Here is a 288,358-nt window from a genome sequence, read left to right on the forward strand (position 1 = left end):
ATTGATGAAGTACAGGTAAGAACAATAACACTACAGAGTAAAGTGTCACAGCTACAGAGAAAGTGCAGTGCAATAAGGTGCAAGGTCACAACAAGGTAGATCGTGAGGTTATAGTCCATCTCATTGTATAAGGGAACCATTCAATAGTCTTGTCACAGTGGGGTAGAAGCTGTCCTTAAGTCTGGTGGTACGTGCCCTCAGGCTCCTGTATCTTCTGCCCAATGGAAGAGGAGAGAAGAGAGAATGTCCCGGGTGGGTGGGGTCTTTGATTATGCTGGCTGCTACACCAAAACAACGAAAGGTAAAGACAAAGTCCAAGGAGGGAAGGCTGGTGTCCGTGATGCGCTGGGCTGTGTCCACAACTCTTTGCAGCTTCTTGCGGTCTTGGGCGGAGCAGTTGCCATAGCAAGCCGTGATACATCCAGATAGGATGCTTTCCATGGTGCATCGGTAAAAGTTGGTGAGAGTCAAAGGGGACAAACCAAATTTCTTTAACCTCCTGAGGAAGTAGAGGCGCTGTCTTTGATCCTAGCCATAAATTTGATTTGTGGTAGGGCTGAATCAGACCATCCTGTACTTGACTCCAAGGTGAGCTTCCAACCATATAGCCACTCCATTCCCGAGGCACCATATTCTTCTTTATTCTTGCCTCTACTTTTCTTGCATGCAACTTTATATTCTATCATCCTTTTGCCTTTGCAAAAGTCCAAAGGACTGTGTTGCTTTTTTGAGTTTTTCAATGGGTTGTTAGTTCTCTTTTTCGCAAAAAATGTCTTCAAATTTCACCTTTCTGCATGTTATTGCTCTCACCAGTAGTCTTTTTTCCTCAATGAAAGTGGAACTCTGAATGATTCTGCCAGTTGAAACTCTCATAAACTGAGTGCCACCAGAGTGCATATATACAAAAAACAGCTCCAATACCTTTCAGAAGAAATTTATCGTGTATGATGTTTGCTATCTGTTGTTGAACAATTGCTTTTTTTGGATTGACTGGGGCCAGATGGTTATCCCCTTCAGAGGAAATAGTGGCCCATATATGAATAGCAAAAAGCCACAAAGTAATAGCAAGGGTGATGTGCAGACCATTAAACTGGAGACTGGATAAACCTAAGACTGCCGTATATAAATTACTTCCATCCGAATGCCACACACATGAAAAATTAGGCACATCGCAAAACAGCATCTAGTTCATATATAAAGCTTAGATGATAGTGCCACAAATTGAATCTGTCTACTGGTGGGACTAAAGTATGGAGACCACACACTACTTGAATACCAGTGTTAGCCTTCTGGGAGAGACCATTCAGACAGGAAACTTTGCCAGTAAACAAAACTGGATAAAACTCAATTAAAACAAGCTGGTGTTCTCATTTAGTTGTTTTAAATCTAAAGAGTAGAACTTATAGTGGTGTAATAATCAAATGGTTCAGTTACAATACTAACAAAAATTAGATTAACATAAAACTTCTTTAAAAATAAGTCTCTCCGTCTTTGCATCCTCTTCTTTGGTTTCCTGGATTTATTCGCAAATAACCTACAGGTCAGAATTTTGCACACTGAATATGAATAGGAGAAAGATTTCAAATGGATTAATTCTGTGAATATGCTGTTTAGCAATTATGTGGATTGTATTACACATTTGCAATTAGTGTTAATGTAATCTAATCCCAGGTTCAAATGGAGTGCATGATGCTGTCATAAAAATTGAAGTGGTTTATTATCAGTACAGGGCCTAACAGGTGAATTTACCCTTATTTTCTGATGCAACATCATATTTACTTTGTTAGCAGTTGGTCCTTTTTAACGTTCAACAGATGTTTTAACAGATGATTGAGAGACATTCTCAAAACAAAACTTCTAACTACAAATGGGAGACAGAAAAGAGAAAGGGAAGTATTCACTTGTTGTTTCCTTCAGTAGGTATTAAGAAAGCTCTTGAGGTTCCGTAGGTCGGTGTAGGTGGAATAGGGGTCTTGCTTCAGGATAATTAATGAAAAAAGTGTTTCATAGGCTCTCTCTAACTTTTTAAGACTGATAAAACTTTTCTATCATTTTTCTATTCATTCCTTCTTTTTAAGTAGTCCCTTAGGATTGAGAAGGACTTCCACTCCAGTTTTCATGGGTTCGGAGATAGATAATAAGATCAATGTAGGAACTACAGAGTCTTCTACAGTTGGAGCAGGAGGTGGCTAATGGGGCCAGAGTGTGGGTAAGTTTTGTAGTGGTGTATTCCTTCTACCACCTATACCAGGATTCTGTGTGCTTCTGATGCATAGCCTTATCAACACCATCCAAGTACTCCTCTGCTTTGAACAGACATAGGCCAGCAATTTCTAGGAGTCAGTGGGGATGATGCACTTTATAATAGTCAACAAATGGTCATTAGAAACGGAGGTAAGGTTGTTAATGATACACTTGTTTGGAATGGTTGCATCACCACCTGATATGGAGGCTGCAAAGTGCAGGATCGAAAGAGACTGCAGTGGGTTGGAGATTCAGCCAGGTCTATCACAGACACAACCCTCCCTGCCATTGAGGACATCTTCAAGAGGCCGTGCCTCATGAAGGCTGCATCCATTATTAAGGACCCTCACTACCCGGGACATGCCCTCTTCGCATTACTACCATAGGGGAGGAGGTACAGGAGCCTGAAGACCCACAGTCAACATTTCAGAAACAGCTTCTTCCCCTCCGCCATCAGATTTCTGAACGGTCCATGAACCCAGAACACCACCTCATTATTCCACTTTTGCACTATTTATTTATTTTGTAACTTATAGTAATTTTTTATGTGTTTATGCCTTGCACTGTACTGCTGCCCCAAAACAGCAAATTTCATGACATATGTCTGTGATAATAAACCTGATTCTGATTCTGGTATTTTTATTTTTATATTTTGTGTTACAGCCTATTCCAAACAAATTCATTGAAGGATCTTCGAGGAAACACCTTCTGGAAGGTATATTTCACCCATTCTTTCACAAGCTTTGTTCAATCAGTAGCCCTATCCTTGTCCAACTCCATTTGCCTCAAGCTGCCACTGTCATGCATTGGTATATAATTACATAAATATCAGAGGATGGAGTGATGTTATCTATGATTAAGCAACATTTATTGGCAGCTCCTTGCTGTGGGATTTAGATCAACCTACCTCTGTTTAAAGCTCTTATATTCTGTAATTATTATTGTAAGTAGAACAAACTAAAACTCCAGTAGCATCTATTGTCCATCTTAGGATATATTACAAGTGGCGACAAGGATAAGAAATGTTAATCATACATCAGGAAAAAAGTTCAGTGTTGTGCCTTTAAGAGTAGTGTTCTTACCTTGTGAACCCCATAGTGGCTCCATGGCTGTAAGACGTAAAAGGACAGTGAGTAAGCCCCAATATTAAGATATCCAATCAGCAGATTAAATCTGTAATGACTATAGCTGCGGAAATGTTTATACAAGTTATCCTCAAAAAGGAAATGAAGTGTGCTGTACTTGTACATGGTTATGTAAATAAGTCAGAGAACATGGTTGCATCATCACATGTCCATACACATGAATTCATAGAGAGTTCCTTGTTGTTGGTGTCAGAACAAGTACAATTGATTGAAGCTCCTGAGTCCTGTAACCGTTATTGTAAGTAGAACTTATTAAAATTCCAGCTGTGACCAAGGTCCACTCTCAAGTACCTTACACCCTCATTTTAATTTCAATTTCCTTGTTTTCATTTCTAAATTCTTTGATGTTCTCATCCCACCTTCTCTAGATTTGGTTCAGCAAACACGTTCCACTCAACCTAAATTTAGACCACTGCAGAACTGCTGAAGTCTAATGATATGCCATTGACTTCCATGCTGTTTGAAACTTTTCCAAAAATATGTCTCCTTAACATCTATTCTTGTGTTATTGACTGGGAATTTACTGCCAGCACATTGTTAAGGATTAGAGGCTATATTGTTAATACAGGAACCACTGATATGAACAATAAGCAGCCACCTTTTGAAGCAGTTTTGCAATCACAAGGTGCAGCTGTGTAGACTGCTCTCTATTAAAAGAGTAAATGAAAATCAGAAAAAAAAACTGCAGATGATAGAAATCTGAAATAAAAACAGAAATGCTGGAAATACTAAGCTGGTCAGGCTGCATACAAAAAAAACTCAACCTGAAACATTATGGGCACATTTAATGGGTTGTCAATCAACTGTCATGTCTAATCCTTGTATCTAAAAAGTATAAAACTCAATGTATTTGAGGTTTGGGAAGATTTTCCCATTTGATTTCTCCTGCATGTTTTCTTGTACTGAATAAACGCTTGCTATATCTACAGCTTCAGGCTCTGAGTGGCATTTTAACCACAATACACTAATTGTCTGCATTTTATGTTAGAAAGGAAGTGAGTTTCATTTTCCATTATCAACAGTATTCACTTTCATTACTTTCAAAAATTAAACATCTTGATTGTTCCAACAGACAATTCCATTACCATTTTGATTCTGATTTGAGTAAACTAGCATTAAGTGAAGATAGAAGGTCAGCCATCCCCAGTTTTTCTCTCCACAGATGCTGCCTGATCTGCTGAGTGTTTCCAGCATTTTCAATTGTTATTTCAGACTTCCAGCATCTGCAACTTTCACCCCACAAAGTTGTTGCTATTCATGTGTGAGCCTGGATTGTGAATAGCACTTGACCCTAATAACATTGAAATTGAGCCTGAACCTGCTTCTTTCCTAACCTGTCATCTACCTGGATAAACACTTGCAACAGAAGTTTCTGATTAGTGAATGGAAGCCAGATCTTGGGCAATGCAAGGATCATTTCTAGATTCCTCCTAGTTTACATAGATCAGCTACTGACTGAAAAAACTTGCCAAGGCACCAAGGAAGTCCAGATGATAAGATGTGTAATTCTGGTCTTTCCTAGTTTGTCATGTCTGCAAGTTCACTTACTCAAACTGTTAGGGTTGCACCAATAACCAAAATTACCAGCGCCAGCTCCATACAATGAAAGTATTTGCATGGGATAGGGCAGGTTAAGCTTCTGTTCCCATGACAAGGTGAAATGCTTTACTTAGCACATAGCTGAATATGTTCCATCTCATTCCAAGTCGATCTGATGGACTCCACAGCTGTGCAGCAATGGGAGTGAAATTCATCACCAGAGAGCCAAGAAGTCAGTCATGTTATGTGAAACACGATGACACAGACAACTAATAGATTCTTGTAACTACTTAGTATACCAATGCAGGGTGAGAGATATTTTAACAGTTATAGGATCAGAGAATTTCAGTGTTTAAGTTGGTTATTCACCTTACCACAGTAATCACAATAATCCTAAAGGATCATCACCCTCAAAGGAAGTGTGTATCATGGATAGGTCTGTAATACCACAGAGCTATGTTGCTGATTTAACTTTCAGAGAGTTCTTTTTGGCTGGAAGCATGTGACATGCACTATAAAATTGCTCTGTAAATTAGTAAGAAGTGATTAAAATGGCCAGGCACTAATTAGCTTTATAGTTGATATAAAACCTCACTGATGTATAGTCATTGCCTTCAATATTTCATTTTTAATATTTTTTGAGAGCTGGGTTGTTCTCAATGAGATTAACTGTAGGTTTGCAAAAATATTGCTGGCTGTCTTCACATACTGTATGTTCTTTATATGCAGAAATTAAGAAACTTTGGATTCTTTTCTCTTTTAGCAGAACAGTCATTGGTGTGCTCTCAAAGGGGAAACCAGACATTTATTAATACAGAATTTCTGACATTGTTAACACACTAACTTTGTTTTTCTTATGAATTATTTTGAAATTAGATTACTAACTAGTAATATGGCTGCTGTGGCAAACCTTTTATATTACATCCACGTGCATAGGTTGAGTAAGATTTATAATAGCTAAATATTGCTGAATTGTTAGGTTTTTGAAAAATGCCTTTAGTTTGCCTTTATCAAGAATCAATCAATTTTTAAGATGGTGTCTTCTTTGTATTCCAGCCAGCAACAACAAGCATTCTCAAGAATATAGGTTGCTCCTAATATATTGCTTTTTTGACCAGAAACAGGAAAGATCCTGAATGATCGAATGCTATGATAAAATTAATCATGGCATTAAGAGGCCAGCATTGCTGTTGCTGAAAACTTTATTTTATCTCCAAGTACTATAATAGTGAATAGCATTTAAGCCTTGTTGTTGCTTGCTTTAATCATTTCTAGAATTAAACAAATGAATAAAGATGAGATCAAGAATAAAAATGAAAAGAAGACCTGTGAAGATATTAATGCATGAACACAAGGCAGGTATAAGAAAAGAATGATTTACTTTGACATCAATTTGCTAAGTTTAGTCTCTTAAAAACAGAGTACAGTACATAAAATATGTACATCCAAATAACTTTCTATATTTTTACAACTAAGCAGTTTAAACAGTTCTTATAAAAAGTAACATTTTTGTCAGTAAAGCGATATATAGTGTACTAGTAAGAGGTAGTTTTACTATACATCATCTGTTCTGTGGTCCAATTGTATGAAAAAGAAGGATTTATAAAGGTCTCTATGGAGAAAGTTTTCTATTGTAATAAATATATTTCTATTGTTCATTTAACATTTACTTCTACAAAGATAACAAAATATAAAAAAATCAGCATTTTAAAGCCATCATGTACTCATGCTTTTCTATCTGAATATAATATGTGAGATGAACAATTCAACTATTTACCCTTTGCTTGAGTAACTTGTCATATTAATATTGTAAAAATATAATGTAGAGTGTATATAACATTATATTGTCATATAACTCAGCAAGCTGCCAATAGGTTCCATGCATGTTTTCAACACAGAATGCATTTACATTGGTTCATTAGGACTCCCATGATTCAAGTGCCAATAGATTTTCCCTTTAATTAACTTAACAATGTGAAAGGAACTATTTCTTAACATTTTGCAATGACTTGTGTAAGCATACAGAATATGTGGTTCATTGGTTTCTGGCTCCAATGTCCATTTGTAGATTTTCTGTTCACATAGATTAACCAAAAAACACCTGAAGACCAGTATACATCTGGAACTAACTTCTGCCCATTCATTATTTACTTAAATTTATGGCAGTGCTCTTTGTTGACTGATTGAACAGATTTTTGCAGGTGATCCCAATATCATAATCCTGTTTTGCCATATGGTGTTCACTTAATCAGTTCTTTAAATCATTAGGTGATTCCCAGGGTTGTGGCTGTCTTGGGATTATGCAGTTCAAGCATTTATACATTCGATGTGAAGGAAGGTCCTTTGGTTGGATAGAAACTGATCTGAATGTTGTTATGTGCTTGCTCTGTGACGTCTGAAGAAATTAAGAGCTCCTCATCAGTGAGACAGGATTGTTGTGTTGAATAACTTTCTTCTTTGCCTTTCCTCTGTTGACATGGAATTAGAGTTACCGGTGGAAAGGAATAGGCCTCCATCATCTGACGATGACTTGACAGGACCCCCAGGCTTTCGGTTGAATCAAGGATGAACTCATTATCTGCAAAGGTCATCAGTGCCAGGGTGGAATCACATGACTGCTTGTCGATGTCTTCTGAACTGAGGGAATCTACGCTGCTTTGTTTTGATTGGCACCTTTTTTGCCATTTACACTCCCGGAGCATGCGAAGATCCTCTTTGAAATGTGGATTGAATAATAGATAAAGCAAGGGGTTTAGGCAAGCAGGCAATGGAAGAACCACAAGTAGGATTGATTTAATTACATCTGGACTGATTAAGAAAAGATTGAGCAAGGAAGAAAATGTAAGAAAAGCTACAGGACAATACAGAATACAGTTAGTGAAGATCAACCAAGCCACATGCTTAATCATGGCACAATCCCAAATGCTATCAAATTCCCCTTTCATTAGGTCACAGTAAAGTTTAGTGTAAGTCCCAGTTATAACAAGGAAGCAAAGGGTATTCATCATGATTAGAGCTACCATGAAGCCGAGAGTAGAAGGCTTTCCGCCAGGGATAGGTGATGGGAGACAAAGTGGTGAGGTCCCAAATTCTCCAACTGAGCATAGAGGTAGTGCGGCTGCACTGAATGATAGGATTGTGCAACAAAAGGCAGCTATTTTCACACTGGTGAAAGATGGTGATTTCCCATATGCACGGACACAAGACACAGAGATACTGCATTGAACAGCAGCAAGAGTCAGGAACAGTATAGATGCTTCTGAAGCAAATACAGATACAAATCCGGTGATCCTGCATCCCAACCCAGTTTCCCATTTTGCACCATGTTTTGCAAATTGCCCAAAGGTCATTGCATCGACAATTGCTAATGTGCCACTGTACAACCCTGTCAACATGTTGGCTCCTGCTATCAAACCAATAACAAATTTCACCGGAGATAGATAGCTGGGTGATGCAAATATAGTTGTGATGACTAGTCCGTTGCACACCACAGAGATAAGAACTATCCCCCAAACTCCAAGACGTATTATCCAGCTTTCAAAGAGATATTCACATGGATTAAATGGACCTGCAATGATTTTAATTAAAATATCAAATTAGAATACAGAAATATCAACATGCAATTCCTTTTACTCAGGGTTTATTGCATCATTTTGTCGGTCATGCAGTAACAGTTTTTAATCACATTTGTACAATAAGGTTATATTTTATCTGACATTTTATATCTGAAACTGAATTAAATGCTTAATTTTCCAATGCCTGTTATGATTTATGTATTATATTTTCTCTGAGAATATTTCATTAACTCACCTGGAGCAGGTGTGCACTGAATACTGAGATGCAACTTAGGATCTTCCACATCTAACTGGAAATCATCCATATGCAAGTAATCTATGTATTATAACAATAAATATGGTATCAGTGTGGGAGTTTCTGAGAATTTTGGCAATGACATTAGAAATCATGACCATATGTGAACTTCACAAATATCACATTACATTGAGTATATCTTTAGAACTGCAACTATATTGAGCTTTCCACAAATTATTTCCCCTAAAATAAACCTAGTTTTCAACATATAAACTCTAATATTACTGTGATTTATGTTCACAAAGAGTGAATATAATTATAGGGTTTATGCACAGAATGAAGTTTACAGGGATCATGGTTCAATAAATATCATGAGAGGGCATGGAAAAGGTGTGTGGTGGTGGTGATTGAAAGATACTTGGAAAAGAATCAGAGGGAGACCTGCTTAAACAACACAACATCAGCAACAATGCAGCGATGAGCCAAACTGGACAAGAATGATAGCAACTGGGTTAATGAAAGAAGGGGCAAACTTCAAGGAGCTGAACTGGTCAGTTTTATTCATTATGTTATATATCAGGAGAGATGGTGCTTGGTTTGGAATCCTACCAATAAATGTTGCATTCACATGATGAAGGGAGGAGATTATGACAGCAAATGACGTGACCACTCGGTTTCACATGGCAAGACAGAGCTTAGCAACCTCACCAGAGCAGTCAAGATAAACTGGTCACTCCTTCTGTCCTTTCCATGTAAACTTTTTATCTGCTCATAAGATAAGAAGAAGAAAAAGCAGAGCTCTTGGGTGAATTTAACATGGTGCTGAGAACTAATATAAGAGAATTTTCCAATGTTTCCTAATCTGTACAGTGGAACTATTTGACTCTATCACCAGTGGAGAATCCAGGCATGATCTTGAATGCAGAAAGGTATTTTGACCACTTCAGGACTTGTGAAAATGTTGAGGGGACATTGGTAAGACTATCCTACAAGATTTGGAATCAGGATCCAAATCTCTGATACTATTACATCTTGCTGATCAGTGAGCCCTCAAATCCACAACCTAGCACAAGTGTCTGGCTTGAATTCACTTTCACAATACTGTACTATCTCCTGATGACAGTTTATGTTACATGTTCTTTTATCCTATTCAAATGCTTGCCCCCCTGCTCTACTCTCTATACACACAGCTGCAATGCCATATATAAATTTGCCAATGACACTACTATTGTTGGACGAATCACAGGTGGTGATGACCCAGCACACAGGAGCGAGATAGGACATCTGGTTGAGTGGTGCCACAACAACAACCTCTCTCTCAACGTCAGTAAAACTAAAGAACTGATTGTTGACTACAGGAAGGGGAAGGAGGGCAAACATGCACCAGTCTACATTGGGAGATCGGTGGTGGAGAGAGTCAACAGCTTTAAATTCCTGGGCATTAACATATCGGATCACCCATCCTGGGCTCCGCACATAGATGCAATCACAAGGAAAGTATGCCAGCGTCTTTACTTTCTTAGGAGGTTAAGGAGATTTGGCTTGTCACTGAATACAATAACGAACTTCTAAAGGTGTACTTTCGAAAGTATCCTGACTGGTTTGCATCATGGTCTGGTATGGCAAATCGATAGCATAGGAACACAAGATGCTGGAAAGAGTAGTGGACTCTGCCCAATACATCACGGGCACATCCCTCTCCATCATTGGTAGTATGTAAAGGAGGTGCTGCCTCAAGAAGGTAACATCCATCATCGAAGATCCCTGCCATCCGGGCCATGCCATCTTCTCACAGCTACCATTGGGCAGGAGATACAGAAGCCTGAAGTCCCACACCACCAGGTTCAAGAACAGCTACTTCCCTTCAACCATTTGGCTCTTGAACCAACCGGCAGAGCCCTATTACTACAATAAGGACTACTTTGATCACTTTGTACTAAAATGGACTTAGCATTTTTTTGTTCTAATTTTGCTTTTTCTTGTAAAAATTGTGTATAATTTATGGTTAATTTATGTTTTTCTTGAGAATGCTGCTTATTTGATGCTATATGCCTGTGATGCTGCTGCAGGTAAGTTTATCATTGCACCTGGGCTTACATGTACTTGTGTATGTGACAATAAACTCGACTTTGACTTTGACTTTAGTCATACTGGAAGGAAACATGTCTGGCTGGTCACTGGTGATCACTGCGTTTTACCAGATACCAGAGTGTTCACCATTAGTATTCCCAGTACTCAGTAAGCACCAGAGGAAATTTAAGAACAATATAGCATCAGGAGTAAACATTGGTAAAAAGTACTTGTTATAAATGTACAGTAAAACCACTTTATGATATGAAGAAAAAAATCTGTTCCTTGACTGGTTTATATGTTATATGAGAAAACTGGTGGAAGTCAATTTGTATTGGGAAGCAGATTTTTATATGCCTCATTATTCAACTGCTAACGTAAACCTCTTCTGAGTAATCATCAAAGGCGTGGCGTGATCAATAGACTTTGGGATAGGACCATCCTTAATTAGTCACCTCCTAATCTCTCTCATTTCCTTTGCCTTCTGGTCCTGCTCAATCTCAAACACAGGGGATCACCTGTGGTAGGTCTTGTGGTTAAAATTTCATGAAAGATGGGTGAAAAGAAAAACTTTTGAAACAGTTTAATAAGTTTACAGAATCCTTTTGTATCTGTATATGCACAAGGATGTCCTAATCATTCCATCAAAATTGATGTCTCAGACTAAATCTGTGGATACTCAAAAGATGAAACTCAGCCAATTTTTTGTATTCAGGCTTGGCACTTAGGCACTAGCAGCAAAGGCAGCATTTGTTGCTTATCCTGAAAAGATGATGGTAGGCTCTGAGACAGGTGAATTCTTGCAGGTAGTTGACTCATTCCTACAGTTGCAACTTGTCAGATAAAACCTTACAGTGTTACATTTTCAGGGACAGAAATATTTGCTCTTGTGATCTTTTTCTTTGCACTTTGGAGCAAACATATCTTCAATCACTAACAGTTTCTACAGCAAGGCAAGGTATATTTTAGAAAGGAATTAACTCTAGATCCAAATAGAGAACACAAAGTAGATTGGCTGCAGTTCTAAACCCCACCCCTACCCAAAAACATAATAGGTCTTGGGTCTCAATGCATCATATGTCCCAGAATACAAATAGTATAATTACAGTTGCTTTCTGGCTGGATAGGAAACGCTCCCATTGCTCTTTTCTGGCCATCTTCATCATCACGAATAGTAGCATCTGAATCCCACAGATTGGACTGTTTGTGATTATTTTTGCAGGACCCATATGCACAGCACTGATAGGCAAATGGCATTTCCAGAACCCTGCATACGAGATATAAAATGTTCCAATTACTTTATAAAAGCTAAACACCATGAAATCTCAGTCTAGATGCTATGATAGTACATTAACAGTATATTTGCATTCTTAGTATTACAGCAAGAAACTGTGCCAATTTTCTTGCAATGGTACATTGCAAGAAAATTACAAATACATATAAATGAGAGTCAATAGGACAATTTTACCCCCCAGCATAAATGTAATGGACAATTAAGTCCTTGAGAAAATACGACCAGTCGGAGATTCCTCATCAAAGAGATGGAGATCAGGCAGGACGCTCAAAGCATATGGTGTATTGTCCTTCATCAACAGTGGAATTGAATTTAGGAGCCCAGAGGTAGTGCTGCAGCAATATAGGACCCTGGTCAGACTCCACTTGGAATACTGTGCTCAGTTCTGGTCACCTCACTACAGGAAGGATGTGGAAGCCATAGAAAGGGTGCAGAGGAGATTTACAAGGATGCTGCCTGGATTGTGGAGCATGCCTTATGAAAGCAGGTTGAAGGAACTCAGCCTTTTCTCCTTGGAGTGACAGAGGATGAGGGGGGACCTGATAGAGGTATATAAGATGATGAGAGGCTTTGATCAGGTAGATAGTCAGAGGCTTTTCCTAGGGCTGAAATAGTTGCCACATGAGGACGTAGGTTTAAGGTGCTAGGGATTGGGTATAGGGGAGATGTCAGGGGTAAGTTTTTTACTCAGAGAGTGGTGAGCGTGTAGAATAGGCTGCCGACAACAGTGGTGGAGGCAGATATGATAGGGTCTTTTAAGCGACTTTTGGATAGGTACATGGAGCTGAGAAAAATGGCTATGGGTCTCTAAGGTAGGGACATGTTCGGCACAGCTTTGTGGGCCGAAGGGCCTGAATTGTGCAGTAGGTTTTCTATGTTTCTATGTGTAAAACATGGAACTGTTTTTACTTCGTACTGCTTTTCTATTGGCAAAGATAATGCTATGTGGTTAAGTTGCCTGATGTATGGTTTAAACTATAAATTTGTGGAACCACAGTATTAAATAAGGTACCTTGGAGGAAACTACATACAAATGAGAGTCAATAGGATAATTTTACCTCCCAGCATAAATGTAATGGACAATTAAGTCCTTGAGAAAATACAACCAGTTGGAGATTCCTCATCAAAGAGATGGAGATCAGGCAGAAAAATGAATTGAAGTAAGTAATTATTCATGATCTTCTCAAATGGCAGAACAAATTTACAGAGCTGTATCTCCTACTACTCTGATGTTCATTTCAGCTGAGGCAAAGATACTGGTTTTATTCTGAAATACTTTAACCGAAAATGTATCATGATACAGCACTGGTCAATGACCCATGCAAAGAAAATGGCCAAGAAATTCGACTGCATGGTATAACATTTCTATGCACTCTGTAGTAAAATTTTATCTGAAACCCAGTTGCTATTTTGTGCACATGCACCATGCTTCAGTAAATTCTATTATGATGTTTTGTACGGTGATGCACATATGCACAACAACTATTGAGCATGTGAAATTGTGTCCATGAATATTAGCCTTTTCTTTATCCAATGGGTGCCATATGACATCCATTGGATAAATATGATGGAAGGAGCATTTAGAAGTAAATGATTAAGTAGAACTGTAATGACTGTAATGAGAGCAGATATTTCTTTGCACACTTGCATCAGCATATGTAATAATGGTTCCATAGTTTGTATGTTTTTAAGTAGCAATGATCATACAACAAAAGAATAAAATGATTTGTCGGGAACAATCTTTCTCATTTTGCCATGAAGTAATCTTTAATACACAAATATGCATTACAGCAAATACCACAAGCAAGAAAATCATTTTATATGGATTCACTAAGAACCAATCTTCCATAGTTCATTAACAGGACAGTTGTTTATGTCTTCTGTGCTTTCATGGGATATATGTTAGCCTAAGGGATTAATTATCTTGTTAAATTATTTTGTGTTGTAGCAAACTGTTAACCATTTCTCCTATTAAACAGAAACTTTTAATGGTTTCAACTACTTTAGGGGATGCATTTACATTGTAAAATGACTAATTTTCTTTAGTTTCATTTTAAATTACTAGAGTGTTACTTATTGTATACAAATGTTAGACTTTGTCATTAAATTATTTTCAGGAGGTATTTTGCTCTCTTTACCTCTTCAGTTAAACTCCTTAACCATAGATTGTGGGCAATTATACTCTGCCCATGGTTAAAGGATGAGTAAGGCAGAATTATTCGTTAAAACGAATTGCTCCATTAAAAATAACACTGAACTAATGTATATACTTAGTTTGTCTCAACAATCTTTTTCTGAAATGTCTTTTTGTATTTTCTTATTTAAAGCTTCACAACAAAATAGAGGTAAATGATTAAAATAGAACAAATTATTTGCTTACTAATCAGATTGATTAAAGTGTTTTGTTAAAATTGTTTACATTTGTGATTTTTTAATGTTTTCAATGGAGAGTTTTCTGTGGGCACTTCAGTATGAATGTTTTATTCTACTAAACATAACAAGAATTTCAGTAACTAATATGATTGTAATTTTATTACCAATTGCACACTCATTCTCCAATTAAGAGGACAGGAAATTCTGGTCACCGGATGCAATGACATCACAAACACATGCACATATGTTTTGTCTATTTTGCTAATTTTAGTAAATTGCAAGTACATGCAAAATGTTTTCAGTACTGCTGCACACAGTGACTAAAGCAATTATTCTTTGTTATAAATGAATCAATTATTATAAAAACACGAATCTTTAAATTTATATCACTACTGCAGATGGACTGCCTACAATATAAATACACATGACAAAAAAAAGAGAATATGAACTGAAGGAGAATATGAGAATTTAAAAGTTTCGTACTAAAGCTTTTTGAATTTCCTACCTCAGTTTGGGAAAATTTTCTTCTGAAAAGGATTCTGATAGTGCTAGATTTCCTTTCAGCTTCAGATGTGTCAATCCACTTAGACCATTCAAAGGGAGGGAAGTAAGCTGGTTGAATGTCAGATCCCTGCCAAATATTGAATATGTTAAAGATTTGTGGTTAAGAATAAATTTATAATACATAGAACAGTACAGCACCGTACGGGCCCTTCAGCCCACAATGTTGTGCCAACCTATATAAACCTTATCCCCATTCAATCTTCCCTACTTCATCTCCCATAAACCTCTATTTTTCTTTCGTCCATGTGTCTATCTAATAGTCTCTTAAATGACCCTATCTTATTGGCCTCTACCACCACCCCCGGCTGTGCATTCCAGGCACCCACCACTCTCTGTGTAAAGAACCTACCTCTGACATCTCCCTTGAACTTTCCACCGCACACCTTAAATGGGTGACCTCTAGTATTGGCCATTACCACCCTGGGGAAAAGATGCTGCCTGTCCACTCTGTTTGTGCCTCTCATAATCTTATATACCTCTTTCAAGTCTCCTCTCATCCTCATCACTCCAAAGAGAAAAGCCCTAACTCACTTAACTTCTCCTCATAAGATATGCTCTCCAACCCAGGTAGCATCTTTGTAAATCTCCTCTGCACCTTCTCCAAAGTTTCCACATCTCTCCTATAATGTGGTGACCAGAACTGAACACAATATTCTAAGTGTTATCTAGCCAGAGTCTTAAGGAGCTGCCACATTACCTCTCGGTTCTTGGTGTCAACCTCCTGGCTAATGAAGGCCGGTACACCATATGCCTTCTTAACTGCCCTATCCACTTGTGAGGCAACTTTGAGGGATCTATGCATGTGGACCCCAAGATCTCTCTGTTCGTCCACCCACAATGAATATCCAAACAGCAAATCAGATGTTTAGAGCAACACACAAAAATTGCTGGAGGAACTCAGCAGGTCAGGCAGCATCGATGGAGGGAAATGAATAGATGACGTTTTGGTCTGAGACCCTTCATCAGGACTGAAAATAAAGAGGGTAGAAGCAAGAATACAAGCGGATGACTAGGGTGAGGGTAGGATCGCTCACGGATAAGGAGCGAAAAATGGGTCTGGAGATGAAGAAGGTAGGGGAGGTCCTAAATGAATATTTTGCTACAGTGTTCACCAGTAAGAGGGACTTAGACAAATGTGAGGTTAGTGTAGAACAGGCAAATGTGTTGGAACATGTTGAGGTTAAGAAAGAATTAGTGTTGGAGCTACTAAAAAGCATTAGAATAGATAAGTTCCCAGAGTCGGACAGCATATACCCCAGGTTACTATGGGAAGCAAGGGAAGAGATTGCTGGAGCATTAATGATGATCTTTGAGTCCTCCCTGGCCACAGGAGTGGTACTGGAGGATTGGAGGAAGGCAAACATTGTTCCATTGTTCAAAAAAGGTAAAAGGGATAATCCTGGGAATTATGGACCAGTAAATCTTACATCAGTGGTGGGAAAACTATTGGAGAGGATTCTTAGGGACAGGATTTATGAGCATTTGGAGAAGCATAATCTTATTAGGGATAGTCAACATGGTTTTGTGAAGGGCGGGTCATGCCTCACGAGCTTAATAGAGTTTTTTGAGGAAGTGACAAGACAAATTGATGAAGGTAGTGTGGTGGATGTGGTATATATGGTTTACATAGTAAAATACAGATGCTCAGATTAAGGTGGTAAAAATTGAGTCTGTGAAAGTTACTTCCAGGCCATAAAATCTTCCAGCCAGTTCATCTTTGCCATTTCTCCAATTGCCCTCTAGTTCACATGTTGCCACTGTTCACAACTTCACCACCACATATTTAGTCTTGGTATCACAGATTGATTCCATAGAGGGACTGCCATGTTACCGACTGCCTGCAGGCAATGGCTGAGTTTGCCATTATTAATCTGGATTTCATAATAACTTGAATTTCTCACCAAAGATTTCATATGTGCAGTGTGATGCTCCCACTTTTCACCTGCTGAAGTCTACATGATCTCAAGACCACTCCCATTGTCTGTTATGCTTCTGTTATGTCTCCTTGTGTATACAATATTAACAATATGAAAAGCAGAGAGCTCTAGTAGTGTGGAGAGGAAGCAACAATGAAATCTAAGTTACCCTGAGGCATGTCACAGGATTCCATGAGAAGAATTCATAGACTCTTTAAATATGATCAATCGAAAATGATATCTTTCAATAGTTATATATGAACACTTGGATATATTAAAATATGGGAAATGCTGTATCAGGCCTGGACATTAATGCTGTATGAGGCTGAGACTTTAAGAGAAAGATGAATGACAAATGCCTGTTATTTGTTATGAACTGCTTCCAATTGGTTGCATAGAGCTAAAATTGAAGTTATACTCTCTGGCTAAATCATAAAAATCTGGAAGAAAAAATGCCAAGTGCCTGCATCTGAGCTTATCAATACAGGTGCAGAGAAGTTCATCTTGTCAGTTGCAATGGTCGTGTCAGCTTGCTCTATTCCACAATTGTGTAAATTTTGGAGGTAATGCACAATGTGTTGATGCGCATATATAGTGTGTTTAGTGTTACTGACTGTGAATGAATTTCTGGGTAAATGTCCTCAAATTAACAGTCTAATTTGAATTGCTATGACTGGGATAAATTGAAATTAATGTCTACATTTGTTTAGACAACCGTATGTTCTCTGAAGTAATTCTCATTTTCATCACTCTTAAAATAGTTACTAACTGAATGAGTCACATTTTGAAACATGTAAACATTGGGTGTTTAGTTTTAATTTTAAAAATGTTTCAATTTCAGTTTGAGATGATATTGAAATGATTTTCATCTGATTCTGCTCAATTTGTGGCTTGTCATTTATTCCCTTGCATTAGGGCAACTAGTCACAGAGGGTACTTAAAAAGAATGCATTTATTTTATTTGGAATACACTTGATAATCCAGACCATATAAAAGAGAGGGAGATCGCTATTTAATGGCAAAAGAAGCACTGGAAGTGCTAGTTGCTGTAGTTTTCACCATAGCTTGACAAGAAATCTTAATAATAGTGCATCACCTAATGTATTAATAACCATTTCACCACAGTGGAGTTTTATCCAGGATAAATGATTGTCTTTGCCCATTTGAAACAATATTACATTTTATACACACCATATATTTATTATAAGTTCATGTGTTACTCAGATTCAATTGCTACTTTATAAGCAACAGTAAATTAAAATACTTACAATTTTTTTAAAGAACGTAATGAGGCAAAGGCATCAAAGTGAATGAATGCTATATCATTCCAACTAAGGTCCCTGCAATGGAAACAGATATATCATTCAAGATGCTCTATTTTCAACACTATTCTCATTAAACAAACATGAACTAAATTATATTTTCAATTCTAGGTCAAGAATTTGCTGAATTTTAACATTAAAGATGAATTTAATCATCACACTGTCCTGAATTAACCTTAAGCAAAGTACCACACAGTGGAGGCTTGAGAAAGTTAGGATTGGTAGTTGAGAAGAGCAGCTTATGCTCCAACAAGGGTGTAACAAATATTTAGCTGTAAACCATTGAGTGTTGCAATGAAATTGTACATGCTGAAAACATATGACTTTTACAAAACATGTGATATCAACCAAAATTGATTCCAAACCATCATGATTTTTCACTCACAGCCTTTAATGACATGAATGGCTTGGTCATCTGATTGCATGTTTACTGATAGTTTGCAGCTGCAACAAGTGCTGCTCATTGTTTACCAAAGGACCTGCCAAGCTCTGGACTGAGGCCATTCATTCGTCATCAGCACATGGATAGACCATGTTACTCACTTCCATGCACACTAATGGTGTGCAATACTTGGTCTTCCTAGGTATTGGACAGGGAAAACCAAGGGGACTTTTCTCAGCTGTGTCTTTTCTTTGGAGTGGTCTCATTAGTTCCCATTCCCCAAATAAGGACGCAGCTGTGAAATGACACATTGGTTATTCTTGTCAAAAATAACCAAATAAAAAAAATCACCATGCATCCAGCTTTACCCTCTTTAAAAATGCATGAATATCACCCTCATTGAGAGCATACACACATACAAATTGAAAGCAGGAGTAGGCTACTCTGCTCCTTGAGCCTATTCAGCCATTCAATAAAATTGTGGCAGATCTGATCAAAACCTCCACTCTGCTTTCTTACTTACACCCAGTAACCTTTCACCCTTTTACTTAGTAAGAATCTATCCACCTCTGTCTTAAAACTATTCAAAGAATCTGTTTTTACCACTCTTTGAGATTGAGAATTTCATGACTCATGACCCTAAAAGAACATAAGACATAGGAGCAGAATTGGGCCATTTGGCCCTTCGAGTCTGCTCCACCATTCGAACATGGCTGATTTATTTTTCCTTCTCAACTCCATTCTCCTGCCTTCTCCCCTAACTAATCAAGAGCCTATCAACGTCAACTTTAAATATACCCAATGACTTGGCCTCCACAGCCATCTGCGGCATTGAATTCCACAGATTCACCACCCTCTGGCTGAAGAAATTCCTCCTCATCTCTGTTCTAATGGGACGTCCTTATATTCTGAGTCTGTGCCTTCTGGTCCTGGACTCTCCCACTACTGGAAACATCCTCTCCACATCCTCTCCATCCAGGCCTTTCAATATTTGGTAGGTTTCAATGAGATCCCCCCCCTCATCCTTCTAAACTCCAGCAAGTATAGGCCCAGAGCCATCAAATGCTCTGCATACATTCACCCTTTCATCCCTGGAATCAATCTCATAAACCACCTCTGGACCCTCTCCAACACCAGCACATCCTTCTTTTGATATGGGGCCTAAAACCAGTCAAAATGCTCCAAATGTGGTCTGACTAACACCTTATAAAGCCTCAGCATTACATCCTTGCTTTTATATTCTAGTCCTCTTGAAATGTCTGGTAATATTGTATTTTCCTTCCTTACTACCAACCCCTCTGACAGAAAAGAAGTGACCTCATCTCCCTTAAATGGACTACCTCTTAATTTTAAAGAGCAACACACAACTGGAGATTCTCCCACAAGAGGAAAAGTTCTCCTCACATCCACCCTGTAAAGACTGTTCAGGGTCTAATGTGCTTCAATCAAGTATACTCTCATTCTTTTAAGCAGTTAAAAGCCTCGCCTGTTTGACATTTCCTCACAAGACAACCCACCCATTCCAGACATTTGTTTAGCACTATATTTCTTCCCTAGCAGCTCACACTCTTCCCTGCATACCTACCCATTCCAGTCCCACATCCATTGGACTTATTCCTCGTCCTCATACTAGATCCAATTTGAGCTAGCAACCACCATCCTTCCTGGGGTCTCTGTTACTCAGAGATCTCTCACCCCTCAGCAGTACAGGTGCACCAAAAGATCTCAGAAGAGCCTAGATCACTGAAATGGGAGGCTACCCATTGATTCAGAGATCATGATAATTAAACTCCCATTTCAATGGCAGGATGGAGGTCAGAAGTTGGCAGTTTATTGATTGCAAAGGGACTCTGTGATCTAGCCAACTTCTAATGCAAGATGAAGGTTTGCATGTCAGACAATCTGGCCTGAATTAACTTTCCCCAAATTTCTGTGAGAGAAAATTGGAGTAACTGTCCATTTGTTGATGTAGTAAAGTGAAAAATTATATTTCCCCAAATAAATGACTCCTGATCCAAAACAGGATCATTGTGAAAAGGTGTTCAGTGGAGCCTCAGTTCCTATGGACTTTCAGAGATAAATGACTATCAAAGGACAATCCAGGCTGCCTCCTACTTAGTAATAAGTTCCAAATTCTCTTTGGGCAGTCTCTAAAACACGGTGTTGGGCAGAAGCAACACAATATGAAGTTGCTACAATAATGTTTTTCTGGCTTGCATTGCAGACAAAAGTAACATTGTTCAATCATAATTGTGTGATGGAAGCAGCGAATATTTTGTAATGAGAGTAGCAGGGAAATCTGTCCTGTTTCACATTTATGGTGTTCTGTAATGGTAAAGCACCGTCAATTTGCGCCACAATTTAGCCTGTTCAAGAAACTGAGTTCTGCAGTTCTACCTGACCTATCTCCATCATGCAATGTTCAGGCCTTTGGCATGAGTGTTGATAATAAGAGAACCCTGTGCTCAAAATTATCTCCATTCTATTTGCAGTCCCTTTACAGAATACAAAGGCATGCAAATTTGAGTTTGTAGCTTGCAGGTTAATTACTGAAGATATTTTAGCCAGTTTAACATAATTGATGTAGGATTGAGCTCTAATGGAGATTCCTGTTTTCCTTCATAGCTAAGAACCCATGAAACACATTAAGGGAAATCTATAAATGGATTATGTCTGATAAACTGACTTTGTTCTTGAAGTGCTTATTGCACCAAAGAAAGTGTTTCGCCTTTCTCTCAAGGGGAAAAAAATAAGTTCTGTTCTAATGTGGTCATCATAAGCTAGACTTTGTTCTTTGAATGGTCTTTGGGCTAACATGAATGACATGGAATATATAAGGAATAATTTTAGAAACTTGGTTAAACAGCTTAATAGGGGTCGGCGATTTGTAACATAAGATGCAGATGATCTATTGTTTGCTAAGGGTTAATGTTTTGTAACTGAGGGTTACATCTGTGAGAAAAAGTCACTTTCCCACAGAGCTTGTTGAATCAGGACAATGAATACAAAAGGAGCAAATGACTACGAACAAAGTTTATTTACTGCTTCAAGTTATGGTATTTCATGCTGAAGGCATTTTTTTGTCTTTTCTAATTGTTTATGACTGTTTATGGCTGAATATAGGCAAGGTAAGTTATAGCCTTGACAAAATACAACTAAAGTCAGGATGAGGAAGCAATTTCTTGCCCTCATAACCAAACGTTCAAAACATCCGTTACTAGAGCAATTGATGCTACACCTACAAAGAGCATTCACAGGCATCTTATTTTATATGACTGCCTGTGGAATTGAGTTCCAGTTTGGTGCCTGGAATCGGGTTTCTATCTTATCAGTGGAGCAGTAAAAGTTCATTGGGAAGGATTGCTTCAGGAAAGAATGTGAAAACCTACTCACAGAGATCGTAGAGCCATTAGTTGTTGAAACGTGTCAGCTCTGATTTCAGTGATTCTATTGTGCTGCAGGCCACTGAAAAGACAAACAGTACAATGAGATCAAGGTTTTAAGACATTCTTGTTTCAGAGGACAGAGCAAAAAAAAATCAATCATTTTGGCATGAGAAAAGACAAAACATAACGGAAGTGGTTTGTATCAAATGTTCAAGAAGTGGATTAATGTTAAACAGAAGATAACTTGCCATTATCTGATTTTTGAATCAGTTTTCCTTTCCAATTTCCACCTGAGGGCACCGACCCATGCTGGGGTATGTCTCTTTGGGTACCAGTCACCATCTGGTACCTTGCCTAAGAGGGATTTCATTATATGCAAAACCTGAGATCAGGTCACCAGGCTATTTTGCTATGGGAGGCATTAAAATCCAGGCTGATTTTGTTCTCCTCTGATATCTGACACCCTTCAGACAAGCCCACTAGATTAGAATCATCAGGAGAAAAGCAGCCTGACTCCCTTTTCCCTTGACCAGTAACATTGAGGTAATTTATGTTACCATTATCATCCTAATGATTTCTTTGCATCCTTACAGCCATTCCTCTCCATTCAAATGGAAAGGGGTGCTAGTCCTGCACCAAGTGCAGGTTCACACCTTTCAGATTTGTCAGCCTACCCCCACCAGAATTGCAGCAGGTAAATTCAGATCTTCTGTGCTCCTGTGAGAATCCTGAATTTGGAGCCACTTAAGCAGAGAAACGCTAGCAGTTCTGCAGTGATTTGCAAGTATTTGACTGCAAGTCCAGCACAGTGTATTTTCTTGAATTGTTCAAGATTGACCAGCTTTGCACTGTCACTTAAAGCCCTATCCAGTCTTTGAAATTGGTTGCCCAGCTATACTTGAGGATACCTCTAACTTTTTCTCTCTACACTACCTTGAATTGTGATGCTGAAAGAGTGTACAGGCTTCTTATGATGCATCCAAACAACTGCAGCTTCTTTCACTGGTCAACCTTGAACAAAAACTTGTAGGTTCCAATTTCTGAATGACTCATTGATCCAGTATTAAATATGTGATTTATGCAGCTATCTCCTGAAGCAACAGAGTTTAATCAGCTCAATTTTGTTTCCTGAATTTTCATATCACAGAGCTGACCAAAGCAGCAGATGCAACTTTACTTTCAGGGAATTGTTCCTGCTTGTCCTAATTGTCATTAGCTTCTTTAAATGGTTGGTGGCAATGACTCTGGACTGCATTTTCAGATATTAAGTCTTCTGTATTAATAGATCTCAGATACTCAAAACTTGTTTTGATACCCAAAATTCAAACCTATCTTTTTATTGTCAATCTACATATGAACATTGCAATCAATGATTGTGGAGACTGTCATTACTTTGCTTATCTCAGCAAGTATTTCAATTCCATTGCTCTTTGAATTTTTGTCCAGTCTTTTTAATAAATTCTTGAAGCTCTTCGGGCATCTCTTTTATCAGTTAGGTATCATAGGCGAACTGCAGGTTGTTGGTCTTCCTCCCTCTGGCTGATCATTATTTACTTAAAATTATTTAGAGCCTGAAAGATCGACGACAGAAAGGCATGTTCTGGGTCATGAAAAATAAATTGTTGGATTGTTCCTTCCTTGGTCTTGTTTTGGCCTTGATCTGTTTCTGTAGGTTATCGTTGGGACTTGACTACTTCTAGACAATCAATATTGTCCTTCCATTCTCAGCTGCACTCAACTACGGGACATAAATGATCTAGCATTCAGGACTGCAAGGTACATTTTTAAAACTGCAAAGTAGAAGTGTGAGGCAGCTGTCTGTGAAGCAAGGATAAATAATGCTTCTTTATGAAATGTTCATCAAACAATGCATATAGAACACTGGATAGACTATTTCAGAAGATATTACACATGGAATATAAGAACTTACATTTCTTCGAGCTTCTGGCAATTGTGGAAACTTGGTAATATGTGAATTTGATTGTATGATAATTCCCTGTAGAAAGAGTGAAAGAGCAAGTAATTATTTATTTAATTCTGATTTGCAAAGAATGCTGTAAATTTAGGCTATTGTGAGTTTCAAAATTGTGTGGCTTAAGTGCCTTCCAAAATAAGGATTGGTTTTGCAACCAAATGGTCACGTAATTTGCATAGAGAAGGAGGGAAGGCTGAGGTCATTTCCAGGATTAGATCTGTGAGTAGTAAATCAGCTGAAAGTGGAAATGTAGCAGAACTGTTTAAATTTATAGGTAGCACATTATTTAGGAAAACGTGTGGACAAACTGGAAATTTAAATGAGATTTTTGAATAACGGATTTATTTTGGAGATCAATTTATAATGGCTAATTGGTTGGAAACCTCCAAAGCAGCCTGCTATATAATTTATTTAAAGTTAATTAGCCTTGATGAATTAACACCATCCCGTGAATGGAAGTCAGTGGAAATTAATATCAATATAAATAAAAATCAATGAAATAGTGATCCACATTGTTTTTTATCAAGACAGTAAGTTGAAAATTTACCCCAGTTAGCACTTTGAAAAAGTTACATCAGACTCGGGAGGGGAAAGGAACAGAGATTCAGAGAACTCAGGGTTCAGAGGCTCAGATTCTAAATTACACAATGTCAAAACTGGGTTGGGCAAATGGATTCATGAATGGCCAGCTCAGAAATTTTGTACAAAGTTCTGTAAGATGTAACAATTGGCCAGACACTGCAGGAGGAAAGTTATTCTAAGTGTAAATTTGTTCCTATAGGATGGAGAAGTATATCACATGGTTCATGATTATTGATATAATAGCTAAAGACAAATTTAAAAGACATTGGAGACTTCACAGGATGCTTCTGGACTGGAGGGCTTGAGTTACAAGGAAAGACTGGATGGCCTGAGACTGTTTTCCCTGGAGTGAAGGAGACTAAGGGGTAATCTGTTTTTCAGGGGAGGGGAATCTAAAACAAGAGGGCACAGGTTTAAGGTGAGAGGAGAAAGAATTAAAGGGGATCTGAGGGGGAAGAATTTCACACAGAGGGTGGTGGGTATATGGAACGAGCTGCAGAAGAAGTGGTAAAGGTGGATACAACTACATTTAAAAAACATTTGGAAGGGAACATGGATAAGAAAGGTTGAGAGGGATATGGGCCAGACACAGGCAAATGAGACTAACTTAAGTAGTCACGTTAGTCAGCACGGACAAGTTGGGCTGAAGAGCCTGTTTACATTGCTGTATAACTCTATGATTCTATGACTTAATTAATGGAAGCAAAGATTCTGGGTCTGTTTAAGAAACAATTGTATGTAACATTGGGACATTTGAATCTCTCTGAATAGCTGAGTTAAGATGGACCAAATATATTTTTACAACTCAAATTATCTTATGATTTTTGGCATACATGTTGGGGTTATTTCAATGGAGGAATTGGAGGTGATGTTACTTCAAGTTTTCCAGCCAATAATGAGAAAGTAATAACCACATTAGAGAATCCAATCAAAAGCACTGTGATGTACACATACAGACAAAAGAAACCTTACTGAACAAGAAATGCCTATTAAACAAAGACATAGACAGTAATGAGATGTATTCAAGCTATATACTATGAAGACCAGCCAAGTAACAATATCTTGGATATTACAGGTTGTGCAATAAGAATGCGAGTGACTTTCATCTTTGACAGTAGTGTTAATGGAAAAGAAAATAAGATAAGGTGTTTAACAGATAGTCTATCAAATATTTCCACTTTCACCAAAGTTATTTGTTAGCCCTCTCCTACATACTTTATGATTACCATGTCTTGCCCTCATACATAGACAATAGTTTTAAAATCAAATGTGTTTACCTGGCATCAAAGCATATTCTTTCACATTTCAGCATTTGATTTAAAGTAATCAAAAGCACTAGCTGAAATACTAAAATGAATAAGTGTTTACTGAAAATAATTTTAGAGAAAAAGATATGTAAAAGAAAGGTTATTAGTGGCACTCCCTGTGATATAGACAAGTGAAAAGAATTAATAATGCTCTGAAACGGGGCATCACTTAATATAACTATCAACTCAGTGAATGCACAAAATAGTATCAGTCTTCAGTTTGGTGTGTTAACTGAGTGTTACACATAGTGATAACTCCAATCAAGTGGCTCTCAATAGTAGGGTAACTGGGAAAAAGCATATTGAAAATAAAACATTATGGTGCTTTTCTTCTGGATTAATACATAAAAACTTTCACTAAGCTGTTCCAGATAGCAGCTACTTGCAAAGTTTACAGTTGCTGTGCCATTATGGGGAAGTGGTCAATTTTCATGTCATTTATACCCTAGGTATGTATGCCCATGACAATAAACTTGAACTTGAGTCTTAAAGGAAACGCTTCCATGGCCAATATGGAGAAGGTAGAGTTAAAACTGCGATGGAGGTAAGAGACAATGTGGAAAAGGGAGGACATGTAACTTGAGTGGATCTAACCACCCCGTGATCACCTACAAAGATCAAGTCCCTGCCTAATTTTACTATTGTCACTCCTGAATAAGAACTAGCCCAACAAGGTCCACCTTCTGTTCTCTTGACCTCAATCATACAGATAAATCATTTTCAGACTGCCAAGCTGTAACTAGTGGGGTGGCACAGGCATCAAGGCTAGGGCCTTGACTATTTACCATTTATATCAATGACTTAAATTAAGCTGTTGAATGTCCTGATGCCAAATTTGCTGGTATTTCAAAGACAGATGGAAGAGCAGGTTGTGAGGAGGGCACAAAGGCTCCATGCAAGGATATATAGTAAGGTTAAGTGGCAGACAAAAAAATTGGCAGATGGAGGAAAATGTGTGGTTGTCCACTTTGGTAGGAAGAAGAAAAGAGCAGAATAATGTTTAAATAAAGATAAACTATAGATTGCTGGTGTTCAGAGGGATCTGGCAGTCTAATCCATGAAATACAACATGGTAGCATGCAGATACTGTATAACAAGTAATTCAGAAGGAAAATGGATTTTAGCTTTTATTGCAAAGAGTTAGTGGGGATAAAAGTAGGGAAGTCTTTCTACAACTGTAGAGGGCATTGTTCGGACTACACCTGGAGTACTGTGTTAAGTTTTGATATCCTTATTTAAGGAGGGATATACTTGCTTTGGAGTAATTCAAAGAAGATTCACCAGGTAGAGACCAGGAAGGTAGAATTGCCTTCTGAGGAGAAGTTGAGCAGGTTGGGCCCATACTCACTGGGATTGAGAAGAATATGAGGCAATCTTATTAACACTCTGAAGGGGTCTGACAGAGTAGATGATTAGAGGACATTTATCCTTGTGGGCAAACATAGAACCAAAGGGCATCTTTTAGAATAAGAGATAGCCCAGCTAAGCTAGAAATGAGGATGATTTTCTTCCCTCAGAGGGTCATGAACCCTGAAACAATCTAATCCAGAGAGCAGTGAAAAACAAATCATTCAATAAGTTCAAGGCTGAATAGGCAGATTTTTGGTCAATAGAAGAGCTGGGAGTTATGAGGAATAGGTGAAAAAAATTGGATCCGAGGTCAATATTAGATCAACCATGATCTTATTGAATGGGAGAGACAAGAAGAAGATGGTGGAAACGCTCGTCAGGTCAGACAGCACCCATGGAAAGAGAAAACAATTTAACATCTCAGGCTGAAGATTCTTTGTCAGAAATGGGAAGGAGAGAAAACTGAATCTTGTTGAATGGCTGAGACAATTTGAGGAGCCGTGCAGTCTAATCCTGCTATGTTTATGTTCAACTACTGACTAACCAATTTCCTTTCCAGCTTGCAAGCTAGAAGGCATTGTAAATGATTCACTCCCTTCAGATATTTAAGCCCATTCCTTTCAAGATTGCCTTCCTTCCCCAAATTCCTTGAGTTATTTCCCACAATTTAATGTTTTAATCTTGCTAATCTGGTTTCAGTTCTTGCTGCAGCACTAAAAGATATTATAAATGAGATCCTCTGCATTTGGAACAATATGTACATCCTCCCTTGTCCTTTCTGACACTTTTTCAGCTTTTGCTATGGAGAGTTATACACCTTATTTTATCATTATGAAGGCAAAAGCCCTCACTTCTGTGCATGCCACAGAGTCCATACCCTTACAGCTTTGTCATTGATTGAAACCTGTCCTAATAATTCATTTATCTGGGTGTTGACTGTTGCCTGATTTCATCTGTTTGAGATGTCTTGGAATGAGTTTGCTCATTAAAGGCATTGTGAGGACAGATTTTGATGTTGTAGTTCTTCACTGTAAAGTTAAATTTTGATTTTATGATGCTATTTATAAAACTGCTCCAGTTTTCACAGCATAGTAACAGCAAATAGTTATTGATATAAAGCAATCAGACAACTGACAGGTAGTTTTTGTCTCAGAAAAATATCCATGCTGACAGCAAAACTAAAGCAACATTGGCTTTAGTATACTTCAACATATATCAGTTTCATGTGAACTTTCTGAATATTTTTCTTTGTCAAAGTATATATCAATGTATTAAGAAAAAAAATGCAAAGTATGAGGGAACTATTTACTTCCTGCCAACAGATTTGAGAGAAAATATTTGACAAACTAATATAATCTAATCACACAGTTTTAGCCTGCTGAATGCCAGGTATTTCAACCCCTTGATTATCTGAACTCAATGACCTTCAGCTCCACTCTTTCAAGCAGATGAATGACATGAAAATAATTTCTTGCAGCTACTTTAAGAGCTAAGTTGAAAAGTAGACTGTCCGGTGTGGAAGCAGGATGCAGAAGGAGAACCAGGAGAAATTCTTTTGCATCATGACCACAACGAGTTGGCTGATCTCAGGGCTGTTACAGTTGTCTAAGTTTCCCTGGACTTAGGACCAAGGCAAAAAATTTGTAACGCTGGCTCTTACTTTTGATTGCTCTCCATGACACCCCCCCCCCCCCCTTGAAAGTGGGCATATGTTGGCAAGTGGGCACTGGGCTCAATTATCATACTCTTTCACTACTGAGCAGTTGTTCACACTCAATGCTACTGAAGCAATTTGTACATCTGGTATCTAAGAACCATAAACCAGGATGCAGAAAAATTGGGGTGAGGATTAAAACAAACAAACATGTTTACCCTTTGTCTATAACCACTGGAATAATCTCTTCTCCATTAAGATGCACTGTCACCAACATCAGTAGAACTGAAGTGTGAACAATATACATGCTACTTACTTTCAATATATGATGGGTTTTGACAGCTGTTATCTGATGTATTAGCTTGAGACTGCTCTGTTCAAACAATGTGAGGCTCTCATTGTGATGTGCAATGCCTATCACATTTGTTGATATTTAAAACTTTGAATGTGCACATCAGACACTGTAACTATTTCAGGTGCACATATGAAATAAGCATATGAAGAAAATAAAATTGTGGATAAATCATCTTTTATCACTTCACGTTGTAAAGAAACTCATCAGACCTCAAGAGTAGTAGTTATTAATGTAGATGCTGCTCTCATTGTTTGGTGGCCCATGACTTTGTGTAAAACATTACTCTAAAATTTAAGGATTTTTATAGCAACAGTTTGGGCAGATTGAACTTTTATTGTGTCCTCTGAAAAAATGCTAATTATAGCACCAGCTAAACATTGCTCCTTAGAGCACATGCGTTCCTTCCATTCATGTCAGTATGCTTGATGAGCTTTCATATCACATTACAAATCATCCAGTTCATTCCAATCCCTATGTCAACCTTTCATTTCTGATCAAATCTCTTTTGATTGATATTGTGTACTAAAATAAAAATCATACATTTTACTTACCTTTTATGCATTATGAATATAGCAACAAAGTGCTTATACCTGTTCCCTTCCATGAAAGATTAATTTACAGCTTAAATTGTTTGAAGGGATCTTTTAATCATAGAGTATTGATTTTATTGATCTGTTATCTGCTATTAGATTTGTAATGAATGCCAGTGCCATTGATGTAATGATATTCACATTTAAAATTAAAAATAAGATATCTTTAATTGTCACATGTACATCAAAACACACAGTGAAATGCATTTTTTGCTTAGAGTGTTCTGGGTATAAAGCCTGTGTTAACCCAAAGGATTAAGGGATTTAATATAAAAGCATGTAACGATAATGTTCTCAAAGTGTATAATAAACCATTTGGCAGATATATATTATCAATGAATAACCAGTAAACCGCTCTTTTAGGTAGAATTTATTCCAGAAGTGTGATAGGACCTATGACTAATGCTTGAAAATTAAAGCCCGATTGAGTAGAATTGTTTCATAGTTCACCTGTGAATATTTTATTTAGGTTTTATGTTCATACTTAACACAATACATTCAAAGTTAAACCATACACATGGAAAAACAGGTATGGAACATGGTTTATAGATACATAATCAATAGGTTTTGAATTGCATACTTCTCAACGGAAGGCCATTCAGAGGAATAAATAGAATTTATGAGGCCAGGCAGGCTTAGATAGGACAAACTGATTTAGATATGTTATTAAAATTAAATTTAAGTTTTATGACATCTTAAGAACAAAAAAAAACTTAAATGTTTCTTGAAATCAGATTTATATTTGTCAATCATTTCAGTTTCTGATTTATTTTGATACAGGGATGTTGGAACACTTCACTGAAAGTTAATGATGAATTCATGTTTAACCTGGAACTAAACCATACTCACAATACTCGTAGATTTGGGAGTTGTTGGCAGAGTCCCCTGGGAAGTGAGGTTATTCCAGCTCGAGTCAGAGTCCTATCCAGAAGCAGAAAATGTATGCCATTATTTGGAGGAAGGCATGCGAGAAGTTCCTCAGTACATGACCTTTATTTTTACTGACAGAACTGACAATGTAATGGATAATTTGTGATGAATGAATGCCATCAAAAGAAAAGAGTAATAATTGCAGCAAAATGGAGCCTGCTGTTCATTTAGAATCTAAGTTTGACAAACATAAATTTGCTACCCACAGTATTTCCAGGCTGGTTGTTCCTTTAAGGTCCGGGAGTTCCTTTATTTCATTTGCTCCATTTAGTGACCTGGAATTGACAGCGAAAATCCATCACTTTCTTCATGCATTACTTAAAAGAAAAATCTGACATAACATTGCAGTTTGCAGTTATTGGCCTGTAACATTTAAAATAAGTGATTATAGTATCCCTTCTGTGTGTTTGAAATATATTCATTTGTTTTCATAATTCTAATTATGCTATGGAAAATGTATTGTCAATTTAATTCTTAAAATCATTTGTACAATTTATATTTTGAATATTTTCCATTCATATTTCATAATTCCATTCTGCTTGGTTACATTCTTGCAATTTATTTTTGGAAGGCATCTCCTTTTCCAGGTTTTATGAGTGCTTTGTACTCTTATGTTCTACAGTTCACAGTGTTATAAACTCATGCCATTTATATTATGCAGTTAAGCCAGAAGTGACTGTGCCTATTCAAACATGCACAGAATTACTCATGTGTCATGCTTTCAACTTTATAGTTTTTGTAACTGATCTTTCCTATCACTGGGAGTTGCTTTCATGCGATAATGGTATAGAAATTTGCCTTTGGCCGCATATGCAACCTGCACAATAATGTAGCATAAGCATTTGGACTTCTGAAATTTAATTCCATGGATTAGATACGGAACACAGTACGAATACATTAGTTTATCATGTGTTTAGAAGGAGTAATCAAAAACATATTTCCACTTCAACGTTCTATCTACAGCCTCAGATACAAATGGAAGATCCCATAATACTATCCAAAGAAAAATGTATGCATTTCCCAGTTACTGGCAACATTCATGCCTCAAACAATATTACCAAAACATTTAATTTGGTTATTTATTGCAGTGACAATTATGAAACTTTGCTGTGTGCAATTTGACTGCCAAGCCTCTTTGTAACAGTAGCTAGCCCTTAAAATTACTTTGTTAGTTGTAAAGTATTTCAAGGTATTCGGAGGTCAAAAAGGTAAAACTCTTGGTTCTTTCTTCTTCATGGGCCAATGAAGTGAAAATTTCCATTCAGTTGTATCCTTACATTACAGCAATGCATGAAGGCAGAATACTTCATGGGACTGTGCCCGATACAAAGCCAAATATGAGTAATTTACTCTTCCCTGGTTATTATTTAAATGCCACAAGTTAAAATTAAAAGCTTTGCACTTCTTCAGATGTTGTATGAACCTTCCACAATCTGAATGTGGAACAATCATCCAGGGTCCTACTTGGTTGAAAGGTTAAATTTAGATGATTGTTCTACCTCTTTGTGCATAACAAGCAAAATGCAGTTCTTTAATAGCATTGGTACCCTCTACACTTTAATCATCGGGCAGCACGGTAGCATAGCGGGCGGCACGGTAGCGTAGCGGTTAGTGCAACGCTATTACAGCGCCAGCGATCGGGGTTTGATTCCCATCGCTGTCTGTAAGTTGTTTGTACATTGTCCCATGTCTGCATGGGTTTCCCGGGTGCTCCGATTTCCTCCCACGTTCCAAAGACATACGGGTAGGTTAATGTGGGTTTAAAATGGGCGGCGTGGACTCGTTGGACCGGAAGGGCCTGTTACCACGCTATAAATAAAATTAAGATTAATTAATTTAAAAAAAAGTGAGCCCTGCTGGCTTCTGATTGCAATAGAGGCAAACAAGTGGAACATTAAGACCTATTCTTAAAGCCATTCTTACATATTTTTCTTGCTTCTGACACTATTCTCAACCATATATTAATCTACAGTCAGTCCTGCATAACTTCTTTGCTGCAAATTTCCCTACGCGGAATATCAGGGTCCATATGACAATGACAGGAGGAGACACACATTCATTTTTCCAACCATTGGATTGACTTCATATTTCATAGCTCCTCAGTTGAGACCTGAGAAAACTAAACTCAGTCACTAAGGCCAATAGTTTCCAGTGGAAACACCCAAGACTCGGATTCATTATAGTCTGATTGAGAGTCAAGCATTCAATTACATTAGCTACTGGGCCAACATCCTGAACTTTGGAAGTTGAACACGTGGCTCAGCTCATACTTACAAGGTGTGAAGCTTTGGCAGATACTGAAAGGCTGATTTCCCCACAAACTGGATCGGATTATCATAAAAATGACTAAAAAGGAAGTAAATTGTTTAGATAAGCTTTCATACTACATCAATCAGTGTCAAAGCTCACATCTGCTATGCTGATGTGAACATAGTGTAGAATCAGTTTCAATAACAAAATGTACGAGAGCCGCCTGCAGAATTAATTGAAACCAGCCAGACAATCAGACATGAAACCCATATGTTTTAGTTAGCTGTTTGAACAGATGATGGAGGACAGCTTTCTTTACCTACTACTAACGTTTGTGTACGGGACTAAGAAGCAGACTTTAGACGGCATTAGCACACTCGTGATTAGCTATCTATTAGCTCTTTCTAAGTGTTATGTTCAAAACAAATTAAACTGATATTTATATAAAATAGTTAAGAGTTTGCTATGAAAGTCTTTTGACTGAGCTACAATGGACAAAGGATGTGTGTATATATCTACATCTATATCTATCTATCTATCTATCTATCTATCTATCTATCTATCTATCTATCTATCTATCTATCTATCTATCTATCTATCTATCTATCTATCTATCTATCTATCTATATATATAACAACCAAATTGAATCTATTTATATTGAATTATTAACAACATGGTATTGTCTAGCTTGCATGGAAGTATAATTCTTAGGTGTGAAGAGCTGTTTCTGCCAAAAAAAATAAATAAAGGATATCCTTTGAAGAATGTAGTTACGTCCACACCCCCATTCTGCCAAATGCAAACATTAATCTGTTAATTGTTGATCCATGAACTTACATCTCTGTAGGGAGCATATTCTAAGGTCCATAAGCAATTTTAAACAGCCACATAATAAAAATATTCCACAGCTAAGTTATTTTTGGATCACGATGTGATTTTATATATTTTAAGTCCCACTCCATATACTTGAGCACAAAAATCTAGGTTGAAGTTCCAATGCAGTGCTAAGGTTCTGTCTGAGACATTAAACTGAAGCCATGTCTGCTTTCTTATGTGGACATTAACAGATCGATGGCACTGCTTTGAAGAAAAAGAGATCTATCCCTTGTGTTCTTGTCAATATTTATCCTGCACTCAACAAAAGTTGATTTCCCAATCATTATTATATGATTGTCGGTGAGATGCTTCTGTGTGTAAACTGGTGTTTGTTTCCTTCTTTACAACAACAATCGCACTTCAGAAGTATACAGATTACTGAATGGCAGCAGATAACTGCAAAGTCTTTATGTTTGTTTGAGCAATGTGCTCAAAGACAATGGAAGGGAGGAGAACCACTATCTGCCAGGGCATATTTCATACTTTTATGAACCTCATTTCTAGATTAGCTTTCATGCTGGTCTAAATTTGAGACCAAATTAGCCACACCCACTCTGGGGTGATGGGCATCCTTCCTGGCTGTAATGTCAATAGTATGATGTTGGAGGTAAATAAAAATAGTGGATGTCAACTGAAGTATAAGATTCAATTTTCTTTACATATTTTTCCTAACAATTTTCTCCTCTTTAATTCCTTCTAAAAGGCTTCAGTTCTTTGTTGATTACATTTGGTAATATACTCAAACACAGAGCTCAGGCATGGACCTGACAGCAATTGTTGGCAGGATTTTGCCTGAAGTCAGAGGAATCCAGCTTCAATCCACAATCACTTCAAGTGGTGAATAGAGCAGTGAACAGAGTGGTGGACAGTTTTTGACTTCCTAACCCTGGTCTATTTCTGCCCACACAATACTCAGCTTCTCAGCATATAATGAGAAATGAATCCAGACTTCACTAAGCTGCCTGGTTTACTTAGTCACTGGATACATTTTCAGAACCTCTGAAATTTTTGAGAAAAACTTTACAGATTTTGGATTAACTTGTAATTTGTTGGGATAGAAACACATTCAAATTACAATAAAAAAATCATACTTCAAAGAAAATTTGCAATTTTCAGTTTTCTTTCCTGGTGTCAGAGCTACCTGAAAATGCAGTGGTGGCCAAAGGTGTGCAATGTACACATGTACAGCACGTCCATAATTTTCATTCGTACATGCACAGCCTCTCAAGTAGAGACAAGATCCAGCTAACCAGATAAAATCCTGCCATCCATTTTGTCCATGGGTCATCCCCACAGAAACAGGCTTTTGCAGACATATGAAACCCACCTAAAAGGGTATTGGTGACAGGTCAGCAGTGAGAACCCAGTTTGGATGGATCTCTTTAATGTGTCTCATTTGGAAGATCACTCACTGTTCTGCAGAGCAAATCCCATTTGCACCTAACACCCCTCCCAACCAGCTTATATCCCTCATCCAAAATTCCCCTGACCAGTGCTATGCCAACTTGAAAACCCCCCCACAATGACTGACACTTCCACTGCTCATCGCTGTCCAAAGATTACTAAACCTACTCCCCCCAGCACCAATAGCACCTCCAATCTCACCTTCCTGAACTCCTAGGAAGTCAGTTCTCACCCTGACCAGTTATCAATTCATTCCTAAATTCATTTCAAATCCATTAACCTCCCCCTAGCCCCCTGGCCCTAGCCATGGCCCAGACCTTACCGGACTTTCTTCCAGCCCTCTGCAAAAGTGGCCCAGTTCAGCAACATACAATCACACCTTTAAGGGCACTGAAACATTTCTGGGCATAATCATTTCACTTGCCCTTATTCTTTTTTTGCAGTTGCTAAATATATTCTTTGTTCTCTTGAAATTTATTAGAAGCATTTAGATTTTGTCCTTGAAGGATTATAATAAACCTTAAGCTTTATCATTTAGCATTGTCATAAAACAACACACTGAGACAGAATAAATAACAGTGAACAGGAGATGATAGTATTTAAACTTACATTGTTTGTAGTAGTGGATTTCCAACAAAAGCTTTTTCTGGAATTGCTTTGATATTGTTATTATGGAATCCACTATAGTACAATCAGAAATGCACTGAATTAGTTAAATCAGTCACATGAATGTGGAAACTATTTTACTCCAGCAGATTTCATTTGTTCTGTCTTTAAAAACCAGGGTGCAGAGTTTGGCTCCCTTGCTTTTTAATCCTTTAATCAACATCAACAAAACATATTACTGGATTATTACCACATTGCTGACTGTGAGACCTTGCTGTGAACAAATTGGGCTTTAGTGGTTCCTATCTTACAGCAGCAGCTGCACTTCAAAGGCATTTAATTAGCTACAAAGTGCTTTGGAATATTGGAATTTTGCAGAAGACACAATGGAAATGCAAATCATTCTTTCTCTTCTCCGAAAGTTGCATTTTTACATTCTTAATTCATTCCCTTTGAAAAAAAAATTGTGCCTAGAAATTCAGGTATAAAATTATTGTTGAAAGGACTTAAATCATAATTTCCAAAACATTGTGCCATTAGGCACTTACTACCCAACAATACTCTCATAATCTTTCTGACTCTGCATGCTGATGCATGATTTAAAAGGGTCTCCTCGAGGCGGGAGATCCCCACTCAGGTAGAACCCTTTAATGTTATTTACTCACTGGTTCTCTTTAAGAGTTCCAGCCCCCCAACCCCTCCATCATATGGTTACTCTCTTCCTTGTGAGTTGCCCCAACTCTATTTTGACTCTGGATTTATCTGTTGTTTTGTACTTGCTCAAAGTAATGACCTTTCTTAGCAATAGCACCCAGTACCTCAGATTTTAGTCTAGGCAACATACCTAAGACAGATATTTCTTGTTCAAATCACAGACATTGTAGCCCAATATCTTGGCATTGCAGGGCTTTTAAATCAACAGTCCTTAGAACTAGTTGTGCCACTTTGAGTCAGATTTTCCCTTGAATGGCAATGGAGTGGGTGTGGAATCCACTACCACCTACCTATGATGACCAATAATGGGCATCCCTGGCAAGGACTGTATTTGTCATTACCCTGGCTGAAGTAAATTATTTATAGATTTGAGGATGGGCAATCTTTGGCACATCTAACCTGTTGAAGGAGTTACTGTTCCAGATGATTCAAGGTCATTGTGCCCTATAAGTAACACTGGAATAGGTTTTCTGGTTAACAGTGTTAAAACTTGCATTAGAATTTGAGGTTTGTGGCATTTGTAACTGTGGATGCGCAGTATTGGTTGTGAAAGTTTTGCATTGCATTCTATTTACTAAGTAAGGTGGCACTGGGGGAGTTAATTGGGTGTGAAAAGCCCTGCAAATTCCAACGGGCTGAATTGCCTCCTTCCCTGGTGCAAGTATTCTTTGCCACTATGATTCTAAATTTAATTGCAAATGCAAAGCAAAAATGTTGCATGATGCATTTGAATTTCTAGGCAATGGGTATATATTAAATACAATGGCACTAAATTGTATTAAGAGGCAGGAGCTCTTCATTGTTGGTCCTAAATATGAGAGGAATCTTTTGAAAAACTCACACATAATAATGTAATGATAGTGATTATTTAACAGTCAATTCCATTGTTGCAACCTAATTATTATCACACTGTGTGATAATTTTCAAATACATCTGGACATTTCCCTGGACATAACCTCCTTGCCTGTCAATTTTCCTTGCTATTTTATATGGAGGGTGGATATTTTGTGTGGGGTTTGAACTTACATGCTTTTGATCCATTGCTTTGGAAATGCACAAGCCCATTCCAGGAATGCCACACAGAATCAGCACATGAAGCAATACAATTACTGATAGCATTTTGGTATAATTCCAAAATCAAAATATTGTTTTCATTATGATTGACAAATTGTTACTCACAGTTCTTGAAGTTTGCTCAAGGTTCTGATGGCTACAGGAAATTCAGCCAAGTCATTATAATTCAGGTCTCTGGTTAAAACAAAATGGGAATCCTTTATTGATGACAATGCATATTCTGTGCAGTTAATTAGAAGTATTGGGATCTCTGAAATAATCCAGCCTATAGTTGTTGGGCAGACTAAACCATGGCACACAACGTGGATGAGTGCTTACTGACCAAATAAGTGGTGTGCTCTTGTGAGCTGCATCTAGTTATTAAAATGCTACTGCTTTGCTTAAAATGCTAAATAAATAAGGATTGATCGTTAAATCCAATGAACATTTTTGAACTGACTTATAACAAAAGCTATACTCTGCATGTTTAAATACAGTTCAACCAATTCAGTAATGCAGCAGATACCATTAGTGTTCAAACTAAACTTATACAGTAGGACGAGGTGATAAAGCAGATAGCACACATTGCCTTTTAAACAGCTTAGTTAATCTTAAAAACCTCATTATCTACAATTAATCAACAGCTTTATGGAATATACATTTATGCAGATGATACATTATTTTTTTTAAAATGTTTCAAATAGCATCTGTGTGTTTTAATGTCAGTCTGATTATGTATAAACAAATATCAGGTTAGCAATGTCGTCAGAATTACTACAGCTTGTATAACTTGTTGGGTTCCTTTGTCATGGCATCTTTTAGCAATTGGCTTATGGGTTGAAATGATATGTCACACTTCCACATTTCCATATAATTCTTCCTATTTTAACAGAAAGCGTATTCAAAAATGGATCGGCATGTTTTTTAAGATAATGGAAACTTATAGTACCTATATGCATTTTTAACAATAATAGATTTTAACCTGTTTATTTAGAATTCCCAAAGTTATTACCAAATGTTACTGTGGAATAAAAATAGTTGTGAGCCAAGTAATTTGTGCATTGAGCGTTGTTAAATTAAATTAAAAAGGCTGGAATTTTAATTTAATCAGTGCTCTGAATCTTTGAACCTACAGTTTCCTGCTCATCAATTCTCTTCCCTCTTACCACATAATTATCCACTCTTTTCACATTGCAGTGAGCTACCAAACAGCAGTATGAAATGATCTGTCACAATGAAAATATAATCACCAGCAAGTTATTAATAAATGCTGGAGTCACATAACTGCAAGCTGCCCAAAGTGCTCATGCTGACACAATCCTATCCCAAAGGAAACCTCTTCCTGGTTGAAATCTTGATTAGTGAAAGTTTGCACAATTAAGATAATTATAAATTTTATATGTGATAGAAAAGCTAAGTGAACAATGCTGTCTAAATAAAGAGCTGTGGGATTTGATTAAAGCCTGAAACTGGCCAAAGAACCCATTAAATCCAATAACATGAAAGTCTTCCAATCTTAACAGCAGGAGTTTATTAGAATATTGCAGTGTGGTTCCTTGGCAACTTGGGAGCTGCACAGATGGTGACAGACATTTGGGAAGATTGTGGGGAAAATTCAAAGGGAAGTGTCTGGAGTAGGGTATGGCTGGTGGGGGGTGTGTGGGCAACGCAATTTGGAGGAAACATGATCAGTGGAAAAGGTGAGGAGTGGAGATTAGGATGAAAGATATGGGGAGAAACAAAGAGAGTGCTGTGGCTGGAGGTGTGAGGAATTAATTGGGGGCTGAGAGGACAATTTTCTGACTTTGTGAGTTATGTTTGCTCTGAGCTTGTCTCCATTGTGGAACTGCCTTCTGTCTCCCTGCCTTGTATAGCAGGGCATTCCTCTTCAATGCTTAAAAAAAATCTTCATATGTAGGATCTTAATGGCTCTTCATATGAAGTGAGGGTTTAACATTACCTGTTCGGAAATGTTCCAAAAGAATTACCAAAGGAAATGATAAGCATGTTGAACAGGATATGTGATAAGGTATTTACTCAGCTAAATAAAGTTATTTAACAGTTGGAACTCCAGCACCTGGCTGGTGCTATCTGCTCAATGTTTTTTTTTACTGAAAAACAACACCCTTCTTTATTGAATGTTTTATAGACAATAGTGAAGAGGTACTTGGCTTGGGCAACAAGAATTCTTATCAGACTGGAAAACAAATGTGTTAGTTAACGGTAGTTACATTTTCTAATTAAAATTAGAAAATATTAATAGACTGGCATTGTTGTTGGAGGAAATAGGAGACTTTAGTGTCTACAGAATAAGTTTCCATTGCAGCCACTTGAATAATTTCTAACAGATTGATTTCAAATTCCCATCACCTTCTTATTAACTATTTTCAAAAATTAACTATTTCATGTATCAAGGATAACTGAAAATACATCATCTGTGAAGCTTCAAATGCTAAATTACAACAAAAGATCTGCAAAAATAGAGAGTCAGTAAAAGCTCACCAAGTTGAACTCAACAGCAAGCATTGAATAGAGGGAGTACCTTGATATCATTGTGACTGATTTACTGGTATATTCATCTCATAAAATTAGGCTAGGGACAATCCAATGTTTATTTTTCAAAACAGCTAATATCTGTCTTTTCATGTTTTAATATTCATTACACTTGAAACAACAAATTTGTAAACCATTATACAATAATTAAGAGAATACATTATTAAGAGAATAAATTGGGTTTCAAAATCTGAGGTGATTTTTTAAAAATTATTCTCCTAAAGCTTATAGTGGGAAAAGCTGAATACGTTGAAAACAGAAACACTAGAAGCACTCAGCAGGTCAGGCAGCAACTGAGGAAAAAGAACTGGACTTAACGTTACAGGTCGATGACCTTTTGTCAGGACTAGGAGAGGGAGAAAGTAAGTTCGACTTGAGGAGGGGATGGTGGCAGGACAAAGTTGAATGTATTTTAAGCTAAAGAAAGTTACATTCTGAAAATGATTTCAAAAAGGGCATGGTAACATAGTGGTTAGCGTAGTGCTATTACAGCGCCAGCGACCTGGCTTTAATTCCCGCTGCTGCCTGTAAGGAGTTTGTACGTTCTCTCCATGTCTGCGTGGGTTTCCTCCGGGTGCTCCGGTTTCCTCCCACATTCCAAAAGACATACAGGTTAGGAGCTTGTGGGCATGTTACGTTGGTGGCGGAAGAGTGGCGACACTTGCAGGCTACCCCCCAGCACATTCTGAGCAACACAAAAAGATGTATTTTACTGTGTGTTTCGATGTACATGTGACTAATAAATAAATATCTTATCTTGTCTTACCTTACACACCTTATGATTTATACATTGCACCCTATAGTCCTTTCATTGTACCAGCAAGTTTCCATGCTGGGTTTCTCCTTCCTGTGTTTTGATGCATTTTGCTGAAACCATCTCACTATCATATGAAAATTGCTTGATTCTCAAGAGTAGCGAAGGTTGAGAAACCCATTATTATGGTATATCTTAGGCTACAGAATTTTCCCTGGACTATCACATTTGATAAAAAAGGTAATTTTCAGGCTTTGAAGAGAGAGACAAAAATCAATTGTTACCCTTCTGTCATGCATGGCAAGATTTATATGCACACTGTTTTAATAAGCGCTACTTTTGATAAAAATTTCAGTAAAAGCATTTACTTTTTGTTAGTAAGTTTACAGAGACTTATAAAAGTGAGCATGATGTTGTAATCTCTACATTGGTTCAATGTATTCATTGTCTTTTTTATTTCGCTGTCTTCAATTTTGTTTATTCACTTCTCTTAATTATTTGTCATAATTGTGGAAACATCAAAGCTTTTATTTAAAAATAAGTGCTCAACAATTTTTTTTATCTCTTAGAGTTGGTTGCAATATTTATCTTAGATAGACTCCTGTACACAATAGACAATGGATGCCTTTAATAATGTTTTGCAGTGCTTGCCAAATTTACTATTAGTACTGCAAGCCTATTGCAACAGAGGTGAGTCATATTTGAAAATTATTGGCAGTTGCTATGAATTCCTTGTAAGAGGGATTTATCCACTCTAGTTGTACAAAGAGTAAGAGTTGCATATTAATTTATAGAGTCACGTCCAAAAATTGTAAGGTTTGCTGTTCATCAAAACTATAGTGAACTCTACTATAATTTAACAAAAAGAAATGTAATATATGAAAGACAAAACAACTCACAAATTAACCTTAAGGGAACTTTATTTTACCAGACATAAGTACGTGTGTATTTCATCTAAGAAAGCGAACTCTTAAGAGTTGCCAATTGAATTTGTGGTCAAAGGAGATCCTCATGATGTTGATGGTGGGGGAACTCAACAATGGTAATACCAAAGCATATCAAGGGTAGGTGTGTAGGCTCTCTCTTGTCAATGATGGTCGTTGTCTGGCATGAATGTTACTTGCCAGGTAATGACCATCGCCCATGCTTAAAATCAGCCCATTCATCTGTAGTGTTTAGGTATTGCTGCCTGCAAGCAAGGGCTGCTTCATTTCCTGAGCAATAGCAAATGCAATTGAATACAGTGGAATCATCAGTGAATATTCCTGCTTCTGACGTTATAATGGAAGAAAAGTTATTGATGAAGCAGGAATCAAGTGTTCTGTGAGAGGCTATCAATTATATTTAGTTATGGATGATTATCATGTGCCAAAATCCTTTTCTTTCCCTCAAGAAGACAAGCTACTTTATCCTCTTTTCTTTAGCCAATGTTTTTCTCCATGAACAAAATAAAAACTACCTACTTATATCTATGTGGGTACATATCAGATATGTTGAGAAAGAATTCACTTATCCCGCTGAGCAATAAGTATTTAAAATAGTATATATATATATATATATATATATATATATATATATATGTATGAAATATTAATATTCCTTCTTCATTTTCACAAAAGTAACTTCCACATGTTTGAACCATACAATATTTTCAATTGTAGTTGTTGCCATGCAACTGAAACGCATCTAAATATTTGTATACCTTTGATCTATACAAAAAAAAGGAACACATTAAAAAAGACAGTGATTTATTATCTGCTTCTTTTTGCTGTTGATATTGAGTTGCTAAATTTTGTGCCAAATCTGGAACATAAAATCAATTGATTTTTCTTTGTAAGTTTATCTTTGGATTGAAAAGGCCAAGGGATCTAAAAATTACATAAGGAGCCTGGTAAAAACATCATTAGGAAACTGAGATGTTCCAATGTCTATCATTTGATATAACAAGTGTACCAAGACCGATGAGTAATTACTTGATTTATTAAACCAAGGAAAACTGGCTTAGATCACTCAAGGACAAAATGTTTGCTTTGATAAAAGACCTTGATTAGTTAACTGTAAACATCTTTTTCTGAATAAAGGGGAAATTATCTGACTGCATTCACAGCAGGGAACATTGCAACACAAAAGTTGATGCTGGAAATGTGAAAGCACATTGAATTATGTATTAGTAATTTAACGAAAGGCTGAGTGGGCATATGGGAAGTGGGGCTGGTCACATCCAGTGCTTGTCACATCTGGGGCCCTGCATTTCTGGTTGAGTTTCACAGAACCAGTCCCAAATTATATTGACGCTGTGCATTTCAGTGAGGTCATTTTTGGAATCCAATCTCAAAACGGATATTTAGATGGATTAGAAACATTTTAGGGGGAAGTGATCAAGTGATGGAAACTGATAAAACATGAAGACTTAGTTAACAACATTTATTTATATATTCCAGAAAAAAATGTTGTCTGATACATGTCTTCAAAATAATGAAAAGCACACACGAATTTAAGTTGGCCAAGAAATAAATGTTGAAAGAATATTTATTCCTCATACATGAAGGGACCAATGGAACAGACTAGTAGGAAAGATGGTTGGTTCTAGTTCACTTTTTTTGTGAGAAGGTACTTAATTGCTATATAAGGAGACTAGATATTGAGAGACATTAATGGCGTCACTTTATTTGTCTAACACAGGTGGGGAAAGCTACAAACTATTCTTTTAAAGCTTCCAGGACAGAATGTGTTCAATAGGCCATATAGACTTCTTTCACTCTGAACTTCTTTATGCACTCATTTTATTAGTAGTACTATAGTCAGTGCTTTCCTGAGTCTCCTGTGCTTCTCCCTCCCAGGAACCTTCCTGCACACTTTCACTGAACAGGAGACTAATTCCATATTTCTCATTGTAAGTTGTTTAATGGGAATGCTCCTTGCTTATTTTGATCCTCCATTTTGTTTCTGATGCCTTGTGGCTTTAGAATTAAACTGACAATTGTCACCCAACTTCTTACTTCCTAATTTGTCCTTTTTATCCTACTTGACAATGACCATCTCTAAAGAACTTGCCTTCTCACACAGATTTCTTAAAAAATATTGCCAATGATTCAATTTCTATCAAGAATAAACATTAATGAAAATCAGGCACTCACCAAGTATACTAGCAAGTGTGCAGTTTTGTTCTGAGTTTTCTATGCATTTGGCATGCTAATAATGGAGACCAGACGGACCAGGACATAAAAAATGACATCCAGTAAAGAATTTCATATGCTTGGATGCCATTCTCGTAATTTTTGAACATGCATGTGTTGCCCATTCTGTTCATAGGCAACCCATAAAGGGGTCATAATGCCTGTTTCTGTATAAAGAGGTCATAAACCAGAACAAGAAATACGAGGTAGCTCAATCAATTACCCCAACAATCACCCTTCCCATAGTCATAATCCCTTTCCTCTTCCCAAGCTTGCAACCCTCAACTGGCACAAACTCCCCATCCACAGATCTGATCAATCAACTTCCTCCTTACCAACAACAGAAACCTTCACAACCATTGACCCCATCATGCTTGATTGACAAACTTGTTGCAGCAAATAACTCACAGAACTCACCCATGATAAAAGCACAACAATTAATCAAAACACACCTGAAGGCAAAGAATGTCAAATGATGAGGATTTGTCACTATAATAGAAATGTGGCTGCAGCTTTGCTGCTACTTTTGTGTTAACTTTGTTACATCATTGACATGAAATTTGGAGAGTCAGAGGAGAGTCACATCTTTGATTTGATTCCAACACTCTGAAGTTAAGAGATGTGAGATTCCTGCTCAAAATAAACTCATCTGATCCTGGTTGGATTTTTCACTAAATGAGAGAAATACCAAATAATAAGTGGAAGAATTGTCAAAAAACATGTCAAAAGCAGCATATGATGATATTTTAAAAGTGGGGCTACAAATGTATGCAAAAGCTTTTTTTTTAAGATATATGTCTAAGTACTCTTTACTTTGAATCACAGTCATACAGAGTATGTACAGAAAACATGACAAGACACAAAGAGATGACAGAACATGTGCATCTGTTTTACTTAACTCTCTAATTATACTGTACATGTGCTTATGCATCATATATCCATTAACATACTCATTAATGTTTGAGGAGGGACTTCCTCAGGATGGTACTTTGATAATTGAATGTTTTGTCACCAAATTAGCAAAACTAAAATGTGAAATAGATGACAAGATGCAGGGTGTGACACAGGATTGGAAGAAAGAGTTCAAGTTCAAAGAAGTATTTGAAAGGAAGTACAATGCTTGTGAATTCAGTGCCCTACGGGATGGGAAGCCAGTAGAGGTCAGCAAAGATGGGCATTACACAGGAGTTGCTGATTGATCAGTTCATGTCAGTGTTTACACTCTGTTTGAGCAAATAGTTCTAATCGCTTTTATCCACCCTGTTCCCATATCCCTTCAACCACTGTTCCTTCATCAGTCTGTTTAATCTAATCTTGAATGTTTGACATAGTTCCTGCTAAACCACTAACCATAGAAATGAATTCCAAAGCTACAGAAGGATGTGTAATTGAGGAAGAAAGATTTTGATGCACAACAGATTCTTGCAGGCAACAGATTTTGGAGAATTTGAAAGATCTGCAGAAGGGAGTTCAGGAGTTTGGGAAGGAAGCAATGTTACAGAAGCAAAAACATTCAGTTGTATTGATTGATAGTATAAAGGCATTGATTAAAGTTCTGAGTCATATAGACACTTGGATTGCATACTGTCTATTTTGACTAGAATAAGTGAAATGGGAGGGGAATGGAATCAAAGGCAAAAGCACTGGGATATTTGAGATAGCTGAACTAACTAGTTTTTGTTCTCTTGATGATCATCAAAATACCTGAGTCACCTTTAAGGTGTCAGATAGAAGTTCTACATTACAGTGTTTTAATGAAGTACTCTTATAATAATTTAGTAGGTGAGATAATAAACTGAGACACAACATTAACATCGGGTGGGAGTGGTGGGGTGCTGGTAAGGAATTTTCGATGTTTTGGATTGAAACCCTGCATTAGGACTGAGTGGAAAGGGGAGGGAGAGCAGTGGAGTTGGAAGAGTTTGTCTGCTTCTACCTATCACCCATCTCCTCTGTCTCCCAGCTCCACCCTTCCCCTTCCCCTGCATGTCTCCATATGTCTGTCATCCTTCACCCCTCCTCAGTCCACCAATCACCTAGAGTCATAGAGTCATAGAGTCATAGAGCACTACAGCACAGAAACAAGCCCTTCGGTCCACCTAGTCCATGCCGACCTGATCTTCTGCCTAGTCCCATCTACCTGCACCCAGACAATATCCCTCCAAACCCCTCCCATCCATGTACCTATCCAAACTTCTCTTAAATGTTACAATTGAACCACATCCACCACTTCTGCTGGCTGTTCGTTCCACACTCGCACCACCCTCTGAGTGAAGAAGTTTCCTATCAGATTCCCCTTTATAGTTCACCTTTCACCCTAAACCTACAACCTCTAGTTTTAGTCTCATCGAACCTGAGGGGAAAAAGGCAGTATGCATTCACCCTATCTATACCCTTCATAATTTTGTATGCCTTTATAAAATCTCCCTTCATTCTCCTGTGCTCCAAGGAATAAAGTCCTAACCTATTCAACCTTTCCCTATAACTCAGGTCCTCAGGTCACGGCAACACCCTTGTAAATTTTCTCTGCACTCTTTCAAGCTTATTGGTATCTTTCCTGTAGGTAGGTGCCCAGAACTGCACACAATACTCTAAATTCAGCCTCACCTTGTGCAACCTCAACATAACATCACAACTCCTGTACTCAGTGCCCTGATTTATGAAGACCAATGTGCTAAAAGCTCTCTTTATGACCCTATCTACCTGTGATGCCACTTTCAATGAATTATGGATCTGTATTCCCAGGTCCCTTTGTTCTACCTCACACCTCAGAGCCCTACCATTCACTGTGTAAGTCTTACCCTGGTTTGTCCTCCCAAAGTGCAACACCTCACACTTGTCTGCATTAAATTCTATCTGCCATTTTTCAGCCCATTTTCCTAGCTGGTCAAGATCACGCTGCAAGCTTTGACAGCCTTCCTCGCTGCCACTATGCCCCCACCTACTGGCCCCTGACTCACCCCTTCCCCTGTCCTCTTTATACTAGCTGTCTTCCCTCTCCCATTCTTTCCTGATGCAGGGTCTTGACCCAAAACATCAATTCCTCTCCCCCCACAGATGCTGCTCGACCCGTTAAGTTCCTCCAGCAGTTTGTTTGTTACTCAACTGAGATCTTGTTTACACCCTCAATTGGACAAAAAAGATTCCAAGACTCTATTCTGAAGGTGATCTGAGGAGTTGTATTTATACCAATATTTATCCGTCAACACTTTGTCCAATCTTGATCCTGAGAAATGTTGTCAGTTGTGTTTGGGGCTGCCAGCACTTCCCTCCATATATTTCAGGAAGTTCGGGGCTTCCAGGTCAACATAGATGTCCCTAACTTCCTGTCAGGTGTTCATTGAGATTTTTTTGAGCATAGTCCACCACTGAACTCCACATTATCCAATGGTGGAACTCTAACTTTTTGCAGTTTCCCAGCAGTTCATGCTGGAGAATTTGCCCCTTGAATAGTGACTCCATTCATTCCAATGGAGAGGAACGTTGCAAAGAAGAAATGTAAGTTTTGGGTAATTCATATTTTATTGAATTAATTGAGATAATGTACAATTTTGTTTTTAATTGTTTATATGTAAATTTGCTCTATTTTTATCTTTTTAGTTCAATAATTTTAAAGTTGTACAATAATTTGAATAAATTTAACAATTTTTGAATGTTTCTGAATGTCAGTAACCACCACAAAAAAACAGACTAGGCCAGTGAATATGGCTTCGCCAGCATTTAAGTGGGTTTGGCTGGTTCTGCCCCACTATATGATAGCCTTTATTTCAAGAAGTTCCACTATTTGTGCAGAGTCTTACCAAGCCAGTATCATTGTGGATGAATAACATTATGATGCTGAAGGGAATCAGCAGGCCAGGCAGCATACGTGGAGAAAAGCAGGCAGTCAACGTTTCAGGTCCAAACCCTTCTTCAGGATTGAAGATAGGAAAAGGGGAAGCCCAATATATAGGAGGGAAAAGCAGAGTAGTTGTGGAAATTGCCACTAGAAGAACCACTAAAGGTAAATGCACATAGGTGAGTGACGAATAGTGCTGCCAGGTAATTTTGGGCAGTTATCTGGTTGCTCCCACTTTGTGGGAACTTGCTGTGTGGAAGTTGACTTCCACCTTTCCTATATTACAATAGTGATTACACTTCAACCGTAAGGAGGCATTAGAACATAAGAACATATGAAGCAGGATGAAACCATTCACCCTTACGACTGTGCTGCCATTCAATAATTTTAGGCTGGTATTATGCCTCAGCACCACTTTCTTAACTAACCCCATAACCCTTGATACCCCTATATTCAATAAATCTATTGATCTCTAGAACTGAGGGCCTCTGAAACATTCCCTCTTTGTTGTTAATGCTTCTGCTTGGATAGAGAAAGCAAAAAGAAGATATATTTGTGAACTGGACAGATTTTAGGCTCCCTCTTTGAACGACAGGCATTTCTCAACTAATAATTATTCACTGCACCTTAATAATTACTTTATCTAACAACTGACTACATGCAGTTTTCATAATGTTTGAACATAAACCTGCAATATGATCCATAGATAATATTTTCTCTCCAGCAAAATGCTTTAATGTAAATAAATAAACAATTAGAAAGTCAAATTATTCTAAAAAATAATCATACACAACAGACTTGAATGTAAACACTGTTCCCTAGCAAGTGAAAAAGTAAACAAAGCTCCCTTTCCATTCTCAGCCTGTTGGAAAAGAGGAGGAATATTGGTGCTTGTCAGTTTCCATTTGATCTAATAATAAGACTTGACTGGGCAAATCATTTGAATGATGCTTGTCAAGATCAAAGGCAAATTGAGTGTTGTTCATAAGTGTTAGTACTGTCAAAGGCATTCACTGCTTTTCCCATGCCCGGAGCTGTGCATGCTGAGGTATCCAATATAATAAAAACAGCTTTATTGTGTTGTTTATCATCAGATTGAAATTTCTAATAAAACCATTTAAAAATCATTTGCCAACATTAACCTCACTGCAGAAGTAACTCATTTCCTCTGAAATGATTTGGGATGTCGTGAATGGGACTTGAAAGATGTTTAAAGAATCAGCGTTTTTCTTTATTACTGTAAAGGGGTATAGAGCTTTCACATATGACAGAGGGGATACAAAAGTGGAGGGGGAGTTGCTCTACTGATGAGGGAGAACACAATGGCAGGACTTAAAGAGGATTTCCTGGAGGAATCATCCAGTGAGGCCATATGGATAGAACTTAAGAACAAAAGAGGAGCTATCACTTTGCTGTGTTATAGATGGGAATTAGAGGAAAAGGTATATAAGCAAATCACAGAAAGGTCTAAGAGCAATAGTGTTATAGTAGTGGTGGATTTTAACTTTCCCAATATTGACTGGGATTGCTGAAGTTCAAGGGGCATAATTTGTTAAGTGCATCCAAGAGATTTTTTTTGACACAGTATGTAGTCAGGCCTACTAGAGACAGAGCAATATAAGATAAGATAAGATATCTTTATTAGTTACATGTACATCAAAACACACAGAGAAATGCACCTTTTGCGTAGAGTGTTCTGGGGGCAGCCCGCAAGTGTCGCCATGCTTCTGGCGCCAACATAGCATGCCCACAACTTTCTAACCCATACATATTTGGAATGTGGGAGGAAACCGGAGCACCTAGAGGAAACCCACGCAGACACAAGGAGAACGTACGAACTCCTTACAGGCAGTGGCCGGAATTGAACCCAGGTCGCTGGTGCTGTAATAGTGTTACGCTAACCACTACACTACCGTGCCTGAGAAAAGTCATGAACTGCTTTCACAGAAGCAGACAATAAACTTTTTCACCAGCAGAAGCATCAATAAACATAGGACACAGATTTAAACTGACTGAAAAAAAAAGCCAGTTTAACCTTAATCTTAGGAAATGAAACTGGGCAGGTGGCAGAAGTGTTGGTGGGGAGCACATTGGGAACAATTACCATAATTATGTAAGTTTCTAAGCAGTTAATAGGAAGGGATAAGGTTAGCCCTCAGGTTAAGGTCTTGAATTGAGAGAAGGCTGATTTCAATAGGGTAAGGAGATTGGGACCAGATGATTGTGGGTAAAATGACGGGAGACAAGTAGAAATCATTCAATAAAAAAAGTTAGTAAGTGTTCATGATCAGCATGTTCTGGTAAGGATGAAAGGCAAAGATGGCAAGATTAGGGAACCTTGGATTACAAAGGATATTGAAGGTTTGAGCAAAAAAAAGGAGGCATATGGAGGAAGTGTCTTGAGGAATACAGAGTGTGTAGGAGAGAAGAAAGAAATTAGGAAGGTAAAAAAGGACCATGAAATATCCTTGGCAAGTAAGATTAAGGTGAATCCCAAGACATTCTATATCAGAAGAAAAAGTGTAGCCTGGGAAAGAGGGGGTAATTGATATGTGGAGCATGGGGATGTGGGTGAAGTCATAACTCAATACTTTTCATCTATATTCACCAAGGAGAAGGATGTGGAAGATAATGAGTTCAGGGAGGTGCATGTCGATAATCTGGAGCAGGTCAGAATTAAGAAGGAGGAGGCGTTATATATCATGGAATATACTGATAAATCCCCAGGGCTGGATGAGATCTATCTCAGGTTGCTATACGAAGCAAGGAAGGAGATAGCTGGGGTCTTGACAGAGATTTTTGCATCAGAGATTTTTTTGCCACAGATAAGGTGCCACAAGACTGGAGGATAGCTAATGTTGTTCCTTTATTTAAGAAGGGCAGCAAGGATAAACTGGATAACTGTAGGTCAGCGAGCTTATATCAGTGGTCGGGAAATTATTGGAGAAAATTCTAAGGGATAGGATTTATGTATATTTGGAAGGGCAAGGGCTGATCAGGGATAGTCAGCATGGCTTTATGTGGGAGGAGTTCTATCTTATTAATTTGACTGAATTTTTTGAGGAGGTAACTATGAAGAATAGATGAAGGAAGGGCTGTAGATGTTGTCTACGTGGACTGAAGTAAGGCATTTGACATAGTCCCGCATGTCTGCAATGTCACATCAGATGATCCGAGTATTCAATATTATTATTATTATCCAAAATCCGTCAATGAAAGACCAGTGTTTCATGAAGTAATTAATCAATATGATAAGCTTTTTTTTCTAAGAGAGCTTACTCCACATGTCTATGATAATGTGAGAAAGTTTTCTTTTATTTCAGCTACATTTGTGTTTTGTCAGATTTATTTTTCAAAATTCATTATTCAAAGCTCAGCCTAAATAAACATTGCTTGCACCTTTCAATATTGTGTAGATTTGGATCACATCTTCTCATAGTCTTCTCCAAAGAAAACAATTTGTAAGCATCTATTCATAACTCAGCAGTGTTTTGTGCTCTATTTATCATTGTCTCTTTGAAGTAAAGGTGTTCAAAATACACACAATGTTCTAATCAAAAATGTTTGACACACATCCCAGATTTCAATTAGCCCTCGTGATAATAGTCTCTACTAAGTACTTACTTGTTTCATCTACTGATGTACACTACAGTAAACCTTCTACAAAAGAATTCAATCTGCATTTCTTAGCTTGTCAAACAGTCTAGTTACCTTTGAATGCTATCAGTAAATCTGCTATGTAACTTGCTACCATTAAAAAATGTAATAGTACTGTTATCAAAAAATGTAATAAGCAATGACAACAACCACTTCTGCACTTTTAACAAAGCTAAACATCCCCAGATGCTTCACAGGAGTTTTATCAAACAAAAACAGTTAAAAAGCTTCCTATTGTACATGAAATGACACATGACCAAAGCTTTGTCAAAGACATAAGGACTGACTTAAAGAAGACAAGAAAAATAAAAATGCAGACATGATTAGGGATCCAGTTCCAGGATGTTGCACCTGGGCAACTGAAGGAATAGCCACAAATGATGGAGCAATCAAAGGATCAGTGTTATAGAAGTATAGGTATCTTGGAGTGTGCAGAGTTGGAGGAAATTATTGAGAAATAATGGATGAAATCATGGAGGAATTTGAAAATAAGGCCGAGAGTTTTAACATTAACTGGGATTCTATGCAGATCTGCAAACAAAAGAGTGAGGTGAATAGGACTTGGTATTGGTAGGGACACAGGCAGCAGAGTTTTGCATGACCTCAAGTTTACCAAGAGTTGTATGAAGGAAACCAGCCAGGATTATTATTTATATATTATTGGTAAACCATATTATTAGCAGATAATATAAAACATAGGGAACAGAATCTATTTGACTGCTTTGGATTTTGCTTTTAGGCAGTCCCACTGTCATCAGCTTCTGCCTGTAATTATAAAGATAAATCGAGCAGCTGATTTTCATTACTCCCATGGACTTCAAATATCTTTCACAGGTGAATATTTATCAAGAGACTTCAGGAAATCTAAATACAAAATAATATCCTTTGGATAGGCTCAAATTAAGTTATCTCCTCAGAAACTTTTAATAAGATCAAGGAATGATGCACTTCTTCTAAAAATACTGACATTACTTGCAAACTTTAAGCTCTCTAAATCCAATGGTAATATATTAAGTATGCTTATATATAACCTTTGTGTAAAGATCTAGTTAAAAGTTAAAGTTACATGTATTTTTTTAAAAAACATGAAATGTTTCCATAAGTTCTTACTTAGAAAATCTTGGGTCACTCATGTTTCTTTGTTTGAATGGTCTGCACTGATTTGTTTTAGACAACACTGGTCATTGCTGAGTACCCTGCATGGACTCTGCATTATTGTTAACTCATTGATATTGTAGTGTAAGTCCAGGAGCATTACCAATACCAAAAATGCATTAAGATAGCTTGCTTCTTCGGTTTCTATTTTAATACACGAGAAGGATAGCTGCACTTCCTCAGACCTAACTTGCATAAGCAATTGTATTCAATTTACAAGGTTGCCTCACTGTTTGAAATGCAGAAACTTCCACTGGATACTTTAGAAATTCAATGGGTTATCTAACCAGCAAAATCACACAAGACAAAATAAAAAAATCAATATATTATGTTTATTCCGCTCCATGACATTTATGTAAGTCATTCCTTCTCCAAAAACATCTTCAAATCCAATTTAAAATCTCAGAGTTGCCATGGAAGCGGAAATAAAATAACACTAGGAAATAAACATTTCAGACAGTTTCATCAGAAGTGTTTGGTTACCAAAGCACAATACACCCCAAGTTGTTCAGATGTGCTGGAGAGATTAAGAATGCAGAATACAGAGATGAATACAAGTGATGATTTCATTGCACTGGGGCCAATTGTGTCTGTTTAAAATTTTTATGCGTTGGAAAGAGACAGGTCCTTCTCTTGATGTGAGGTGATAAGTTTGAAATTACCTTCAGCCCTTCTGTGTTTTAAGGCTGTCATTCCTAGTTTAATTTTAAGCTGCTCGTTATAACTTAATCAAAGCTAACACACTTTAATTTTGTTTATAAGGAGCAGCTACAAAGTTACTTACAGTGTTTCTAAGCTGTGGAGTCCATCAAAGCAATTCTTTCCAAGCGATTGAATATTGTTGTTGTGGAGATGCCTGTGAAAGACATTTGTGTCACATTTAGGAAAAAAAAATTAGGAGATAAACTAAAATATAACATTTTAAAGATTAAAACAATGCACATCACTTCTACTAAAGAAGTAAAAATGATATATTAAGAAATACAATACTGCTTGCTAGTCAGTTTTAAGTGATAGTGTTATTATCACTGTTTTAGTGAACACTGATTAGCATCATCAATAGAAATAGCAGTGAGCTTCCACGATAACAAGCACAAAGAACAGTTTCAATTAATACATTTATACATTTATTCACTGCAAACCTTGGCCAGCACTTTCCATTAACTGATGCCTGCACTAACAGGCATTGGTACACTATAGAGCTTGCTAGATCTTTATGCGAAGCTTTTTTCAAGAGTTAGAATGAGCCCTATTTCTTACTTACTAATCACAAATTTTGAATCCTTGGTTCATTTAGAAGAATCAGTGCAGACACTTGGTGAAGAACATCATATTGGTTTAGCTGATTAAGGAATCAGGCTATAAATATTTGGATTTTAAATTAGATTTTCCCATGCACAACTTGCTTGAAATTTGTTTGTATTACAACAGATGAGAGATGTGCTCAGCAACATCTCAAAGGTCATTCTTAAATTAAAGAGTTGAATTCTGGAGATGAAAGGAAAGTGACTCTTCTTGACATCCAGCCAGCATTTGACTAAGTTTGGCCCCAAGAAGCGCAAGTAAACTTGTCATCTATAATCAGGGTGGATAATCTACACCCACTAAAAGTAAACCAAGTTCAAAATAAGATGATAGTGGTTGTTGGAGAAAATCATCTCAGTTCAGGGCCACTGTAGAAATTCATGAGGGCAATGTCCTTGGCCCAACCATCACTGTTACTTCACCATAGAGCTTCCCTCCTTTATAAGTATTATGTGTGGAGGTTTGCTGGTAATTACATAGTGTTCAGTTCCTTTTGCAATTATAATGTAACAGTCTATACCTATCTGCAGTGAAACTTGGACAACTAGCCAGCTTGAGCTAATCTGGAAAGTAATATTTATTCCACACAAAAGCCTGGCAATAACTATATGCAAGAAGGAAGAGTTAACCCCCTCTTCTTGACTTTCAGTGACATTGCCTTGTTGAATCCATCATCAACAACATCCCGGGTCTACATTCACCAGACATCTAATTGGATCAACCATCTAAAAGAGTTGGAGAGGTGCTCTGTATTCTATAGTAAGTGATGCTTCTTTACAATCATCAATAAGGCCCAGGTCATAAATATGAAGACATTTTCTGTATTTGCCAATAACACTCAAGAATCTTAACAGCACAGCAGCCAAAACTTACTCTTTGACTTGTACTCACCACCTTAAATATTTGGTTCCACCAATGTAGTCACAATGCTTACAGATTACAAGACAGACTGCAGTAACTTGTCAATTTTTTCCCGAAAGAACCCCCAAACCACCAACATTTTCCATCCAGAAGGATGGCAGGAAAATATGAGCCCCACTTCTTCCAAATTCCCTCCCACACTGCATAACACCTAATCTTTGTCATTGCTGAGTCAAAATCCCAGAACCTCCTACCCAGCAGAACTGTGGGGGACATTTACCACAAGGACTGGTTCAAAAAGACAGCTAACCAACACCTTCCTGAGGGGATTGTTTGAGATGGGCAATAACATTGCCAGGGATACCTATTATCAGTTAGTGAATAAATAAATGAAGTTCTGTGAATTTGGCAACTTTTCTGCTAAAATAAATTATCTGGATAACCAAACATGTTACTATATAATTCCAAATTAATATGAACAGTGTACACTCTGGAAAAACCTCAGTCTTAACAATACAAGCTGCAGATTGCTTTTCCAAATGAGAAACAAGATGTTGGAGCTTCACTCACGTTTAGTGCTGGAAGTTGATAAATCAAAAGAACAGACAACGTACTGGAGTACACATGTTACTTTCTTCGCTGAAACTTTATTTTGCAATTTTATCGCACAAACTTCCAGTTGAATGTCAGATTGCCTGGGTGAGTGCAGTCAAAGAAATCCTGTTGCTAATTTTTGATTACAATCTGGTGTTTTGCCAATATCTCCAAATATTATTAACATCAGACAGAGAATTCTTTCATGATAATTCTCCAAAATTAACCCAATTAATAATGAGTTCCCTTTCAATATTAAAAGAAGCCAAATTTGAAAGGAATGCCAGTAAAATTATTCATGATTAAGCCTGTTCTTTTTATTAAGCCCCGTAGTGCTATGATTAAAAGTAGATCAGCTTTACATGGAGAGGAAGGAGAACTGACATCTTCCTAAGTGCAATAGCACTCCCTCTTGCTTCAGGACAGAGCAGCATCTGTACTTCGTGGCAATTGGATCACAATGAACAGTCAGTGGCTTTTGATGTATGTTCCTGGACACTGGAGGTTGAATAAAAGACATGGCAACAACTCCCCAGTAATTAAGAAACCTTTAAATAAAACCTACATTCTTCTTAGTACAATACTTTTGCAACACTTCAGCAAGCTAACACAGTCAAAATACTTATTAGGTCCAGTGAATGTTACCCCAGGTTAGAACAATGGAATTGTGCCTAGCTACTTCTTACATAGCTTGTACATAAACTACTGTTTGAACAATTGAGCTATTAAAAATAACACCTTTGATACATTTTTTCACCTGCATCTCTAGGCTTCCAAATGACTTATTCATTATTTGAACAAAGTGCATAGTTTGTGAAATATGTTTCTGCTTCACAGTGGGACAAGCAGCATATTACCTCTGATTCAAAAGATCATGGGTTCAAGCCCCCTTTCCAGAGACTTGGGCACATCATTTAGACTGATACTTCACTGCAGTATTCAGGGAATGCTATGCTGTTGGAGGTGCAGCCTTTTGGATGAAACAGTAAATTGAGGTCCTATCTTACCTCTTTAGTTGATATAAAAGATCTTGCGGCACTATTCGAAGCCAAGGAAAGCACTTCTTGTGATGTGCCCAGTGTTTAACCCTCAACAAACATCACTAAAGAGTCATCATCTATTCCAATTTTTTCTTTCTCAGGAACTTGGGGCATTTTACCTCTCCCAATTTTCTTCTTTTTCTAAATGAGAGAGCACCAAAGGAACCCTATAGACCTCTTGTGGCTGTGCCAGTTCTTTGCTAGGGCTTATTGTAAAATAAAAACAGAAAATGCTGAAACTACTCAGTAAGTCAGGCCACTACTGAGGAGAGTGAAACAGAGTTAACTTTCAAGATCAATGACCTTTCATCAGTGCCTTTCACACACTTAAGTTCCTATGCAGCATTTGGCAGCCAATAATATATTTTTAAAATGTAAACAAGAGTTTATTGTTGAGTGGCAGGGCAGAGAATTTCCACACAGATGTCTCTGAGATGTTTTTGTCCTTCCAGAGCCATGGTTTGCCCTCTACCACTGGATCACATCTAATTCCTTTATATCTGCTCTCAACTGCTGACAGAACAAGAACAGAGTCCCCCTGGTCCTTACATATTGCATCAGCTTCCACATTCAACGGATCATCCCCAACGATTCCGCCACTTCATGGAATTTTTACCACCAGATGCTTTCTCCTCCAAACTCCCAACTCTTTCAGCATTTTGATGGAATCTCTCCCCTTGTGACTCCCCTGATTGGTCTTCCATCTCCACCAACATAGTGTAGCAGTTAGCATAACGCAATGACAGGACCAGAGACTGTTCCAGCCGCTGTCTGTAAGTTCTCCCCATGTCTGCGTGGGTTTCCTCCGGGTGTTCCAGTTTCCTCCCACATTCCAAAGATGTATGGGTTAGGAAGTTGTGGGCATGCAATGTTGGTGCCAGAAACATGTTGACACTTGCAGGCTACCCCCAGAACACTCAAAACAAAAGAACACTCAACCACTCCACTTCTTATGACACATTCCCAAGCAACTGCAGGAGATGCCAAACTTATCCTTCTCATCATTCAAGGACTCAAACAATCCATTTAGGTGGAGCAGTGACTCTCTTGCACTTCTTCCAATCTAGTGTACTGCATTGTGGTTACTTCTACATTTGAGAAACCAAACACTGATTGCATGACTGCTTTGCGGATTGAACACTGACCACAAAGCAGTCAGTGTTCAATCCACAGTGGTGAATCAAAGCTACTTGTTCTGTCCACTTTAATTTTCCATCCCACTCTTTCATTTCTGTTGTGGCCTCCTGCACTCTTATAATGTGGTCCAATATAGGCTAGAGGAACAGTACTTCATCTTCCATCTGGGCATCCAGCAGCCTTCTGGACTCAATATCAAATGTTATAATACCACATAACCCACTTTCTCTGTTTCTATCAGAACTGGCTAGTTCTGCTGTAGGTCATTCATATGTTTTTCTCTCCACAGCCTGACCTGCCGGGCACGTCTTTTAGCTCTGTATTTCGCAAATTTTAAGTTTCTTTGTCTGTGTTCTTACTCTCCTACTCCCCTCATTTCATAGATTTGGTTCATCTTTTTTCATTCTAACGGCTCCCATTAACTCATCAACCAGATGAGCTGCAGAACTTGTCCCCATGGCAACCCTGGCCTCAGCCTATCAAAGATATTGCCTTTTTCATCTCTCCCCATCCTCTCTGCAACTTAAAAAAAACAACTGGTTTTGTTTTTCTCCCAGTTTTGATGTAGGGCCTTCAACAAAAAACGTTAACTCTGTTTCTCTTTCCGCAGATGCTGTCTGACTTGCAGGGTGTTTCCACCATTTTCTGGTTTCATCTTGGCTTGACCAGGCTTGTGTGCTGCTCCGATCGAAGTGAAAACTGGAAAAATCAGATGGATCAAGGGGAATCCAATCCTTTTTTAGTAAGTGGAATTTAATGATACATCCTCAGTTCCTTTATACTCTGCTCCTTCTAATTACCTTCTTCAAGTATTTTATTCATCTTTGATGGTGGGAAGAATGCTGTTAAAAAGAAATGATTCAATACTTACAGCACAACTAGGCTGGACAAGTTGACAAATGCCGAGTCAGGGATGTATGCTATTTTGTTGAGAGCCAGTGTCATTGCCTGAAGTGATGGCAGGTTGTTGAGAGCTTGAACAGGAATTTGAGTCAGGGCATTATCATCAAGCCAGAGGTGCCGGAGGGACTGCAACCCTTCAAAGCTGTTCTGAGGTATGTCTGAAATCAGATTTGCATCCAGACGTCTGCAAGAACAATGAAATTTCAATTACTTTTCTTCTTTGATGGTTTGTTGCAAAACTGGTTGGTGGTAAAATAGTTAACACCTTTTCAAGGCACATATTAATTATTTGCATTTATGGAAATTGGAGCAAAGGCTGTTCAAAGACTTCATCTAAACAGATGATGCTGCGTAAATCTGGAAGTCTGTCCAAAGACCTGTTCAGTTGAAAAATAGGCTGTCAGAACTTTATTAGGCAAAGTTATAAAGAATTACACAACTAAACCAGGCAGGTAGAGTTGAGACCAGCAATAATTTAATTGAATGGGAGATGAATTTGCCAACTTTGCTCCCATAATCTTTATATGTGTTGTAAGTTTATTTGTTTTACTAATTTACAAGATGATAGTTCCAGTGACAAAGCTAGCAGTTATTTTCTGTTAATTGATGAGCTGCCTTCTTGAACTCTGCAGTAATATGGTAAAGGTACACTGTGATGTTAGGTAGAGAGTTCCTGCACTTCGGCCCAGTGACAATGAAGGAAGGCAATATATCTACGAGTCAGAATGGCATGCAACTTGGAGTAGAGCTTGCAGGTGATGGCTTTTCCATGTGCTTTCTGCTCACATCCTGGCAAGTCAGCAGATGCTGTTGGAGAACTGTTGCAGCCTACTTTGTACATGTGGACCCAACATCCTATTGATCTTGGGGGTGAATACTCAGCAACGTGGACGGAGTAATGTAAATTATATCTGATAAGCGACCAAAACTGATATAAAATTGAATAGTTTTTCTCCAATGCAATATTATCCCGGGTACACATAAAACCAAGGGCCCGTAAACTTAATGAAGCTACAGAACCCTCCAAGGCCTGCCTCAAACTAAAGTTCAAGTGCACAAAGAAGTCAAAGAATGAAAAAAGCTTGGCCATCAATTTATTTTTGGAGGTTGACCTCAATTGTATTAGTTCGTTAAAGATAAAACACTGACAGGTACATTTTTAATCTGTTGTTGAGATGAGTTGATTAAAACACAGATATCGGAGGGAAGACAAACATAAATGTTGATCCTCTCAAATTACTTTGACTACCCATTCCAAATACAGAGAGTATTACTATTACAGTGCAGCTCTCTTCTGGTAATTCTGCATTTGGTGCTTGATCTTAACTCCCAGAGAGTGAAAGTGCCCAGAAGAGGTGGCATATGTGTGTGACTGATTGTATTAGTTGGCCAGTTCTCATGACGGGGGACAGGGATAGATGTCTCGCAGTCAAATCCATTCTTAACCAAAGGCTAGAACTCCAGGTTGGTCTTCATAAAACATAACTGAAAATTCATTGCACAGCCAAATAACACAGAAAAACAGGATTCTCCATAAACATCCACCCTATTACAGCAAAGCTACATTAATATGGCATGTTCAGGACTTTGGTGGTGCCTGACTAACAGGTTGTCTGGACTATTGAATGTTATTCCAATATCCCCAACAAACTTTTCATTCACTTTTTTAAAAAGATGTTATATAATATAGTAAATTTTGCAGTGAACCCACTAAGTTTAAAAGGTTCGGGAAACAGGGCCCCAGTGAATTTCAAGGAAGCATGGGAAATGGGACACTGATGAGTTTCAAGGGAGTACAGGAAACAGGGCCATAGTGAGTTTTAAGGGAGCACAGGAAACAGGGCTCTGGTGAGTTTTAAGGCAGTATTGGAAACAGGGTTCTGGTAAGCTTCAAAGGACTGTGGGAAATGGCTCAGGTGAGTTTCAAGAGATTGCAGACACAGGGCCACAGTGAGGTTAAAGGGAACACAGGAAAAATAACCTGATAAATTTAAAGGGAGAATAGGAAACATTGCCCAGTGAACCAGATGTCAAACCATCTGGAATTCTGAATAATTGGACAGCAGATTATTAGGGTTTTACTGTACATTACGAGAACTCTTCATTAGACCACAAATTAGATGCTGACTTGCACTGAAACATGATCACCATAAGTGACCATTTAGCAAGCAATCTCGATCAGGAAAGGAACAAAACCTTAAATCTGGAAAATTCCAATGTTATCATGATATCTGGTCACTCAAGCCGCTTACATATATGACTTTACATATGTGGCAAAGATAGGACTTAAAACTAAGTAGTACGACTAATTTTAAAATCATTTTATTCATTTCATATGCACATTTTATAATGGCTACACCTCTTAAATAAGCAAATATACCTATTATTAGTGCATACCTATAGCATATAGTTAAACTACTGCTGTGTATGGGTTCTGGTTCCAATTTTCCAATGACATTTCCCACTAAAAGGGTCTCTCAACTAAGCCCAACTTCAGGTGATAAGAAGTTTGGTTTATCTTTGCTAATGCCTCTGATCTGAACTACAGGATGATAGAAAATCTATAAAACCTATTCATAAATACTTGTTCTAGTTATCATTAAAGCAAGTGCTTTAAAAATAATGTACTAATAAAAATAATGTACTTGGATGCTTTGATGCAAATAACACATGTTACCCAACAAGGTTTAAAAGAAAGCTAAGTGGGATATCAGTGCACTGATGCAATTGTGATCCATGCTGGCTTCAAGCATTATTTTATCTTTCCTTTATCTTAAACTTGTATTACTCTTAGATTTCTAGAGCGATAAATAAATACACAACTGCTTAAATTAAATATATTCTCATGTCAGAAAGAAAGATGTAATTTGCATCTCTTGTTTGTTCCATCTATCATTCACCTGCCACAGTCTTCCAACTCTACCCCCGCTCAACTCCCTTACCTAGCACTACCTGCCTGTCACCTTACACCCCTCCTCAGTCCACCAATCGCCTTGTAATCCTGTCTTGCCACTCTCCTTCTCTCTATGCTGGTCATCTCGCCTCTCCACTCTCAGTCCTGATGCAGGGTTTCAACCTGAAACATCAACAATTTCTTTCCTCCCACAGATGCTGCCCAATCCGCTGAATTCCTCCAGCAGATTGTTTGTTACTGTAATTTGCATCAATTGGGAAGGGGATAGGTAACATAACTGACATATTCTACATGTATAGATTTGCTGTTAATTGTAAAACATGTGAATATTACAGCAGAAGATAATATTTATGTGAAAGAACAATTACTATTCTTGGGTCCGAAAATGAGAAAATAACAACATTCAATTTGATATGCACAATTAATTGCTATAAAGTGCCTCTGGAATTATTCAGCAGCTACATAAATTCAACCTTTGTCAAAAGTGCTTGTATCTAACACAAGAAAATGCAAGGAAACACAACAAAATAGGACCAGGAGAAGGTCACTTGGCCTATCAAGCCTGCTCTTTCATTTGAAATGATTGCAGGTGATCTACTCCTTTTTTGTGCTTGTTCCACATAGGCCTTAATTCCCTAATTTTTCAAAAAAAATCTGCTTCCTCTTTAAATACCCCAGTGATCTGGCCTCTACAATCCTCAGGGGTACAGAATTTCAGAGATTCACCATTCTCTGTGAGATGAAATACCTATGCATCTATGTTTCAACTGACTACCCATTGTCTTGTAACTATGTCTCCTCATTCAAAACTCTGCCACTAATGGAGACATCTTAACATCTATTCTACCATGCCTCTTTAGGATCTTATTTGTTTCAATGAGAACACATTTCATTCTTCTAAATTCCAAATAACATAAGTTTAATTCTTTTAGCCATGTGTGATAAGACATCCCTCTCATTCCAGGAATTAGCCTTACAAATCTCTGCTGGACTACCTCCAGCACTAGTATATCATTTCTTAAGGTGTGGCCCCACCAACACCCTGTACAATTCTAACAATATTTCTCTATTTTTAAACTCCAGACCTCTAGCAATAAAGCCAATATCCCATTTGCCTTCTTAATTACTTGCTGTATCTGCATGCTAACTTTTTGTATTTCATGCACAAGAATACCTAGATTCATCTGTACTCCACCCATTTGCAGTCTCTCTCTATCTAAATTATGGTCTGCTTTTTGATTCCTCCAGCCGAATTGCATTACGTTACACTTTCCTACTTTAAACTCGCCAAGTCTTTTGTCCATTCACTCAACCTATCTACATCCTGTTACTGAGTCTAGATATCCTCATTGCAGCATGCCCTCCCACCGATTTTCATGTCAACAGCAAACTTGGATATCTTACACTTTGCCCACTTCTCCAAGTTCTTAACATAGATAATAAATAATTGAGGACCATGTACTATCCTTTGGGCACTCCACTAGCTATGACTTTCCAGTCTGAAAACGACCCGTTTATTTTGACTCTCTGTCTTCGATGTCGCACAAGTAGCTACAGAGTAAGAAAGTCATAGGGCATGGAAGTGCCCCCTTTGGCCCGCCACACCCATGCTGAACATCAAGTCCTAGCTATACTGACCCCATTTACCAGCTCTTGGCCTGCAGGCTACTATGCCTCAACAATTCATGTGCTCATCCCAATGCTTCTTAAATATTATGAGAGTACTTGCCTTCACCACCTTTTCCAGATTACATCACACTCTGGGTGAAAGTTGCTCCTCAGATCCCCTTTACACCTCTCACTCCTCATCTTAAACCTATGTCCTCTGCTCTTAGAAACTTTTGACATGAAGAAAAGTTTCTTACTATCTACCATATCTATGCCTCTCAGAATTTTGTATACTTCTATCAGAGACTCCCGCAGCAACCCACCCACCCCTCCCCCACCTCCTCTGCTGCAGGGAAAACAACCCCAGCCTATGCCATCTCTCCTCATAACTGAGACATACCATCCCAGGCAACATTCAGTGCAATCATGTCCTTCCTATAGTGTGGTGACCAGAACTGCACACAATATTCCAGCTGTGACCTAACCAAAGTTTTATAGTTATACCAAGACCTCCCTGTTTTTATACACTATGCTTCAGCTAATGAAGGCAAGCGTCCCTAACTACCTCCACTTCCATCTTCAGGGATGCTTGGAATAGTACACCAAAGTCCTCTTGCTTCGCAGTACTTCCCAGAGCCCTATCATTCATGTTATCTGTCCTTCCATTATTAAACCTCCCAAACTGCATCACATTGTACTTATCAGGATTAAATTCCAACTGTCATTGCCCTGTCAGCTTACCAGTCGATCAATACCATTCCATAGCTTAAGAGTATCCTCCTCACTATCACCACTACCAACAATCTTTGTGTCATCTGCAAACTAATCATACCTCCTACGTTCACATCTAAGTCATTAATATACATTAAAAAATAGCAAGGTTCCCAGCACTGATTCCTATGGTGCATCACTGGTTATAGGCTTCTAATCACAACAACCCTTCACCTTCACCCTCTGTCTCTTACTTCCAAGCCAATTTTGGATCCGATTTGCCAACTTGCCTTGGATCCCATGGGGTTTTGGCCAATCAGAAAACAATGGGAAGAAATACGCTCCAATCAGCTACTTGCTGTACAGAGACATCACACTTTGGCACCAACAGCCAGGGACAGGTTGTGATTGGGCCTCCATCTTCCCCAGACTCCTGTTCTTTAAACCCATTCAGCCTCTCAATCTTTTGTTCTTTACACTCACTTGATCTCTCTATCTTTTGTCATTTACACTCCCTTGCCCACTCCATCTCTCACTCTTTACACTCACAGCCTCTTGACTCTTGCTCTTTTCACTCCCTTGGCCTCTCGATCTCCTGCTCTTTACAATCATGGCTTCTTGATCTCCTGTTCTTTACACTTCCTTGGCTTCTTGATCTCTCAGTGTTTGTATTCCCTCAGCCTCTCGCTCTTTCTCTTTATACTTTTTTTAAAACATCAGAGCAGCCTATTTCTCTGTCTGCCCTGCTGTGGCACACTAATTGGAATCATCTGCTCAGTTGGACTGTTCAAATATTACTAATGTACCCATTCTACTGCCAACCGGTTGCATGGTCTGCCTTTGTCTGTTGAAGTCAGAGCTTTGGGGAGATGTATCAAGCTTTTGATAGAGACTAAGACCTGAAAATAAAAGATCACTTTATAGTTTAACCTCCACGAGTGCATTGACTCCTGGGTTTAGTTTTAAGGCAGCACAGTTAAATTGTTTTCACATTGAGACGTTAATCTGGAAGACTGAATGTTCCATACTGTTTGTGACAATGTTACCTCACTGCAAAGCAGGCACATTGCATGACACTCTGGTCCAATAGGATCATCATATGATGACCCACATGAAAACCAAAAAGCAGTATGTACATGCTTAAAGATATGCATTTAAGTAAAAACAACTACAAAAATAGTCTAACAGCTGGCATTTGGAGTCTTCCTGATTTCCTTTGCACTGTTTGAGCGAATGAACAGAAGAATGTTTTTATTTCTGTACTTCACTTTTGCACTTCACTTCCTTAAATCTTTACGGGACCCAACTTGAACACACTCTGTAGACCTCATATTACCAAGACGTGGTGGAATAGCAGAGCCTATGCCATTGCTCCTTCTAAAATAAAAGTGTTGTATATAGTCTACATCAAATCTTAAATATGCCATAACATAAAATATCAGGTGCACTTTTGTGAATTGATTCACAGGAAAATTAACCAAAGAAAACATTGCTCCCTATCTCTACCCCTCACCAAACCTCACTGCAAGCTATGATTCTCACTTAATTTTAACTTTTGTTATTAATGAGGCAACAATTGCCTCAAAATTAGCTTTGGTCCACTTGTGACTTCATTAACCCTGATATTATAGCTTGCAATATTTCAGTAGAAATCATCCGTCTGTGCCAGATAATGGCTTGCTTGCTTTTAATTTGCAAATTGGGGTCCCAGGACTGATTGTCATTTTGGGTTGGGTTCAGGACATATTCACTCCTTAGTTTCAGATAACTAATGTGCAGAAAGTGCAGAGAGCTCTAAAAGTGCACCTGGTATAATTGAGATGCTTTACAGACTGCACACATGTGGATAATAAAATGTATATTTTATATATCTATATATATATCTATATATATATTTGCTTCTACCACACACAATTTATAGTCACAATTCTTCCAAATGTAATGTGTAAAATTGGACATGTATTTCATAGACTAAGCTTGCAATACTGATGAGGTAGGAACCCCAAATCTCAGCTACCTATTTGCATTTGATACTAACACCGGGCTAGAATAGACACCACTATGTGAAACAGCAAAAGATGTCCACATAAGTGATTTGACCATCAGATTAGTCCTGTGCTGCAGAACAGTACATATATCAATACATTTCCACCTGTGTCTCAATGTATGCTGATTGTTCTAATAATGGAATACTAGTTCTTCCATAATTAAGGTAAATTTGATTCGAGAAATCTTTCACAACCACCTTAACTTTGTCATTACGTGATTCCTGGACTAATGTTCTGAAAGACTTTCTTAGTAAAAATTAAAACTAATGTTCAATCAGTACCATGACAAGAGTGAGAGGCTAACCAGACATAATAAATGATGACATGTACAGTTCTCAGCTTTATATTAATACTCATTTACCAATTCACATCAAAACGTACATTTATGTAACATACGTAGCAAAGCCTGTTTTTAAAAATCTCTGAAAGTGATGAGGCAGTTGGCACAAATTTTACTGTAATTATAATTATAGGAAAATTTTCCATTCAAGACAAAATAGAAATAATTATTTTTCAAAATCTATTGCTCTATTGCAAACTTCAAAGAAAGATTAGTACAGACTTGCTGGAAATAGAAGCTAAGCACCATTTCAAAACCTATATTTTACTAGTAATTATGGCTGCTTTGTCCATTGATTAACATAAAAAGAATGTTGAAAAAACATCTCACTTCTTCCAGTGTTCCAAATTTTATATATAATTGACGTTTCTCTCACTTAAGCTCTGTATTATATTACAGGACTTTATTTTTGAATCTTGTGCCAAACGTTAAATCATCTAGAAATGCTAAAATAACATTTGACTAAGGATCATCAGACTTTAAGGTGAAAGAAATCCTTTAATGTTGTTTTCATGGTTCATTAGATCTAAGATACACCAAAGATAAGTTGTTCCTAATGGTTGGATCAACAAAATGAATGAAGCTGGAAAGATGCCAAATTTATTCTAATCAGCAGAAAAGTTCTTATGGCAATATTTCACTGATATCTTCAATAGCTACACATTTCCAATTACTCTTTTCCTCATATCCCCTCCCCTTCCTGCACATAGCTCTGTAAAATAAAAATAAATTCTTCCTGGGGCTTCATATCTTTGGACTTCTTTGGCCAAGATAATCAATGTGTTCCAAGCAGAATGGGATTAAATGATACCATGAAACTAACTGCAAAACATCACGGCTGTCTTGTAGCACACCCTGACATAATAACATATTAGATGTTGTGGTCTCCACACACCCAAAACATTGTAGCAGTGACGGTAATTTTTAAACAATGCAAAAGTAATGTCACCACTGAGAAATTGATTCATACATATGCAAGTTCCATACAGTGTGGACCTTACACGAGATACCATGTCTGGACAGCAAGGATTAGCCTTGCCCCTCTGCTATTTAAAGGACTCACATTACAAACAGATTCATTGGTCAGTAACTCAGAGCAGGGTTACAGGTATTGGCCACAGTGAACTTTAGAGCTGCAATGCTTCTGGCGATTTCGCACCATGGTCATGAAAGATTAGTGGGTGGTTTTGTCAATCTCACTGATCCTACAACATGATTAGGACTAGAAGGAGAGAGACTGAAAGCAAAGCAACCTTTATAAGGAGGCTGAAGAAGGAGATGGAGTATTGTCCAAGACAGCCTATTCCCCAGTGGTCTAACAGGAGCCATGTTCCTACATCAACTTGAGGAAAAATGCATCAAACACTTATATTCACAAGGGCTTTGATCGAAGAGGCTATCACTTTCTGTGCTGGACAGAGCTCCAGACACAGACCTCTGTCTGAGTATTGTCCTTTAGATATGAAGATCAATTTTGTTCCCTGAATCATTCCAGATGCCAATTGCAGATTTATGTAGCATATGAAATGCCATGAGTGCTTTCTACTCAAAGTGGATCTATTCATCTGGTATTAAGTTCTCTGGACATCATTTCCCACTGCTACTTCACTTCAGCCCTTTGTGGCTTCCTGATCCCCCAATCATGTCCACCTCTTGCCCAGGATGTTGAGATGCATGCCTATGAAATGGAGAGCCCATGACATTGTTATTATCAACATTGTTCCCCAATTTGAACAATGGCATCCAGCACTGGTTAGATAAGTGATCTAACTTTTTTTAGAAGTGCAGATATAAAATGAATTAGTACAGGTTGTTTTCGGTTGGTTGGACTCCTGAAATAGCTCATACTTGATGTGCATTAATGGGAAACATATTGTGATTGGCACTGCTTAAAAGCTGGAATCCCTGCATGAGGAGCGTGAATGAAAATTACCCATCAATGACATCAACAAATCATTGTTTATTTACCACAGAGTTCTGTGCACTATTTAAGTTCTGGACACTTGTGTTTTTTAGCCTCTGTTTCTTATAATATGGGTAACTCCATATACACATAGAAATTGACTCTATTCACATCTTCCCCATCTATCTTAGTTCTCTAGCACATACTTCTTAATCTACATTAGGGATGTTGTTCCTTCATTAGTGTTTACCAATTTAAATAAAATCAACCTTGAAGTTAAAGAAACTTTGCCATGTACCAATTCAAATTGAATCATTGATTCTGTCTACATAAAGGCAGAAAAACAAGTAAAAGCAGCAGTAGGTAAAATGGCTCCCATGGTAAGACTATGGGTGATTCACAGCCTTCTACATTTTTTCACCCAATGCTCATATCTATCAATTCCAAAAATGTATCGATCTCAACACTGATGATACTCAACAAGTGATCATCCACATCTTTCAATGGTGGAGAATTCCAAACATTTACAAACGTCTGAACAAAGAAATGTCTCATCATTTCATTCTTAAATGACACATTCCTAAAGTCACCTCATATGGAGACTTAGTACAGAGGCCATCAGGTCCAACCTTTTGTTATTATTAATTTCTCTAGCACTTACTAAATACTTTGAAGCTCCTTGCACTTACTAAACTCTTGTGTATAGAAATTGGCCTTCTACCTTTTTTGCATGCTAAATATGCGCTATTTTTGGTGTTAGTCCTAATCAGATTGTCTGGAAAAAGTAGTGAAATTGGTCAAAAATATATTAGAAAAATTATGGTAACCCCCAGAACCAAATGCTAAAACTGAAGCTTTGTAGTTCTTAATGTAAGATCAGAAAATGTTGGAACCAATCAGCATTCTGCAGTTTTATGATTTTCATTTATTGTGTAGTTTCTGACTGAACCAAGCTCAACTGAATGCAGCTTATGACAATGTGCTGCAGACCTATCTAAGAAACGAATCAGCTAGTAACTGTGTGCTCCACCTGGCATCCAGACAGCAGTAAAACACACTATGGTTGTAATGGAGGAGATAAAGGCTACAGGGGAAACGGAGAGAGCCACTGGATTCATCGAAAGAGACCAGGCCTTTCATCGTTGAGGAAAATCTCAGGAGTGAGGTCCCTGTACTAAGGGAAGTAGGAGACCCATAACAGCTACCACAGGAGGAGTCAGGTACCAAGTGGCTACATTAATCTCCTCCAGGTATAAGAACCCCATTCATTCAAACAATGTACAGTTCCTACAAGGTGTGTCAGTTAAGCTGCCCACACCTGCAAATAAATTGCAGTGAGCTACTTTTGTAAATAGATCAGTGATTAATTCATTGATGTGTTATGATCAGTGTTGGTGGTCTTGCCAAAAAGGACATGAAGAATAATTATATTTTATTCTGGGCCCTCTTACCTGATTACAGGTGGATTATGCTTATGTTAAAGGTTGGAGTATGTAGAGGGTCACTTAGGATTGGGATATGATCCTGTGTGCTTCTTATAAATGTGTTTTCCTATGAGGAAATTGCTTATTGTCTGTGAAGTCAATTGCTCTTTCTTCCACTCTTCTGGGAGATGGTGTTGGTTTTATTCTGGAGGAACCTTACCCTCTCTTGCTGGTCTTCAGCTTGTGCCTCAGGTACTTCAGGGTCTATGTCTGCTTGCTTCTCTTCCTCTGGTAGCAGACTACTGGGTTGTGCAGCATTTCTCATACAACAATGTCGTCTCCCCATCAATTAGTTGTATATGGTGGAGTGCTCAGAAACTCAAAGCGTTTTCCATAACAGTTCTTGTACTTGCATGGTAGCTTCCACTTAAGAACTCACCAAATGCATTAGAAGGAAGTTTTTTTTTTCTCTCTGTGTTCTTTTGATTCTTCCTGTGGTGTCTGATATAAATCATTCTGGGCATTTTGTTGGACGTTGTAATGGCAGCCATTAGCCGTGGTAGACTGAAAGTTGGTGTCAAGAAACAGGGAAATAGATGATAACCCTTTACTATAAAATCTATTCCCCCAGTGGGCAGTGCTGGCTGTGGAAAATATCTAGCAGTTCAGACTTTCTGATGATGAATGCATCATATGTGCTTCCTGGAAACACGGCCCTGACCAGCATTCAGGGATGATGTACAACCCCCCTGAACACTGAAGGAGTGGAAACTTTTCTATTGACAAAAGTCCAGGTTATTAATGGGAATCCATTAGGGGACATGAGTGTAGTCATTGACTGCCTGCATACATGGGAACTCAGTGATGCTGGCAAATCAAAATATTCAAGCTGCTCCTCAACATCAAAGAATATGAAATCTTTTCTTGATGCATGCTCAGGTGACCTTTCTGATGCAGTTGTGAGTAACATATTGGGAGACACAGCAGAATCTGACGTGGCTGTTTGGAAAGATCCTGTGGCAAGGAAGTTGAGGGTCATGGTGACCTGGACCTCCGTGGAGAGAGCAGTCTGGGCATGAGAGAAAAGTAGAAAGTCTTTCTCTGAGGTAGATAAAGAAAAACTGTTTCCATTTGCTAATGGAACAAGGACTAAACAACATGGATTCATAGTGTTGGGCAAGAGATATAGGCAGGCTGTAAGAATTTTTTTGTGCAATGATTGTAGCGACCTGGAACTTACTGCCCACCGTGGTGACGGAAGTGAAGATAGTCAGTTCCTTCAAAAACAAATTGGATGCATTGAATAAACTTGCATGGCTAATGGGATAAAGGAGGAGATTGTGACTAACTACAGAAGGATATTGATAGGATGCAGAGCTGGGCTGATAAGTGGCAAATGGAGTTCAATCCGGAGAAGTGTGAAGTGGTACACTTTGGAAGGACAAACTCCAAGGTGGAATACAAGGTAAATGGTAGGATTCTGGACAGTGCAGAGGAGCAGAGGGATCTGGGGGTTCATATCCATAGATCACTGAACGTTGCCACATAGGTGGATAGGGTAGTTAAGAAAGCTTATGGGATGTTAGCTTTCATAAGTCATGGGATCAAGTTTAAGAGCCACAAAGTAATGATGCAGCTTTACAAAACTCTGGTTAGACCACACTTAGAGTACTGTGTCCAGTTCTGGTCGCCTCATTATAGGAAGGATGTAGAAGCATTGGAAAGGGTGCAGAGGAGATTTACCAGGATGCTGCCTGAATTAAAGAGTATGGATTATGAGGAGAGACTAAAGGAGCTAGGGCTTTACTTATTGGAGAGAAGGAGGATAAGAGGAGACATGATAGAGATATACAAAATATTAAGAGGAATAGATAGAGTGGACAGCCAGCACATCTTTCCCAGGGCACCAATGCTCAATACAAGAGGGCATGGCTTTAAGGTAATGGGGGAGAAGTTCAAGGGAGATATCAGAGGGAGGTTTTTCACCCAGAGAGTGGTTGGTGCATGGAATGCGCTGCCTGCGGTGGTGGTGGAGGCAGATACATTGGTCAAGTTCAAGAGATTGTTAGATAAGCATATGGAGGAATTTAAGATAGAGGGATATGTGGGAGGAAGGAGTTAGATAGTCTTAGGAATGGTTTGAAGGTCGGCACAACATGGTGGGCCGAAGGGCCTGTATTGTGCTGTATTGTTCTATGGTTCTATGGTTCTCACTGGATTGCTCTATAGAGAGCCACATGAACTCAGTGATCTGAAAATCCTCCTTCTGTACTGTAATGACTACGAGCCAGACTACCTTACTATCATCACTCTTCTCTAGAAGGTACTTTACCATGAGATTTCCAATTAACCCTGTCTCAGTGCACATGATTAGGTCTAAAGTAGCCAGTTCCATTCTTAGTTTATAATATATTAACCACGGCCTTGATGCATTCTACAAAAGTTTCCTCCAAATAACTTGTGCCAGTAGTAAATCGCTATTTACTTTAACTTTACATACCAGTAACAAGATTATAGAAGGCCACTTTTATATATCTTTCCACCCAAAGTATTGAAAGATGAGCTTGATTTCCCAAAGAAAATGTTGAAAATGGCTAACGTTGCCATTTAGTAGGAGTTGCACTGATAGAAATTAATGAGGTTTCAATTATATAACTTGATTTCCTACACAAAGAACAACAATAAAATATTACACAAGAGCTTATCCAGTGGCTTAATGTGAAATGCAACATATTTTGCTGCACATCTTATAAATTACATAAATAGGGCTTCGATTCAATCCATCTCAGTGCAAAGCTACCCGATCTCCATGAAGGAGCATTACAACTGAGCACAGTGTCCTAAGGTATGGAAAGAAAGAAATCAGTAAAGGTTTCTTCTCCTCATAAGAAACCAATCAAACTGGCTTCTGTGTGTTCCGGGTGATAATGACATTAAGTACCTGAGATGTGATTTCCTCCACGATCAATGAATGGAAAATGCCTAGATGGATTTGTGTCAGACACCACAGGAAGAATCAAAAGAACACGGAGAGAAAAAAAAACCTCCTTGTAATGCATTTGGTGAGTTCTTAAGTGGAAGCTCCCTTGACTCTGTAGACTGCTGTCACTCTTTGTTGCTGACAGCAGCACTTAAACTCAGATGCCTCCAATGTCAACATTCAATGCAAACATCAAAAAGCATAAATATGCTATGGGCTTGAGTGACCCAGGAAACAGGATACAGAAGTAAGTGATAAGGAAATATGAAACATTTAGCCATGGTTATTTGCCATGTATAATGTATTTTGTGTTAAGGATGACAATGTGGGCTGCTTTGAAACAAAAATATAAACCATCAACAAGACATTTCAAAGCGCATAAATCAGTTTGCCAGAAGCAGGAGCAGGTCAGAAGTATGATTCTTAACCTTTGACCTTTCCTCATTGCCCAAAGGCAGGCACTTGCTCCATTTCAGTCAACATTGAAAACTACAGGGAGCAGTGGGTCAGAATTGGTGGATATGTCCATGTTTTCATGCATACCCACTTGCTGAGATCAAAGCCACTGTCTAGTGACACGACAAGGGAAGCATTTATCTTTCCTTGCAAAGAAGTCAAGTTGCTGTCAACAAATTGGCTGTGGTCTCCAAACTGGATCTGGCTAGATTGATGGATTGTAGTAATCCAGAACATTGACAAACAGCCCATCTGTTAACTTCACCTGCAAAAACAGGAAGGCTTCTCCCAACAGCTATCCATCACTACCCTGGTGGAAGGAGTTACACAGAATGACTATAATTGTTTTGTGATATGGTTTAAAGAAAGTATCATGCTGGTACATTCTGAAATAATATACAGTAAGTAAAAGTAAATCTTTAATAAAAACCATGGGTAGAAAAGTTTATAATCTGTTTTTAATGATCTCTAGCACATCACCAGTTTCACTGGTATAGTACCATGCTAGACCAAAACTATGAAATATATATTTGATTTGTAGTCAGTGTGTTACATATTCAATTACTTTTTATGAGAAGGATTCTGTCAATCTTCTGATTTTCCAGCCAAGCTATCTTATCGTAGGCTGGCATTCATTCATCCATAAATCAACATATTAACTTTAGGTAAGCCTATACTTATGAAGATAATTGTTATGCAAAATATACCTCTTGTCAAAGGAACCCCCACCACCCCACCACCACCATTTCTCACACTCCACAGTTTATGGCATTGGACAGGGGATCCATATGCCCACTGATGGTGTTTGAGTGTGAAGTGGATTTAGCTCCTCAGCTTATCATGAGGAATTCCTTCCTTTACATGACAAGTTGTTATGATTTGGAAAGAAACACTCACTCAAGTTCCTGTTTAAAACCTTGTGGCTCCTGCCATATACTACACAGGTGGACATTGAATAAGAGCGGGCTGGTACAAAGCCCTGATGTGTTTCAAAATTCAATGACCCGGTAACTGTAATTTTATGGACATCCACATAAAAATGTCACCTGGGGTGACGCTATCTACTGTGGCAATGAACGTGTTCCATTAGTAGGGGTTGGGACAACATCTCCTTCCAAAGAAAAACTCAAATAGAGCATGGATTCCTTCTCATACAACTGTTGCTTTCTCACTAATTTCATCCCTTTTCAATCTACAGGAAATGCATCTGAAAAGTCTATTACAATGCCTCCCACCAACCATTTGGATAGAACAGCTTGCAGAATGAACACCAAACGTTATCCTTATTTTTCAACCTTACTGACTACTGATAATTAGCAACAAAACTATCACTCCACACATATATTATGCTTCCCATAGTATGGGAAAGAGGAACTAAGAAGGTTCAGATTACACAAAGCAGTATGACCATTTCTATTCCATGTTACAATGGGAGATATTCAAGCCCTTGAAGAGCCTTGAGAATGAGCCACAAATCAAAAGGATAATCTATATCTAAACCATCTTTCTGTAATCTCCTCCAAGAAAATGTCTCCAAGCAGACCATCTGCCTGACTGATCCATACAATTGTTTAACTCCCATCCCTGACATGCTATGATCAGAAGTTGCTCATTTATATTTATGTCACCACTACTTCGGGAACTCTTTCAATGCCACATTAAAATCTATCTCTTCACAGTCTCTAAATTCTATCATAGTCTCTGGATCTGGGGAAAAACATTTCGGATTGAGATGAGGAAAAATGTCTTCACTCAGAGGGCAGTGAACCCATGGAATTCTCTACCACAGAAGGCTGTGGAGGCCAAGTCATTGGAAAAAAGGGGAATGATCAAAACATAGTATTGACATACGGGATAAGCCATGTTTATGTTAAATGGCAGAGCAGGATCAAAGAGCTGAATAGCCTACTTTTCTTATTTTTCTGTATTTCTATTACACCACTGAGAAGTATTTTTGAGGAGCTTTCAATTTGATTATGTTTCTCCTTATTAGTGCAGCATGAGGAATTTGTTTCACTTAATTGGTTGTTATGATCTGGAATCCAGAGTTTAAAAAGGTGGGGGAAACAAATTCAATGGTAACATTCAAAAGTAATAAGAGGGGAGAAAATCCAGGGTAAGGGGGAAAAGACATGCGAGTGGGACTAATAGTAAGTAACATAGCTAGAATGGGTTAAAATGCCTCTTTGATTGCTGAAATGGCAAAATAAAACATCTCACCAACCTTTGCTCAACCTTTCCAAAATGTAAATGAATTCCACTGCATCTGAAAAGCTTTCCCTTACATTTATGTACTTGGAAGTCTATTCCACAAATGTATCATTCTTTACTTAAAGGGAATGTCTCAAGACAAAAGATTCCCTTTGCCGATTTGAATTTGTGACTTCATGTGGAACAGTCAGTAAGCCAGGTCTGACTGCCTGAACTCATCACCCATGGTGTTTATCTGCATTAGCCTGATCTGGAAACGAAAGGGCAATTGGGTGGATCCTCTATTGCTGAATACTATCCCCTGAAGTAAAATGAGCTACAAATGGCAACTGAGCCTCAGGTGATGTATCCAGAAGCCCCACCCCTTATGGCTTTTATAGCTCATTTCTCTCAAAGGCCTTACAATAATTTTTAAAATGTTGTTAAAGGTCTAGAAATTAAGGCAAATAGTTCAAAAGGGCTTAATAAAAAAGTAAATACAATTGAAGACATCTTAATGTCTCAGAAATTAATTAAAAATATTAAGATACAGAGAAATAAATGAAAGATTGAAGATCCATTACATATGCCCAATGATGGTTTGAGTGTGAAGTGGATTTGGCTCCTCAGTTTATCATGAGGAATTCCTTCCTTTACATGACAAGTTGTTATGATTTGGAATGCATGGTTTAAAATAATAAGCAAGAGAGATCCAGGTTGGTTCCCACCCTGCTTATTTTCTACAAGCTATGGCTGTGTCTGTAAACGGGTAATTGCCCTGTTTATTGGTTGTCTCTTATTACCAACTCAACAGTGGTGAGCACAGGGGCCAAGTGGGAGATCTGATGTGGCAGCACAGAGGTCAGCAAGGAGCTGATCAAAATGGAGGACACAGTCAAGTATTCTCCATGAAAACATTGGCCAGTGATGAGCAGGAAGTGTGCCAATATAATTTGATTTTCTATAGTGATTTTTCTTTTCTTTTCTATTTCAGAGTCATAGAGTTGTACAGCACCAAACAAGGACCCTATGGCCCACCACATCCATGCTGACCTTTTTGTCTGTCTACATTTGCTCCCATTAGGTCAGTATCTTTCTATGCCTTGCCTATTCAAGTACCTGTCTAAATGCCTCTTAAACATCTGATTCAATCACCTCCTCTGACAGCGAGTTCCAGATATCAACCACTCTGTGTTATAAATTTCCTCCTCATCCCCTTTAAAACTCCTTCTTCTTCCCCTTAAATCTAAGCCCTCTTGTTTTTGATACCCCTAACATCGGAAAAAGATTCTGACTAACCCCCTACCTATACCTCTCATAATTATATATAACTCTATCAGGGTCACCCCTCAGCCTCCTTTGCTCCAGGAAAAACAAGCCCAGCCTAGCCAATCTCTTCCCATAACCAGAGTCCTCCAATCCAGGCAACATCCTGGTATGCACAGGGAAGAGAGCATCTCAGTCACCTTTTTAAAATTTCCAGTCTTTTCTATAAATAATGTCCCAGATAATACTACCTATTCTTTTGTTTGTTCAACACTTTGCAGCAAAGGGACTTTATACCTCTAAAAGACTAATGATAAAAGTAGCTAAGGTCTATCTTCATGGTGATGGAGGCATGAATGAAGGTTTAAGCAATAGTAGGATAACTTATATACACAACAGGTAATGTTATATAGTAAAATTTGCCACTGAGTTAAATTTGATATAATATTGAAAGTTGTTTTCATTAAAACATTGTGATTGTACACTACTCGACCCAGGTCTAATTTAGCAGTGACAAGCTTGAAGGAACCAATGGCAGAATCTCCTAAATACTACTGAAAACTGAGCCAAATGACATCAGTTTCATCAACAATGAACTGCAGCAGTTTATGACTCATCCAAGACTGCAATCAGAGGAAATCAAAAATATAGCAAAACCAGTTTGGGGGCAGGCATGGCATGTAGATGGCAAATAGGATGAGAACTAATGTAGATCCCCATTGGAAATTAGAAGTGCCTCTGAAAAAGTTTTGGGTAGTAGTTATTTGAGGTGTACTTCTGCATCAGGATGAAAATTTGACCATATAAGTTAGAGGTGACAAAGAGATGGACCAAAGAGGATAGATTGTGGAGTAGAAAGCAAATATCAGGCATACAAAAGGAATGCTCAGGAAAGATGAAATACCCCAGTTAATCACAATTGTGGTCACATGGGAGACAAAGTGATCTCAAGGATTCGAAGAGCTTGAAGAAATGATTTTAAAGAGGTGAACATGATTTGGGAAATAATGACACCATGAAGAAGGTTGGGAAAAAGGATAGAAGTTATTGTTGGGCTGGTCTCAAAATTTATTTCAGATCCATGCATTTGAGGCTATTTCTTGATTTAACACCAGCAGAGTGAGAGAAAAATGTGTTTATATAGCATGTTTTGTGACTTCAGCACATTCAAAATTAATTTACAGCCAACTAAGAACTTTTGAAGTTGGTACAGGGAACTCTCAGCACATCAGCTTACTGAGGTTTTGATTTAAAAACTACATTAGGAATTCCAAAGCAATTTACTGTATAGACAGATTTAATACAAGTGGAAATGATCAGTCTCCACAGGTTGATAATTATGAATTGTGAAATGCTAACACATGATCAAGGGCAATAAGCTTGAGTAACCAGTTCCAAATGAAATTCTTGGGAACTTGTTAAATCTTTACCATCTCTTTAGGCAATGGGTAGAGGAAAAGTTTCCATTGTTATTAATTTTGGTGTTTCGGAGAAGAGGCTTAAATGTCATTTTAAAACAGATAAAAGGTTTTGAATTGAATATGCAAAATTAAGTGACAAGTTATTTTTCCTTGAACATCTTATTGTGTTAGTGCGTTGAATATAATAGTACTATTTAATCATCTCTTTGTTTGAAAACACTGATACTTGGAGAGAAAACATTTACATCACCATACATGTTCTCTCCAAATAAGATACATATGAGTGATAAATAGCACAACCCCTACTAGTCAAATGTGCTGTTATTGGACTTTGAAAACCAGCAGTGGTGGCTTGATTATAATATTAGTAAACATCATATTTTTGTAAATAACTTGTACTAACATATAATTTACCTCAGGCTCATTCTTGACTCTTTACACATCTCACTGCTTGTGATACACCGGCATTAAGAAAAGTAAGTGCTTTATATACAATGTAGTCATTGTATAAAGATAAGTAAAGTGTTCAACGAAAATATTTCTTGCATTAAAGCAGCACAACCTTTGAATTTATGGTGCAATACACTAACCTTGAGTTTAATCATGGCTTGTGATCGTACTGGCTTTGATTCTATCATTTTCAGTTAATTTTGGCAAAATACCAAAATATTTTAAAAAGCATATCAGATAGTTATTGAAGAGCTTTAAACTTGTTTGGCAGGTGTGAGTCTTAGTCTGAAGGATGAGCATTTCCTCAGAGGAGTTCAGACATAGCAATGAATATGTCACATGTCAATTTAAACAAAGCATGCAATATGCTGGTCGTGTATGTGCTCTGGGTAGTGATTTATTCTGTGCAGCTGCATGTGGATTCAAACAAACCCTGGGGCTTTGCATCAGAATGAACAGTCAAATTACCATGCACATATTTTGCCAAATACTGAACATATGCAAGATTAGTGAAGTTAGTCATACCAACATTGTTTACAAAGACAAGGATTATTTTCTTCCTCTTCACTGCACCTTGAAGTTTAAGGTGGACCATTGTCCATTTCAGCATTCAGCGTCAACATTCAGTACTCTCAAGTCAGGTATCTCTTTAGGATAAACCCACTCTACAGACCCAGAGTAATATATCTTCAACCCATCTTCAGTACTTGCCCACTGCACCATTATGACATTTCTATTCTATCACCTGCTACCATTGTGGACTGTCTATGAAGCAATATAATCCCTATTTTATAAATCAAGAAAGTCTTATATATAGGATGAGATTGAACCTAGAAAGAAACTACCACTAATTTTTCCAAGCATTGAACTTCCTTGAAGATTTCTGGCATTTCCAAAATTGATCCAACAAATCTCAGCCAATGCATATGAGAGAATCAATTTTTGGATTCGTTAAAAGAATTAACAATTAAGTTGTGAAACATTTCATCATGTAGAGTTTAGACATGTGAATATTTTCCTTTAGGTCAGGCCTGATGTCACTAAGCTAAATGCTTGAGAAGCTTTAAAAATATTACCACTGGCATACAAAAAATATTCTAAGAGGGGCTACCATTGCTGGCTAAATATGAAGCATGGAACAGATCTGAATTGTTGATTATGATAATTCAGTCAGCAAACTAATCTGTGCTAGACAGGTTCAGAAAGAACTGCAAGTTTAGGTGGATTTAGACATTTTTGAATCAGAAACATTAGTACTAATTTCCAAATGAGTGCTAATGGAATCCTCACATTGTGAGACCATATCCATTACATCTAAGGTTAGAAGTCATACTAGAGGCATAATAATGGCTTGAAATTCCTTTTCACAGCAGAATGCTTTTTCTCTTCTAAGCAAAGGAATTTAATCAATATATTAACAGCATGATTGCATGAGCATTATAGCTCTACCTCATGCATAGAGGCATCAACTACGTGCAATGTCAAATTAAGTTGAATGAATTTGAGGTTCATTTGGGTATATTTTCATAAGATAGGTGAGACCTTCTTGTGTGTCACCAAGGATCAACCTGATCTAGTTTATAGCTTGGAGTTTGGTGCATTTATCCTGCTACAGGTAGGTTCCATTAACAATATCCTATTGTTCTCAACACTTTTCCCCTTTGACCTGCCCATCCCTGGACTCCAGCCCAGTTATGTCCCTGAACACAATTCTCAACTCCTCTCCCACAGCAACAGATCTTTTAGTAGCAATGAAGCTGTCATAGTAGAAAACATTTGTAATTGTGGGCTTAAGACAAAATCATTAATGCACTGCATCAATGACCACCAAGCACAGCCATTTAGATGCATGAGAATTTGTAGACCTTTGTCTTTCTGCATTGTAGGTAACAAATGTAGTAACCATCTCAAACACAGGTAAAAGTTTTGAGCAGCTATAATGGCAGCCCACAGATTCCTCAATAGTCATATAACAAAGATTTGCCTTCAGCTTAGTGAAACAATTATGTCGAGCACCTTGTTATATATCACCCCCTCCAACAACACTCTAGACATACAAAGTCTCATCACAGGTTTACTTAACATAGCTTAACCCCCATTGGAGCAGCTTTGATAAGAAGAAATCCGTGCCAAATGTCTAACTCCCTCCTTAATATGCTGAGTAGCAATACCTACAGGTATCCCTGTTTTTAAACTCAAGAATATTGAGTCCTTCCTGGTTGGAGGTTGGATGCGGGGGGCTGGAATGGAGCTGCAGGGACTGAGATGGCAGAAGGTGGGGTGCAGCGGGCTAATGGGTGGGTGGTGGCAAGTGTGGCAGGGAGAGGTCAAACTTCTTCCAGAATCTTTTCCAACTTTTAACATAAGTCAAGTTTATCTTCTGTGAGGTATGGACAAACTTTTAATATCCAGAGCATTATTGCCCTACCTCATCAAAAACATTCTCAACATTCTCATGATATGATTTGCATCATCCCAGATCTTGCTGGTAAATGCCAGTAATTTTGAATCAAACTACCAGCATTTACCAGTTTAAATGGAAGCAAGTCTGGGATTTACATGTATTGTCAAGCCCTAAGGCTATGTTCAGGCTGAAAGATTGAGAATACTGTATCTGTTAATTATTTGGATATTGGATGATCCGGTGATAGAGATATATTTTGTTGAGAATCCACAAAATTTACACGGGGGACTGTCTCCTGGATCCTATTTGCCCTTTGAAATCCATTGATTTCAATGAGGATTGAAGGGCTGCAAATATAAATCAAAGGAGAGGGTAAGTTTTTTTAAAATTACTTCAATGTAGTCTGATGTTAAGTGTTTTCAGCTCTTATTTTTAAAATTTTTAAATTTTTTTTTGATATCTCAGGATGTCAAAACTTGCAGGAGTATTTCAGGGTGGCACTTGCTCACTGCACCACTGGAGACTTGGTGGACCTTCTGCATGCAGACAAGTGTAGGTATGGTGAGACTACCAATGGGGATCTCATGACACTATTTCAAATAGGGGTGTTGTAATTCCTCCCACCATCCCTCCACTCATGACCCGTGTATATCTATTGTGAGAAGGAACTTGCAGTGTGCAAATTGGCTGCCACATTTCAAAAATATCTTGTTGGCTACAGGCATTTTGGAACCTTCTGAAAGAGACATGCAAGCTACTTTATAAATGCAAAATTTTTCTTCTATGTATGGATCAGTTTGTTCAGCAGCACATGGGAAACCCTATAATATATTAAGCATGTCTGTCAATGGCTTTTAATACAGTCACTGCATTTCCATTTGTTTTTGGGTTTTGTGTCTAATCATCATCAGCTTGAGTATGATCTTAGACACTATCATGAAACCCAGAAATCAAGGGTTTGAAGCTGGTTTCCCTGGTTTAAGCACCCTCCCATTAAAACTCAGACTGTGACCTTGTTACAGATTTCTTGCAGGTTATTTGGTATCTTGGGATATTCTAATAAATCATTTAACTAGAAAAAATTCCATTGGGAACTATAATGGGTGTCTAATTTTACACAGCTTATAAAAAACCTTTTGTACACTGATTAATGGACTTTGGCACTTGCACAGAGAGATTTTGCCGAATCACTAAAATGCAGTTCCCTTCGGTTGGTATTCAAATACAATTGCAGAATTTGTATAGAAAATTATAACTTTTTAGAACTAATTCAGCAAAATAAGCTGTAGTTACAAATACGAGTATTTGTCAGGAAGTTTAATTCCTGAATATAATAGGCAGACTACAAGCTTATTAAAAACATGATAACTTGTATGAAAAGCTGTGAAGCTGGCCATGAAGTACAATGACCACATTTATTATGACTTATATTATGTTGATTTACTGTCTTGTTTAAAAATGGTAAACTTACTTTATAGATACTAATAACAGCTCCATCTCAATTGTTATTTGCTGTAGATAAAATGCTTTTGTAATGTTTTACTTTTTTTTAATTAAAACTGAACAACCAAAGTGAACTTCGGTTCTATGGCACCTTTGTTCTATTTAAATCTTTCAGTATTTTCAAAAAAGTCCTCTTTGAAATGCTTTCAAGGCTAAATTAGATTATTTGATATTTTTTTAAATTATAGTTAAGGGAAAAAAACATGGATCCAAAAATATTAAATAAAATGGAAGGGGATGGTTAAGTTACTGGACTTGCATTATGTGGTTCAAAAATGTTCTTCAGGAATGAAATGTGTTGTCTTTATTCAACTTGGTCAATGTGTGTTAACAGAAATGCCAATATCATTGACTTTTAATGGTTAGGAACAAACAATTAATGCTGGCATTACCAGCAATATCTTCATCTCAAGAGGAAACAAATAAAGAAAGCAACAAGAATTTAGAAGTTTGTAGCTTTGCTTTCAGTTTTACAATGCTGAAGATTATGAGACTGATGAATCCCTAATACATGGTGCTTCCTTAGCCCTTAGGAATGTGAAAATATTCTTCTGTCCATCAGACTGTCAAACAAGATGACCATCTCCACTTGGCCAGCAAGAGGAGAAGGTACACATTAAATCTGCCTTTCCAGGAACTAAAGTATATTGAATGATTTGTATTTTTAAAATTTTTATTTTCACTGTTTAAGCTCCGAAATGCAAAGCATCCAGTGGCAGATAATTAGTAAGTTGAAACTGATTTTTTATATCAATTGTGTATCATTACATCTTCTTAAACAGTTTCTCAGGATCAAGGATGACTTGCTTCCATTTGGGGTTTGTGGGTTCTGAGTTGGTTCATAAAGCCAATTTGGGAACTGCAGACTCTTCCGTAAATGGGACAGGTGGTGGCTGATGGGGAGGCAGATGGGTAGTTTGTGAGATAGTCTGCTCCTTCTGCTGCTTATATATGGCTTCTGTGTGCTCCTGATGCATGGCCTCAAGATCTCAATTCCATCTTAAATGCTCCACTCCACTTTGAACAGTCATAGGCAAGAGGTAGTCAGGAGTCAGTGGCGCTAAACTCATGGTCTCCTGGGCAGCAGTGATCTCTCCCCTCCTATATGCTTCTGAGACCTGAACTACCTGCAGCAAGCATCTGAAAACACTGGGAAAATACCACCAATGTTGGCTCTGGGTAGTCCTTCAACTTCACTGGAAGGAAAAGCCAACCAATGTCAGCATCTTATCCCAGACCAACATTCCTAGTTCAAAGGGCTACATTATATTCAGTCAATTCTAGTGTGTAGGCAACATCATTCGCAAGCCGCACACCAGATTCCTGAAACAGACACTCTATTTCAAACCAGTGGCAAAAGGAGATTACCAGGTGGACAGAGAAATGTACTTCCTAAGTGCAACCATTACATACAATGGAAAATAAATAATGCTGCCAATGGCAAGGGACTCTAGCTACCAATGCACCAACAATGAGCCATGAGTCGTGGGACTGACATACAAGCATTTCCATTTTGTTCAGTATTCACTCTTGGCAGCACAGAGTTAAGGGTGTCATAATGATGTGGGAAAATGGAGGTGATCCAGTGTGTTTGCTGGCAGGTCCTAGTGCTCAGCTGCAGTTGGTGTTAGGTGTTGTGAAGTGTTGGACTACCTTTACACTCTAGGTATAATGCAATATTGAATAATTTACTAAAATAAAGCCTCTGCTAAAGAATTGGAACATTTTTATCATGCACGGTGCAGCAGTTAACATGACTCTATTACAGCGCCAGCGACCCAGGTTCGCTGGAACATTTTTATCATGCACGGTGCAGCAGTTAACATGACTCTATTACAGCGCCAGCGACCCAGGTTCAATTCCAGCCACTGTCTGTAAGGAATTTTGTACATTTCTCCCCCAGTCTGCCTGGGTTTCCTCCAGGTGCTCCGGTTTCCTCCCACATTCCAAAGATGTACGGGTTAGGAAGCTGTGGGCATGCTATGTTGGCTCCAGAAGCGTGGCAACACTTGCGAGCTGCCCCCAGAACACTCAACGCAAAAAATGTATTTCACTGTGTGTTTCAATGTACATGTGACTAATAAAGATATCTTATCTTATTTTATGTGTCAATCTGTTGTCAACATAAAAGCAAAATGAACCAATAACAAAGCTGCTTACAAAATGTCAGATGTGGAGTTGTGAAGTTCATAGTGCTCATATCTGAAACAGATTAGCTAAAAGTGCTCCCATTCAGGTGTTCTTAAGACTTCATAGGGATTCATGTGATGTGGTGCCAATAATTCCAGCTCTAGCCTCAGATCTACATTCTGAGTCATTATGGTACCATAACTTGCTTCCCACAGGCAAGTTCTTCTAAAGTTCTATTAATCAAGATCTTTCTGAAAAACAAACTGGCAAGAAATGGAATTAAAGACAATATAAATTTTTGGTTTATTCCTGTGCTGATATATTTTGGTGGAAATGTTGGGCTAATTTATTTGCTTGATTCTGTGTCTGATCTCTGAATCTGTAACAGAAAGCTATATTATACTATGGGCATTCTTTGAGAGTCATGGATTTGTAGTGCTGACTATTTTGTCTGTCTGCCAGTAAGGGCTGGATATATGCCTATTTCACCATGGATCAACAAGATATTGTATTATGATAAAAGCAACATATTAGGGTAGAAAGTGACAATTATGGAGGCCACCATGAGGTTCAGAAACAGATGTGAAAAACAAAGGAATAAATTCATCAAAACATTAGTCCAGGGTGAGGTTTCCCAGAGGAAAAGACATTATAAATCTGGGGCTAGGGGAAGGCAGTTCTGTATGAACTATCCTAGTTTAAGGCAGTATATGAACAGTGCTTCAGCCATCTCGGAACAATAGCACTATTTTGGGGAAGTGATCCACTGGAATTGTTTGTGCCTGGGGTGGAAACCACTACAGCTTGCAAGAAAGAATTAAAAGATGAAATGAATTTATAGCTTGGTGAATTTACAATGGTTTCCATAGGTTTATTTCTTTTTCTTGGAGGGTTAGCAGTATATTGTGTAAAAGTGTAGATGTATCTTTAAAAACTGAATGTACCAGGTAGTATGAGTTTGATGCACTGTTGTATCAGACACTGCTGTTAGTTAAGAGTTACTGCCTTCATTAAAGGATGATCTGTTGATAGCTGTACCTTTGTTATATGTTTATGTAGTGGAAACACAAAGAAGCCTTTAAATACTATTCTTAAAGTTTTAGTATCTGTAGTTCTCTGGGGTACAAAGGTTCACAGCCTTCAGAAGAAAATAAATTCCTCCTCATCTCAATGTAAAATGACTGACCCCTTATACATTTTTTTCTGCTTTAGACTCTCCCACCAAGGGAAATATCTTTGCAAATTTACACTGTCAAGCCCTCTCAGAATCTTATGTTTCAATGAGTGGGTGGTACAGTGGTAGAGCTAGTAGAGTCACTACTTCACAGCGCCAGACACCAGGGTTCCTTATGAAGTTTGTACGTTCTCCCTGTGGCAACATGGATTTCCTCTGGGTGCTCTGGTTTCTTCCCACATCCCAAAGACATGTAGGTTGGTAACTTAACTGGTCACTGTAAATCGTCCCTACTACGAAGGTGATGGTAGAATCTGAGAGCTGAAGAGAATATGGGGAGAATAAAAAATTGGGATTAATGTAGGATTAAAATAGATGGTTGGTGGTTTGTGCAGATTTAATGGGCCAAAGAGCCTGTTTCCTCTATGGCTGTAATTCTCTATGACCGATGACCTCCTCACATTCTTCTAAATTCTAAAATGTTCTGACAAGTTCTGCTCAATTTTTTCTCATCAGGTCATCTGCTTTTCCCAGTGACACAAGAGACTGGAGGAAAATACAAACTGCTGAGGAAATCTGTGGGTCAGGCAGCATCTGTAAAGGGAAGTGGACAGTCGATGTTTCTGGTCAAGACCCTTCGTCTAAACTGAAAGAGTAGAGGGAAATGGTTGGTGTAGAGAGATGAGGGGCAGTGGTGGGGCAAGAGCTGGCAAACTGTGGTAGCAAATCTGAGTGAGAACATGGTGAAAGAGCAGGAGAGCAGTAGAAATCACGGGGGGGGGGGGGCGGCAGTGAGACAGTGCCTCATGAAACTCCCATCAAAGAGAGGTGGAAAACTCTCAAAGTTTTGAAGTCCCTCCTCCTCACCTCTTTTATTGCACCCTCCTTGTAGTAAAAAACAACATTCCATTTGCCATGCTAATTAGTTGTCACACATTGAGACCCAGAAGCACAAGGGCCAAAATTGATACCCCACCCCATGAAAGAACTGAAGTAAGATCCATAACCACAGCCTGATAGAACTTTCATATTTTCTGTCATTTTTTTTCCTGAGAATACTGATTCATTCATACTCCACTTTGCTTCACAAGCATCAATCATACTTCAAAAGTGACCTGCACTGGTATGCATCTATCCAACTAAGAGGGCTTGCCACTTAGCCTGATCCTGACCTCACCTTCCACATACACAAACACACATTCTCCAAAGGGACATCCGATAGCAATCAGAAAGGAAGCCATGGCTGGTTTATTTCCCCTTGGTACCTTATGAATACTGAAGTCAATTTTAGCTTCATTTCTACTGGGAACAGTTAATTCCAGACAGAATAGAAATCAAAGTAGTTATCTTCCTAGTTTGTATAGTTTGTTATCAAAGCAAAAGCTGCATTTACCCACAAAGCTATCTTGGGAGTTACATCCTGATTCCCTGTCCTACCAAGATATACGTCAACTAGTTAATTTCCTTAAAGGCTTGAATTCCCTCATTTAATGTCTTTTGAATGTAGACTAATAGATATAAACAAGATTACATGGATAAACAAGTTACCTCATACGTTGCACATATTTAAAGAAGTTCATGAATGTGCATATTTGATTGACAGTTTGAAAATTGGTAATACAAAAGACCCTGTGCATGAATGTATTTTCTCCAAGTTAAAATTCATGCAAACCTACATTATTTGCACCATACCTCATATACAGAGAAAACAAGTATTCATTTAAATATATTTCAATTCTTGATAACAATTATGCCAGTTTTTCACTGTTAAGTTAATAAATCCATTGTGCAAAGTATATATGCAACATGTGAAATATATTTGGATATATTTATCTTTCTCATGTCCTTATGTGCATTGATTTAATAAAACATTACTCCTTTATTGAAAAACAGAATAAAAAATTGAATGGGTTGAATTTTGCTTTCATTCACTAATTTTAAGTAGGAATGCTGATACAAGTTTAAAGCAAGCTTCTCCACTTGGTACTTCTGGGAACATTTTCATCAGCATTAGTGATTGGAAAGAAATGAATCATCTGTGATCTTTGACTGCATTATAAATAGGAATTGAGCATTTACCATTTTTTGTACTCGAAATGAGAATTTGGTCAATAGATTTTTTAAATTATCTTCGCAGCAGATTCCCATGTTAAATTTAACTTTTAATAGCCATGTATGTGTGCATTTAACTGGGCTACTTTAACAAAGCAAACAATAATCTGCAAACCAGCATTCATTATACACATCTGATTTGTTAATGATTTCTTTAGACTGTGGAGATCACCTGTGATGGGGAACATGAGAACAAGTAACACCAGGTCTCATCTACTAGTTAAAGTTTAAGGTTTTGAGAAAAGAAGTTTCAAACTATTGCGTTTCTCCCCTCTCTCTTCTTTTTTTGTACTCACTGTAATGTTTGGCTCCTCTTTATGGTGGTTGTGTATTTAAGAAAAGGCCACACAATTACCTTTGCAAATCTGGACAGCAACCAACACACTCAGAATATCTTTTAAACAAAATAGCCAATGCATTGGACTTGACAGGTTTGGCAGCATATCTATTAAAGAAATATAATAACATCATATAGTTTCAATTTGTCAACAAATGGTAAATGCTGACATTGGACAATGCATAGTGATTAAGTGCAACAATATTCACAACTCATTTGAAAAGCTTTCCTATTGTTGTCTTCAGTTCTCTAGTACCACAAGTGACTGATCTTGTTGATTAAAAATGCTTAATTTTAATAATTGCACCAAATAAATGCAAGTTGTTATTAAAATACTAAAGCACTTTACAGGAGAGTTAAAAAAATGTGAATTCAAGCAATATAAAGAAATGTAAAAATAGATGCAATATTGGGCATCTTAAAGGAAAAGGGAAAGCTAGAGAGATGTAGAAGGTTAGAGTTTCTAGATTTTAGGATACAAGCCTCTGAATGAATGGTCATTAATGGGGGAGTAAGTAAAATCAGGGAAGTGCAAGATAAACCAGAGGTGTGGAAAGATCTCAGTGGGTTTAAGGCTGGAGATGGAAATAGAGAAAGCAAAATATTGCAGCCATGGAGAAAACCAAAAACAAATACATTTTTTTAACTAAACTGTTGCTAGACAAGGATGTCAATCTAAGGTGTGGCGCCAAGGATAATGGTGAATGTGCTTTGGTGCAAATTAAGATATAGCTAACAGAGTTTTGGAGGAGTCTACCTTTCGGGTTGAAACCCTGTATCAGGATGAGTCCTGATGCAGGGTTTCAACCCAGAACATTTACAACTTCTTTTCCCCCACAGGTGCTGCTCGACCTGCTGAGTTCCTCCAGCAGATTTTTAGAGGAACTCGGCGTCAGCAATCTCTTGTGCCTCCTTTGGATGAGTCTATGTTTATGGTGGAAGGTAGAGGCTGACCAGTGGAGCACTGGAGTATCAAAGTGAATGAGGTGTCAGCAGCTGAGGAGCTGGGTAACAGCAGAGACTGAAAATAATGCTGGGATAGGATAAGGGGGTTTTGGTAAGTTTTTGGAAGCATCACAAGGACAAGTAGCGTTCCAAGGATGTGAATGAACTAATTTGGCTTCAGACAATGATCAAGCGAAGGAATGGAATTAGTAAATTGGGAATGGAGTTTATGGTAGGGACTGGAAACAATGAAATTAGTCCTCTCACTATTTAGATTTGGCAAACTCCAGAGATGGAATGCAGAAAGATAAGTTAGAGAGAGGGAAAAGAATTGAGAGATATAGTGGTGATGTGCTGCTGAGTGCTACCAGTATACAAATGGAATCTAAAGCTGTGTACATGGATCATTTTGGCAAGGAAAGTATGTAGATGAAAAATGGGAGCAGGACAGGAATAGACCCATTGAGTCAGTGGTAACAAATAGAAGCTATTGCACGGGATTCCTTGGATGGGATAAGGCATGTATAAGTAGTAACAGGTGAAAGCAGTTTCACCCAATTGAATGATGGAGAACAGTGGATTAGACGGCACAACCGACTATGTCAAAGGTTACAGATATATTGACAAAGGAATTTTCTAGAGCCATAGCTACAAAAGATTCCTTTTGTGACTCAGGTAAGAGCCACTTATTTCTTTTTAATTGGTGAAAATTAGATTGGAGGAATTTGAACATCCAGTGGATCTGCTCTCCCCTCCTCCCCCACACCTGCCTGTCACTATCTCTTAGCTGCATCTATCTAGCACCACCTTGTGCCCGCACAGCCACCCCTTTTGTCCACCTATCACTGCTCTGCTTTTCCCACCTACATATTGGGCTTCCCCTTTTCCTATCTTCAGTCCCGAAGAAGGGTCCTGACCGGAAATGTTGACTGTCTGCTTTTCTCCACAGATGCTGCCTGGCCTGCTGAGTTCCTCCAGCATCATCGTGTTTTTATCTAGATTCCAACATCTGCAGTCTTTTGCTTCTCTACAAAGGAATTGTTTGTTTGCAATGTTTTGCAATTTCTTGTTTAGTATTTCATGTTAAAATGAAGGAATATGATTAAATGCAATAATTTATATGTTCAAATCTTTCTAATTAATTGAAAATTATTTTGATAATATAGTTTAAATTTGTTTATTTCTTCTGATTCCTAACCAGAATAAGCAGGAGGATTTATTACATAACTTAATTATGAGACTTGAGAACATTGTGAAATTATAGTTATTATTTAACCTAAGTATGATATCAGCGCTTCATTTATCCATGTTTCAACAGAGTCTTTAATCAGTTGTTGACATTGTAACATAACAGCTGAAGGTAGTAATCTAACCAAAGGTATGCAGGCAACATCATGAATTGATACACTCCTGTGGTGTATGCCTGAACCTTGAGATTTAATTATTGCTTTTGAACTCTCTCCAGGGTGTCGCTTAGTTAGAATATAAAAACACTGTTATACTTTGGAAAAACACCTGTTGAGAATGATTCAGGATGGGCATCAACCCAGAGTCAGAAAACTGGAACTTTGCCTCCACATGTTGGTTGCTATAGCTTTATGTTGGCAGACAGCTAAGGAGCCATCAGCTTTCAGTTAACAATGAACAGGTTAAAGGTAAAGCTTGAAAGGTTATATTGTGGATGTTATGCAGCTGAAGTGGCAAGTCTATCTGCTTTGAGCTGTTTACCTAAATATGATTTGTGTTACAGAAATTGCATTGCAGATTTAGTGCTGAGATAATGATGCTTTACAAAGATGTGTACCATTATCATTTGACTATGTAGAATATTCAGGATGGCTTTCCTAAGCTTTGGTTGCAGCAGTGGTACGGCATATCGTTGCTGTACAATTGTCTTTGCAAAGATGAATTAACCATTGTATTATGGTTTTCTTTAAAACTAGTAAGTAGGATACATGGTCCACATACCTTGTCTAGAAACTAAACCAAACAGACATTTTGCCTTTTCCCTTGTGAATCTGCAGAAACAGCTGGGAAAGAGCATTCGGTTGGATGCAAAAAAAAATGAACCCTAGAAGAAATAACTAATGTAACAGGCATTCTTCCATAGGTAAAGTAGCTTCTCTCTGTCTTCTTGTACTGTTCGTGTTTCCCACTGTCAGCAGGCTGCTTTCAGGTATTGGGTGAGGGCTGAATGCATTAACCAGCACATGAAGACTTAGACATTGTTTCATTGTAGGAAATAATTGACTACAGATTCTAGTCCAGCCAATTGACAGACTAAAAATATTTCAGTCACTGGACAATGAGCCTGGAATGACGGTGGCTGTTGTGTTGGTGGTAGGGTGGGGGAGTGCAGAGGAGTGTGGAAATCGGGTTACTTGCACTCATTTATAGATGGAGATTTACTGGCACTGGAGGATGGCCGGGTGCTGGCAGATCAAGAGATCTCAAACTTGGATGGATGATGGCGTAATCATGGGGGCAGTAGATCGATGGAGAGTTTGATGCAATCCAGGGTGTAGGATGACAGTAAGTTGTTGACATTCCAGGCTAGCATCCGAGTTAGGCATTGTATTGTGAATACCTGATTGTCCCCGGAGTGCTCAACAATGGGTTCTCCCAGTGCAACTTCATCCAAGTAATTCTCCAAAAAACAATGTTAATATTCCACAAGGTATATTATCATTCCATACTCCTCTGCCATGGAAACAGTGTCATGGATACAAAGGTGATTTACACTTGGAAGTGCAGTGTCAAATTTCTGGACTGTGCAAAACAACCTGGAAATGGTCATTACTACATTTTTTTTTGAAACAAAAATTATTGTATTGAATAACATAGAAAAAACTCTAGCTCAATTCACTATCTGAGAATTATAATACCAGCACCATGTAAATCTCCATTATCTATTTTCTGCCAGGTATACAAAACAATCTTATGGAACCTGTAGTGCATTGAAAGGAAAAATAGTGTTTTAAATTTCCCTAAAAGAGGAATTTGTGATGCTCTTTTATGGCTATGTTGGAAAACACTCTGCATTGCTCCAAGAATGCTTACCTTTGTTATAAGCTGCATAATTTAAAGACATTTATATTGTAGATTGCTAGGAAATAATTGTGGTGAGATTCAGCTGATTGGAATAAAATAAACAGAATAAATAGTTCGAGATGATCATTGCAATTTCAACATGCAAATTCCTGGGAAATTTATTCAACCATCAATACATCAATTATAATGTAGGTACTTTGTAAAATTCAATCATTTCAAAGTTTATAGAAAGAAACAAGCAACATCAGTTTATTTGCAGATCAGAACCAAACTACTTTCAAAATCAAGCTGTATTCACTTTTGTCTTGGTGGTAGGTTTGACTACAAATTCAAATGTAAAAATCAGGTGCTCCTAGCCGATAAATGCACACTTGAAATCCCATGGTAACATTTACCTCAACTGGCTGAGCACAGAGACCCCAGTATAGGTTCACCATCTTAAGATCTGAACAAAATTTTGTCATTCAGCTTTACTTTGAACACAAAGGGACTACTGTTTTTAATAAGAATGAAAAGATAACCAAGGCCCATCACAATTAGGTTAAAAATAAGGAGGAAGGAGACATAACAAAGTTCATTGTAGCTCATTGCTTGATGTGGGTATTGTTATCTGCAGCCTAGTTTTTACATTCATTCTTATCTGATTTTGGAAGAACTGTCCTTGAATGGTATCAAGTGTAATGAAGGCAATGTTTGTTTATTAAGCATGTGAATGTTATTCCATTTTCTTGTCTGGATACAGTCTACTGTTACATGCAAACCTTTTTCTAATTGCAGGTTAACCAAAATAGCACCTCTTCATCTTATCCTCTCCTTCTGCAAATTAAAACTAGTGATCTACAATGAATATTTGGTCATCTACTTCACCAGAGGTTCTTCCTACTTTTTTACACAGAAGGTTATTTTTATAGAGGTACACAGGACTGCAGATATAAAATGTGATACAAATGCATGCATGTTCAATTTTCTTATGGAAGTCATAGAGTATGTGAAAAAGCGAATGACTGAAAGGTGATGTCAATTGTTTGCCAATTGGTTAATTGGTCATTTAAGGGACCCTATAAAAAGCTGGACCAAATCGCTTAGGAACTGAAGATAGTTTATATTTCCATAAACACAAAACTCACTGTACAATTAGAGTTGCATTTTGAATTTGAAGATTATATGAATTTAAAAGTCACAATACTGTAATGCCAAATATATTAAATATTTGTGTTTTTTTTAAACTCCAGTCGTTATTCATTCAATTTCTTGTCCTTCAGGCAAAAAGTATCAATGAAGATAATGCAGAATCAAATGTCTCAGCTCATTATATTCATATGACTTATGAAACATATAACATCAGTAACAGGCTCAACATTAGTATAGAATATTTTCTTATGCTATGTACAAGATGTATTATTGTAAAGCTTAGGGCAAATTGTAAACTCATCTAAAAACGTTTCACAGACTTATCCATCAAAATAGGTGTCAATTTTGAATCAATGTGAATAGTTCATGGTTAATGAGATGAGATGTGATAGGTACTTCTAAAGTGAAGGTGACAGAATCCAGATCCTATAGAGGTCAGACAATTCTAACCTATAATTAATGATTACAGTTCTTTACAACTTACAGTGATTGGAGGTTGGGTAGATCCCACAATGCTTCACTGGGGAGCCTCTTCAGCTGGTTGTTTTGTAACATTCTATTGAAAAGAAATATAAATTAATTATTTTGAAATCAGGTAAATATGTTTTACATAAGGTTTCACTCAAACTGCTTTAAAGGGTGGAAAATGGTCTTTTGTGATTAAACAGGTGTGAGAGTTTTGGCCGCAGCTTGTACTCGCCTCCCAATATTTGGTTCCATTGAAGTCAGCCATTAGGTCTCTCATTTACATACGTATGGTTCTACCGCCTGTCTTACCAAGTTGCCAAGGGTGCCTGAAGAGCCCTTTGATCTAATTTCTTTGGTATTGCAATTGGACCTCTTTGTGTAATTACAAGACCTACAAAAGTGGCTTCCCCGTGGCTCATTTGGTTTCTAAGGGAAAATGATATTGAGCTACCTAGACCGGAAAGACTACAAGATCAGTGCATTATCTGTGCCAAGTTAACTGATCTCAGCCAGAGATTGGCAGACAAATAATGACCTTGGCCTCTTGGCTAAGCAGGGAGATGAACAAAACTGGATTGGGTTCTTGATCGTGAATGGTAGAAATTATGAAGCTTGAAGAAGAAAGTTAAAGAATTGAGGGGCAACTTTTTCACCCAGGGGGTGTAGACTATACGGAATGAGCTGCCACAGGTTGAGGCAGGTACAATAGTATCATTTAAGAAGCACTTGGATATGTACATGGAGGGACAGGGCTTAGAGAGGTATGGGCCAAACACAGGAAATTGGGAACCATGGTTGGTATGAACTAGTTGGGCTGAAGGCACTGTATCCATGCTGTATTGCTCTATGACTACATGGAATGAGCTGCTAGAGAAAGTGGTTGAGGCAGGTACAATAACAACATTCAAAAGATATTTGGTTAAGTACATGGAAAGGAAGGGTTTTGAGGGATATGGGCCAAAAGTAGGCGAAGGGGACTAGGTTCATGGGCACCGTGGTCAGCATGGATGAGCTGGGCCAGAGGGTCTATATTAGTCTATGACTCTATAACAAGATTTAGCAAGGCAGCAATGCCTAAGCTCATCTACAAAATGATGAAAATTTATCATTGAGCATTCTGGAGAGGAGAGATATGGTGTGAAAACCAGAAAATAATTTCAAACAGAAAGTTAAGTTTTGTTCCTTCACTGCATGGGTGGTAATCTAGCTGAGAAAATCACCAGTCCATGACAGAATCTGTCTGATTTTCACTCCACTGTTTTCTCTGGTGATTCTGCCAACCTTCTGCTGAAGTTGCTTTGAGAGATCAGGAGAACACCCATAGAAACTATTGGAGAATGTTTATTTCCCTGAGGGGTAATCTTGATTCAGGCATCTCAGATTTTACGGAGATTACATAATTATAACTAATTATCTTCTTTTAAAGGTTAAGATGTATTAAGACATGATTTCCTTTGAACTCTACAAATAATTATAGAGTTACTGCATATCAAAGAGCCAGAAACTAGCTCAACGTCCAACATAGGATATATATTACATTTATTTATTTAAAGTGCAAGTTTTGTCAACATGGACCAAGCAGGAAAATTGTTGAAACTATACATAAACCTGGTGCCTGTGAGTCGTGGAAAGAGCGCTTTGAATGCTATTTTCAACTGTTCATTTAGTGGACTTCTATAGAACTAATCCATTGTGAATTGAATTGGATCTTAACATAATGAATGCCTACAAGTTGATTTCACAATTTCTCCTCAGCACAGGACCCCATGCTTAACTTTGCATCCTTTCAATGCATACCATTAGGGCTGATGTTTCCTTTAATATAACCTGAGACCCCCCCTCCTGTTTTTCATCCTTCTGGCCACTGCAACATCCATAAACACAACATCAGTTTGCACCTACATTTTCAGGACACCCCTCTTCCCCCTGTCCCCTGTGTTCCCATCCCCCTCATCTTCCTCACTACTATCTTGCTTGGTATTGTCTCTGAACTTGCATAGCATGTGCTCAACAACCATTTCTAGAGATGAGATACTTCTTCTAATTAAATACTAGAAAGACAGAATCTATTATCTTAGGTGCTCACCACAAATTCCATTTCTTACCCTCTTCCTGGGATCTGTCTGAAACAAATCTTGGTGTAATAATTGGCACCCAGGTGAATTTCAATTTCCACATACAGATTAATGGCAGCAAGCTCTACCTTGTCACCCATAACCCAAATTATTTCTATCTCCATCATGTGGGCAAACTCTTTCCCTACCACAGTTTATCATTTAGGAGGATTGCTTATCCAAGGTTTTGTTATTTCTATGTTTGACTAATTTAACTGCAGAACTCCATGCCAGTTTTGTTTTATCTTCTGTCAGCTTGAGGCAATGCTAATATGAGCCAAATATGTCTGAATATTATGTCTCTAATGCTATGTGCTTGTAATGCTGCTGCAAGTAAGTTTTTCATTGCACCTGTGCATACACTTACTTGTGCATATGACAACAAACTCAACTTGACTTGACTACTACATAAAAACATAGAATGACACAGGATATTTGGCACAGAAACAGGTCATTTGGCCCAACTAGTCCATGTCAGTGTTTATGCTCCACTCAAGCCACTTCCTGTCTTCCCATATGTAACTATCAATGTGCCCTCTGTTTCCTTCTCCCTCATATGTTTGTCCAACATATCATTTCAACCACTATGTAGATGGTAAAGAGATATACTCTGAATTCCCCCCGTGATTTCTTGGTGACTATCTTTTATGCAACCTTACATTTCCTTCAGGCACATTGCACTCCCTCATTCCCCCATTCCCACCCAAATGCTATTATAAAACATCAGCACTGTTATATCTACCAATTCTCCACAAATAAAACTAATTTTTTATTAGTTTTATAAAGGAAACCATGAACTGTAATGAACTTTAACCTCTCTTTAAACATTCTGCTTGAAAACTTTTAAAAATCACATTCTTATTTAAGAATACACATTTTTCTTTTCAGTTTCCTACATGCCCCATCCCCCTCTACCCCTGTACTATGCTGCAGCCTACAATCTCCTGTTCTGGCTTCTAGTGCATCCTGACCACCATCACTTCATCATTGTTGACTGTCTTCAGCTGCTGCAGCCATAAGCTTTTGAATTCTTTGCTTCAACTTTCCTTTCCTTGTGCAAGATACTTCTTAAAACATAACCACTTTGAGCAGATGTCAAATTTTGCTTTGTAACATTCCAATAAAGTATCATGGGACATATATGCTATGTTAAAGGGAAGAAATTCATCTTTGATCAATAGCGATAAACAGGTGTCAGAGTATTCAGTATAGAGTGCATTCATCTCTGCCTGTTCATTTCCATGACTTCAGTGGAACCGAATGTATGAATGCAAGTCTGTGGATGATGAATACATGTGCACATATGCACCCGCAACCAAAGATGAATTTCTCTCCTGAAGGTGCTGTATAAGTGTGCGATATTGTTGCTTCTGTGATCCAAAAAGCAGGAATGTAGAAAATTTATTGTGGACCCACAAATACTTCAGAGAATAATTCAAAAGTTCTCAACAAAGATCAAATAGTTTGTTTCTTATGAAATAGATTTGCTGGATTAGAAATTCACCAAAGATTATTGCATTGAAAGTTGTTGTATAAACTTAAAGCTTCAATCTTTTACTGTAATACTCAATAAGCTATCTTACATCAAACTGCCTGAACTCGGAGTTGTAATAAAAATGATATATGTTCTCTGCCAATATAGGATTGCAAACAAAGAAGATCTGCAGATTTTACTTAGTGCATTAAATTGATGTAATGAATCAAACTGAAACAGTCTTTAGTTTCTATATTAACAACAAATGTTTAAAGAAATTGAGGAATGTACCTTTATGATTACCAGACATAACGAAACTATCAGAGATCTGCCACATTACTTTGCAAAAAAAATTCAAAAAGTGTCAGTAACTTGGCAGTATAGTTTTAGATTTTGGATTAATTCCATGATAAACTTTCAAACTTCTGATGTTACAGTCATTATGATAAAAAAAATCTACATGAATGTGTGAATTGTAATATCTATGCATTTAAAATTTTCTGTTAACTGTCCTTCCTCTGGAGAACTGTGGAGGGATTCTTTTATAAATCAAAATATACTCATTAAGCAGCTGTTTTTTTCTGTCTCCTCTGGGAACTTCTGCTAATTCCCTCTGTTGCTGAATCAAAAGGATTGCCTGATGACCAAGTACCATGGAAACGGGTGAGGGTTTACTTAGCTGACAACAGAAGTGAGATAAATAGGAAAACAGAATTTATCCAGGGCAAAGTCCCTCTGGGATAGCAAGAGAGAAAGAGATTTATGTTCACTGGAGCTATCTTTGGCTCCTCTACTTAAATGTTTCTGTAATTATTTTTCTTAAGAATACTTCTTTATCAGTTGTGGCTTAAGCCTGAAAAGTCACTCTGTGCCATTAACTAATGTACAGTAACCAAATCTGTGTAGTAAAAATGTCTTTTATTCTCTACCCATTTTAAAGGTCTCATGATCAAAGAGTTGAAAAGCTCTAGATTTCAGGATCAGAAAGCTGTTTTATTCTATTCATTCTTTCATCTTTTCCTTTTCCCTTTGTTTTGTTGCATTTTTAATACTTTCTACACAGCACAGTAGTTTGTTTTCTTTTCCTATCTTAACTCTGCTCAACATTAAATCAAAATACTTGAATGGAGAAAAGACAAACATTCCTCATTAGAGAAAGTTCACTTGTTTGCTGTGCTATTTTTTTTCTCCATCCCAAAGATGCTGCCTTTTGGAATTTTGGTGGCACCCAATGCTTTACTGAAGTGGGCACTCTCAACTGATAAGCTAAATGAATGCAATTTCTGTTGAACTTGATCTTTTGACAGTGAACAACACACACAAAGTACGGGAGGAACTCAGTAGGTCAAGCAGCATCTATGGAGGGAAATAAACAGTTGATGTTTTGGGTTGAGACCCTTCATCAGGACTGGAACAGAAGAGAGCAGAAGTTACTGGGGAATACATTGTTTTGAAGCAGATAATTGTCCTCAAGATAAGTTCCCTAAAATAAAACAATCAGCACTATTTACACAGGTTGCAGGTGTTAAGACACTAAATTAAAAACAGAATATGCTGGAAATACTGAGCAGATCAGGCAGAATATGTGGCAAGGGAAACCGTTAAAGTTTCCACTCTGGGACCCTTCATCAGAACTGTTAAGACACTGCTGGCTTTAAGTTGAATACACTCCCACAAGGTACATGCAATGAAAGAAAACAAGTAAATGGAGAGCAACAGGTTTCTCTCCTTGACGAAAGATCAGTAAGTCAGAAAATTTCACTCTGCAATAAATGAGTGACAGAAAGAAATTTGTTCTTCCCTTGATGCTGTAAAACAGACGACAACTAGAGGAGAAGGGTTATCAATCATAATCTGCCCCTTAAAGAGATTAGTAAGAGACCTAGGCACCCGACAAGCGAAGATCAAGTCCTAAGGTACAGCTGAGTTGAATGCCTCAGGACACCATTTGCGCTGGAGCTAATGGACAGGCACAGGGGATCAGGGTTTTGCAGTCAGCAGCGAACACTGCTGGCTGGTCACAGACTGATTTATTTGAAACTTAGTTTGCAAGAATCTTAACAGTGAGTACAGCCAGAATCCTTTTTTGGCAAGACAGAACAATCCCTGTCCATGACAACAGACCTTGCCCCACTCATTACTACCAGCTCCACCTACATCCTGTGCCTCATGTTCGATGTGTAATGTTTTCAACCCTAATACAGGTGAATCAAGTTCCTTTACCAGCAGGACATATTATTACAATTCCTACTAATCCTAGTACAGGAATACAAAACTGTTCTATGAGCTGAAAGTTAAACATCCCCACATTTCAAATTAATCCAATCCGTTAAACTAATGATGTGAAAATAATGCAATATATTTTACATGGGGTATAATTAAATGGGGTGTCAAACAGCATCTGAAATTTATAATCTGGAGATACTTCCTGTTCTTCCAGTGAATGAGTACAGGTGACTGTTCAGTTTTAAACAAAGCTGTTGGAAAATATTTTGTCAAACTAATGCAGAATATGTAAAATTAACACTGTAACAAAGCTAAACTTTAAGGCAAATGTCTGAAAATTCTATTATGTAGCCCAATATTTTTGTGCTGTATGCAAATGCAAGACGATGGGCACCTGGAAGACAGATAACTGTTCAACTTGGAGGAAATTGGACTACTGGAGTGTCTGGCAGGTTTGAGTCACTTTTAACTATTACTGAAATGGGCCCTGATCTTGATCTAATCATTTTTCTGTTCACCCTCCCCTGTTTATTTCTAAATCAAGATCTTGCTTCCATTTCTCCCACCTACCTCAAGATTCTCTCTTCCTCCTTGATCATCTTACACCTCACAATCCTCTTGCACTCATCCCCATGTTCCTTGGCAACCATTCCCCGATCATTAATCCCCTTCCCAACTCACTTTCTCTTTTACCTCCACTATTTTTCAATACAGGACAGGAAGGGCTTTATGTATATTTAAGCAAGTTGGGCCTACTGTACTACACAGGATACCTTGGACCTCACATATAGCAGAATATCTCTGCTTGGGGACCTGTGCAAATCTAGTGTAAGTCCTTGTGCAATGCCACGCTAGAGTTTTTTTCAGGCATTTTACAATTTTGAGTCCATATCACTAATTATTTCCAATTTCAAAGCATAGGCAGCTACAGACCAAATACTAGTAAATGGGATTAGTATAGATGGAAACTTGATGATCCTTTTGATGGAAATGGTGGGCTGAAGGGCCTGCTTTGGTGCTATATGACTCAATGACTCTGTCTTTACGGACTTCTAGAGACAGGTTCAGTGCACCATTTCGGTATTCCTCTGATGAAAGGAGTGATTGCTGAAAACAAAACAAAGCACAATCATATTTTGGTTACAACAGATACCTAGCCTAATAATATAGCAACTCCAAACTCTGTCAAAATCATAGACAGGATATTTCTTTTTCAGAGGGCTATTAAACCTGGCAAGAATGAACTTGAAAACTTTACTTTTGCAGATATAGTAAATCTGTGAATTGAATTCCACACACCAAAAGGTGGCTGCAATAGTATCACTCATGACAGAATTTTGCCATTACACTATATTAATTAACTTCCAATATTTCAACATTTCAACATAGCTGGTAGAGCTGTTGCTCCACAGTGCCAGAATGCTGGGTTCAATCCTGACCTCGGGTACTCTTTATGTGGAGTTTGGAGGTTCATGGACGAATGTGTGCCTTCTAGAACATACCAAGTTTTTCCAAACCAGAAGCCCTGGATGAACCAAGAGATTCGCAGTCTGTTGATGGCTAGATCAGTGGTGTTCAAGACCGGCATGCAAGAAGTCCAGGTACAACCTACAGATGGCTATCGTCAGAGCAGAAAGGTAATTCTGATTGAAGCTAGAGACAGAATCAGATGCAAAACAGCTGTGGCAAGGTTTGCGTGCCATTACTTCCTATAAGGCGAAACCTAACAGCATAAATGGCAGTGATGCTTCACTCCCTGATGAGCTCAATACCTTTTATGCACGCTTTGAAAGGGAGAATAACACTATACTTGTACAAATCCTTACAGCATTCATCAACTCTGTGATCTCTGTCTTGGAGGCCGATGTCTGAACATCCTTCAAAAGGGTGAACCCTCACAAGGTGTCAGGCCCCGACAGTGTACCCGGCCGGGTACTGAAAATCTGTGCCGACCAACTGGCTGGAGTGTTCAAGGACATCTTCAACCTCTCACTGCTGCAGTCTGAAATTCCCACCTGCTTCAAAAGGGCTGCAATCATTCCAGTGCCCAAGAAGAGCAGGGTGAGTTGCCTCAACAACTAGCACCCAGAAGCATTCACATCTACTGTGACGAAGTGCTTCAAGAGGTTAGTTATGGCTAGCATTAACTCCTGCCTGAGCAAGGACGCAGACCCACTGCAATTCACCTATTGTCACAACAGGTCTACAGCGGACACAATCTCACTGGCTCTCCACTCAGCTTTGGAGCACCTAGACAACAGCAAAACATATGTCAGGCTGCTGTTTATTGATTACAGCTCAGCGTTCAACACCATCATCCCCTCAGTACTCATAATGAAGCTTCAAAGCCTGGGCCTCTGTACCTCCCTCTGTAACTGGATCATCGCCTTTCTTATAGGGAGACCACAGTCAGTGCAGATCGGCAACAACAGCTCCTTGCTGACTATCAACACAGGTGCACTTCAAGCAGGTGTGCTTAGCCCACTGCTCTGCTCTCTCTACACTCATCACTGTGTGGCTAAGCACAGCTCAAACACCGTCTATAAATTAGCTGATGACACCACTGTTATTGGCAGAACCTCAGATTACAATGAGGAAGTTTACAGATCAGTTGGTTGAGTGGTGTCACAATGACAACCTCGCAATCGATGTCAGCAAGACAAAGGAACTGATTGTGGACTTCAGGAAGGGGAAGTTGGCAGAGCACACACTAGTCCTCATTGAGGGGTCAGCAGTGGAAAGGGTGAGCAGCTTCAAGTTCCTGGGCCCAACACATTGATACACTCATGAAAAAGGCACACCAATGGCTCTACTTCATTAGGAGTTTGAGGAGACTTAGTATGTCACCAAAGACTCTTACAAACCTCTATAGATGTACGAATGGAGAGCATTCTGACTAGTGACATCACCACCTGGTATGAATCCTCCAACGTGCAGGATTGGAAGAGGCTGAAGAGGGTTATGGATTCAGCCAGCTTCATCACAGACACAGCCCTCCCACCATCGAGGACATCTTCAAGCGGTGGTGCTTCAAGAAGGCGGCATCCATCACTAAGGACCCTCACCATCTGAGACATGTCCTCTTCTCATTACTACCATCAGGGTGGAAGCACAGGAGCCTGAAGACCCACACTCAACAATTTAGGAACAGCTTCTTCCTCTTCACTATCAAATTTCTGAATGATCCAGGAACCTATGAACACTGCCTCATTGTTCCTTTTTTTTGCACCATTTATTTATTTTTGTAATTTATAGATTTTATGTTTTTGCCTTATACTGCTGCCACAAAACAACAAATTTCGTGTCATATATCAGTGATAATAAATCTGATTCTGATTCTCCCTGTGATTGTGTGGGCTTCCTCTGGTGGCTTCGGTTTCCTCTCACGTCTCAAAGACGTGTGGGTTGGTAGGTTAGTTGGCCATTGTAAATTGTCCCTAGTTGTGTATGTGAGTGGTTGAATCTGGGGAAAGTTAACAAGCATGTTAGAAGAATTTTAAAAAATTAATTAATGTAGGATTGGTGTAAGTGAGAGGTTAAAGGTCAGCACAGACTCAGTGGGCCAAAGGGCCCGTTTCCATGCTGTATCTCTCTAGTGAATCTATTAGGAAATCCAACACCATAGGAACAACAAGGGATGACAAATTTCTTTGATTATTAAATTCAAAAACTAAGGTGTGGAGGGTTGGGGAGAAAGATGTGTTTTAAACCTACTTGGTAACCAGGATATTGACAATTACTTACCGGCCCCTAGGGCACTGGGAGTTGATTTACAGTCACATTCAGCTGTTTTCTCAGCAGGAAGCCAGGCTATTATCTCTAAATAAGGCAGGGTCTTTTTAATAAATATAACAAGTCCTGATGACATCACAGTGATCTTACTACAATCCTTAAAAGGTGCCCTGAGTATTAAGATGCACTGGGTGTCCTGTGTGTCCAACCCAAAGAAGAAGAGTACAGAGGTAAAAGGATGTCCCAAAGGTTAAATTTGAGTTTTGCCTTTTACTTTATTTTTACGTATTCCTCAGAGCTTATCTGATTGCACCCTGGGGGCTTATGGATGATCTTGCCTTTCATCCAAATATCAGCTGCCTCCAAATCTCTGTCATGGTATACCTGAGAGATAGAAAGTCAAGTAATGGTATCTAGATGAGGCTTGGAGAGTTGAAATACCCCAGGGCTCTTTTTTGGTGCAATGACAGGGATTTCAGCTGAAATGGAAGTATAATCATGAGGCCGTAAAATGGATGACTGATGACCAATTTCCATGGGATGATCTGAATTAAAATTATATCCAATATTCCCTTGTTGAAAAATGGCTTGCTATTGAGTATCAGGCCAATGCTGTCAAATAACTCTCTTAGAATAAAGCACACATATCACCTAAAATATATATCACAAATTGTTTTCGGTAGAAGTAAATTTGAGCAGCGACTCGCTGGTAAATTAGACTCCTAACATGTATTTGAAAACCAGCCCAACTATTAAATTAACAAAGGATGTAAAAGCTGTTGCTTCAAGACTGCCAACATCCTTTCAATTCTGTTTAACATCAAAGGTACTTTACAAACAATTGTAGATGTAGCTGATATAAGAAATGTAGAATTAATCTCTGGTTTATGGCCTGATTCCAGATATGTTATTGGTGCTTGCTATTAATATAATATAAAATATTAAGATTGGCCAAAGTCACTTTCTGATATTGACTCAGGTATAGAAAATATTAGAATCAAACTGCAAAACAAAACGAGGAGACTCTGAGAATACCTGGAATTGTACATGTCACAATGAGCACAAAATGAATGGTTTGCTTGTTAGTGACAACTTTTAGCTAATCTGAGTGCAGTAATACCTCTGGCATCTGAAAATGGCTCTCCTGTTCTTAAGAAGAAAACAAAAATTAGATTCGAAGAGTTAGTTGTTTTCCTATTGCCTTTGCTGTGGACGTCAACACTACTAATAATGAACCTCATCTGCTAGGAACTAGAAAGATTGGAGAATGGGATACTTCATCCACTTGGAGCTTAAATTTCATGTGGAACTTCGTTTCTCTTGCTTTTTGGCCCATTTAAGTACTTCCACAAATTGCAGCCCAGTTCACAGGAGGAGAGAAATGGCACATTTTCTGCCCATGAGTCAATGGGCTATGTCTGAATGGGTTCCATGGGTACTCCTGAAGTACCAAAGATTACATTCTTTTAAGGCTGCAATTTTTGACATCAAAAAGATAGTTTGGATTTTGTTGAGGTTTCACATGGGGTTAGAAATTCCCAAAGAACAAGTTGTTGAACCTGCATGGGATGGGGTGGAAAACAATTATTGCCATGCACCATGAGGTGGAAATCTGTCTATCTCAAAAATTAGGCTTCCATGTGGGTTGAGGTCAATAAAATCCTTCCCTTCCTTTCAGCACAGGAAGAGCTTCTGGAACCCATATTGGAATGGCTTTGGGCCACTTCAACATGTTAACTGAATGTGGCATGTGACATCCTTGCAGATACTGATTTCTACCCTCCTGTGTTAACTCCCATCTCTTACAATATTGGGAGATATCTGTGTCTTCCACCAGGATTTCAGCTTTGCTATAGCTCTACTATAATAATTACCATCTCACAAGATCAGACTTAGTGAGCATAACATTTTCTTTTGCAATAACAATTAGTTTTTTAAGAAGCCAAGATTTAACAGTGGTAGTTGACCATCAAGTATTACCAAATGACTCAAACAGGACTTGATCTAACCTGTGTTTGAGAATCTGATCCATTGCTATGGCTGGGTAGCATAGTTGGTCTTAGTGATTGCCCAGTTTAAAGAAATCACTTCAGGCAAGATTCTGCTCTTCCTTCCTAATCACTAATAACTTCTGAAGATTGTTAAGCAGTGACATCTTCTGGAACTTGTCAGTGGTCTAATATCAGGAAGCACTATTTTACACAAAGGATACTGGAAATATAGAAATTTCTTCCCAAAACACAGCTGAGACCGGGCCAGTTGAATGCTTCAATATTAACTTTTGTTTGGCAAAGTTATTGGATATTAAATGACAAGAAACCAATGGAGATCAGCCATCATCTAATAAAATATGGAAGCAAGCTCGATGGGCTGAATTAACTATTCCTGTTCCTTTATCTTTGGATGCAGCTCTTGAAGGAAAGGAGAGCCTTTTCTATTAATATCCTTCTCTGTTGAACAACCTACTGACATTTTAAGCTTGCTTATGGTAAACCTGTATGATCTAGGAATCATCACAGTTAAGTAATTTCAAAGGAGGAGTGAGAAAACTGGGGGAATGAAAATAAATTAAACTAACAGTACTGGAAATAATGGTGCTACAGGCTCAGAAACATAGGACACAATAGCAAAAGTGATCTGATTATGAGCTATGTCATTGCAATGATCAGTTTAAATGGTGCACCTGGTATTGAAGTCAAAATGAAAGCCAGGTATAAATGCTGCATTTAGAATTTTAAATACAAGAGTCTTTCCCTCAGTAATATAATCCCTTACAAACATATGATTATAGAATTACAGCAAATTCAAGTGTTCTTGAACCATTTGAATATAGGATCTGTCTTGATAGATGGAAAACATGGGTTAGAATTGTGCAGCAATAATTATGAATCATGACTGATGGTTTGATAGCTGGAATTGAAACTGATATTTCTTGTTTCTGATTTATCATCCATGTCCTGCGGCAGGTTGCTTGGAGCACAAATCTTGCCATAAAATTCAAACCATACCTTAATTTAAAGCTTTATATGAATTAAGTTGCTCCAGTTTCATTAAACTAAACTAGCATCAAGGATTCCAATGCAAAAATATTTTGTCCTTGTTCCTAATAATAATGATAACAGATACCAATACACAGGTTCTCATTGTCTGAAGTCACAACAAATTATTTTTGCTCATGCTTAATATTAATTTCTTTCAATGATAGAGTTCCAAAATGGAGCTTCAACTGACCAAAATTTCTTATAATGTAGTAATTGTAATAAAAAGTTTTGTTGCATAGATTTGTCTGTTGTTAGATTACACTTAGACAATGTTCTTGATTCCTTTGCTTAATCAGAACAAAGCTATTAACTTTACACACATTAAAATAGCTTTCCTACAGAACAAAATCAAATCCACATCAAAAGCAACACCGTAGGAAAATATTTTTATTGTGATAAAATATTATGAAAAGCACACATGAACATTCTCTTCCAACCCAGTGTAATGGACAATGAATCCTGGTCTCTATTCAGCAATTCAAGGTGAACGTAGCTGAAGATTTCTAAAGATAAAGGTAGTAATTATATTTGTCACAATTATGCAGACATTTTGGAGTGATACAAGCTACTTACAGGACTTTCAAATTGTAGAGACCGGTAAAAGCATCAATGGGAATCTGTGCTAGGTGATTTCCAGACAGCCGTCTGCAAGAGAAACAAAAATATAGCCATGTGTATTTAATCTAGGTAAAATAATTCACTGTGAAAACAGTCAATTGGTAGCAGTAGAAACACAAAATGCATTACCAGCAATGCAATACTAGGAACAGGTGTGCAAGTTAAGTATAACCAGACTGCAATAAGTTCAATAATATTTTCATAGAGGGTACATTATATTTTATTAATAATTAGTGACAAATATTCATGATTGAAGATATTTAACTATATGCACACTAACTAAAGAACCTCAAATAATAATTTTATAAAATTTACTTTTTGTTTTTGGAGATGCAAGAGAACTTTAGATCACTATCCTGGAATAATTTGTATATTACAGCAGTAGGAAGTCTTAGGTCAATATTTGCCTAAAGATGTCTTTGTATAAAGCTATCAGTAAATACTTCTTTTGTAATGCTATCCCCATGCAAATAATTAAGGCTTTTACTCTTTCTATTACCAAAAGTAATGGTGGAAGGTTGGGCTAATTTACATTTCAGTAGATGCTTTAACTGCATCACTTTCTGGCAGTCTCCCAAAAAGCACACTGTAAAGACAGGTGCATTAGAAAGCATTTTTCTTAAGATTTTTTGTTCACAAAGAACCTCTAGGATTCAAGTTCAAATCCAGCTGGTAACTTCATGGAAGTAATTTGCCTTTGAAAAAAAACTGTCTGGTGTTTATTATTGATTAATTTATAAACCACTCTTAGACTGATCATTGGAATAATTAGTTTTGACATTAAGGACTCTTGAACACAGAGAATTTCAGGTACCATACCCAGTTGATTATGGAAAATCTCAAAGCAAATCTTAATTAGTATCACAATCATTGCAGCTTCTATTAAATGAAAATAGTTCAACATTATCAATTAAAAACTATATTACTATTGATACTAACTGGTTGAGCTAACACCTTTTGGGCAAACACATGTCTGCATGCAGTGTTCATTTAAGTGTAAGCAGGTTTTGATTACTAGATGCTGTACTTCTCTCCAATTCCCAGAGGACCACTCTGTTAATCCAGGAATGCCTGTTTAAGGGTATCACTAGGGTCACGTACCATGATATGGTTAGCAATGTTCCAAATTGCTCAGGGATGTTAAGGATCATAATAAAAGCATCAATCTAACTAGTTAAGACTCTTCCCTCCATGCAATTTGTCCTGATAGTCAATAAACAAGTTTCTAATGGTATTTTTAACCAATAGAAACTATTGAATTTATCTGTAAAATATGCCTGTAACGAATGTATTTACATTGTAAGGAGGAGTTTAAATATGTCAAATCAGCAATTCAGTCTTTATAGAGATACATAGCAAACTTTCATTTTTTGCTGAATACATTGTAATTTGCAAGTGATCCCTTTATAAATATGCACAAATTGTGCACACTTCACTGGCAATCAGAAGTACATTCATTAAAATAAAGACCTGCAAAACATAAGCCAGCCATGGATAGTACTGATGAAAACTGCATTATAATGGTAAAGCGTCTTGTGTGGTGGACCGGCAAAACCCAGCTGTGATAACTGACAGGTCATAGAAATCACATGAAGGAACAATTACACTAGTGTTACAGTCTACCATCTGAAGCACAGAATGCAAGTTTAAAGGAATATTATTCATGTACTAAAATGGATATATTAGACTTCATTTGTTATACATCTAAGTCCACCAGCACTAAAAATGATTGCATCTCTTATAATTTTCAAATAGAACACAAGAAACAACTGATTGTTACCTTCTCTCAGTGCAAATAACATGTCTATGATTCTGGGTATTTAAAGGTATAAGTGCAGATAAAGTGGCAAATCCCTTTACTGAGCAGGACTACAGATGTTGGAAATTCACTAAGGAACATAAGGTAATGGCGCAAGTTTTGGCCAACATCTTATCAAAAACAACATGGGAAACAGAAACCAATCAATGTGAACAATACAAAAGAGAAAATAAAACAGGAATTCAGAGTGAGAGGAGCAGAACTTCTTCAAGCTGGAAACACCATATGGAGAAGTGGCAGTGAATTAAACAATAATCTAAAAGTAACCACAGATGTTATGACTTTATGTCCATAAGCATAATACATCTACAGCACTTGTTTCAGATTAATACTAAGATATAGCAGTACAAATTGGGAGGCAGCATCTGAGTTATCTTTGAAAGGATGCAAGCAGAGGTCCTGTCTTCCAATAGTACAATTGCAATGTAAATGCAATATATTAATAAATTATGAATATGCTCTAAGTAAGGTTAGACTCACCCCTGCAGCATTACAAAAGCATCAATCAAAACAACAAAATCTATTGAATTATGCTGGAAGTAATAACATACAATATAAAGTATTACAAATTTAGATTATTGGATTTACATGAGATGTTACACAGCTACCTGGATATAACGCTCAGAGTGAGATGAATTGTACCTTCTCAAAGGCACCAGATGAAGCTAAACTGGACCAAAAACTGAGACCTCTGGTGATGTGTGGATTAATATCACACACATCAGGTGATACTTCATTACTAATCCATCAGGGAAGCTTATCTGAAAAATTTAATTGAATAATGAGAATGCAAAGACAGCTCTGGTATCATAAGCATTTAATTTAATAATAATGGATTCTCTTCACATGCCATTTTTACTTCAAAGAGATTCATACACAAACAAATTGTATTAAATAGGTTTGTTCTTCATAATTTCCACAGAATGATAATTAAAACCAGATCCAATAACAACTTAACCTGCACTGATGCCTGAATGTGGATTTCATGGATCATATAAAATAAAATATATTATGAAGGAATATTTAGAAAACAATACATTGTTTTCTAAATTTGCCTCCCTGGTTTTCTATCACCAAACATAAAAGGAATTTCATCAAGGTTACTGTTTTCTGTCAATTTTCTCATTTGTTTATTACTCTGCCTGTAAAAATTGTTTACTTCAAGCTGCCAGGATAATTTGATTAAGCTCCTCTATGTCACAGAGTGAGATATTTGTTCAACAATATACGCCAACATGTCACTTTCATTAACAGCACTGCTGTACACTGTAACACAGTTGATCTTCAATTACTGCTTTGATCTTTCAGCAATAAATAATAATCAGGCAATTCTACATTGAGGATAGACTTGTATCAACTTAACTTTTTGGATTTATTTCAATTATTTTACTGTCTTTTATCTGGAATGAATTTTTTAATGAGGAAAATTGTCAAATGTATTGCTATAATTATCACAATGCAATTCAGAATATTTCCCATTCTCAATGTTTCCCATCCTCATTATCCCAAGAATCACAGAATTCTTATTAGTGTGTGTTTAATCAACTGTAGAACATAGAACAGTACAGTGCAGGAACAGGCCTTTCGGCCCAGCATGACTACACCAACCATGATGTCAATCTAAACTAATCCCATCCACCTGCAACAAATCCAGATCCCTCTATTTCCTGCCTGTTCATGTATCTGTCCAAATGCCTCTTAAACATTGCTATCTTATACGCTTGTACCACCTCCCTTGCCAACATTTTCTAGACACCTACCACTCTCTGTGTAAAACAAAACTTGCCTTGCATATCTCCTTTCAATTTCCCCCATCACCTTAAACATATGCCCTCTAGTATTTGACATTCCCACCCTGGGAAAAAGACTTTGACTATCCACCCTCAACATGCCCTCTCATAATTTTATATGCTTCTATCAGGTCATTCCTTGGCCTCCGACACTCCAGCGAAAACAATCCAAGTTTTTCCAACCTCCCCTTATAGCTAATACTCTCTACTTCATGCAACATCCTGATAAACGTCTTCTGCCTTCGCTTCAAAGCCTCCACATCATTCCTATGGTGTGGCAACCAGAACTGTAAATGCGGCTTAATGAAAGTTTTATACAGCTGCAACATGACTTCCTAACTTTTATACTCAATGCCCCGATCAAAGAAGGTAAGCATGCCGTATGCCTCCTTTGCCACCCTATCCACTTGTATTGCCACTTTCAGGGAGCTATGGACTTGCACCCCAAGATCCCTCTGTATATCGATGCTCCAAAGGGTCCTGTTATTTACAATGTTCACTCACTCTTGGAAGTCAAGTGTATATGGATACTAAAGAGTTACAAATTTCATATTATACTTTTTCTTAAATTATCTATCTATAATACTATCACAGTTCTGTGATTATTTTCAAAGACCATAAACACGTATTGCTCCATGAGCACTATAAAAGGCTATCTTCTATAATTCGGAAACTTGTGACACTGTTGAAATGTGAGGAAGTTCCCAGAGTTTAACTATTGACTAAGTTTGTAATAAATTAATTACCAGGATCATCTCTAAGAGATATATTGTGCAATATTGGTTATATTTTCCAACTTGGAGGCTTGGCAGAAGTCTATGAATGATTTTCCTTCACAGGTTTCCTGTTCAAATATACAAAGTCAATGTTTTAAGGTAAAAGTACTAGGAGCACAGCACAGGTCATTTTCTGGAAAACAAAATGACTAATACACTTAAATGCAGAATTTTCTTAAAGAATATTTTTTACATGGGTTTAGAATTTAAAATGATATGTTCAAAAATTCACTCCTGTTCGGTAGAGATAAAAGCACAGTTGAGTTGTACGTTGACTTAAATAGAATGAATTTCAGATAAAGACAATGTGCTGATGTGACTCTACTACCAATTATTGGGCCTTTCTGAGCAACTACTTTTTAAATTTCTGATGCTGCACGTGAACATTTTTTGTACTTTTTCAGGGAGATATTCCTGAGTATAAGTTAGTCACATTTTACCCTCAATTGCTAATGTGGGTTCCTCTAAATGCTTTAACAAAATCAGCAAAAAAACCAATAGGGAGATGAAGAGAGTTTAACCACCTGAAGGTGTTGGGCAAACCAACTCAGTAATGACTTACAAGAGGGAATATATATCTTAAAAGAAAATATTTATAGATCTCTGTGTAAAGATCAGGAGGTTGTAGGTAATTGGAATAGCTCTTCCTCAAAACTAAAATAGCCACTTTGGGCCAAATTGCTTCCTTCTGTGTTGTCTGAGTCACTGAAAAGCTTTCATAGATCTTTTTAGCTAATTAAAAATGTCTTAACTGACTTTTATGCACATCTATATACCAGTAAGTTATTGCCCATTGGACCAAAATGATTACATATAGATCACCAGACTTACACTAGAATTCTTTTTTATATGCTACTGGTATGTGATTGGTGGGTAAGAAACATAAATTTTTATAGGGAATCCTTTTCCAAACTTTTTTTACAGCATAGTCTTTAACACAATAATCAATGTAGGAGGTTTGGTTTTATTCATGTTCCTCAATAATTGAGAGACATTTCTCATTGGTTTGAAAAGAGGTGGCTGACATTGGCAGTGCAGTGACTCTCCAGATGTTTCACCTCAGTCTCCAGCTTAACAAAAAAACAAACTCTGTAGGTTGTACTAGAGATTTAGTACATTCAGCGCAAGACCCAGGCCTAGAAATTGCACTACATAGCTGAATTTCTTTATGTGCTGTATCACACAAAATTAATAGAAAAAGATTTGCAAAGGAAATCTTACTATTTTCCTTCCAGGTTCTCCACACATCTGGTGCCCTACTGCAAGAGAGGAAGAGCTTGGGCATGTATGGTGGCATTTAATAAAGCACAAAGCATACCAGGATGTCAACACTATGACTTTGGGGATTGGCCACACATGCAGAGGCAGGGCATCACAATGCTTGAGAAAGCTGCTTCATTGTTACTTAACTTGAGCAGGTACCCACCCTTTGCACTGGATGTTCACCTCATCTTGGTCTTCTTTAAGTAAAGTACTTCACCATCCCCAGGCTTCCCGTCAAGCCCCTTGCCACCAATCACATTCCTTACCCCTTTGAATTGCACGTCCACCAACCCCAATCATCAGCTCAACTGTCACCACCTCACCTATCTGGATCTTCACCAATCCTGAGCCTCAACAACCAGCTCTTTAGATATTGATCCTCATCCCTTCATCCACCCACCCAACCTTGATCTTATGCCTATTGCTGACCTCTCTCATTCCACTCCTGATCTCAAGGGGAGAATTTCTCAAAATCTTCCAAATGCTAAGGCACTCCTTTCCAACCCACCCCACATTCTTCTTCCCCATCCATCTCCTCACCTCTGTCACTATCAATAATCCTTTCACTTGTGGAACACAGAAAAGATCAGCCTTTACAAAGAGTGCACAAAGTGAATAAGACCCAGTTTGTAACACACAAGGTCTTTGCCCTCTTCGTGCTGAAGAGCTTTACAGCCACAGGCCCTTGACCAAGACATTTGTTAGTCCACTACATACAGCTAAATTAACTGACACTGCAGGTGCCATACAAGTTCTAGACCATTATTTATTTTCAAAGAAATAAGGCAAATTACAAATGAACATAGCCTAAGTTATTTCTTTAAACCTGTGTCATAACAATGACAAAAAGAAGAATGGGTGGGTTTTTTTATTCCTCCTTTGCAAAATTTATTCTTGCACAATGCACACTTCCCTTCAGTGAACCATTGTTCCCTCCTACTGTAAATCTGGGTTTGCACAATAAGTTCAACTCAAGTCAGGTTCTTGTAAAATCTTATTGCAGAAGTCCATGACCTGATTATCCAGTAACTAATCCAGTAATTCAACTTGTATACTGAAAACCCCAGCTGTGTTTTTAGAGTACATTAAAAATGTGAGTTAAAATTGTACTGGTTTTCTTCCCTACAGGTTTTAATATCTTATGGATTGTGGTTGTGTTCATCAGAGTTTTTAGATTATTCAGCAGCAAAATCCATGGAAAATGAATACTCGATGAACCGAATAAACATCCTTGAAAAAATGGTTGATTACCACATATGTTTGCTTTCAACAAGAGCAACTGGAATCAATTTTATGAATAAAATGTGACAGGAAAGAACATTCACAACTACCAAAGAAATTTTTAATAGGACAAGACAATTTGTTAACCAGTAACACCGAACAATGTTTGCTTATTTTTGTACTTTTCATAATTTATTAGTTTATGTGGATTGACATTAGTTAAGTAGATGAAGTTATAAGATTGTCATACACGTGCATTCAGAATTCTTTAACTCTGAGATAATACAGTAATAAAGGTTACGGCACTGTGTGATGTTTTGCAACTGAGGGCAGATTGCTGGCTAAAATCCAAACACATAAAGTCTCTTCAGCATTTTGCCCTCGGTCCCAAAGCAACAGAGATATTTTAAAATTATATTTCCAAACTAAAAGATGCTATTATAAGTGTTAAATTAAAAATCCTTTACTTGACTTATGGTCAAAATCAGTTTATCACACGTTAAGCTGTTCTTTCCAAATTTTAAAATATGTAGCAAACCCACAAAGAAATTGTGACCTTGGTAAGCTTAAGTGATTTACAGAAGTCCCCCAGGCAAGGCTCATCGTAAATATTTTTAATAAAAGGCATGCCTACCTAACATGAAATGTGAGTTGACACCATTATGGCCCCAAGAAAATCTCTGGTTTTTAATAGTCTTTTATTATTAGCAATACCTTTGCCCTGAAATTATGTTCTTTCAGAATTCTTACAGGCTTTTGGATAAATAGAAAAAAGGAAGCATATGACAGGAATAGGGAACTAATGGTTATGGAAAAAAAATAAATAAAGAGGAGGTATTCAATACCTTAGCAGGTTTAAAGATGGATGTATGTCCAGGATCGGAGGGGATTAATCCCAGGCTTCTACAGGAGGTAAGAGAAAAGATTGCTGGTGCTTTGGCTGAGATTTTTAAATTTTCACTAGACACATGTGAGCTACCAAATGACTGCAGGACAGCAAGCATAGTCCTCCTTTTTAAGAAAGACAATTGGGAAAAGCCTGGTAACTATAGACCTGTGAGGCTAACATCAGTGGCAGGGAGGATTCTGAAAAAAAGATCCAAGGGAGAGGATTAATGATCCCTTGGAAAGTCAGGGACTTCTCAGAGACAGTCAATATGGCTTTGTTAAGGGTACATCCACACTGACCAAAGTGTATCAATGAGGGCAGGGTAGTAGATGTGATTTACATAGACTATAATAAGGCCTTTGACAAGGTCCACATGGGAGATTGGTTCACAGGATTAGGGCTATGGAATCCAAGGCAAGTCACCAAACTGGATCCAAAATTGTCATGGCAATGGGAGACGGAGGGTGATGGTAGAAGGCTGTCCTTGTGTTTGAATGCCTATGACTAGTCGTGTCCCAAAAGGATTGGCACTGAGGTCCTTGCTGTTTTTTAATGTATGTGAAAGACTTGGATATGCGTGTGGGAAGCATGATCAGTAAATTAACAGATGGCATGAAGATTGGCAGAGTTGTTGATAGTGTGGCAGGTAGTCTTAGGCTGCAGAGAAATATTGATGTGTTGATGAAATGGGCTGAAAAATGGCAGAGTTTAATCCACACAAATGTGAGGTGAAGCATTTTAGTAGTACCAATGAGACTAGGACATATGACATAAATGGTAGGGTTTCAGGGAGTGTTGGGGAACAGAGGGACCTCGAAGTACAAGTCTATAGATCCTTCAGGTTGACAACATGGATAGATAACATGGTTAGGATGGCAGATGGGATACTGGCCTTCACTAGTCAGGGTATTGGATACAGAAGCAGAGAGATTATGGTCCAACTTTATAAAACCTTGGTCAGACCTCAACTGGAATATTGCGTGCAGTTCTGGTTACAATGCTATAGGAAGGATGTGATAGCCCTGCAGAAGGTATAGAGGAGATTCACCAGGATATTACCTGGGATTGAGCAGTTCACTTGGGTGGAGAGATTGGAGAAGCTAGGTCTGTTCTCTCTGGATTGGAAAAGGTTAAGATGGGACATGATTGAGGTATATAAAATTATGAGGGGTATGAATACGATAGACTGCAGGGAACTTTTCCCCATATCAGATGTAGATAAAATTAGAGGACATAGATTTAGGGTAGGGGGAAGATATTTAGAGGGGAAATGAGGGGGAGATCCTTCACCCGGAGAGTAGTAAGTACCTGAAATGCACTGCCTGAAAGAGTTGTTGAAGTGGGGTCGTTGATAGCATTTAAGAAGTGTCTGGCTAAGCTCTTGAATTGCTTAGGCATAGAAGACTATGAACCAAGTACCAGGAGGTGGGAATAATATGGACGGGTTCCCACTGGTCAGTGTGGATGAGAGAGACCAAATGACATGTTCCATATTATACTCTTATGATTGTGACTTTTTCTATATAAATTCTTATTTTTAATCTACATTGATTCTGACGGTAATATATAACTGATCAATATCTTACTCTAACATTTCTTTCCAACTTATATCAATGCATTTATTCTAACTTTTCCTGCTAAAATAATGTAGACAATTTTTATTCAAATTTGTTGAGCATTTTTATGTTAGCTTAAATTGTACCTTTGTGCTAAGATGGTTTGGATAAAATTAATGAGCTTAATGTATCAATGAACAAAATTTTTTTTTATTTTGTCATTTTATCAGTACAATCTTGGCGAATAACACTGTAGAAGTTCCAGGACTTAAGGAAGTGAGTAGAGTGACAGTAATATGTGTCTGACCTAGTAACTTGAACTGAATGATTCAGATGTCGATTTCTAACTTCTGTTGGTACAGATATTTTCCTTCTGAGCTTCAGTCACTGAGTTGGTGATGGATATTTGGTGAGAGACAATATCACAGTTGGTTTAAACTGTTCATCATTGAAAATAACTATCTCCAATATTATTTTTGCAAATTGTATTCATTGAGTTTAAAGAACGTTTTTTCTCTTTGGATTACATTGAATTTTTTAACATGGGATCCTTTTTGGAGACAGACCTAGTCAGAGGAGAGCTAATATTCAGTGGCTGTTTCCAAGTGACTTTGTACGAAGTACTTGGAGAGTACAGATTCTTTATTCATGTGTTTAAAATTCCAGATTAATGAGATTAAATATAACCAACTATCTTGGTGTAAAAGACAATGCAGCATATCTAAATGTTTTTTTTATGTACAGTATGTCCAGAGCTTAACACAAATGAATTCCTTGTACTTAACTGATACAAGTCCATGTGTCATTTTGTTCTCCATTACGAGTAAAACAAGTTGTAGAATCGTGTGAACATTGAAGCTATATTTCCTTAAACATCGTATTGTTTGAGAACTAGAGAAGGACCCAGGCAGCACAGGTTATAAAACTTTCTCTATTATGGGCATTTTTCTGAATGGTTGGTGATGAATGAAGGCAGTGAGATCATAGGGAATAAAGGTGGTACAAAGCATGAATTAATTAAATTCATAAGAAGCAAGAAATAAGGTCATGTGCTGGCATTAAGGAGTGAGCTATCAAAATGACAATAGTAAAACTGAAAACAATTATAGTATAAGATTTTAATCATTAAAGCATCACTTAAATCACTTTTCCTGAGAACCATATGGAATTTCTGTTTATTCAACAGGTTAAAGGTTAATATTTTCCTGAAAATTAAAGTCCAATTACAATAGTCCAGAGGGATGGACTTTGAGAATTGATTCAAGATGGGTCAAATATTATTGAATTTTTGCCCATTCAGATCAGAGTCAAATATTAGCTCAGAAAACACTTGAACTTCTTTTTGATTCAATTCATTGAAACAAAAAGAAATTGATTCCAAATATTGGTTCCAAGAAAAATAACGTTCTAATTGTATTTCGACTTGGAACCCATTTTCAAGTCCAGAATTACATGAATGCTTTTTCGCATTTAGTTGTAAAGATACATTCTATTTAAGTGCACTGTTTTTATTTGTTAGAAAGTGTTGATAAATGAATCAAATATTTTACAATTTTTAATGGTCTGTCATGAATGTTTTTTTCAGGTTCATTGGCATCAGTCATTTCCTCATGTTCAAAATATCTGATGTTATATTTGAATGAAACCCTTGATAATGATCCGCTTGAGGTCAATATACATTAGAATGCCCAATCACCAATTAGATAATATAAACTGGAGATCCTTCAGTGTGACTTTCCCTGCATGATTTTACCACTGGGGACACACACTAGCTTTCTGTGATGTCACAAAGGCCCGTAGAATCATCGACTCACAAAGGGATTCAGCAAGGAAGTAGACCCTTCATCCCACCAAGTCTGTGCACCAACCACCCATTGACACTAATTCTATATTAATCCCATTATTTTATTCACCCCATATTCTCCCCCAGATTCTACCACTCATCTGCACACTGGGGATGGTTTACAGAGGCCAATTAATCTTTCAGTGCACACACCTTTGGAATGTAAAGGAAACCAGAGCAAGGAGGAAACCCACACAATCACAGTGAGAACGTGCAAACTCCACGTAGACAATACGCGAGGTCAGGATCGAACCTGGATCTCTGGTGCTGTGTGGTAACAGCTCCAATTCTCTAATGTGCGTGATGGTCAAAGCACTATGCATGTTCCAGCCAGCAGATGCGACCTTACATACCCATTCACATTACAGAGATATGACCTCTGTAAAGCTATCAGAGATGCCAAGAGATAACACCAGTCCAAAATCGAGTCCTGGAGCAGCCGTCAGTTGTGGCAGGGCTTACATTGCTATAACGGGCTACAAAATGAAATTGGGCAGCATCGCTGACAATAGTGTATCCCTTCCCGATGATCTTAATACATTCTATGCACATTTTGAACAGAAGGGGATTGGTATATCACCAGCCACCCTGACAGACTCCAATGCACCTGAACCCATAGTCACAATTGAGGACATAAGATCAGTCTTCCAGAGAGTGAACCCTCAGAAAGCAACTGGCCCGGATCGTGTCCCTGGCTGTGTCCTCAGATTCTGTGCAAATCAGCTGGCAGGGGTATTTGAAGACATTTTTAACCTCTTCCTGCTTCAATCTGAGGTTCCCACCTGTTTTAAGAAGACCACTATCATCCTGGTACTGAAGAAAAACAAGGTAACGTGCATTAATGACTACTGCCCTGTGGCTCCACCATCAAGAAGTGCTTTGAGAGGTTGGTCATGGCACGTATGAACTCCAGCCTCCCAGACAACCTCAACTCACTGCAATTTGCCTACCACTGAAACAGGTCTATGCCAGACGCCATTTCCCTGGCCCTGCACTCATCTTAGGAGCATCAGGACAGTAAAGACACCAATGTTAGATTGTTGCTTATTGACTACAGCTTTATACTATAATTCCAAGCAAACTCATCACCAAACTCTGAGATCTGGGACTTAACACCTCCCTTTGCAACTGGATTCTTGACTTCCTGACCAACAGACCACAATCAGTGAGGATAGGCAGACACACCTCCGATTCGATTATTCTCAACACTGGTGCCCCACAAGGCTGCATCCTCAGCCTCCATTCTACTTCCTATACACTCATGACTGCGTGGCCAGATTCTGCTCTAACTCCATCTACAAGTTTGCAGATGATAACACTGTAGTGGGCCCTACCTCAAATAACAATGTCTGAGTACAGGAAGGAGACAGAGAGCTTAGTATCATGGTGTCATGACAACAACCTTTCAATGTCAGCAAAATAAAAGAGCTGGTCATTGACTTCAGGAAGGGAAGCGGTGCGTATGCTCCTTTCTACATCAACAGTGCTGAGGTCGTGAGGGTTGAGAGTTTCAAGTCCTGGGAGTGAACATCACTAATAGCCTGTCCTGGTCCAACCACATAGATGTCATAGCGAAGAAAGCTCACCAGCGTCTCTACTTCCACAGGAGGCTAAAGAAATTTGACATGTCCACTTTGACACTCATCAATTTTTATCGATGCACCATAGAAATCATCCTATCTGGATGCATCACGGTTGTGGACACAGTCCAGCACATCATGGAAACCAGCATCCTCTCCATGGACTCTGTTTTGCTGCCTCGGTAAAGCAGCCAACATAATCAAAGATTCCACCCACCCTGGACATTCTCTCTTCTCCCCTCTCCCATCAGGCAGAAGATACAAAAGCCTGAAGGCACATACCACCAGAGTCAAGGACAGCTTCTATCCTGTTGTTATAAGATTATTGAACGGTTCCCTTATACAATAAGAAGGACTCTTGACCTCACAATCTACCTCACTATGACCTTGCACCTTATTTCTCTACCTGCACTGCACTTTCTCTCTGACTGTTACTCTTTATTCTGCATTCTGTATCGTTTTACCCCTGTACTACCTCAATGGACTGTGCAATGAATTGATCTGTACAAACGGTATGCAAGACAAGTTTTTCAGTGTACCTTGGTACAAGTGACAATAATAAACCAATTCCAATTCAAGCCATGCAGTATGCCTTTCTTCTGCATCGTTCATCACTTCTCATGTGAGCAATTTGAAATGCCTCCATATCTCGCTTGCAGGCATCTTTTACTGAAACCTGGAGTATCCTATGCTTTTGTTCCCTTGTTATTTCCTGGCATAGCATGTCTTTGGTTGTATGACTATCTTCCAATCTTCTCAGATGGCCTAATCACCATAATCATCTCTGCACATGGTGGTCATGCATGGTAGATGTGTCCTTTGGAAAACCTCTGCCATGGTAACTCTATCTTACCATTTGATATTGAATATATAGTGTAAGCCAAAGAAAGAAGCTACTTAACTTTTGCTCTTAGTGTGCATAAGGTGAAGCATGGATGCTTCCACATTATGCTTAGACATAATACTGGGAAATTAGGCAGAGCACATTTACAATATCATTATCAAGCTCAGTGTAAAACCAATTCACTGTATGTTTTCGCTTGTCCCATACACATTGAAGAATCAGGTAGATAAACTAGAACAGAACAGAATGGCTATGAAGACAAGCCACATTAACTCATTGTTTGATTTTTATGGTGATTACAAGGTGATTTTGACCAAAGCAAAACCTATTGCTGAGCGCACAGAATCTGTGTGCAGAGTTGGCAGGAATCAAAGTTTTCATCAAAATAGATGTGTTCATTGCATATGTTTAGTTGAGTGTGGATAAGGGGCATCATCAATAGTTGATAATTAGTCCATGTAGAATCTTTTATTTGTACAAACGCAGCTTCAAGCTGCAATGGACAAGATATAACAAGTGTAGAGAACTGTCAATGCAAACAAGAAGATGCACTAATAGCTTCAAATGCTAAAGAGTAAAATCTTCGAGTATCAGAAGAAGTGACCACGAACTACATGAAGACAACACAGAACACATAAATTACAAGTGTGCATTCACACAGAAAGCAGAAGCTTTTCTCGGACTAAAAGCACATGCAAATCAATTACAACTAGTCAGAAAAAAAAGTGCAGCAATTGTGAGGGGCTGTAAATCTCAGAACACTGCAAAATCAACTCATCCCCAGGAATAATAGTTTTACAGTACGTTTTTGCCAGATCTTGCAACTGTACTGATGTCCTTACATCAGTTACTGAAGAAAGACAAGAAATGGAGTTGAAGAATATCATATGGCATATGACTTATTTAAGAAGAATCTGGAATGTGATCTTTTTTTGTTAATAATGCTAGAACATGCTTATTGAAATTTCTGTGTGGTTCACTGAATATGGCGTAAGACCAGCTTTCAGTTATGTAATAGATGAAAGCCAAGAAAAAAAGAACTGCACTTGAATCACATACATTGATGAAGAATGGAAGAAATGATGCTCAAATTGAGACAGAAGCATTAAGGATTTTTTTTTGGAGTAGAAGAGTTTAATTAACTCCTGTTGGGTAGATCTTCTATCTTGGTCACAGGCCATAAGTCATTGTTAGCAATTCTTGATCCTAAGTTGGCAATACTGACAGCAACTGTGTTGAGACTTCAAATTTTCAATTTCAGTATGATGTCATGTCTGAATTTGAACTTCAGAGTAAAATGCTACTGCAAATACATTGTCACTGCTATATGTGAATTCAGATACAGGAAGTGAAAGCAGAGATCTTGACAGTGAAAATAGCAGAAGATGAATTTCTGGTTACAGGAATAGAGATATGTCGAGAAGACACAAGACATTCTTCTAAAATGACAATACAAGTTCAAGTTTATTGTCATAGGCATACATACACATGGTATAAAAGAACATGATGAATTTGATAAATGTTTAGATGAAGCCATGAGACTACTCATTAAATGGATTGTAAATTGAACAAGGTTATATAATATGAAGCATAGAGTTGTCATATCAAGTGAGTTGAGAAGACAAATTTTGGAAGAGTTTAACAATTAATATTCTGGTATTGTGAATGTGAAAGCATATAGTCATAAATGTTGTTTATTGTTTAGGACTGATAAAGATCCTGAAGAGTTAGTACTCATGTATTGTTCAGATTGCAGAATCAATGGAGCAAAGAAACCTTTACAAAGATGGAAATGTCAAACAGAATCCTTCTAAAGAATACACATTATTATTGTGGGTAAGGATCTGATTATTTATGAGTACTCACAGATAGTCACTCAAACAAATTAAGGTGAAACAAGATGGATCTTCACATTCATTTTGTCATGGTATGGCTTACCAAAAGAGCTAATCTTGGACAGTTTTGTTAATTTCAATTTAAGAATTTTAAGAAACAAAATAATATTAAGTACCTATTTAATTCACCATATTATCCAACATCAAATGGTGCATCTTAAAGGTTAGTAAGGATTATCAAAGAAGCACTGAAGAAGCAAACTTTATAGGTGTGTTGAAGTTTAACAACAAGATATCAATTAGCAAACCTTTTTGCTAAAACTACAGACAGTGACACATCCACATTAGATTATGCAGGTTACTAATGTGGAGAAAACTCAAAGCACAGCTGAGCTTATTTATATATATTGTAAGACTGAAATAATTCCTGGACAAGACAAAATGAGCAGTATTCAGTAGTTTGTAAAAAAAGAACAAGGGTTTATTAAGCACAAAATTCTATACTTCACAACAGGCAATGAGTTGCTTACAGCCCCTGGTCTTTTTAAGCTCCTTGGACAGAAGTAATGCTGCCCTCAGTCTGTTCTTCTCACTTCTTCTTTCCATGCACTCCAATAAATATTCCGCATACATCGCTTTATCCCTCAATCAGAGTCACATGGAGTCATACAGCACAGAAACAGGTCCTTTCTTTTCATCCCACATTGTCAGGATTGACTCTTAAGACCCCATTACACTAATCCTACACTAAACTCACTTTTATTCTCTCCACATTCCCATCAAGTCCCTCTCAGATTCTACCAGTCACCTATACATTAGAAAGGTCACTGACAAATCAACGTATCCATAGGATGTGGGAGTAAACTGGAGCACCCAGAGGAAATCCATGTGGTCATAGGGAGAATGTGAAAATGCCACACAAATAGCAACCGGGGTCAGGACTGAACCCAGGTCCCTAGAGCTACAAGGCAGCAGCTCTACTTGTTGTGTCACAGTGCTGCCCAAATCCTCTTACAAAGGTGACAAAATGAATGTCTATATTTACAAAATGCTGGAGGAACTCAGCTGGTCAGGCAACATCTCCAGAGGGAAATGGATTGCTGACATTTTGGGCTGAGACCTTTCCTCAGGGCTGGGGAGAAAGAGGGGAGATGCCATCAGGTTGGAGACTACCAAGGCAGAATATGAAGTGCTGTTCGCCTAATCTGCATCTAGCCTCAACTTGGCAGTACAGGAGACTGTGGACAGACATGTCGGTGTGGGAATGGGAAGTGGAACTAAAATAGCTGGCCACTGGGAGATCCTGCTGTTGCGGCTGACGGACCCGCTGAGTTCCTCCAACATTTTGTGTGTTGTTCCAGACTTCCAGCATCTATAGTTTCTCTTGTGTCTCCAATGTTCATATATTAAGGGAGTTCACTTGATTTCATTGGCTATAGTGGTCAAAAATGCCACAGTCACTGTGACCTCGAGTGACCTTTTAGTTCAACCCAAGTCAGCACCTCATGGTAGTTTGGCCATTGATTACCATTATCTCCCTCACATTCACACCCATTACAACCCCACTCTTCCTTCAGATCTCTGATCTCATGAAAAATTGCTCATATCCACTTGTTCTGTCAACTTAATGACCATACAGGTTTGTCCTGTCTTGCTCTTGTTTGCAATCTTTTGAAATAATAAATCAGCAGCTGTCATTGTGCAGAAAAGCCAATTCAATGAAGAACACTTTGCTTGCAGAAATATCATACCAGAAATATTGCACCACGGAATGATCAAAACTAAGTAACCTGACTTTGGGGATGGCTGATTGATTGACATTCACAGTCAGACAGGGATAACTCTTACCAAAGTAGTGCAAAGTAGGTTTCTGCACTCTACAGTTTTCATATTTAAGGTCTGCTAAGAAATCATAGAATTTCAGATAAAATTATTATGGCTGCATATAAAAATAAGTTAATCAAGGCAGAGTGTTTCACAAAAGAAGACCAAGTTCCCTTCAAAGAGTAGATCAAAAGAAAATTAAAGCAAATAAAGCTATCTAATTGATAACATATGCAGATTTTTTCTAAAACTGTGTTTAAAAAGCTAAGTATCGTAAAAGGCAACAGAAAGAAATTGAGGACCTTATGGAGCAAGTCTACTCCGAGGAAAAGGATGTAGAATATTCCACAACTGTTAGGCAGCAGTAGAGTGTAACAACCTTGCAGGCTGCCAGTGCTTTTCAAGAATTATTAAATATGAAAGATGTGTTGGAAAAGAGCCAGGCTGAAAATATGGTCCTTAAACGAGGGTTCCTCGAGATCTAAGAAGGGCACTTAGAAAATCTACCAAGGAATGAGAGATGGACCATTCTTAGGCAGTTTTGGTAAATGACCAACAGAATTATCAGTGATGTAAATGACCCTAGATGTAGCAATCTTAGAGATTATAAAGATGATCCAAGGAATACTCTTCTCCCTGAGACATCAGTGCCAGTACTGCATTTTGTTAGTCCTAGAACTTTAAAAAACTCTGATGGTGGCAGGTAGTACAAGATCTGCTCTGTGCCACAACACCCTACTGAGAGTACAACAGTAGAGCATTCAAAGTCCAAGAGGGAAGGGGGAGGGGGCGCATCAAGATGGATAAGCTCCCACCAAAGGGTTCTATATGGGATCAGAGGTACAGTCTTGCTGTCACTGGCATTCAACCCATTTTGAATGATTATCAGAAATCAAAGCCCAGAAAGAAAAAAATTTAACACATACAAAAGTGGAAGTAAGGAGGGTAATGAAGTGTTCCCATGGGAGAGAGTGCTTTAATTGTGGTAAGATTGGATACATTATCTAGATTTCTAATACCAACATACAGGTATATCATAACCTAAATTGTCTTATATATCAGAGATTAGAAAGTGAGAAATTTTGGAGGCTATTGGATTTTTGGTTAATTTGGGGTGTTTGAATACATGCGTTTATATATTAACAGTTTACAGCATTCTTTTGTTTAAAAACCTTAAAGTTTAGATATCTCTATGCAGTGTGCATGACTGTTCCTGAATTGATCTAAATAGGGGTGAATGCTCGTGGGTTTTAAAATGTGGCATGAAGTTTAGCAATGTTTGAAATCCTTTTTATTTGCAGGAGAGAGAGGAGGAGAGTGCATGAACAAGTGAGGAAATTCTGTGGTGGGAGGAAACCTGTGTTCTGACTAAACAACTTATGGACCAGTCATTATGATGTGACTAAGGGGAAGATTTGGTATCATTTCATGTGAAATAAAGTTGCAAGGCTTTCTACTTTAAGATGCAGAGTGTCTTTAAAAAGCTGTGTGAATATGACAGCTGTGTGAGGCTCCACTAATCTTTTTTTTCTCCTTTCCTTTGTTCTTTGGCACAGATATTAAATTGTAATTCACTATGGAGATGAACTTTTTAGAAGTTTTCCAGTTATTTGCAAATGAAGAAGGATATTGTACATTCATGTCCCTATTTTAAATATGTGCTTTTTCCCCCTTTGTTTCATAGCTACCGTGTTTTAAGTAATAACATTTGTTATCTGAATTGAAGTTAGAAGTAAAGATCTGAATTCCACAACGATCAGATATAATTTTGCTTAATACTGTAAATTATGTGAAAAAATTCTAATTCCATTATGAGGTTCCAAGTTACTAAAACTGGCAACATTTGAATAATTTGAATGGCTATTTTGGAAAATTTGAGATGATTTTTGTTGATCTGACTAATTTTTGACTTATGGAAAACATATGGGTGAGGCTTTGGAAACTACAAAGAATGAATACTTTGCTATAGTGGCAAATTAACCCCTTCAGCTCCTAAGCAGAACTGCAGGAGATTCAGTTTGTTTTTAGGAAAGGTGGCATTATTGTTTTGGAATCACAAGAAACATAAGAAGAGGTCCAGTTTCGAGAATCCAAGAATTTATCTGCAGATGTTAAATGACACATTAGGTTGGCAACTTGAATTAAAGACTTTGTCTTCAAAAGGCTCAGACTTAACATTTAATTTTCTAAAACAAATTGCATCAAGGAGAAATTTGCCTGATGTCTAAGGAAGTGATCAAATCATGTTTTTTTTAAAAAGTGCACTCCAGAAATTTACAGATTATAAAGGAATAAAGTTTTAACTGAGGAAACAAAATTGAATTTTGATAAAATCTATCTGGCCAGCAATATTTAGATTTGGGATTTTGGAATGAAAAAAGAAAATGGTACAATATTTTGTAAAATTTCTGGTACATTCCTGGGATTTATGTTAATCAAGCAAGAACATAACAGTAAAGTGGATCTTGTGAGAATATCTGATTAATGTTTAGAGATGTTTTGAAAATACTTAATAGAAATTATTTTCTTCCGAATTCCTGCTGTAGATAAAACAGTAATTTCAATCATAAAATAATCACACCACCTGATCATTAGTTTTCCAAAATTGCTTTTTGAATGGGATTAAATTAAATGAAGTTAAAGTCAGGAAAGTTGTGGTTAAGAATCATAAATTCATGATTTTCTCTTGAAAAAATGTTGTGTCTTTTTCGATCAACATTATTACACATATGATAATTTTCGTTTCTTAACCACAACCTGAGACAAGGAAAGAAAAGTCTAGATCTTTAGACTCTACATGTTTTGTCTTTGCAGATCACCTGAAAACTGAAGGATTGTTGGGATTAGATTACATGTGTGGCATGATTAGGATAGCACAATTTTTTTCAAATGTGATTGATTGTGAGTGAAGCAATCAGCCTGTGGAAATGCAGGGTGAATTTGCACTGAAGAATGGTTCACAGCTATGCACAGTTATTTGGTAGAGGCAAAATGTGACTCAGGAGGAAGAGAGATAACTGACTAAATCATGAAAGCACTGACACACAGTCCAGAGAGAAACTCATTTTAAAGCAATCAACATAAAAGTTAAACCACTTGAATATCTCTGAGTCATATAAATAGTGCATAATATTTACATAGGGATAATTGAAAGCTTACAACCAGCTATGGATGGACATGTTTGAAAAATAGCATTGAAACATCTTTTGTGTTCATTTTTATAATGAGGCATTGTGAGTTTCTTTGTGTGTGCATGTATTTATAGAAATATTTATGGGGTGGCACAGAATCTCAGAAGGTAGTGCTGTTCCCTCATTGTTCCAGTGACTCAGGCTCAATCCTGATTTCTGGTCCTGTCATTGTGGAATTTGCATGTTCTCCCTGTGGTTGCATAGGCATTATCGGGATGCTCCGGTTTCTTTCTACACAGCAAAAATATGGTGGTTGGAAGGCTAATTGAATGCTGTATGTTACTGTAGCATAGGTAGGTGGTAGACAAATAAAATGGGCATGTGAGTGAAAATGAATTGCAGGGAAATAAGTGGGGGAATGGGATAGATGGGATTGCTCTGAGACCTGGCATAGACTCACTGGGCTAAATGGCCTCCTATGTTGTGGGTAATATGAGATGAAATTTCATTGAGAAATTAATTCAGCAAGCATGTGATCTAGTAATGGCTACTTTGCCTTTGAGTTAGTTGTCAAATTATTCTTGCAATAAGCATATCTTGGACCCAAGTTGGAAATGTGTGAAGCATTGGGTACAGCATTGTTGTTGAAATTTAGTGGTGAATTAGTTAGTAGGAGAGTATTTAGAGAGATCAAGGGGATATATTAACTATATATTACAATAGTAATGGTTGAGGGATGAGTGATGAAATCATAGAAGGAAAGGATGAATCGAAAGATGACAAGACAGAGAGAGCAATATCTTTGCTAGTAGCCATACAGTTCCAATACTGATTCATTTGCAACCTTTTACTTGTTAATTGAAAGGATTAATCTGAGGGATGTGAATCAAATTAATGGTCATCAATGTTCAGTGCCAATTTGTACCTAAAATATGGAATATTGTGATGCTATTGTGATATAAAGTGGGAAAGGATAATCTTTAATCTTGTCCAAATTAAGAGTCTCATGGCCGAGAGATACAACATCTGATATCAGCATAGTGCTGAGAACTCATGATGAAATTACTCCATCCTCAAAGTGGAAATTGAAGTATTGAACATACTGTATTCCTCTTGTTCTTTTATTTGTGAACAATTGTAAAATTGTAATTATTAGGAATTATGGGAAGCTTGTCTAAGTAATTTGAGGTTTAGAGACTTGTGCAGCTAGTATATTTACCAGCAATAAGGATCTTGGTTTTGTAATTACATAAGGAGATACTGCAGAACTGAGACAATGAATGTGAATGAAGACAAACCAGATCAAACTTGCATGGTCTTTAATTTGGTGGAGACCAGAGAGTATGAACAATTGTTCAAGAGATTAAAGATCTTCAGGGAAAATGCGGTAGGATCATCTGTGAATGACCTGTGGGAGGGAAATAATAATAATGGCCGAACAACCATGAACTGCTGATGTGGATGGAACTAAAAGATCACCTGGGATCTTCGAGGGCTATGGGCATCCATCATTAAGAACCCTTGCCACTGGGGACATGCCCTCTTCACGTTACTACCAACCGGGAGGCGGTACAGGAGCGTGAAGACCCACACTCAATGTTTCAGGAACAGCTTCTTCCCCTCCACCATCAGATTTCTAAACAGTCCATGAACCCATGAACACTTCCTCGTTATTCCTCTTTTGCACTATTTATTTATTTTTGTAACTTATAGTAATTTTTACATCTTTATGTTTTGTACTGTACTGCTGCAACAAAACAACAAATTTCATGACATATGTCAGTGATAATAAACCTGATTCTGATTCTGACCACTGAAGACAATGAAATCAGATGGAATTTGTTAAATTAATTGAATGTCCTTTGTGAGTTGAGGGAAAAGTTAACCATTCCATTCCATTCCATTAACCATTAAAAGATTCACACAGACTCAGGTGCAGTCTGCATGGGAAGATAAGAAAGAAGACAACAGACTGAAGATCACATTACCTTGCCCAAGGGTCTCCAAAGACCAAGGGCTGTGCCTGTTGTTAAAAAAAATTCTTAATAAACTCTCAAACCTTTACACAAACTCTGGTTGCCGCTTATTTTGTCTATTCCAAGAACCATCCCAGTCCTACAATATGTACAAATCAATTAAAGAATTGTATGATCATGAGTGTATTCCAGAAGCTGACCCATGGTTACTGTGGAAGAAGCAACATAAAATTCTACTGAACTGAGTCAAGAAATGATACCTTCTTCAAGTCATCAAATGCATACAATGACAAACAATTTAATAGATTAAATATGTAAATAAAGTGCATTTGTGAATTACTTTTTTTCAAAAAGGGAACAGCAGTGCAAAGTTTGCAAATGTATGCATACAGTACATGTGAGCGTAGTTAGAGTTGAATAAATAAGGTTATACATGTTATAATCATAGAATCATAAAATCATACAGCACAGCCCTATTGGTCTAACTCGTCCATACTGACTGTGATGCTTATCTAGCCAATCCCATTTGCCTACATTAGTCTTCTATCCCTCTACGCTTTTCTTAACTTAATATGTGCCAAAACATCTTTTAGTTGTTGTAATTGTATCTGCCTTTACCACCTCCTCTGGCAGCTCGTTTTAGATTAGTACCACTCTCTGTGTGAGAAACCCCTCAGATCTCCTTTAAATTTCTCCCCTCTCATCTTAAACCTGTGTCCTCTAGTTCTATATTCCTCTTCCCTAGGAAAAAGACTCTAATTATTTAGCCTATCTGTGTTCTTCATGATTTTATAAACCTCTATCATGTCACCCCACAGTCTCCTGTGTTCAAATGAGAAAAACAAAACAGCCTATCCAATTTCCACTTATAGCTATAGCATTCCAATCCAGGCAACATCCTGGTGTTTACTCTATACATGACTTTTCATGTCACTTGCACAACCTCAATTAAAACAAGTGGGCATACACACATACATTACATAAGTTGTCAAAAGAAAGAATGCTGTGCCTTTGTCTTTTATTTATTTTGCAAAGACATTTAAGGAAAAGCCATGACAAGATGTGAACAGAACAAAATAAAATATTATTCTCTTTGTTTCTTAGACACTTATCTAACAGATACGTAACAAATGCATTAGTGGAAAGATTCTTGAAAGGCAAGTCTGCAGATGCTGGAAATCTGAAATATCATGATCAGTCTCAGTTAATTCAACTAATATTATTACATGATTTTCCTGTAATAATTCCCCACATCAATGAATTGTCCTGCTAGACTTAAAATTAATATTTTTCTGCAATTGTTAATCCTATCTTTTGAAAAATATAAATGAATGAGAAAACTAGCATTAATATAGAGCCTTTCATAACCAAAGTATATCCCAAAGTGTTCTCTTATCAATGAAGTGTTTTAGAAGATTTAAGCTTTATTCAAAGAACTTTCTTTATAAATACCTGACTTTTAGTATGTGTTTCAGTCCCTTTTTAATAAATCACCCTGTAGTCATGATCAAAGGTTAATGCCAAACAGCCGTTGAGCATTATAACCAGGGAAATCCCAAAACAATAGATGTGAGGTGCTTACTAGTTATAGAGACAGGCTGACAAATTGTTTTTTGACTAAATGTTTGGATTAAGCTTTTGGGATAGTAAAGCACAATTTGCAGCAGTAGCACACCATCATATGCATTATAAAGTGAGTTTGTATTTTTTCATGTTCAATTTGAACCTCATTCAGCATTAAATCAGTGACAATCCAATATTGTATTTAATGTTTTGTACAACCTTATATGTCTATTTTATTGTAAACATATGTTTAATTGCTTGAATACTGTATTTTGGGAAATGAAGTTTATAAATAACTGGGGGACTGAGCTGTCCACTGGGCTGTTAGAATATTACTTGGCTGTGTGGCAATGAATCAGTGTGACACTTTACAGGAGGTGACCACTGATGATAATTTCTTTATTTACAGCAAAATGAAGTATAAGTATTTTTTGCTACAATTATTTTATTTTCTTCTATTTCCAATACATTTGATTACAACTATTTGTAAACTATTGTTTACCAATCCAGGCGATCTGAGAACAAATAATATTATCTGTGAACTGGTGCCATTATCTTTGATCAGCAATTAATCTATTTGAAAGGGTCCCAATTTATACAGCTTTGCTTCTTTTAAATGAACACCTATTAAGGGTCCACTTGATTTGATCAACTATTCTTCCATAAACAAATTTTACCTTCAATGATATGAATAGAAATCTGTATTGCTCAATAAAATGCATAATACCATTTTGTACCATATACTTGCAAACTTAGTTTTACAATATCATATTCTCAGTGCAATAATCATTGATTACCAAAGGTCGATTAAACTGTTCAGCCACTTTAGTGAGAATGAGTGGGGGAGAGTGTGGGAAAGAAGTTAAAAAAGAGAAGAGAATTTTTAATGTAGAAGGATATTTATTTTAGTTCAATATGGTTTGAATAAACATTTACAAGTAGCAATAAACTGAATAAACTGGTCAAAATAATTATTTTCTTCTTTCATAGAGTTTTAATGCATAATTAGTTTTTTAACTGGTCCCAGGTGTACATTTAAACAGCCCACTAATAACTTAATGCACTTTAGCAAGTCTCAGATGTGCCAGGTGTTTTTGTTAACAAGTTTGATATGTGTTTGTATCCAGTAACAGGTTCTGTGTGTATACACTATGTTATTGATAGCTTATTGACATAGTCTACTAATTTCCTGTGCAAAAAATGTTTTGAAGTATTATTGCTGGCCTTTTACGTTGGCTTCAATAATCCTCCCACCAGCACTCTGGTCCACATTTGCAGGGAAGAGAATTACAAGTCTTGGACAAAACCTTGTTGGAAATGTGGGCACTTCCACCACAAACTGCTGAAATTTACATTTTCATTTTAATCAAGTTTGGAACTGACACATGAGCACTTAAATGTAGAAGTCCCAAAAGCAATGACAGATTCCAGCTGGCAAATCTGTCATTCTACTACTGGACAGAATGGATTCAAATGAGCATGCTGAGATCCTCTCATTTAAACATGGGACATTTCTGATCAGTAAAACTCAGCTGCTTGCTGGGCCATTGTGATGATGGATATGTCATGGCTGTATTATGTTATTCTAATCTGAAGTTGTATTGCATGTAACTTGAATGCAATTACCATACCATCATAATAACCGTAGTACTGACACAATAAAAACTGTAGCACTTCAATAGACCTTAAATGCATTTTTTAAGTAAACCATATTTTTTGGAAATGTTCCATTTGTCCATGATGATTAATATAATACCTTGCTGTGATTATTGGAGAGTTTAAGGTTTTTAAAAAGACTTTTTTTCTTTAATGCGGCAGATACCATCTTCCTGACTCCAATTTAGGGGAATGTTCTGTCTCCTTTTTATCCATGACCCTCAGTGTACCTGGTGCTTTAGGTACATCTGAATACAGAAAAAGAGTTATTTATAAATAAATTGAGTATTTTTTCATTGTTCTATAAGAATAGTCTTACAACATTTCACCTTGCCAGGACTATAGCCTTGAACTAAAAAGCTAGTGAGCATCCCTGCTGAGTAATATAGGACCCAGGGCTATGCACAGGAAAAAAAAATAGGTGAGTTCTCCCTCAGAATTTGGAAGTATCTCTGCAAATAACCCTAGCAGCAACGTGTAGTCATCACAAACCACTAGTACAATATGTTTGCTGGAAACCAGAACTGTGCACTGTGATATTTTGCTTTTTTCATTCAATGTTACCTTAATCCCAATGATAGATCTTTCAACCTGAATCTTTTTTTTGACATAGGAGAAGAAGTTTTCAAATTGTCTGTCACCATCTCACCACACTAGGCTTGAAGAGCAATGTGCAACCAATTAGAGAAACCATTCTGAAATTTGCCACTAATGTAAATAACACAACACAGAATGCTTGCCAAATTGATATTCCTGCCCAACATGCCCCTTATCTGTCCTTGAAATGGGGGACTAAGTGCTCGACTATGGGCAAGTCATAAAAACATCACTTCATGTCATCAAATTGAATAGTACATGTAACTAATTATTTAAACAGGTCCATTCTGACTAATGGGGAAATTAATGTAGTTCCTTGATTTATTCCATATGTTCCTCTACTGCAGCAGAATCAAGGCTTTTTTTTGTTCCAACTTGATTCTTCTGCATAAGTTCATTCATTTAGATCTGAAACTGACAGTAGAATGGACAATGAGAAACTAACAGGTCTGTGAGAGTGACTCTGATTATTTCCCAATGATGGCCAAAGAAATAAAGCAGACTTGGCCTCAGTACTTCTGCTTAAAGACTTAAACACTAACATGTTCAGACAACTAGAGTAAGACCTTAATGAAGTAATTTTAAATGCTCAACATATTATTGCAGATAAATAAAATAATCTACTTCTGTTAGCCAGAACCACCATTTAATGAAAACATTATTTTGCATTTATTTCATGAAATGAAACAGCTTTCTTTTATTACAGCTCCTTTTTCTCTTTTTTTAAATGTTCTAGATGAGTGTTTTGTGATTTGCTTATGCACATTTGTTTCTGCCACCTTCAACAAGATTCCACTAACGAAAGGAACCATTTCCTCTGTGACTCCTTGCTTCAACCTTCCACCTCCACCAAATGCTCCCACTTCTTTGAATTAGTGAATGGCTGCTCATGATGTGATCTCCTCTGCATTGGAGAAACCAAACACAGATTGGGAAATCACTTTGAAGAACATTTCCATTCACTTTAGTTCTCAAGGATGCTCCCAATTAATTCTCCAGCCCACCCCCACTTTGATCTCTCTGCCTTTGGCCTCCTTATCCATCTGTAACATTAATTTGTTCTCCTTCCACAATTGCCAGTTAATCTGTTGAGTATTTCCAGCAAGGAAAGAGATTATTCAGATCATTGGGTCTATGCCAGCTCACAGAACATTCCCATCAGTGCCATATCCCACTTATTTCTCCGTAACCTATTCTTTCTCACATGGCCCCTGATTTTCCTGCCACCAACCTACACTAGGGGTAATTTACAGTAGCCAATTAATCCACTAGCATGTCTTTGGAAAGTGGAAGGAAACATGAACATCCAGGCACACCAGAAGAATGTGCAAACTCCACAAAGGCAGCACCGTAAGTCAGGATCAAACCCAGGTTGCTGGAGCTGTGGAGGCAGCAGCACCAATGGCAATGCTACTGTGCTACCAATGCTAAGAGAAAGAAAATAAGAGGAGGCGGTGTTTGAACTTGGAAGGTGAATAAGAGAATAGACATATTTTCACAATTTTCTAAGCTGGGATAAGAAACTTTGTCCATTTCCTAAATAACCAGGACATAATAGCTTTTATATAAATCAGCCTTTAGTTGTTCTGTAAAATGCTGTACAAACATAGAGGTCATTTAAATCTGCTTGCACATGAGGTTGACTAACTCAGCTTTCATTGAGAAGTGATGGTGCACTAGCAATGCCGCCACCAGAATGAAGTGCGCTCCTTAAAGGCCTTAAGCTTTCAAACCTCAAATGCAAAAAAGCAAGAATCTCTACTATTAGCCTTTTGTATCAACTAACTCATCAGGAAAATAGAAAACTGATGTGAACATGTAATAAAACAAAGCAAAGTATGATAAGAATAAAGTAGGTCCTCAATACAGTATGGAAGATTTATGGTGGATGTGGTCAATTGGTGGTGAACCAACAGACATGAGTGAAAAAATCTAAGGAATTGCTCTGTGGAAGTATTTGTTTATTGTTGCATTTTGGAAAGTCAAATCCAGGTAGGACTTGCACAATGAACGACAGGGCCCTGGGGAGTGTTGTAGAACAGAGGGACCTTGGAGTATAAGTATATGGTTCCCTGAAAGTGGAATCACAGGTAGATAGGGTGGTGAAGAAGGCTTTTGGTACACTAGCCTTCATAAGTCAGGACATTAAGTATAAAGGTTGGGAGGTCATGGTGCGTTTGTGCAGAATGCTGGTAAGGTTGCACTTGGAGTATTGCGTTCAGCTTTAGTTGCCCTGCTATAGGAAAGATGTTATTAAACTGGAAAGAGTGCAGAAAAGATTTACAAGGACGTTGCCAGGACTTGAGGGACTGAGTTATAAGGAGAGGTTGGACAGGCTAGGACTTTATCCCTTGGAGCGTAGGAGACTGAGAGGTGATCTTATAGAGGTGCATAAAATCATGAGGGGCATAGACAGGGTGAATGCACTCAGTCTTTTTCCCAGGGTTGGGGAAATCAAGAACTAGAGGGCATGGGTTTAAGGTGAGAGAGGAAAGATTTCATAGGAACTTGAGGGCCAATTTTTTTTACACAAAGGGTATTATGTATGTGGAATGAGCTACCAGAGGAAGTGGTTGAGGCAGGTATGATAACAACATTTAAAAGACAGTTGGACAGGTACATGAATTAGAAAGATTTAGAAGGTAATAGGCCAAATGCTGGCAAATGAGACTAGCATGGATGGGCATCTTGGTCGGCATGGACCAGTTGGGCTGAAGGGCCTGTTTCTGTTCTGTATAACTCTATCATTATTTGTTTAGGTTTAACCTGACCTTGCAACAGATTGTAAATCTCAAATGGTAGCATTATTAAATAAAAGTGATGAATATATAATGGCAAGGACAATATATCATGATTGAAAAGAATTGTTAAGTTGGCATTGGTGAGTTGTTGTGCTAGCTTTGTCCAAGGAAGTCTGACAACAATATTCAATTGTACATGAGGCCCAAGGACTCTTGCCTGATAGAAATGGCCTTGAACAAAATCATGCATAAATCCCTTTTGTCCATAACCACTTGCATTTTTGCATTTTGAAGAATAGATTGTGAAGGAAGACTATTAAGTACTAAATTGTAGGTAAGGGGGTTGGCGCTAAATGCTGGAAGAAGAGAGTGGATTGCAGGGGGGGGGGAAGAAGACTGGAACAGGGAATAAATGATTGCATTGGGGGTGAAGGCAGGGGTGGCGAGGGTTTGTGGAGGGAACAGGCAGGGAAAGGGTGAAAGTGTGGGAATCATTCAAGGAGAAGATTGTGGGTGCCCAAACACACTAGCAGTAAGGGAACAAGATGAATCACTGAGGACAACTCAAAGAAGAACCTTTGCAAAAGAAGATCTCCAGGCAGTGGCCAAATTATGCCTGTGTCCCTTCAAATAATGGGAAAACAGAAATGAAACCCCCAATAAATGCCTGATTCAATGTGTGAGACCAGTGATCTTGCAGAAAAAAATTAGCATAAACAATAGCCAAATGTGGTAGTATGCAATTTGAGGTCATTGCACATGCCCATGGCTTCCCTGGATATTCAATTTGTAAACATGGCAGACACAGAACAAAAATCCACCAGTGGTGTACCAGCAATCTGATTAACTGATCACGTCTAGCAATTGTTTTTTTTTGATAAAATTCATCATGTTGCACACATAAGCATTGCATTCCACTGCAGGCCAAACCTTTAGACAGTACTTTGCTTTAACATTGTCCAATTTTCATATAAAAGCCAGCAATATGTGATTAATCTTTGTAAAGAAAAGGCCTTAATTGATCGATATTTTTCATGTTAGTGCCCACTTCTGGTGCATTAACACCCTATTGTACTCACATGTAAGTGAGTGAAGTAGGTTTCCAGGTATAATTAAATTACAGATACTAATAATGAAAATCTAAACCCTGATTATTTTTTTCAGTGGTTCATAAAAAACAGTGAAAAGGCCTAAGCAGTTTATTAAAAACGGATGCCCCCAGTCATAAGCCATTTACTTACCAGCAGCAAAGTAACTTAATCATAATATCATGTTATAAAAGTATTAATTAATTCCAGTACAATGGTAGGAAGCTATCCCTGGGTCACAAGCATTTCTTTTGTGAAGTTTTCAGTCAGTCACAGGTCAGGATCCCAACCTGAAGAAGCACAAACGTATTCATTTCAAGTTCACAGATAGTTCACAATCTGTCTGAAATAGTAAAACTGTTCTGTGACCACGTAAAGCACATTTTCCATAATTTCAGGCTGATAATTTTGGATCTTGAATCTTTAGCCAGTATTCAGTTCGGCAGGTTTAATGTAATGAACCAGCAGTAAAGTTAGGTACAGATAACTAGTTTTGGAGAAACTGGTTAAGCATTCATTGCTGGCCTTTTCTGGATATTTCGATCAAAGTTGAGATCAAGGATAATGAGGCAAAATCATCAAGGTACGGTGCAAAAATGAGAGGTTTGGCAGTAGCAGAGGGTGGGAAGTACACCTATCACCCCAGACCTGAAAATCTTGAAATGTAGGAAGAAACAAGCCATTGGTCTTTCATATCTCAAGCAACAGGCTCTTTCATACTGAACATCCTACATTTATCGTGTCGATAGATCTTGATAAACATGGAGGCCATGAGCTCATTAAATAGTGGAGCAGATTCGAGGGCCCAAGTGCCCTACTCCTATTCCTAAGTTTTATGTCCATGTGCATGCTTGTACAATCATAGTGTTGCATATTGAAATGCTAGAATATTAGTGTGCTTTGTATATAACTATTATACAAATACCATATGAAGAGTTGTGGTAGCTAATGGAAAAGAAACTGTCGATAAAATCTGCATATCTTCCCATTACTGCTCATTTAAGAAGTCAATCACTTTCTCCATTTTGATAGAAGTAATTTCATTATAATTCACAAAATATACTTTGCCCTGATTTTATTATTACATGACAGTAGTGATAATTTGTAACTTAATAATGAAAATCAGCAACAAAATGACTGCCTGAGCTTGTCTAAAAGCATGTTTCTTGGGCATGAGCATGTTTCCTACCAGCTGATCAAATGGTTGATGGTTTCTTCCAGACAACTAGAGAATCTCAGCAGCACTGTGATGATGAGAAACTGAGTCCAAAAAAAAAGGGCATTCTGAGAATAATTTTGTTTTATTCCCCCGCAGGGTGCCATACAATTACTTTCTGGGTACTGTTCAGAAAATAATCCAATTTCACTGCCAGTGCCTGCATTTCTTATAGCTTAATTTACCAGTACCTCAATGCTTATTAACTTTGCCTGTTGGTATAGGGCCAACATTTCATTGAAAACACTTAACAAATACAATATGAAGTTTAAGAATTTCCCATGCAATTTACTTGACCATGTCAAAATCTCTCAAGCATCACTTCAGATCTGTTGGAGTTGCACTTGAACAGGTATGAAACCAAAGTAACAGCAGAATATCTCCCAGATGTGAATTAAAACTTTCAGAACTGTTTGCATTTACATATTGCCTTTAGTGTAATAAAATATCCCAAGGCATTTAATGAAGTGGTTTCACAGTGGAACTGTTTGGCACATTTGCATCAATATAAACCTGAAACTCCTCCATATCACTTAAAACTCATAAGATGTAACTGGGCAATTAACCAAAATTAGGATGTAATTTTGGTCCACACTGACTGCCTGGATGGGATTGTACTGATTGCTCAATTTTCACACATCCTAGTTTTGTATTTCACAAGTCAGTGAGAGAATTATATTTTAGCAATTGTGTACAATGGGTGATATTGGATTAATCTTCCATTGTCTGCCCTTTTATATCTTCCTTTCATTCTAAGAAAAGAATCAAGCAGGATCTACAATAAGTTCTCACAAATTACCCACTTCCCACCCCATCAACTACATTCTGCTCCATCTGTGAAATAGTCTATGGTTCCCATATTGGCCTCATAAGCCACCTCAGAACTGAACAGACTGGAGTGGAGGTAAGATGATCCCAAGGAACTGTCTTAAGAAGATAAAGAAGAAAACAGTAGGCTTAAACTATACAATAAATGTTTGATCCATAATGTGCCATTGCCCAAAGTTAAATTGCTCGAATAGAATGTGAAATTGGGAGGAGTATAAAAGGGTATACAATTTGATCTTGTCAGTTTCACACTGTGTAGATGATAGTAAAGTGATTTTAACTCTTCCCAGTTAACTCCACAGATACTTCCTGGCCTGCTGAGCATATTTTTGAAATTTCCAACATCTGCAATAATTTGCTTTAAGCTTAAAATGATTTCCATTATTTAACAGCGTCAGGTTGATTTGCTCCTGAGAGGAAGCAATGTTTGAAAGTGAAAACTGAACCCCAGTAATTTCATACTACATTTTTTTGCTATTTTAGTTGATTGCTGACTTGTTTGGCACAGTGGGCCGCTGTATATTTGACTGCAAAAAGTTTCAATATGTACATTCTCATTTTTTAAAGATAATTCTTAAATATTTCATTTCTTTAGATTTTGTTCTTCAACTTTATGTACAGCAATTAGGAATTGAACCTCATCAGATTTTTCAAAACTATAAAACTAGTGAAGATAAAAAATGGACAGGGGCAAATAAAGGGAAATACTGGTAAAAGAATCTGTGCATTTGTATAGTCAAATCATCAATAGGCCCATACCTTCTTACCCATACACTTTCTTCATAATAGCAGATGAAGACTTAAGATGATGCAATGTAATAAAATGGATTGGTCTGAACAACATCAAGGATTAAGCAGGATGAATGACTGTTCGCAATTAATTCCAGCCAGTATACTGCAGAATTATCTTTTTAACCAAAATTCAATGAATCATTAAGAATGTAATATAAGCTGTTGTACATTTATTTTCATTCAGAATTAGGACCTGGTTTTGAATTACAGTTGTAAAAATGGAGAGAATCCTGGTCTGCAAGTGAAGAGTAAGGAAAACGATTTAGCCACAGGCTATAAAGCCAGAAGTTGTTGTTCTGGGACTTGTAATAAGAGTAATTTATTGCATTGGTATTTGCCACATGCCAGAAAGATCCATTGAGAGAAGTCACCCTAATAACAAACATGGGTGATCTCAAGAACTACATGAACTCATGATGAATGCAACATGTGGGAACAAAAGTCTAACAGAATTCTTTTTAGGCAATCCCTTGGTACTGACGATGATTTATGACCACTCCAGTTATAAGAAGTGGAAGATACGTATGTGGGGTGGCCATTGCACAGTAGCTACCATATTTGACAGAGTTAGGTCTTGGTTTAATGGCAAGGAGGTCCAAGGCAATAGGAGACCATGATCTGCTGCACAGACCTAGCACACATACATACATGGACACACGCAGACAGATACAGCCACACCCTTTTCCTCAAACCCTTTCCTTCACAACCCTCATCCTGATGCTCTTCCCCTCTCTCGGTTTCTCTGCTCTCATTCCCCTTCTCCAAACAGTCTTCCTCAGTCTCTAGGTTGCCATCCTTCTCATGTCCATCCCTCTCCACTCACCTCCTCATTCTGTTTCACACTTCATCCTCCTGTTCTCTATCCGACCAAGCCTCCCCCACCTTTCCAGTTTCTGGCAGCTATAAAAGTATGAGGCAGCCCATCCAATGCTGATACTCAACCTCTTCAGGTCTACTTCCTTATTGTCAATAACCCTCCCAGTCGAAGTGGCCACACCACATAAAGCTTTCAGCCTAGCCGAGCACTCCTGGACCATTCCTGAATCATCAGGACAGATGGTTTAAATATATGCTGGAATTCCATAAAAATGAAAAGATCTATATTCTGTGTCTCTCAGATTTACAATAACTGTGTTACTGCCATTGGTGAAACCACTGTTGATTAATGACTGGTTAGTGAAAGAATTTTTGAAGTACCAAAGTTTGATGGGTTTACACGCAGTTTTGATATTTTCAAGATGTCAGCTATATTTCCTTCACAGTTAGCCATCTAAAGGAAAAGGAACAAATACTGTAAGCCATTTATCAGTTGTATACCTCAATTAATTAGTTAAAAATAGTTTCATACCTCAGCTAGTGAAGCAGTTTTGCCAGGATTTAGACAAAACATAATAATGTTCAAGCTGCTAAATTGCAGGCAATGTTTACACCACCTGAGTGCCAAGAAATGATCATGATGAGAATTGAAATTCCAATTGCCTTTGTTTTCTAAGTAACAGCATCCCAGCATCAAACCCTGTCCTTTAAAATCCTGTAGGGATCACCACTAATCAGAAACTTGACTGAAATAACCAATACAGTGGCTATTGGTGCAGGTCAAAGCTGGCTATTCTGTTTCGAGTTACTGGTTCACAAAAAACCTTTCTATCATCTCCAAGTCATGAGCTGGTGGAATACTTTGCACTTGGCTGTATTATTCCAGCTCCAACAATTCTCAAAGTTCAATGTCTTCAAGGTCAGAGCAGGTTTTACTTTTGTGAGATGCAAGCACATGCATAAGAACTTGAGGGGTTCACAGATGATGTACAGTAATTATTGAGTGAAGAAATCTGTCCAGTTTCCTGAGTGAGCAAAGCAGGAGGTTTTTGCCCTCTGAAAAGGAAGACGGTGTGAACAGCTCGTTTTTAAAATTGAATTTAGAGTTTACCTCTGGATGTAATACATACTTTGAGGAGTGCAGTACATTATTAAATTGGTTAGATTTCAGGAACAGTCAACTGTCAGATTCTATATTATATTTTGCTTCTCTTCTTTTACTTATTTAATATAATTTTCTACAATGCCCATTGTAACTAAACACACTTTGGCCCATTGAGCCTGTGCTGCCCCCAAGATCTTCTGCTATACAATGGGCCTTGCTGTGACCCCACCCTCAACAGGGTCTGAAGCCTTCCAACTTTCACTTTTCCCAGGACGCTATTAAGCATAACCCCTAGCAGGCTTTGAAGCTCTGTTCTCAGCAAGTGTGTTTGGTCGGCCAGTGAGCACACATTTAAACAAAACAGAACTACAGGCTCACATTATGTTTCAGAGGAAAATTCATTCTGTGTTTATTTGGCAGAAGTTATGCTGTAACAGGAACCTCACACAAAATGACAACCCATTTTAATTAACACACCACATGTAAAAAGCAATGTGATCGCTTCATAAAGGTAGATTGCCTCTTTAAGAAATGATGTGGACATGGGTCCTGAAAAGCAATCTGGAATTAATATCTGGTGCACATCTTGTTGTTGTTGCATTCTTGTCATTGCTGTTAATTGTTTTCATAGTTTCCATTCTCTTACCCTATTATGCTGATGCCTCATTTCACAGAGGAGGCATGAGATGCACAGTACTCAGCAAGTATTCTCAAAACCCTGAACCACAAAGCTGTTTCTGGAGCCCACGCACAGCAATTACTGCCTAAAGAACTTACCGATTTGGTTGTAACAAAAGGTTTGCTGTACATTCCATCAATGCCATTAGGATGTCATGGGCGTTGGCTACATTGGATAACCTCAATCCAGTTGGAGACATTCTTCCACTCTGCCATTCACGTTCAATTAATTGCCTTAAAATAAAAGGATTGGGTACTTTGGGGAAAGCAGACCTCTCTGTCGTTAATCTTTCCTGGAAGCAGAGGAGGGGGTGGGGCACAAATCATGCCTGACTTAAGATAGAAGAAAAAACTTCTCTTTTTAAATAGGCTGAGATATTTTGCAGTGTGGGGACTTCAGTTGAAACCTTCGACACATGGAAAATGAGTGCAATTGAAGAAGTATGTTGTTGTCTCGGGCTATTATTGATCAGTGATAGTCATAAAGTAAGAGTGTTATAGAATTGTACAGCACCTAAACAAGCCATTTGGCCCAACTCATACATGCTGACCATCAAACATCCGTCCATATTAAACCTATCTTCCAGCACTTGGTCCATAGCTTTCTATGCCTGAGCAATTCAAGTGCTCATCTAGACGCTTAAATGATGTCGGTGACCCAGCTTCAAACATTCTCTCAGGCAGTGTGTTTCAGATACTTACCACACCCTGAGTGAAGAAGGCCCTGCTTATATCCCCTCTAAATCTCTTCCCCCTACCCTAAATCTATGTCCTCTAGTTTTATCCGTATCTGATATGGGGAAAGGTTTCTTGTAGTCAACCATATCTATACCCCTCATAATTTTATATACCTCAATCATTTCCCCTCTTAATGTCCTCCACTCCAGGGAGAACAGACCTAGCTCCTCCAGTCTCTCCTCATTATTGAACTGCTTCATCCCATGCAAGGCCCAGACGAATCTCCTTTGCACCCTCTCCAGCACTCTCACATCACTTCTCTAGCCTGGTGACCAGACTGCATGAAGTTCTCCAGCTGTCTGACCAAGGTTTTATAAAGTTGGAGCATGACTCTCTACTCCTGTATTAGTTGCCCCAAATAATGAAGGCCAGTATCCCATAGGCTTTCCTAACAACATTATTTACTTACCCTTGCTGCCTTCAAGGATCTATGGACTTGATTTCCAAGTCCTTCTGTTTCTCAATACTCCCTGAGACCCTACCATTCATTGTGTATGTCCTAGCCTAATAATGCTTCCCAAAATGCTTCACCTATTGAACAGTTCCCTACAACAATGAGATGGACTATGACCTCACGATCTACCTTGTTGTGACCTTGCACCTTATTGCACTGCACTTTCTCTGTAGCTGTGACACTTTACTCTACTGTTATTGTTTTTACCTGCACTACATCAATGGACTCTGTACTGACTCAATGCAACTGCACTGTGTAATGAATTGACCTGTACGATCGGTTTGTAAGACAAGCTTTCCACTGTACCTCAGTACAAGTGACAATAGTAAACCAATACCAATACCAATAAACTCCATCTGACATTTTTCAGCCCATTGCACCAACACATCGATATCTCTCTGCAGGCTAAGACTAGCATCTATACTATCCACAACTCTGCCAGTCTTTATGTTATCCACAAACATAATGATCACGCCTCCCACATCCGCATCCAAGTCATTCACATATATTACAAACAGCAAGGGTTCCGGCACCAATCTTTGTCATCATTAGTCACAGGCATCCAATTGCAAAAACAGCCATGCACCATCACCTTCTGTCTCCTATTGCAAAACTAGCTTTGGATACATTTGCCAACTTGCCCTAGATCCTATGGGCCTCTCTCCTCCCCTCTCCATCAGGCAGAAGATACAAAAGCCTGGAAGAACGTACCACCAGACTCAAGAATAGCTTCTATCCCGCTGTTATAAGAACGGTTCCCTATTACGATAAAATGGACTTTTGACCTCACAATCTACTTCGTTATGACCTTGCACCTAATTGTTTACCTGCACTGCACTTTCTCTGTAGCCGTGACACTGTATTCTGCATTCTGTATTGTTTTACCTTAAACTACCTCAATGGACTGTGTAATGAATTGATCTGTATGAACGGTGTGCAAGACAGTTTTTCACTGTACCTGGGTACAAGGGACAATAATAAACCAATTCCAATTCCTAACCTTTCGAACCATCCTCCGATGTAGGACCTGGCCAAGGGCCTTACTAAAGTCCATGTAAATCACATCTCCTGCCCTGCCCTTGTTGATACACTTTGTTACCTCTTCAAAACATTCAATCAAGTTGGTCAGACAGGATCTGTCCTCAATGAAGTCATGTTGACAGCCTTAAGAAGTGATCGTTAATCCTCTCCCTCAGAATTTTTTCATTATCTTCCCACCCTCTGATGTGTGGTTCAATGTCTATTGTTACAAGACTCCTTGCTGTCTTTCTTGAAAAGGGGGATCCTGCAGTCATCTGGTACCTTATTTGTGTCCAGTGAGGAGTTAAAAGTCTTGGCCAGAGCCCCAGAAAACTCTTCCCTTACCTCCCACAGCAGCATGCAATAAATCCCATCCAATCCTGGAGATTTTTAAGCCTCCTTAGGCATCAAGTACCTCCTCTTTATTTATTAAGACCTGCACTAGACTTTCACCTACCTCTTCAATGAACTCTCCAACTATAAATATGTTTCTTTTGTGAATACTGATGAAAAGTGTTCATTTAGGGCCATACACAGATTGCCCATGTTGTTCCTAATGGTTCCAACTTTTTCCGTGGTTATATTTTTCCCTAATATACTTATTGAAATTGATAGTTGTAACAGTCCTTAAGAAAATGAAAGATCTGCGAATTTCATCTGTACCTGTGGACAGCAAATAGCAGGATGCCGATGTCCACAGTGTGACCCATAAACATCGACTGTCTCAGATGCTTTCTGGCACAGGGTGCCTCTTGCTATTTGATTATCTTCCTGTAGGAGATGATGCAGTTCTGTAATTGGATCCAGCTCAATGAGATAACATTGTGTCAGTGCATCCTTAGCTGGCCAAATTGCTAGTTTCAGTGAGACTAATTTATTTACCATATAAACGGAACAGACTCATGTTTTAACTGAAAATTCTATAGACAACAATTTTGCAGTGACTAAGTAGCAGATAGTAAGTAGGTGCCATACTGTGTTTATGGCATTGCTGTCCACTATCGCACATTTAGCACCATTGAACACAACACTGGCTGCAGTTTTGTCTACGTTCCACGCCGATGCTTCACGTTTATCAATTTCGCTTGAATCTTTTCATCCCTTGTTGATGTACGACCAAGTTCCTTCTTGCTAACAGCTCCTGCAACATTTTGCACACTTACTGTGTGAATGCAAACTACATGTATATGCAAGAAGCCAACCTGAATTAAATATTCTGAATCATTTATTGACGGTGGAAAAATGAACAAAGCAGGCCTTTTCTTTTCAGTACTGCATTCATCTTGCTCTTGGAAGAAGTTTTCAGATGACTAGAGAATTAATTGTTGGAAATTAGGCATTAAAAAGCATTCCATAGAGGTATGATCCAACACATTTTAATACCATATCTTATCAAAGGTCCAGTTTGGATATTCTAAGCCAAAATCCAGTTTGAAACTGATAAATGGAAAACTAAACACAACTGGGAAAAATACGTGATGCCAAACAGAGTCAGTTAATTGGATTCTTGCAAATGATTTCACTTTCCTTCTGCGTAAGAATAACAATTTGTCAGTGTGCAATTTAATCCGATATAATCCTGACCAAACACCATCAATGCTGCCATCTTGATTCAGCTCTCACTTAACCTTGAAAGAGAACTAGATGTGCAAGTCAGCAAAGTGTTTTCATCTTGGGGAAACCTATATCATGAGTAGGGAACAATATGCTGTTAACCAGATACAGAAAGATGCTTGTGCATTTGTCATCTGTTCTTAGTACTTTTTATTATACCTGTGAAAACTGGGTCACATTCTCCAAGAGATTAAACAGTTTCCACCTTCATCCCAATTGATTCTAAGGTTGCTGGAAGCTGTTCAATCTCTGATAGTGAGAGAATGGGGCTGTAACCTATAGAGACTATGTTGGGACATGTGGAATGTTTATCTCAAGGTTGTTCTGCAGAAAAGTGTCATGCACAGCCAACTCAAGGGCCATCCACAAGGCAGAGGAAGGTCAGAGCTTTAATAACCAACAAGGTTGAGCAAAGCCTCAAGAATTCAGCCACCAGACTGCCCAGGCTGACAGAGGCCTGTAGGTGAGCCAGTAAGCAGACTGTGTTCCAGTCTCTCCACCTCTACCTGACAAGTGGAGCTGAGTGCCTGTGAGAAGTTTTTCTGCCCACTTAGTGGGCTCTTCCCTCAAACCACTGCCAAGCCCTAGTGATTGATTGACTGGCTTTGTCACATCTCCCTACATTTGTCTAAATGTTGAATGGCTTTCTTGTTCTGCAACTATCTGCAGTATTACAGGATTTACGAATGGAGGTTGCTGCTGTTAGTGCAGAAAACATCTCAACTACTACAGCAGAATCCTTAATTCTTCCTTGGACCAGCAAAAATCTAATTATATGAAGGTAGTATTACTTTTCCACAGAAGGAATATGAAATTATTTGTGAGAATCTAACTAACTGACTTTGTTTGGCCTCACATATTTCTCCCAGCTGTGTTTTTGAAATGATGTTTACTCAGAACCCATTTTTACGAATATTGATAAAGAATGCTTTGAGTTGCTAAAAGTTGAATGAGCATGAAAGGCATTTTAGTAGCTAACAGATTATTTCAACAGTTATATTGTGCTACTAGTCTCAGACCATCAGCTGGAGAAATAATGAGTGGTAATTTTTTTCCTGCTGTACTTGGGTGGTAAACCAATTGCATGGATTGATTGCATATTGTAGAACATCCCAACATTTTAAGGCTCACCAGTGATTGCAGTGGGAATGAAAAGCTGGTGGCTTCCAGAACAGATTGGCAATCTTCTTCCAGAGAGGCGTAAAGTTATCTCTTAATTGGTGTTGGCAAGATCTAACTTCATTAGCATGGCTGTTCATGTGAGCAGAGACTGAGCACAACAGAATACTGTCTCAATTTCCATAGCCAATTTCCCCTCAAATTCAAGATGACACTAGTGTAAATGTTAATATAAAACTTGTTCCTTTGAGGAAGGGGAATAAAAGTTGTCACTGTCTAATACTTTCAACCCTTCATATCAGTAAACATCAAACTAGCTTCTTTTTAGAAGGTCCACAACTCACATACTGCAGATGCTGGATACCTGAAATAAAAGCATAGAATATTCATATCAGGTCAGGCAGCATCTGTGGAGAGAGAAACTGTTTCAGGTCAATAACCTTGCATCAGAGCATTTTGACTGGTTGCATCACTGCCTGATATGAAGGCTCCAATGCGTAGGATCAAAAGAGGCTGCAGACGGCTGTAAGCTCAGCCAGCTCCATCACAGGCACAAACCTCCCCACCACTGAGAACACCTTCAAGAGGTGCTGCCTCAAGATGGCGGCATCCATCGTTAAGGACTCTCACTACCTGAGACATGCTCGCTTCGTATTACTACCATCAAGGATGAGGTACAGGAGCCTGAAGACCCACATTCAATGTTTTAGGAACAGCTTCTTTCCCTCCACCATCAGATTTCTGAACGGTCCATGAACCCATGAATACTACCTCATTACTCCTCTTTTGCACTATTCATTTATTTTTGTAAGTTATAGTAATTGTTATGTCTTGCATTGTACTGCTGCTGCAAAACAACAAATTTCACGACATATGTCAGTGATAAACCTGATTCTGATTCTGATTCTGACCTGAAATGTTCACAATGTTCCTTCTGCTGCTGATGATAACTGACTTCCTGAGTACTTCCAGCAATTTTATTTATTATTCCTTTTTAAAGGTACCGGCTGACCCTATATCAACTAGCTCCGAGAAACATTTTGCAACACTTGGCAGAGGAAGAACATAAATAAGGGAAATATTTGAAGGAATAATTATAGATTATAGGCACAGAAGGTTATGTTCTTGCTTTGTAAAATGTAGGTCATATTAACATTGGTATCCTATGCATTAATGTTTACTTTGAATGAAGGTTATGCATATTTTGCTGATAAATGCTTCTTGTTCTGAACTACCAAAGTTCACCCATTTAAGCAGTAGCAGGTTCAGGACTGGTGCACAGATTTCCCAACATTTATTCTTGGAACTTGGTTCTAGGATTCTGTGCCTGATCCCACAACCAGACTGATTTCAATGGGATTGCTTGCTGCAGATAAGGCAGATAAGATTTTACAAGTCCCTTCTGTAAAATTATTCACGTTTTGTTTTAATGATCTAAAATGTCTTAAATGCTTTTAACTGAATATACATACTTTTTAAAGTTGTGATCTTCAAATGTTTTAATTATTTATTTCAGTTATGATAGTTTATAAATTGACAGGTGGAAAATCTGGGCTGGAGGAAGGAAGTGCAGGGTGGGGTCGGGGGCTTTGCCAGCTGTCAAAGCTGTTAGGGGAGATTCTAAGACAGAGGTTCTCCAGTGTAGCTTTTGAGGCTCTCTGGTGGCTTAGACCTCAACACAGGAGCCTGGGATGCTTCAGGGTTTCAAGGTGGGCCCTCCTTATACAAATCAGGTAAGTTTGAGCTTCGGGGACTAATGGGAGGGATTTCAAGCAGCAAGAGCTGGCACAATGTTTCCCATCTATTGCCATGAAAGTAGGTTCATCACATGCTTTAACATGTCAAAAAAGATACTGAGCATTTTTAGTTTTAAAAGCTTAGTGCTTCTATTATTACTGCAGAAGTAAAAATGGTACAATGGGTCACAAGTTGTTGTTCTGTGTATTGTGTTTGGTCCCTTCTTTTCTCTCCTCTTCATCCAATATTAATTTCTCTGTTTTTATTTCACTTTCTATACTTTTTAATAGTTCCTTTCTCAATCCTTGCATATTAATTGAGGAAAGTGACTACTGGTCCAATTGCTGGGGAGTGACTACTGGTCCAATCACTTAGCCTTCCCCCAGTTTAGCACTTTCACCCAAGGACCAGTTTTATCCTTATCTATAACTCTCTTAAAACTTACAGAGTTACGATCGCTATTCCCAAAATGCTCCCCCACTGAAGCTTCGATCACCTGGCCAGGCTCCTGGCCAAGTAGAATATTGTCCTTGTTGTATAGAAATTTGCATGGTGGGGTAAGGGGAAAAGCTTAACTAAAGGGGCATGCTAAAACATGCCTTATTCTAACAATTTCTGGATTAATGTATCAAATGCACTTGCATATGTTCATCTAGAGGCAGAGGTTCCCCAATCTCACACTGTAATGCTCACATTCATAGATCATATGGCATGAAACAGGCCCTTCAGTCCACTGAGTCCATGCCAACCATCAAACACCCTTTTTACAAGAATTCTAATTTATTCTTCCACACATTCTACTCAACTGCCCTAAATTCTATACCTCACCAGCTCATTTGCGGCAATTTACAGTGGCCAATTAACCAAATAACCACATGTCTTTTAGGTGTGGGAGGAGGAAACCAGAGCACCCAGAGTAAAACCATATGGTCATAGGGAGAGCATGGAAGGTCCACACAGACAGCACCATAAATCAGGATTGAACCCAGGTCACTGGACCTTTGAGGCAGTAGCTCCATTAGCTGTTCGATTAGACATTCAATGAAAAGCCCAGAGCAATGTCTCTGTCCACCAACCAGAGGTATGATTGCAGATGGGGAAAACCTCTGTGGATATAACAAGTGTTTCTAAGTAATTTCAAAGCAACTTGATCTGCTTCTATCATCTCATTACTTATGCCCTTGAAATGTATTTAGTAGTTTTTCCTCCTTACATCTTTAGAAATCATTATTTAAGCTAAAAATGCAATCTTAATTAATTTTAACAACAAATGAATGAAGAGGTAACATTATTTTCCTGAGCTGCCCATGTAATTAGAAGCTTTATTTCGATTTTACTGTATTTCTAAAAGTACTGCTTCTTATTTCAGTCGTGTCTTAAGTAATGCAACATGCAGTTCACCCTATCCAAAAGGTTTTCAGTTGTATTACTGTTGTAACTTGCCTTATGAAGGGGTGTTAACTGTAATACCCATTTCACTGAAGTATTTAGTTCTCATGTTTTAAAAAGGGTGGGGTATAATTTACTTTAATTACAGCACTTTTATTTGAATTGTTAGCAAATGGCCTCGAGACAGCTACACGCTTACACCTTGACAAAACCTGCTGAAATTATTTAATGAAGAAAATGGGTATCTTCAGATGGCACTGTTTCATTATTTCAATATACAGCTCAGTTGTGGCAGGAAGGCCATATCCAGGTCATGACTAAACAAGGGAAAAACAGATCAGTACATGTTAAGCAGTTCACATCTGGGACTGCTGACATTCTCCTCAACTTCCAGAAAAATCCATAGATCAGCCTGATTAAGCTTATATTAATATTTCCTTTCCTGTGTTAAATGGGGAGTGCTGTTTCATAATGGGATTATTTTAATATGGAAATCCTGTCCGTAACAGACAAAAATGTTAGACCCTGCATTCAAAACTGGATGCTGCCTTAGATTTATATAACTGTCAGGCAGGATAAAAACTGTTTGCTTTGACATAAAACACTGAAGAAGATTTCACCCAGGAATAGCTGTATGACATGTATAATTGTCTTCCATTTTCTTCCCACAAAGAAAGAAGAGGAAGACTCTTGTGCTTATCAAAAGTATCAGAGGTTGACAAACATATTCAATCAACAGGGGTCACAGGATAATGATCAGGAGCAGGAACTCTCGTTGATTGTTTCCCTCCCCCACCCAACCTCCAATCCAAAGAATGTTGCACTAATTTTAGCCTCTGCTGCTGCCCCCAATTCAAGATTAACTAATGTGATATGCACCAGACATCGGGAAGTATTTTTCAGAACTAGGTTGTACTCATCAGGCAAAGCACCTTGTATAAAAATTATGACTGATACCATTATGTCTGGGACCCATTCTTATTTCTCCTCTTCTGTCACTACAAATTAAATGGTGTGTATTTAGCATACATCTTATTTCCATTCACCCTAGCTGTCTTTCCAAGTCCAGCTCATGTGTATGACCAGGCAGGACTAATCTCAGCAGTGGTGCCTAATGAAAACAAAAGTTGTGTTGCCTAAAATGACGTGTTACCTTGAATTGTCAAGGTGGTACTTTGGTCAGCTAGCTGTTAAGATAAGATAATATATCTTTATTAGTCACATGTACATCAAATCACACAGTGAAATGCATCTATTGCGTCAAGTGTTCTGGGGTCAGCCCGCAAGTGTCGCCACACTTCCAGCGCCAACATAGCATGCCCACAACTTCCTAACCTGTATGTCTTCAGAAGCTCCCAATACTGTCCTGAAGGACTGAAGAACAGGATTTAATGTTGTTACCTAAGGTCCAAGGAAATTGCTATCTGTACTTTAATTCATGAAGAACTGGGATCATATCTTCCAAATCCTAGTTTTCATGTATGTTCATCAGGCCAGTCATTAGCCTGATGAAATCCCTAGAAGCCTGTGACCTATTCTATTTGCATTTTTCTTAAGATTCAGTCTCCACTCCTTTCAGCTCTTCCTACCTCTCTGACACTAATGCAGATGCGATGTGAAGCAGAAGAAATTCAGTCCTTATGCTCTGAACAGGTAGTTCTAAAGTGTCCAGTCACTCCTGCCCCAATTTCTAGTGTTTTCTGTTTTGCTCTTTAATTGCCCTGTTGTGTCCTGATCAAGATTATATGTATAATTGTACGTGCTTTATTGGCAGATAAAGTGTTTCAATTTCACAAGTGTTTTGAACAATATTGAGCTATAAACGGAAACTATATTTGAATTTGTTCCAAGAAAGTGCAGAAAACTGACAACGTACCATTTATTGCCCATCTTGGGCACTCAGAAAAATTGACTGTGGGTTGAGTTTGAATCTTGCAGTGACAATTTATCTTTACGGCTGATAGGTCACAGCAAAGGTCAGCCACATATCAGGAGAGGTTAAGCAGAGTGGGTTACCTGCTCTAGGCTTTAGAAGATTCAGGGGTGATCTCAGTAAAACATTCAAAATTCTCAGGGTTAGCAGGGTAGATATAGACTGGATGTTTCCCTTGGCTGGATGTTTTAAAATCAAGGATAGTCATCTCAAAACAAGGGATGGCCATTCAGGAGAATGATGAGAAGAAATGTCTTTACCCAGAGTGTGGTGAATCTTTGAAATCTCTGTCTAAGACGGTATAGAGGATCAATCGCTGAGTATGTTCAAGGAAGAGCAATAATCTTTTTATATATTAAGGGAATTAAGGGACACATGGTCAATGCAGGAAAATAATGCCAAGATAAATGATCAACTGAGATTTTTTTGAAAAACGTAAGAATAGCCTACTAATCCTTATGCTCTAATCTTGTGGGATGAAGTCTTGCATGGGATCAACATGTTATGAGCTGCTTGCTTCCTTCCCTGAATAGGTTTGTTGAGAGTCTTGGACTTTTTACAAAATTCAGCAACTTTGATGGTTGTTGTTTTTCAGATGCTGGTTTCGATATAACCAGATCAATTGTATAACTTGTCAAAGTGGGATTTGAATTCAGAGCTTTGGGGCTGCAAATCAAATACATCAACCAACGTATCATCATCCTTCTTCCTCATCAAATGACTGCTGAAGAATTTTCTGTTTCTGATTTTTTAAAATCCATATTTGTAACTGATCAATACCCCAGTTATAAGAATCTATTTCTCATTGCTTCCTTGCAGTTAAATGAAGTTAAAAAAACAAGGAGAACTTAATTCCATGCACTAAATATAAATGGGATCCTTTCAGAGGTTAAATAGAAATGGTGGACTTGGTGCCTTTTTACCAGTAACAAACCTTTTGTGTTTTCATTCCAGTAGAAGCATAGCATCCTCATGGCAGATTACCACCAAAGGTCACACCCAGTAAATGCTGCCAAACAAGCAGAAGCAACTCTTTGAGATAAACGCTATGTTTAATTTTGTGGTTTCAGAAGAAGTAAGAGTAATCCTTTGGGCTTTGCAATAAAAATGTGGGCTGCTGTCATCTTGGCTTCCTCCTGCCTGCTATCACAAAATTCCTCCCCCACCACCCCATCCCCCTATCCCCGCCCCCCTGCACTCCACCCATCTACCTACCAATGGATCCAACTTATTCTGATTGATTAAGGCCCTGAGAAAACCAATATTGCACTGGTCTAGTTAATGTGAAATATATTTGGGACATACTGCAGTGTGCACATATTTTTATAAGGGGTCCTACTGCCACTATAGACCAGCATTCTCTGCTGTTTGCCCATCCATTAGTTAAACTATATTTCAATATAATTTTCCCTGGAGTTAATCTGAATTTGCTTCAAAATGACAATGTGAAAGAAAAAGTGTAATGAGCTCAAAAGTCACCATTTTAATCAAGAATGATAAATATTGAATAGTGTTTAACTTTGTACTGTTTTATGTATCTTGTTTTTCAGGCACAAATATCTTTAAACTGTAGCCAATATTAACAGAGTCAAAGTATTTATAGAGTAAATTATAAAGGCTACTATATGTTTGGAAGCAATATACCATGTGATTTCATTTCCACTCGTTAATTAAATTTCTTTGATATGACATTGTTCCAACATTTTTTGTGACAGAAGTCAGTTTTAGAGATTAAGATTAAGATGAAAACTACTTTATTTTTTTAATCGTAGAATTTTTAAATAGATGTTTTGACTATTATAGTACAGAGTGTATCTGATTCTATTTCTGGATTTGAACAGATTTCACCTGTAAAATAGAATTTTGAAGATTAGAGAAGTGCAATAAGATGTATAGATCAATAGCACTGTTAATTTTCAGGCTTAGCATTAAAGTAACATTCCATGTTTTATGTTTTTACTTATTTATTGTTTCTCACACTTCAGTTTGGAATATAGCACAAAATTTCACCCACTCCTAAACATTGTGCCAAGGTTTGACCTCAGAGATGTGGAGTTTTTCAAAAGTCACACTGAGATCATCAATGAGATATTTACATGTCATTGTGTGTGCACCTTCTATCAATTAAGTGGATTTCCACATACTTCAGTTTATCACTTCTGCTATTTGTTTTTCATAAATAGTCAGATCACAGACTAAAGTATTCACAGACAATGGGAAGATCTGACACATTAACACCTCTACTTCCTGAGAAGGCTGAGGAAATTCTGCATGTCCCCAATAATTCTTGCAGATACACCAGAGAAAGCATCCTATCCAGATGCATCACAGCTTGGTATGGCAAATGCTCTGCCCAAGACTGCAAGAAATAGCAGACAGCTGTGAACACAGCCCAGTCATCACACAAACCGTCCATTGACTCTGTCTGCGCTTCCTGCTGTCTCAGGAAAGCAGCCAGCATAATCAAGGACCCCTTCCACCCCGGTCATTCTCTCTTCTTCCCTCTCCCTTCAGGCAGAAGATACAAAAGCTTCAAACCAAGCTCAAGGACAGCTTCTATCATGCTGTTATCAGATTCTTGAATGGACCGCTCATATGCTAAAGATAAATTTTTGATCTCCCAATCTACCTCGTCATGGCACTTGCATTTTATTTGTTTACCTGCTCTGCATTTTCTCTGTAGCTGCAACATTATGTTCTACATTCTGTTTTCTTTTTACTACCTCAATGTACATATGTATCGAATGATCTGCCTGGATGGCAAGCAAAGTTTTTCACTGTATCTCAGTACACGTGACAATGATAAACCAATACTAATACCACATTATAACAGATGAAGTTCAGAATGAACCTTGTCAAAAATTGTTCTTTCATTTTATTTTGAATTCAGCAGTATTATTCAAAAAATAGTCTTAATTAAAATTAAAGTTAACTTGAATTTAGCTGCAGTAATATTCATCAACAATGTATTCCATTGCCTGAAAATGGTGTTGGTATAGGTCTATTAGTTATGAAAGGAACCACACGATCATAAAAGTTCTATTTTTTTATTTGTTTACTTGCTTGTTTGTTTGTTCATTTTTCAGGATAAGGGCATCAGTGGCATGGCCAGCATTTATTCCCTCTCCTTAATTGTTCTTGAGCTGATGGTATTGATCCACCCTTGTGAACTGCTGCATTCCTTCAGGTGAAGGTACTTTTCCAATGTTGTTGGGTAGGGAGTTCCAGGTTTAGATCCGGCAATGATAAAGGACTGGCAAAATGTTCCCAAGTCAAAATTATGTGTGATAAAGAGGGAAACCTGAAGGTAATCTTGCTTATTTGCATCTGCTGCTCTTGTCCATTGTGGTGGTAGAGGTTGCTGTCAGAGTAGTGTAGGTGAGGTACTGCAGTGCATTTTGTGGATAGCACATTCTGCAGCCAACACGTACCAGTGAAGGAGCATCTTGAGTATTTGCAAAACTGTACTAGCCCAGGAAAGTGGATAATATTCCATCACATTCCTGACTTTGGGGTATCTGGGGGTGAGTTACCTGCCCCAGCTTCTGATCTGGTTTTTGTAGCCCAGTATTTATGTAGCTGATTCTGTTGAATTTTTGATAAATGCAAATGGAATTCAGCCATCAGGAAACATCCCCACTCCTACCCTTATAATGGAAAGTAGGTCACCATGGTTAGGTCAGGACTACTAACTTCCAATTTTCATTTTTAGTTAAGAGTTGTGTTTTTAATGAAGCATTATTTATGGAAGCAGTGCCAATATTTAAAAACATTAAGCTGGAAATTCTATGACATACTCAGTTTCTATGCACAATGCAATGGAATTTAATCCATAGATCAAATCCAGGAATTCATTTGCCATCCGCTGTGCGTGTAATATGTTTACATCTGCAGATAGCTTAGTCCATTTGAATTGATGTGCTACATATAAATAACACCACCCTGGCAATTTTATAAAGTGCTGGTGAGGTCAGTAAGCCGTATGAGTCTTGACTGCAGAAGCAAGACTAACCTCAGAGACGGGAACATGCTTTTCCATTATTTAAAGGGCCTGTCCCTCCCTGGGACAATGTGGGGAAATTAGCCACTGAAGATACAGCAAGATGGCTATCCAACTTGAAAGTAAGTTCCTCTTCATTTCCTCATTTTTTTTTCCATGTGGAGCCACAACCACCACAATCTCTGCCTGAGCTACCTACCTTCAACAGCAGATCTGTCACTGGAAGCATGTGGTGTCCATTCCCATTCTGTTTCCCTGCCAACTGAAGGTAAATCTACCCCAAAACAGATCCATTAATTCAAGTGGTTGCCACCACTAGGTTCTGACCATGGCAGGAGTTCTTGGAGACAAAAACTGAATTTTGTGCAGGACATTGATCTGACCACACAGTCAAACATCAAACAGAGTTTGGGGTTCCTGATTCTAACATACCTGATGTGAAACATTTCTAGGCCTTTGTCCATTCAGTTCAAAAATAATATTGGAGTGAAATATTTTGAGTAGCTGCCAGACATTTTCCCCCAATCTAGGCTGCACCAGCCTCATGGTGATACTTGGACAATAACTATTCCTGTTTCACTGAGTGATTGCTGGGTTTTGATATTTTGTTTTACTGGAATAACCTGTGTCCCATTACATTTCAATCAGCAGCTTTGCCAATAAGAACAACAGTGTAAGTCATGGCCTTCCAAAAATAATATTTCCATATATATAATAAACAATTATATGTTTTCCATGGTGTTCCAAAGGTAACATTTCTTCATATATTTCTTTGTATATGAATAATTAATCATCCTTAAGATGTGAATTCATCAAGAATAATAATCATGAACAAGACAATAATCTTTCAAATTCAATGACAGCCAGTATAATGTTCCCATCTCCATCATGCCAGCAATGACATTAACAGATAGATGATTAAAACAGTTTCATAATATACATTTTACTCTGCTATTGCTGCAGGAATTAAGCAGTTTTGTTAAATGCCTTGCAGTCTCTTAAAATTAATGTTCAGGAAAGTGCTGTATAAAGGTTGACTACGAATATGATCAACAATCACCTTTTGGTTTTAATCATATAAAAAGAGAATTTAATCTCCAGGCTAACCTGACCAGTGATTTATTCATATGAGATGGCTAGCAGTGAATAAAGGACACATTTTATTTTCTCTTTGATCCTCTAATAGTTTGGACTTCAAACATTGGGATATATTTTTATAAAGTTAAAGAAAAATTGGACTCCACTTGTCTCAAGCTAAACCTAATCAGAATAAATAAATATACATTTAAACAACTAGCAAAAATATTATATTGAAAATAAATTATCTTCATGAACTTCATAAGCAAATTTCATGTTTGCACTGTTTAAATTTTCTCTGCAATTAAGTCTGGCATAACTATTCCAAGAAATATATTTAAATAAATATTTGTTACCCAAATATCGAGTAATGAAAACATAACAACATATGGAAATAGCCCAACCTAATGTTATTACGGGTAACAGCGGTTTCATTGGTGTTTTTAACTTTGATGCTTAGACTGTTTTCTTTTTCTATTTTTTTTGGTAACATTAACTTTGTATTTTTTTTTAAGTAACCTCACTCAAATGCTAACAGTGGTTCAATACCATTCTCAGCTGTGAGTCTGAGGTTGTCTATTCAAGTTCTATTGCAATGAATAGAGCACATATAATCTAAGTGATGTGTCAACAGAGTATTGAGGAAGCACTCTCATCACAGAGATGATATCTTTCAGATATGATGATAAACCATAGTTCACTATGAAAGATATCATCACACTGTGTGATGAACAGCTAGGAACTTTCCTGGAGCTTGGGCCAATAACCATACCTCAATGAACATTATCAAAAGAAAGATTATTTGGAAATTAGTTGTGTGGTATTTTGTGTAAATCACCTGCTGCTGTTTTATGTTATGATTGCAATTACATTTTAAAAGTACTTAAATTAATGTTAAGTACTTCAAAATATCATGAGGTTGCGAGAAGTATTACATTAATTAAAGTCTTTGTTTTTCTAATAGGCTCGTGAATGAATAAGAAATGCATTTGAGGATGTTTACTGTTATACAAAGAAAAGAACTATTGATTGTATCTTATTTTCCAAAATATTAAAGCATATTAACATAATTATTTGTTCTGGAAATTGTTTGTTACTTACAGCTCTTCCAAGAAGTGAAGGCCTTCAAAAGAATTTGGCTGCAGGTCATTGATATTGTTCATGCTTAAGTCGCTGCCGAGAGAGAAAAAAAGACAGAAAAATGGATAAGCTGTAATTGGTTTTGAAAGAAACAGTATGCTCAATGTTCATAGACATTTGCCATTTCATTGTCATTTCCAATTTTAGTACCACAACCAGAGATAAATTGTTGTTTCTCTGCTTTGCCACTATAACTTTTGAACCATGTGATCCTAGTTTCATCTGGAAGATACATTGTTTCTTTCCTGATTAAAATAATCTCCTACGAATATCATTCAAATGAAAAATGCACTTTGAAGGAAATAAAAAGCAGATGTCAAGAATAAGAATAAAGGAAAATTTTCCATCGTCGACTATGTCAATAACAAGTAGCACCAAGGAGGCTCATTGTTTAAAGAAGCCTTTTAAAGACTATTGCTGCAGGGGTCAAAGCTACTTCTGGCGCCATGATATTCCAAAAGAGTGAGACAATCCACATTTTTAAAAATGTCTTTCAATAAGCATTGGAATGTTACATAAATATTATATTGATCATGTTTTAATAATTTTTCTTACATTCTGATTGACCACCGACAAACATGATAGAACATGGCAGTTGATGCACTTCTTATATGGAATGAGCATGTTCATTCACACATCACACTAGATCCTCATGTGTCCGCTCTGTGCTCAGCACCATCTGGTATTTCAGCTGCTTACTAACAATATTATAGAGTTATAGTCATACAGCATGGAAACAGTCGCTTTGGCCGATCAAGTCCTTGCAACCATCTACCACCATTTATACTCATCCTACATTAACCCCATTTTATTCTCCCCACATTTCCACCAGCTCCCCCCAGATTCTACCACTCATCTACACATTAGGAGCCATTTACAGTGTCCAATTAAGCCAGAAACCTGCATACCTTTGGAATGTGGGAGGAAACCGGAGCACCCAGGGGAAACCCATGTCGTCTCAAGGAGAATGTGCAAACTGCACATAGGCTGCACCGGAGGTCAGGATCAAACATGGGTCACTGGAACTGTGTCAACCAGCTGTGTTACTGTGTCGCCCTTCACCTCCTCATCCAAGCCTGCTGTGGCTTGGGATTGTGTAATTGTTTTCAGAATCAAGTTGTAACTCAACACAGTTCAGACAGAATCACAGCAGAAATGGCAAGATTACCAATTGTAGGATGTTGCCTTCTATCTTAAAATCTTAAAGGATTTCAGGGTAATCTACTGCGTATTTAATCTAATTTACTTTTCATTTTGGGACTGTGTTAATTTTATATTAGTACATCAGATCATGCTGAATCCTTCCTGTGCTGCTACCCACTGCATGGATTTTGCAGATTCTAATGTCTGCCCCTGTGTTGCTGCTCCACAAGCAATGACTGTGTCTTAAAAGCTTATTGCAGAATGGGGTCAGAACTACTCCTAGTACTGGTACTTCAAGCACATAAGATGCCAGGGTTCAGGCTGGTGAATATCCTCTGCTTTCATTGTTTGAGTTTCTATGTTATAGACAATATGGCTAACTTGACCCCAAGAGGATCCAAACAGCTGACAATCATCTGGCCCAATATATAAGCGGCCAGATCTCAGTTACCAGCAGCCAGTGGGATCTGCTAGCCATCGGTTGTCCATGCTTTGCACAACTTAGACCTGCATGTCTTTTAAACATAAAAGTCTGTAAATTCTATGAACAGGTGCCAGCACTAGAGTCACCATTGAGACCTGCAGCAGAACAAGGGCATGAAAAAGGAAGGGAATGATGCAGTTTAATGACAATGAGACCTGATTTACTAACAGCAACTTCCTTCACATCAACCTGGCTGAAAAAAATTAAGTACCTGCTGGTGCTTGAGTTATTATTAATTTACTTTGTGTTGCGGTTTTCAATAATTTGTTAGCATCTTAGAGTGTTAATTATTTAAATCTATTTGAATAGTTTTCAGATGTTCCTGGCTATAGTGGTATTTAGAAACAGTTCAAAAACCTTTGGTAGCCAGCAAAGGACTAGCTGCTGCTGTGCCCTTGCTACGTCTCACTGCCAGGCTCCAGGAACAGGAGGCCAAGATTGATTGGATCTGGGCCAAGATTGATTGGTCAGGTGTAGAGTGAGTGTGGAGGTCCTGGTAGAGCTGCAAATTGACCTAATACTTTTTACTCCTATTATCTATGGTAATTTATGAATGGATTGGTTTCTGCTGTGGAGGAACAAATTATCGATTTTAGTTTACCTTTACCATTGAGCTGAGTATCTTCTGACCTTAAAAGCCATTCTGATTTTCGTTTAGATAAAAAACATTAACAATGGAGCCACTGGAAATGAATGGGGTGGGAGGGAATCCCATACATCATGGTCCACCTACCTTTCTAACGCTTCCTTTGCAGGATATGTGAGCCTTTGCCTGATATTCTACATATGCTGCCTCCTTTGCTATTTACTGTAAATGTTTATTTTTCCTCTGGAAGCTTTTTTTTAACATACTTATCTCATAATTTTCTAATTTTGCTACACATCACCATTTTTTGTCACTTAATCACTCCTGTCTTCCACTCCATTAAAGGCCTCTTTTTCTTACACTTTCATTGGCTCTGTATGTGCAAATGTCATCCATTTCGGAAGAAAGGTCCTTGATTTGAAGCAATGCCTGCTTCTCCCTTGGCTGAGATTTATTATTGGACTTCAGCAACAAAACATGTATAAATAATTAAGCCATTAAATATTAAGGGATGTGTTTAATGTTCCCTCTATTTATTAACATATTTGCTCTTGAAGAAATATTTCTATTCCTTCAATGCTTTTCTTGAATGTGTATTTGTAATTTAGTATTATTATGCTTACATTGAGTAAATGAGCTTTGTAAATAAGCAAAAATTAAGGCCCTCCAGTGGGAAACAGGATAATTACTTTTAATTACTGTGTTTTCCTTAATTTAGATGAAACAACCATAGAAGTATTTGTTGTCTGTTTCCCATAACCATCTAAAAGTAAAAGTAGTCCTGACAATCACAATTATTGGAATTGCAACATACAGAAATGGGACACTTTCACATTTCACAGACTTTCAATTGTAAAGGAATATTAATATCACTAGAAAAAAGAAACAAGCCCACCCGGCCCTAACTTTGTGCATAAGCATCAATAGTTAAGAAATAATTTCTCTAAAATTCTGACTGTATTGGCAATCTTCACCACACATCAGCTCTGTGCATGGATTAAAAGTTTGGCATGGTAAAGCATTATGCCGAAATTGTTTAGCAATTGTATTAAGAGTTCAGAAAAAATTCTAAAAAATATGGAATTATTGCTTTAAACATTTCAAGCAGACAACATCCTGTTGGAAGATATAGTTTATTCAAATATGCATTTAGGCTTATTATCAGTTAATTTTAAACAGTTTGACTAGTTTTATTTTAATTTGGGCATCAACAGCAAACCCAGCATTTACTGCACATCCCCAGTTGCCATTGAGGAGCCCAGGGAAGTAATTTCAGTTCATTGTATAAATGGTACACATTGCAGTCACAAGAGTACTAGCAATGAAGAGAACGAATACTTAGTGTAGTGGATGGGCTACCAATCAGGCAGGCTGCTTTGTCCCGCTTTGTTCTCGAGAGTTGCTTGGTTTGCATTCATCCAGGCTAGTGAAGAGTAGGCCATCTCATTTTCTGGCACCGTTCCAGGGTCATTGGTAGAAAAGAAGAGTTGTCCTCCACTCACATGGGTGAAGGTGGAATGGGCAGTGGGGGGGGGGGGGGTGTAGGTGCATAGGAAATGTCAAGATATAAAGTTGAGCAGCATTGTAAGAGTGCATTGGAGGAGTGAACAATCAAAATGAAGTTGAGATATCAAGGGCATGGATCTGGTGTTGATAGAAATTTTATGACTCACACAAGTGATCGAGGTCAATGAAACATTTTCAAATTCTATCTCCCACCAAAGGTACCACATGCTTTAAACATGGCACAACGGATTCATCCCATCCCTCACCAGTCAACATTTTCTAATATTTATATGGCTTCCCATTAACTCACATTGCCACTACTCACATCCTCATCTCACTGTTCCTTATCTCACTGAGTGGCAGATATTCAACCATGGCAGACACATCCCCCTGGCTCTTTGCATGACATGCACTAACAGATCTTCCTCTCACTAGCACAGAGGGGGAGAAACAGTGCTGGCAACAGAAGACTGGTGGGGTGTAAATGCGGATTCAGTGCCTCACTTTCTAGGAGAAGATAGTGCCGGTAATAATGGGAGCAGTGGTAGATTGGTGGAAGATGGATAGATGTTTGCTAATTCGTCACATCCCCTTTCACCCTGATTACACAATCTCTTCTTGTTTTAGAACAACGCATTGTATGCTTGCATTTTTCACTTCACTGTCCCTATATAGCCCCACTCCTACTTCTGCTGCCATAACTGCTTTTCTCTTTTCATATAGTCAATAACTCCCATCTGGCCAGGTAGATACTGAATGTGTTATCTTAATAGTTCAGAATAATAAAATGTTCCATTCCTGGCAAGATGATGTTTAAAATTTATCCAATTTTAAGAGAATCAAAATATCTATAAAGTTAGGCTGCTGGAACTATATATGTTGGATGTGACATAGCTTGAGTGTTTTCCTTTCTACATTGGAATGGATAACGAAGGTGATTAAATGGATCCTCTGGTAAATGGTATGATAAAAACAAACATTTTTTTTCCCTTTTAACCATATCCTAAGAACAATTAAAATGCACCTGTTTTATTTCAGAACTTAAGTGTGATATGTAAGGCCTGTTTGTGGGGTGAGTACAGAAAGATAATACTGAGGTAAAAGATCAGCATGATGTTATTGAATGTCAGGGCATCTATGAGGGGATCAGTGGCCTACTTCTGTTCCTATTTCTTATGTCCTTATGTGTTGATAGCTGGTTACACTCCAGCAGTATCTTGCACGTATTTCAAGGTCTCTAAGCCAGCCTCAACCTAAATTTAGGTAAGATGGTTAAGTACCAATCAGGAGCACCTGCCCAACTACATGGCCTATGCTGTCATAAGCAAACTTCACAGATACACACACACACACACACACACACACACACACACACACACACACACACACACACACACACACACAGAAAGCAAAGGTATTTCTGAAATGGGAATATTACTAATCATCAATACTCATTGCTGCATCACATTATCGTCATTACACATCCACCATGGACCTTGGCTGAATGTGGTGAGGCTCTTCTTAGCATAGAGTCATACAGCACTGAAACAGGCCCTTCAACCCATTGAGTCCGCACTGACCATCAGCCACCCATTTTTCTAATCCTACATTCATCCCATTTTTTATTCTCATCAAGTCCCCCTATTTTCTACTACTCAACTATACATCAATGACAATTTACAGTGGCTAATTAACCTACAACTACATGTCTTTTGGACATGGGAAGAAACCGGAGCACTGGTATGGCCTCTCGTGGAAAGCAGCAACATCCAAATCTGGGGCACCATGCTTGGCTCTGCTGCGCAGCAAGGGAGAGAAAAGACTTGGAAAATTTTCATGGATAGGAGCCTTGAATGGAAAGGGAACTGACAGGTGTTTTGGTGGCTGCAAACAAAACTCTCAAATGGTATGTTGCCTCCTTAGCGCCAGAGTCAGGGGTGCCTCAGAGCAGTTGAGGGGCATTCTGAAGGGAGAGGGTGAATAGTGGTCATGGTACACGTCCATACCAATAACATGGGGAGAAAAAGAAATGAGTTACTGCAACACAATTTTAGGGAGTCATGTAGCAAATTAAAGAAGACCATGACCAGCAGTATACCACAGGGATAGGTACTGGGACCTTTGCTGTTTGTTCTATGTGTAGGATGTATGATTTGTAAGATTGCAGATAACATGAAAATTGATGGTGCTGTTGAGAGTGAGGGGGTACAGTGTTAGCCACAAAGTAATATTGATCAGCTGGTAAGTTGGGCAGGGCAAAGGCAGATGGAATCTAACCCTGATAAATGTGATGTGATGCATTTGGCAGGGGGGGTAGGTGTCCTCAAAAATAAGGTAGGACATTTATCATGACTGTTAGTGTCCTAGGGAATACTGAGGAACAAAGCAACCTCGGTGTATAAGTCTGAAGACTTTAAGATGGCAGCATAGGCAGATAGGGCGGTAGAGAAGGCATACGGAATGCTTCATTTTATTAGCCGGAGCACAAGGCATAAGAGCAGGGAAGTCTTGGTATAACTTTAGGTCATGGATGAAATATTATGTTGAGTTCTGGTTGCCACACTATAGGAAGGATGTGATTGCACTGGAGACGGTGCAGAGGAGTTTAACCAGGATGCTGGCTGGGATGGGATGTTTCAGTGATAAGAAGAGACTGGATAGGGTGAATTTGTTGTTGTTGCAGCAGAAGAAACTGAAGGGGGACCTGATAGAGGTATATACAATTATTAAAGGCATAGATAGGGTAAATAGTAAGAAACTTCTTTCATTGAAAAGGTGTCTAAAATCAGTTGGCATAGCTTAAGGTGAGGAGTAAAAGGTTTAAAGAAGATCTGAGGAAGAGATTTTTCACCCAGAGGGTGGATGTCATTTAGAAAACATAGCCTGAGAAGGTTGTGGAGATTGATGCTCTCACAACATTCGAGAAGGATCTGGATGGATATCTGAAATGCCAAGGCATTGTAGGCAATGGACCGATTGCTGGTAAATGAGACTAGTATAGATAGACACTCGATGGTCAGTATAAACATGGCAGGTTGGAAGGCCTGCTTCTGTGCTCTACGACTAAGAAAAGAAAGAGTCCACACTGGAAAGGGAGGCAATAGTTTTATAATAGTTTTCCAGTTTAGAAGGGTACTTACTGAGGTGAAAATTCTCATAGCTGTTTCATAGGCAGCACTAAAGAAAAGGAAAATACAACTGCCAATTGCAACAACGACAATTCAAATTTTGAAAAATGCCATGTCCTTTGAAAGGCGTTTAAATACTGTCTTTCGATAGTATATCACATATGGAAATTTGTTGGTTCAGCAAGAGAGTTTAAAACACGATGATGCTGGAGGAACTCAGCAGGCCAGGCAGCATCCGTGGGGAAAAGTAGGTGGTCAGCGTTTCTGGTCAGGACCCTTCTTCAGGACTGAAGATAGGAAAAGGGGAAGCCCAATTTGTAGGAGGGAAAAGCAGAGACAGTGATAGGTGCTAAAATGCAACAGCATTTAATTGCTGAACACTTGGTGAAAATAAATAATAGACAAGGTTCAAGTAAATATTGACAAACAGCAAAGATGACCACTTCAGCCATATTATTAATATTTGTCTTTGATTTAATATTAAGAGTAATAACATTAACAACTTGCAAAAAATGATTTTGCCAAATATTAAAATATTCCAAAATTAATTGAAAATAAACATGAAAAGTGGCAATGACTGGAAATGAGATTCTATTTTTTAAACCCAACACCAAACCTCATTTATCATTCTTGTTGACAAACTTACTCATGCTCAATTAAATACAGTCTTTTTTTATAAAAAAGCATTCTGTTTGCATGACACAGCAAGTCTATGCTGTGTGTTCAGGAATGGCAATTCAAAGAGACAGATCTTTGAAGTTGACTTAGCAACTTTTTAAAGAACGAGAGTAACTGAAAGTATGCTTTAATCTGAGGATCAGATTTCATCATCAAAGTCACAAGGCTCCTGAGGCACCATTACCTGCATACACCTTAGTGCTCTGTTACACAGAGAAGTTGACTTCTCTATCATGTATTTCTTTGAGGGCTATCATTCAGTACTCAGATCCATGCTGATGGGTAAACAGAAAAACAAACTCAAAGCCACCTCGAGAAGACAACTGGAAAATTAAAACCATGGAAGAGATCCAAAGGAAAATGAGGTCAAATGAATAACAAACTTATTATGTCCGATATTCATTTTAAAAAAGAATAAATCATTTGCTCTTCAGTGACTTCAAAAGTTTGAAAAAGTATTAATAAATAATCAAACTCTGTTCCTTCTTTGTAAATTCCAATGTCAATTTATTGAGTTTCTTTTAATTAGGCTCAACTTCATTGAACTTGCAAAGAGCCAAGGTGGGGGGATGGGGGGGATAAATGGCTTCCTTTTGTGGTGCAGTGCACCACGTTTCGGTGAAAATATCATTATCTTTTGACTGCCAAGTATCCATGTTTCTGTCCATTGCTGCCTTAATAGAGCTCAACATCATTATTTTTTGTTAATATTTCTTCACAGCACCTTGGACATTATGCACTACTGGAGAGTAATTCATTGTCAGCATAGATAGCGGAGACAGCATAGTGAAGCTCTCATGCTCTTCACATATATCAGGTATTCAGGAACAGGTTGGAAGTGTTTGGAATTATTAATATGTAAAGAAGGAAGGTCAGACTCTTCAGAGCATCAGTGTTTTTCTATTTTAGTACTCTTAACTGCACACAGGAATATGAACATAAAGAATGTTTTCATTCCCATTCTTAATCTTACTGGTGCTGTCTATTAACATCCCTACTGTGCTGATAAAATATCAAGCCTTGTCTCATTCACAGCCCACGACCACCAGGCACTGAGTCAGTCAACCATACAATCCAAGAGTGGTTCATCTCTACAAATTAAAATTGAAGCAGATATCAACAAATAAAGGATGGCTTAACTACATTTTACAACTAGGGTGCCAGTACATGCAAGCTGTGTCTGTTTTTCAAAAGGACAACAATTTGAATAATTCAAGGGGTTCTAGCAAAAGATTTTCAAAGAGTGTTCTCTTTCCTATCGTTATAAAGCTACCATTGTCCAATGACAAGATTAGTGCGCAGGTCTTCTTTTTTCTTTCCTGCTTCTAACTCTTCCCATCAGACCATGAAAGAAGCACAGGTCAAAAAAAAAGACAGCAAAAAAGTGAAGAAAAGAACTTCTATTACAATAGTGCCTTCAATACGTTTCAATCAATAAGCTAATGAGGTGGCTTTTTGGTGGTATGCAGGAGTTCAGGAACCAATTTGCATACAATGTGATGCAAAATATCAGAAGTTAAGTTCCCATTTACTGTATTTTATTCATTATTCTTAATGGCAACAATAATGCCCGGCAGTTCACAGGGAGAAACACTGGCTTTTCTTCAAACCATGCAATGGGATCCTATCATGCTGACGTGAACATTCTGGCAAAGACTTGGGTTAAGATCTTTTTAAAAAAAGCAATTGCTCAGCAATTCATCTCTGACTGGTTGTGCTTAGCATGCTATGTAGTAACAGTGATGTGGTATGTTATGCTTCCAAAGTTCATCCCTTCTCTTCAATGGAATGCATTTCCGAGTCAGGGTACATCCCATTGCTGCTAGCTCTAACTAGAAATGAAGTTCTAGGTAAACATTTCCATTGTCAGCAGCTGTTAATTGAAGTGTTCGTTTAGATTATATGCTGAAACTTTAAAGAAGAGCTTGAACCTACATGCTTCTGCTTCAGAAATAAGAATGTACCAACTGAGCAAAACTGTCAGTGTTAAGACTTTTAAAGTGGGAAGGAGCACATTATCATTTTAATGGTGAGGCAACCATGAGTGGATTAGGCTGTCTAGTATTACAGTAAGTTTTGACTCTTAGAATCAAACTCCTGACCATATGGATGTATAGAAGACTTAACAGTGAAGGTGACAGATTGTTTGAATATTGACACTATCTTAAAGCCCCATTTATCAATAGAATTCTGGAATGAATCCAGAAGATACTAAACTCTGAAACAAAACAGGCAACATAAATGCATTGTCAGAATCATCAAAACACAGAGAGTAACTGATCTGTCTCTAGGAAATATGATGCTGATACAAAAATGATGTGAATACAATCCAAATGTGCAATAATCATAGTTTTTCTTGATTTGTAAAAATATGTTCAGATATCATTGACAAAATTTTCATCTGAGAACACTTCACTGCCCACCATTATGGCTAGCTTTAAAGATTCACATAATTTTATTATGAAATACGACAGACTTTAACTCACTATTAACTTGAACATATTCTACTGAGAAACAATTTGGGTACATGAGTAACCAGTCTCTGATCTCATTTCTGCTGCAATCAACCTTCTAAGATTGATTCCCTGCAGACAATCCACCACTGCTACAGAAAATGCCGATAGTTTCTGATAGTGAGTGGTCAACTTTGGCTTCTGATGGACATAAGACAGGTTAAGCCACAAAAATGACAGGTTCAATCATCTATTCAAGTCACTTGATAGAACAGCATTTGAATAAACGCTGATGGTGGGCTATGGACGTACTGTCGCAATAATATCATGACAAATGTACTTTCTTCACAACATTCATATTTTCAAACATTTTTGTCAAATACCAAGAGTTCATCTTTCATTGTTTTCCAGACTAGAGCTTGTGACTGGGAGAGAGGCCTTGATTGGTTTCTTTCCTAGTTCCTAAGGATACATATCTAAATTAGGAAAAGGCTCCATGCATTCCTAATGCATTGGGAAAAAAAATAGGATCAATTGAGTTATTTTATATGGACTTCTGTTGCTCTCTGCAATTATACATCCTCTCAGGCTATGCCATGTTACTTCAAAATTCACCTTTGCTTGCTAGCACTAAACAGATGATATACTCATTTAGTTAATATGCCCCTTTCTTCTCCTGATTTCTGGTTATATTGAATTCAATGGAATTGAATATCAAGAGGAAAGTACAAGGGGCCACCCATTCCATGTACCCATTTAACATGAGTTCTCAAAAATGAATTTCTAGCCCGCAGCATCTCAAGCAAAAATTCAAAAGCCTACAGACTACAGGTAAAATTCAGAAGTTAAGTAATATATTTTCTTTTCTGAGTGTTAATCAGAAAAAAATAGATTAAGGAAGCAAAAGTATTGAATAGGTATGCCAGCCCTCAAGTCTATTGAAACCACAAAGCTTGAAGCACATAAATAAACATTTAAAAAAAACCTTCCCTTAGGAAGTGGAGATATCGTGATCTTGATTCAGAGGGGAAAAAAATGAAAATAACTTTTTGATGTAACTGCAAATGTTTTAATGCTTTTCAATACTTAATTATCAACTTTCTACACAACCCCTGGCAGAGGCAGTGGCTAGGCTAGGATTAGATGCATTGCATGAGGTCCCAGATCTGGAGTTGTTTCTCTTTCCGCAGATAATACCTGATCTGAGTGTTTCCAGCATTCTCTGTTTTTGTTTCAGACGTCCTGCATCTGCAGTTCTTTTTTTTGATATTGTGAACTTCCTGGTAGGCTCTTCTTTTCTATGTACACACTCACTCTCTAGGCTCATTCAAAGGAAATAGCTTCTTGGGAAACTGCTGGTACTTGTATGCAGGAGTTAGCATCTTAAGAAGAGGAAAAGTAAATATCCGAATGGGAGGAAGGAAACTTTAATAGCGATCCCAGTACAGTATCTTAGACATCAGTCTAGTTTCTGATATCCATATGCATCTGTCATCAATTAGGGCACAAAGTTTGCATCTGATTCAAAAACTTGTCCCAGGTACTGTTTTAAGAGCCATCAAGAACAAATGCCTGAGAAAGTTGCTCATTGTTGCCTTCTCAGGTTAACAAGAAATCATCAACAGGAGGCAGGTTGCCATCAATCTGTAAACAAATATAAAAATATTTCTCTGTCAATATGTTATGATATATGCAGCATCAAACCGCTGAAATGGAAAGACTCGATGGATACCACCTTTGAGAAATATTGGGCAAGGAGAAACACATGGTTAAGAAAAAAGAACGTGTCTTATTTTCCATTGATTTAAATTGTTGAGAAGAAAAATCAGGCAGCACTAATCCTCCTCTCCAGATTTCCTCTTGGCTAAACCAAAGTGAAACACAGATGATGGGAAGCCTGGCCCTGGGCTTTTCCATCAGAGGAGATAAATTGGCTTGCACGGCAAGCTAGGTTAAAGGGGCTAAACAACTATGCCTCTCCAAATATTGGTTGAAATCTTCAGAAACACATAGCAGAATACGATTACCTATTTTTTATGTCACAGAAGGAAATTAAATCTACACAAACTTACTAAATGAATTTAGAAAGAGGAATTATTGCAGTTTTTGCTGTGAGAAGGGAATTGCAATCATGTACTATCTTCCCCTATTCAGGTGGTGACAGCTAATCAATGTCGAAGTGGAGACATCACTGCTATATCAGCAAATTTAGCAGCCAATTGACACAATGAAAGGTCCAAGGGATAACAAGAGAGATAAATGACCATTCAAACTGGTTTCATTTGTATGAATGAGGAATGTTGGCAAGGGTATCTGGAAACACAAGAGAGACTGCAGATGCTGGAAACCTGGAGCAACACATAGGAAATGCTGGAGGAACTCGGCAGGTCCTAACATAATGTACGCATGCATAAATCAAGTCCAAAACAAACGGATGAGTTAGGTGGAGTACATTATCAGAGATTGCTGCTGTCAGTATAATACAATGTCGCTTTCTTTTAATCTTTTCAAAAATATTGTGTTTATTCAGAATACTTCTTGTTTTACCTTTTCATTTTTCTTTACTAACAATTAAAAGTGAACTTCCTTTTGACAGCGAGTCTTTTCAATATCTGCTTGGGAGTTTCTTTCTAAAGACCATAGCTGGTTTCTTAGCTTAAGTCAACATCCAATTTTTATCAGAAGCATTCATGCTTTGTTTTTTCAGTTCTGCATGGCTAACATGAACAGGTGTATTATTCCTCCTAATTCTGGTGAGGCAGAGTTAACTAAATTTATTTTTCTAAAATCTACCCACACCTTCCCTCATTCCAGCACTTGGTTGCCCCACATCCTCGATTGACTAAATTGAACCAGATCAGTTTTAATCTTCAATAGCTTAAAAAATACTTGGATGTATTACACAAGAACTGTGAGATAAATGAGAATGAGAGAATGACAAGAGACAGGATACTTCTAAGATCTTATAAACAATAATAAAAAGAAGTGAGTAATCATAAAAAGTAACGTCAAATTATCAAGCAGAAATCTTCATGTATCATGGAATCATACAGGATAGAAAGAGGGAATTTGGTTCTAGCAGCACTTTGAAGGTTTGGTAAATGCCCCCCTCTCCTGCTGATTTCCCACATTCTTGCAAATTTCTCAATTTGTCAAGTACAAATCTATTTCCCTGTCTCAGCTCTTAACGAATCAACAACCACTACCCTTTAATGCAATAGATTCTGGATCATAACAATTCACTGAATATGAAAAAAATCCTACCTTCTTCTTGGTTTTTCATTAATAATCTTAAACCTGTATTCTCTGGCTACATGAGAAACAGTTTGCCCCCATCAATTCTACCAAAATTGCACAAAGTTTTTGACTGGCTCTTTTAAATCTCCCCCAATTTCTTTTCCAAACAGAATATACCCAATTTATTGGATCTCTTCACATAATTAAATCACATGTAGCATCTACAGAGCAAATGTTTAGTAATATGGTAAGGAAACTAATATTTTGTGTGTGAGCCTCATGCCACATTGCATGGAAGGAACCTTTGGGAAGATTTATGCCTACTACATTAAATACAATGCTCTGACTCGATAATCTGATTCTGGATCTTGAGGTTTAGTCTAACTGGATTACACAGAAGGTAGTTTCTGTGATTCTGAATATCTGCATTTGTGGAAATCTAAACTGCAGCTTAATTTACATGATCAATGCAATAATAATGAAAAAAAGGTGTGTTTGAACAGAAACATTATCAGGGATTATCAAACTAAAAATTCAATATGATAACATGGAAAAATGGTGCCACATTGTTTATGGATCTACAATGTTTTCAGATATGTGTCAAAGAAATTATAATGAAATTTAATGTTAATAGTGTCATATATCTATACTACTTTTATGACTATAAAATATGGGAAAAACAAATTATAACTTCAACTAACAATAGATTCATGCACTGTTCGACCATGTTTCTGATAAAATAGATTGACGGGGAACTTCAAATGCATGAATTTAAAGCAGAAGGTGATAGAAATACATAGAAGACCATCTGGCATCTGCAGGTGAAATGTAGGATCGGGTTCTGGTTAGATGGTTACATATGAAGTTAATCTCTCTTTTGGTTGTAAGAGGCTCACTCACTTGATGAACTTTATCAGCTTTTTTTCTGATTTATCGTTCAGGTTCTATTTGAAATGATCGCATTCAATCCACTCTGGAAAACTATTATTGACAGTGCCATGTTCATATTTTTGCACAAAAAGTATCCATTGCAAAGGATGAAACATCACTAATACTAATAAATACAGCTCATTTAGAAAAATGATTCAACAAAACAAGGGCTGAGAAAACTTTTTTCTGTCAAGGCCATTACATTAATATTGAGGTTAATGATGACTTGTGTTTTATGATTCATAGTTAAAAGGTTTTTTTATAATTCAGTATGTATCTGGTAGAAGATACTAATGGATTTGTGTAATTTACTTTGTTTAAGTTTTCTTTTAGACAGTGGAACACTCAGCAATCAATCTTTAGTAAAGTTTGCAAAATGAGAAAATGAATCTGAAGGCAAACTTAAGCCTGACAAATTTGTTAGAGTTCTTTGAGGAAGTATCAGCCACCGTGGATGCAAGGGAATGAGTAGAAGTAATACATTTGAATTTTCAAAAGGTGCCCCACAAAAGTTGCTGGGGGTATCATATCAGCATGGGCAAGAGATTGGCTAACAAGAAGTGTGGTGCCACAGGGATCAGTGTTGTAACTGTAACTGCTTGCAGTATATATTAATGATTTAGATGAATGAAGCAAATATACTGAAACCAAATTTGTAGGTGATACCAAAGTAGATGGGAAGGCAAGCTGTGAGGAGGATGCAATGTAGTTTACAGACATTTATTGACATGTTAAATGAGGAGGCATAATGTTGTCAAACGAAATGTAGTGTGGGTAAATGTCAAGCTGTTCACATCAGGATAAAAAATGAGAAGAACATGATTTAAATGAGGAAAGAATATGCTCAAAGTTGAAATAAACAAATTTTTAATCAGTAGGAAAATCATGAGTTATGGAGAGGTCAGGAAAGTGGACATGGAATGTCTAATTGGCCAAGGTCTTATTAAAAGTCAGAGCAGGTATGAGGGACTGAATGGTTTTCTCCAGTTTTTATTTCTTCTGACCTTATCCTTATAGTTTCAGAAACTCCAAAAAAAGCTTCTCCAAATTGTTTAGTTACAATATTGCAACCCCTCAAATTTTTGTACAATGAGAACAATAGTTTGACTTTGTTGAATCTCAATATATAACTGTAAATGTCAGTGATGACACAGGACAATAGTTAGATGGATGTAGACCAAGAACCGGCTCCTATTCTTGTAAAGACCAACCTCTTTTGCAAGTCTGACCATATCTGTTTCTGCACCTGGGTCTGACCTGAGGTGTGATGAATTACATTCACACATCCTCGATTCAACTAATCCACACCAAGAGCTAATCAAAGCAGATAGTATCCTTTTCTCCTTTAATTATTGCTTACCTTTAGAGTTGACACATTCACTTTATAGAAGTGAATGTGTGGACATGGATAAAGAAACATATTTCACTACCTTTGATAGTTTTATTAACTCCTAGCAGTTAGTCTTATTAAATGCTGGGAAGGTTAGAATCTGACTTTAAACTCAGCTGTCTCCTCAGAACAAATAGGTAAGTGGATTAGCAAAGGGAAGAATAACACAAGGACCTTTTCATTACAAGATCAAGCATACCACTTACAGTCTTAAATGCCAACATGTGGAGCATGGACTTCTGTGGATTGTATGCATCAGTAAATTTGTTAATGGCATTTTTTGTAACAACATTCAGTAAAAAAAATTCTATAGACAGCAAAACAACCATTTAGTGTGAGAGAGGGCTGTCAATTACTATTGTGGCTTTAAAATAGTGACAGTAGTTTACGAAAATGTTAAAGCACCAATTAAGGACATTATTGAGTGGCTAGGTCCAATTAAAGTCACTGTTCTACAGGTCCTGAATACTGAACTGGTTTAAACCATGTCAGCAACACATCAAACGGCAGTGGTTTAAATGGGCTTTAGAATTCAGTATGATTTTGTTTCCTGAAGCCTAATTGGTAAAGATTGCTATATGCGCTTCAGTAATCATTCGCAAATGGGCTTTAGAAATCCATTAATTTATAACTCAGGCTGAAAATGGGTTTATCTAAAAAATCATCTTTTGTGATAGAATTATCATTTATCACAATTATAATCTATTAATGGTCAGCATTATAAGACCATAAGGCACAGGAGCAGAATTAGGCCATTCGGCCCATCGAGAAGAAAAACAAGGTAACATGCCTCAATGACTGCTGACCAGTGGCTCTGACATTCACCATCATGAAGTGCTTTGAGAGGTTGGTCATGGCACACATCAATTCCAGCCTCCCAGACAACCTGGACCCACTGCAATTCGCCTATCGCCGAAACAGGTCTACAACAGATGCCATCTCCCTGGCCCTACATTCAGCTCTGGAGCATCTGGACAGTAAAGACACCTACGTTAGACTATTGTTTATTGACTACAGCTCTGTCTTCAATACAATAATCCAAAGTAAGCTTGTCACCAAACTCTGAGACCTAGGACTCAACTCCTCCCTCTGTAACTGGATTCTTGACTTTCTAACAAAAACCGCAATCAGTGAGGATAGGCAGCAATACCTCCGGCAGGATTATTCTCAACACTGGTGCCCCAGAAGGCTGCATCCTCAGCCCTCTACTCTACTCCCTATACACTCATGACAGTATGGCCAGATTCTGCTCTAACTGCATCTACAAGTTTGCAGATGATACCACCGTTGTAGGCCATATCTCAAACAGCAATGAGTCGGAGTACAGGAAGGAGATAGAGAGCTTAGTGGAATGGTGTCATGACAACAACCTTTCCCTTAATGTCAATAAAACAAAAGAGCTGAGCATTGACTTCAGGAAAGGGGGCGGTGTACATGCACCTGTCTACATCAATGGTGCTGAGGTCTACAGGATTGAGAGCTTCAAGTTCCTGGAAGTGAAAATCACCAACAGCCTGTCCTGGTCAAATCACATAGAAGCCACGGCCAAGAAAGCTCACCAGCGCCTCTACTTCCTCAGGAGGCTAAAGAAATTTGGTTTGTCCCCTTTGACTCTCACCAACTTTTACAGATGCACCATAGAAAGCATTCTATCTGGATGTATCACAGCTTGGTACAGCGACTGCTCTGCCCAGGACCACAAGAAACTGCAGAGAGTTGTGAACACAGCCCAGCGCATCACGGACACCAGCCTCCCCTTCTTGGACTCTGTCTTTACCTCTCATTGTCTTGGCGAAGCAGCCAGCATAATCAAAGACCCCACCCACCTGGGACATTCTCTCTTCTCTCCTCTTTCATAGGGTAGAAGATACAGGAGCCTGAAGGCACATACCACCAGACTTAAGGACAGCTTCTACCCCACTGTGATAAGACTATCGAACAGCTCCCTTATACAATGAGATGGACTCTGACCTCACGATCTACCTTGTTGTGAACTTGCACTTTATTGCACTGCACTTTCTCTGTAGCTGTGACACTTTACTCTGTACTGTTATTGTTTTTACCTGTACGACCTCAATGCACTTTGTACTAACTCAATGTAACTGCACTGTGTAATGAATTGACCTGTATGATCGGTTTGTAAGACAAGCTTTTCACTGTACCTTGGTACAAGTGACAATAATAAACCAATACCAATACCAATACCAATTCGATCATGGCTGATTTATTTTTCCCTCTCAATCCCATTCTCCTGCCTTTTCCCTGTAACTTTTGACATGCTTATAAATCAAGAACCTATCAACCTCTGATCTAAATATACCCAGTGACTTGGCCTCCACAGCCATCTGGTGCCAATGAATTTCACAGAGTCACCACCCCCTGGCTAAAGAAGTTCTTCCTCATCTCTGTTCTAAAGGGAAGTCCTTCTATTCTGAGGCTGTGCCCTTTGGTCCTAGACTCTCCCACTACTGGAAACATCCTCTCCACATTCACTCTATCCCGGCCTTTCAATATTTGTTAGGTTTCAATGATATCCCCCCTCATCCTTCTAAACTCCACCGAGTACAGGCCTAGAGCCATCAAACACTCCTCATATAATAACCCTTTCATCCCCTGGATCATTCTCGTAAACCTTCTCTGGAACCTCTCCAACGCCAGCACATCCTTCCTTAGATATGGGGCCCAAAACTACTCAAAATACTCCAAATGTGGTCTGATCAATGCCTTATAAAGCCTCAGCATTACATCTTGCTTTTATATTCTAGTCCTCTCAAAATGAATGCTAACATTGCATTTGCCTTCCTCACTACCGACTCAACCTGCAAGTTAACCTTTAGGGAATCCTGCACTAGGACTCCCAAGTCCCTTTGCACCTCCGATTTCTGAAGACTACTTAGGAAATAGTCTATGACTTTATTCCTTCTACCAAAGTCCATCAACGTACACTTCCCTACAATGCATTTGTCCATTCTCCAAGTCCTTCTGCAGACTCCCTGCTTCCTCAACACTACCTGCCCCTCCACCTATCTTTGTATCATCCACAAACTTGGCCACAAAGCCATCAATTCCATCATCTAGATCACTAACACATAACATGAAAAGTGGCGGATCCAACACTGACCCCTGTGGAACACCACTAGTCATTGGCAGACAACCAGAAAAGGCCCCCTTTATTCCCACTCTTTGCCTTCTGCCAGTCAACCAATCTTCTATCCATGCTAGTACCTTTCCTGTAATATCATGTCTTGTTTAGCAGCCTCATGTGCGGCACGTTGTTAAAGACCTTTGAAAATCTAAGAAAACAACATCGACTGACTCTCCTTTGTCTATCCTGCCTGTTACTTCCTCAAGGAATTTCAACTGATTTATCAGGCAAGATCTCCCCTTAAGGAGACCATGCTGACTTCATGTGCTTCCAAGTACCCTGAAACCTCATCCTTAGTAATGGACTCCAACATCTTACCAACCACTGAAGTCAGGCTAACCAGCCTATAATTTCCTGTCTTTTGCCTCCCTCCCTTCTTAAAGAGTATATTATGATAATATAACTATAGTGGAAAAGATTGATGAGCATCTTATTACATATGATTTATGCATGTTTTCTGCCATGCTTGGGACACATACAGTGACTGTGAAATAGACTCTGAGACTAGAGAAGAGACAATTGTAACCAAAGAGTTAGGCCAATGTACAGGACAGCTGTAAGTCTCGAGCTCCCCTGAACAGATCACATGTTTGTGCACAGGTGGTTTATTTCAATTGACTTTTAATAGAGCTTTGAGTAAGCTGCCCATGATACTTGTGGTCTCATAAGTACAACAGGAAGGGCCAGACAAAGAAAGGCCAAGGGGAAGCAAATGCACCTCCACATATCCTGTGGTAATCAATCTCTTATTTAATCAGCAATAGATCCAGAAGTGCTAAGAAGAACCACTACTTCACTGAAGGAGAGCTTCAGAAACCATAATGCAGAGATTATTTTTTTTCTGCTAAGCCTTGCTAGGCGTTCCATATCATATGTCTCAAATTATTCCTTAATGTCTTCTAAAATGTTATTTTCTGAAAGAAAAGCGTCCCATCTGCATTTAAATGAATCACTAATAACTGCTTCCAGCAATTTCCATGATTCTTGAAGCAATTTTTCACAGTTTACACCCACCAATTCCCAACAACCTCAACAAGTACAGTTGTATTTTCTGGTTATACTGTTTGAAAATGAGAAAAGGTTTGTCTTGATTTGCATTATCTGTTCCCTTTAGAACTCTAAAAGCAGCAGGCATATCATCTCACATATTTTTCTTTTCCAGTGAGAATATATCTCACCTACATTATTACTCCTGTACTCTTGAATCAATATCCCCTGATATTTAAGGTTGTTTAGCTACTTCGATCTGTCCATTACTAGCTAAATGTGGACAGGAATAAAAATAGAAAATGCTGGATTGATGGTTAGAGATGTAATACCTGATGGATTGCATTCAGAGTTTGATCCACAAGTTAAGCCAAAGCAGAGTGAGATTTCAAGTCTAAAACTAATCCCCATACACAAAAAAAGAAAGAACATTCAGAAAATACTTAATGGATCAGGCAGCATCCTTAGGAAGAGAAACAAAGTTAATATTTCAGATCAATATCCTTTTATCAGTTTTGGCTCTGTTTCTCTCTCCACAGCTGCTGCCTGGTCCGTTGAGTATTTTCAGAATTTTATTTCTTATTTCTAACAACAGAACTTTCTTATTTTGTGTTGGGGGATTAAACCTCATCTTGTTTTGGCTTGACTTGTGGATCAAACACTAAACATAATCCTCCAAGTACTGCATCTCCACCACCTTCTTCTAATGAAACCACAATTTGAATGTCTTGTCTTGAATGCCATGTTCCTACCTTGCACAGTCAGAATGCACTATTTAAAGCCAAGCTTTATTTTTGACAGGCTTCATTAAGAATAATTACTGCATTTAATTTCATATGTTATTTTCCAAAGCAACAGCCAACTTCTTATCCTTGTTTCAAAGTCCTGACTTCTAATCTTTCATTATATTGCTTAATGCCTATTAAGCCTGTTAACCACATCAATGGAATGTGTCTCTGTCTGCAAATAAACTAGAAAGGGGAACATATGCACTCTTTTAAAACAAAATCTTGTCGTTTTGTTGTGCAGTTTGTCAACACATTAAAAAGTTGAACAGAGTCACCATTTAAAAAAATTCAAGATGTTGTTTTACATTTTTTCCACATTTAGTTGTGCTGGCATAATTTCCTTAGAATCAACCAGACCAGTGCAAAAGATCACTGAATTAACAAAGGCAAGTTACCTTCAACACTAATTAAATTTCCACAATCTTTTACGCTAGCTTTAGAAAGCATTGTGCTGGTCCAGCCAAACTCTCAAAACTGGCCACATCCTTACCCATATTGTTTATTTCTGCTAAATGCGGTCATTTGCAAACTTTCATAGAACTCAAAATTAAGCTTCCCTTTTGGTATCGAGAACATTAATATAATAAAAAAGTTTAACCGTAAGTATATTCAAGTTAGCATGAAACAGATATCTAAGGTAATTTTCAGTTATTTTAAAGCACAGATAGCATGCACAAAGCTACTATTAAAATGCTTATTTTGCACAATAAACCAATTTTCAGTTATATTAAAAATGCACCTGGTTACTGTTCAAGACTGAAGGATATTTTTCTTCAGCAAAAATGAAGAAATCAGATTCTAAAACATTGGCGGATTGTGTGGATTGTACAGATTGTGCTGGTTTCATTTAACAGGTTGGAACTTGGTGGTAAGTGCCCGCAGCTCTGCATCAAACAGCTGGCATTTCTCAGTGTGAATGCCATCGTGTTCAGGAATCCTACTGAACAGGCAAGCTTCTGGGCACTTTCTATTGGCAATTCCTTGACATCAGAGCCTGGCAGTTTGGCATAAATTACTGCAGTTGATCCGCAGTTATGTAAGGGAAAGTGGCCTGCGAACTTGCGACAGATTAGATATAGTGAAGGAACACTGAAGCCATTCAGTTAAGTGGAGAAGAAGAGCAGCAAGGGACATGATATTTATAAGATAATTTCCATTTTAATTAATTATTTGCTTAAAAGTTTCCAATTGTCTGAAGTGTTTGAAGTGTTTGTGGGAGTTTTTTCTTATTTAAAATATGTCAATTTTCTTCATTTTATTTAATGGCTTTTGAATATTTCTGAATGTCTGGGATATCCATTCAATGTTCTCAACACGTTTGACAATTTTGGGTATGGTTTAGCTGGTTGTCAAAATAATTTCCTGCTGGTTGGTGGGGATGGTCTGTAACAGCATGACATTACACGAGGACTTGCTAATGCCCAGGGTCTTGCCAACTTGGATTGGAGTAGTTTGGAGCAACAAGTCAACACCAGTGGATCTGGAAAAGTAAGTCTGTACTTACCACATTCATGCTTACTGAGCATGGATGGCACGTCACTGGCAGTAAGTTCTGGCCTGATGCTTGGAATTATATAAACAAGTTTGAACAGAATAATAGAAGCAAATGAAGTTACAGCACAGCATGATACCATAAGCTAACTTTTCCACTGTTGTATTTATTTTTATTAGGTTGAGCTGTCACAATTTAACTGAAATTGGTTAAAATGAAGCAAAAGATCAAATTATGTTCAGAACAAATTAACTACACTAGTAAGGGAAACTTGAATCATGAAATCAGTTCAGAAAACTAGTGTAATTTTGAGCATAATTTGGATTCAGATTTCCAATTACATCTAATATGAAATTTCTTACTCATGTATTATTTCTAGTGCTTTGGTGTTAATGAAACAAAACTTAACTGAGTAATTAAGTTTCCCTTTGTTTCAACAAACACATCTTATGCATCATCGGTATGTTGTTCTCATACAGAGAATACAATCAATACCAAGCATTTGACTGAAATTTAACAAAGCTAAGATTGCTTTATTTGGCTATTGTTTGCTACCCATTTGGAATCCTATAGTTAGAAATCCGTTTGGATCGCAATTAAGAATGATAGAGCTTTCTGATTTATGACAATTAGCAACAATGGATGAAAGATAACCATCTTGTGACATCTTTATGTTGGATTTCAGGTGTCTTTGATCTCTTTTCACATGAGCAAATCATTGGAACCATTTCAAAGAAAACATTACAAAACATAATTAATTCTCCTTGAAGGAGTACATTTGTACATACTGACTGGATAACACAACAGTGAGTGAACAGTCATATGAAATCATTGAGTGGCAGGCTGTTTATTACACTTACAGCTGCCCATAGGTTTGTCATGAGCTTTTATCCCACAGTTTATGGTCACTGGGAACAACTCCACATGGGATCTGGGATGGAACAAGCAGTTGCACATTTCTTTAAACAATCAGACTGAAGAATCTTTACTGAAGTTTGCAGAGTCTAACATGAGAAGTAGGTTAGAATAGTGAATTCAAATGAAATTATACATCAAAAGCAAAATAAATGGAGACAAAGAAACAAATAGATCAAAGGTTCAGGAGGGGATAAAAATCTACAATAGTACAAATCTGAAAGAATGAGATGCCAGACCTCTAAATTTTCAGCACCAGAGAGTTTGTTTGGTAATAATTAGGACCTGCCATACCATTAAAAATTCATGTAATCTTTACTGGGATATCATGTGAATGTCTATTGGGTAAGTACACCTACACATTTGAATGCTGAGTCAATCTGCAAGGTGACAGCATAAAAAGCTCAAGAAAAGCAAATGTAAAGAACTTGAAATATGCTGCAGATCAGACAGCATTTGCTTGGATAATCTTACATCAGAATTCTGATGAAAGATCACTGACCTGAAACATTTTCTCTGCTTGTCTCATCACAAATGTTTCCTCACTTGCTGAGTATTTCCAGCAGTTTTTGTTTTATTTGTGGTGAAAATGGGACAATTTGGAGAGCAGCTTTCAGCTTTCCACATTTAACTATGCTTGTGTGGGTTCTGAAATCTGTTGTCAGATTTAAACTCTAATAAAGGCAAATGCTGATAGCCCACTGTTGTTTTTATTTCAGAGTTTTGGCCATGAAATGAGATTAATATTTGAAGACGTTTCTTATATTAGTCAGTGTTTAACTTCTGATCCATCAATGGAGATGCCAGAGACTTTACCATTGAAATAAAATATACTGTAGCTATTGCTCTGTTGAGCCTCATTAATAGGATGTATATCAAAAACATAATATAGTATTACAATTACACTAAGATGTATATCACCAATATACCTTGAAAAATACAATTATGTAATTCAGAAGACTAAAGCAATGAAACCTAATCTAATCCATTTCAGAACATTAATTGTGTTGCCTTATTAACATATTACTAGTTTATATTTGGAAATACAAGAATGATATATGAATTCAAATTGTCATGGAAAGTCTAATGCCTCAGATAGCACCTTGGCACACTATAAAATAATGAGTCTAATTAAAAGTGTTCCAAATACTGTCAGAGGATAGCTTCTCTCTTGCAGTGACAAAGTACAGTAATGCTGCAGTAATGTTGTGGAGAGTTAATTTGCTGTCCATTCAGCCTCTATTGAAGCCCTTTCAATGGATGAATAAGATTTCTATATGAGGTGTCATTCTTAATGTTAAAACCATGTTATGCCAGGAATTAAGTAACTTTTCAAGTAAACAAGTCACAGGCAATTGTCTTTGTTTCCATCCTGTAATGTTAGTACTCATAGTACTATAAAATTCGCTGTGAAGTAAATGTATTACCATTGTTGGAACATTTTTAGCACTGATAACAGAGATGAAGAAAAATGTTGTGCCATGAATAATGTTGGCACCCATGGAGCAGAAATGCACTTCAGGCCAGATGCAAGATTCAGCTTCATTCGTCCCAGTTTGTCCTTGATACTGGTGCTGCAAACATGCAGATGTGATGCTATTGCACTGAATCCCTCTGTCTGCTCCACTGCAGCTAAGTGGAAAAGTCTGGGCTCTTTGACAATGTAAACATTGTCAACCTTGGCTTTCATGTTAGGCTGTTCTTGGATGAAGCTTTGCAATGTGCTTTAAGTTCCAACCACTACAACAGTGAAACTGTCCGAATTTACCTTTTGTTCTAATACATTTTTAAGAGTCTGATTTACTTTTTATTATTTCTTTTACTTCCAACAAGTGAAATCCTAATACAAAAAAAACTAACATGACAAAATTTTAGTTTGATCTTTTGAGAAGATTGACCAAATGTTTGGTGCAGTAAAATAGCAGATGGATACATGGTTTATCTGTGGTTAAAATCATTATCAAAAATATTAATTACTAACTGGCAAACATCTCATCAATAAGAGTTAATATTTCACTCTTTCAGGCATATTCAAACCATGAATTTCTACACAATGTTAAAAGGCATACTCTGGCAAGCAAGAGAGGATTAGCTCATCCTTCAGCTTCAAGACAATGGACCTTATACCTATAGCAGACAGTGCAGCAATTGTTGTTCAATGCAACCCTTTTATTCTGTGAAACAAGACCAGTGTCAGATGTATTGATATTTCCCACGCCCAGTCTGGAATCGGTTCTCTGCAAATGGTTGTCTTCTAACAGGACAAATCAAACAGATACTGCTGCCAAGGACAACACTATTCATACACTGGCCAGTTTTCACAACTTTGACACTTTCCAGCAAGATTTGGGAATATTTTGTTATTCTCATGAGACCAACCAATGTTCTCAGACCCACTTCAATGGCATGGGTCCTTTTTTCATTGCAGATTGTGTAATGAACTTAGCTTTGTCTTAGCTCCAAAACATTTAAACTCCAGCAATTTATTATATTAGGCATGATTTTTTTTCCTTGTAGCTTCTAAAGCCAGAACATTTTAAATCACCAGATGTCCTGAAGATGAACAACATACATAATTCTAAATGTTTATTTATCAATCCTAGCAACTAATACTCGTGCAATATCCTTGTAAAATAGTTATTACTGCATGAAGGATTCACCTTTTAAAGTATGCAACTGATCATCCAGGGAAAATGTATTATGTTCACAGGAATTTTGTTTAATATAAAATCATTATCTTTTATGACAGTATGGTATTTATCACATTCATGTGATTTTTTTTCTAACATGAATGTATTATATTTAGATCCTAAGCTATAACTTCATAAATAATTACATGACACTCATGTGTAATATTTTAAGCATTTATGTATTTAAAAGAAAACAGGATATTTTGTACAGAATTTGCATCACACGGAATCCTGTATAATCAACAAGATCCAAAAAATGTAAATGGTTACAAAAACTATTGAAGACATGTATCAGAGAGTGATTTATAAACTAAATGGATTGTTATTGTCAGGTTAAAAAGCTAGCTTTGAGAAATTTACTTACCAGCTTGCCCTCAGCCTGCCCACTCTCCACCCATACATGGTAGGACAATGACTGTCCCCCAGCTCATGATCCTTGCCACTGACAACCAACCTGGTATCAACACCCCCCCCATTTCTCCCCACTTACAATGTCCCCTTAGACATTCTACAGCTGACCTTGGCTTCAAATTCACCAGCACCCTGCTGGACAGATCCCCCCTTACCAATCTGCCAGTCTTACACCTTCAGTATCCTTAATCCCCTTCACAAGACTGCCAGGTCAGCCCTGCTAACATTGTCAGCCTTACCCATCTACTAGCCTGCTAGCCCATTCCTGCTACAAACATGCCAGTCTAATGCTCCTCCTCATCCCACACAAACTAACCTGCCAGCCAGCCCAACCCTCATTCCCACTGACATCCTAAGCCATCATTCCTTTCCTTTCTGTTCTGCAACCCAGCCTCAGAGACACCTTTGCACACTCTGCAATGGCAAACATGAGAGAGAAAAATCTTATTCAGTGACAAAAAAAACAGAATACTGGAAGAACTCAGGGGTCAAGCACCATCTGTGGAGGCAAACGATGTCAATTGATATTTTGCATCAAGATCCTGCATCAGGACTGAGAGGAAAGAGGAAAGGTTGCCAGGCTATGGCAGTTGGGTGGGGTGGTACAGAGGCTGGTAGATGATTGGTGGAACAAGATGGGGAGGGGATGATGGGCAGATGGAAGCAAGTAGGGAGAGGGGGAATGGAATAGATGAACAAAGGAAGAAGAAAATCTATGTGGACAGGTGAGTGTGTGGGCCAAGAGGACACCTGAGGAGTGAGTTACCTGAAATTGGAAAATTCAATGTTTATACCATTGGATTGGAATGTGCCCAGGATATGAAATGTTATAATTCCACTTAGTGTTTGGGCTCTCTATAACAGTGGAGAAGGCCGAGGACAGATAGGTTGGTGCCAGAATGGAGGGAGAGCTAAACTGATATGCATCCAGAAGCTCAAGATGGCTGTTGTGGACAGAGTGCAGGTGCTTTGCAAAACAGTCACCAAGTTCATGCTTGGTTTTGCCAGTGTAAAGGAGGCCACATCAGGAGCATCAAATGCAGTAGATCAGGTTGGAAGGGGTGCAGATGAACCTTGGCCTCACCTGGAAGGGCTGTTTAGGTCCCTGGATGGTGGTGAGGGAGAAGTGAGAGGATAGGTGTTACACCTCCTACTGTTGCAGGGAACAGTGCTAGCAGGCAGGAAGGGATGGGTGGTAGGAATAAGTGTATCAGGAAGTCACAAGGAGAGTGGTCCCTGCGGAAAGCAGAAAATGGGGGAGAGGGGGCAATGTGACTGGTGGTGGGATCATATTGGAGCTGGCAGAAATGGTGGAGGATGATGTGTTGGATGACGAGACCAGTGAGGTGAAAGGTGAGGATGAAGGGAACTCTATTGTTGTTCTGAGTGGGGAGAGGGAAGATGAGAGCAGACATGCAGGAGGTGAAGGGGAGATGTGTGAGAGCTCCATCAACTAATGTAGAGGGGAATCCCTGTTACCAGAAGAAGGAGGACATTTCAGAAGCCTTAGAGTGGAAGAACACATCTTGAGAACAGATGCAGCAGGGAAGGAGAAATTGAGAAAAAGGGGGTAGGGTGGGAGGCGGTATCATCGAGGCCATCTTAGTTCTTCAAGTGTTCTATCTTCCAGCTTCCATCTGACCCACTGAGTTCTTCCAGCATTCTGCTTTTTTTGTTCCCGATTCCAACCTCTGCAGTCTCTTTTGTCTTCTTACTTCGGGACATCTTGAATCTACTGAATTTCCTGGCAATAGGCTCCTTAAATAAACCAATCATTAGCTTGTCGCAGGATGCCTATTTAAAAAGCCTAAATATGTACCATGTTTGTCTCTGGAAAATAACACTTTGTCCAAAGTTATTGTTGAGAGAAGTCAACAAACTAATCGCCAAATTGTAAGGCTGGCTAAATCAGGTTCGACGGCTGTACTCTTTCACTTGAATCAAAAAAAATTGAAGTTCATTCCCCATTTGAGGCCTGAGTACATAATCTAGGCTCAGATTTCAGTGCTATATTGTGGGAGTGTAAGAATGATGAAGACACGATCTCTTAGACTAAATGTTAAATTGAAACCATCATGGCTTTACTTGAAAAGAGCAAAGATTTGTTCTGGGGTATAGGCCTGTATTTATTCCTCATTTAATATCATTGATATAAAATTAACTGATCATTAATTTTCTTGCAATTTGCAGGTCCATCCTCTATGCAAACAAGCTACTGTGTTTTCTACATAACAACAGTGACTTCATGGCACAAGTATTGGCCGTTAAGTACTGTGGGCTTCCTGAGTTTATGAAAAGAGTTGTATAAATGCAGGAAATAGAAAATAGTTGACATCATTTTTCTGGTGCTTCTAACTAAACATTTTAAATACAGCAGTGTAGGTGGCTTGTTTTGAAATTAATAAATTACCATACTTTAAAAGACAAAGAATTAAACACATTGCAACATTATAAACATACAACCAAGATATCATTAAAATTTTCCACTTAAATGCTTCATTCACTGCTAATGTTGACAGCTGCAATTTACGCAGTGCATTCAAAGGCATAACAAGGCTTAATTTGACAAGGCTTGTTGCATCAGACCCACAGTACCACCTGTAACAAAATACCACAAGGATACTTATCACTAACTACTTTTCTGTCTAAAGCATTTGCTCACATAAAAGTGATATTGCTGTGACTCATTAATCGAAGAATAAATTAAATCCAACAACACCAATTCTTTCATAACATTCTTTCAAAACATTCCAGACTAATTCACAAGAATGTTATCGAAAGTTTTGACATTAAGCTGCAGAGGGAAATGATTATATGATGTCGCTTAGGTGGCCAAAAGCTTAGTCAAAAATATTGGTTTTAAAGCAGTACAATACCCATCTGTATCAGAGAATCAATGGCAATGCTTGCCCTTCCCCACCCATACTGATGTCCTCTAAGGATCTATTATTGGCTCTCCTCCTTCAGCAACACCATCTAAAAACATCTGCAGTCTCTGACTATGAATGGTTCAATAAGAAAAGATCCAGGAACCTTGAAGGAAGAAAAAGAGATACAGAAGCCAAAAGCAATAGGAACAGAATTTAAGAGCAATTCAGAACTCGACATGAATAAGTGACCAGAACTAGAGGAGTAAAGATATCTCAGAGGTTTACATGGCTGGAGGAGATTGCAGTAACAGGGAAGGGTGAGACCAGGAGCAATTTTAAATCAAGGATGATGCTAAAATTAAGCCATTGTTTAACCAGAGGCCAGCAAAGGACACTAGGAAAAGGGGTGAAGAGGGACCAAAACTTTGTGCAAGTTAAAACGGACGCAGCAGTGCTTTAGATTACCAAGTTTGTGGAGAATAGAATGAGGAAGAGAGGGGGGGAGTTCATTACAATAGTCTAGTCTACAGATAACAAAAGCGTGGATGAGGATTTCAGGAGCAGATGGACCAAAGGGTCAGCAAGATGTGGAGGGCCGAAGGCCCCATTTCCATGCTGCACAACTCTATGACTCTGTGAGCTGAGGTAGAGCAGAGTTGGGTGATGATAAGTAGGTGGAAATGTGCAACCTTAATATTGGCGTGGTCACATGATCAAAAGCTCATCACAGTCAAAGGTGACACCAAGTTGTGAATAGTATGGCTCAGTTTCAAACAGTTACAGAGACATGCAGTTGGTGGTGAAGGAACTGAGCTGATGGTGGGGTTGGAAGACAATTGCTCTAGCCTTCCTGATATTTAGCTGGAGAAAATATCTGGTCATTCAGTTAAGAATGTTGGATAAACAATCTGATAATTTAGAAACAGTAAAGCAGTTAGGATAGATGGTGTGGAAGATGGAGCTGGGTTCTGGAAGTGTACATGTGGAAATATGGTGTGTTGTCTGATAGTACTGCTGGAGAAGGAAGCCAATGATAGGTTCTTAGAGGATGTGGGAGGGGAAGAAATTGCTGCTAATTGTCTGACTACAAATGAATGGATAGAATGGAACCAAGTGAGTATTTTCCGTCCAAATGAATTAATATTGCACTTGATGACTGTATCAGATTAGAAACCATGGAGTTTTGCATCCTTTGTGGCACTACAAGGCTTATTTTTGTTGACTGTTTACACAAGCAAGGAATGTAAACAAATTTCTGCCAAATATTTAACAGAAGAATTCACCCAGAAATAAGCTTCTCTAAAAGATTTTATTCCCTTGCCTGTCACCATTGCTGATCTTGGCTCTGTAATAGCTTGAGTCATATGTATCTTCTTCTAAATTTGTTCCACAATATCTTTTATCCCATCACAAACTCTGTTCTCTTGCCACTAATGCCATCTCTCTCGAGAAAGCTATCTGAACCTGAACCAAACTGTTCATAATATTTGATCCTGTTCTTCATTCCCTCCTCTGTGATGGTGCCATATTGGTAACATATATTCTTTCAGGCCCTTTCATACATACCCATGCCATACCAGTCTTTTTTCTATTATTTCTTAGCTGCCACCACTACCTTCTCTGCTCCCTTGATGTATATATTCTACACTTTCTCCACCTTTCTCACTCAGTATAGCCATCAGAGCATTGTCATCTCTGTCCCATTCAATCTCCTTCATTGAAGACCAGTTCTTTGTCTATAAAATGGTGATGGAGGCAAACGCATCCTGTGGGCTTTTCCCTTCAGCTTCATTGATACTCTCCTCTCATATAATATTCCTGTCACCAGTTTCCAGTATATCCCACCCTACTGTTGGTTGATTATTCAACTCCTTATCTAGCTCACCATTCTGCTGAACTATTAACCCCAGACAAATGAAGTTGTAAACTTTTCAAGCATTTTCTTCAATGTTTATCACATTTCAACATCAGGCATTTTAGAAATATCGCAGTGCACTTGTTTTGTATCACTAACCTTCATTTTCCTCAATCACTTCATTTTCTTCAATGATCCCATCTAGTTTAAGCATTTTCTGGACTCTCAGCATGAACAACACCATGTATAAAACATCATATTCGAGGATTGTCTTCTTCCTACTTACTCAGCAAGCACAACCATTATGAATTTTGGGCCGGAACACACTTTTCTCTTAGTCAGTCAATGAATGAGAACAAGACAAAGGCTGATAAATAGTTTAAAACATTTTAATAAATCTGTAACCCAGTGTGTAGCCTTTATTATTTTGCTCTCCTTTAGATGTTTGGCAATTAGTAGTAAAGACTCATTCCATTAGAAAACTAACAAAACAGCATTCTTTACATAGAACATAGAAAGTAGAACAGCTCAGGAACAGGCCCTTTGGCCAACGAAGTCTGCGCCAAACACGATGCCAAATTAAACTAAATCTTTTCTGCCTTTACGTGATCCATATCCCTCCATGCCCTGCACATTCATGGAGTCTAACAGTCTCCTAAATAGCACTATCATATCTGCTTCCACCATTATCCCATTCCAGGCATTTACTATTCTTTGTGTAAAACAAAACTTGCCTGGCACATCTCCTTTAAACTTTCTACCTCACACCTTAAATGCATGTCCTCTAATATTTGATATTTCTATCCCGGACCAAAGATTCTGGCTATCTACCTTATCTATGCCTATCATAATTTTATAAATTTCTATCTGGTCTCCCCTCAGCCTCTGATGCTCCAGAGAAAACATCTCAAGTTTATCCAACCTCACCTTATAGCTCGTACACTCTAATTCTGCCAGCATCCTAGAAAACCTCTTTTGCACCCATTCCAAAGTCTCCACATACTTTCTATAATGGAGAGACCAGAATTGTACACAATACTCATAGAATGGCCTAACCAAAATTTTATACAGCTGCAATAGGACTTCCTTACTCTTATAGTCAATGCCCCAACAAATGAAGGCAAGCACGCCATATGCCTTCTTTACACCCTATCTATTTGCATGGCCACTTTCAGTAAGCTATGGACATAGACACCAAGACCCCTTTGTACATCAATGTTGTTAAGGGTCCTGGCATGAACTGCATACTTTCCACCTACATTTTAACTTTGCAAAGTTCAACACCTCACACTTGCTCAGATTAAACTTCATCTGCCATTTCTCCGCCCATATCTGTAACTGATCTATATCTTGCTGTATCCTTTGATAGCACTGTCTACAACTCCACCAATCTTTGTGTCATCTGCAAACTTACTAACTCACTTATTTGCATTTTCATCAAAGTCATATATAATATACATATAAAGTAAACAACAGAGGGCACCTATGCCTGTGGAACACTACCAGTCATGGACCTCTACCCAAAATAACACACTTGAACCACTACTCTCTGTCTTCTATGGGAAAGCCAATTCTGAATTCAAACTACCAAGTCACTGTGGATTCCATGCATCTTGTTCTTCTGGATCAGCCTACCATGACGGACCTTGTCAAATGCCTTACTAAAGTCCATGTAGACAACATACCCTGCCCTACCTTCTTCAATCACCTTTGTTAGCTCCTCAAAAAACTCAATAAAGTTTGTAAGACATTACCTGCCCTGCACAAAGCCATGCTGACTGTCCCCAATCAAGCCATGCTTTTCCAAATGCATGTAAATCGTATCCTTAAGAATCCTGTCCAATAGCTTCCCTGTCATCATGCCTATTTATGCTTCTTAACATCAAAACAAAAATGAGAACTTTTCTTTTGCTGATACTTTATATCACAATTTAGTTTTCATTGATGGCATTACTGAACTTCAAATTAGTTATTTGGAAAGAATTACCAAGGGTGTACTGTTTTCATGAAACAATGCTTGGCAATTCATTTTGCACTTTTGTTTACAAAGATGACAAAATTATGGAGCATGTATTATTTTCAATGGTCAGAACATGCAATTTGTAAACTAATCTCCTTTTCCAAAATTTGTAGAGAAAACCAAATTAAAAAAATAATTGCATGATTTATGTCACTCGAAATTAAAGCAAAAGTAAAATCATTAGTTCAAGGTTTATTTTCACTTTTTATAGCCTAAACATTGTTTATGACTTTTTTTTTTACTTCTATTCACTGGTTTAAAAAAAAATTAGCAAGTATTCTTGAAGGTATTTTTGAAGATTACAGTCTTTGCTGATAAACATACCAATTATAGTGTGTAATTCTGTATGTTTCAAGTTGTTGTGCCCCACCAAAGCCATAGATGTAAATTCATAACTGGGTTCATAACAATGAAATTATCATTCATGCATAGAGTAAATGCCATTTTTAAATAACAATATTCCTTTTATCTTAAACCAGGAAGTACAAAGTTTGATTTATAAGCAGGATTGAAACAAATGTAGTTACTTCTAAATAAAGTTAGTCAGCCGTGATTGACCTTCCCTTCTTCCATAAGGCTGGATCAAACTATGCCACTTTGATGGGATTAATTCCTGTCCTGGACATTACAAATATCTCCTCACTACAAGATGATTCTGTTCTCTAGTGAATGTATTCCCAGCATTGGAAAGGATACTCTGATTATCCACTGCCAGCTTACAATCACATTGGATAGCACAAGTATGAGAGAAACTGACATCAACATCATTGCCAATGTAGATTTTAGAGGTCATGAATGTTACACTGTACTGTGAATTGTATCTAAATATTTTTATTTTTCATGTTATGTTTCAATTACCAATACTGTCCAACCCTTAATCACAGATGTATATACAACTTTGCCTTTGCACAGACCTGTCTGTGAAGCTTGTTTTTACAAACTTCTCCTTGTCATCCAAAGCAAAACCATGTAATAATGATGTAGAGTGATATTTATTAGTGAAAAACATTGAACTATGATGATATAGGTTTCAACTTCTCTTGAATTGATTTATGCAGGAGTGTTTAGAATCATTATGTATTATTTATAATATTTTTATGAGATTACTTATGCAAAAGTTTGTAAACTTCTGGTGTTGAGCAAAGCTGCAATATATGGCTGAGCAGTGTAACTATCATTTAATGCATTTCACTCATGTCAGTTCTGTTACATATTAGCTATACTATCATTAATTTTACACAGCATGGTGAATATCCCAATGAGCTACTGAGTCCAATACCCAAGTGACAGTGTTATACACAGACTGGACACTCACAAGTTAACAATTCCATCAATCCCAGCAAAGGATTTTTACAATACCTTTAGACTATGCACACTAAACTGAAGGCTAATCTCTCCTATATTCATTGCAAGCTTGGGGATCTGATTTATTATAATTCCTCCTAATGTCTCTCTTCCTTATTTTGATGCAAACTATTAAGCTCCTTGATATATAAGATTTGAAGGATCCTTATAATATGGAAGTGGAGTTCGGATTTGGAATTTCATATTTATACTTTGAGGAGAAGGGGTTCAGATTCTGGAGAATCTACTTTCCACCATCAAGTGAGGTAATTTTATATTTATACTTGGCCCTTTGAATAACGTTGGTATATAAGTCTTCACTTAATATAATTAAGGTAAAGTCACAGACCTGTTCTGGGATAGATCTCATCTGGTCCTGGAGACTTATCAACCTTTATGCCTTCCACAATATCTATCACCTCACCCTTCTTAATACTGACTTGCTGTAGACTATGAATGCCCTTCACCTTCCAAGACCTTCTCCTTTGTTAATACTGATGAGAAGTAGTCATTTAGGACCTCACCCATAACACGTGGCTCCACACCCAGATTACCCCTTTGGTCCCTAAGGGGACCCACTCTTTCCCTGGCTACTCTCTTGTTCCTCATATGGAATTCCTTGGGATTCTTCTTGATGTTACTTGTCAAGGATATCTCACAGCCCATCTTTGCCCTCTTAATTCCTTTCTTAAATTCACTTTCACACCCTTTATATTCCTCAAGAGACTCATTTGATTCCAGTTGCCTGTATTTATCATATGCTTCACTTTTTTTCTTGATCAAACCCTCAATATCCTTGATTCATCCAAGGTTCCTTAATCATACTATTTTTGCTTTTCATCCATACCTGAACATGCTGGCCCTGACCTCTTACTAACTCTCTTTTAAAACACTCCCACTTGTCAGACATTGCATTATCAGCAGGCATTGGGCCTCAATCTACTTTTGCCAGATCCTCTCTTACACTATTGAAGTCAGCCTTTCCCCATTTTAGGACCTCAACTTGAGGACCAACCTTATCCCTTCCCAGAACTATCAGTACTGTTCCAAAAGTGTTCATGCACTGACACTTCCCCCACCTTCCCAGTTTCATTTATTCAAATAAGATTGAATACTCCCTGTTGCTAGACTATCTATGTATTGTCACAAAAACCTCTCTTGAACGCACTTAATAAATTCCACCCCATCAAAACCCCTTGCACTAAAGCAATCCAAATCAATATTGGGAAAGTTAAAATCCCCCACTACTATAGCTCTAGAGTTCTTACACCTTTCTGCAGTTTGCTTACATATTTGTTCCTCTAATTCCTGTTATTAGGAGGCTCATAGTATCACCCCAGCAAAGTGATCACCCCTCTGTTATTCCAAAGTTCTACCCATATCATCTTATTGGATGATCCCTTCTAGATATCCTCTCTATTAAATCTACAGAAATACCTCAATAAAACCTCAAGATTCTGCCGGTTGTGAGAGTGTTGAATGGCAAGAGTTTTCAACTTTCTCATGAGCAATGCTCATCCTAATTGCCACTAATTGGAAATAATTTAGAAAACTCACTAAGAGAAGCCATAGAATAGTTGGTGTGACAATGAAAAATATCAGCATCTGGCGCAATATGGTTCCCTTCTGAGATTACGGCTGAGGTGAGTTATAGGGTCGAGACACTGTTATTCTGTATGTAATAATGCTGTCCCTGGGAGTGAGCAATGCTGATGTAGAGTGCCTGAAGTAAATAGCAATTTATGTTTTGAATTAATATATCTTACCTCTTGCACAACATCCACAAAAAAAAGTTAAAAGGATTTACATCTGTTCTTGAAAGGAGATATTAAAAGAGCTATGGGGAAACAGTCAGGAAATGGGAATAACTGGCTGGTGCTTTTAGTAAGCTGGCACAATGAACTACGTTGCCCCCTTTTACACTCTATGAATCAATAACTATGCTCTTCTATCTTTTCAATTTGGAGCAATTTCTTGTAGTTTAGACTACATCTATGCTAAAATGCACAAGTCAAATGGAGTAGTAGAAATGTAACATCTTTATAAAATATACAAGCTCATAAATGTCTTTGAATATCGACAAATTGATGGTGATATTTGTCTCTGAGATTCTAGCACTGCTGTGATAGGATATACACATTGCTATTGCTTTGAGCGCATATCAAATAGCTGTGGAATGCTTTATTAAGAGCGAACTATTCTTCCAAATTCCAAAAACATGTCAAATTGCATCCCCATAACTTGGTGGCTATTTTGTTTGCTTCTTGAGTACTAGCAGGAAAAGATCAGCAAACACTGCCAAGGGAGATCTCTTTTCAGCCCACTGTGCTTCACTGCATGCTGTTGGCTTTCAGCTTTTGTATGGAATTTCACAGTGTCAGCTAGCCATGACAGGAAGTTTAAAAAAAAGGATATCTTTGTGAAGCTGCCAGCAGTGGTTATTGAGTCTTCTACACCCCCTCCTCAGCAAGGATGAAGAATTCATATAGACACAGTAAGAAGGCTTTTTAACTATTCAACACTGAGATTCTCACATATGTCTGAAAGGTATGAAAATTATGGCAAAATACTGAGAAGCACAAAACCTGCCCCTTAGCTTTCTGATTAGACTATTGTCCATGATTCCTTCACTTGGTGGCTTTGTAAGCATATGAGTAGATTGTTGTCACAGCTGCTATTAATGCCTGACTGACTGACATAGGCTCATAATTATCTGAACTATTTCCACAAAACACCTGAACTCAATGGCAGGTGCCTGAAGTCTGGTTATCTGATTCGGCACTGGCAATTTAAAGTCAATGTCCATGCTAATACTAGTGAGATGAAAAGTCCAATATTTCAACACCAAACAAGGCTTCCAACTCTCAGTGCAAGTTGGGGCAATGTGCAGAATCAATTAAATTCACTTCATACTTGATGTGATTCTTTGAATAAAGTTACAGAATACCATACACTCACCAACATATGAAAATATCAAAGAGGCACTCTCTGATAAGTCCCATTTTCTCTGAAAAGTGACATCACCTGAGACCAGGTGGAGGGGGCTAGGAACTTACAGAGAACATAAAAAAAAAATTAGATGCAGGAACAGTCCATTCAGCACCTCTTGCCTGCTCAACCATTTAATAAGCTCGAGAGTGACCTCAGCACCAATTTCCTCCACTAAGCATAAATCTTGTGTTTCCTTTAATAGCCAGAAATCCATTGATTTCTGTTGTGATTGTACTCAGCGATGAATTCCAAAGATTCACTACCCTGAGTGAAGAAATTTCTTCTCATCTCTGTCCTGAATGGGCGACTTCCTATTGTAAGGCTGTTCCCAGGCATCCATGTAAAACAAACCATTACACTAACTTGATAAACAGTAGAATATCTAAAACCTTTTAATGATACATCTTTCTTCTGGGTTATGTTTTATTATTGAATGTTATTTGAAATGAGTCCTTAATTTCATGAATTATCATAAATAAAATTAATGTATTGCAGATTTGTCACCTCAAGGACTTCTAGTTTTCTGTCATAATTTGTGAAACCTTTCTTAGAACAGAAATCTGTTGGTGCATCAGAATAGATATGAAACAAAACCATCAAAACACAAAAGGGGTATTATTGCAAGCCATTAATTAAGAGCACTTACTCATTCTACTCATAATAGATGCTCTAAGAAATTGGGAAGCAGATACAAAATTACTTCTTTTTAACTGGAAAGGAAATATAATGACGCTCATCTCTGGGTCAAATTGCTCCACTGTGGAAATTTGAACATGCACATTCAGTTATGAATAGCACTTACTCCAATGAGTGTTTTCCCTGTTAAACATCATTCCCCAGACAAAGCTCTTTCTAGATAATGCCAAAAAAGTTAGTTCTTGTGGTTTAGAGGCTTGCATGTTATTATGCAAGAACAGCCAGATTTTAGTAGTGCTGCTTTCTTTTCAAGGGAAACTCACTGAGCAAGTTCCAGCCTGGTGCTTGGAATCCTGACTCAGGTTGATCCCCTTTAACTTATTTACTTGGTGGCTTCAACCTCGCCTCCACTATTTAAAGCCCTACTCCTAGTTCACCAACCTTACCACTCTCCCACTCATAAAACCCAACTCCTAACACCTCCTACTCTCTGATCTCCTCAACTCCAGGCCCCAATCGCACAACCCTTTTCGATCTCAGACTCCAGTTCGTTGAGTCGTTGACTGGTAAGCCACAATCCATGATCCCTCTTGATCCTCAGGCCCTGATCCACAATCATTTTAATCTAGGCTTCAATCATTCCCCTCCACCTTCTTATTCTGGCTTCTGCCCTCTTCCTTTCCAGTCCTGATGAAGGGTCTCGGGCCAAAATGTCAACTGTTTATTTCCCTCCATGGATGCTGCCTAACCTGCTGAGTTCCTCCAGAACTTTTTTGTGTATTGGTCCAGATTCCAGCAATACGCATATTTTTTTGTGGCTTCAATCATCCAATACCTTTTACCACCAGGTCCTGATCATGACTCCCAGGGCCACAATCAACACACTCCATGCAAAGGATTGACTACTCAATATCCAACTACCACCTGTCATTCTCTGGAGTTGACTCTTTTTACACATACCTACAGTTTCCCTTTATGAGTTTCAAAATGGTGCACCTCATGGAGGAACGAGCCTTTCAGCTCCCACTCAGTGTTAAATTGGCAGGTCTGTGAATGTTGTCTGCTGATATTTTACTGAAATTCTATAGGAGCTTATGAATTTGCAGTCTGCTCTTATTATTGGATAGCTGCATGAATTTTAAATTTGTAAGCAAGGTAGTCTTTATACTAAGACTTTGATAGGAACGTCACTATAATCAGTATTTGGTATGTTTTTTGTTTCTCAAATAAAATGTACAATATTGTGCATCCTTTATAATTCTCAATAGTTATGAAACCCAATATTAATAAATTGAGATTCTGATTTTAAATTCTCAACCTTCTGATTTTAAAATTATGAACATTATAATACACAATTCATTCTTTCAACAGCCTTTAGCACTAAATATGATTTTAATTTTTGGTGTAATACTTCGGTAATTTGCCAGACTTTAAAAAGAGACATCCTTTTGAGATAAAACTATCAAACCTTTATTTTTGCCAAATTCTTCATTTAAAATGTACATTAAAGTGCCACTATGCTTTGTAAAAACATCATGGAGCCAATTGACCTCAACATCTGAAACCGGCAATCCGCGCACCCCCCCCCACCCCCTCACTGCCCCTCCCACTCGCCCTGCCATGATAAAGATATTATCTCTTTAAAATGATAAGGAGGGAAATGGGGAAGCATTTTTTTCACACCAAAGATGGAATTCTGGAACCCACTCTATTTGTCCGTCTCTCCTCACCAGCGTACTGCCCACAATCTCATCACTAGTCTTATCCTTCCTCCCCATAACCACCCCAAACAAAATGTTTCTGAGTCAATTAGGGCTCTCAAAACTGAAAATGAAATAAAAATATTAAGTAAGAAATGAGAAGTGGTTTGGAAATGAGGCACAGTAATAAAGTTGAGGTACAGATCAGCCCCATTCTTACTGGATGGTGGATCTGGCTTAAAGGGACGATTGGTCTACACGTGGCTCTATTACCAAGATATGATTAAGTATTTCATTTGTTGGCTCTCCAGCCCAGTTGAAAACTCTGCAAAAAGTATAATAAAACCTGTTTGAATAGCAAGTTATGATATGACGATGTAGGTCTGAATTTTCAAAATGGGTATAAAATAATTTAATACCTTTAAGAACAGGCTCTTCTCCCTTTATTTTTGGATGTAAATTTGTATGTAGGATTAAAAAAAAATTGTAGGTACTGAATCCTCCTAGATTTACTTGAAAGTACAATTAAATTGTCAAATTTTCCATTAATTCAAAATTGGAAATGAAAATATGAAACAAAGCTGTCAAAACTCACATTCCCTGAAAGCTTCTGAATCATGTTTAGTAAGAAGGTTTTTGTTGTCACTCAAGAGGTATGCTTTGAAGTTTGGCTGTTTTAGCGTCATGGAATTCAAAGCCTCCCTTGCTGGAATTCTCTTTTACATTTCAAAGAAAATATTGACCTCTCAACTTTATAGGCAGAAGCTGTAAGATGAAGTATATGCCAATGGCAATTGTTGGCGACGTCTATTCAAAGTAAACATACTGTAACTTGAAAAGAGAAGCAATTCATCCTTCTCTTTCTTGAAAATTATTTCAGAAAAGATAACATTTATTTAAAAATTCTGATGATGCATGTAAAAATTAAAGGCAGAACATCAATCAACTGTTAACTCTTAGCCTATAGTTAATCAAAGAGCTTCAGTGCATAATGCTGTGTTTTTGTTCCCCTTATGTGAGTTGGTGTTCATGTATCACTGGTGAGGGTCTCACAACTAAAACTTGTTACGTGGAAAATTCATAACATGGACTCAGATTTTTCTGGCAAGTTCAGGACTCCTGTGGAAACAAGCACAGAATGAAATTAATGGCTGGGTTCTGTAGGCAATTCTTCAGCTGATCTCAGTGGATGGATTCCACATGAATTCCAACATAAGTAAAGGAGCATGTTGGAATTCCTTTGCACGTACACTGTGAGAAACTGCTCCTGGATCCTGCACCAGGTTAGACCTAGCAAAGGATCCACAAGCCCATTATCTGAATGGAGATTTTATAACTGTGAGGAAGGAAAGAAAGAATATATTTAAGATATAATGTTCAAATTATTCATGTTTGCAGTGAAATTTCTAATTATTGAATAGTTTTTTTGGGTGTCTTCAATGATGATGGGGCAAGATCTTTGACCCCAGGATTTACTGGGAGGTAAGCCTATAACTGGGCTATTCCCAACTACAGTGTAGCCTTCTGCTCAGCACATCTGTACTGGATGTGCTAAGCAGGACATCTGTACTGACCAAGTCATGGAGTCCATCAGAGCAGTTCCAACTTCGGCAGATTTCCCAGCTGTCAGGCTTGCAAAACTGCCCACTGAACCCATGCCAGGTCAGGCCTGATGCAAGTACAGTGATCCCATTCAAATGAATGGGAGATGCCTGATGCAAGTACAGTGATCCCATTCAAATGAATGGGAGATACCACTTGCCAGCAGAAAGGTAAGGAGAGGTTTTCATTTGATTTAATACGTTCATTTGAAGGTTTCTAGTTGTCTTTAAGTGTGTGTGTGTGTGTGTGTGTGTGTGTGTGTGTGTGTGTGTGTGTGTGTGTGTGTGTGGTTATGTGTTTTAACTGGCTCCAATTGACCTCAAATATTTGCCCAAGTTATTCCTTCAATGCAACTGGCCAGTCATGGGGGAGAGTCCTGCAATGCACTGAGTGCTGGCAAACAGGCTCCCAGTGGAAATCTGCACCCGCAATTACAATTGTACATTGGCAGGCCACTGGCCATCTCACAGCAGCAGGAAATATGTCCCAGTATTTTACACTGCTAAAAAACATGTCAGTAATGATTTCTGTTTCTGAATGTCAAGGATATTCAGAAACTTTGAAATACATTGATAGCTTTGACAGATCACAACATGAGGGTGTGGTGAGGAGTTTTGTGGGAAGGGCCTTTTCTGGTGGGCCACATGTCTGCATTCCATTTGTGTTCTGCTGCAGGACGGTCTCATGCAAGAAATTCCTTCGAGATGCAGGGTAAATAATTGTATGCTGTTGGCATTATACAGCAGGAAGCACAGGCAGCAGGGCACACTCAGCAAAATCTGACCCTGTGGGCAATTATCAAGTCACCTGGTAACAGGTTAAATATAATCAGTGTGTGTAGCCTAGCACTGAAGACAGCAATTGGGAAGCTTGAACTGTTTGTCATTTTCAGAGTGCCCCTATTAGCCAGTGAGTCAGAGGCAGGCAAGGGAGTGAGCAACTGTATAATACACATGTTCAATTTACTAAGAAAATAGAGCCCATTTAAAGAATGGAAGAAGCAGAACATGTGACAGAAACTACGTCAGTTTTAACCTGAAAAAATGCATTGAGTGGAGGATGGTTAAATACCAATTATGCACATAACATCCATCTCAGTTTCTATAGCAATGCAGTTAACAGAGTTTATCGATGAGGGAATTATCTAATCATTTCCATTTTGCCAAGGAACAGCATCATTGTGATACTTAGCTTCAATTTTTTGGGTAAACTATTGGAATTGAATGAACTTACTTCTGTTGGACTGTTCTCCCTAATTTATTGAAACAAAACAAAACAGTTGGTGTAACAAGCAGCTGCCTGACAGGTGTGAGGTACTTGGAGAACTGGAATAAGATTGGGTTGGATTGGATTGGGTGCAGTGCTGTGGATGATTCTTATGGTGCCTTGAGACTACTATGGCTATTCCTGGCTTCACAAAAAAGATGCATAGGACTCAGGTTTTTTGAGAGGTGTACATTGTCCCTTGCAATAAATAAAGAAATTGAAGTATATATTTTTTAAAAATCACTAATGGGCAAACACTGGCAATGTCACATAGGGGAAAAGAAAATCAGGTTGGGTTCATATTGGACCAGATCATCCTGGATTCAACCCATTGCCTGAATCTGCCGCTGAGAGTGGTTACACATAAACATAAATCTGTATAGGTCTGGAAGAGCAGCTGAACTTATCCTTTGTACTTAAGAGGTACCCTGTGAAGTGGAGAAACCCATGAAAAGAGACTATTCCTCATTTAGCATATCATGAGGTCCCATATATGGTGAGCCTTGAGGGTCTTTTGACAACTTGTCCCAGAACCAGATTTAAATATTTTTGATGGTCAGAGAAGATTAAAATTGTCTAAATAGACCCCAACACTTTTTAGATACGTAATGAAAATAAACATAATTAAATCACCTCAAATGTTAAATATTAATTAAGCATATTCAGTTAAAGTAAAATAATAAAAGCAGCCAGCATTCTTGAACCACTACAGTCCTTGGGACGGTTTGGCTTGCGTACAAATGGTTTTGCTACAATTGAGCAGTTTTGCTAAACCATTACAGAGGGCAGTAATTACTAGGTTCCTGGAGACACCAGAATGCCATACTGGCACTGGCAAGGACAGCAATATTCCTTCCCGAAAGAACAATATTGAACTAGATAGGTTTTAACAAAGATCCAATAGTTCATGGTTACTGATAATAGTTTAAAAAATGTAATTCATGGAATTTAAGTTCACTGACTTCCATTGTGAGATTTGAATTCGTAATACAGGTCACTAGATTGTGACACCAGGTACTTAACTGTAATGCTTCTCCCATCACCATTATATAGGATTCTCCCTGTTCAATTACTTTAATTGTCGAACTTGGAAAGAGTTCTGAACAACCTCATGGTTCAAACCAGAGCCCAGTGGAGTACCTGATGAGTTATCACTTGATGTTGATTTAACTCACCAAGAACATGGAAATTCAAAATGATACACTGAGCATGACCAATCCTCACCGTAAAAGATTGTGAATTTTTAAACATTCATGTATAATTGTGAAAAGATTTATTCACATCTACTCGTGACACAACAGTTAAACTTTTGTTTCCAAATAAATGAACATAAAGTAACTAGGAAATTTATCTGGGAAGTTTCGGGTTTCATGTAAAATTCCTGTATTCTATGCTCTATTCATTCCCAGTTACACAACTGCAAATGCCGGTGACAAACAGTTGAATTTCAAAGTAGAGTGTGAACATAGAGTGCCTTGGCAATACGCCCACATATTATTGGTAACATTAGCAGTTCATATCTCAATATGGTTACGAGTACTTCATTCTCTGCCTTTTGACATAGGCATCAACTGATTCAATTTAAATGGATTAACTGTTCCATTAAAATAGCAGACAGAGGTATGCTACACGTGGTAAACGTCTATCTTGTATCATCAACAATATATTCTAAGCTCATTTTCTTGTAATAATAATGCTTTATCGTGGTCTACTTACATCTTGCTGCCAATGCAGCCTTCAATGAATTATAAGGATGGCACAGCTTACCACAGTACCTGCTTTTGTTTCCCCCTTCTAATTTTCTCCCCCCTTTCACTTAAAGGTAATGACTCATTTTAGAGTGTGACTCCAAGCATTCAAGTCATCGTCTGGGACTTCACACAGCTGGCATGTTTCATCCAGGAGTCCGGACATTAAACAATGACAAGCAAGATTAACTTGAGGCATCAAACCTCACCTGCATGCTTTGCACTTGAACTTCCAGGTCGACATGTCGTTGGGAGCAGGGCCAATTGCTTTCTCTCGCTTCAGCATAGAAGTATTCTAGCTCTACTAGTTGGAGTCAATTAATGGCACAGAAATCAATCTTTTTAAACTGATTCTCAGGTCCTGTTATGTGAAATACTTGGCATTGAAGAGCCATCGCTGAGCAACACTTACTGATCACAGTTTCCAAGTTATATTTATTTACCTTTAATGAACCTTTTAAACAGCAGTTCAATGACTGGTCTTTTGAAAAAAACCTGAAACATGATAATGTTTTAAAGTCTGCAAAAATTAAACAATTTCAATGAAGTGTTTGTGCTACATATACAAGCTGCCATCCATTCAGGAATACAGTAGCTTTAGCTTAATTTCATAATGTATGCTTGGATAGTTTGTTCTATGCAAATTTTGAAATGCAGCTGCAGAGGTGAAGGTGAATAACATTTTTCACTTTGACATTGTAAGTAAACTATACAAATACAACTTCTCTACTTAAAGGGGAAAGAGTCTGGAAAATTCAATCATGCAGGGCATACACTGGGATGGGAATGCAGAGGTAGATTCTCCAGCATAATGCTTATAAATTCTAACCCCTTTGGGTTCAAACCTGAATCCATCAGGAATCCAGCAAGAATGGAGCAAGAAAAGTGCCAGAATTTGTCACTCAGCTCCTCTCAGACTTAGGATGGGGCCATAGCTGAGGCATAATTACTTGTGAGCAGGCAAATTTCAGCACTGCCAAACCAAAGGCAACTCGAGCTGACCTGCCTCGTATTTGAATATCTAAACCCATTAGTTTCAGAAATAATTTTCTAACCCAAACAGAATCTATAACCTGATATCCCTCAAAGGGATATATTTGGTTATTTAATCTATTGAAAAAGAGCTCATGGGAATAGAAATCTGACATGCCCAGGAAGAACAGCAAGTCAATAGAGCTATTGATCTGAGCATCCTGAGCCTCAGTGTTGGGACTTCTTGAATGGGATCATTCAGCTGTGGGCACTAAGCAAAAATCCCAAAACCAATTTCCAGTTAGGATTGAATGGATCTTGATCAGCTCCTACAGTGACCTGACCTAAAGGTGGGTCCAGGAGATGGGAAAGGAGCCATTGATCACTATAGCTCCCGATAATCTTGTGAAGCCAGGAAAATTTGCTCAGAAGTTCATCCTCAATCAGTACCACTAAATACGTAATATTGTCATAGAATAAACAAAAATAACTGAAGGAACTTCAAAAGCAGACTAGGATGTGATGCAATCATATACCACATTTATTATAACTGATTGGGGATGAATTTGAGGTAATTATCTGCTGCCTTTTCTGGTACATGCCCACCACAGGTTCAAGGGCAGCTTCTATCCCGCTGCTATAAGACTATTTGAATGGACCTCTTGTATGATAAAGATAAGCTCTTGACCTCACAATCTACCTCATCATGGCCCTTGCACCTAATTGTCGACCTGCACTAATCTTCTCTGGAAGTATGCACTATATTCTGCACTCTATTATTGCTTTTCCCTTGTACTACCTCAATGTACTTATGTTTTGAAATTATCTGTATGGATGGCATGCAAAGCAAAGTTTCTCATTGTATCTTGGTACATGTGGACAATAATAAACTAATTACCAATTACCAAATTATTGTAACTTTGATTATCTCCTGTGGTCACATAAAGCACGGTCTGTCTACACTGTAGCAGGTACTTTGCATCAGCCAAGTCTATCTCAAGTGGGCAGGTTCGTTCACACATTTACAAGCCACCTGAAAGTTGTTTCTGGTGGTCCTCAAGGCTAATGAGGTACATCCCCACCTCACCACCAGTCTTCAATACTGACTGGCTTTTTTTTCACACTTACAAGACACCTGGCCATGAATTGTTTCAATAGAGTTTCTGTATTGAAAGCTAATGTTTGATCTGTTTAAGGAAATGAAACATCTGTACGTTTGTGAGATCTGAAAAAAAAACATTGGGACTGCCCTGCATGGGTGGAATTTCAGAGAGAAATTTATTTACTCAAAACAATGTGAAACTCTGCCTCAAACGGCAGTTAAAATGTGTAGCATTGATGGAAAAGCTAGATAAAATACTTGTAAGAAAGAAATACTGGGATTAGCTGTAGACAGATGGAAAAGGTTCATTTGGATAATAAATATCTCCTAAATAACCTTTATCTGTGTTGTGCATTCCATGTAATACCAAGTGATCATAAACAATGGGAGTTTCCATTTAGACTCGTTGACAGGTACATATCCCTGAAGAAGTTAAGGTGGCAATCCCCAAATTAAGCCATTATATGGATAGTAAGTGCCTCCATCAATGCAGTTAGGATGTGTGGGTGATGCTGTGATAACACTCAAAGAGTGCAGAGAAAGAAACTAGAAATGACATATTTTAAGTTCGTGAGAAAATATGTGGAGAATATTTGACTTTTTTTAAAAAAGTTGAGCAAGGCCTTGTTGCAATTACATATTTTCTTTTTGTGCACGCCTGAGCTCATCAAGCTGAGCAAACAGGCCACGCAGTTGTTTGATCCTGACTGTTGTAACAGCTGTGAAGTTTAGACAAGCTGACCTTAATAAGACATTGAGTCAAAAGACACAAAAGCAATCTGAAACAATGAATCTTTCCACAACATATGGAAATGTTTGTGAAATAGTTCTCTTTATGCAACTTGCTTCCTGTATGCTTCAGTGAGGATATTAAAAGTAATTATTGAAAGCCCTACAGTAGAAACTCTAATCTTTCAAAGAGTTCACAAAGCCCCCTCAGGGTCAGGATGTTCATAAACACACCCTTTGGGTGATTTCAATCAACTTGGGCTCAGACAAAGCTGCATTTCTTAAAGCTTCCCTCTCGTGATACTGGCTTTGAAGGCAATTTTCCACCATTCAAGCTTTGTCATAGCACTGCTATACAATATCCATTTCCTTCTGATGAAATTTCTATTTTCCACTTAACACAAATTAAAACCTAAGAGGAATTAAATGAAGTTTTGAAGTTTAAAGCTATACTTTGCAAAGAAAAAAACTCCTTGCTTTTGTGCTCTTCCTAATATATCCTCTTATTTTGAAAGCTGCAAAACTCAGTGGTTAACCCATTGAGTTTGCAACTTTCAAAATAAATAGGATTACATTAGCAATAGATCAGTATACTGGTGGTGTTGGAATACCAATGAACTCTGCTTATGATTTCACAGTCCTTTTGCCTGTAGATCCGATCTGGGTAACTGCTCTTTGTGAATGATAAAAGCTGGCATTATGTACCAAGTGTAAATTTAAGGGTTAAAGAGCGGGAAAGGGAACTGGAAAAATATTACCAGACAACACTTAATTTAAAATGCAACAGTTTCGTATAGATTTTCAGTGCCATTTTTTAGGAAGTAACGTTAGATAATTTCTGGAGCTATATATAATTTCTTCTACCAATCACACACTTCCCCTGAGCTTAAGAAATAACCTTGACACTTTTTTCAGCTTGTGGAGAGATGGGTTTGAGGAAACAGATGCATTACTAAGGTGCTCCCTGATGGCAAACAGGGTGGGGACACAAAACTTTGAAAAATCCATGTAATCTATATCGGCACATTTAAGTCCTTTTTATTCCACTTTTGTTCTTTCTTGTCTGTGTTTTGTTATCTTTTGTCTATTCTTTCCTTCCTTTTGTTCCCCTGCTCTCCTCTTTCATTATTCTGCCTATTTCTTCTTTCATTCTTTTTTATCAGGCTCACAGCTCTTATTTGCCTCTATCTCAGGATATCAGGAGGTTTGGTTACTTGATCTAGTGAGCAAGAGAATAGGCTCAATATTTGACGTCTTTGGCTGAGAACTGGAGACTTGACACATAGAGAGGTTCACAGTGAATTGTGCCTGTACAAAGCACATGTATACATGTAAAAGGAAATTGGCTGTACTCAGTAAGGCTTTTGACATTTGGGTAAGAAGATTAAATGTGCTGTTTTCAAAAATGATTGAGACAAAGACTCAAAAAGCAACCCAGTTTAGGAATCACAGCAAAATCTTCTCATGCCTGCTTGTTATTTAGTTGACCTTCAAAGGGGGAAGAAAACATTTTGGCTACTTTAGTTTGACCTTTAACATTCAGGTGGGATGATCAAATTCTGACAAAAGCATTGTTAATTTCTTTAGGAGCAATAACACAAGGACTCATCATTTTGTTTGAGTGAGTATGTTTATATAATAATAGCACATAGGAAAGCCACCACTGAATTTGCTATCTGGGTCAGTTCCAGATTTGTCCAACCTCTAAAAAGTTAATAACCATAAGTAAGCGTTATGTTTAGTTAAACTAAAGATGGGAGGTATCATTACTAATTGGCACATTTGGCTTTTTTTTGTTTTTCAAGATCTGCTGCACCACGTACTATCAACATGCTGACATTCACTTTTGTCACACAAACTAAGGTAGAAAATGATGCATTTTTTAAGGAATCTTGCAAAACCTCAGGAGACATTTACAATTAGTGGTGCACTTCACTAAAGAGTGGTCACTATTATAATGCAAAGAAACATAACAGCTAATTTGCATCCAGCTACATCCCTACAAGCAGCAGTATGACTGATGATCAGATAATCTGTTTAAGTGACATTGGTTGAGGGCTAGCCATCTCTGCTCTTCTTCAAAGAGTGCCATGGAGGTTTTTTGGATCCATGCAAAATGACAGATGAGCACTGAGCTATCAAGTCCAAAAGAATGAAGCTCAGACACACCTCTACCTGTTTCATACTCCACTGAAGGATCAGTATAGATTATGTGTTCAGATCTTTGGAATGGAATTTGAATCCACAATCTTCTAACTTAAGTTTGGCACCCTGTTCTCATTCTTTCTATCATTATATATGTAAATGTCGGTCAATTAGAATCAACAATACAAAAGTCCATTCACACAAAGATACCATATTTTTTCTGAGTTTATTATCAATAAACTGTGGTGGCTCTAATCCCAATAACATTTATCATGAAAGCCTTGTCTAAATACTGATTTGGAGAATTAAGATTTGGTCTACTAACTCACAAAACGCCACTGAGCCATATGACTGCTGGTAAACCATTGTCTCTTTGTGGAGATAAGTAGAAAACTCCCAATTGCTTGTTCCATATTATGCATGATATAAAAAAGCACAATTTCAAAATGGTGGCAAGATCCTAGATCAAGAGGAAGAAAACAGTTTTTCCAATTGCCTAAAAAATCATGAATTTTGACTCAAAATCTTAATTTATAGGATTGAATAAGTTATATTTTGCAACCATTGTGGTTTCTATCTTGAATCTGTACTACTAAAATATTAACTATGAAGTAGATGACTCAGTTCTTTTATAATATTTTGTTTGTTCAGTGAGTGCCATATTGGCCAAAATTCAAAGGCACTTGGATATGTATATGTCTTTTCAGATTCTAATGTTGATGTTTGAAAAGAAGTGAATAGCACCCATTGTCAAGATAAGGAGCCTGATGTTAGGAATTATTCAATTTTCTCTTTTCCTATTGCAGCCAAGTTAATTGAAGCAGTAGTCTAATGGTATATCTATTTGCGGGACTTAGTTCAAAGTAGTTAAGTGAAAGGGCTGAACTTCCAAATGCTTCTATTCCCTGGTGGTCTCTCCATTGACTTCTCAGTAGCTGTGAATGAATTTTCCTCATTTTGGCTGCAGAATATTTTTGATTACCTAAATGTCATGGGTGAATGAATCCTTAAATTCATTCAGATATAGAATTACAACCACCAATGTGCTTCTTGAAATGGACTAAAATGGAGCAACAATAATGAGGCAAATTTAAAAATGGTGAGCTAATATACTTATGATGAACTGTAAATTTAAATTTCAAATAAAAATACAGAAAGATTACAGAGATATCATCCCGACTTTCCTACTCTTTTCAATTAACATTGGTGTATAAATATGGAATTAAGAATAAATGGTTTAAACTTAGAGCCGCTGGAATTTCAACACACAAGCATGTGCTATAATGGTGTCGTGTAAGGGACCTGTTTTAATTACCTGCAGGCTGCGGATGAGTGATTTTTCTTATGTGAAAGCACGCAAGGAGTTGTGAAGAAAAGTACAGAAGTATTGTGAATCCCAAGCCTCCAGAGTGATTCATGCATGGTACACACATAATTTCAAGAGCTGCTATAAGATGCTTAAGCTGACAAGTGTGATCTCCTGCCATGGCTGAAGATCTTAAAGCGGCAATTCTCCATGGAATCAGCTGCTTCAAGTAGTGGTTTCATCTCAAGTGATACCTGAGCCAGAAGCAGCAGGGTTGAAGGCAGAAGTAGACACCATGCATCTCTAACCATCATTCCATTGTGGTAACAGAGGTGAATAGCATTAAATGTTCCAAGAAGGCTTTATCTGCAATATCTCAGAAAAGATTCCACACCCCTCTGCAATGGCAGGCTTACCAATAGTGGCTCAAGTAAGGATTCGCATTATTTATAATGGAGAAGACCACCGTCTCCTGTTAAAGCATGATTTTCATTCAATCCCAGAGCATCCTTCAACATGTATGCACAATTCAGTGTTGTAGCAGTGACATCAAGTATATGTTGTGTATTGGTTGGTATCACTCTAGAATATCTAGGAATGTCCATCCACTGATGTGTGATGCACAGAGAGATCCATAATTCAATTTCATATCAAAATAATGATCATATTTCATGATCACTCTTCCTACTTCAAATCAATCAGTTAGTGTGTAACATGACATACGGACTGAAAGATAATGCTTGAAATAGATTAACTCAGACAGTACTCAAAGCAGGTGATGCAAGATCAGATGTGTTTGTAACTTTTCCATACTTTTACATTGTCTTCTGGCATTCTTTGTCAATACACAAGTGATAATGGCCACATTGGTAAATTGCTGGAAAATAATGGCTACATATGGAAACATAACTCAGTGAAACTAGTCCCCATGCTAGAGGACAGAAAACCAGAGACAAGTGCAAGCTTTTCTAATAAAATGCTTATTGTCCAGAAAACAAGTTAGATCCACCACCACCCTCAACAACATGAATATTTTGCCATCTTGCAACCATTGATGAATGTCACTTGCTAAATCTATCAGCAAACTTCACAGTACTACACAGCATATGACAGTTCAAATGTTATTGAGAGCAGAAACAAGTTTGCCTTCCTATCTTTGAACAACTGCAGAAAGATGAGGAGAGATGATCTCATCTGGCTGCAGGCTGTCTGCCAGTAGGTGTTCACAGATTCCTCTCTGGAGTCAGTCTGCCTCGCCGCTCCAATTGTCCCCTAGTGCTTCATCTGAAGAAACATGTTGTTCACATTCTGCTCCAGTCTTTGTCTGCTCTGTCTGCACAGTCACAGTGCCGCTAACTGCCTGCCCATCCACTAAATGCAAACAATGCTTTGTGACAGCACCACGGTTTGAATTTGATCAGTGCAACAGTGCACCTTTCTCTCGCTGATATCAAGGAGGCAAAGGCAGGCTTTTCATCTGACAATCTCTGTTTGAGTTCAGCCTTTATCTTTTTATGTGATAAAGAATTAACCTGCTAAAGTCATAAATCTTAGAAATGGAATTATAATTCAACACGTAAATTCCCCCAAAGATGTTGAGTAGAGAATAGCTTAGAATGACCATTTTATATGCTAGTTGCAACACTGGTATATTGCCAGGTAAGTCAGTGTCTTCTGCAAAGCAGCTTATTCTCAAAGCTGAGGGACAAATTTGATAGCCCTTGAAAACTGGTGTGGGGAAACATGCTGCATGATCAACTCATGCACATTGATCACAATGGAGGTACCAAAGTAATCAGGAGACACAGAGACTGCAGATGCTGGAATCTGAACAAAAAACAAATTGCTGGAGGAACTCAGGTGGGTCGAGCAAGCATCTGTGGTGGTAAAGGTATTGGTGACGTTTCAGATCAGGACCTTATCATCAGGACAGAGAGTGGAGAGGGAAGATAGCCGGTATAAAAGGAGGAGTGAAACAGATGCCAGGAGGTGATTGGTGGACTGATGAAGGGTGAGGAATGATGAGCAGAAGGAGCCAGGTGAGGGAGGAGGAGGAGTAGACCTGGGAGACAGAAGAATCGAGGGCAGATGGAACCATGTGGGGGAGTGGAGAGTGAAGGTGAAGACGGAGACTGGAAGGTGCTAAACGGGGACACAAAGGCTACACGTGCTGGAATATAATGGGAACCATTAAGGGAGCGATGAAGGGTAGGTGGAACCAGATGGGGGTGGGGATCTGGTGGGTGAAGTGTGTGGGTAGTAGGTGGATGGAACCAAGTGGGGGATGGGGACAAAAATGGATTTTGGCCCCCTCCCCCTTCTGAGAGGTGGCTGGAGGAGGGGCATGGGAAAGGGAATAAAAATGGGAGGACCAGACAGGAAGCAGAGAAAGAGAGACACGCAGGAGGTAAGGGTTACCTGAAATTGGAAAATTCAATGTTCCTAGCATTGGGTTGTAGCCCACCCAGGCGGAATATGAGGTGTTGTTTCTCCCCTCCCATCACGTCACCTGGCTCCATCTGTCCCTTTTTTTCCCTTGTCTGCTTCTACCTATCACCCACCTGTCTCTGTCTCCCAAAAACCCCCCCTCCCTCTCCTCCACCTGGATCCTTCTACCCATCATCCCTCATCAGTCCACCTATCACCTACCAGCCCTTCCACTTTATTTGTTTACCTGCACGGCACTTTCTCTGTAGCCCACTACACTATATTCTGCTTTCTGTTTTCTTTTTACTACCTTGGTATACTTATGTATGGAATGATCTGCCAGGATGGCACACAAACAAAAGTTTTTCACTGTACTTTGGTACACATGACAATAACAAACCATTTCCAATTCTCTCTTTCAATGTCTTCTCTCTCCACTCTCAGTCCTGATGCAGGGTCTTGACCTGAAATGTGGACAACTCCTTTCCCTGCTCCCCCCCCCCACCCACAGAAGCTGCTCAAATCTCTGAGTTCTTCCAGCCGTTTGTTTTTGCTTTGGCAAGGTAACTACCCATTGCTTGCTCACTTGTTATTTCTGTGTTCAGCCAGTTGTTGACTGCAATGTTGATTGTCTCGATGCATTAGTCAAGGTCCAAGATCATGACTGTCTGGCTCCAGTTTAAAACTAATAATCAGTGATCACAATTTGGCTATGTCCCTCAAATTGAGAAATATTGTGGCTGTTGCAGTCTCAGCAACCTTGGATGAAGTGATGCTGATCTGGAAAACAGGGAAGATTGGAATAATAAGGGAAAGAGTAGGCTCCAGGATTTTCAGATGCTGGTCTGGAAGCCAACATGGACATGTAAAGTTGGAGAGATGCTTTATTTTCCAACGAGGCAAGAGCAACCTCAAACACACACACAGAGGGCAATGCCAATTATGTAGCCATGACAAAGAGCAGGATGCAGCTGCTCAGGAGTTTAATGACCTCAGATTACCAGTAGAGATCAATTGAATGAATCTTCTACTGAAATATATACTCTATAATTAACTTCTGACACTGCTCAATCCGGCATGTGCCCATAATTCACTCACCAATAATCTCTTCAAACAGGATTCATCCCAAAAATTCAAATGTCCCATAGCACCCTTACCATGCACCAAGCCTCACACCAACATCTCAAAACTTGTACATCCCACCCATGTCAAAAATGAGAGTTTATTTTAAGCAACCCAATTGAATGGCACTCAATGACACAGTTCCTTCTCCCTCTAGAGGAATGAAAGGACTCAAAAGCAGCTGAAGTTAATCAAAGTTGGAGATGTACGTCTGCATGTCCTAACCCTCATGAAGTAGAAGGAGCTGGCCTTGACTGGGATGCTTGTTGCTAAGGCCATGGAGAGGAGCAAAGCACAAAACCTCAAAGTGACAATATCCTCAAAATCAATCATTCTCACTCCCCTTTTCATATACCATCTTGAAGCATGAACCAGGTAGTTTTACTCATCTACCTCACATTATCCATGTCCATTTCTCATTTCACACACTTAAAATTTGCAGTCTGGCCAAGTGGTAGAGGAATGGGAAGAATGGATGATGAAGATACCCTCATTCGATTTTACTCCTGCTCAGTTACTGCCTCTGTAGGTAACTTGCTGAACAGTACAGAAAGCTCTTTGAGAAAAAGTACTGCAGTCTCTAATGCCTACAATTGTGGAAGTCTGTTCTTCCTGCTCTCGTGGGCTGAAGGAAAAGTAGATGATGTCTTCGGTCCTTGAGTGTTGAGTTTAGTCGGTCACTCAAAGTGCAGCAGTGAGTAGCAAACTGTGAGATGTGGCAGACGCTGCATGGGTTTCTCCAGGCGCTACGGTTTCCTCCCACATTCCAAAGACATACCGGTTAGGAGTGGTGGGCATGTTATGTTGGCACCAGAAGCGTGGCAACACTTGCAGGCTTCCCCCAGAACATTCTACGCAAAGATGTATTTCACTGTGTGTTTCGATGTACATGTGACTAATAAATCTTACGTAGATAAGTAGCAGCAATAGCAGCATCCTGGAATGATGCTGGGGTTAGGAAGCCAAGTGTGTCCATGACACTGACCTCCATCAGTGAAGCAATCAAGTCACATATGTGAGATTATAGCTGAGAGTGTAAGAGGTCATAGACCTTAGTGAGGATAATAATGCAGCTTGTACATCAAGCTTTAAACAGCATGGTTTCAGGGATTAATGGGGTGAGTATATAAGAACTGCTGTTCATCAGGCCAGTGAGATTGAAAATTTTACTTGCCACACTTTTTAGGTATTGCAGTACCACTGATATCATTGGTGGAGCTTCATGCCAGCAAATAAGCTCCAGGAGAATGAAAATCCCCACTAGAAAGTGAGGAGGCAAATTCCCAGGGATGCTAAGGCACTCAAAAATTATGCAAAAGTGCTCCGCTCCAGGTAAGTCTTATTTTCAACTTCACAGCATCATGGCATTTTGTATTTGTGCGAGTCTTCTTTTTATATCTGGCACTCAATCTATGGAAATCACAATTACTTCATGGATTTGTTTAATGTGTATCACTGGAGAATGGATTTTGTACATAGGATATTTGCATCCCTTTACAAAGCAAGTTGAAAATCAGGTTATTAATTTTTTTAAAAATCAGATCAAATACTAATTTCTCTGTGGCCGGTTTCAATATACTATCTCAATTAATCACATCAGTGTTTGCAATACTGTGCCAAAACAAGTCTGGAGACAGCTGCCTGCAAAAGTTAAATTAGTATTTATAGAAATAATATTATTGTCTCAAATACTTCAGTAATTATGTTATTTAATTTCTGCCAATTAAATTCACCTCAATCACAGTATTGCCTCCTTGCCAGATTCCTCAATGATGCCAAGGCATGGGCCCAGATTTTATGTGAAATTATTGGTGAAAGAGCCAATATTTCCCTCTATTACCATTAGCAGCTTCAGAACATACATATTATAGAAGTCCCAAAGTTGCAATCAATGTTCATCAGCATTTTGACGAATGTACTCCAATTTTGGATTCCTTGTGGTATTTAGTATGGGAGTGGGAAGTTGCACAGATCTTCACTGCCTGCAGAGAGTTTCAGCTTCAGTGGTCTAGGTGCAATCCTTACCTTGGAGCCATCTTTGTGTAGTTTGCATGTTCTCCCTGTGACCATGTGGATTTCCTCTAGACATTCTAGTTTCTTCCCACATCACAAACATGCAGGCTAATATGGTTAATTGCCACTGTAAATGTGTTGGTGAGTGGTAGATTCTGAGGGGAGTCGATGGAAATGAGGGGAGAATAAAATGGTATCAGTACAATTGGGTACTTGCAGGTCAGCAGGAACTCAGTGAAATGAATGCCTGTTTCTGTGTGATATGACTCTATGACTCATTCCTAAGATGCTTTGCCAGGTTGGAGTCCTGCAGAGGATGCTTCATTATTCAATGGAGAGGACCAGCTGTGAGAGACTAAGGTAAATATTGTTGAACTTAGTATTTTTTTTCAATTGTCTGTATATTTTCAAGCATTTTAAGTGATTTTAGATATGTAATATTTGAAAAGTTTTTAGTTAGTTTTAACAGTTTTAATATTTTATTTTTGAATGTTTATACATGTCTGAAAAACTCAGAAATATTCATTCTTTGACATTGATGTATATCAGAGAGAGGCCTAGCCAGTGGTCAAAGCTTTCTTTTAGCTTTTTTAAGGGTAGCCCTATTTTGGTTTACACGCGTTCTTATTGCAGCTTAGAAGTTCCTTTTGATATCCAAAGCCTAGCCACAAGGATCAAAACAGAAGAAAAAATAATTAGTTAACACATTAATCAGAATGTTTCTAAACATTTGCACTTTCAAAGTGATTACGACAGGGGACATCCTTTTTTAAATGTGGCTGAAAAAATACAAATTAATGCTAAAATTTATATCTTCAGATCACATAAATCATTTTTAATGTAGAGCCAATTGCTACAGGACTCCACTAGTTTCATTAAAAGTCACTGCATGCTACCTTAATAAGTACGGTGGGAATTCAAACTTTTCTCATTACTCCTTAAAGATATATTAAACTGATGAGAACTAAACTGAAATATGATATTTGATAGCAATGCCCTCTTGCTGTGATTATTGTAACCACATATGTGAGATTTTTTACCACATAATTCCAGCTATGAGAGATAAATCCTGCAGCTGTTGTCAAGGACAGCATATCAGTTGATGAATTTTATGGTTCATTTTCTAATGGCAGAGATTGTACATTAATAAACCTGCTCGACTTCAAATCTTGTTGATTTTCTTAAAAAAATAATCAGATCAACATTTTTCATGAGAAGCTTTGATTCTATCACAACTACAAAAGGAATCCAAGCCCTAAAATCACTGAGTAATATTACTATCTGAGTATTTAATATGTCATAAACTGGGCTAGAAACACAATTACATAACAAATAACTTTCTTATGTGTTAGACAAAATAGTAGAAATCACAGTGTGATTATTAAATGCAAATGAAACTCCTATGCACAGTGGAAGATTACATCGCTATCTTCTATCTACCATCATAGAGGTTGCTGGCATGCAGTAATGGCATTAATTGGAGTGCAAGGCATGTTTTATGTCATTCCTGCAACACTGAAGTGGAAATACATGCTCTAGAAAATGAATAGTCCTCAACTGCAAACAATCCTTAATGGGAGGAAGAAGGCCTTATTTAACAGAGCTTTGATTTCATGTTTCCATAGGACATAGGAGACCATTCAGCCCATTAAGTCTATGCCAGCTCTCAGAGCAATCCCATCAATTCCCTTCTCTCACTTATTTCCCTGTAATTTATTGTCTCTCACTTGCCCATTACTTCCCCCTGATTCCCCTATCATCCACCTTTGCTAAGGTTATTTTCAGTCTCAGCACATCTTTTGAAATGTTCACTCTCTCAACTGAGTGCTTATTTTGCTGTTAAGCATGCACACACTGCAGGTTTGCTCGGTTGGCAACTTGTTTTTAGGACCAATTGATTCTGCTCCTGGTATGTCCTTTTACACCTTAGACTAAACCAGGGTTGGTCCCCTTGCTTGATAGTGGACAAGCGTAGATGCCAGGCTGTAAAGTTATGTATTGTGTTGGAATATAATTCTGTTGCTTCTCATGATCAATAGCATCTCTTGGATATCCAGCTTTTTTCTGAGTCTACCCAATCATGGCAGTGCACACAATAAGATGGAGGGTGTCTTCAGTATGAAGAAGAAACTTTCTCTCCACAAGGACTGTGCAGTGGTTACTCCTACCAATAATGAAATGGATCTGCAGCAGGTAAATTCATGAAAAGGAAGCTATGTTGTCAGTACCAGCCAGCTCAGTCAGTGGTGATGTAAATGGACCACTCTTGCATACAGATGTTCCCCATCCAGAGTACCTTCTGTCTCTTTGCTACTCTTGGTGCTTCTTCCAAGTGTTGTTCAACATGGAGGAGAAACGATTCATCTTCTGACTAAAGATGGTAGGTTGATTATAATCAACAGTAGGTATCCTTGCACATGTTTAACCAAATGTCCTATGGTTGTGAGTCCCAAGGCCTCTCCTGACTGTATATGACTATGCCCTACATTTTGTGGGCCTGTCCTGCCAGCATGAAAAATGTATCCAGGGATTGTGTTGACAAAGTTTGGGAGGCTAAGTGGTATGATTCTGTGGTTGTGGTTATATCAGTCATTGCCTGACTGGCTGATGAGATTGTTTTTAGACATCTGTCCCCAGAGGTTTAAAATTGGACTGGGATGTGCTTGACCTCTCCATGCCTTAATCCAGTCCCTGGGCTAATGTCCAATAATCTAGTTAGTTTTGTTCTTATTTCATTGAAATGAGTCAGTATGATACAGTTCCTTATCTTTCTGGGTAATTTCAGAGGATAATAAGAGTCAACCACATTTCTGAAGATCTGAATCCACAAAAAAGGCAGATGTGGTAGGGGCAGCAATTTGTTTTTCTTTCAGTTCATTAGTGAATAAGATTTTGACTATAATCTGTTCATTTCATGATCCTCATTTGTTTTACAAATCCAAATTACTAGCCAAACTGAATTAAAGTTCTTGGTGGATAGTGTTGGGATTTGAACTCATGCCTTCAGATAGTCAAGGACTCTAACTGTTTAGAAACAATGGAAGAAAATGTGATGCATGCTGGCTTGATTTAACTATAATGAGGCCGTAGTTAGGATGAGAGTGAAGTATTTTACTGCAGAGATTTATTTATTGTGTTTGAAAATAGATGTGTGACATCAAACCTGTATCATGTAAGTAACTGAGATCATAATATATGTCCTTATCATAGAGAATTCCATTTTTTAACTGAATTGTTCAAGCCAATGGAATCAGATAATGAGGAACTTTGAATCTAAAGAAAGTGAGAAGCAATTGGCTGCTATGTTTAAAATAGTTACCTGAGTTCGAAATTAATCTCTTGAAACTTGAAATATGGCTAACGATAAGCTTAATTGACTGAAATCTTAAAGTCCAATTGTCCTTATTCAGAGAAAGCTTTATAGTTTTCTTTGATATTTTATTACTCATTTACTCTAGATTTCCATCTCCCCAAATCTAGTATTCCAGGAGGATGGGAGAGTGATGGCTGTGAATATCTTTACAGCTGCTGTCAATGCCTCTAGGGAAAACAAAACAAGAGAAAAAGAGATGGGAAATGCCACTTCCCCTTCCCCTGCAATGGAATACTACACCTCTGAGAAGCACCTTCCCAAGTGGTTCAGCTGAGAACAAATCAGAGTCAGCCCTGGAGGCACAAGGTTCAAGTATCAGGGCGAATCAAGACGTGAACCCACAACATCCTGGGCAGGGAGTCAAGTACTCAACTGCCTGAGGTGCCAGGTCATATCACAAGACTTCTCTTAACTTCCTTTGTTCTTGGAATTAGCTTAAAAACAAAAGTTCTGAAATATGTTTTCAATGTAACTTACATATGGTTGTCTTTTGAACCATATACATTGAACAAAACACATAGTTTAATAAAATTACCACCAAAATCACTGTATTCATCAATATTATTCCAAAGTACAAATCAAAAATAGTGACTTTTAAAGCAGTAATGACTGTAAATATGACCTTTCAACTTTTGATTGCAGTAGAGTATTTAACTTACAACATTTCTGCATGTAGTTTCAACACTAATAAGCAACATATTTAAATGCTAATTAAGTACAGAGTCAAAGTGGGCACGGAAGTGGTAACTTAAATTATTCTACTAGATCTGAATTAGATTGTTGTCCAAAAAAGTAGAACTTGGCTTAGATTAATGGTGGGTATACTTTAATGCCAAATAAGATGCAACAGAACAGTTCTGTTTACTGAAAATTAAACATTTGAAAGTGATCAAATTTTCAAAGAAATTAATGGAACTGGCCAATAACGTGCACCATGTAGTATGCAATTGCTATCATTACCTAATGGTGATTAAAAAGCAGCACTGTGATGTATTTCATTTTCCTCAAAATAGAATTGTCCATGCTTTGTACAGTATAAATACAAAGTGTTTTATAGATGTCTGTAACAATTATGTCTGTTGGATTTAGACTGGTTGGTTCTGGTTACATTGAATTGTATGTCTTTTAAGTACTGTCTCTTGTTGGTACTGAAGTTAAGGCTAACTTTGAAATTTAGTAAAATATAATGTGACGATTGATAAAATAATTTTCACACCATCATGCATCAAAATGATACAGTAATTCTAGAAACTTGCAGCCCATAAAGTGATACTCATGAATATAACAGACAGATATCATAATGGTTATATTAAGATACCAACCATTTTTATTGATTATAAGCACAATCAAGGGCAACTGCCACAAGATGCCTTCACAATACATCTAATATGCAAAGAAAGCTGTTGAGAATTTTTAAACTAAAGCATGTATCTCTTGTACTCCTTTGTAAAGCTTGATATTAAAAGGAAATCTTTACTCCTGCATTCAAACCCTGCCTTAATGTCACTTCTGAATTCTGGCAGTGAAAACCTGGTCATCCATGAACTCTGATTTATTTTCGGGTCAATGGATCAGGATTCCTCATGGCACATACAAATGAGAAAGACTGCAAACATCAGTCTCCCTAATGAAGCAACTATCAGTTGGAAACCCTGGTGATGGAGATGCACTCACCCACTTGCAAACTGACACTTTTCAGATCAGAAATGTTGATAATGAATGCTCAAAAAAATGATAGAAAAGGATCATGTCTGGGCCAACTTCTCTCTTTTATGAAACCAAGTTATCTTATCCAGGTTTGATATATCTTTAAACTTGCGATGCAATCTCAAAAGTTGTGGGGATTTTATGGTTGGTCATCAAAGCAGCTGGTCAACGTTTTGAGATTCAAACACCCAAGATGGTGGAGCTGAGTTGAAGAGAAACAAATCATGCTCATCTACATGAGATTACATTGTAGACCATGTAAGGGCACAACAAGCAGAGCTTTGTATCATGCTGGTGATTGCCTGCATATTTCATTTCATTACATTATTCACTCTACATTATTCTTATGGTACAGAACCAGAAACAGTTGCAAGATGCCACCAAACCAACGGTAGTTGGTCATGAAAGGTGGCTACTTACCAAAATATTAATTATAACTTCCTGTATAATGCTTTACTTAAAAAAAAGACGGTGAATAAACAAAGATAAGCATGTGGCCCTGGAATTATGCACTGAGATTCCATAGCATATATGAACAGAGCATTTTTAAATGAGTTTTCTTTTGAAAGTGTGCTCACCAGTTTTTGTGTTAATGCCTTTATAATATAATAAAATGAAGACATTTTAGGGCAAGACCTTAGGAAGAGTTTCTGAGTTTGCAGCCAGATATATTATATCACCTGGGTGCAAGTAAGATCTTAAAATTCTTTCTTTGCCTATGTGCAATCTGGTCTGGCTGATTTTTTAACGCATGCTGTATTCACTTAAGACAATTTGTTCTATTTGTAGCCATACTCTATCATTTCAATGTCTTTATGTTCCAAATACATCTAGGTTCAAAAATTCTGTTAGAAAGTCAAGAACATTATTGAAATCTGCTATCAGTAAAGGCCATAATTAACACTAACTTCTGTGTTAATCTTACTGAATATAATTAAGATATGCAATCTTAAGGAGACACATATCAACACAAATAGAAAAAAACTGTAAGCATTTTTCATGGTATAACTGAAATCACAGCAACAACCCCTCAAAGTAGCTACAAATCTATAGACTTTTGATGTTTACATTAGCATTGATTCCTCACTTCAATTCTTTTAAACATTCCTGATCATACAAAATAACATGTCCTTGGCTTTTTGTAAGTAGTTATTTAAACTGAATGCTCCTGTATGTTTTCTATCTGTATTTGCAACTCCCTAATCAGACTTCAATAGGGAGATGAAATAATTGTGCTTTGTACAAGATTGTGCTCCTCTCCTGATAAAACAGGCCATCCTCAGTATCCATGAACAATGGCATGTACATAGCATACATACATCACATCACACGTCCACATGTCTGGATTTCAAAATAGAACCATAGAACCACGGAACCATAGAGCACTACAGCACAGAAAACAGGCCATTCGGCCCTTCTAGTCTGTGCCGAAACGGTATTCCACTAGTCCCATTTACCTGCACCCAGTCCATAACCCTCCAGACCTCTCCCATCTATGTATCTATCCAATTTATTCTTAAAACTCAAGAGTGAGCCTGCGTTCACTGCATCAGATGGCAGCCCATTCCACACTGCCACCACTCTTTGAGTGAAGAAGTTCCCCCTAATGTTCCCCCTAAACTTTTCCCCTTTCACCCTAAAGCCGTGTCCTCTTGTACTTATCTCTCCTAATCTAGGTGGAAAGAGTCTACTCGCATTAACTCTGTCTATACCCCTCATAATTCTGTAAACCTCTATCAAATCTCCCCTCATTCTTCTGCGCTCCAAGGAATAAAGTCCTAACCTGTTCTGTCTTTCCCCGTAACTCAACTCCTGAAGACCTGGCAACATTCTAGTAAACCTCCTCTGCACTCTTTCAATCTTATAAATATCCTTCCTATAGCTAGGTGACCAGAACTGCACACAATACTCCAAATTTGGCCTCACCAATGTCTTATACAAACTCACCATAACATCCCAACTCCTATACTCAATACTTTGATTTAAGAATGCCAGGATGCCAAATGCCTTCCTTACAACTCTGTCTACCTGCGATGCCACTTTCAGGGAATTATGTATCTGAACTCCCAGATCCCTTTGTTTCTCTGCACTCGTCAGTGCTCCACCACTTACTGTGTCTGTCCTACCTTGATTTGTCCTTCCAAAATGCAACACCTCACACTTGTCTGCATTAAATTCCATCTGCCATTTTCTGGCCCATTCTTCCAGTTGGTTCAGATCCCTCTGCAAGCTTTGAAAGCGTTCCTCGCTGTCCACCCTGCCTCCAATCTTAGTATCATCAGCAAACTTGCTGATCCAATTTATCACATTATCATCTAGATCATTGATATAGACAATAAAAAACAATGGCTCCAGCACAGATCCCTGAGGCACACCACTAGTCACAGGCCTCCAGTCTGAGAAACAATCATCCACTACCACTCTCTGTCTTCTCCCACACAGCCAATTTCGAATCCAGTTTACAACCTTTCCATGGATACCTAGTATCTGAACCTTCTGAACTAACCTCCCATGTGGGACCTTGTCAAAGGCCTTACTAAAGTCCATGTAGACAACACCACAGCCTTTCCTTCATCTACTTTCTTGGTAAATGTTACGTTTATTACCACCATTCATTAACCAAAAAGCAGAGTACAATTGAAATAACTAATAAAATATTTTTTTCTTAGAGCATTTGTTTTTGTTTAACTTTTTATATACCAGGCATATTTAGAAATGACAATCTTGACATAAATGCTTACTGATAATTGATTTTCCATCTCTGGTGTGTACCAGAGATGGAACAGAGAGTAAGTGATGCATAGCTGAAGCTTTTAGCAGTAGTGGTGATGACTAAAATATCAGCATTCGCCATCATTACTCTTGGGAAACCGACAGCAGTTCTGGGATTTCTGTACCTATGTAGTTTCAATGATACAACTAGCAGTGTTTCAGTTCTCCTCATAGGCTGTGCTGTTAGTTGCCTTCTCCAGTAGAATCAAGGGACTAAGGTGAATTTAAGCTACTTACAAACTCATTCAGCTGTGAAATACCCAGAAAATCTTATGCTTTGTTTTGTGAGGTTTGTATGTTTTCAGTGCCATATAAAGCCAGAATTACTGCCATACAAATGCCATAATGCAGTTATAAAATAATTATCTGTATATAATTTCTGAGTAAAGGATTTGGCTTTAACAAACAAATTTATATGCTTATAATTCCCCCATATCCCAAGCTTTATTTATCACTGTATAATTTTCAAAGGGCTTATTAATAATTGAGAGACTTGCTGTACTGTATAAATGCTTTCAAATGATTGGTTGCTTGACCAACTTGATATCTTTATGGTAGAGGTTGCCAGGGAAACCTTCTGAGTGATGGCAAGTTTTCACAAAGAGCTGTTTCTCCAAAGATCCATGACGTTTTGTCACTGACCACAGATTCTGAGTTAGAACTTTTAATTTGGTCAATACATGTGAATCCCCAAAACAACCCGGGGAGTGAAGCAGCAACAGACTGGAAGAACATAGGTCACTGCAAAACTCTGTATGTGAAGAGGGGTACAACATGGACTTATTTTAATCATTATCATAGTTCTGATCTAGCTCTATAGTTTGGGATGGGTTTATTTTTTCTGGGCTGCTATGAGGGACTGGTATTTAGATTGGAGTCAAAGGAGGATGTTTATGAAGTGCTTTAGCGGCAGCCTAGATCATTTTGTCTGGCATCAATCAGCCAAACCCAGACCATGGGGAATAAGTAAATTGCATGTATCTTAAATAAGTCATGCAAACCTACTGTGAGACATGGAGGAAAGAACCATCTCATGTGCTTCAGAACTAATGGTATATGGTTTCAGGGGATAAAAAGCAAATGATTTGCATCTTGAACAATGTCTTTAAATTGTTAGATAAATAGTTTCAACCATCGCATCCACAAGACCTTTATCTTTCTGTATCAATAAAGCGTGTGATGCTTTTCTTTTGAATTAATGGTAATCTGGTAGAATTACTGAACTATGGTTATTGATAGCAGACTACAGCAGGTGGAAATAAAGCACATACAGTATGGCCAGACCTAGTCTACCACCGGTAAACACCGTAAGTGAGGTTAACTGATGCACATTGACAGATTTAAAAACAGTGGTAGTTAATTCCATCCAGCTGTGAGAATTACAATGGATTGATCTCAAATGAGGTGTAAGTGCACAATGCAATATCACAATCTGCTTATTAATCCCAACATCTTGGTTCATCCTTAAATGTTTCAATTGTTGTTGCTAACGTAGTAGTGGTATTTTATATCAAGACAACAAAATGTTTGTATGATGGTATCACAATGGAATTTCACCCTTTCTCTAGTTTAGACAGATCATTGTTGTCTATTTCCCAGCTATTTGAATTATTTTTCATTCAAGGATGAAATTCTAATGGATTGTTTAAGGACTGTAATAAAATAGCACCTTAGGGAAATTTTCATTACCAACTTTCAGTTTTTAGCATGAGAAATTTAGCATGATTTCATTACAGAAGACTGAATTATGATTCATTGGCAACTGTTGCCAAAATATATCTCAAGCATGTTCAGACCTGTCGATAGTGCTCCTTAGGAAAGAATATGCATCATATAAAGTCAATATCTGACTGAATAGAGGCATATAGCTGACAGCTGGATTTCAATGAAGCAGATGTTTCTTTTATACAAGGAAACTTTATGATGTGGTATTGAAAAAAACAGGAGCTGTCTAATACTGTTTTAATGTAAATCTTATATGTGCTTTCTTCTTAATGAAGCTTGGCTGAAGGATCCAGTGCCAAATGTCTTTGGTATTGAAGGAACGTAATTTCAGTTTACTGAATCCATCAAAACTCCACCCGCAATTATTTCAAGGAGATAAAGAACTTGTCCAAAGTTACTTTCACATGAGCACTGTTCTATTTTACTGCACCAGGTTTATTCAACAAGTGAATAAACTCATGACTTAAACACACTAAATATATATCTTACATTGAAAAATGCCTTTCCTACTGTTGTTGGTACTGTTTTGATATGGCAGGTGCTTAGTTGTTTGGCTTGTATACCACTAAGTTTTTTTAGAGTGATCTATCAAGGAACTGAAGAATGCCTTTTTATAGGTTTGCAACAAATCAATGGTCAATTTATTCAAGGCCTGCCACTAGGAAATTCAGCAGCATAGAACCCTGATTTGGGGGGGGGGGGGGGTGGGGGGGAGCGGAATCTGGGTGAGGGGTGGATGAATCATCACAAAGAGAAGTGCAGCAGTGGGAGGGAGGGTCAGGGACTTAGGACCATTGGATAAGTAGAGGGGTAGGACACAGGATGGGTAGAAGTATGAGGCCAGAAGATAGACAAAGAAGTTGGGACAAGAGTTGATGTAGGAACCAGGGCTAAGATCAGCTGCCCTGGATTGTACTGGAGAGAGGACTGACTATCTAGAGTGGAGGAAATGAATTGTTGGAGAAGAAAAAGAGGTAGTCAGGAGCAGAAATAATAATCAAGGGAGAAGGAAGTTGGTGGTCATGTTGGAGGGGAAGGTGCAGCGGGATTGCTTGGGTTGAAAGATCAGTGGATGGAGGAGTTTGATAAGGAAATTGGTGGATAGGGAGAGGTTACGTGGTCAGCAGGTTGGGGGAATGAGGGAAGTTTGCAAGCTTTGGGATAGTGTTGGGAATCACTATCAACATTGGGGGTGGGGAGTGCTGATTAACTGGGGAACCATTTGAGTGACAAAATTGCTTCAAGAGTTCCTTCATGAGGCTGGATTCTAGAGTGGATTCCACAGATTCCAACCTGCCCCAGAAGTTCCTGTTTAGGTCAAGTTGACTTCACAAACATCATGAAAACCTCTATCTGCACAATTGGCTCATGGACAGAGATGGCCTTACATGAGTGAATGAATATTATGTAAGTGGCTTTCGGGTAGCACCACACTAGAAGCCAGAGTGAATATCCAGGTTGTGTTCTGATGTATGCTGAACACAGAAGGAAAATCACAGACTATGCAATTCATATAAGTCCTTGGGTATCCAAAGTTTATTTTTCATTGAAAATGAAACAAATAATGCTCAAAAAATATGATGCCACATGATCCCATTTTTAGACAATCACATATTAGTTCATAAAATGTGGAGATGAATGGCAAATGATTTTGTTTTCTTACAGTTGCCATAATTGAAATGTTAGTATTTGGAAATTTACTCATTCATTTTTCATAAATCACTTGAACACTTTGTCAACAGCCGAGTATTGGTTTGTATTTGGTAATGGTACTTTTATGTGTTTTCAAATGCTAATTGTGTTTTATAGGTTTTTGTTGAATTGATAAAGGTTATATTGCCAATTTTTGTCAAATTGTTTTTGGTGAGATGGCCAACTGCTTTAAAATGAAGTTATTGCAACAGGATACTGGGATGCAGACACAGAACTGAGAAAAAAAGGATCAGATGATTACAAAGCAGCTGTACGTTCAGAAAGTGAAACCTCTCCTCCTTATGTAGGTAGTGACATTGTATAAGAGGCACCAAGGGTCGCATGGTTACAATCTATAAACCACTGGATGGGGAATATTGCATCTCTGCAAAACTCCACAGTAATTCATACTTCAATCATTTGTCCCTTTGTAAGATGTTGAAGCAGTGCGCTCAAGCAAACAGGATATTGATAATTTGCTTTCTACAACTATTACCATGTACTTGGATTAACATTACCATGAATGAAAAGCATAAAAGCTAAAGGCATCTCAAACTACAACAATTCTAACTCTAACTGCTAATGTCATGCTTGCACAGAAGTGAGACTGCCAATCTGCTTGTAGCCATCTCTGACATGGAGTGTCCTGTAAACCAAAACTTTTGTGAAAATATAACTCTTCCTGTGTTGTCAGTGGGCAGGCACTGGTGGGTGGATGTAGAGTACCTCTGGTGTAAAGAACTTTAAGTTCCTCCTCTAAATTTGCAGGGAGTTCCACAGAGGTACTCAAATGGCACCATGGCAACCATTGGGAAAAATATCTGTTCTTCACTGATTCGCACAATAGACTTTGAATACTTAAATAACAAATTTAAGGACTGGTCAATGGGGTGGAGTACACGAGGAAAACAGCAGAGGAATTTTATTTTTGACATTGTTATTAAGTTCTTCTTCCAGATAGTCCTTAACGATCGTGGAACCTTGGTATAAAAAATTGTTGCTAAGCTGCACAGTCTAACGTGCCTCTGCAGGTGCCAATGCACTTCTAGATTACTATTTTAAAATATAATTTTCACTAATTTAATATCATTACTCACAAAGAGAGAACTTTTTTGTTAAAAATGCTGCTTTGTGCTGAAAATTCATTTACATTTCATTTGTAAAATTGGACTAGAGCTTGCAGGTGCGTGTTAGCGATTCTGAATAGAGTCATTGGAGCCACAGTATGTCAGAGTTCCATGAATCCGCTGTTAACACCGAAGGTCTATGCTTGCTGACAGATCTGAGATACCAAATCTATCAGTTCACTCTATTCATTTGCTGAGATTCCCTTTCGTTACTCTCAGAAATTGCCTCTTGGATCCTGTGAGAGCCTTGGCCTCCTTGATTTCAATGGGAATTGTGAAGCTTCAGATTTGGAAGAAAAACAGAAGGTAAATCACATTTATATAATTAGCTAGTTACATACCCACTTCACTTTTAAACATATCTCTGAAAGACATTTGAAAATCATTCACTAAGGAGTGAGTGTCATCACCTATAAATGCTCTGAGGGGTTTGAACTTCCTCAGTGCACCAGCAGAAGCCTTGTTACCACTGAGACCTTGCTGCTGGAGTGTAGGATGCTACAGACCAGTGAGACAAGCTTTCTTCATCCAAACCAGGTAAGAATGGACACAAAGCTTTTGTAGGCAGTGATTTTGGGCGGAAAGATCAGCCCAATGAAATTGTACCATAAGTGGTCAAAGAAAATTCCCCAATAGGGAATAATTGTTTCATTATATTGTCTGACTAGAGTGACTTGTTAAAGACTGTAAGTTGGTTCTTGCAATCAACAGAGAAAATTGTCAGCTCACAGAAGACAGCTTAAAAATAGAGTATCTAATCCTAACCCTGCTGATTCTCCCAGTGGTAATTTTCAAAAACTGCTGGGAGCACTCTGCGTGTTGAGGCTCCACATGTGAATAAGGCCTTCCGTGTCATATGGGACATCACATTTAGTGGCCAAGTCAAAGCCCACCCACTCATTGAATAAGAGAGCTTGACAGGTGCCAAAACCACATCCCTGATCCATTGAAGTGTTAAGCACCTGCAAACTTTACTCATCCTAACGTCATGAAAAAAAGTCAAACTCCTTTTAAAAAAGACACATATCCAAGCCACCTAGTGATTTAGAATAAAGGATCAGAAAAAAATCAGAGATTTTATGAAACAATAACCTACACAACAATATGTTCAAATCATTAGACATGTTTCTGAAGTCATTCAACTTCCTTCAAATTTGGATGAGGAGAGTCCTTGAACCTCCCTGGAAATGATACAGATATCATGTACATGATATAAGTGTAAGGGCATAGCCTAAAATCATTTCTGGCAGCTAATTGACAGGCTAAGTTTCAATGACACCAGACACTCAAAAGGGTTAATCAAATTCCTTGCTGCAGGCCTCTCCAGCTCCAGATTCAATGAGCAGCACAATCTGCTACCCAGCAATGAATTATTGGAAACGACTTTGAGAGTTTTGCCTTTTGAATGCAGGGGAATCCCAAAGTAGCTGTCAATTCCATGGGGTAATTATGATGCATGAAGACTGTTGACAGATTTAACGTTATCCCAAAAATTCTAGACCTTAATGTTTGAAGTTATGGAAATGAATTTTAGCAAAGATGTTAGCTGGAACCTAACCAATGCAATTACATGTGCATTTTGAATGCAATTTTATTTTGCTTGAAGTGTAAATTCTATCCCTAATATACAAGATCTATTTTCCCATTTAAAGTGTTAACTCACTAATTTAACATTGCTTCTATCCTTCCATCTCAGACTTTTACACGTAAAACAAAAGAATTGAAATCCTGGAATTATGGGAGCATGACCCAAATGCAACAAGGTATCAGCAAAACTGGGCAGCTGTCAAATTTTTCATGATATATTTTCAAAAGGGTGAAAGACAAATACATTTCACACTTTTGTCAAATACACTTGAATGAAGTTTTTCTTACGTTTGTTTTTAAATCATATCTCCACTCACCTTTAATAGAAGTTTTACATTTTCTGTAATTATAGAGAAGAATCAAGAATCTAAATGAAACCGTAAACAACTGAAATTGATATAAATGCAAAAAAAGAGTTCAAGTGGTTCTTGAGTTTTATTAGTGGTAATTAATGTTTTGGAAGCTTCTTGAATCCCAGGAATTATCTTTTTAATCATTGCGATAAATCTAGTCCTAATCCTATAAATTGACGTGACATATGGCAAACTTATTTTTGGATGATGTCTATCAGTACTTTGCCTGAAGTTTCAATATGACCTAATTATAATTGGGTGCGATTAATCTTGCAATTTGATGGAACTATTGCAAACACTTAATGAGACATCTATGAAGATACTTTCAATGAGTTACTGTTGGAATAATGAACCTTTAGTTTAGTACATTTTAGAAAAATTATTCCAAAAATTTCAAATGCAGTTATTGGGATTTTTATTATTGGTATTCATGCAGAATATTGGTTACTTTTCATTTCCATTTCTTGTATATTTGCAGCAGCATTAGAAGTAAGCTTGCTGAGAAACCAATTGTAATTTAACTAAACCAATGTTTCAGAGACCTCCTCCACAGAAAGCGATAAATGAACAGAATGAAAATGATTTTCTTACACAAGAAAGTGATCAATCTTTACTTCAGCCTCGAGTAAACTCTGCAATGCCAGTATTAAGCACCTCAGGCCACTATGGGACACAGAAATGGCTAGACATTAGTTGCTGGTTTTAGTTCTCTATTAATAAGCTAAAATTGAGGTACTTCTTGACGTGACAAAAACATGAGGAAATTAAAATATTTCCACATTTTTGTACACTGTGCATCCTTGTTACCTCTACAATTGTTTAATTGGATAAAGCAGGAAAGGCGCAGCAAAATTAACACATTTAGTCTTGAGGCCAAACTTGAGTAACTACCTTCATTTTTCTGAATGTATTCCTGCTTTCCTCTAAAACGACATGATAAAATTCCTGAAACAATGTTTATTAGCTCAGATAACTAAAAAGAATAATAATATTTGAAATTTGTATAGTACAACCCTACCAAACTCATCAGTGAGCCAACAAATTATTTCCAGCTTTAGGTACTTAAAAGGATATTGATGAGATTTCCTGGAATAAAGCTAACACAGAAATTTAAGATTTTAATTAATGTAGGACTTCAGGTTGATTTGGATTTCAGCACATGATCTATGTCAAATATACTAAGAAATAAAGACTTGCAGTTATAATATGCCTTTCATGTCATTCTGAAACATCTTATACTCAATGAAATATTTTTGAAGTGTAGTTGCTGTTGCTATTCAAGAAATGCAGCAGCTAATGCTACACAGCAAAGCGATAGTGCCAAGATAGCTGTTTTTCAGTGATGCTAATTCAAAAATAGATAATGACCTAGATATCAGGGATAACTCTACTAGTTAGAAAATAAACATGTTTCAAGTATGGTTGACATCGAAACACGTTCAGTTTCTAACTTTTCCTAATTTTGATGAAAGAACGTTGTCCTAAATTATTAACTCTGTTCCTCTCTTCACAGATGCTGTGTGATCCTCTTGAGTATTTATGGTCTTTCCTGCCTTTACTTGTCACCAGAACTTACTGATTGAGGAGCAGGAGTGCTGCCAATTTAGCCTCAACTGACACTATATAATAGAATGTTTGTTACCTTTGATTTCTACTTGTGTAAAGGCAATAACTAAAACGAATCCAACCAAGCTCTTTAACCGAAGCACAGAATTAATTGGTATGAGTGTGAAGAATTAAGATATTTAAAAAGATATAGATATGTAGGATTTATGCCATTCAAAAATCATTTATACCAAGACTGCAACGCAATATTAAGAACATGTGCTTCAAATTGGACAATACACAATACACAATGAGCTCTCACAATACACACCAAAGTTTATTTCACAGAACTAATTTGAATGCATTGTATTTTGCACAGCAATAAATCAGAAATTGGACAGACATTGGCCAATGTATTGATCCCACTGATTTAAATGAGTTTGTTAATACATCAACAGATTATTGTTATAGAGGTGCTTGCTAGTGGTAGGGTTTAATATTTACCTCCTCTCAATTTTAATTACCTAAATTACAACAAACATCTCTTTAGCTTTGTTTAATTGTTTAAAATAAAACCTATTTTGAGAGGTATAGATAACAAACTGCAAACATGTCCTAATGTCATCTGGTTTCAAAGAGTATTTAAGAACTAGTTTGCAGATTTCACCATCTCACAATCAATGGATTGAAATAAGTTGAGGGGATACTTAAGAATTCATTGTTATTTTGCTGCAATGTGTTCTATATACAATGAGTCCACATTAACTTCCTGAACTCTATTATTATCTGTTTACTCACTTACAGATACGATACTGTAAAGGTTAATAATATAACCACGTACTACAGTCTAAATCAAATCCATGCTCTCATGAGTCATATGAGGATATCAATATGTGAATAATTTAAATTTATGGCATGTATAGGAGGTAATCTAATGGCAAAATGTCTTTGTTGTGGTAGTAATAATGATTTCCTACTGCCTTGATTAATCACTTTCATAGACTAGGGAAAATTTTCACACAGAATTACCTTTTCAGAGATGTGGTTTCCTATATTTTGTTTCCTAGTTATGATAATGGCTGATACATTAATTCAGTATTAATTGCATAAATTTTAGTTCATAGCAGAAGATGGCAACCTATACATCATCAGGTGAAGGTCTCCAGAATGTGCTGAAAACATGCAGCCATCAGCAAACAAACATTCTTGTTTAATTTGTTTGGACAGCACAGCTGATGCTTGTAGTCTTGATGGATTGAACAGATTCCTTGTTATATGTATATCCAGGTTCATGTCCTACATGAACATCTATAGTTGCACCATATAAGATTGCTGCATTAAGAATGAAAACAGAAGAGACTTTCTTCTCATCATTCAAAATACCTCAGGCAACATCTAGTCACTACAAACTCTGCCATGCATACTGTCATGCTGTTACTTTAGAATGGGCAAACACTGGAGTACATACCACAACAGACAACTGAACATTTGGTCACAGAGGTTGGTTTTCAGGAACATTTTACAGGTTAAGAGAGAGAAAGAGGAATATTTAGAGCTTAGGAAGGAAATTCCAAAGCTTAAAACTTTCGAAACCCAAGACATAGTCACCTATGGTGGAGGGATTCTAAATGAGGCAAGAGTTAAGGCAGATCGTGAAATGTTGCAGGTAAAAAAAGTGGGGAGATATGCAGCCATGGAGTGATTTGAAAACAAGGATGAACATTTTGAAATTGAGGTGTTGCTTAACATGGAGCCAATGTAGCTCAGTGAGTACTGAGGTCATGGGTAAATATGACATGGGGTATATTCAGATGTCATCAGGAGCTTGTGGAGTCAGCGACAGGGCCATATGTGGTTCGGGACATGTGGGTATCACAGGATGGACTTCAGGGAACTGTGGCTTTTGAGGAATCAAAGGATCAGGCCATTGGATAATTGGCAAGTCAGTGAAGGGGTCAATAATATGAGTTGGGGGGGGGGTAGAGGTTCCCAAAAGATATGTTAGTTTTGGGGCATGTCAATGGGGTTGCAGTCCAGAGCAGGGCTAGAGGAACCTAGTTGTCCTGAGAGTGACCATGATGAAATTGCTACAGAAACATTATCAGGAGCAGGAGTAGATCAATCAGGTCCTCAAGTCTACTCTGCCATTTAACAAGATCGTGGTTAATCTGAGTGTAATGTCAACTCTGGATTCCTGCCTATCCATGTTAACCTTTCACTCCTGTCCTTACCAAATATCTATTGAACTCTGCCCTAAAAATATAACACTGTTTCCACTGCCCTTTGAGGAAACGAGCTTCAAAGACTTATGTCCTACTGAAAGAAAAAATGTGGATTAATTAACCTAGAAGTGCTCCAATAAGATTTTGTTTAAATCCAAAAGAATAATATTAAAATAAATGTTAAATGTAAAAACTCCAAATAATTAATAAGTTTTGAAGACCGCCAAATTTTACAATGAATATCATGATAGAAAGGACTGAGCCCCATTAATCATAAACCAAAAATGTTGCAAATTATAACATGTGATAAAGATGCATGGCACCAACTGTGTGTGGTGTAACTATAATTATGTGTTTAAACCAGATAAGTTAATAAAAATGAACACATTTTTATCACTTACCTATTGTGTTTGTCATAAGCTAGTCTTATTCTGCCCCATTAAATTCCTGTGACATTTTGTTTTGTAAACTGATAAAAATGCAAATTGGATTTAGCACTGTGCCCTCAATAGGGCATCTGGATTCAAGTAAACAGGGAAGACTGCATGTGTGTAACTGATCCCACTGAAGGATTATGAAATTAACAACAGTGGATCTGAATAAGGAAGTACAAGTTAAAATGGTAAATTTATTTATCGAATTAGTTGAAGAAAGAAAAATAAAATGAGGAAAAAGCTAAAAGAAAATAAAGATACAGAAAATGAATATTCAAACTATCATAGAAACTGGATATTATAAAAATAAATTTTCAGTGCCAGAGAGACTTTCTGGTAATAATTACGTTTACTACATACATAGTTGTCAACATTTCCCTTTGCCTTAAGTGACAATGGTAATTACATAGAAATAACTGCGAACGCCATAAACTTTGCTATTAGTTTGGGTGTACTTTTTAGACCAACATATCAACCAATATCTGAAGAAAGTATGTGTGGACTATTACTCACTAGTAGTGAAACTACATTAATGCAGTAAAGCATTTTGGTTATCCTGCTATACTGAAAGGTAGATTGTCCTAGTTGTTTGACATTAGTCCAGAATTGAGGCTTACTTCACATTATGTAGAAAGTCAAGAGCACTAACAAGCTGTATTTTACTATCCTTGCAATATGAACATTGAAGTAAGATAATCAATGATCAGCTCCATTTTATTGAATGTGTCCCTTGATTCTATGTTGTGAGGATGATGACCTACAAATGTTGGCACTTTATGAAGAACTGGTGGTTGGCTGAAAGTAGCAAGATGCTGTAAGAGCACACTAAAGATTGAGATAGAGAATATCTGCATAAATTTATTCATCTATGTCAGCTATGAATTTATTCAAATTCCACAAATTCCTGTTTCCTTCATTGCTGTCAACACCATCTGCAAGTACCAGGAAGAAGATCTCAGTGCTATTAATGACATTGAGTAAGTTGAATGACTCTGAGGCTATATACTGTATATGAAGTGAAAGGACATTGAATTGACAACTGCTAGACATCCTGTACTTTATTTTTTCATAGCCCTGTTTACCACTTGAAAGGGAAACAAAATATTTCTCAAAACTCCCTTACTAATTATTTATCCACATGAGAATCATCCTTGAATAAGAGTGTAATTTTTTTTTGCTCCTATTATTGGCTCTCCCTTAAATAAATTTCATTTAATCTCTAACATTAAATTAACAATACTGAGATTAACCTGATAATGCATTTATTGTTTAATACACCCAAGACTGCATTTGGTACATTACTAAATTCAGTGCTGTTCCAAATATTTATAGAGAATCTCAATAAAATAATTAAAAATGAAATATTCATCAAGAGTTTGATCTATCCATACATTCCAAACATGTGTGGACAAGGAAAGGATTCAGACAAAAGAGGCCCAATTCTAAAACATGTATAGTGATTAAGCAGATAAAATGGAATGGATTACTGGGAAGTGATAAATATTGCCACTAAGAAAAATAAGTATAATTTTTGATAATTATATGCTACTTAGGATAATGGGCTATGATAAAGCTTTGTGTAAAATATTCCTATAAACAAGGAATGTGTTGCTACAACATAGTGTGTCGTCTGTAATGCCAGAAAAAATATTTAAATATAATGTATGTATAGGGAACAATACTTCAAAGGAAGTCATTTTGATATTCATTATTGAGAGACCACACATGAAACATTCTGACCCTTACTATTTTCCAAAACATTAAGGCATAAAAGGAAAATATGAAGTATTTCAGATTTTTAATCATTAACATGGGATAAAGAAGCAAAATCCACTGTTATTCAGGGAAAGGAGTTGGGGGAATAGATTATAGAGCTATTCCAAAGTATTCTTGAATAAAGAAATCATTATATATGGAGGAATAAATTAGAAATTAAATAGTATGTTGTGCAAAATCCACCAGTACACCAGAAAATGGAACTGTAATTAAAAATAATTACAATTAGAAACAAACACTTCCATTGAGTAACTGAGATATGGAATAGACTGCCATCTAGTGCATTAAATACTGATTCAGTTAAATCGTTCAACAATAAGAAATGGATCAATTTATGATCCTGCAAAATTCTGGGCAACTTGAATTAGTTTGGATTAAATAAAAAAAGTTAGATTGGATCCAGGCATATGTAGGGCCTGGATGATTGGGTGGTTTAAGATTGTGGATTTGTCTAGACTTAATTTTCACTGTGTGGATGTTCCCCAACACTTGTTTGCTATGCCTCAGTCAAATTTCAAGGAACAGGTGGGCAGCCTGTTTCTTCACCTACATGCTGCAAGCACATGCCCAGAAATGACATACCTTTAAATTTGCCTCACCCCACCCTCACAAACCCATAACTTGAAAAGACAATAGAAAGGAGCAATGCAACAGCACGTTAATGCAATGCTCTTCCAAAATAATGCATCAACACTACACTAGTAAAGGCCTTGAATCCTGTAAGTCAGGCAGCTATGGAACAAGGATGCCTGTGTAGGGACATCAAACTGCTCCAATCTTCCTTAATGCCCTAGGAGGAATGAAATAGGTTGAATTTGCAGCTAAAGAAATGAGTATTCAATTACAATACCAAGTTTCAGAATTTGCACTGCCAAGTTTTTCTCCCCCCTGAAGAATAGAGTCTGTATTTGCTTCACTCTAATGCAGACTTGGCAGTGTAAGCAAAGGCTTAGATTATGAATGATATGGAGCACATTTATTATAGGTTATTAACACATCAGCATATGTTTAGCACATGGCAAAGTGCTAAACTTGATAACAGGTTGCTAGCACCTAAATAAAGGCACACCTTTGAGCTCATTATTGAAGTGATGTTCCTTTTTGTTTAGCGTGCATTTTCCAAGCCTGTGTTCAGTTGCAGTCACAATAATGAAGGAATTCTCTGATGCTGAGCCAAACCGTATTCTTATCCGAGATTCACAGCAAATCCAAACATTTATCTATCACTATCCTTAATCTAAAATATATTTTACCAATTGGAGTTATCTTCTAAATTGTGAATAAAATTCAAAGAATGTAGCTGAGTTTAACTTTTTATGTAATGCACAGACTTTTGGAACATCAAAGGAAACATCTTCAAAAAGGTCTGCTTTTAAAAAACAATCGCAGCACAAATTCTTGGGCATGTTCTGCTTATGTTTTTGGTGCACAGCAAATTAGTTGGTATGATCAAATTCAATATAATGATGGACATTGATACCCATTATGTTAGCAATTGTTGCAAACTAACAGGCTAAGGGAAATCAAGCTTGCCAGCTCCAAGCTCGATTAAAAATAAGAAATCAGAATTTCCGTTTTTGCAAAATATTTAATAACCATGATTTCTAAAATAACATTTCAAATGTAAACCTTTTATATAACTGATTTGTTTCAAAGTATTAGTTTTCAAAGCCTTGTAGTGAAATTATAAAGACCCCCACTTAATTAGTCTAAAACAAGAATTTTCAGTAAAGCTATCGAACAGTATTGTTACAAGGTAAGTTTAATTGTTTTTTTAATTAAATGTCATAATTTATCTTAAATCCAGTCAACCAATCTTCCCCATTACACCCTATCCCCGTTGTTACCATCCAACAGAGTTGGTTCTGATTTGCTAAACATAAGCAGTACTACAAATACCTTCCATCTTGTTAATGACTGATCATTGAATTTGATCCACCCCCAATCAGGGTATACACAACATACATGCTGATTCCAATCCAAATGTTGATAATAGGAGAACAAAATGATCTTGTCAGTCATTTGTTAAAGTTTTAAAATTTGTTAAACTTTGTTCCTACATATTCAATAAACATTTTAATGAATGTATACACCTGGCCATGGCTTTATTAAGCCAATTACATTTTGTTAGCTTTTAATCATCCACATAATGAAGGAAAGTGTTGTCAACCAACTGTGTGATCAATCTTTTTATCAATACTCCAATGACCAATGTTCAATTTGAGTTCTACCAGAATTATCTCATTCCGAACCACTTTACATCTTTGCCCAAAACAATGGTAAAAGAAACTGAATTTCAGAGTAGAGATGAGAGCAACTTCCTTGATATCAACTTAACCAATTAACTAAGTCTGCCAGTGGGGAGAACATTTTTCACCAACAGGAGTAATCACCAGCACAATGAAAGAGGACTGTGTTTGTTGGAAGCCTGTCAGCAAAGGCCCAGAATAGTGCTGCAGAAAATATCAAGGAGAAAATGTCTTTGGATCAACCATCTTCAACTACTTCACCAATGAACTTTTCTTCACATGGGGATGTTCACTGATAATTGTACAGTATTTTCACCTACATCTTTCCAAATACTAAAACCATCTTGAAAACTATTCAAGCAGGGCTGCTAAATGGGCTAAATTAGCCAATGGCCAACTCTAATACGAGAGAGCAGAACAATTTGCTCTTGACATTCTTATCTTATATTTAAAATGACACAGAAAGAGGCAACTTGGGTCAATCAGATCCATGCCAACTCCCAGGAGAGCAATCTCATCAATACCCCTTCTCCTTATTTCCTTATCCCCCTGCAATTTACCTTTCCTCACACATGCTCACCAACTCCCATTTGATTTTTTTTTACCATTAATGTATACCAAGTAATAATTTACAGTAGCCAATTAACCTACTAGCATGTCTTTGGGATGTGGGAGGAACCAGAGCATGCAGAAGAAACTCATGTAGGGAGACTGTGCAAATTCTGTGTAACAGCACATGAGGTCCCTGAGCTAAGAAGCAGCAGCACTAACAGATATACCACCATATTACCCTTCAATAGCATTATCATTGTCAAATCCCCTACCTTCATCCTCTTTTGGATCATCAGTGGCCAAAATACATAAACACTGGTTATAAATGCAGCTTGGTAGCAGGGTATTCGCTGTGAGTAACATGTTCTGATTCTCCAAATGCTTTCTTTCATTTACAAGGTATAGGCTAAATTTATGATGAAATATTCCCCACATGTTTGGATAAATGCATCCCAATCAATCATTTCGAATTTCACTGCCATCCAGGACAAAACTTCCTGCTTGGTTGACACCTAATCCAACACAAATATTAATTCCCTCACCATTTATTCATTGTGGCTGCAGTGTGCACCATCTATAAGATGCACTGCAACACTTTGCCAAGGTCTATTCAAGTACACCTCATAAGTACACAACCTCAAATGCCTACAGGGGTATCAGTGCATGGACTACCATGTTCTACAAACTCCCTTCTGAATACCTAATTTGGACATATATCATGAACCCTTCATTGTTGCTGAGTCAAAATCCTAACTAAGAGCATTGTGGTGGAACCTTCAGCATGTGTATTGCCATGGTTCAAGAATGGAACTCACTACTATCTGTTCAATGGCAACCAGGCATGAGCAATAACTGACTTTGCCAGCAAAGGTCACATCCCAGGAATGAATAAGAAACAGTAGAAGACCACCTTTTCCTTTACTTAATCTGATCCAGACTATCAGGTATTCCAATTTTAGTAACAATTAGCATCATTGCAAACCCAAGACCAATGCACTTCAACACAATCTGCATGTGCTATCTGGTACACATCATTATGTTTGATGGTAGATAACGATTGAATTTAATGACTACTATAAATACATTTAGACATTTGTGATGACATTTGATTGTGTTAGTTTACATACTTTAAATCAGTGTTTATTAAAACATGTTAATGGTGCATAGCTCAAATTAAGTGAACAGTTCTTCAAGAGATGAAAGGTACTTGTAACACTGCACGTGTTTACGGCATCAGGAATGACCTACTGTTGGTCGGTGGCAGTGGTGTTGGTGATGGTGTGTCTTGGGAAAGGTAGGTGTTGCCACATTTCTGAGATAGAATAGTATTTAGTTATGTGCCATGAGAAGCACACTTTTGAACAACACTGCTCAATAAATGTTCAGTGTTGTTTTATTTTCGAGCATCGTATTCAATTATGAAGGGCTCTTTATCATTTCACTCTAACATTTTGAAAATTAATACCTTGAAACAAACCAGTCTAATAAAAAGATTTACATTTGAAAGCTTAAATGGGAAATCAAGATTATTTTAATTTGCAATGAACAGAGGTTCTGATCTTGATTTAATATTATAAACAAAATACAGATTTTAAACACTTTCTGTAAATGAAAAATATCAAAGACGCAGGTGAGCTAGACTGTGTCAGTGCCTGAAGCCTAAAACCACTGATTGATAAGATGTGCGTGTGGTACCAAAGACGATTCCACTGCTGTCTGTACACTTCCAGGAATTTCAAAGAGTATTCCCAAATATAAATTACAGCTATACATCTTCACTGATCTTCCTAGGCAAGCGTCCAGCTTTCTGACGGCCTCAGGCTGATTTATTCGCTTCCGTGCAAAAACGCAGAAAATGTTTATTTAGTATGTAAATCGACGAAGCCGTCGTGTAAAAAGTGTAAGCATGAATGAGAAAGTTATAGATTCTTGTCAGTCTAGATAAATTTATCAAGATTCTAAACTATCTATGTCACAACTACAATGAAATGACGCCTTCACATAATTGAGAGCGTAATTGCTCAGTTTTAACTGTATAGCTTCTGCTTAATTTTCACTGGTACACAACGAATTGTGAAATTAATTCAATTTTAGAATATTTTGTTGTATGAAAAATATAAAATTCATCACTGCTCTACACTGAATCTAAGGGGGTTAAAGTTGTTCTTTTAATTACTTGAGGAAATGTTAGACTTCCGAACCTGAGATCTATTTCAATCTCTTCCTGGCAGGTATTACTTTCCCCTGTTTGGTATTTCCATTTGTTAATCTTTAGTCGGTTTAATTTATTCTGGGTGTTCCATACCTTTGATCAACCCGCTGTAAAACAGCAAACATAGGATGAAACTGCTCCCAGAAGACAACCAGCAAAATCTACTCGCAAAGACCAACAGAAGACAACCCCAGAAGACCATATTCGCAATAAAGTTGTTCGGACATCTGCTGCACCTAAACGATGTGGACCAAGACTATAAAGTAACCCTTTGAGTTCAAGGAGACGGAAATTTGCTCAGATCAGTTATAACAGCAAGACTGAAGCACAATTAATTATCACTTTGTCATCAGTTTTCGAAAATACATTGTACCAATGTGATTTAACTGTTAATGAAAATAACAGCCCATTGCCAACGTCAAGAAGGCAGGCGCTCAGTGAAATTGGGAGGATCACTCTGAGATAATTCTCAATATACGTTTGGGATTTAGATCACTGCTTATAAGTTATGCAAAGAGCCGGATTAATATTCCTGGCAGGTGCAACGTTAATGGACATTTATAAAAGCGTTCTGATGTGCTGTGTATTTCTGAGCATGTCAGTGTGCTGCTGCAGCCTGTCTGTCTTTCATATAAAGTTTCAGCTATTTAAAATTCTAAGCACAGGGCGGAAATTATCCTCCTTTCCCTTTTAACCAACCGACGGAAGCAAGTAATTACTTTTTTTGGAAACCATTTTTGGCACAGGACACTCGTTTCCCTTCGTGACAATGAAACAAGTAATGTACAATTTACTTTCAACAGTAATGTGTTTTGTGGCAACAAACGGCTACAACTGTATACTATTCCCCTGTGCAAAAGGTCCCTCAGTATATCACATCCAAAAAAGGGTGAAGCAAATCTCCCAGCAAATCGAGCGTGCATTCTGGCAGCTGTGAGCCACAGCACACAGGAATTGTGTTCAATCAATAACTTCTTCACTCAGTACCCGACAAACATAACTTATCTGATATCTTATTTACATGTCTTACTCCACCACAGTTATTGACTAACTATCAATAGCCTCGGTCATGGAAACTATCTCTAATATGGTCCAGATATTCAATACTAGTCTCAATGAACACCATTAATCCAAGTAGGATATACACGCGAAAAATTCCTACGGATTACATGAGATGCTTCTAAGCCTTTCGTTAGTTAATACCCTGATACGATGATTTCGATCTTGAGATAATCAGAAAGAAATTCTGATTATGAGTTGTTTTCAACAAATAATATTTGCAAGACGCAAATCCTCTTTGATGTGCTAACTAGAAAAAATAAAATCATAAAAGGAGGTCATTCAGCCCATCATTTCAACGTTTACTCTTCAAAATTGTTATTCATTTAGTTGCACTGCCCAGCTCTTCTCTCCATAGCCCTGAAAATGTTTCCTTTACAAACGTGCGTCCAATTCCCACTTTGAATGGCACGATTCAACCTGCTCAGACCCTCGTTTGGGTCAGTGCATGCCATCATCATATATCTGTGCAGTAGTTCACACGTACGCCATCACCACATTTAATGCCTTGATTATTTCCCTGTCATATTAGGGACAACACGCAATAGTATATTTTTCTCTGGACTGTGGCTTGGTATAAGTAGTGATTGGCGCTGTGGGAATAGCTGTTAATTGAAAAAAAGCATCTCTCAATTGACGTATGCAGCTTCGCAAATGTGAACAATTACTTTCTCCGATATGTTTAGGTTTTTTTTATATCAAGTTCTCCGTTGGGGCACTTGGGGTCGGGGGTAAGATTGAAACCGCAAAAGAATTGGTTGTTCTACTCTAATGCGTATATCACAGCAGCCGTCCCCATGCACTTACAGGTAAGACGTCAACGGGCTTAGGTTCTCCGGTATCGTCGCAAGCCCGAGTTCTGAACAATCGACCCACAGCAGAATGCCATCTTCCTCACAGTGGCACAGAGATGGGCATGAAGGACCCGTTGGTGCTTGGCTCGCACATTCATACACAAAGGCAGCGAGGATAAGCACCGAGTAGGGCAAGAACATTCTCCTGTGATCTGATGGAAGCATTTGGAGGGTCAGCGCAGATGTCAGTTTCAGCAACACACGTGTGTAGATGCAGATCTCTGCAAACTTCACTCTGCTCTCGCTGCCACCGCATTTACCTATTGTAGCTCAGGGCAAATACACACTTCCCTTATTGGCTGGCGTCGCGGAGTGAAGTTGAATGATTGATCGTTGTGGGTGGAGCTACAATTTCTCCAGCGCATGGGATGATTCCTTGATAGGTTGCTTCGCCAATACTTCATTTATAGTTGCGTTCCAAATACTTCATTTTCATTTATTTATCCTTGCAAAAATGCTCGTCATCAGTTAAATCAGCTGCAGTCTCTTTAGTTGCTGATTTCATTGCATATTGTAATGGTAACGTGTTAACTGGTACATTTTCACTGCATATTTTATTGCATGTGAGAATCTGGAAAATTAGATTTAAATTATTATTGGAAAATCTTTTCACAAATGAATACATGAGCTCAAGAAGTATTAAGTGTAGCGATTGCACAGTGCAGTCCACAGATACAAAACTGTATTGAAAAAAACAGAAGTTAAACATTAATCGTGCGAATGAATATACTTCGAAACTGTACGATTCAATTGGTGTATTACCGCATGAATGGCGCCGAAACATAAATACTGTAATAGCTAACAATTAGAAACTTGCTGATAAGAATCACCCTTATGAAGCGACTGGGTTTAGAAAGAGTGCAATTTCTCACTGCTAATAGCCTTATTCTCAGCATTCAAATCCTCAGTCGGAAATGTCAGGACTGATCAGAATGCGAAAGTATACGCCAACGCTCTACTTTCTGTATTTTCATTAATCTTTACGTGGAGACACTGAAATTATTGCATAGATTTAAAACCCTAATTTGCCCCCCTAAACTTAATACAGCGCGCAAGGTTTGAAACAATGAAACTGAGAGCAGCCTTTCACAACTAAGTGGTATTGGCGCCTATTTAATTATATAGTACAGAGATATGGAATAGTGACCAAAACCATACACACACACACACACACACACACACACAAACACATTTATGTCCTCCCACATTTATTCCCTGTCCGTCTACATTTCTATTCCCTTGTTTCTCTTTTATATTGGATTTGTTCTAGATGCATCTTTTTATTCCTCTCTAATGCTGCCACCACAAAAAACTGTTAAGTATCTTTGTTTTACAAAAAATATTATTTTCAGGGGCTATTAGATTTTAATTTTAGACGGAAATTGGTGACGGGATGAAAGAGAAATACCACCACTTTAGTATTAAACAAGTATGACTTTTCCTTCAAGAAGGAAATGCTCTATTCAACATACCTGTAGAATGTTTCTACATTGCAATATTTCAAGAATACTGCATTAAGTATGAGGTGTATCAGGATGTTCTGAGATTGTTAAATAAGTTCTTTCTTCGTTTTACATACCCAGATGAGTTCTAAACCAAAATATTATTTATGTTGAAGTCTTAAGTAAGAGTAAGTAAGCATCTGAAGAAGGAATATGATTATTTGCATCACCTAAATGTAGAATGGTGGATATAAACTAATATTATGTAATATCACAGCGAAAGAGTGAGCTGGTGGCATTGAATGAGGGAATGAATGATGTAGATGGGCAGTGAAGCATGGAAACAATGGCAAAGATACCAAACTATAGATAATAATGGAGGCACTTCATTAAAGAAGAGAGTTGGGGGCAACAGGATTTAGCGGATGAAATCAGTAAAACTTTGATGGAGAAGTAAAGAGTGAGAGGAATCACAAAATAGAAATGAACAGAGTAAACTAGAAAATGTGAATGATAAAAAAAGAAGAAAGAGTTTAATGGCCAAAAGAAAAAAAGAATTAGAAATTAGAAATAATGTAGAAAAATTGATAAATTAAATGGGAAACGTGTAAGAGAAAATAGATATCATGGGTTTCCTAGGTTTGTTTAGAAATACAAAAAATATATAAGTTAGAAAATATTAACAATTAAAGATAAACAAACACAAAAATTATACATACAGGATGACAATATGAATTTTCAAAATTCTGGGGATTTGGAGCAGGTTCAACAATTTAAGAAAATCATTCATTAAAACTTCACGTTTAGAAGCATTGATATAGTCAATCAGGAAATCAAAGCCCTTACTTTTTTATGTTGCCTGTTATATATTGCCAAAAGTCACAAGGTAATTTGACATATCTTTTCCTTAACTTTTTTCTCTTGACTAGTAAGTTAATGTTATATTTCAGAATCTATATCCATTGTGATTAAAAGGCATATATGGAGACACAGATTATTATGAATGCACTACACTGTAATAAATTATTGTTTGATGTTATTCCCTTTCTTTCCCTTAACAGAAAATATGGATGAATAAAAATAAGAATTGATTTAAATTCAATATAAACATGCTATCCACATCATTTATATAATATTGCCAGGGCTGAAAGAACAGTTGAAATGTAGGTGTAGCAGATTTTGCTCCAGGTTGCATTTTTCTTCCTTATATAACAAAGGGTGTTTTGTATTACTTTACCAATTCAACTGTTAATACCCAACAGAAGTGCAAGTATGCCATCTGCTTCAAAGTGGAAAAGCGTTAAATTTCACTCATTGGATTTCATTGTGGGGGACAAGCTCAAGTTTTTTTTATAAAAAGTCTCTGTACACGGATCAAAGCAAAGTTAGATAGTAATTTGAAGGAAACGAAGTGGAAGTTCTACAATGACCAATCTCAAGTCCAGTTTTAAAATACACCTGAGGCTATTGGAATCCCCAAATGGATTGAAATGAACAATTGCAGCCCTCAGCATCAAAGAAACATAAAGTGATCACCAGAAATATCTTTATTTCTTTAGGCATAACCCAGCTTCCTGTAATTCCCATTACATTCATTTTAATTATTATAATTTTTGTTTTCTGTGTCTTGCTTTACCATCAACAGCTCCCTGACACACATCTCTGCTTAATGAGTTACGAAGGGACAGGAAGGCAAGCAGACAGGTACTTGATGCACATCTGCTTTTGATGCATAGCTAATTTATTGTTTTCGATGCATGTATATCTTTTTTCCCCTCTCACATGCACGTCCATACAAGTTATGTGTACATGCAAGAAACGGAAGAACTGAACACAATGCTCAGCTCAAGTTTGACTTCATGGAAAGATGCATCCTCTATTCTGATAATAAACATCAAAAACAAAGGACCATAACAGTGCTTGTTGAAAATATTTAGTGTCCCATTTTCTGCAATTAAACATACTGATCTTTGCAAGATCATAGTGTGTGAAGCTTACTGCCTCTTAAACTGTTGATTTGATTGATAAAATTTAAGCATAGATTTCTCCTTTAGCATCACAATCATCTCCAACCTATCAACAAAAATAGTCATAGAGTCATAGAGCAATACAGCATTGATACAGGCCCCTTCAGCCCAACCAGTCCATGACAACTACAGTGCCCACCCAGCCAGTCCCAACTTCCTGCATTTGGCCCATATCCCTCCAAGCCCCGCCCCTCCATGTACTTTGTACCCCCCATGTACCAAGGCCTTTTTAAGTGATACCATTGTACCCACCTCAGCCACTTCCACTGGCAGCTTGTTCCATATACTCACCACCCTCCATGTGAAAAATGTTCTTTTTCTGCAATTAAATGTAACTAGAGAACACCAGAAATATTTGGGAGCTCGGTCTATATATGTAAAGATAAAAATAAGTTTTCAGGTGATAATTTTTCCTCAGAACTGGAAGCTAGAAAATTAACAGTTTTAAACAAGTCGAGTTAGGAGGAAGAAGGGCAGTGGAGATGATAGGGGTTGGGATGGGAAAGAAAGAAAGAACAAAGGGGTAGGCTGTGATAGAGTGGAAGGCAAGATTCATGAAATTTAACGGGGATGATAATGGAAGGCAATAGACTAAATAAAGGGTTAAAAGGAGCAGCTCTGGTGGGCAGACTACATTGTCTGACACTAGACTCCTGAAGCAGGCATAGTACATCACAGCAAAAGATTTCCAGGTGGACAGAAAAATGCTTCAAAGATGTTCACAAAATCTCTTTGAAAAGATATAAAAACCTCATTAATTCATGGGAAACCCTTGCCTGTGACTGCCCAGAATGGAGATGGAATTTCTGCAAAGGCAATGACCACGTCAAGTCTCTATGTCAGAAAGATACAGAGGTTAAGTGCAAACAGCAGTAGGAACACATAACATCCCAAATAAGATGCCCGTCATCTCATAAAGCACCGCCTGCCCCACCTGTGGCAGAGTCTGTGAATCCCACTGTAGGATTCATCAGCTACCTCAGAACTCACAGAACTAGAGCAGTTACAAATCATCTGTGAAGAACTACTGAATAAATAAGAAGACATGATAAAAGTTGAATCATTTCCAGTAACTACTGTCAAAGCGAATGGAGATCTATTTATGGTCTGAGTCTACAAGCCTTAAAATGCCTCAATTAAAAGATGAGCTGTTGTTCGTTAAGCTTTTGCTGAGGTTCATTGGAAGAATGCAGGAGACTAAGGATAGGATGGTAAAGTAAGAGTGGGATGGAGAATTAAAATAAAAACAAAAAATGCTGGAAATGCTCAGTGGGTCAGGCTGCACCTGTGGGAAAAGAAACATGGCTAGTGTTAGCAACTAGATGCTCAGGGCTGGCTTGCGGACTGAATGCATCCAATTTGCTTTTGTGTACCCAATATAGAGGAAACTGCAAGACAAGCAATTTTAAAAAAGGTTGTGAATCAATGGATTGATTCATGGATTGTCAGAAGGCATTAAATAAGATGCCTCATAAGAGGTTGTCACAAAAGATTAGATCTCATAGGATTGTCGCAATATATTAGCAAGGGTAGAGAAACGAGGGAGGAGGAATAAAAGAGTCAATTTTTGTCTTGACGAGACTTATTAATCTGACACTTCTTTTTCCACAGATCCTGCTGGATCTGTTAAGTATTTTCAGTTTTTATTTCAGATTTCCAGCAACTGTTATTGGGTTATTTCAAGATGGCAGAGCAGAACTAATGCCAAGGGATAGTGTGTGAGCTATTTACAGTTTATACTAGTGAGTAAGGTAATGCAACATGTTCAAGTTTAATGACTACATAAAGCTAGATAGGGAAATAAACAGTGGGGAGGAGGTGAAGAGGGCACAGAGGGATATAGATGAATTAAATAATTGAGTGGGTAGATGGTAGATGAAGTATAATGGGGAAAGTGTGGAATTATCCACTCTTGTAGGGAGTCTGGAAAATCATCATATCTTTTAGCAGGTGATACATGAGCAAGTGTTACTGTGCAGAGAGGTTTGAGACTATTTGCACCTGACTTAGAGGCATGGAGTCAAACAGCACAGAAACGGGCCCTTCAGCTCAACTGGTCCATGCTGATCAAGATTCCCATCTAAGCTAGTCCCATTTGCCTGCATTTGACCCATATCCCTCTAAACCTTTCCTGTCCATGTACCTGTCCAAGTGCCCAAGTGACTTGCTGAAAGTTACCATGTAGGAACAGCAAATTATTGCAAAGATAAATTCAATGGTTCAGATTTGAGACTCTTTGCTAGAACACACATTCGCCTGGCTGATTTCATCTTCATATTGAACAACTTCTTCAACCTCACTCACTTACTCCAGATCAAAGATGAAGCTATGGGCACTCACATGGGTCAAAGTTACACCTGTCTTTTTTGTGGGATACATGGAATATTCTTTGTTTAAGTCCTACTCAGGCCCATTCCACTAACTTTCTCCAATACACCAATAACTGGTGCTGCTTTCTGCGCTCACACAGAACTTGAAAATTTCATTGCTTTTGCTGACAATTTCCACCCTGTTCTCACCTTCACATGGTCCATTTCTGACTCCCCTCTTCTCTTTCTAGGTCTCTGTCTCCATCTCAGGAGTTAGACCAGCCACAAAAAATATTTTGGGATGTGACGATGGATCTTGGATCTGAGGCAATGACTCTGTTTCTCCACAGAAGCTGTTTGACTTGTTGAGTGTTTCCAGCATTTCATCTTTTTATTTCACTAGATTGATTCCTGGGATAAGAAGATTATTCTGTGAAGGGAGATCAAACAGAATGGATCCAAACTTTCTGGAATATTGAAGAATGAGAATTGATCAAATTAAAACATAGAAAATTCTGAGAAAGTTTGATGATCAGATGCTGTTTCCTCTGGTGGAGAGTCTAGAATGAGGATTTCGGATAAGAAATTATTCATTTAGGATTGAGTTGTGGAGACACTTTGTTCAGAGAATATGGTGAATCTCTGAAATTCTCCATACCAGAGCACTAAGGACATTTAATCAAAGAGTATACTTCAAAGAGTTTCCTTCAAGCTTTATTACCTATCAAAAGTTTGTATGCAGAGATAAGTGGGAAGGCATACAAGTGTTGAGAGTTGTTGAACAAAGAACCAAGGTGTCACAGCATAAATAGCTATAAAGAAATGCTGAAAAATGGAGGATCAGACCTGATTCATGGTGGTATCTTGTTGGTGGTGGCAAAAGAGTCAAAGGATCATCCACTGAATGTAGAGGCTGGTGGGATGGAAGGTGACCTGGGGTATCCTGTTATGTTTCTGGGAGGAAGAAGAACAGGTGAGAATTGATGTAGCAGAAATTGGGTGGGCAAGCCAAAAGTTCTGTCAACCTTCACTGGAAGAAAAGGGATTGCAGATTGGAGACATTGATGTGGTATGTGGGATTATCAGAACAGATGAGGCAGAGATGGAGAAATTAAGTGTGTGGAATAGAGTCCATACAGGAATCAAGTGGGAGAAAGTATATTCAAGGCTTATAATAAAGAATATTGGATAATGCAGTAATGGAGATAGAAAAGTTGAGGCAGGGAATGAATCAGCTGAAACTGGATCATGTAAACGCAAGGAAGAGTAGAAAGAGTAAAAGAATAGAGTTCATGCTACTTGCTAGTTTGGTGCAGAAGCTGGAAGCAACACAGATACATTTATGAATGTATCTGAGTGGAGCTGCAACAAAATTATTTTATGTCCCCTGAGAAAGAAGGTAAAGGTAAAGCCAGCAATTTCCCATCGTGGCAGTGTTCGTTTCAAGGAAATGCTGACACAAAGTCTCCACCCCAAATGTCAACCATCCCTCTGCCTCCGAAGACGCGGCCTGACCCACTGAGTTCCTCCAGCAGTTTGGTTTTATTTTGCTGCACATTACAGCATCTGAAGTTTCCTGTGTCTCCATCTTGCCTTTTAAGCAATTAGTATTATGGAAAATTACAGCAGACTGACTCTTTCAAATAACTATTAGCCTGTTCCTAACTCCAGCACCCCACGCCATCACTTCCTTTTGGTTTGTAAATTCATAAGTTTCATATGCTCAAATACCTGCCCAATCCACTTTTATGCATTATTTCTACCACCCCAGTTATGGGCTTCAAGAAGTATTCTGAAATGTTGTTGGTGACTCATTTATGACATAAACTACAGTTGTAATCTTGAATCTCCTTCCTTAACAAGTGAATCCTTGATCCCTCTGCCCTTGTAAATTATTGTCCCATCTATAACTTCTCCCTCTTGAGTAATGTATTTGAGCATGCTGTAACCCCTCCAAATGCAAATTATCTTTCTTAGAACTCTTTGCCTGAATCATATCAATCAAATTTGTGTCAATGTTGCAGCAACAAAAAACTTATCAATGTAAGCAGTATCAAGGTGACCTTGACAATCGATCATTCTTCATCCTCAGCATGTCCATTGTTTTCATAATGGTTGACCACAGCATTTGCTTCTAACTTCTCAATACCATCATAACAGGTGGATAGGTTTGCAATTGATATGTTTAATTCTTGTTTATGCAGCCATAACCAGAGAATCACCTGTTAAGGCTTTTTTCCTGTTCCAGCAATGCCACCTCTAGCAACTTGCAAGGATCTATCCTTGAATCCTTTTACAGGTATATTATTCTCTGAAAGAGGTGACACAGGTAGGCAGGGTGGTGAAGAAGGCTTCTGGCATGCTTGCTTTCATTGGTCAGGGCATTCAGTACTGGAGTCGGGACATCATGTTGCAACTGTACAAGCCGATGGTGAGACCACATTTGGAGTATTGTATGCAGTTCTGGTCACCTAACTATGGGAAGGATGTCATTAAGCTGGAGAAGGTGCATAAAAGATTCATGTGGATGTTACTGGGACTGGAAGGTTTGAGTTATAAGGAGAGGCTGGATAGGCTGGGATGTATTCCTTGGAGTGTAGGAGGCTGAGGGTTGACCTTATAGAGTGATATAAAATCATGCATAGATAAGGTGGATGGTCACTGGCATTTTCCCAGGGCAGGAGAGTCTAAAACTAGACGGCATAGATTTAAGGTGAGAGGGAAGATTTATAGGGGACCTGAGGGGCAACCTTTTCACACAGAGGGTGGTATGTATATTGAACGAGCTGCCAGAGGAAGCTGTAGAGGCAGGTACAATTACAATGTTTAAAAGACATTTAGACAGGTACATGGATAGAAAAGGACTAGAGAGATATGGGCAAATGCAGGCAAATGGGACTAGCTCAGATAGACATCTTGTATGGCATGGATGAGCTGAGCTGAAGGGCCTGTTTCTGTGCTGCATAACTCTATGACTCTACTTCTCGTCTATGTGGTGAACCTTGATGACATTAATCCTCAAAATAGTGTCAATTTCCACATCTGTTGACCACTGCAATATCTATAAGCCACTAAACTTGGTTCATATTCCAAACTGAATGAGCAGAAATTTCTTCCAATTAAATACTGACAAGGGCAAAGCTATTTTCTTACATACGTGCCTCAAGCCCCACAATCATCATCATACTCCTCTCCTGAACAACAGTGAGAAACTGAATTTGAATAGTGCCGATCACAGTTGACTTGGAGTGGAGCATTGTGTTGCACATCCATGCAATCACAGTGATGCCATATCTACATGTGTTCTAAGCAAAGCAAGTGTTCCTGGAGACCAGGTATAGCTCATTGACTCCTCCATTGGATTTGGTCAGTGGGTAAATCTACATTGGGTACCATTGTTTCGCATGCACCATAACTACAATCTGACTTACCTCAGAGGCTCCAACTGTACTTGTTAGCTGTTCAAGAGTCTTGCCAACTCCAGATATAATTAATGAGAGCCTGCTGATATTGGTGCAAGTTGAAACCAGGTTGATGAACACTTGGGTCCATGTCAATGAATCAGTTGATGGCTGATGCCAAATGGTTGTCTTCCCATCACAGAGATTTGTCAGTTGTGTCCCCACTCTGTCTTGGCACCTGACTCTGGATCAGCTCATCTGCTCCTGAAAGCTCAAGCCAGACTTCTGTTACCTTGAGTCCTGAATGTTCCATACAATTCCTGGTTAGTTTCTCTCAGTCTACTCTCTGAAAAGTTAAGGGCCACCAAAACTCCACTGCTAAGTACTATTCATGAATGAACATTGAATGCTCTGACTTACATCAGATCCCAGAAAAGCAAACTTTCTATTCTAAAATGTCACGTATTGTTTCCCATAAACGTACTCCTTCATGAACTTACTTCTCCCTATCTGCATTCTGCTCCAGCCCTATAACTCTCCAAGATATCTGTGCTCCCTCAGAGCTGACCTTTAGACCATGCCTGAATTTAATTGCTTCATCATTGGCACCTAGCCCCTCACCTGCCAGAGCCCTAGGTTTTGGAAATGCAAATCTAAATCTCTCCACCACTCAGCTGTCTTTCCTTCTTTTAGGCATTCTTTAAAACCTACCTATTTTATCAAGAATTTGATTGTCTAGTTTTAACTTGGAAATATTAAATTTTCTAAAGAATTACAGATAAATCTATCACCTGCTGCAAATTAACATATCTAATCATCAGACAATCATAATTATGGTGAAACATCATACTAATGGAAGACTATTATTACTCAACTAGATGGGTAATAATCCAGGCCTCCTGACTGACAAGTCAGAATTAGTCATGAAGTCATACAGCACAGAAATAGGCCCTTCAGGCAGCTTCAGAACACTAAAGGCATGGATTATTGAGGACTGCATCATGAAGAGACAGTACTGAACGAATGCTGACCAGCACTAGAACACAGCTCTTCAGATTCACATATCTCACAGCTGGATGGACTTGGCAAAAACTTATAACATCGGTTATGTCATGCAGTTATTTTATGAACTTTTATGAAGTCCAACTCTAGTCAAGAATGGGATAAATTTTTCATCCCTCCCCAACAGAAGATGTCATCCATGGATAGCATGCTCTATACTTTGTGCCAATTGACAAAAGAGATAAAGGACTATGCATCACTTTCCATTTGAAGATCCTTCGTTCACATTTCCCATGAGATGCCTCAGCACAGTTCAGCCTTCATCAGTCCATCCAACAGAATTCAAACCCCAGTAATCTTGGCAGGAAAAATGCTGAGATGTTTATTTCTAGTGGTCAAAATGTCCCATGAGGCTCCACCTTGTGCCTCAGCATGAAGCTGCTGTATGAAGACCTTGAACAGGTTCCATATAGGGTTGCAAGATTTTGATCTTGTCTTGTGTCTGGGTGATTCCTGAAGTCGTTATCCAATTGAATCTTTCTGTTTGTGTTGACGAATCTGGGAGGTTTTTCTTATGCTTGGAAACTGGATGTGTGTTAGAATTGGGAACCATATAACAGGAATTAACTTGAGCACCCTGACGTAATGTGGATTGTGATGTTGAGTTGGGAGTCAGGTTTTAATGTAACTGCTGTGAGACTAACTCATACACAGTATTCTGCTCTACTGCTCTGCTGCTGGATACTGTCGACAGGAGCCCTGTGATGTTCTGACTAGTGTTTGATAAGACAACCCTTGCTTTGACGGGTGTTTTTGAACTTTTTTTGGATGGTCTAGTGAAATGCCAAGTTACTTAGATCTGGCCTTCTGGTTGATGCTGTCACCACAGTACTCTGCATAAAGATTAGCTTTGTTGTTCAGGTTAAAACTGCTCACAGTGTCTTTTTTTCAGATTAGTTCTAAGTTTACACCCAAAAAGACAACCATTAATGTGTTACTTCAGTTTATGATCCAGACAATGATCATTATGTATTGGGTAGCTTGGGCAACGTTATCTGTTTACATGAATTTCCTCGACTTTAGCATAATAGCTGCAATGGCCAAGATGAAGATAGATATAATTCTTAATCTAAAGGGATCAAGTGACATGGGGAAAAGGTGGGAAGTAGGTGATCAGTAATAAAGATGTTGAATGATGGAGCAGGACTGAAGAGCTGAATGGCCATTCCTGCTCCTATTTTCTATGATTTACTGTAAAGGTTATAAAGACTGAGACCAGGCTGAAGTCCTAATGTGTGTCCATGTTGAGAGCCCTGCATGCTGCTATGATTATTAAGGTGAGTATTGAAGTGACTTTTAAATCAGAATGCCAACCATAGAGCTAGATATCAATCTTCTCATGACATTCCTATTAAATGTTAATACTTTAGTGCTCCAACACAGCAATCATGTCAACCGGTCATTGGATATCACTTCTTGAACCTCCCAGTGAGAATTGAAATGAGCCTCAGATGAGTATTATTCTTTTTATATACAACAAGTCTAACATCTGTCTTTGTCAAGTATACAGCTCAACATTATTTGAGTTTTACCATTATTGTAACTGTGTATCTCTTGGCTATAATGAGAGCATGCTTGTTGCCAGTAGCAACTGTCACACATTACAAGTGACAACACAGGAGAATCTAATCACACACATACCCACCACAACCCCCACTCCCAGCTATCCCCACCTTTGCCATTCAATAGCATTACCATCGATAGATTCCCAACATCAACATAATGGAGGTTACCATTTAGGTAAACTTTGTTGAACCAGTCACATTAAAATTTTGGCTGCAAGAGTACATATGAGCAATGTATTCTCCAGCGATGACTCACTTTCTAACTCCCAAAGTCTTTTCACTGTCATATGGCATAATTAAGACTTGTGATGGAATATTCTTCCCTCGCCCGGATTAATACAGCAGCCACAGAGTCAAAGAGGCTCAACACTATTCAGAACGAAGCAACCCACTTAATTGGTAGTCCATTCACGGTCCTAAACATCCACTCCCTCCACCACCAACAGGATCCCCTGTCTACTTTGCATGCCATCTGCAAATTGCCCTGGAACAACTTGCCATATCTTCGTTAATAGCATTTCCATTATCTACAAACTTTACTGCTCAGGAGGACAAGGAGAATGACCCTGACTGCAAAGTCCCTTGAATTTACAAAACATCCTGATCCAGAAATCTATCAACGTCCCTTCATTATCATTATGTCACATTCTGGAACACCCAACTATCAAGAGTATCTTCAGCAGACTGATGTCATGGTTCAAGGAGGTAGGTCACCTTTTCAGTGTGCTACAGATGAGCATGCATGCCTTGCCTGTGACAGTCACATCCCAAAAGTACATAATAATTTTTATTGTTTTTTAGCATATAACAATAGAGCAAAAGACAAGTATAACTTTTAAGATGAAGATAACGGTGCCTAAATTAAAGATGTATTGATCAATTGTTATAAGAACAGCAATTAATTGATTTAAGTAACTGTCCTTCTTTGTTACTTATATGTCCCGATTGTACATAAGGCCCTCAGCAAACTTAAGCAAATGGAATGGACAATAGGATAAGGCTGAACTGTTCTGTGCTTCATAATTTATTTTTTACCTAAGTATCATTAGATAGAACTGAAATTGTAATTTTTCATTGGTTGCATTTTTGACATGATTTAACAATATGTGTAACCCACTGTCAAGCTAAAACAGGAAGGGGTTTACTTGGACACAAGTTTCCTTAGCCCAATGCTAGTGCCGTGGCTGTGCTGACTTTTCCTGACGCACATCCAGCAAAAAATTCAAAGCTTCCACCACCATTCCACAGCTTCTAGGCCACACATTCTAAAGCCCACTGTAAAAGATCAGCTTCACTGATAATTAGAGATGTTAAAAACAATTGAAATTGCTTTAACCTGTTAAAAACATTGAAAAAAAACTAAGAATGCCTTAAAATTACAGCTAATTAATTAAAAATATAAATATACAAAAATAATGAAAAATAAACACAACTGTTGGCTAGACACATCTTTTTATGAAGGTTGATGATTCCTTACGAAGACTTATCTTTCTATAATTCTATTTAATGAATGGGGGTATTTCAAATGCACAGGTTATAGCTATTGTAAAATTGAGTGCCTAGATACAAATTATGTCTAGCCTGTCAGCTCAGTAAGTTATCGAACATCAGTAATGAGTCCAGGAGCAGTGAAGGAGATCGGATGCACCCATATCTTTAATGCTAAAGATAGGGTATGTCTGATCTCCCTCACTGTTGATCCATACTGGAGGGTGCATCCTATACAGTGTAGTGTTACTTGCCATCAGCACTATCTGTCCAGTATTCCAATTTTCATCTTGCTCATTACATTTTCTGAGACTGCCTCAGCTGAAGCAAAGGTGTTCCTATTCAAATGAATGTCCTATTTAGTTCTGCTTTTGTGTAACATATGGGCGTAACATGTATGCGCAGCATAATTACTCACAAATTACACAGTGGTTAAAATAAACTGTGCCTGGCTAATAAGAGGTTTAATTGGTGTTATTAACCCATTTGTGAAAATGGTTAACTGTCATTTTAATCATTTCAAACATTTTTAAGGAAGTTCACCAGATTTAAAAGTAGTCTTTAAGCATACAGTTGTATTTGCTGCAATCCAGAACATTGGAAGATAAAATCATTTACATCAAATTTAAATGTTATGAAATCTGCCATAGATTGGGAGGGCTTTCTTATAAAGCACTTGAATTGTGCATAAATCATATTCAGATATATTTCCAAGATCCACATCAGATATGAAATTCTTCCTGTGGATTTTGTTTGCCTAAAAATAATGCTTTTGCATTTAATCCTGGTTACACTTAAGTAACTTTGTTTTGACCTCAATTTACCTCCCTTTCTTACTGAAAATGTTACTTGTGTAAAATACCACATGAAAGGAAAGGAATGGAGCAACCATTTTTGGGGAGTGGAAATTGAGTACATTGTACCTGAGAGTGTTGCTCATGGTAATTTGGGATCTGGAGCCCCCTACTGGGGCAGTTAACAATCAATGTCCCAGCACAATGAACCAGGAGACATAGCATGTGCCCCTTCTGCCTCAATTTCCTCACTTTTGTTGGGTCCATTCTCATTGCAGAGAAAAAAATCACTGAGCAAGTCAAATTGCCCAAATCATTTCTGAAAAACAAACTTCTGTCTGTTCAGTTTTTTGTTCAGAATTCCATGTCAAATCAGTGCCTCCTGCAGCTCAGTGGCACAAAGATACATTTTGTGCTTCGTATAACATAACACACTTATTGTTATAAACTACCATCTGCTTGTACACTGTGATCAACATGTCTGCAGATTCATCTCAAAAGTGAACAACTGCTTCCTTGCCGCAACACTGCTTATAGATGCCCATTTGCTCTGTCAATGTAGCAAATTATATTCTTTTGTTTTAACGTTCAGTTGGCGTGGTAGGTGGAAGATCAGCTTGGTCCCCTCATGTAACCTGGCTGCTCCCTCTATTCTGTTCCCAGGTCATCCAAGATGATCAAGAACAGAGGCGAGTACCATGGAATAAAATGCTATTATAATATTTTAGCAATTTCATCTCCCTTCTATGCAGAAAGAGATGAGGATCTTGAATTAAGTGCCATCAGGCATTAACATTAAATTCTGTAGAATATGGAATGGTTCCTGCAGATTGGAAGGTGATTGATACAAGTCCATTATTTTAAAAAGGTGGGAGAGATAAAACAAGGAACTACAGATGGTTAGTTGAACATCAGTAATAGGGAAAATGCTTGAGTCCATTGGAAAAGTCAGAATTGCTTAGAAAACACCAACTGCTTTAGACAAAGTTAGCATGGATTTACGAGAGGACCATGTTTTTGACAAACCTACTGGAATTTTTAGGTATGTAACTTGTAGAAGAGATAAGAAATAACCAGTGAATATGGTGTCTTAGGATTTTCAGAAGTTCTTTGATAAAATCCTGCATAAGAAGTTAATGTGCAAAATTAAAGCAGAAGCGACTGGGAGTAATAAATTGTTATGGATCAAAAATTGTTTGACTGATAGGAAATAGAGAGTAGGAATAAATGAGTCTCTTTTGGGGTTGCAGGTGATGATTAGTGGGGTACAGCAAGAATCAGTATTCCTCGCAATCATCAAGGATCATGCAAGGATCAGTAATCCTAGCAATTCAAAATATATATCAATTACTTGGATGTGAAAACTGAAGGTAACATCTTTAAGTTTGCCAACAGCACAGAAGTGTGTGGGTTTGTAAGATGTGAGAAAGATACAAACAGATTTCAAGGTGATTTAGAAAAGTTGATTGAATGGTAAAATACATGGCAGATTGCAGTATAATGTGGACAAATGTGAAGTTATCCACTTAGACAAGAAAAACAGAAAGACAGAGTACTATTTAAATGGCAGTTCTGACAAAGGGTCTTTGACTTGGAACCTTAATACTCTTTCTGCTTGCACGGATGTTGCTTGAGTTGTTGAGTGTTTCCAGCATTTTCTGCTTTTAATTTATATTATATAAATGGCGATAGATTAGGAAATATTGATGTACAAAGGGAACTGGTTATTGTTGAACACCAGCCACTGAAAACAAACATGTCAGTGCAGCAAGTCATCAAGAAGACAAATGATATATTGCCCTTCATTGCAAAACGTTTAGACTGCAGGAGCAAAGATGTCTTACTAGAATAGTACAGGACCTTAATGAAATCACACCTGGAGTATTATGTGTAGTTTTGGTCTTGTTGCCTAAGGAATGACATCCTTACCATAGAGGAAGTACAACCAATTTCTGCCAGACAGTTTCCTGGGATGGTGGGACTGTCATATGAGGAAAAAATGGATTGATTAGACCATCAGTATCAAATGTCTCTGTTGAATTGTCTATGTCTATTGAAATAGATTTTAAACAATTAAAATAAGAATATTCATTTAAAAATAATTTAATTGATTTAAGTTAAAACATTAATAACAAAATAAAGAAAAAGCTCACCACACTTCCTTCCACTTACTATTTGTGTACCATTCACCAGCCACGGTTGGTGTAAAATAAAAATCTAAAATGCTGGAACCATTCAACAGATCAAGCATCATCTGTGGAAAGGGAAACAGAGTTAACATTTCAGGTCAAAGACCCTTTTGTATATGAAGTGTATCAGGCTTATTAACTCAGCATCATTAAACTCCATCTCTAAACAGTGTTGATTCCAGTACCAGAGTGGGAGGACAGATGCACCAGCAGTGTATTCCATGCCTCTAGGCTGCAGTAAGTGGAAGGCAGGAGTTGTTGACCTTCACAATGCTGCCAGCTGGCAGTGAGAAGTGTCAAAGAGGAGACTGATCTGGGTCTTTATGTCATGCACCATCCAATGAGTTCCAGATTTGTATAAAAGCTTCTTTATGACATCTTGTTGAATTCCCCTAGATATCCAGATACACAACATCCATTGGTTACTCTCATGCATCCTTTTAATCACATGCTCAGGAATCCACATTTGACAAAACTGATTTTCCAAATGTTACCCACTGCGTAGTAAGATTCTGGCATTTTTTCTACCACCCATCTCAGGCAGACTGAAATAAAGTTTCCTGCTCTCTTTAGCTCTTCTTTTTAAGTTGTAAGTTACAGTTGTCAGTGTCCAATCCGAGTGGACACTTCTAAAATCTAGCTGTAGTTGGAAGGTCAAATAACTTGAAACCCAGATACAAGAAATATGCTGACTTTTTGTTCCATTCACTTTTCCAGTGTTTTTTCTTCTTTCCTCACATTGTTTTATTTTCTCAGCCTCTTTACAAATTTGGTTTCCACAATTTTCAGTATGTTCTATGTGTCTTCAGTTGTGAAGAAAGATAAATGATTTTTTTCATGTCCCTGCCATTTCTTTATTCCTCTTCAACACTGGCAGTGTGTACTGTCTACAAAATGCATTTCTGCAACTCACTGAGGCTTTGACAGCATCTCACAAACATGTGATATCAAACACCAAAGAGGGCAAAAGCACCAGAGATTTGGGAACACCATCACTCTCAAGAATCCCTGCAAGATATGCAAAATCCCAATTTAGAAATATTTTGCTGCTCACTCAACTGTATTAAATTGAAATGTTTGAACTCCTTACCCAACAGTATTGAAGGAGTATCTTCATTCTGCATATAACAGTAGTTCAAGAACATAAGAACCCAAGAAAATAGGAGCAGAAGTAAGGCCATCAGGCCATTCAAGACTGTCCTGCCAGTCATTGTGAAATGGCTGATCTATGCAGCTATGTCCCTTTTTACGTGACTTTCCTATTAGTAATAACATCTGAACATGTATCTTGTCAAAGCCCCTAAGGATCTTAAATGTTTGAATAAGGTAAAGCTCCTTAACTCCAAGGAATACAGACCCAAATTGTCGAGCCTCTCTCGATAGGACAACCTTCTCAGCCCAGGAATTAGCCTGGTGAATTTCCTTTAGACGACTTCCAATGCTACATTATTTTTTGGGGGGGGGGGATGTAAGGGGACCAAAACTGTGCACAGTATTTTAGGTGTGACCTCATCAATACCCTGGATCAATAAAACCTCCCTATTCTTAAACTCCAACTCTTTCACAATAAAGGCCAACATGCCGTTTGCCTTCTTAACTACTTGTTGGACTGACCCGCTAACCTTTTGTAATTCATGTACTAGAACACCTAGATCCCTCTCAACCTCATCCATTTGCATTTTCCTGATATGTAGATAATAATCCACCTTCTGATTCTTCTTACTGAAGTGCATGACCTCACACTTTCCAACATTAAAGTCCATTTTCCAGCTTTTCACCCAATTACTCAATCTATCTATATCCTGTTGCAAAATCACAACATCCTCGTCACAACATACCCCTCCATTTATTTTCATATCATCTCAAACTAGGAAACTTTGCATTCTGTTTCCTCCTTCAGGTCATTAATGTAAATAGTAAATGTGAGGGCCCAAAACTAATCCATTAGTTATATCCCTCCAGCCTAAAAAAGACCTATTTATTTCAACTCTTGTTTTCTACATGATAGCCAGTTTTCAATCCATGCTAACACACTTCCTCTCATACATTGGACTCCTAATTTAGGCATTAGCCTCTTATGAGGGACCTTGCCAAATGCCTTTTTGGAAATAAATAAATACACTACATCTATCATCTCTCCCTGTCACATCTTCAAAGAATTTGAGCAAATTTATCAAACATAATTTATCTTTCATAAAACCATACTGGCTAGGTTTGATTATATTCAACTTTTGTAAATAATTAGTTTATTTCCTCTTTGATTACTGATTCTAGCATCTTGCAAACAATTGACATTAAACTAACTGGTCTATAGTTCCCTACCTTCTGTCTTCTCTTTTTGGCTAGGGAGGTCACATTGGCTATTGTCCAATCTTCTGGCACCTTCCTGGAACTTAGCAAGTTTTGATGAAGTTCAGCCAATGGGTCTACTATCTCTGCAGCCATACACTTTAAAACCCTTGAATGTAGACGATTGTGTCTTGGCAATTTGTCCACCCTTAGCCCTGTGAATTTCTCTAATACTTTATCTCTTTGATTGGGATTTTTACAAGCTCCTTCCTGTTATTTGAAATTAGCTCAAGAAATGCTTCAGAAGTTATTCTGAGCCTGAAATTTCAAAGTAAATAGAAACAAAAGAATCACATTGATCTCCAATTGCAGTTTCCAACATTTTAGTCAAGTTGCTGTGATTTTTCGTGGAATTTAATGTTTCCTACAGCCCTTGTCAGAATCAGAACCAGGTTTATTATTACTGACATAAGTCACGAAATTTGTTGTTTTGCAGCAGCAGTGCAGTGCAAGACATAAAGACGTAAAAATTACTATAAATTACCAAAATAAATAAATAGTACAAAAGAGGAATAATGAGGTAGTGTTCATGGGTTCCTGGACCATTCAGAAATCTGATAATGAAGGGGAAGAAACTGTTTCTGAATCAATGAGTGTGGGTCTTCAGGCTCCTGTACCTCCTCTGTGAAAAGGGCATGTCCTGGGTAAGTTGCTTTGTAGCAAAGATGATTCTTCAGTCAGTCACCTGGTAGTGCCAATATCCTTTCCAGATTCAGAAGGTTGTTGGCTCATGGGGAGCTCAATTACCTTCAGTCAGGTCTTGATTTTAGTTCTGCTGTGCATCCTTACACTCTAATTATTCAGGCTAGCTCATGTGAGGATGCCTGCAATCCAACTGTGGAACAAGTTGTACTGGCATGAAGCCTTACACCATGATTTTAATGGACTATGTTAATCCATTTATTTTTAACAGGTTAACACTTTTGAATGTGGCTGTTTGAATATGAGCACATATTCAAACAGTGCGACTTTGGAACCCTTGAGAGTAGAGGTACTTAATGTGAGTAGGAATGTTGTACAGTAAAATACTGTAAAGGGACTTGTGAGCAATAAGCACACCAGTGTCCCAGTGTGAGTTCAAAGTGTGGTGTGTTGATTGATCCTTCCATTTCTCTAGAAACGTGATTATGGATAGGATTCAAAAATAACTTAAAAATTACTATTTGAAGAAGCTATTAATTTTATCGGAATCTAACTTTCTAACCTGATGATTCTGAAAGTCCCAATCAGTCTGGTGGTGAATTCATACATGGCTCAGTTCCAAATCTAATTTTAATTGCAGCTTTTCCCAATCCCATTTGAAGAATTTCATTTTTAGATTTTAAATGTTACTCCCAGTTGATGAAAAGCATGATGATGCTGGAGGAACTCAGCAGGCTAGGCAGCATCTGTCGAGAAAAGCAGGAAGTTGACGTTTCAGGTCAGGACCCTTCTTCAGGACTGAAGATAGGAAAGGGGGAAGCTCAATATATAGGAGGGAAAAGCAGAGCAGTGATAGGTGGACAAAAGAGGGGAGGCGGGGTGTGCACAGGGTGGTGATAGGTAGATGCAGGTAAGAGATAGAGATAAGCAGGTGTTGGGGCAGATGGGAGAGCAGATCCACCAGACGATGGGTCAAAAGTAAGGAGAGAAAGGAGAAAAGGGGTAGAAAAAAGAAATATAGTCTTGGAACAGAGACTCTCACTTTCTACAGATCACTTTCGATTCCTCTCACTTTCTACAGACCAAGGGCATAGCTATGGGCACTCGCATGAGCCCCAGCTATGGCTGTCTATTCATTGGCTACGTTGAACAGTCTCTGTTCCAAGCCTACACCGGCTCCATTGCTCAACTCTTCTTCTGCTATATCAACAACTGCATTGGTGCCACCTCTTGTACCCATGCAGAACTCAGCAGTTTCATAAAATTTCGCCATTAATTTTCACCCTGATCTCCAATTCACTTGGATTATCTGACACCTTCCTCTCCTTCCTCAATCTTTCCATCTCCAGTCTAGAGATTTGTTATCCACGGACATCTTCTACAAACCCACTGACGCCCACAGCTGCCATGATTACAGCTCATCCCACCCAGTCTCTGGCAAGGACGCGATCCCTTTTTCTCAATTTCTCCGCCTCTGCCGCATCTGCTCCCATGATGAGGCTTTCCACTCCAGGACATCCGAGACGTCCAACTTCTTTTCTAACCGGGGCTTTCCCCCGGCTGTGGTCGAGAGAGCCCATTTCCCCCACCTCTGCTTTCACCCCCACCCCTCCCAGACCCACAGGGATAGGGTCCCCCTTGTCCTCGCATTTCATCTTACCAGCCTATGTATCCAACACATCATTCTCCGCCACTTCTGCCATCTCCAATGGAACCCTGCTACCAAGCATATCTTCCCCTCCCCACCATTTTCTGCCTTTCGCAGGGACCATTCTGTTGCAACTCCCTACTTCACTCCTCACCCAGCCCCTCCACCCATCCCGGTCCCACCCTGGGAAAGTTCCACTGCCACCGCCATAGGTGCAACACTTGCCCCTACACCACCTCCATCACTTCCATCCAGGAACCCAAACAGTCCTTTCAGGTGAGACAGAGATTCACCTGCACCTCCCTTAATATCATCTATTGCATTTGATTCTCCAAGTGTGGCTTCCTCTACATTATTGAGACCAAACGCAGACTAGGTGACCATTTCGCAGAACACCTGCACTCTGTCCGTACCCGCGATCTGCATCTCCCCATTGCCAGTCACTTCAGCTCCCCCTCCCACACTATCACAGATATGTCAGTCCTTGGCCTCCTCCACTGTCAGGAGAATTCCAAGCGCAAACTGGAGGAACAGCACCTCATTTTCCATCTTGGAACCTTGCAGCCTAATGGCATGAACATTGAATTCTCCCACTTCAAATATTCTCCACACCCCTTCCCCACACCCCCCACCACCATACTTCTTCTCTTCTTCCATTTGCTAGCCTATCTCTCTATTTTCTACCTTTTTTTTTCTTTCTCTCCTTACCTGTGACCCATCCCCCGGTGGATCTGCTCTCCCCTCCTCCCCCGCACCTGCCTATCACTATCTCTTACCTGCATCTACCTATCACTACCTTGTGCCTACCCTGCCTCCCCTCTTTTGTCCACCTATCACTGCTCTGCTTTTCCCTCCTATATATTGGGCTTCCCCTTTTCCTACCTTCAGACCTGAAGGAGGATCCTGACCCGAAACATTGACCACCTGCTTTTCTCCACGGGTGCTGCCTGGCCTGCTGAGATCCTCCAGCATCATAGTGTTTTTCTTCTAGATTCCAGCATCTGCAGTCCTTTACTTCTCTACTCCCAGTTGCTGTCCTGACCTGATTATAATTCTGTCAATGCAGTTGTCAAAAGCAATATAGTATATATTGGAAGCCTTTATTGATACACAGAAACTATTGCCCTGATGGCTCAGCAGTAAGTAGTTAGTTACATACCAAAAGTGAAGAGCCCAGGCTCAAACTCCTGTCTTAGCTGAGTTTGTTGATTACAACCAGGGTAGTACAATTGCCTTCAAGTCTCCCCTGGGCTGCAAAGGGGAAATCAAGTTCCTCACTGCAAGTCATTATGGAGCAATGTCTGTTGAATGTGCATGTTTGTGAATGTTGAGTGAGAAAAAATTCAGGCCTGCTGGGATACTCCCTCCAGTCAAATAGTTTGCTGACACTCAGCACTTCTGATCACACATGAATACTGATCAGAAGGCTATGATACTGGAGGCTGTCTGGCACCAATGGAACCATAATCTGGCAAGCAGTCAATGTCTTCAGCGGAGAGAAAGGCAAGAAAACATTTACAGAAAAAGAGACACAGAAAGCAAAAAACATAAGGAAGCAAAATACATATTGATAAAGCTGCTGCAGCCTAATGCAGCTTGGAACAAAAACAATCAAATATGAATTCCGATCTTCACCCACCTTACCAATTGCAAAACTTAAAATAATTATAATAATATTCTTGTGATTTGAGGGCCATTGCAGATGTTACATGAAAGGACCTTAATCACAGAATGTGTACAAAGCAATATTGTATAAGAAATCTGTTTTAGAGATACACTGAATGACACTGAAATTTTAAAAACACAACTGTGTTCATTTTTGGTCATAATTATTCAGTCGTAGCAGTGATTTCTGCTTTCATGATTTCATGATTTCTATTGTCTTTAATTTTGAAAAAGCCATAGATAATTACATAAATGTCACCTTTTTGTCCTGTTTATTAATTGGATTAATTATAAACCAGATGAATTCTGTATTTTACTGTTACATTTCATGCTGAGATCTTCTCTTTTCAGGCAGTCCCTTGGGGTCAACAATGACCTGTTTCCACTCCACTTATGTAGGTTCTGAAACAGCTGGTCAGGCCAGTATGGGGCCTGTGGACTCTGCTGGGGGTGGGGCAGCACATGTTTAATGCTACAGACAGTTGGGTAGTTTGGGAGGTGGAGAGCTTTTTCTGCTGTTCACACTGGGCTCCTGTGTGCTCCCAACAAATTTACTTGAGGTTCTCAATACATCCCAAATATAATCTACAAGGCATGTGATTGACATAATCAGGAATAATCTCATGATCGTGCAACTGAAACATTTCCATGAGTGTTTTCTTAATTAAGTATCAATATAGGGATGTTTAAAAGGAAACTAAGATCCAGTTGGGAACTAACAATAATTGGTTACATATTACTTTTCATTGAGGTATTCCTTATTTCCTTTCAACTTTAAGAGAAAAGCAACATGATGGCCCAAATTGTCAAGAAACCTACACATGATTGCTCACCTTTCTCAACATACATGAAAAATGTGTCGAATATAGAGGTCCCAAGCTCCACTGCCTAAGCTTTAGTGATTTTACGGCTGCATTCCACCACAGGACTCTGTCTAGAGCCCAACTGAGGTGCAGCAACATGCTGAGACTCCCCTGCACTCCCAGTGGAGAATCTGCTCTCAGATTCTGTGCCACTTTGAAGTTCAACCATTTGAATGGAAATGCTCAGGCTACAAAGAAGAAAGGTAATAATCAGGTAAGTAACGTTATTGGTGTTTGGTTTGATAATTTTTACATGCGTATAAATGAACATCCAAATCATACACTAGTGTCCCCAGTTCTCTCTGCATCTCGAAGTCCTTCAATTTCTCACCATTTAAATAGTATGCTTCCTGCCAAATGGACAGATTTCATTGACTTTTCTGCATACCTAGCTATAATATATTCAATAATAGCTTCTAATATTTTCCCTATGTCAGATGTGAAGATAAGTGACCTGTAACATTCTGCTTTCTGTCTCACTTCCTTTATGAATAAAGGAGTAACATTTGCTATTTTCCAATCAAGAGAATTTTGGAAAATTAAAACCAGCACATGACTTATTTCACAAGCCCCTTCTTTTAAGACTCTCGGACCTGGAGAAATCAGTCTGCAGCCAACAATTTACAAGTTTGTCATTTTCCTGAATTCATTTCTCCCTCTCATTCCCAATTTACAGTTATTTCTCGGATATTACCTCTACAAATAAGAATACCTCTTTAATTCATTGGCCAAATGATTTAAACTTTTTAAATCTAACATTGCCTTTTTATTCAAAAAGAAGTAAATATTTATTAAATGTTTTAGTTGTTTATTTTGATCGTAATGATTTTTAAATGTTTCTAAGCTGGGAAAGTGCATTAGGTTTTGGAGTTTAGAGAAAAGTTTTAAGGGTAGAGCTTGCTCTGACCTAGTCATGTCATCTAATCTCTTCACTTGAGGACCAGCCACACTCAGGGCATTAGTGCATGGCTCTAGGACTGTTTCAGCTAGCAAGATCAATCTTCTGGATCTACATAAGTTCTAATGAGTAAAGAACACAGGCAGCAAAGGCAAGCAGACAGCTCCACACAGGGAAGTCTTCTCCATTGCATAAGAGTGAGGTATTCAGTCTATTTGTCCTGTTCCAATATTAATTTCGAATATCGCTGATCTGCACCACTAATCAAGGGAGCTATTGTAAAATCTATCCTCTCAACTAGTAAAAAAAAATTTCAGCCTTGAAAGCTCCAGTGGACTCAGCATCTGCAGATGTTTGGCTGAAAGTATTTCAAATTTCTGCCCTCCTGTCCCAAGCCTGAAATGTTAACTCTATTTCTTTCCCATTGATGCTTCCTGGCCTGCTTGGTACTTGCACTATTTTCTGTTTTTATACCAGAAAGTGATAGAGTTTATTCAACCAGCTCGACTGAGCCAGATGGGCTCATCCAATCTCAGCATAATTACATCTCCCATTGTTGCTCACTAGATGTTGACCCGGAACAGGAATGCCAGTTAATTTTCTCTTCCAATTGTATGAGTATGAAGACCAACTATTGCACCATAAGTAAAACTTAGGCTGAACCGATGACAAGCTTGGTCCAGCAACTAAAGTTCCGATGCTGCAGGTATCAATTTGGCTCAAGTTTCTTGGGCAAGTCATGTGCAAGTATTTCTTGTATGACTTGCACCATCTGTCAAGTTAATAAGGGCGGTAGCATCTACCTTGTTTGTGCATGCCAGAAATATGTAGAGCGGACAGACTGCAATGTCAATCCTTATGTAATGCTGGTTGACACTCGTGCTGCAAATTTGAACAACCTAGCTTAAACCATGTGTTCAACTTGCATGGAAAGCATGACATGTAACATCAGAAACCCCCACCTGCACTATTTCAAGGGCTCCTCAATTAATAGCAGGTTTGTTATTGATCTCGCAGCCTTGTTCCAGCACTATTCAATTTAGCCCTCAGGATCTTTGTGCTTTTCTATGCTCAGTTCCACATAACACTTTTCATTTATGCATTGCACCATGAGGAAAGCATTAATATTTCATTTTCTGTTTTATTAATCACAAGGATTTGCTCTCATCTGTTTCACAGTCATTTAGTTAGATCTCCTGCATTGTAAAGAAATGTTATTTGTGGTGCAAGTCATGAGTATATTGTATCACTGAAACTCAATATACAATCTATTTTTTTAACGTGTTATTTTAAAAATATAAATGATGCTGTGAGTTTTGAACCTGCGAATGGACGTGGGACATCATTCAGTATGAAAACACGGCATTTTCCTTTTGCATAATTTAATGGCAGGGGTCTGTTTTCATTCTCTGTTTGCTTCACCAGCAATCAGGGGAAATGTTTACTTGATTTTAACATGTTAATGACTGTGAAATTTTTCAAAATCTTTTGCATTAGATTCTACTTTGCTATTGGAAGCTCAATGTCAGCTTGAAAATGTAGTGAATATTTCAATGCAGCATGTTGATGTAAGTAATAATATTAAAGAAAATATTAAATCAGTCAATGTAAGAAAGGTTAATTTGAAATAGCTAAGGTGCAAGATTGCAAACATCTTCTTGAATATTATTGTTAATTTTGTTTATCAAACCATACATTGGAAAATTTTTATCTTAAAATTTTTGATGACTTACTGATGACTTACTCAGTTGAACATTTTGATTAACTTTTAGCTAGGAACCCAACTGGAAGATAAACAATGAAAGTTTATGTTGCTGCTACAAACAGATCTCTGCCTTCCTTGTGTAAATTCTATTATTGGCAACTGGAAAAATTATAACATAGAACTCCGATTTGTGAGGTCTTAATATGCATCTTCCATAGCAAAGACTTCACCTGTATTCTAAACCAGTCATTATAAAGGAAACTGCCTGCTAAAACTTGACCATGTTATGTACCAATGTCTTATTATGTATACAGATAGAATAGGAAAAAGGAAATAAATAAGGAGATGGATATCAAGTAGTTATTATTTTTTAGTGAAATCCCTTTGACTATGTCATTGGATGCTTATGCATTCAATATTTGGGCCCATTCACATTTACCTCTGCAATCCAGAATCAAATTTAAAATTAGAAATGCCAAATTTTGTTATGATGTAACCTCACAGATTCACATTACTCTTGTATTGATAATATCGCTTGCCAAATAGCAGAAAGAAAAAAAATGTTATAACTATCGACATGTGTGGCAGGGGCATTTAACACCAATACAAACAAGCCATGTTGAAACTCTTCTTCTGGTTCCACTTTTGCTGTCAACTTGAAGAACTATTGAGCAATACTGGTCGCTTGAAACAATTGACATACTTAACATTGAGCATTGAACCTTAGCTTTACAGAAAGATATTAGAATCAGCTGTTAGCTTGTAATACCACATGGTTCAAAATATTTTCATAAATATTAGCTTTTGTATCTCACAATTATATTTCTGCATATGATTGAAGAAGCTTTCTCTACCAGCCTGTTTTCTATTGATATGGTAAACTGGTAAGTAAGATAAGTAAAAACTGCAAAGCAAATCTTTTTTATGATTCTACAGTTCTCCAATATATGCTTGCGGTAGTTAACACAGCAAAACTAAACACCTACTGTTAAATTGTTGTTCAAAAACAATCCATTTCAAATGCAATGTCATAGGTTTGTGTGTAGGGGTAGGTAGGTTAAGTATGAAAACCGATTTCAAGACTCTCAGTCAGAGATGTAAGTTAGTGGAGTAAAATAGAAGGACAGGATTTCAGATTTCCAGCAGAGGCTGTGGAAAGATTTAGGGTGAAGTCAGTGCAAGTGACTGAGCTACATGTTCCACATTTAATTGACATCTGTAGGCAGTCTTGACTGACAACTGGTGGCAGCTGAAAGCTTATTAGCATGAATGTGCATACATGTATTTCACTTATTGTTCATGATAACCTCTTATTTATCATTTCAATACCAATCCAAATTACTTTGCTCTATATTAAGATGAACTATTTTGCTCTACATTAGGAACTGCTATTCTTTCTTTACCTTAACTGCCTTTCTGACCCACACTCAATAATTCAGGAACAGCTTCTTCTCCTCCACCATCAGATTTCTGAACGGTCCGTGAACACTACCTCGTTATTTCTTTTTTCTGCACCATTTATTTATTTTTGTAATTTATGGACATGTTATGTCTTTGCACTGTACTGCTGCCACAATACAACAAATTTCACCTCATATAAGCCAGAGATAATAAATCTGATTCTATATCTGATTCTGATACTTTCAATGACCTTCCTCAGGGCCTTTGTTGACATGGGCCTCGACATTCAGTCACTTGTATTCCTGCATTAAAACTGAGTCTTTGGAGGAGTTGTTGTAAGCATATTATTTCACTGCATGCACCTCTTGCAAGAATATATTGATTTCAAAGACACTAATTGCAGTCTTACTTTATTAGCACACAAGGACTTCAAGGAAGGTCAGGAGTCCTGTGTACCAGCTGAAATTTATCTCTATTAGGTGATGTCGTGCCTGCATCTCTTAAACCAGTGGTACTCATTGAACCCAACCACTACTGACAGTCTTTGCACGCCTTGAGATGCATTGCTTAGAGAAATAACAACACAGACAGAAGTGGACATTGCACTTCACATCACTCTGATCAAAGAAGTTCAACACTTGGGGAGCCAAGAATCCACCAAATGCAAAGGCGAAAGCCCGATGGTTGGATATGGACAGGGGGAAGCGTCACAGGAATGAGGTTTCAATGACCTGCCCACAGCCTAAGAAAGCATTTAATGAGTGAGCTAGATCGGTCAATCTGGAGCAAGCTCATTCATTCAAACAAGATTCTGGGAGGAAGTGACAGGGTAGATGTGGACAGACTTTCCTCAAACTGGAGAGTCTGGAACTAGGGGACATTTCCCCACACAGAAATAGATGCAGGAGTGAGCCATACTCGCCTCCTCCATCATTTCGTATTTGATCTTATGTCTTGTCCATTTTCCCACCATATCCACTAATTCTATGATCCTCATATCCACTTAATTATGACCAAGTATATATTGATCTCAATCTTGAATATATTCAGTGTTTGAGCATCCATGACCCTCTTAGCAAAGAAAGGAAGTTTTAACAAATTGCTGCTAACCATGGTGCACATGATAAAAGTTCAAGGTGGTTCATGAGAGTGGCAATGCAGTGAAGGAGATGAGGATTTGTCACTGTGGAATTGCAAGTGGAAAGCGTTACTTCAAGTCTACAGCTATAGATGGCTTCTCTTACAAACCAGATGGGCCTTGTGGACGGTCTAATAGCTTAAGTAATCACTTGCTGCAGCATAATTAATCTTTGATAGTTTGCAGGCACAAAAATTAATTGCCTGCTTCAAGTAATTTTCCAGTCAATCGTGATCTTCAGGAGTTTGTTGGTGGGGGTTGGGTAATGGTTAAGATGTTATTAGCAAGATCATACGGTGAGAGTTCCACTTGATGAAAATAGTTATTGCCAGAAACTATGTGGTTGATTATCAATTCAAGTCCAATAGGTATCCACATCCTTCTTTATTTAGGTACTAACTGCCTATCTGCCTGTGCTCTCAGATGGTGGGATCGGATTATTTTATAATCCTTGGAATTATCAACCTACCATGACACCACATCCTGAGAGCACCTCCCTTCACCTGTTACCTTCTCACTCCTCTCACTCTGTTCCCACTTATTTCTGATGCTCATCTTTCTCTTTTTCTATTGCATCCCCTGCTGCTGAATGGCAGGGACATGCTGTGTCCTCATGAAGGTGAGATGGTGAAAGATGCAATAGGCAATGATGAAATGGGAGTCCTCTAGGGAAGTCCAGAAATCAAATTGGATCTTGAAGGCTCCCAGTGGAAATCTCCTCATGGCTCAGCCACCATGGTTGAAATTCTGCTCTCCAGCATGACCAGGAGACTGGTCTGAATGAGGGAGCCCTGGAAAGAGGAATAGTTTTTGTTTTTCAGGAGCTTTCCACTTATTCTTCACTTAGCTAGAATACTACAGGCTCAGTGGATAGCCTCCCTTACATGTTGTCAGCTTCAGAGCTTCCCAAGCTTACATACCTTGATCTTACAATCAGTCAGCTGGCAATACTTTCTATATTTGCATATCCACAAGATATATGAAGTGTCCTGAAGTTCCTGCATGACTCAGAATTGTAAGTAATAGGTCTCATTGCCTATCCTTATTGTAAGAAACAAATTTTCTTCTCAATTCACCTAGTATCAATACCCTGTTTGGGCTACAACTGTCATTTTACTTTTTTTTCTACCCAGTGTCTGATGCATTACTCCCTGGAGCAATTGAGTTAAGACTGGAGAATCTGCAAGACTTCTTGGGGTAAACTTTTCCAGGCCAGTGCCATTTCCCCCTCCTGTTTTGGCTCCTCTCTTGGTGCTGCAGGGCCAGTGGACCAAGGCCAGACCACCCATTACTTTTCAAGAAAAAATAGCTCTCACCTCCCGAGATGTGATGGAGCTCCCAGACTTTTGTGTTTCTGAGCCAAATGAGCTGTGTTCCAACAGATCCTATAACAAACCCACAAGTGATTGATCTCCCTTTAAATAACACAGGTGCACAGTTTGTTCCATCTGTTCGCACCTAATTTCCTATGCTTGGCCCACACTGAGTGTTAACTACAAAAATCTCAAGCAATTTCACAGACAAAGCATCAGTTCTATATGGTATGATGACTGACACTGTCCCAACATGCTATGCAACCTTTGGGTATGTGTGTGACCATTACAGAAAACTGCGATCAAATTTTTGCTGAAGGGATGTTATAAGGAACCAATTGCATTTTACAGTCACTTTTAGATTACATATCAGTCCTGAAGCTCATAAGAACCAGGCATGACCCAAATGAATTTCTATCCTTCAAAGTTCCTTGTTGATTAAAACAAGATTTTTTAAATTCTATAGTCAAAAAGCACCCTCCCATTTTGACTGCACAAAATAACTGAAAATCACTCATCTAAATTAAAAAAAACCTTGCAAAATCTTTATTGCATCAAAAAGATTAATTTTTCTGCACTCTACAGTTAGATGAATGAAATAATTATGTATGCTCGAAAGGATTACGGCCAATATTATTATTGATGCTGTCCAGATTTGGATCTTTCCTTTCACAGCTGGAAATGTTGGAAGCAAGTATCCTAACTTCTGGCCAAAACTATCACGGCAAAATCTAAAAAAGGAGGAACATATATGCCAATGTCTATACTTCGGTGAGGATTTCCAAGACTTAGTTACAGCAATGATGAATGAACAGTAGTTTAGAAATCTAGGAACCATGTGTGTATAGTTTTAATATCCAAATCAGGAAATTGACCCACATACTTCTATGTGCGCAGCTGACAATTTTCAGCTTCTGTTGCACACCAAGTATTATAATAGGTCACGCACTACACATTTCCTGCATTCCTGTTGGAATTGTGACTTGCGAAAAACTAGGAACTCATTGCACAGAGTCTGCACATGGTGAATGCCAATGTCATTTTTCAATTCTCTGATTCTATTTCTCTCTCTATGGATATTGTCTGATCTACACACTGCCTCTGTTATTTTCTGTTTTTGTTTCAGATTTCCAGCAGCTGCAGTTTTTTTTGCTCCCTGGTGAATTCATTTAGAGACAAAGAGGTGCTTTTCCTCAAGTTTACTTTGGGGATCATTGGAAGAAGATAGGTACTTAAAGTGACTGTTACATCAACAACTTTAATCTGCACACTATCACAGACATTCCTCTGTTCTCTCCATTGCTGGCCCTTTCTGCAACTTAAAACTCACTTGTTTTCTCATTTTTCTGGTTCTGATGAAGAATTGTTGATCTGAAATATCAACTCTGTTTCTCCATCCACAGATACTGCTTAATCTGTTAAGTGTTCCCAGCATTTTCTGCATTTGTTTGAGTTTTTTATGCTTACAGCAACTTCCCACTGGACTGCAAGGTGTAATGCGAGATCTTCATGCATCTCCTGAATGGAATTGTACAGGTCCAGTTTTAATGTCCCATTCTATGTGCAAAACATTACTACACTGCCTTTAACAGATGCTTGCTCAATTTCATAAAGTTCAGCGGTGGATCCGGGGTTGGGGGGGCGGGGATTATTGCCATACTCAGGATATGTATTGCCCACCTAAGGAGGTGATACTCAATTTTGAGGCATGTAATATAATCTTCAGCCAGGACTGTAGGTGTCACTTGGAAGGAAAGACATAGTTGGTGTTATTCTCAGGCATGGTTTCCCTTGTGTTATTTAGTGGTAAATGTTGTGGGTTTATGAGTTGTCTTTGAAGAAGTCTTGCCAAGTAATTGCAACCTATCTTAATATCTGTTCTTTGGAAAGGTAACAAGATCTCTTTAGGAATGACTGCTGTGTAGTGGACTTCATTATTTTTCTTCTGAAGATTTAGCATGCTTAAATGTTGTATATAAATGAGAGATATGAACTATTATACCTATACTAAGGCTATTTGAGCTTGGATACTCCTATTCCATTCCCTTCTCTTGTTTCTGTGTTTATTTAGTTTGATCAAATATGTATCAAATTCCTTTTTATGCACATGAAATGGTAGTTTTTATTGTTTATCAAGCTTAAATGGATAGCTGGTACTTTAATTGTAAAGCCTGAACATCACTGGGCTGATGAGTGAAATTTCTGATTTTAAAATAGACAAGGAGTTTATAACTCCTGGTGTAGATTCAGGGGAAATAATCCAAGATTTTGGCTGAACACATGTTGCACCTTAGATTGTGTGTGTGTGTGTGTGTGTGTGTGTGTGTGTGTGTGTGTGTGTGTGTGTGTGTGTGTGTGTGTGTGTGTGTGTGTGTGTGTGTGTGTGTGTGTAAAATATAATTCTGATCTGTAAGATACCATCACAACACAAATGCCCAGGAATTGCAATAAAAGGTAACGAAATTCTGTTGTAAAACATGCTGAACAAAGTAGATATAGAATATACTTTTAATATTCTCCAGAATGCAATACCATATATGGAGCTTTCCAATAAACAGAGGGTCAATGGAGGGACGAAGTTATAACTGATAGTGATTTAGTACTTCACTGAACTTTGCACATTGGAACAAACCTTGCTAAATAATAATATCACTTACATCTGCTTAAAACTAGAACAATTATAAATTGTGTGAAAAAATGGAAATGCTTCAGCATTGTAGAAGAATTATCACATTTACTACAAATTTAAATTTACTCTAAAATTTGAATTTTGATAAATTATTTTACAGTTTGCATAAACTAACCCTTAGACAATTTTATGTTTTCAAGACAGTAAAAAAAATATCTTTGGGTTTCATTAATGGTTTAGAAATACAGAATATCCTTTAATTTGAGATATTTTGGATTGAATATGTACTTTCCTACTGTTTTCTGTATTTTAAATGGTGGCTGCAATCAGTTTGCTTTTATGATGGGAGGTTATGTCACTAAGGACTGAGTCTGGCTGGAGGAAGATGTGGATGAATGTTTATTGCAATTTTTTATTGGATTCATATGGTGTTTTTTTAGCAAACATTCAAAGCCTGAAGAACAGTACAAACTTCAGTTCAGCTTGAATTCATTAGCTGTTGCTCTCACTGTGAAACACAGTATGAGGGTCACTGATCCTAGTCCAGGTACATCTGCAGAAACTCCTCTGCCTACAGTCACTAAACACATAATGATTACAATGTGTGAAGCGAAATATGGTTACTTCTAGATGTTTAATAGTGAGTCACACTTATGGCCTTGAAAACAATTACAATTTGATTGCTTGGATCTTTTACAAGGTAGAGAATTAACCCTTTAAATACAGAGTTCACTTTGCATGAAACATCTGTAAATCATCATTAAAAATTAGATTCTAATGGCTTATCACTTACAGATCAGAGGCAGAGGTATATTGAGAACTGAATAAATGTTCTATCAATTAGAGTATGCCATAATCTAATTGAACACTGAAACTGGTTTGAATGGGCTACAATCAGGTAGTCACATTTCTAAGACAATGAGTATTCTCTTGCATAGTGATTGCATATATGCTGACAGATGCTAGGCAATGATATACCAGGGAACATAGAGGAAAATAATTTCTGTATGTGTATTGCACACTTCTGTACAGCAAATGCAAAACCCTCTATGGTAAGTAAATACTCTGTATAGCATGCACACTGTTTCCAGCATTATAGGACAAGAGGAAGATTTTATTGTGTGAAACATCTATTGAAAACAGTATACCAATAAGTACAAAGGAATATCGTGTTTGGTAAAATTGCTACTTTGGGTGACTTTGCATGGGAATGGTACAATGAAGACAGATGCATCATTTGTAGTGAATGGTCCTTCTTACCAGAATGTTTGGAAATCTTTATAAGTCTGTGTTCAGGACAAACTCCTGAACGTTTAACAGCTGCCAGTGAAAGGCTGAATTTAAAACTGGGGATAAATATTCTCAAAGAAGCCAAAACTGAGAAAAGCAGAACCCTTCTTCAATGCACTAAGTACCTTTGAGCACCACAGACTTTTTTAAAACCCCTTTTTCAAACATGTTCCCATCTGTATTATCAATAGTAATGGATAAAAAACACTTCACCAGAACCATACATACTGCTGCATTTTGGTTAACATGATGCACTGTCAGCTGTGATTTTTGGTGGCAGGGAGTTAGAAAGAAATAGGCTAAGTGCCACCCAGGTATTTGGGCATAAAAATCTAGGCTATTTCTCCAGTGCAATTCTGAGGGAATGCTACACCATTAGATAAGTCTATCAGACCTGCTGATAATAGGAGGCCCTGTTTTCTCTCTCAGGTAGATGCAAATAGCACCATCTTGAAGAAAAGCAATGGAGCATCCTGACTAATATTTACCGCTTAACTCAAAATAATAAACTAACAAAGGGGTGCTTTGATATTAATACCTCCCTCTCTGATTAACTGTATAATGTGAAGCATTTTCAGAACAAGTATGTCAAAGATATTAAGTGACCTCATTTAAAACTAGTTATGTGCTGCTGAGTGCTTAGAATACAAAATATACTGACCATACATGCCTAAAGCAAATTTGTACATTTTAGAATGATTGAACCACCTTCAGCCTTTCCTACAAAAATCAAACAATTAGGTTGACCTATAGGGCTCGAGGGCTTTTTATGGTAGTAAAAATTGCATTATAAGACCAAGGAAGTATTAAGCTTATTTACAGTTTTCTTATTTCTCTAATAAAGCTAATAAAGAGCTGCTATTTAATTACTCAGCATAGCGTACATGTACAGGTCTACAGATCTCGCTTCCAAAGTTGAATAATGCTGATGTCATCAATGCATGTGAGCATCAAAACCCCTAACGATACCACAAAGAATACAGATAACAAACTTAGGTGATTCACAATGCACAGGTCTGGAGAAAAAGTAGTGCTGACAAAGAAGAAACAGGAACATAATGGATCAGCTTTAGATATCAATAACTCATTGCACTTTGGAAAATTCATATACCATAAAATTGCGAGGCCATTCTATGCGGAAGTAATTAAATGACTGACAAAGATAAACAATGTATTAATCATTAGTCATTTGTTTAGAGTCATAGAGTTGTACAGCATAGAAACAGGTCTCTTTGGCCCACTCTGTCTATGCTGACCACAATGCCAATCTATACTAATCCCACCTGCCTGCATTAATTCCATATCCCTCTATGCCCTGCTCATTCAAGTACCAGTCCAGATGCCTCTTAAATATTGTTACTGTTCCTGTCTCCACCACCTCCTCTGGCAGTTTATTCCAAATATCAACCACTTTTTGTGTGAAATAAAATTACTCCTCAGATCCCCTTTAATTCTCCTGCCTCTCACATTGAACCTATGCACCCTAGTTTTAGACACCCTTACCATGGAAAGCAGACCCTGGCTATCTTCATTATCTCTGCCTTTCATAATTTTACATACCTCTATCACTTCACTTCTCAGCCTCCTTCACACTAAGGAAAATAGACCTAGCTTATCCAATCTCTCTTTATAATGCAAGCCCTCCAATCCAGGCAATATCCTTGTGAATTCTTCCTGCAACATCTTTAACTTAATCATATCTTTCCTGCAGTGTGGCAATCAGAATTCCACACTATACTCCAAGTGTGGCTTAACCAATGGGTTGTACAACTGTAATGTGAAGTCCCAACTCTTGCATACAATGCCTTGGCCAATGAAGGCATGCATGCCATACATCTTCTTCAACACCCTGTTAGCCTGTGTTGCCAGTTTCAGGGAACTATGTACTTGTACATCAGGGTCTCTCTGCTCAACAACATTCCCCAGGGCCTTGCCATTCACTGTGTGTGTCCTGACCTGGTTTAACTTCACAAAATGCAACACTTGTCAAGTACAGGAACGTATTGGATGAGTTTGACATTGGACTGAGTTTGATACATCTTTCAAGAGAATATTGACCCCATAACCCAGGTAATGAAGATAAACAGAAGGAGGAGGCAGGTACTGATGGATATTGATGTGTGTCACTTACAGCAAGAGGCTTAGCTCAAAAACTGCCTCTCTGTTGTGGCCAAAACTGGAAAGGAAATCAGGTAACGGGTTCTGGGTCTACAGATACAGTTTCTGACATAATTGTGGATATAATCAGTCAACCTCTAGAACCACCTGATCTCCATAGTATACCTTTCTTTAATGTCCAGATAAAAATCCCACTGAGTTGAAGAAATCTTTCACTTCTTCCTAAGCTTCATTGCTTTCTATGTCCCTTCTCCTGTGTGATATTTTATGCCTTTGGCGACTCTTTCCTTTTGCTGCCCTGGTAGCAACAAAATCTTCTGCAGTTTTGGGAAAATGTCGCAGATTTGAAGCATTAATTACACTTCACAATTACTTGATTTAAACAGTTTTGCAATATTTTGTTATGTACCAGCAACAAAAGAAACACACCAAGTCATGTATGTGTCAGAAACTGTTTTATTAATAACTACTTATGATAATAAGAAAAATAAAAGTAAAATATTAGAATGTTAAAAGTAAAAATGTTAGATATTAAACATTAACCCCAAAAACTAAATTCGAAGTGTGTATGTGTCAAATTCTGAAACTCCAAGTCCAGGAATAGTTCTCAAAGTTCAGTTCAGCAAGCCATAAGGTGAAACGTGAGCAAAAGCTTTTGCAAAACCACCGTTGACTGAAGAGAAACTGTAGAGAGAGAATAGAGAGAAATTACGAAATCCAAATGTTCCACGATGGAACCCATACGACACCTCCGTCACTGATGATCTCCATTGCTTTGTTCCGAAGTAACTGCCACCATGAAAGGCATTTGAGATGTGGCCGTCCACACAAATACTTGTTTTCTCCTACAGGTTAACGACAAAGTGGACTCCACTGGATTACTCCACAAATCGGTACGTGGATTGTAGTGATAGACACAGTTATTGTTTTTCATCCATTGATACAGAGACCAACAGGCAGTGTCTCTCATTCTCCTCTCTCTCTTCTGACTGAACCAAAACATCAGCATGTCGTTATCTCCTGTTGTTGTCATAATGACGCCACACACACTCACACACACACTATTGTACTATACCTTAAAGGGACATTCACCAAATAGTAACCTAATCCATAACAGTATAATGAACTTCAATATTATAGGATAGATTTTCATTTAAACACATATAAATAAACCTGGAGCTGTTGATTATCCATCCTTTCTATCAGGTGTTTGTTCTTTATTTCCACTGAACTCACTGGAACTTAAAATAAAGTGTTTGCTGTAATGGAATCCATAACTCCAACTTTAAGCTCAGCTGGTAAATTGAAATTCTATGCCATGTGTCAAAAATATCGGTGAATGAAGAAAGTTCAGCAAGTCATGTGGGGCAAAAAATAAACAGACAGAAGACTGTTACAATTTTCCTCTTATCAGATACTTGTACTGTTCAAAAAGTCCTCATTGCCTATGAAATAATATGTGACTCCAGGATGGATCAGATTCTGCTGCATGACAGGATAAACAAAAACTTTTCATGCTAGTATGAATTCACTGGAACTTGAATGTGTCTTGAATTGTCCTCTACTCTCCAGCAAGTAATGCTCTTAAGAATATGTCTTAGATTATAAACCATGAAATGGATTTCTTAAGAAGTTGTAGAAGCAAAAATAGAAGCTTAGCAGAAAGATTAATCACAATAATTTACTGAGCTGCAGATGGTAAATGTGCAACATATTGCACACTTGTTAAAAAGAAACATAAACCTAAAATTAAATTTCACAAGAGCTTCAGGATGTAAATTGCTGATTTCATGACTCAATAAACTGCTGCAAAAAAAGTAAGCTGACCACGAGTGAGAAAAATCAAGAGGTGAATGGTGGTCTTGTCTCACAACCACAAGATGAATTATAGAAATAGACATTGAACTAATCATAATGTTGATGGTCAATTTGTTGAAGCATATGACATTGTTATTTGAAAAGAGAATGACAAAATATATTTTGACTTTTAAACTATAGATTGCTGATTTGTAAATTTTACTGTGTGTCAGTTTACGAAGGAAGATTTAATCTATATTTTCATTCTGACAGGAATACAGTGACTGAATCTGAAATAAATATTATATTATCATTGGACATGCACATATAATAGTAATTCTGCAACTGATTCCTGTTGAAATAAAACAGTCTTTTAATATACTAAATGTGATTTAATCTGTATTTGCTTCACAAAGTCTCAGATGGATATATGGATCAAATTTTAATCATTAAGTCACCAAGTTTGCATATGGTACCAAGTATTCAGAAGCCATGAAGGTAGCAAGCCATCCAAAGCAATCTATGTAATTGATATTCCTGGAGAGATGGATGGGTGGTTGGTTTATGGGGGAGTCTACCTTGAGAGCTGTCAGTATGGAAATATTGCTAAAGTCACTGTTTGTTGTAATCCCATTAAAATATGTTTTTGGTATCAGATACTTCTGGTCAAGGATTTATCTGGTGGAGCTGCTTCCCCAAGGCAGTGAATATGCATTTGCCACCACTTTTGAGATCATTTTAATTTATGTGTGTGTTGTGCAATTAAACAATTGTGCTTTCAAGTTTCATTGTCTGATGAGAGGCACATTAACTTGGTGGAGCTTGTTAAATGCTTCTTGTTTCAGAACCAGTGTTGCTATAATAATATTCATATTCTAACTTGCTACTGAAGAAGGAAAAGCATGCATATTATTCATTCAAGTTAGCTGGTCAACAGTGGCAGGGCTTTTTTTGATTCTCGGACTTAATTGTCATTACCCAAATTTTGGATAGATGTAGGCTCAGTTTGGAGCTCTGCTTGCATGAATGATTAATGAAATGTAAAAAAAAATGTTTAATTTAAAATGCACAAATGAAGTAATGATCTATTTTGAAACTAAATGAGTGGCATTATTGAATGATATTTGATGTATCTGTTCCTCGAAGAGAGCCAGAATCAAATGAACTGAATATAATTATGGCCTTATCTGAACAAGTCACCAGAAAGACTAACAACCACATACTTGCAGGGCTTAACTCCAGAGCCATAACCACCTTAAAAATAGCAAAAAAAGCAAACATTCAGCATACAGGCCACAAGAAATATCAGATGTAGTCTGATTAATTTGCATGAAATCAAACACAGACACAGGCACCAACAGGGACTAAACCTAAAATGGAATAATGATGATTCCAGACCTCAAGCATGGAAATAGGACTTAACAAAACTGGAAGGATCTTGGAAATCTAACACTAAAGGAAAAAGTAAACACAGCCAAAAACTTGTCAAACCATTCAGCTTGATACTAAATGACAACCATATTACACTCAGAAGAATCAAAAAGCAGGGGTTAACAGCATAAACCGTATATTCCTAAAATTGATCTGCCCTATAAAATTTGATTAATTTAAGAGTAAATAAAATTGGAAATAGCTATTTTTCTTTTTAAAATAAGAGTTATGGAACCATCTGTGTGTCTCTGCCCCTTTAAATAGGAATATGTGTTAATAATCCCTGTCTGAAAGTAACAAGAAAGCACAATTAACTTTCTGTTGAGTTGAGTAGATGTCAGATCCCTGAGGTGCAAGTTTCACTATAGGAACTTGCACCATTTGTTATAATGTGAATGGGTTCTTTGTTTTGATGTATGAATATCATACAAAGTCTGCTGTGGGATCTGATATGTTTTTGCATGTTTTTGTTTAGTAGTATACTCCAGTTGTTAATATGATTGAGCAGGGTAATTGCAAAGTGCTATTGGCTTTTTAGTAGCTATTCCATTACTGAATTAATTCATTAACTTACATGGGAGCAGAGCAAGGAAGGGTTATTCACTTTTTTTTCTATAAGCTAACATCTGATTTAATTAATGCCTTATTATAATCTTACAAAAAGAGAAATTTTGTTAAAGAAGTCCAACGAAAATACTTCATTGGCTGTAGCTTCTTGAGGTTGTGAAAAGTGCTAAATAAATATGTCTTTTCTTCATTTCATGGAATGATAGAATCACCAAGTCAAACAGCACAGAAACGAGGCTTTCAGTTCAACCATCAAGCACCCATTTGCACTCATCTCATTTTATTCTCCCCACACTCCGATCAACTCCCCCCAGATTCTACCACTTACTTACTCTTTAAGGAAAATTTATTTTGGTCAATTAGCCACTCATTTATCTGCAGACCTCATTTAAGCTATTTCTTTTCGGTAATTCTTGACTGCAACTCTGACCTGTTCAACATTCTGCAATGAAGTAATGGGTACAGTTTCAGCAGGATCTCAACTCAGAGTCAGGGTTTCACACCCAAGTCAGATTGATGGCTTGAAAGTCTTCAACATTTTGACTATAAGGTTTTACCCGAAATGAACAATCCAATCCTTCCTTATTATATCTACCACATCTACTACAAAGTTGCAAATTCCTTGGAACCATCAATCATAATGTGAATTAATTTATCATTCAGGTACACATGTTATTTGTTCCTGGGATATGGTTGACATAACAGATGTTTCTGTTGATCCATTAGTTCCAGAAAAAAAGAAAGAAACAAAATGCCTTTTGATATTTCTTTCCATAACTGCAGCAATTGTTTCGTAGTCAATTAAGTAGTTTTTGAAGTGTTGTAGGAAATGAGGCAGCCAACATGCACAACAAAGTCCCACAACAAGCAATGAGGTAATGACCAAGTAATCTGTTTCGCTGCCGTCAGTTGAAGCATAGGTATTGCCCACGGCATCAGAACTCCCAAAAGAGCTAGATCTTTTGAATTCACCTGAGAGGGCAGAGAGCACCTTAGTTAAATATCTCATTAAAAGGTGGTGGTGAGTCTTCTCCCAACCACTAATTGGCTTCATAGGCCATTTCAGATGGCATTTAGAAAGAGCTCTAGGGATGGTGAACTTCCTGCTGTTGAACCAACTGGGATTTTTATGACCATCTGACAGGCTTCTCATGGAGCAAACACTACAGATTGTCAGATCTATTATACTAAATTGACCAACTTTATATTTTCAAATTCCTCTAAGTAAGGCATCTAGCCCATTGTTGGAGAATTAATTCCAACATATGTTTTTATTTAATGTTTCCTTTACTCCTTATGTACAGAAGACATCTTTCCCCATTGGATTCATAATTTCCTCTTATGAAATGATAACTTCTATCAAAAGCTTCTCATTTCTTCAAGGATTTTATTTTTAGCATTACTTCACTCTATGCACATTATAATGACAGGAACTTTAGCCTAGAAATGATATTACACAGCTCCAAAAATAAACAATACTGTGCAACTGAAAATTGATTTAGCTTGGAGTGGAGTAATATTGCATGCATTTCTACACATTTCAGTACCCATCAGGAAATTTGATTCCAGATTTGTGGTGGGATTTTTGTTTGGCTTAGCACCTTCTTTCCAGTGACAAAACTCTCAAAGGAGATCAAAAGTAGAGTAATATGCAAAATTCATTTTCAGTGAGATCTTCAAGCTTACTGATCTGAAGAACAACAGTTCCCATTCACTCACGGAACAACCAGCTTTAAATAAGCCCATTTTTCATGAAACAGTGTCAACGCTCAAACTGCATTCCTTGTCCTCAGTGAGATTTTGGAACTTCTGCAGCCTCAAGTATAACCTCTGTTGTGTGCCTTCACTGCTCTGTTCATGGAGTCATGGTTACTGTCAACTTCTTAGACTTGGGATCATTATGGCTCTCATCTCAGAGCAGAGCACCATGGCATTAGAGAAGCTGCCTACATGCAACACTCGAGCAGAGGATGTTTCAGCTCATTAGAACAGGTAGAACAGCCAAAAGGATTTACCTGCATTGCAAGCTACCCAAAGTGAGTAGATTACAGTCATGGCCTTATAGAGTCCTCCTTGGCAATCTCACAAGAACACAAGAAGATAGGAGCAGGATGTGGCCACCTGGGCCCTCAAGCATGTCCTGTCATTCAATACCACTCTGGCTGATCAGCTCCAGGCCTGAAGTTCTTTTTATGCCTGTTCCCCATTACCTTGAATTTCCCAATCTTTCAACTATGTATCTACCCCTCCTCTTCAAATACCTTTAGTATTTCCAGCATCTGGAGATTTTCTTTGACTTTCACCTATTTGTTGAAATCACTGCCACTTCTCCTCCAGGAGTGTCTAACCAGAAGAACCCCCATTCTGATGAAGAAAGGTCTTGACCTGAAATATTAACTCTGTCTCTCTTCCCACAGATGCAGCATGACCCGCTGAGTTGCTCTAGCATTTTCTGTTTTTATTTTATGCTGGGGAATCATACCTGGGATCTCGTACAGGATCTGCATTCCTATTGCTTTTACTGGGGATTGAAAGGCTGTAAAACAGAAAGGAAGAGAGAAGATTTTTCCCCTAATCTTTTTCATTTTGTTTTTAAAACTCCTACAGTTTTGACAAGCAGCAAAGCTGGGGGTGGGGCTTTGATGGCTATGCTTTTGAGGCACATTGCAGGTGGAGTTTCTTCATTGTATCATGAGACATACCAGAGTGAAAAGCACTGCCACTATATTTGTTCATTAATTTCCCCTATTAAATTAAAAAAAACATGAGAATTCATGATTTTCTTCCTTATTTAGAGAACTACTAATAGAATCAAACCTTTAAATGAATGGTTTGTGAGATTGCAATGACTGTCCACAATTATATGAAAAAAAATGGAGTTAACCTCATTAGTTTGCTAAAATAGGAAGTCTGGTGCACAGAATGGTTATATTACATACTCCCCCAATAATTGGACTTTGATGCTTGACCACAAAAGTGCTACCTCCAAAATTAATTATGAACAAGTCTGAAAACAAAATTGTGATATAAAGTAATATACATGAAAATCACTGCACTACTTACTCAAAATCTACATTTCAGTTGCATTAGGATTCTGACAGTATTATAAGGTGTATTTATCATTTACCCACAAGGTGGTTGGGCAATTTATTCAGGTTTTTTTTGAATATCTGTAGTTAGTTTGATGTTTTTGATTTGGGGTTGTCACCCTTGCAGCAGCTGCATTCGATATCGAACATGGAATAGGAATGAGCCTTAAGACATACTCTGAATTTTTTTCAGAATCCAAGTGAATGTTGAAAGGAATGTATGGATTACTGACCAAATGGGCTGCTTTGTCATGGACGGTGTAGAATTTGTGCATCGTTTGAGTTGCATTCACCCTTGCAATTTGAGAGTATGCTACAAAACTCCTGACTTATTCATTGTAGATGGTGCAGATGAATGAATCCAGATGAAGGGTCTTGACACGAAATGTCAACTGCTCTTTTCACTCCACAGATGCTACCTGACCTGCTGAGTTCCTCCATCACTTTGTGTGTTACTCCAGATTCCAGCATCTGCAGTTTTTTGTGTCTCTGATTTTCTTTGTTTTCCTTCTGTCAGATGAGAATATCCTGTTTGACTTAATCTAATATCCAGAAGTCACATTCCTGCCATAATTCTCATATGATTCGTCACCATTTTTTGATAGTGGCCTGAATTTTCAAGCTTATTTGTTGCATGGGTATCACAGAAAAGGTCAGCATTTATTGCAGACTTCAGATTGCCTTTGTGAAGGTGGTTGTTGCTTGTTTTCTTGAACTGATGGAAGTATACCCACAGTGCTGTAAGGTAAGGAGAGTTACAGCATTTTAACCCAGTGACCATATATTTCTGAATCAAGATGGTATGTAGTTAGCCATTCCTGTCTTACTGGGTGGCAAAATCATGACTTTGGGCAGTGTTGTCACGAATTCCTTGCTGATTCCATGGTAAAGAAAGTGAATGTTGAAAAGGAATGTATGGGTTTCTGACCAAATGGGCTGCTTTGTTATTGACGGTGTAGAACCTGTTGTATATTGGTTTGCGGGGCCAGGATGTGAGGCACCCACCACAGAATATCCCATCACTGGCATAAAATAAAACCATGAAAAATAGAAAGCAGGATGTCCAGCTGCACATGAGCTACCCTTGTAGCTACGTTATTTATGCTCTGGCTCTGTTAAGTTTCTGGTTAATAGTGAAACCTTTAATTCTTTGTATCATCAATAAATCTCTTCTTCATTCTCTATCAAGCCTTGATATCCTCCCCAAAGTAAAGCACTCAACCTGATCATGATATTCTAAGAATGGCCTAACTAATAATTTGAAGAGATTTGGCATTATCACATTCTTTTGTACTTTATGTCCTTATTAAAGAAATATAAAAATGTGATGCCTTTTATAAAATTGTATATTCCCTGGACTTTCACTAAGCCTATTATCACAATTCTTCTGTTTCGAGTACCATTTTTGATATTGTCATCACCTTTTGATAATTTGAACACCGAGTTAAATTAATTAGTGTAGCTGATTGGGTTGCGCACTGAAGCATTCCGCAAATTATGTCATGTCAGAAAAAAAGCCTTAGCATCGTTTCAGCAAATAAAACTAGGAACTTGATGAGTATCTTGTTCATATTATCATCTTAAAGGATCTTATGGTTAAAAACCAGTGACAATGATGCCTTGGTCATTTCAGGGATCAAAAAAGATTCTACCAAACTGAATAGTGTTTGGGAATGTTCTTACATGTTCAGAAAATCCAATCAGGTAACTGCTTTAAAAAATGTATCCAATTGCTTTGGATTGCATTGTTATCTAAGTAGCAAATGTCACTGCAGTTCAAAATCAATTTATTAGATTAGAAACTAAATCAATTTGTATGTTGGTGCTTAAAACATGTATGGTCAGCAACTGAATATTATGGAAGGTGCACATCTTGACTAGTCCTTTGACACATAAGGACTAAGTGATGTGATATTCAGGCAAGCCCTATAAGTGGATAAGCACCTAGCCTACCTATATCAGGTGTGAGGCTGAAAAATAGCGAAATGGGCCCTATGCTTGTTGCAGAACCTGATTGCCCAATTCAAGACCTTGCTCCACCCAGATATACAGATGTCACAGCAACCTGATCGCTGGAGGTCACCCAAAAAGCACACAGAAAAATCTAAGTTTTTATTTTTGTGAGCCTGGAATTCTAGTACGTTCTCCTTGGCCTGACAAGCACTTCAGCCTATTACAGGCATGTTTGATGATCGTCTACCACCATGACCCACCCCACACCCCCCACCCCCCACCAGGAAGTGACTCTCCTTCATCAACCTAGTCTTCATCCATTTATCACTTCAATCCAACATGAACTGCCAGCTGTCTGAGCGAACTCTGTCTGATTTTCTGCCCTTCTCCAACCAGTGAAATACAGAAGCTCTCCCATTTGATATCAGTGGTTAAATGCCAACAATTAACTGAGCACCTAAACCTAACACTCAATTGTTTCAAGTTTTACATCATCATGAACTGGTGCTGAAGGAACTATTCTACTGACTTTGCATTTATTTTGGGCAGAATTTAAATTTTTCAGTCCCAATATTTTGATACATTTCAATGTGATAAGACACCACAAAAACACAAGTGTGTTATTATTGGTGCAATACTAATGTTTTACCACTAGATATCACCATTGTGTTTGATATGCAAAATGGACACACCTGCCAAAAATAGATTGTTTAGCACCCTTTTTTCCAGCAAAAATTGCACATAAATTAAGTTGTAACAAAGTAGATCAGCTTAGCAATCATTTTCAGGTGAAAAAGCACCCATCAGGAAATTGTACCAAGCCCTACTGTGAGCAGCTGATATTCTTCTGGTATCTGACCACATCCATCTATTTGTATCATGCATATTTCTGCCCATAATGTATAAATTGGAGCTTTTCAATGCAACCTACATGCATCATTGAATAGTCACAACACAATTAGAATACATTGTTTTCCTTCATAGCATTTTACTGTGATGTAAAATGATGTTCTTCCGATGATAGGTTCAGATCTGGTTGCAGGCTTCTCAAAGACTACCAAAGTCCAGAGCTGTGCTACCAATTAGCAGGGAAAAATTTTCCAACACTTACGTGTTGGGACACTCATTCTATGTGCCTAAGTAATGACATCACTGGCAGCACTCCATGACTAGAAACGTTGTTCTGACCACAGTTGTTCACTCAGGGTAAATCTGGTACAGCAAGGCAGAATGCAAAGGCATGATGTCTGTATAAAGCCTACTTCCACAAGTCTTTAGAGACACAAAATCCAATCTGGACCTTTCCAATGAACAGTATACCCTTAAAGCTTAGAGTTTCCAAGACAGTCATCACTGAGCATCAAAAATAAAATCTGCAGATTCAGGAAATCTGAAATAAAAACCAAATGTGCTTGAAACACTCAACTAGTCAGACAGTATCTGTGGAAAGAGGAACAGTTAATGTTTCAGATCTGGGACCCCTCATTAGAACTGGGGAAGAGAGAAAACAAGTTCATTTTAGATGGTAGAGAAGATGGGGAAGGGGGATGGGCAGAACAAAGGGAATATCTCTGAGAGGGTGAGACCTAATGTGGCAGTTAGGAGCAATTAAAATCACATTAACCTTTTTAGTTTCTTTCCACATATGCTGCCTGACTGGTTGATTGTTTCCAGCTTTTTCTGTTTATATCTCATCAATGAGATATGTAAAATTCTGTGACGTGACCATCAGCCGTGCTCTCATGTCTAAACTGCCCTCTCCATGCGCTTCAGGTCACACTGACTCTTAGCAAGCTTCTGGTGTGTTGAAGCTGTGCCTCCCAATTTGCCGCTTACTGCAGCATCAGAAAGGTTACCCAAGTACGATAGTCACAAAGAAACAATTTTATCTATGATCTCAATAAGGAACTTGCAGAATGTCAGCCTCTGTGATTTCCTGGCATTGCTGGCTTCCCACAAGAGTAGGCAAGTATTGACTGCATTTGTAATTCCAAATTTTTCTTCAACAAAAATACACTTCCATTCCCTAAAGGTACAGGTTGTTGTGGATA

The 288,358-nt window shown here is 38.0% G+C and overlaps 1 protein-coding gene across 2 annotated transcripts; it reads right to left on the reverse strand.

Moving 5' to 3' along the window:
• Positions 1–6,309: 6,309 nt before the first annotated feature.
• On the reverse strand, positions 6,310–241,762 carry LOC127580759 (leucine-rich repeat-containing G-protein coupled receptor 6). Of its 2 annotated transcripts, XM_052034588.1 has the most exons (18): positions 241,488–241,762; positions 158,446–158,517; positions 106,792–106,863; positions 93,648–93,719; positions 58,634–58,849; positions 53,610–53,681; positions 37,819–37,887; positions 35,929–36,000; positions 33,063–33,134; positions 30,995–31,063; positions 30,708–30,779; positions 23,976–24,041; positions 22,053–22,124; positions 18,224–18,295; positions 14,981–15,106; positions 11,915–12,075; positions 8,739–8,819; positions 6,310–8,496 (listed from the first exon to the last, which is right to left on the reverse strand). In XM_052034588.1, exons 1-18 carry the CDS (start codon positions 241,697–241,699, stop codon positions 7,244–7,246), a joined length of 2,901 nt encoding a protein of 966 aa, XP_051890548.1. In that variant the 5' UTR covers positions 241,700–241,762; the 3' UTR covers positions 6,310–7,243. The 2 variants fall into 2 exon arrangements, with proteins under 2 accessions (XP_051890548.1, XP_051890549.1); XM_052034589.1 differs by lacking the exons at positions 93,648–93,719; positions 106,792–106,863; positions 158,446–158,517; positions 241,488–241,762 and adding an exon at positions 78,517–78,606.
• Positions 241,763–288,358: the final 46,596 nt, after the last annotated feature.

The sequence above is a fragment of the Pristis pectinata genome, chromosome 20 (genome assembly GCF_009764475.1).
Source record: "Pristis pectinata isolate sPriPec2 chromosome 20, sPriPec2.1.pri, whole genome shotgun sequence".
NCBI classification, from domain to species: domain Eukaryota; kingdom Metazoa; phylum Chordata; class Chondrichthyes; order Rhinopristiformes; family Pristidae; genus Pristis; species Pristis pectinata.

Bases quoted from the DNA above. Each gene is read 5' to 3' on its own strand.
- LOC127580759 (XM_052034588.1), bottom strand. From the start codon at position 241,699: ATGCTTCCATCAGATCACAGGAGAATGTTCTTGCCCTACTCGGTGCTT. The intron at 24,042-30,707 runs GTGAGTATGGTT...CTCTTTCTACAG, and splicing joins CTCCCAAATCTACGAGTATT to GGAATTATCATACAATCAAA. The intron at 15,107-18,223 runs GTAAGTATTTTA...AATATTTGGCAG, and splicing joins TTACGTTCTTTAAAAAAATT to GGATCTGACATTCAACCAGC.